This window comes from Sebastes umbrosus, chromosome 12 (assembly GCF_015220745.1).
Source record: "Sebastes umbrosus isolate fSebUmb1 chromosome 12, fSebUmb1.pri, whole genome shotgun sequence".
Lineage (NCBI taxonomy): Eukaryota > Metazoa > Chordata > Actinopteri > Perciformes > Sebastidae > Sebastes > Sebastes umbrosus.
Genome location: NC_051280.1, coordinates 17848446 through 18100846, shown reverse-complemented (window position 1 = coordinate 18100846; position 252401 = coordinate 17848446). Strand labels below are relative to the sequence as shown.

Here is a 252401-nt window from a genome sequence, read left to right as displayed (position 1 = left end):
CGTTTGATCGGTGTTCACGAGTGATTGACAGCTGCTCAGAGACGGCAGGCTCTAGCTCGGCTCTGATTGGTTGTTTTCCTTCAGTCTGTGTAATCTTGCAGAAGCCATTAGGAGCACCGGAGGACACCGGAGGACACCGGAGGACACCGGAGGACACAGAGGAACATGACTTTTTTTTTTCAGATGACCTGTCTCATGCACTACTGTCAGTTGCCACTGCTGCTTTAATTTTAGTTTAGTTTTCATTAGTTTCCAGAGTGTGTTGCTAGTTTTAGTTCAGTTTCAGTTTTTCAGAAAGGGTTAGTTTTAGTTTTTGTACATTTAGTTTTACAGCAGTTTTAGTTTGTTTTAGTTAGGGCCAGGTATAATGTCTCAGAAGTATGTAGCTGTATAGGCCCTACATACAAAATACACGGTTGGACAACTGTATATGGAAAACAAATTAAATGAATATATGTTCATTTTAATTTTATTTGTATTAGTTTTGAACCTGGCAACACTGTTTCCGTTTGGTTTTATTATTAAGTAAGTGAGTGAGTGAGTGAGTCAGTGAGTGAGTGATTAAATAGGGTTTTCCCAGTACAGCTGTACAGTCAGATGATCTCCTCCCAGAGCGAAGTGTTCCTTGCTGTCGTCAAATGTGTCGCACCTTTAATCCCATGCAAGGCAGATAAATATAGGTGTCCTAGTCTGCACCTACAGTACCAAGACAAAGTTAATTGGGCTTTATGATGCTCCTTGAATGCAGCAGTTTCATTGTTTTGTTATTGTATTGCCAAATTCAGTATGACGGCTCCATAGATCTCGTTTTAAGTTATTTTTCAAAGTAGATGTTGATGTTTTGAAAGGTGATGGCGTCGACATATTTTGTCATGTGTTCTACAACACAAAACAAAGAAAATAAGGTCAGCCAGAGGAGAGAGGCTGGTATAAACATGTACCTGTTTAAGGACTCATTCAGGTAGACGCTTATCAGTTCACTTCCCTCTATCTCAAGTGTTATCTGCCATATTAATATGATAAGCAAAAACTAATTCTTATATGTGTGTTTGCCAAACTGATCACAGTTATTACTGTTGTTGTTGTTTTTTTATAACTGTTAAGACTAATGGCTTCAACCTATTATTAACCACACCTATCATTTAGCTAAATGATTAGTTTTTTCTTGTAGTTAACTGTTTGGCCGCTGGGTGTCGCTGCTACTCACTTTACTGTTTACGGTCAAAGGGTTCATTTAAAAAACAAGCTTTCCTGAGCTGATGTGGTCATTTCTTCATGACTAATTTATCTCCTGGGACATATTCAGCTTCTCATCAATATATAGATACAACACAATATAATTTGCAAGCAGTTTTGATGATTAATTTGACTTTTTATCATAGTCTGATCCTTGTTCTCAACATTACAATGATCATGAAAACCATTACCTTTTTTATGACCTTTAAGTCTGCCAGCAGCAGTGTTGTCTGGTCTAGAAATGTTCTGCATAAAATACTGTAATTAAGCAGTTCCCGACTTAAAAACACACCAGGAATCTGTTTGACTCTGCAACACTCAGGTCGGAGAGCATTGTTTGAACATTTAGAACAGTTTGCTTCTGAAACAGTTTTGTGCTTCTCGTGGAGCTATACTTTCTCTAATAAGCACCAGAAAAAGCAATATAGAGTTTAATTATTATTATCGTAATTAACCTCAATCTGCTCACCCAAACTCGGGTGAATCATTGTGACTTATATTGAAAATAATGACACATTATTATAAAATCACTGACACATACTCTATGTTTTTTTTTGGATGGTCCATCAATTTATTAATTGGCACTTAGAACCTGTTGATATTTCTAAATAAATCCACAACCTACTATACTTATAGTATATATACTTAAGTGCTTCATAAAGTCCAGAATGAATGAATGAATGAATGAATGAATGAATGAATGAATATAAAGTGTCTAAATAAGTGGTTTCAAATTCTTGTGCAAAGTTAAAAAAAAAAAAAAAAAAAGATTAAAACACAAAGCAGCCATGTTCCTATAAGAAGAAACAGAGACGTCCTGAGACGTTGGTGTTTCAGTGATTAGCATGTCGATGGTGAGTTTCTAAGTGATCCTGTAAAAAGAAAAGTGTGGCTATATAATTAAACCTCGCCCCCTTTGAGTCAGTATCCACATTCATTTGTTACAATGACAAACCGGAAGCTTCTAATATGAACACAATAGTCCCTGTCTCTGGGTTGTATAACAGGTTGTATACAATGTAAGGAGCAATTGTTGTACATGTTATTGGTCAGATAGATTACCCTTCTGAGACCCACAGGATCTGTCTTTATTTCTTAAAGCTAGAGTCAAGATATTGGTATCATGGACGACCTAAGGAATCCATCGGTACCAAATATGTAATGCTAGCTTGTTGGAAAGGAGACTAAATAACGCCCCAAATGTTGTTGGTGAGGTGAAAACTGGCATGGCCATTTTCAAAGGGCTCACTTGACCTCTGACCTCAAGATTAAAAAAAAAGACATTCAGTTTTTTGCATGCAGTATAAATGTGTTATTTTTTCCTATTCTAAACTAGTGTGTTTGAATATTTCTGCATACTGTGGTCCCTAAACAGTCTTGGAATTGCATACATTGAGAATCAGTGTAAAGCTGAGACTCTTGTGGATCAAATGAGCCCAATTGTATTCATGTGTGATGTTCGTTCCCATAGTAACCATTTCATTGTAGCGAGACCATTTTTTTTAAACTTGACCTCACTGTATAAAATGACCTGTGGTGACCTCTAGGATAATCACAGCCTTATGAAACTTTACAGCCACAAACTACAGACCTAGGGCATTCAGAGGATGGGTGGCTTGCCTTGGTAGTTTGACAATAAGGGGGTTTCTTAGCAGTTTCCAGAACAGAAGTGCTCGCCATCCAATCACTGAAAAATGCAAATGTCAAAAGTTTTTGATACCAAATCACAGATTGACTTTTTCTTTGGTGTTCTTCAAGGTCTTGGTGTCTTAATGTGCTATTTTGAAGGATTCATCATCATTATTATCAATTCTAGAGAGGTAAAAAATGATTAAATGTAGCTCAAAATCTGTGTAACAAATGGTATCAACCCAAAAATTGCTGCAACAACTTATGAGACATAATAGAGCATGTGGATCACCATCATATACTCCTATTATAATGTTCTAAACCCTTATACACTTTAACACGTTTTAAAAACGTTTTTATTTCTGATTTATGACAATGTTAACTTCACAAACCTTGCTGAGCTGCATCTCAAATTCATCTTCAGGGTCTCAGCTTTCAGATGATGTACACCACTTCTATGTGACATCTACTGCCTACCTGCTATCTCGCCCTAAAGACCCGCTGTACCCCCCCTAAAAAAGACAAAAATGGGTCTATATGGGTCTCTAAGGGTTAATGCTGCAATGAATGAAACAAAGCTTGGTTGCAAATCACACTTGTCACATTAGACACCAGTGCTAACCCCACAAGGAATCTAGTTTCACTACAGACGACACAAAAATGTCTGTGTCTTTGAGCTTTGGGTTTGGCAATCTTAACTGCTATCTCATCAACGTTGCACGTCCACATTCATGTTCACTGAGTCCATACATTCATTTCCTGCAGCTGTTCCACATCCAGAGGCATCTATTCAGTCTAATTTGTCCACAACTGGTTAATTGAGGACAACCCGGTATGTCTCAAGGCCGCTGTCTATTCTCTGGTTATGCTGTTCGGCTGATGGGACAATGTTACGCTGTTTTGTTGTTTGTCAGTTTCTATCTGATAAATTCTATCTGGCAAAACCTCGACTTAAGTCAATGTGAAATGGTCACAAGACAAAGAAGAACAGGGAGTGTGTTGTAATGTGTATTAATATGGCAGCTAGGAAAAACAGCTGACAGAGACAATGATACCAAACTCTCACATTCAATCTGGGTCAAAAACACGTCAGTGTGCAAAACATTGACATATTCCATTCATTTCTACAGGACAAATGGTGACAATATCTGGTATGATTGTTTTAAATTTAGTATACCAATGCTTTATCATTGACTGTTTCTATACAGATCCATGGCTGCTAGTTGCTTTGCAAGAAATTCTTCAGTGCAGCTTCTCCTTTGCAGAAACACTTGTCGTGTAAGCAGTGTTGTAGTATGAGATTGTCTTGGTCTCGAGACCACTTTTTGAAGGCCTCGTCTCGGAATTGGACGCATTTTTACTCGGTCTTGTCTCGGTTTCAGACAAAGAGGACTCTGGATTTTAGTTCATGACTAGTCAAGACCACAACTGCTTAACGTCCTGGTTAAAAAAAAAGGTTAAATACATTTTTAAAATGCAAGGATATCACTAAACTACCTGTGCATTGTCTGATTTATTTGTTAACATCATTATTGTGATTGGATGTAAAACTTCCTGCTTCACATGCAACCACTTCACCTACAAAACATGGAAACTGAGTGTTGAATAAAGATGATGAAGTTGATTTCAGCTCCTTATATTAGTGTTTGTTTGTATTTGTTTGCTCAGAGAAAACAAAGTAAAATTCCCACACATAAAATTCACCTCTGCCTTTTGATTACTTTATCAAGGCATTTCTCATGGTTCACTTATACATTCACAACACAGTATATAAAAGAGGTGAATGAAGAGGATTTCTGTGGGTGCTTTTTATGGGAATGTGGATCTTCCAGGTCTATTTGAGTAGTACCTATAGTTTTCTTTTTCCACATTTTTTCATAAATGTGTCATGCAGTGTGGGACTCGCACTGGTCAGATCTTGGTCATGATTTGGTCTCGATTTAGGTGATCTCGACGACAACACTGGTTGCACCCACTCTTTAGAGCTCAACGGGTGAAACTAAACTGTTGAATATGTTAAGAAGCTCAGTTTCTCTTCCATTTAAGATTTTGGTGACCTGAGGCGAGTGAGACTAAGAGCCACACCTTCATAGGTGGCCACTGTAAGTTTTAGGACTTCTCTGGAACATATACCACCATGAATGATGCACTGTGAGTGTATAAACGTCTAAACTGGATGACATAGAAGCATCAAATGCAATCGCTGTTGTTTTCTTTTTTCCCAGAATTTACTTTATGGGACTAGTTACAGATACGACCCCCATGAGGGGTCGTCAAAGCTTCACAGGGGTCGCGAGGCCTTCTTGATTTTAAGGGGTGTAAGACGACTTTTAAGAAAAATATACAGTTGGCCTATATCTCAGGATTTCATTAATTTCTGTAAATAAAATTGTTATTTTGTTTGGGTTGTTATTTAAAATATAAACAGGATAAGGGCACAGTGAAGACCTGAACACAAGCTTTATATTCACAGAGCCGTCCCTCTCTGCTAAACAGCCTCGTCCTGCGTTAAAACAACTAAAGAGCTAATAGAACAATGGCCAAGCGTCAGGGAGAAAACACTGAATCTGTCAAGAAAAAGAAGCCTATTGAGTATGAATGATTGTAAAATATGTAATTAAAAAATACATATTAAAGACAGAGAATTGTATTAAAACTCATCTCTGTACTGTTATTGTTATGCATTGAATATGATATGAAATATACATAAAATATGCAACTTAGTCAAGGGTCATCAGTTCACTTTTAAAAGGGACCCTTTAAAAATAAAGGTATGGAACCACTGCTTTATGGCAAACTGTGTAACACATGACTTTGTTTTAACTCTAAATAAACCCACATCACCTCGTCACGTTTGCATTTAAGATTTTGTGCATTAATCACACATTAAATGATTGAGTTTACACTTCATTGAAAAGCCACCATGTGCTAAACTGTCAGACAGTGATGTAAATAGATAGTGATGATTCCTCCCTCTTTCTCTCTCGTGTAGAAATTCCTGTCATTCCAGCCGACCTTTCAGACTATCGTACGAGGCGGGGAGTGCATTTCAGACTTCATCCATGCCTCACACCCATCATCCCCCAGTGTTCGAGAAACAGGTAAAACCAGAGGCACAAGAGAGTTCGTCATAGCAGCGTTGGTTGAACGGCCTCTGTGCCACAACCCAGGAAGGGATGGGCCACTCAAAAAGTGACGTTAGGTTATATCTGATTTCACCTTTAGCCTAAATCAGGGACTTTTTTGAAGTGATCAAAAACATTTTTGACTGGCACAAGGCAGATATTTTTACATTTTAAACCAGTAACTTTTTTTTAGTTCCCATAAAGTTTTTTTTATCCTCATGTGCTTATTTACTAGTTTTAATTGGGGCCAATCACCCCTGGGTGTTGGTTTCTTTAACCAAGGCCTGCATCCCTTCCTCCACCACCATTGATGAGACAGTCCAATCACAAACAGGCTAAGTGAGGGCAGGAAGGTGGAGCCAAGCATTGAAACAGGGTGTGGTTCTGAAACTAGGTCTGTAGTAGTGCCCCGGGGTTTAAATTGAAGAGTTGAGTGATCCCAGTCCCATAGTTGTCATAGCTGGACTCTCGCTTCACCTCTCTTTTGCTTCCTTTCCTATCTCTTACATGTGAAACTTTCAACTCTTGTTGGATTTCCAGTGAAAAATCTCAGACAATTGAGGACCCACCCACGGAACAAGTTTTGCATACTGGTTTTTCACCTGATCACCTCTCACTGGTGCTGCTGATCTGTCTGATTCTCTGGATTGAGAGCTGCCTGCCCTGGCTGTGCAGCTGCTTTCTTCACACACAGGACTGAGCCGGTGAGTCTCTTGTTACTAATACAAGTATTTTAGCAGTTTCAGGGATCTCAGATTTGTATCTGCTCTTGTAAAAATGTGTTTTTAAAGTTTCTTTTTAATTCATCATGGTTAGACTGGTGTCTTTTGCCAGATTCACCTTCCTTTTTATAGTTCAATAATCTGGATTAAGGACAACTAAAGTGCTGTTTTTATGTATAAAGTGTGCTGTGTTGTGTTACTCCCTGGAAATCCCAGATCAGCTCATATCTTGGTAGCTGCCTGTAAGGGCCAAGATCTTTGCCTCACCTGTTAGACTTGCTCTGTTAGTCAGCAGGAGAGTATTTTATTGTTTCTAGACTGACAGCAGAACACAGGCGTTTCACAACCCCGCCATGAAACATTCATAGATTACTTTTCTTTAGTCATTGTTTTCTTTAGAAGCTTTTTCTTTTTTAAATGAAAAACAGTGAGGATTTCTAGTTTACATGCTACATTTTGGGTTAGGCAGTGAAAGGAGCTCCTGCTACACATTTCTCTGTGCATTTTTTGTTGAAAGGTTGTACACAAGAGCACTCAGGGGTGTTTGATGAGCCTGTGCAGCTGTCTCCTGTTTGTTCAGTTCGGGGAGAAGCAGGTGGACGGGCCGCTTTGTCGCTCACCTGCCCAACAGACCTCCCTTTCAGCTCTCCTGGTGTCTGACTCTTTTCTCTTTTCTTATATTTTCAGTGGTTTAATAGGACAAGGAACAAGGAGCAACCATGGTGCTAGAAGTTGCATCAAATGCTTTAGCAAAATTTTACAAATTTGTAGACATGAGGACTGGTGAGTGTCTCTGTTACAGATTTACACTACTCTACTTTGATAAAATATGAATGAATAACTTGTGATCTAATGGCATAATAATAATAATAAAGCTTGAAAAGGACATTTTGTCTTTCTTAAACTACCCCATGAATCTGCTCCAAACTGCATTCAGTTGACTAGTATCTGTGTCTGTGTGCCAATACAGTGACAAATGTGTGTTTTTGTTCTCCCCAGATGACCGAATCAAAGACTACATCCTGATGCAGAGCCCCATACTGATGACCACCATCCTGGTGGCCTACGTCTTCTTCTCAAAGTATGTTGGACCTCAGGTGATGGCGAACCGCAAGCCCCTCCGCCTCAACAAAACCATGATTGTCTACAACTTCACCATGGTTTCATTCAACGGCTATATAGTCTACGAGGTAAACAAAATGATTGATTTGCTGACTAAAATTCAGGTCTACTTCAAGTTTATTTTATGAAACAAACTTAAGTATACTTGAAATATATTCCCAAGTATACTTTATGTAATAAGTATACCAATATCAATATTATGTACAATGTACTACTTCAATACTTCTTGGGACTAAATTGGCCCACTTTTTAGTTTATAAAAGTATACTTTAAATGTAAGAGTAGTAAACTTGACTTGAGTACACAACTAGTTTACATCCAAGTTGTAATTTGTACTGCAACTATTAAATTAAGTTACTGGTTATATACTTGTAGCTCCTTTTTTAGTTAATGAAAGTACACTTAAAAGTATAGTCTCAGTAAACTACTAGTTTAATAGTTTTTACTGCAAGTATACTTGTAAGTTGAAGTTATAGTACTTAGCCAAATATACCCTTATGTGTACTTTTCAGTATAAACCAAATATACTTGGACTTTTCAGTACACTTGACAAGTACACTTTTCTGTCTAGTAGTCGGTATAAGTATAATTTTGTTAAGTTTATCTCTGATAAGTACTTAAAAATTAATCTTAAAGTATATTCTCTTATTTTAAGTTTAATATATATACTAATACTTGAATAAACTTATTTTTTGTAAGGGTTGACAAATCAGAGTTCTTGTGATAACGCCTGCTGATGTGTTTTTGACTCCTAGTTCTTGTTGTCTGGATGGGGCACCACCTACACGTGGAGATGTGATCTCGTCGACACCTCAAGCAGCCCAGAGACTTTTCGGGTAAGCCAGTAAATTGTTCATTTGCCCCCAACTTTTAGATTAAGACTGTTCAGAAGGCTAACAAATAAAGATAAGTGTCCTTTACATATTTGACATCACAGTACTTTTCTTTTTTTCCTTCCTTCCAGATGATTCGAGCGTGTTGGTTGTTTTATATTTCAAAATACTTCGAACTCCTTGACACAGTAAGGACATTTTCATCTCTCCATTTTTCTTGCCTTCTTGTCTTATTGCATGTTAACTTAAACTTGTTCTACTTTTTTATTTGAGGTATTCTTTGTGCTGAGGAAGAAACAAAGCCAGATCACATTTCTCCACGTATTCCATCACTCCTTCATGCCCTGGTCGTGGTGGTGGGGCATTACCCTGACTCCCGGTGAGGTTTATGCAAACACTTTATACATACATTATGCATTACTTCAGGGTTTTAGCCGCTTAAAATCTCCTCAAATGCATCCAAAGAAATGAAAGTACAAGGCAAAAACAATGAACTGGTGAGTTCACTGTACAGTTGCATTAAAATGTCTAATAAAACTGTGTTTTTTTCCCATTTTCCAGCTGGAGGAATGGGCTGCTTCCACGCCATGGTGAATGCAGCCGTCCACGTCATCATGTACTTCTATTACCTGCTCTCTGCTGCAGGACCTCGCTTCCAGAAATTCCTGTGGTGGAAGAAATACATGACCGCCATTCAGCTTGTATGTCCCCCTTTCTTTAAAACCATTTATTTATAATGATATATATGATTTCACAATGGATCTGGAGATTTTGAATAATCTGCTCCTTCTTTTACAGACCCAGTTTGTTCTGGTCTCCGCTCACATCAGCCAGTACTACTTCATGGAAAAGTGCGACTACCAGGTTCCCATGTGGATCCACCTGATTTGGATGCACGGCGTCTGCTTCATCATCCTCTTCTCCAACTTTTGGATACAGGCCTACATAAAGGGAAAGCATCTTCCCGCCGCAGAGGACAAGCCGAAGCAGAACGGCTCAACCAGTGAACCCATCGCTGTGGTGGCCAACGGGAAACACCTGGAGAATGGGAACGGACACCAACACACCAACGGCAAAATCCTCTTTGGCAAAGTGAAGGAAATCTGACTTGGTGACTCTGTAAATCGGAATATCTAATAGCATATTGGAACGGCACAGATTCAATATGTTACTTCTAAACGTCATAATTTTGTATGTAAATCTAATCTTTCTTATGCACACTTGTTGGGATATGTAATTTGGCGGTGATCTCTACTTGCCACATTGTGTTTGTTAGTCGTTGTGAAATCTGTGATGAACACTGTATGAAAATTGGTGCTCATTTTGTCACATGGTATTCTTCAAGGCCCACACAAGCTTGACCTACACTACTGTTTGACTGGCACAACCGTTGTTGCTTAGGAGCATCGCACAGTTTCCACTGGAGACCGGCACATATAAATACCTGCTGCAAAGCTTTCATTGTAAATGTCAAATATTTAGTTTTGTTCTGTTTTTATTTATCTTTTGAAATAAAACTTTTTTTTAGATAAAGGTCTGTGTCATTTGGAAACCGGTTCAGGTGTGCACTCTGTAAGAAACATACCACACCTCAATTTTTCAATTTTAAGAATTGTGGAAAAGAAATGTTATACTGTATATTATAGTATTGATGCATTTAACATGTTCGCATAATGAGGTAGTGACATATACACTGTTACTAGTCCATTCTGAGTTTTGCAACGCTGTGTGGTCTATTCTCTCAGCACACTGTGCATGAAGTTAATGGGAAATACCATTCAATTAGAATTGGATAAAAATTGTGCTGTTTCTGAATATCACTGCAGAATGTATATATTAATGACCTACCAGTGTTTTTACAGTTGTTTATTACACGTGCACTGACGACAGTTGAAGGATGAGCTTGTCTTGTACCGCTAGCCTTTTAAAAATCGGATCTGATATTTGCCACAAAAAAAACTACATAGGAATGGACGTTTAGGTGTATCCAGGAGCTGTTTATATGTTACGATTAACCCTCACAATGTTCAATAGATTAACCTGTTTCTGACTTAAGCAGAAAAAAAAACTCTATAAATGTTTTGTAATTTTTCTGTTTTCAAATGTTTCACCTGAAGTGTGAATAATTATATTGATAGTAAGTCTGTCAATCGATTAAAATATTTAATTGTGATTAATTGCATGATTGTCCATAATTAATTGTGATTAATCGCAAATTAATCACACGTTTTGTATCTGTTCAAAATGTACCATAAAGGGAGATTTGTCAAGAATCAGAATCAGAAATACTTTATTGATCACCAGGGAGGAAACTAGGATGTTACAGTTGCTCTTATATAAAAGCATAAAGAATAAAATAAAAATAAAAATAAAAAAGTATGTAACATGTAAATTATTTACATAAAGCTACAATATATGTAGAGAAATTAGGGCTGTCAATCGATTAAAATATTTAATCATGATTAATTGCACATTTTTATTCTGATCCAAATGTACCTTAAAGGGAGATTTGTCAAGAATTGAATACTCTTATCAACATAGGAGTGGGCAAATGTGCTTGCTTTACGCAAACATATGTATATTTCTTATTGGAAATGAATTAACAACACAAAACCATGCCAAATATTGTCCAGAAACCCTCACAGGTACTGCATTTAGCATAAAATATGCTCAAAATAATCACATGGCAAACTCAAGCCCAACAGACAACAACAGCTGTCAGTGTGCTGACTTGACTATGACTTGACCCAAACTGCATGTGATTATCATAAAGTGGGCATGTCTGTAAAGGGGAGACTCGTCGGTACCCATAGAACCCATTTTCATTCACATATCTTGGAGGTCAGAGGTCAAGGGACCCCTTTGAAAATGGCGTTATTTACCCTCCTTAGCAACAAGCTAGTATGACATGGTACCAATGGATTCCTTAGGTTTTATAGTTTCATATGATACCCGTATCTTCACTCTAGCTTTAAAACTGAACCCACTACCACCTCCGAAAGATTGATTGTGTTAATGCATTAAAGACATTAGTGGCATTAAAACAAATTTCTTTTAACGTGTTATTATTGTGTTAACTTTGACAGCCTTAATTTATTTTTTTATAATATTCTACACCAGGTGGGTCCAAAGATTCTAATAGAGGCCCAATGAGAGACTTGACAATTAGGTTGTGCACAGGCACCTGTAGATAAAAAAAAAAGATGGGAAGAACATAAATTAGCATGTGTAGCTGTTTATCCTCATACTGCCAGCAACACACACTGGTTAATAAGCTACTGACATTCCTGTAAAGCAGATGTCTACATACTTATGGAGCCTTCTGTTCCAACAGTAAATTATTTCTCAAACTTGATTAGATTTGTCATATACATACATACATACATACAGGTACATGAAATTTTGACCTCTGCATTTAACCCGTCCTAAGGATACATCTCGGGGAGCAACTTGGGGTTCAGTGTACTGTACCCAGTGCCCACTGAGCTACAGCCGCCCCATTCCTTTCATTGATAAATGCATCCTGTGGTTTGATGGTGAGCCTATCAGCTGCTGAAGTGAGAGCTATATGAGTGTCTGCACTGATTACAAATGTTCATATTTCAGTGATATTCTGCCTTTGGCTGCAGATAATTTAATGCAGATAAATTCACCTGGTAGTGATGCGCAAGAATTTGGATTTGCATAAAAGGTATTACTGAAAATGAGTGGCATATGAAAGAAAACTTGGGCATTGTGGATCAACACCTAAATGGGAGTAGGTGTGTCTGGTGGTTTCTCCGTATGCACTGAAATGATCATTATCATTTTATCTGTGCTATTGTGTTCTGCAATGTTTCCACTGGTGTTCACATTTCCACATTATTGCACAATTAGTCAATACGAGTGAATGCAATTACACCGCAAGTATTGAGGTTGATAAACCACCCCACCTGTGACCTATGAGAGAAAAAGGTCACACCATTGCAGTCTTCTCCTCCTGTAAAATGTTATCTTGACATTGGCTGCAGTGGGTAGAAATGAAGCAAATATAATTAAAACAAGTTATTTTTATAAAAACAGTCACTATATCCTGACAGTAGTGCATGAGACAGGTAATCTGAAAAAAAATCATGTGCCTCTGTCCTTCAGTGCTCCTAATGGCATCTGCAAGATTTCACAGAATAGGAGGGAAATAACCAATCAGAGCTGATCTGCTGTCTGCCGTCCCTTAGCAGCTGTCAATCACTCTCAAACTCCGATCAAACGGTCAAACTAGGCAGCGCTGATCAAATATGAATCAATATTCTGATACTGTAATGCCTATTTCTCTCCTCAAATGTTTTCAGAAACATCTTGTAGTGTACTGTTTGGCTGTAAAATGAGAAAGTTTGTGACCCGGCAGCCATGTTGAGATCAGTTGAGGAAATACCAAGCACCGCCCACCAGCCGGAGCACAATCAATAGGAACGCTCTCTCTGAAATGACCTGTGATTGGCCAAAGTCTCCCATCAGGGCGTAGATTTTTTTTAAAGCCTGAAAAGGTGCAGAAGTTTAGTTTTCTTGCAGAACACTTGAATTACTATATGCTGAAAGTTATTTTGGAATTTTTCCCCAATAATGCTGAACTAACTGCAGGTTTAACCATCAATAAATAATATTGTTCAAAATAATTAGATCAGATGTAAATCATATAGAACATTTGCCTCTGCAAATACCTTCAATCTCCTGCAGTCTCAAATTTGTCAAATACACAGCTAACACTGACAATACATTTGGGATATTTATTGCAACTTAAACATTACTGGCAAACTCCTTTCCAGTCAATCAACTTATGATAAATTAAATTTTGTTTGTCAGATAATCAGTAACCCCGTTTCTGTCATTAAAAAAAAAAATGTAATAAATAATGACATTTTTGTAATTATGTAATTTAATGGCTTAAACTTCACTTAATATATACACACAGCAGGTTTAAGTTAAATCTCAGAAACAGTGAACTCTATTTTAGGAGATTTCTAAAGAACACACAGCAACCAGGTTCAGACTAAACCACAGGTGAAGTTTAAATCGCAGCCTTTGAGGACACAACAATAAGGTGACATTGACCCAGACAGAGAGTCTTAAACCTTAAACCACAGCTAAGCTAATGATCAAACAACAGCACCATTAGTGTTTGGGGAGGAAAAACCCATCTGCAGGATAAACAATTTTGTATTCTTCTGTTGGTTTGGCAGGTGGTAGAGATTAATGTTATCAAATAAGCCCTACAGTTTCTAACATGGCAGTACAAACACATGCCAATTAACTGACAGAAGCACATATGTAATCAAACCATTTATTTATAACCCAGTCTGACGTATACAATGCATCCGGATTATAAATTAAAAGCTAAGTGAAGGTCATATATACACTTAAAAACCGACACTCAACACATGTACTGTACCACATTAGCAGACCTGTATAAACAATTTAGACTAACAACCTATTACAGTCCCAATAGGAGCAGTGAGTTGCCAGTTACAGCTAAACGACAGGGTAGATATCTTTATTGTGGATTAAATAAAACATTTTCACATAATTTCATCATAGACCAAAATGTCCTCTAAAATCAAGACAAAGCAATTTATCTGATCGACTGATGAATGGCCCTGCTAGTTGTTTTGACCAGCTTCTCTTTGGCCTTCTTAACTGGATCCACTTCGAAGCTCTTCCACATACGGATAGTCTCGTCTCCAGCAACGGTTGCAACAGTGGAGCCGTCTGGGCTCAGAATCAAACTGAGAACTCTGTCCTCGTGGCCTAAAACAACAAGCATTACTTTGCTTAGACCAGCAGAAAGCATCAAGTACAGCTACAGTTCACTGGACATTTCCTTAAAGTTAAGTATGTGTGAACAAGTACAGAGCCAATCCAGTCCAAAAAAACAAATTACTTACCATTGAGCTCTGCAACCCTGGTGAGAGCGGGGTACTTCCAGATAACGACATTGTTGTGGGCATATCCATGGGCAGAGACCAGCTCCTTATAGTTGGGTGCAAACACCAGTGACGAGATCTGAAAAGCAAGTAATCATGTGCGTTTTGAGAAAAGGCCCACGTTGATAGCCAAACTAAAAAGTGAAAGTACACATCAAATACATTTTCCCCCCAAATATGGTTTCTGTCATTTTAGTTAGTTTGTATCACGCTGATGTATGTTCAAGTGTTCATCTCTCTAATAAGTTTTAATTAGTTATTTGATGCTATAAAAAGGAGATGAGACGTCATAATTGGCAGCTGCTCTGAGTGAAGTAGACGTGCAGCCGGAGGCTCGGGAATTGTACGAGAGAGGAGATGTAACTTTAACTTTCCATAACCGTCGTGAGTCGGTGTAATAGAACATGTGTCAAATTTGATCATAAATGTAGTTATAGAGATACTATGGTTAATTGTGGTGTCTTTCCACCCAAACAGCTACCGGGGTGCTAACGTAGCAGCTAGATGGCGCGCGGCTGCAAGCTGCAGCTGTGCTCGGCTTGTGATTGACAACTACTGTGCAGACTCTGGCTCCAAATTACATCAAAATCTCAAGATTACTGCTCCCGTATCCGGGATATTTTGGCTTCACTTTTATACAGTGGGAGGATGTGGATCTATATGTACAGTTGTCACCTCCAAGTTAACTACATTTTCTCAATATCAAAGTACAGTTTTGGCTGAGAATAACCATTGAAACTAAAGGGTCTAGCAGATTGTAGGTACCTGGGACTGAGTGTCAAGTGAACTGATGCAGGAGCCGCTGTTTACATTCCAGATGCGGATGTGACGGTCACTGGTACCACCTCCAGACGCAAGGATGTTGGGCTGCCACGGGCACCAGGCCAAAGCCTAGAAACACATCCAAAAGTGAGTTTCAAGCTTTACACACGAAAAATTCATGACAAACAGTATTTACACTTTATCCTGTCAGTTTAAAAAAAAAAAAACATGTTATTGTGCTAATGATCAGAGTAATTTCAGAAAGCAAGATTAGCGAAAACTCTGTGTTCGTTAACCCAGAGATGAGGTAAACTCTGGGTTTTCAGTTCCAGAAAGAGAGTCAACTTAAAGCCCCCCTTCAGCCAGTTTTGCCTCCTGTTTTTTCTCCATCACTCATGATGTGATTGGTCGCACTGATGGAACATAATTCGGAATTCCTATAATATTGGAGATTATATGTTAATATAATAATATAGTGAGCAGGATCATGGTGCAGCTGCAGAATGGAGCTAGAGTTTTTTTTTTAAAATAGGCTGCATATAGTCGGAATGTGTTTTAACAGCATTTCAGTGACTGTTTAAATTGTATACATTTGTTAAAGTAGCTGAAATAAAGTCACCGAGTGCTGTTGAGCCAAGATCCAAATAGAGGTCTACAATTTAAAATCTATTCTATTTAACCATTAAATCACCAAACACATTACTGGATCAGACTGTGAGCTTTCAACCAAATCACCATGTTTGGATATATTTTTAAATCTTTAACTATACTTTTTCATCTTCAGTTCTGCTGGTAACCTGACGGGGTCAGGTTAAAGCTGAACAAATCTATTTAAAATGTAATGTAGGCTACAGTCTAATACACAGTCAGATTCCACCACTTTATCATCCATTAAGGAAAGGTCAGTCTGGTAAAAGTTTAATTAATGGACAACACTGAATAAAACTTTATTCTATTATTGACACTTTTCTCTGCTCTGACTTTTTTTGAAGATACAGTTAATGTGCACAGTCCACATATACATGCATTAATATCTCTACGTCCACTGCATTAAAATAGAGGCTCTGCCTTTTATTCACCTGTTGCCACGGTGAATCATATCATCAGAGCTTCATTGATGATGGCTTTTTATGTTAAGGTTCAACCTTCTCAGAGTTGATTGAACAGACTCTGATCGGCTGTTCTGGAACCGTAAACCAAGTTTCCAATCTAATGATTAGTCAACTCAGAGTTCAGGCTGAGTTTGTTAAACCTGCTTTCTGAAATGGGACCCATGAGAAATCTTGTCTTGGATTTTTGGCAAATTGCTCAAATAAATTCTGTTTACTAGTACAAGCATGAAGCTTCTCACCTTGACAGCTCCTTGATGTTCACTCCAGCTGCAGACCGACTGGCTGGCGGTGCCCTCCTGCACACGGGGCCATACATACACCATGTTGTCATTGCCTCCACTTGCTAGGTAGCGCCCATCAGGGGACCATTTCAGCCCACACACCTCCTGTGAGTGACCAGTGAGCGTGAAGAGGTGGTGGTCTGCCACCCTCACATCATGATGGTGGATGTGTCCTGATCTCGAGCCACTAGGAGGGAGAGAAACATATTTGAGTCCAACCAATACATGCAAGTTTTTGTCTTTTGCAGCAGAAATAAGGAAACCACTGTACCTGGAGAGAACATGGTCGTTCCAGCTCAGGCTAACAACTCTAGACGTATGGCTGGACATGCTGCGTAGACGCTTCTGGTTGTAGACATCCCACAGCTAAGAAAACAAAAAGGTGCCATTAGAAACAAAATAAGAAGCAGTTCTTCGATTGCCATGTGTCCTTATGAACCAAGGTTGGTATGTTCATCAGCACACTCACCTGAATTTTGCAGTCACTGGTGCCGATGGCTAGGTAGGTTCCCTCTTTGGTCCAGGACAGAGAGCAGATGTAGTCCTCCTCACGCTCCAACTTCATGAGAAGAGTAACGTCTCCTTGACTGGCATCCAGCAGGTAAACACTGTTATGAAGCGCCACAGCAAGAACATTTCGACTGCTCCAGTCAAGCAGATTCAAATCTGGAAAAAAAAGGGATCAAATGAATGCTTGCTAGGTGCACAGGAGTGCCTCTACACAAAGATCAAATATGTATGTACAAAAACTTTATATTTAGTATAAAAAGGAAAAACCTCTCGAGTGTCAAACTTACAAAAATCATTTCGAAGCTCAGGAGCGTCCAAGATTCTATCAGGAGTAGAAGAAATGTATCTTGTCTTTTTGACAGAGGCAGGAGTTGCACCCTGACTGTAGAGGACTTTCAAGTTGTTTTGATAGCCTGTAAAATAGTCAAAAAGAAGATTATCAATTTGAAAAAATTCTCACTTTCTTTATTCATGCAATATTCTTGCCAAGCACCACGACACACATATATCCTTACCTTCTGGAGCATTCAGCGGCTTCCCTCCAAGGTGCAGGATCTTTGCTTCTTCAATGTCGTATCCATTTAGTGACATGGACCAGGCTTTCTGGCTTTCCTTTAAAGACACATATAGCCTTAGATCAATAAAATCTTTAATTCCCTAAAGGATCATAAGAAAATGTATCAAAAATAATAACTTACTGATGTTCCTGTTGTATTGGTTGTGTCCACAGGCTCATTCTCCTTTGAGAGCAGGAAACTTGCCACATCCATTTGTTTGCTGTTTCTGAAGGGAATGAAGCGGTCGCCCCCCATCTTAGAAGGAGTTTGCTTTTTATTTTTGCCTATGATACAAAAAAATACCCCAGGAGTTAACATTTGCAGATGTATAGGCAAGGCAAGGCAGCTTTATTTGTATAGCACATTTCAGTAACAGAGCAATTCAAAGTGCTTTACATAAACATTCAAGAACATTGCAACAAAATGCAAAAGAACATTAAGACATAATTAAAACAGTTATAAAAACATAAAAACAAGCTAAAAATAAAAGCTAGGATGGAAGCTAAAATAGAGTATAACACACAAGAGTAAAAGCTCTAATGCAGTATAAGATCATTATTTGGTTTAATAAAAAGGCAGCAGCAAACAGGAAAGTTTTAAGCTTTGATTTAAAAGAACAGAGTTTTTTGGCCCTAAACCATTTTGTGCTTTGTAAACCAGCAGGAGTATTTTGGGAGCCAGTGTAGAGAGCTCAGAACTGGACTGATATGATCCACTTTCTTGGTCTTAGTGAGGACTCTAGCAGCAGCCCTACAGAGCTTTGCTAAGTGGTATGTTGTAGGGATATATAATGGCACACATTACCTGGTGTTTTGCTCGGCGTTTTTGATGAACTGAGTGACACATTGGCAGATTTGCCAGGAGACAACCCGTTCAGAGCCGATGAGCTGGATGAGCTGGCCTTCCTCTGCCACCTCGCCATGGGAGCGTTAGTGATGGGCATGTCCAGCTTCAAGATGCTGTGGATGTCGTTCTCAAACCCAAACTGAGCCATTTTTATCCAGGTTTTCACACACAACCTGTATATATATCAGGGTAATTAGAAAAATAAGCGATCATGTGTGCAACAATAACTATTTTGCATTAATCCAGGTGATGCTATAACGAATGCAGTCAAACCTAGCTAGCTAACCTAAAGTAAAAGAGGACAAGTTGGCATTAACCTCAAGTAAAAAAGCAGCAGTTAGCATTCAATTCAGGAGGACTAACCGATTAAAAAGTACCACTACCAACTACCACCAAAAATATCACTTTTATAACTTCGAAATTAGCGAAATGATCTCACCTCTTCCAAACAACGTGGACTACTCTCTAGCAAACACTGGGTGTTTCTGAATTTTGAATTTCGTGACGTCGACGCCTCACGGTTTAAATCCCAGGAAGCGCTGCTGCTATTGGTCCGTTCAAGGAGCTGCCGTTATCGCCAAGCGTTGCTGTGGTAACATTTACAAATGCGCTAATGTGATTGGTGGAGGAAACTGACCTCCTCGGTCGTGTCTAGGAAGGTAACCCGCGAGTTGGGGTAAACTCTCGCGAGTTTTTTACTTTTACTTTCTTATTAGACATTGATCTTGAATAGTTAAGTTTTAAGCATTGACCTCGAATGGTTGAGGTTTGGCATTGACATCAACTAGTTAAGGTTTTAGGCACTGACCTCGAATAATTAAGGTTAGGATAGGTCGTCAGGCAGCAAGTCTCGCGAGAGTTTTTGCCAGATTTGGCAGTTTGCGGGTTTCCTTCTACAGACGACCAGACAATCCACCTCCCCACAAAAATATATATTGCCATCTATTGGCCAAAAAATGATATTAGGATTGTGATTTAGTTGTGTGAAATGTAAGCAATAAAAACAGAGGAAAAACTAGTGAAGTCTAAATTTTCTGAAGTAAGATTTGGTGAAGTAGTTTAGTCATATATATTACTATTTTTATACTTCCTTCTATTTAAATGGTTCATATTTTGTTACACTTTGTTTAGCTCTTTTTTTTACTGTGTTAGCTGATGCATCTTGTTTTTTGCACTATCCCCTTTGCTGCTGTACACTGCAAATGTCCCTCTGTTGGACTAATAAAGGAATATCTTATCTTATATATGTCACTGAGATTCCAGCATGACACCTAAAAACATTAACTAATATTGGAATATTTTTATAATTTACAGTATAATTCAAAGAAGCATCAAAAAGATCCAATTATTAACCTTTCCAATGAAGTAGACTATATGCTGAACATTGTATAAATATTCTGTTCTATTCTAGTAGAAGACTGATTTTATACTGGAATATCTTTAAATGCCTATCTGCAATATAATAGTTGGTGATGCACACTGTAGCCCATAATAAGGATTCTAAGAAATTAGGCTGATTCAAAAGAGCCATAATGAACATGACTTGGTGATTGCGGAGTTATCTGATTGGATTAAGAAAATCAAAAACTTCTCACAATCTTCAGGAGAGCGTTTGACAAATTGCTGAGCCATTTACAGCTTGATCAGTGGTAAAAAAGAAAAAAAAAGAAAGAAGATGTTTTACATTCTCTTAATAGAAGTACTGTAAATTTACATTAACCCATTGAAATATACATTGTTTTTTTATGTCAAGCATTAGGGATAATTTAATATATTTGATTAAACCAAATGTGCTTGTCTTAGTAATGCTAAAATCAGAGACGTTATCAAGTAAAAACAAGCATTAGTTTCTCTGTTCTTTGACTAGAAGCCAAGCATGATTACATGACTAAGTGTATAAGTATTAATTAGATTAATGGGATAAAATTATTGATGAATTAGTTGAAAATCCCTCGTCATGCATAATGGATGGTGTGCTTGAGTGCCAAAATATCATCAAAGCCCCCAAAAGATACGACTAGAGTTATGTTTTGGAGATTATTTTAATTAATACACTCAGAATACTTTACTAATACATAGAGAATAATACAAACTGACTCCTTTGTGAATAAACAACCACTTTGCATCAACCAGGAAGCATAAATTGCTGAAAATAAAATAAATTAGATAGACAGCATGCATTCTCAGTGGTCTCCCACTAAACGTTTGTGAACATGTTAAATCTGGTTTGGGAAATAAAGTGAAAATAAAATAAATCACTCTTAATGAGCACTTGATTGTTTACATCATAGAGACTAACCTTGACATTAGAAGAAACATTGTGTCTCTGAATAAACATATCAAAAGATATCTCATCACATCCGTCTGGAAGGATTATGTGCAAGGAAAGTAGGAGGATAATCGGAGACAGCTTATACAGCTCTTTTTGATTGTATTTTTAAAAACATTAACTGTTGATTGTATTCAGTGAGAGAATTACTTTTTTTCTGGAGACTTAGAACAATAATTATTGAAAATAATGTCAAATGTTTAAACTTCCAAACCATTATGGAACCATCACATAATCTATGATCATATATGAGGTCCAACTGTCCTACTCTTTTCCAATTGCTATAAGCCATCTGTAAGTGCCACTTAAGCCTCAGAATCAGAATCAGTTGTTATTCGCCAAGTACATACATACGTGGAATTTGACTCTGGTTTTATGCATCTTTCAGAGCGTACTTACACGGTAATAACAGCTAGGGACAAGGACAACAAAGCTGGAGAAATAGAGGTGAGGAATAGACCAGATTGTTATGTACACAAGTAATGGAAAAATTAGGTGTATATATAAATATATACTGTATATTTAAAGCACCAATGACCATCAATGAAATAATAATTAAATAAAAAAAAAATCTATATTTGGTCAAATGTTTATGTTGTTGTCTCATGTTATATATAAGTTCTAATATAATTTACATTCATACAACAGTTTGTTTTTATAGTTTATGTAGATTTTGAATAGTGTATTATGCAGGTATATTTTTGTTGTTTACAACAGAAGATGGCGCCGTAATACAAAGAAAAGAAACTTGGACCATGGTTAAACGGCCACTACACCATCTCATAAGTATATGATGAGGCAAAAGAACACAATGTTGCACTGTTTGTTGATACAAACGCTTCAATCGCTTCATTTAAGAGATTCCTTTTAATTGGTTATATCTACAGACTGTAAGACAATGTGTGACATTATCTTGCTTTAGATTATGTACATGCTTGACATTTGTATTGTATATATTTCCACATAAGTTGTTTACTTGAATAGCTTAGTCCAGAAATTATTAAATGCCTGCCTTTACAGTTATAAATTGTGCAAAAAGAAGCTTGCACATTACTGCAGGCAGTGAACAGGTTTACATTTCTTTGTGTGTGAGTGTGTGAATATTAAAAGTATATGCAATAAAAGCACCAGTGTAAAGTGTGAAACATGCATTAAAGTGCATAAAATAATGCAGTTTGGAATCCAGACCACATGTGTTTCACACAGTGGGCTTTTGGTACTGTAGCAAAGGTTTGGTTACATTCATGGAGCAACACCGTCCGTACACAGAAGGAAGTGGAAGTGTTACATCAGTCAGTAGAAAGCTCAAACGTGACCCTGTTCCTCAGCTGGAGCTTTGAATTACAAGGTATGGTAACCGCTGCCTTTCATGTGTGGAGCTGTTTCAGTCATGTCTTTGGGGTAATGTACAATCGAGCCAAGAACACCTGCAAGGAAATCAAAAGGCATGGATTTTAGGCTAAATTTATGACAGAACAAATAAGCGTCTGTAACATAATGAGCTACACACTCACTGTTCAAGATTATTGGGTATCACTCCTAATAAAATTCTTATTTTTTTATAACAGAAACGATTATCCAGATATAACTGAGTAGTCTACAGTGACTAAAGAGAAAACATAGGGATTGTTGTTTTCTTACCTCCAGGGTGCCTAAAACCTAGAAAGAGAGTGTGAGAAAGACAAAGCCAATGAATATGCTTTAATATGTGCCTGTGAGCGTGAGGGTGAATGAGGTGTTGCATTAAAGCAGATGTAATGATTAAATAGTCCCTGCTGACAATATGCAGCACAAGAATGCACTCTACTGAATGCTGCTGTATCGTGAAGTATGTAGCTGTGATAACAGGCTGTGCAACTAGTTTAATTATTATCCAAACGGAAAGTAAAACTCTTATTTACTCACCATGTTCGGAGAGGAGGACGATGATTATGGTTAGTCCTGCCATCACCAGAAGCGACAAGAATGTGATCATAAACAGAGGATAAGGCATCCATGGAACTAGAAAAACAAATATAACTGTTACGCAACTGCATGTCAACCAAACTGGCCACTGAAAAATGTATGGGTAACGGTGTGTGAAGGTGGACTGTTGCAATCACAGGGACAAACTGATGTTTTACTTTTGTTTAACCCTTTCATTTTTTAGCATGTATTGTGTCCTATGACTTTCAGTCAAATGGCATCAGCTGCCTCCACCACTACCACCACAAGCGGCATTCAGGCTTTTCCCCCCTGATTTTCAACCCTATAAATGGTCAAAACTACCATATATTGTTTGCTCCAATATGCTATTATAGTAAAAACAAATCTGGTCATTTGATTATAAACATTGACAGCTGGTGTCCACAGCACTACTTTGTGGGTAACATGCAATCATTGGGTTCTACAACTTTTAAAGATTGATGATAGTTACAAAATTTGTTCTCAAAAGCCAGAGAGAATATATAAACCTGATTTCTCCTCAGAAAGCCTCAGTTCTCTCATCAGCTTGACGCATCCCTCCTGAAGGTTGGTCCTCTCCGTCTTTGTGCGCTGCTCTTCCTGGTCCCACAACACTTTGAAGGCCAGTGCTTCCGGTACGTTGGCTGTCCATGTGTCAGTATGGTCCAGAGTCAGATAGACTTTCCCATCATAGAACACACGGTCGGTCCAGTGCAGCTTAGACCCCTCCAGTATGCATTCACGAGAACGAAGGACAGTGTGGTTTACTAGGGAGGAAGATAAAGGCCATGAGATTAGATCAGAGTTGAGGTTTTGATTATGTCAGTTTTCACTGTCATTACTGGTACATTGTGATTTCTTACTCTGGACTGAAGTCTGGTAGACACTGATAAGAGTTAGTAAGAGAGCATCAGCTGACATGGTTCGGATAATGAGGTCAACTTCCTGGCTTTTGCCAGTAAGAGGGACTCCATTGAGAAGGACCTGGTCCACGACCCGCTGAGTACCCAACACTCCCCACTGCTGGACCTGCACTATGATGGTATCTGATGGGGGAGCAACCAAAATACATGCATTAACAGTGAAACAGTAAAAGGAAGGAAGAATCAAGTCCTAATGTTACAGCACAGGCTTTAAATTCCTGTAGGAATGTTTTCATGTAATGAAACAGGAGATTTCAATATAGGCTTTAAAGTGTAACTTGTGCAGAACATACTCAAATGTTAGGTAACTCACTCAAAAGTAGTCCTGCATGGATATTTTACTATATGGACTGGTTTGAGAGACTGGTTCTGCAGCACCTGAAGCCCCTTGTGAGCGACCCAATGGACCCCCTTCAGTTTGCATACCAGGGAAACATCGGTGTGGATGATGCCATCATCTACATGCTCCACAGAGCCTACACACATCTGGAGAGGCCGCACAGCACCGTAAGAATATTGTTCTTCGACTTCTCCAGCGCCTTCAACACTATCCAGCCACTCCGGCTAGCTGAGAAGCTCTCAGCGATGCAGGTAGACCATGGCCAGGTGGCCTGGATTACAGACTTCCTCACCAGCAGACCACAGTATGTCAGACTGCAGTGCATCCTGTCAGATGTGCTGGTGAGCAACACCGGCGCCCCTCAAGGAACCGTGCTGTCACCCTTCCTGTTCAAAACCTACACCGCCGACTTCCGCTTCTACTCGGGTACGTGCAGAAGTTCTCCGATGACTCCTCCATCATCAGCTGCATCACGGATGACAACGAGGAGGAGTACAGAGCCCTGGTAGAGAACTTCGTAGGATGGTGCGATAACAATCACCTCCAGCTCAACATTGGAGGAGGTGGAGGTGGTGGACACCTACAAGTTCCTGGGAGAACACATGAACAATAAACCGGACTGGACCGACAACACCGAGGCCCTCTACAGGAAGGGACAGAGCAAACTGTTCTTCCTGAGGAAGCTCAGGTCCTTCAACGTCTGCAATAGGCTGCTGCAGATGTTTTACCAGTCTGTAGTAGCCAGTGTCCTCTTCTTTGCCGTGGCATGTTGGGGGGGGTAACACCAACACAAGGGATGCCAACAAACTGAACAGGCTGGTGAGGAAGGCTAGCTCTGTGGTTGGATCTGAACTGGATGATCTGGAGGTGGTGGCAGAGGGGAGGATGAGGAGGAAGCTGGACACTATCCTGGATAACCCCTCCCACCCCCTCCATGATGAGCTAGTCATGATGAGGAGCACCTTCAGTCATAGACTCATCCCCCCTTGGCACAACACAAAGCACCTGGGTCAGTAACCTGCAACCATCTTGGACTCTAACCACTGGCGCACTTTACACTTACTTTAAACTATACATCCTATAGACCACTTTATAGACTGCACATATGTACATATTACATTTATTTATTGACGGACTGTGTACACTATGTTCACCCATTCACTCTGTATCTTTTATATCTCTATTATTGTTTTTATCATTTTTGTATACCTTTACCTCTCCTGTGTTTCACTCTGTTTGCTGATGTTGCTGCTTTGACACCTGAATTTCCCTCTGAGGATTAATAAAGGTTCATCTTATCTTATCTTATCTTATAGATTATAACTGTAAAGTAAAAAGTAAAAACACTCATTCTGACGAAGTGTGTTAAATTGGATGCTTTCACATAACATTATTTTATGTTGTAATGTTGGTCAACATAAAAGTGGTACTACATAGGACCAACCACTTTAAATGTTTGGTACTTTTCACTATTGCAATGCATTGTGCATAATTAATATGCAAAGTATCAAGTCATTGCATTTGTAGTGGGGGAAAAGTATAGTTGCAGTGAAACCAGTTTTGGGTTCACTTAGCTATAACCTTAAATAACAGTCCGTTTTTCAGATTTGTGTGCAATTATTCTTTCATGGTGTGACTTATTAGCTGTGCAATGCAAAGAGACAAGCCTCTTACCTACTGGAACAGGATCCCCCAGAGAGAAGTCGCATAATAAAATGAGCAAAACAATGCCAAGAAAACGCATTTCTAGCATTTCTTGTTGTCGACTTAAAACCCAGCAATGTTGAACCTTTAAGGAAGGACAGACGTCTCCAGAGTTATAAATAACAAGGATTGTTTTAAGCCATTTAAGAGTAACTATTAGTACATCCTAAAAACCTTCACAAATAGACGGTCACAGCAGCTCTCTCCTCCTCTGCACTGCTCTCTTTGGTTTCATTTTCTTTAAATGTGCATCAGTCTCGCTTCTGATTGGTTAATGTAGCTAACAGCTGGGATGTGGTCACAGATCCAATATAACAAGGTTGAGCTCCAGAAAGTGAGATAAATACAAACAAAGAAGCACCTGAAGTAATCCTAACCCAGACTATCCGAGATGGCGACTTTAATCGATTCAGTGTGGTAACTATGGCAACAAGTAGTCATTCACCATGGCAACAGATGAGGACAGATAGATAGATAGATATTTAGATAGATAAATAGATAGATAAATAGATAGATAGATAGATAGATAGATAGTAACTTAATTGATCCCGAGGGAAATTCAAGTTTCCGGCATCACAGTTCCATAGTGCAAAAACATTTTATAGTCCATGAGCCAGGGGGTTGGTCCTGCCACTTTGGAGGGACCAAGTCTCATAGTGATTTTTTTAAAGGTCTATGTCCCTAGTGTTGGAAAATGCCTGATAGCAGGTTTCAGGTGATATGTGAAAATGATGTTCACTTTGTCATAAAGGCATGAAACTTGGTACACTTGAACAGTTTGGAGCCTTGAACATTTACAGACATGGAGCCATCGCAAAAGCGCCTCACTTCCCACCATAACCAAATTATGTATCATAATTCACATCATAAACTGTTCAGGTCAATAGTTAATGGTTAATTCAGTGATGTTGTATTTAGCAAATATCAATGTCTGAGAACCTAGGCTAGAATATAAAATCATGTCTGTTATGTGCATGTATGTTGTATAGAGTTTTAAAAGCTTCCTCATTTTGTTCATTAACCCTGACAATACAGTGACTGTAGAGTAGAGCAATATTCAATATGACCTTTACATAATGACTACATTGTGCTATCTAATATGATAATATAGGCAACAAAAGGATTAGACACTTCTGAAGACTGAAATGTATATTTCACTCACTCTACCATCCCAGCAAGGATTTACTTCATACAGTAGACCTACTAAAGTTTTTCAGCTGGACATGTGGCAACTGCTTGATAATGTAAGAGCTTGTCTAAACATAATAAAATTAGATTATATTTAATATAGTTTGCTAATTGCTTGATAATGTAATGAGCTGGGACTGGGTTTGCCACTTTATGACAGACGCTGGAACAGGTGACAGATGGATCTTTTTGCAGGTTTATTTGGAAAGATAAAAAGTTAAGCAAACACGCTCTAAAACAGATGCGCTCACAGCTGGTGGCCATGCAATTCACATCGAAATTGACCCCTTGTCTGACCCTGGTCTGACCCACGGCGAGCCGATCAACGCAGGTTAACCCTTTCATACACACAACCAACCCTGGTTGAGTCCTCGGTGTGAAAGAGGTATAGGAACTGACCGAATGATAAAGTGATCTCTGTTTCTGGAACCTGTCAACTCAGGGCTAATAAACTCAGAGTTTCTGGTAAACATACTTTGTGGGATAGGGACCTCCGCTCTGTATCAGGACAGACAGACCACCTGCAAAATGGTTGGACAGTATAACAACATGTCCCAAGAAGAATTTAAGGCATGTTTGAGGTTTCTGTACAATGACTTTATTGTCCTTTATCCATTTTTAAATGTATCAATAAAATTGTCATTTTATATAGTGTTATGACCCGGCTCTGAGGCCACAACAAATGAGGAAGCCACCACGCAGGAAGTCTCTACAAACAATGATTTATTTGACAAAAATCAAATGATGTTAACAGTGGTTACTTAAACGAAGGCTAACAAAGGTAAAGTAAGGACTATTTCAGAATGTTTTAACTCAAGCTACGCAACACAACCAAGCTGGCTTAGCACCCCGTGGTGCCAGGGGAATGACGTCCATAGACCATGAGGATGGGGCGGGTCTTATAGGCAGGGGGACAGTGGCTAGCTGTCTCCACTTGCCTGATCGGCACCTCCTCCTCAGCTCCAACCCACCATGGACCAGTACACTGCAAGTCACAGGAACAGCACAGCACCAAACAGCACTCCAGCTCTGGAAGAGGCCCTGGGGCCGTCACAATAGCCCCATACAGGGAAACCATCACCAACCACCAACCCCAGTTATTATCTAGACAAAAAAAACTTTGTTTTTTGTTGTTATTTTTTTTATTTTAAAAGAGTTAATAAGTAAATCTAACTGCTGTCTGATTGTCAGTGATTCTATGCAGCTTCTAAAAATATTTTGCCAGTTTCCTAATTTAGCATGTTGTCAGTTATTGTTCATTTAACTTTTAACTTGTTGTTATCCTGGCTGATACAGTCTGTTGTTTCTGATAATAAGGTACATTTTGTTCATCTCTCCCAGTCTAATAATAGGTCAAGTATGAATTCTATGTTCCTATAGTTATCATATCTGATGCTTCACATAAAGGTTTATGTTATCAGAAACAAATGGCGTATAGTAGGAGCATACTAATGATTAGATCTGTTGAGCTATCCGTCTATCTTTTGTATATGTATGTTGTGTTTTTATGTTATGTCATGTCATGTCATGTCATGTCATGTCATGTCATGTCATGTAACGGATAATTATCTAGGAGCTGATGTTGTCACCAGATCTTTGCCTCAATATTTTGCAGGCGGATTCTTAAAACGAAAGGTATGCAAGACAGATGGGAAGCGATTGTATAATCAGTCTGTTACAAAGGCCAACGCCACTTGGACTATTCCACCCCCCTCTAGAGTGGTATGCTCTGTCTTCCCAGTGCAGTCCAGGAGGAGGAGAGGAGAGTTTTTTTGAGTTAGAGTAGTTTGGCCAATTAAGCCCAAAACAAGTGTTACTGTGTTTGTTTGACTATTGTGTGCGTCCATTGAACTGTTAGTACATTGCTATGGTGTATATATAGTATAGTTATCTTAAGAGCAAGAGAGTATCTTAAGAGCAATTGAGTGTCTGCTAGGCTAGTTTCCACCTGTGTAGAGCCTGTTCTCAATGTTACTGCAGTCAATGCGCCTCTCTTCTGTCATTATCCATTGTCCATTGTTATGTTGCTGTATTCATATTCAGTCTGTAAGTTTAGTCAGGTAATATGCCCATGCGCTTTTTGTTGTTCGTACAGTGTGTAGTCATGATAGCCTACTTATGGGTTGTATAGCATTAGTTCATTGTTGCCTAGCTGCCAGTTATTCCCTTTAATGGGATGATTTTTAGGTAGCTGATACTATAGTGGCCTCATGGTCCACTTTGTGGCAGTAGCTGTACATAGCGGCATATGTCATTTAGTTCCTTAAAGCTGAAGTAGGTGAGATTGGAGCAAATATGATTTTAAAAAGTTATTTTTATAAAACGGTCGTCATATCCTGACAGTAGTACATGAAACAGGTAACCTGAAAAAATATTGTGCCTCTGTGTCCTCCGGTGTTCCTAACGGCATGTGCAAGATTTCACAGACCGGAAGAAAATAAGCAGTAAGAGCCGATCTGAGGTCCGCTGTCCAGCTGCTGTCTATGAGAGCCGGCTGTCAATCACTGACCAAACGGTCAAACTAGGCAGCACTGATCAAATATGAATCAGTTGTTTGTGGGGGGTGAAGGTTGGTAAAAAGAGAGAGGGGGTGGGATGAGTATTTTTCGTGGCAGGGGTTGCTTATAATATCTCATGGTCCGACAATGTTATGTTATGATATTTTGTCTTTATTTATTGGTCTTTATTTGTATTTGCATTTGTATTTTTTTGTTTCCTGAGACATGTTACCCTTCTTAAGTAGCCCTCAAGCCCTGGAGAGGGGGCTGCTTGTCGGAGGTGTCTACTGTCACCCCTTTGCCCATTCTGAACAGTTCCCAGACCCGTCAGGAGAGAGCCTGGTCCGTGTTGGGAGAGGGATTTTTTTCTTTTTCTTTTCCCCTTTCTGTATACTTGTCAGTATGAGCCAAGTATATTTATGTATACTTTTGTTAAGTATATCTCTGATGAGAACATAAAACATAAACTGAAGGTATACTCTCTTATTTCAAGTTTAATAGAAGTATACTAATAGCACACTTGAATAAACTTCTTTTTGGTAATGGGTATCATTGTGTATTATTGGACTATTATTATTGATGCATTAGCATGCAAACAGCATTGTAATGTTTGTAGGTGAACAATGCATCATAGTCTATTTGTTGATCACATGGTTTGTGTATAAATTCTAATCTGTAATATAACTAATAATTATAGCTGTCAGATAAATCTAATGGAGTCAAAACAACATTTCCATCTGAAATTTAGTAAAGCAGCAAATTTCTATTTAAATACAGTACTTGAATAAAGGTTGGTATTTTGCACCACTGCTAGTTTTAAGGTATTGTTTTAGTACTGTAAATACATAGTACAATGTGTACTCAGCAGCAGTGTGTTTAGTGTGTGACACCGGCGCCATCTTGTGTCGGACCTTTAGTGTGAGCCTCCTCCTGATTAGCTGAGCGGTTGTCAGGACTGTTTACAGGAAACATGTCTTCCAGGAAGCATAAATTGCTGATAATAAAATAAATTAGATAGACAGCATGCATTCTCAGTGGGCTCCCACTAAACTTTTGTCAACATGTTAAATCTGGTTTGGGAAATAAAGTGAAAATAAAATAAATCACTCTTAATGAGCACTTGATTGTTTACATCATAGAGACTAACCTTGACATTAGAAGAAACATTGTGTCTCTGAATAAACATATCAAAAGATATCTCATCACATCCGTCTGGAAGGACTATATGTGCAAGGAGAGCAGGAGGATAATCAGACAGAGCTGATACAGCTCTGTCTGATTGTATTTTAAAAAATTAACTGTTGTTTGTATTCAGTGAGAGAATTACTTTTTTTCTGGAGACTTAGAACAATAATTATTGAAATTAATGAAAACATCTTTAAACTACTAAACTATTATGGAACCATCACATCATCTATGATCATATATGAGGTGCAAATGTCCTACTCTTTTCCAATTGCTATAAGCCATCCGTAAGTGCCACTTAAGCCATATCAGAATCAGAATCAGTTGTTATTCACCAAGTACATACACACGAGGAATTTGACTCTGGTTTTATGCATCTCTCCAAGCGTACTTACACGGTAATAACAGCTAGGGACAAGGACAACAAAGCTGGACAAATAAAGGTGAGGAATAGACCAGACTGTTATGTACACAAGTAATGGAAACAATTGGTGTATATATAAATATTTTATAAATATATACTGTATAAATAAAGCACCAATTATCATCAATAAAATAATAATTAAATAAAAACACATCTATATTTGGTCAAATGTTTATGTTGTTGGCTCATGTTATATATAAGTTCTAATATAATTTACTTTCTTTTGAATAGTGTATTATGCAGGTATAGTTTTGTTGTTTACAACAGGAGATGGCGCCGTAATACAAAGAAAAGAAACTTGGTCCATGGTTAAACGGCCACTACACCATCTCATATATATTAAATATATATTATCAAGTATATTATGAGGCAAAAGAACACAGTATTGCACTGTTTGTATCAACTGCTTCATTTAAGAGATTCCTTTTAATTGGATGTGTGAGAGGCTGAGGACCAAACCATCGCTTAACTGTCCACAAATAAAAGGGGAAAAAAGTGAATTCTGGATTTGTCCTGAAATCAGCTTTAAGGTAACCTGACACGGAGTCAAAAAATAAATCTGACAATATAAAACAAACATTCCATAAGTATCTTTAATTAAACATTATCTTTCAATTTTACATGAACAAATAATAGAGAAAAACATATAGACTGCCATAACAAAATATCATAAAGAAATATAAAATCCATAAGGACGGTAGGCCTCAAACCCAACAACAACACAGCCCAGTACGACTCTTTGGATAACTTACAGTAGTCCATCCAGTGTTTGGCAGAGTTCAGTGTGATTGGTCTATCAATGGCAAAACAAAACATTCATGATTTCAGCAGGGTTTTATCTACAGACTGTAAGACAATGTGTGACATTATCTTGCTTTAGATACTCTACATGCTTGACATTTTTATTGTATATATTTCCACATAAGTTGTTTACTTGAATAGCTTAGTCCAGAAATTATGAAATGTCTGCCCTTACAGTTATCATTTGTGCAAAAAAAGAAGCTTGTACATTGCTGCTGGCAGTGAACAGGTTTACATTTCTTTGTGTGTGCGCATGTGTGCGTGTGTGTGTGTGAATATTAAAAGTATATGCAATAAAAGCACCAGTGTAAAGTGTGAAACATGCATTAAAGTGCATAAAATAATGCAGTTTGGAATCCAGACCAGTGGGCTTTTGGTACTGTAGCAAAGGTTTGGTTACATTCATGGAGCAACACCGGCCGTACACAGAAGGAAGTGGAAGTGTTACATCAGTCAGTAGAAAGCTCAAACGTGACCCTGTTCCTCAGCTGGAGCTTTGAATTACAAGCTATGGTAACCGCTGCCTTTTATGTGTGGAGCTGTTTCAGTCATGTCTTTGGGGTAATGTACAATCGAGCCAAGAACACCTGCAAGGAAATCAAAAGGCATGGATTTTAGGCTAAATTCATGACAGAACAAATAAGCATCTGTAACATAATGAGCTACACACTCACTGTTCAAGATTATTGGGTATCACTCCTAATAAAATTCTTATTTTTTTATAACAGAAACGATTATCCCGGTGTCACCCGCTGACCTGACAAGTGCAGTCATATACAGTCATAATAAAAGTGACGCCATACTGCATTACGTATCACCGAATGAATCAGGACAAAGAAAATTATAAGAGCATGCCCATCCAAAGGGTATGTGAGGTTTTGAGTTCATTTAATATTTAACTCTATGTCTCATTTAATCTAATCTTCTCCCAAGATTGTTAACTGAGTAGTCTACAGTGACTAAAGAGAAAACATAGGGATTGTTGTTTTCTTACCTCCAGTGTGCCTACAACCTAGAAAGAGAGTGTGAGAAAGACAAAGCACATGACTATGCTTTAATATATGCCTGTGAGCATAAGACTCCATACCAAAATCATGTGACAGGAGCCGTTTCAAAATATAGCCAAGTTATGCTGCATGTTAAGAGGGTGAATGAGGTATCACATTAAAGCAGATGTAAAGATTAAATAGTTCCTGCTGACAATATGCAGCACAAGAATGCACTCTACTGAATGCTGCTGTATCGTGAAGTTAGTTGCTGTGATAACAGGCTGTGCAACTTGTTTCATTATTATCCAAACGGAAAGTAAAACTCTTATTTACTCACCCTGTTTTTTGGAAAGGAGGAGGCTGATTATGGTTAGTCCTGCTAACACCAGAAGCGCCAGGAATGGGATCAGAATCTGAGGAAAGGGCATCCCTGGAACTAGAAAAACAAATATAACTGTAACGCAACTGCATGTCAATCAAACTGGCCACTGTAAAATGTGTTGGTAACTGTATGTGAAGGTGGACTGTAGCAATCACAGGGACAAACTGATGTTTTACTTTTGTTTAACCCTTTCATTTTTTAGCATGTATTGTGTCCTATGACTTGCAGTCAAATGGCATCAGCTGCCTCCACCACCACCAGCGGCAATCAGGATTTTTCCCCCTGATTTTCAACCCTATAAATAGTCAAAAATACATTTCGCACCACAATGTTTGCTCCAATATACCATTATAGTTGTTAAAAAAAATCTGGTTATTTGATTGTAAACATTTGCAGCTGGTGTCCACAGCACTACTTTGTGGGTAACATGCAGTCATTAGGTTCCACAACTTTTAAAGTTTGATGATAGTTACAAAATTTGTTCTCAAAAGCCAAAAAAGAATATATAAACCTGATTTCTCCTCAGAAAGCCTCAGTTCTCTCATCAGCTTGACGCATCCCTCCTGAAGGTTGGTCCTCTCCGTCTTTGTGCGCTGCTCTTCCTGGTCCCACAACACTTTGAAGGCCAGTGCTTCCGGTACGTTGGCTGTCCATGTGTCAGTATGGTCCAGAGTCAGATAGACTTTCCCATCATAGAACACACGGTCGGTCCAGTGCAGCTTAGACCCCTCCAGTATGCATTCACGAGAACGAAGGACAGTGTGGTTTACTAGGGAGGAAGAAAAAGGCCATGAGATTAGATCAGAGTTGAGGTTTTGATTATGTCAGTTTTCACTGTCATTACTGGTACATTGTGATTTCTTACTCAGGATGGAAGTCTGGTTGACACTGATAAGAGTTGGAGAGACTGACATGTCTTGGACAATGCGGTCAACTTCCTGGCTTTTGCCAGTAAAAGGGACTCCATTGAGAAGGACCTGTTCCACGACCCGCTGAGTACCCACCACTCCCCTCTGCTGGACCTGCACTATGATGGTATCTGATGGGGGAGCAACCAAAATACATGCATTAACAGTAAAACAGTAAAAAGAAGGAAGAATGAAGTCCTAATGTTACAGTATAGGCTTTAAATTCCTGTAGGAATTTTTTCGTGTAATGAAACAGTAATAATAATAATAATCAATATAGGCTTTAAAGTGTAACTTGTGCAGAACATACTCAAATGTTAGATTACTCACTCAAAAGTAGTCCTGCATGGATATTTTTTAAAAGTAAATGCACTCATTCTGATGAAGTGTGTTAAATTATGAATGCCTTCACATAACATTATTTAATGTTGGACCAAGTGGTTCTACATTGGTCCAACCACTTTAAATGTTTTGGTATTATTCACTATTGCAATGCATTGTGCATAAATAATATGCAAAGTCATTGCATTTGTAGTGAGGGGAATGTATTGCTGCAGCTACCAGTTTTGTTACCTGTGTGGTGTTGTGTGTTTTATCAATATGCTCCCTCAGCCTATGTAAGTAAGGGTGGGTGATATACTAAACTTTCAATATAATGTAGTCAAATACAACAACAGCACCACTATCTATAGCCTCATAACTCAAATACCAATACTGCCGGTAACGTTGCGTGTTTGCAAAGGCTAAAGTACATAAGTGAAAGCAGTTTTTTGCTTGATTTAGCGATAACCTTAAACAACAGTTTCACTTTCATGGTGTGACTTATTAGCGACGCAATGCAGAGACGAGCCTCTTACCTACTGGAACAGGATCCCCCAGAGAGAAGTCGCATACAAGTAGCAAAACAATGCCAAGAAAACGCATTTCTAGCATTACTTGTTATCGACTTTAAAACCCAGCAATGTTCAACCTTCAAGGAAGGACAGACGTCTCCAGAGTTATAAATAGAAAGGATTGTTTTAAGCCATTTAAGCGTAGCCGGAGCACTAATAGTATGTCCTAAAAACGTTCACAACTACTTCTAGACGGTCACAGCAGCTCTCTCTCCTCCTCTTCACGGTTTCCTTCTCTTTAAATGTGCATCCCTTCTCTCCTCTGATTGGTTCATGTAGCTGACAGCTGGCGTGTGGACTGGGAGGTGCTCCCTCGCAGATCTAACTAGTACAAATACAAACAAAGAAGCACCTGAAGTAATCCTAACCCAGACTATCCGAGATGGCAGCTTTAAGCGATTCAATACAACAATAACAAGTAGTAGGCTAAGGGTTAGCTTAGTGTGGTAACTATGGAAACAAGTAGTCATTCACCATGGCAACAGATGAGGACAGAGTCCTAAATGCATGGTCATGTCATGTTTACTATATAGATATGATAATTAAAGGTGTAACAAGAGACAGTAGATTAGCATGTTATTACTCTACATCTACAATGTGCACGACACTGTACAGGCCATCAGACTTTTAAATATATAATTCATACACCTTCTCACACAAAAATATATCTTATACTGTATATACTGTATATGTTCTTAATGTATATGTTCTTAATATTCCTGTAGTTCTTAATATGTCCTTGTACAAAGTATTCCCTTTTATAATTGTAATGCAAATGAAATTATAATGTAAATGTAATATAACTTATTATTTTAATGCAGCTTCCCAGCAAAAAGCATTTCACACGTTTGTACCTGTATAACCGGCGTGACAATAAACATCTTGAATCTTGAATCTTGAATCTTGTACAACTGTCAAAAATGAAAGAGTCTTATATTCTATTTAAACCTGCCACCTATAACAATTTTACCAGCCCACTTAAATAAAAAGTAGCCCAGGTGAGATCCAACTGGCATCTTGCTGGGACACTGGAAGATCATGTTGATTCTTAACCCTCATCCTACAAACTGGGGTCCCCGCAGACCCCAGAGATTTACTTTTTGTTAAATCTCACAGGTGCTTTATTCTATCATTCCAATTTTTCATGACTTTGTCAATCAATTTGTTCCCTGACTTCATTTCTTTGTTTTCAATTTCTGTTTTAAATAGTGCTTTTAAAAAAGTCCAATGTTCTGCGGTGTTAGGGGACACCAGACAAAAGCATCCAATTGCAGCCTATGCAGTTGAAATAAATAAATAAAATGTTTGCCATGGGTCCTAATTTAAAGCATCACAGATACAGATGCACCAGACACAGATTTCCTCATGCGCTCATATGCAGATTAAACCTGCAGTAGGCAGAATATTTTTGGCATCATTTGGCAAAAATTCCATAATAACCTTTCAGCATTTTGTAATTCAAGAGCTCTGAGAGAAAACTAGACTTCTGGACCTCCTCATGGCTCTATTTTCACACTTTAAAAAATACTAGTCCGTGACGGGAGACTTTGGCCGATCACAGATCATTTCAGAGAGCGATGGTTCCTATTGATTGTGCACCGGCTGATGGGCGGTGCTTGGTATTTCTTCAACTGAACTCAACATGGCTGCCGGATTCACAAACTATCTCATTTTACAGCTAAACAGTACACTACAAGATGTTTCTGAAAACATTTGAGGTGAGAGATAGGTATTACAGTAACAGAATATTGATTCATATGTGATCAGCGCTGCCTAGTTTGACCGTTTGATCGAAGTTCGCGAGTGATTGACAGCTGCTTAGAGACAACAGGCTCCAGCTTGGCTCTGATTGGTTGTTTTCCTCCAGTCTGTGAAATTTTGCAGATGCAGGAGGACACCGGAGGATATACAGAGCCACATGATTTTTTTCAGATTAACTGTCTCATGCACTACTGTCAGGATATAATGACTGTTTTATAAAAATAACTTTTTTAAATCATATTTGCTCCAATTCTACCCACTGCAGCTTAACATACAGCTTTGACATTCTTGTACTTGAGTATTTCCATTTTGTTACTTTATTTATCTGTTTATTTGGTTCACACATATAAAAATACATTGAAATACAATTCACATGAAAGAAATAAAGTATGTGTGGTAAAAACCTAAAATTAGCTTATATAAAATACTTTAAACTTGTACTCCACTACATTTTAAAGTGAAATATTTTTTGTTTTTTCTCCACTAAATTTATCTGACAGGTATAGTTATCAATTAAAATTAGCTCCACATCATCCTGCTAAAATATTAAAATCCTTACACATTAATGCTTCATGATCCAATAATATAATACATATTAAATTAACACTGAAAGGAGATTTTCTGCTGCATTATGAGTACTTCTGCTTGTTATACTTAGAGTAAACGTTGCTGATAATATTTTTAAATTTTAAGTAATATATTGAATGCAGGACTTTACTTCCACATTGTGGTATTACTACTTTTACTTCATGATCTGAATACTTCTACCACCACTGTCAACTTCATCGCAAACAGAATCATAGAAGAAAGAGAACAAATAAAAATCTAAAAGTGGCCCAGTGCAGTTTCATGTGTTCTTATGCTGGATTTTCTGCTGGACATATTTTGCTGCCTCCAGTTTTTTCCTCAAGTATATTTAGATTTTTTTGTTTTGGTCTGAGAGTGTGTTGGATACTTGAGACTATAGTGTTATTTTGGTGAAAAGCTTGGTTCTTCTCTCCTTATACGGGCTTCAATTTTGCAGGAAATGGTGTTTATAAAGAAAGAAGAAGAAAGAAGAAGAAGAAAGGCACTTTATAAATCCCCGAGGGGAAATGTGTGTTTGTACACACATGCACAAACAGGACCTACATGCATCTCATGTTTGTCTGTTGACAAGTCTGACTGGCTAGGCTGTGAACACTCAGTCTGTATTTAGCTAAGGGGGTCTCTGGTCGCTCAGGAAAGGAGAGGAGGAGAAACTCAGGGTTAGTTGAAGTGAATCTGACTGCCAGCAGGTAGCGTATAGTTGCCATCAGTGGCGGCTAGTGGAAAGTTTTCTAGGTAGGGCTGTGCCAGATCCAATCAATTTCAGCAAACATCCCAGTATGATTCAATGCAAAAAAGTGAAGGTATCAAAAACACATTACTACGTTGCAGTTAAATAATCAACAATTATTTTATTCCAACGGGAGCAGTAAAGAATGCTTAGAAAAACACAACAGTATAACATGTACTCAGTGGTGGAAAGTAACTAAGTACATTTACTCAAGTACTGTACTTAAGTACAATTTTGAGGTACTTGTACTTTACTTGAGTATTTCCATGTTCTGATACTTACTACTTCTACTCCACTACATCTACGAGGGAAGTATTGTACTTTTTACTCCACTACATTGATTTAATAACTTTAGTTACTTTACAGATACAGATTATTAATACAAAATATAATCAACAAATACATTATGTATTATTATAGATTAAACTACCCAGCAGTATATAAAGTCTTTAAAATGAGCTCCACCTTAACCAGCTGCAACAATGAAGTGATGAGCACATTAATGCATCAATAACTATAATCCAATTATGTACATTATTCTGCATAATGTGTACTTTTATGTTTGGTACTTTAAGTATATTCATATGCTAATATTTTTGCACTTTTACTTAAAAAGGATTTTGAATGCAGGACCCTTACTTGTAACAGAGTATTTCTACATGGTAGTATTGCTACTTTTACTGAAGTACAAGATCTGAGTACTTCCACCACTGAATGCACTATAATACAATAATAAACATGTAATACAATACTAATGAAATATAACAATATAACATGTAATTGAAATGTTTCCTTAATGTGATGCCCCTGTTGACCTTGCTTCGTTTGGTAAACCAATAGTGAGGTAAAGATCAGAGGAAGTAAACATCCTGAAGCTATTCAGAAACCTGAATGTATATAAACATGGACTCAAGTGCTCTGAGGTGTAGAGATAATAATCTCCAGCAACACTTCTGCTTCAAAATTCTCTCACCTTACTCAAAAGGCACAACCACAACACATCCACAGATATTAATAGTACATAAAATACAGTTAACATGAATGATACAATTAATTTACCGGTCTCAATTAAATTGTGATGCCTCCATGACCAATTTAAGCAAATGAGACTGAGGACAACTATGTACAAGAAAAGTCAATGTGGTGAGAAAGCCTGTATGTTTTTGACAGCCTATTTGTAGAAGTAGAAGAAGAAGAATTTTGCTCTTCTCTCCTTCTGAGTGGCAAACCTCTCAATGACCTTCTTCTTAAAGTCAGGAATGTCTCTGACCAGTTTCTTCTCCATGGAGAGCATGGCCAGAGCATTAAGGTGATCCTTCGTCGCTTCATGGTTCTGGTGCTGCTGGTCAGGTTCACTGTCCTCACACAGAGAGGAAATAGAGGCCAGGGTCCAAAAAATATTATTTTAGTTGATAATTTGCCATCAGACTCCTTAATGTGCAATTCTATTCATTGGGTGCAATATACTCACTGTTGTTTACAGTATGTTTATATAATTCACTTTTTTAAAACTTTAGTCAGTTTTTTTTAGTATTTTTATATCACATTCATGAGCCAGATGCAATGTCATTATATTCTGCTGTGCATTTAGCCTGGGCATAGTCTGAATAACAATTAAATTAATCTTCAATAACAACTAGGCCTCTTCTAGAAATTTGACCTGGTTGATGGTGTTTAATATCTACTTTACCTGCATTATTATCCAAATCTGATTGTCTCTTCTCTTTCCTTTTTAAACTTCTAAACAGATATAATTGTGATATGCTCTTCTATGATGTTCATTCACTTTGATGACAAGGCACATTTAGGCTTTTACAGACTGTTGGAAGTGAGCACCTCAACTTTCTAACAACAGCTTTATCAGCAAATAGTAAATATCTGGGAGTTAATTACCTGATGGTTAGCATGCTGTCTGTGAACCTCTGGACCAGGTGCTCTGATGAAGACAGGGTCCATGTTCCTCTTCTTCAGCTGGTTGAAAAGCATGTCCACCTGTGGCATGATCTTGTGGCGGAGGAGGAGCGGTTGCCCCGGTAACGTTAGACTACCATACGTCATCCCCCCCACCTAGCTGCGCGCGCTTCTCTGTGATGACGCTGCACAGAAACCCGTTCCATTCCAGAACATTATTATTACGTCACAGCGGATCAGAGGAGGAATTCCAGATGAATGGAATGCTTTAATTAATGGCTAAAAGCATTTTGGTTGCCAATATCCATTTCCCCACCACTCACACAGACACAAACTGGTGTATCACATTAACTTGATCTGGATATTGGCAATATCGAGACCAAACCAAACCAAACAGGACTGTTCGATCACGGAAAGAACAGTTTTTTTTTTCCCCCTCTGAGTTTCACAAATTCAGACAAATTCTCTCAGCATAATGTTTCTGAGTTTGGGTTTTCTTGTGGGTGCTTTAGTCACTAAGACTGTCAGAAGGCTCCTTGAGCCATACCTCAGTCAAGATGACAGCAGTGGAGATGAAGAAACCACCCCACATGCAAGTTCCACTGACAATATCACCATTGAATCAGAGGCCGACCCAACAACCAGCACTGCTGGAGAATATGAAGTTGTTCATGCACCACAAACGGAAGAAATTAGTTCAGTTGAAGAAATCAGTTATGATGAGTTGAGCACTGGAGATGAAGAAACCATCCTACCTGCAAGTTCCACTGACAGTATCACCATTGAATCAGAGGCCGACCCAACAACCAGCACTGCTGGAGAATGCGAAGTTGTTCATGCACCACAAACGGAAGAAATTAGTTCAGTTGAAGAAATCAGTTATGACGAGTTGAGCATAGGAGATGAAGAAATCCTCCCACCTGATAGTCCCAATGACCATATCACCAGAGAATCAGAGGCCGACCCAAGAACCAGCACTTCTGGAGAATGTGCATTTGTTACTGCACCACAAATGGAAGGAATCAGTTCAGTTCAAGAAATCAGTTACGACGAGTTGAGCATTGGAGATGAAGAAATCCTCCCACCTGCTGGTGCCACTGACCATATCACCATTGAATCAGAGGCCAACTCAAGAATCAGCAATGAGATCTGCAGATTTCCAAACAGATTCAACAATTCTTGGATGAATGCAACATTGCAAGCTGCACTAAACCTGAAAGTTGTGCGGGAGAAATTGATGAAACAACAAACAGAGTATTTGACACAACTCTCAACATCAACAGCATTTGTGAGACTGTTTTTGGAAGCCCTCCACAACCCAGGGAGGAGTTTCATTCTACCAGAACTCGCTGAGATTTTGGCAGAATTGAGCTACACAGTAGATCCAGTAAATCCACTGGATTTATTAGAACTTGTGCTGGCCTGGTTAAATGACTGTGGGGTACAAACAACTATTCAGGTGACAGAGGAATGCAAGTGTGAAGAATGTAAATGCGACCGTTGTAAATGCATCATGAACCTGGGCAGCATTCATTTTCTACCATCACCATGTCCGTATGGTTCAACCGCCTCTCTTCTCAGACATGCTATCAATGAACGCCAGTGCAAAAGACACTGTGCCACATGTAGCTCCGCAGCACAGAGACAAGAAGTGTGGGATAACCTCCCTGACATTCTCACCCTGAATCTGTCTCGAGCGGCAAATGCTGACCGTACGGTACTCAGAGGCATTGTGGATCCAACTCCCCACATAGTAATTCCTGTGGGAGAAAACAAAACACAGGTCTACTCCCTGTCCTCTGTAATTTGTCAGAGAGACAGTTTCGAAGTCTCCGGGCACATGTGGTCCTATTTGTTTTCAGGTCCTATGAAGGGTACTACCATCAAGGCTGACGATGATCGCATATCAGTCGTATCAGGACACATGCCAGTTGACATCTACAGACATGGGATAATTTACCTCTATGAGAAGTGCACTTAAGTTGCCTCTGGAGGAGAGGATTAGCATGTTTTTTTTTTTATTGTATTATATAGTTGTCTGTCTCTATGTGTCAGCAGGTGATAGGCTGGCAACCTGTTCAGGGTGGGTGGACTCCGGGTGCTCCGGTTTACTCCCACAGTCTGTACAGTTGTATTGTATAATTGTCTGTCTCTATGTGTCAGCCTGTGATAGGCTGGCAACCTGTTCAGGATGGGTTTACTCCAGGTGCTCCGGTTTCCTCCCACAGTCTGTACAGTTGTATTGTATTGTATTGTATAGTTGTCTGTCTCTATGTGTCAGCCTGTGATACGCTGGCAACCTGTTCAGGGTGGGTTTACTCCGGGTGCTCCGGTTTCCTCCCACAGTCTGTACAGTTGTATTGTATTACATAGTTGTCTGTCTTTATGTGTCAGCGTGTGATTGGCTGGCAACCTGTTCAGGGTGGGTGTACTCCGGGTGCTCCGGTTTCCTCCCTCAGTCTGTACAGTTGTATTGTATTGTATTGTATAATTGTCTGTCTCTATGTGTTAGCCTGTGATAGGCTGATAAGTAAATATAATAACATGTAAATAAATAAATAAATAAAAAACATGAATTAATAATAATAATTCTCTTTAGTACCTGCTTTCTCTGATTCACCTCATTTACCAGCAGCAGAATTTCTTTCCTGCACCACTTTGGTTTTCTTTACTTTTTATGAGGTATAAGATTTGTGTTATGAGATTTTTCTTGTGTTGCTGGTTGCTAGCTAACGTTAGCTTCCACGGCTGCTTGTTGTTGTGACCGCGGTGGAGGAGGAGCGGTTGCCCCGGTAACGCTTCTCTGTGATGACGCTGCACAGAAACCCGTCCATTTCAGAACATTATGACGTCACAGCTGATCAAAGGATGAATACCAGAGAAATGGAATTGCTTTAATTAATGGCTTAAAGCATTTGGTTGCCAATCTCCATTTCCCCACCACTCACACAGACACAAACTCGTGTATCACATTAACGACATCAACTTGATCTGGATATTGGCAATATCAAGATCAAACCAAACCAAACAGGACTGTTCGATCACGGAAAGAACAGTTTTTTTTTTCCCCGAGTTTCACAAATTCAGACAAATTCTCTCAGCATAATGATTCTATGTCTGGGTTTTCTTGTGGGTGCTTTAGTCACTAAAACTGTCAGAGGGCTCTTTGAGTCATACCTCAGTCAAGATGACAGCAGTGGAGATGAAGAAATCCTCCCACCTGCTAGTCCCGCCTCTCTTCACAGACATGCTATCAATGAACGCCACTGCAAAAGACACTGTGCCACACACGCATGTGTGATACACACATGTGTGCGATACACATGTGTGTGATACACATGTGTGTGTGGCAACCTGTTCAGGGTGGGTTTACTCCGGGTGCTCCGGTTTCCTCCCACAGTCTGTACAGTTGTATTGTATTACATAGTTGTCTGTCTTTATGTGTCAGCGTGTGATTGGCTGGCAACCTGTTCAGGGTGGGTGTACTCCGGGTGCTCCGGTTTCCTCCCACAGTCTGTACAGTTGTATTGTATTGTATAATTGTCTGTCTCTATGTGTCAGCCTGTGATACCCTGGCAAACTGCTCAGAAGTGGGTATACTCCGGGTGCTCCGGTTTCCTCCCACAGTCTGTACAGTTGTATTGTATTGTATTGTATAATTGTCTGTCTCTATGTGTTAGCCTGTGATAGGCTGATAAGTAAATATAATAATATGTAAATAAATAAATAAATAAAAAACATGAATTAATAATAATAATTCTCTTTAGTACCTGCTTTCTCTGATTCACCTCATTTACCAGCAGCAGAATTTCTTTCGGGACACCACTTTGGTTTCCTTTACTTTCACTCAATTTGTTATTCTGTCATCATGGTTTATATATTTAAATATCATAGATTGTTGTCTTTTTCACTTGTGAAGCAAATTATAGGGATTCACCCAAATAGAATTAACCTTAATATTGAAATCAAGTGATCAAAAATTAACAATGGGGCAAATGTAGGTTAAATCGTCTCTTGGCTATTCTTCTCTTTTTATGCATATGATTAATCATGTCATTACTTGAGAGCTGCTCTTAAAGGATACTTCTACACTTGTATCTGCATTTTTAAGTACAATAACACAAGTTTGTGTAATGTTACAATTAATGCCTAAACAGCATAACCAGATTAAGCCGGTAGAGGGGCACTGGGGCAAAAGTAATCTGTGGGCCTCTGTACTGACCCATTGATTGGTGTAATTTGGTTAAACAAAAAGTTAACTAAGAATATGCATCATGTACATTTTTGCACAGGCTGACAAGACGGATAACAATGCAGAACTTACTTGAAAGCCCATTATCACTTGAGTTTGTTTGGGCTTTGGTTGTGCTAATATCAAAGTAATTTGCAATTAATCAAATGACCACAAACCAAGAGAGACACAATCAATTTGGGGCCAAAGCATCATATTAAAAGTCGTTTTTTATCTGCATTTTTGAAATATATAAATAAACTACTACAGTAGCTGGATTAAATAGTTGGTATTTTATTTTTTTTATTTTGTGGTTAATGTATGTGCATGTAGACATATCACTAGTTATCTTTTTTTTTTCCTGCTACTGATAAACACCAAGTCCCAGAGATGTGTATGGCAACATTTTTGGGCGGTGTTTGTGCCAAATGCTTGCTAGCTATTGCTAACTTGCAGCTTCTGCTAACCTGTGTGTCCCGTGTGTGTTACGGACTGTTTTGACATCCAACAGCGGCTGAATATTATAAACACCTCTGAATATGAAGCAGTGCAGTACAACATCACCACTAACTATAACCTCACTTCTAAAACATCGTAAAAGACAGAATAGTTGTTTGGATTGCATACAGGTGTATCTAATAAAGTGGCCACTGGGTGTACCTTGCATACTCCCACCCTTATGAACTGGTTATTTAAAGTTCCCAGTGCATACAGCAGACTGTACATTTGCCAAGATACCAACCAGTACTCCTATGCTGGAATAATAAAGTTTTTATGTAATTAATATGTCATAATACTAGATGTTAATGTGTATTCATTAACATACATAGCAGAATAAATTTTGAATAGAAATGATGGGGGTGACTGTTTTGTTATGCTGCAGAGTCCGATCACCAGATACCATTATCACATATGAGCTGTAAGATTTGTGTTATGAGATTTTTCTTGTGTTGCTGGTTGCTAGCTAATGTTAGCTTCCACGGCCGCTTGTTGTTGTGACCGCGGTGGAGGAGGAGCGGTTGCCCCGGTAACGCTTCTCTGTGATGACGCTGCACAGAAACCCATTCCATTTCAGAACATTATGACGTCACAGCTGATCAAAGGATGAATACCAGAGAAATGGAATTGCTTTAATTAATGGCTTAAAGCATTTGGTTGCCAATCTCCATTTCCCCACCACTCACACAGACACAAACTCGTGTATCACATTAACGACATCAACTTGATCTGGATATCGGCAATATTAAGACCAAACCAAACCAAACAGGACTGTACGATCACGGAAAGAACAGTTTTTTTTCCCCCCTGAGTTTCACAAATTCAGACAAATTCTCTCAGCATAATGATTCTATGTCTGGGTTTTCTTGTGGGTGCTTTAGTCACTAAAACTGTCAGAGGGCTCTTTGAGTCATACCTCAGTCAAGATGACAGCAGTGGAGATGAAGAAATCCTCCCACCTGCTTGTCCCACTGACCATGTCACCAGAGAATCAGAGGCCGACCCAACAACCAGCACTGCTGGAGAATGTGCAGCTGTTCCTGCACCACAAATGGAAGAAATCAGTTCAGTTCAAGAAATCAGATACAACGTGTTGAGCATTGGAGATGAAGAAATCCTCCCACCTGCTATCCCTACTGACCATATCACCAGTGAATCAGAGGCTGACTACATCATCAGCATTGCTGGAGAATGTGCAGCGATTCCTGCACCACAAATGGAAGAAGTCAGTTCAGTTCAAGAAATCAGTTATGACGAGTTGAGCATTGGAGATGAAGAAATCCTCCCACCTGCTAGTCCCACTGACCATATCACCATTGAATCAGAGGCCGCCTCAATAATCAGCAAGGAGATCTGCAGATATTCAAACATACTCAACAATTCTTGGATGAATGCAACATCGCAAGCTGAAGTAAACCTGAAAGTTGTGCAGGAGAAATTGATGAAACTACGACCAGAGTATTTGACACATCTCTCAACATCAACAGCATTTGTGAGACTGTTTTTGGAAGCCCTTGACAACCCAGGGAGGAGTTTCATTCTACCAGAACTCGCTGAGATTTTGGCAGAATTGAGCTACAGAGTGCCGTCATCGTGCTTTTTACAGACTATTGATCCACAGGATTTATTAGAACATGTGCTGGCCTGGTTAAATGACTTTGGGGCACAAACAACTATTCAGGTGACAGAGGACTGCAAGTGTGAAGAATGTAAATGCCCCACGAACCTGGGCAAAACTTATTATTATTTTCCTCAAGGCTGACGATGATCGCAAATCAGTCTGATTGAGTCTGTCTCTATGTGTCAGCCTGTGATAGGCTGGCAAACTGTTCAGGGTGGGTTTACTCCGGGTGCTCCGGTTTCCTCCCACAGTCTGTACAGTTGTATTGTATTGTATAGTTGTCTGTCTCTATGTGTCAGCCTGTGATAGGCTGGCAAACTGTTCAGGGTGGGTTTACTCCGGGTGCTCCGGTTTCCTCCCACAGTCTGTACAGTTGTATTGTATTGTATAGTTGTTTGTCTCTATGTGTCAGCCTGTGATAGGCTGGCAAACTGTTCAGGGTGGGTTTACTCCGGGTGCTCCGGTTTCCTCCCACAGTCTGTACAGTTGTATTGTATTGTATTGTATAGTTGTCTGTCTCTGTGTGTTAGCCTATGATAGGCTGATAAGTATATAAAATAATATGTAAATAAATAAATAAATGAAAAATATGAATTCAACTGACAGATAATGTATTGGTTTTGAGATTTTAGTTGTTGTTTTTTTCAGTTATGATATGAACGATGTGAATGGCATGATGAAATTCACCGGGCAGAGGTTTAATTTTCTGCTGTGGATAATAATAATAATTAAAAAATTCTCTTTAGTACCTGCTTTCTCTGATTCACCTCATTTACCAGCAGCAGAATTTCTTTCCTGCACCACTTTGGTTTTCTTTACTTTCTGCCAATTTTTTATTCTTTCATCATGGTATATATATTTAAATATCATAGATTGTTGTCTTTTTCACTTCACAAAATGGGATCACATACTTCTATTATATACTTCTTCTTCCCTAACGGGTTAATGTGGCCACTCTCCCATTAAAATGCTGCTTAGGCATTAATAGTAATATTCCACTAAATATGGTATTTCAATATTTCTGCTTTTACATTGATGACCAAGCTTGATAGTGTGTGTGTGTGTGTGTGTGTGTGTGTGTGTGTGTGTGTGTGTGTGTGCGTGCGTGTGCGTGTGTGTGCGTGTGTGAGTGTGTGTGTGTGTGTGTGTTTGTGTTAAATATATATATAAACTGGGAAAACAAAGTTCGGAAACTTGTGTTTGGTCGATAATTTCTCTGTTGTTACAATGCTAATTGGCATTGTATTTTACATCGTTGGAAAGCCTGTTTTTTTACCTTCACAATGATGTCCAACTTGTAAGGATCATGCATTTGTGGGATGAGCAGCACAGCTGATTATGTGGGTAGCACCCAAGAAAAATTTGCCAAAATGCTCCGTCAATGGTAAACAGTGTATTCTCCTGTTGGTATTGACTCTTGTTTTGAGTTGTTTGGTGGATTGGATGATTGAACTCTCTATCAGTAACAAGGAACAAACAAGATATATTGGCTATTTTACACTTTATTCACTTAATCCACCGTCAGGAGCCTCAGTAGCGGTGGAAGATCCATACGCAGCCACAACAGCCTGGCACCTCCTCCTCATGCTGGTCACCAACCTGGTCACAAGTTTGTGTGGGATGGCGTCGGATTGTACATTTTACTCCACTACATTGAATTAATAATTTTACAGATTCAGATTTTTAATACAAAATATAATCAACAAATAAATGATGTATTATTATAGATTAAACTGCCCAGCAGTATATAAAGTCGTTCAAATGAGCTCCACCTTTACCAGCTGCATCATTAAATTGATGAACACATTAATGCATCAATAAGTATAATCCAATAATATACATTATTCTGCATAATGTGTACTTTTATGTTTGGTACTTTAAAGCTGAAGTAGGTGAGATTGGAGCAAATATGATTAAAAAAAGTTATTTTTATAAAACGGTTGCTATATCGTGACAATAGCATTAACAGGTAACCTAAAAAAATCATGTCCCTCTTTGTCCTCCGGTGTCCTCCGGTACTCCTAACGGCATCTGCAAGATTTCCCATACCGGAGGAAAATATGCAGTAAGAGCTGATCTGAAAACATTAACTTAAAACTAGCAGTGGTGCAAAATACGAACCTTTATTCAAGTACTGTATTTAAATAGAAATTTGCTGCTTTACTAAATTTGACAGGAAATGTTCTTTTGACTCCATTAGATTTATCTGACAGCTATAATTATTAGTTATATTACAGATTAGCATTTATACACAAACCATGTGATCAACAAATAGACTATGATGCATTGTTGTTCAGCTACAACATTACAATGCTGTTTGCATGCTAATGCATCAATAATAATAATAGTCCAATAATACACAATGATACCCATTACCAAAAAGTTTATTCAGTTGTGCTATTAGTATACTTCTATTAAACTTGAAATAAGAGAGTATACATTCAGTTTATGTTTTATGTTCTTATCAGAGATATACTTAACAAAAGTATACGTAAATATACTTGGCTTACACTGACAAATATACAGAAAAGTCTATGTATACTTGGCTTATACTGGTATGGTCGTTATTTTAGAATTGCCCTCACCTGTTAATTTTGTTATGTCACCCGATGTATTTTAATTATTTATATATTTTTCTATTTTTTTTGTTTGTTTGTTTGTTTTTGTTTGTCTTGTAAAATTTCACCTGTCTCGTCTTGCTTCACTAAATAAAAAAAAAAAAGTATACAGAAGGGTCTATTATACTTGGCTCATACTGACAAGTATACAGAAAAGTCTAAGTTTACTTGGCTTATAGGCCTACTTGTACTTGATCTTTTGATCGAGCTATACTTAAGAAAAATATAATTAAGTATTCTTGCCTTAGTGGCCTATACAGAAAGGTATGCTTGGTTTGTAGTTGTGCTTACTTTTTATTAGATCAGCCTAGTAAAGTGTATGAGCATTGCACTTGTCCATTCTGTGTAATGAGTAATTGTACTTTTCTTTATTTCACTGATAAGACTTTTGCATATTTTGTTTGAGTAACATTTTCAATACAGGTCTTTTACTTGCAAGTGTATGTATTTTTTACACTATAACTACTTTTACTTAAATAAATGTTGTGAGTATGTCTTGATTAATATTGAGACCAAGAACAAGAATAAAAATAAGAAAACAAAATAGAAAAACTTAAAAATCCTTCATATCAACTGGGATTTTCTAGGTTAACTCAGATGTCAGTATAGCTTTCCCCTTATTGGTACAAAATATTTTCCTGTTTCCAACACAAACACTCTAAATGGGTCCCTGTTTAATTCCCAATGCAGATTTATGCATTGTCACAACTGACTATGATTATATGAACGACATAAAGGAGACGCATACACATTCAAGAAATCTAAAAAAAACAACAACACAAGAAACACTATTTAAAGTGAGCAGGATCACAGGCTTGTCTGAACAAATGTGGTGTGAGTAATTTTATCATACATCTCTGCAAAGCCGGCAGCCATATTGGATTACATGAAGCATAAATCAGCCTGACTCCTAAAATCCCCTCTCTCTGTGAAGTCTCCTGCACTCTCACAGCAGACTGTTTATACAATCGCTTACCATCTGTCTCGCATACCATCCATTTTAAGAATACGCCTGCAAAAGATTGAGGCAAAGGTCTGGTGACAACATCAGCTCCCAAATAATTATCCTTTATATAACATAACATAACATAACATAACATAACACAACATACAGAAGATAGACAGATAGCTCAACAGATCTAATCATTAGTATGCTCCCATGTCATTTGTTTTTGATAACATAAACTTTTTATGTGAAGCATCAGATATGATAACTATAGGAACATAGAATTCATACTTGACCTATTAGACTGGGAGAGATGAACAAAATGTGCCTTATTATCAGACTATAATAAAAACAACAGATTGTATCAGCCAGGAAAACAACAAGTTAAAAGTTAAATGAACAATAACAACTTGCTTAACTAGGAAACTGGCTAAATATTTTTGGAAGCTGCACAGAATCATTGACAATCAGACAGCAGTTAGATTTACTTATTAACTCTTAAAACTCTCAAAAAACAATGTTTGTTTTTTCGTTTTTGTCTGGATGATATACATTCCATGTATGGGGATATATATACAATGACAATTACATTGATAAATTAAAAAATGGATAAAGGACGATACAGTCATTGTACAGAAACCTCAAACATGCCTGAAATTCTCTAATATTTGCAGTTAATCCAGAGGAAATAATAAACAAACAGGTAAAGTCAGATAATGAATAACTGCAGCTCCATAGATAGACTCTAGGACATGTTGTAATACTCTCCAAGGTGGTCTGTCTGTCCTGATACAGAGCGGAGGGACCTATTCCACAAAGTGTTTATCAGAAACTCTGAGTTTATTAGTTTACTCTGAGTTGACAGCTTCCAGAAACAGAGATCATTGTATTACTCGGTCAGTTGGTACTGTAAATACATAGTACAATGTGTACTCAACAGCAGTGTTTACTGTGTGACACCAGCGCCACCTTGTGTCGGACCTTCAGTGGGAGCCTCCTCCTGATTGGCTGAGAGTGTGAGCCTCCTCCTGATTGGCTGAGAGTGTGAGCCTCCTCCTGATTGGCTGAGCGGTTGTCAGGACTGTTTACAGGAAACATGGCTTCCAGGTCTGTTGGAGAGCTGCAGGAGATGGAAGGTGAGTACATATATGTAAAGATTGCAGCCGTGCCATGGTTGTATTAGCTATAGGTGATGAACAAGCATTCATCCAGATACATTTATCTATTTTTATATATGAGCTCATGCGTGTGATTTGTTTTCCTCGTTACTAACCACACCTTCATCATGTTAGCTTGGTAGCTAACAGGCTAACAACAATCCTCGTTAGCTTAACGTCAACTCACTCTGTCCTCTACTGACTCCACTCACATCTAATCTCAGTTTCCAGTGCTGCGTGGTCTAGTCTGATGGTCTGAAACTGGATTTTATGTGTAACCTAGCGGATAACATGTTTCCAATTTTAGCTTGTGTGCCTACCTACTATGGTCCAAGCTAGCTGGTTAGCAGTGTGGTAATGTGAGTCAGCTCACCTTAGCTTGTGTTGTTGTGTCTAAACTGGTAAGATTGGAAATACAACTGTGGTGATCTCATTTACAGCAATTAAAACTAGCTGATTTAATTCAGTAGTAGGTGTAATGTAATCCCAGTTTGGCACACATGTTTTCACAATGTTAGCATGTGGCAGAGTGCAGTTAGATAGATATTTAGATAGATAGATATTTGGAGAGATAGATAGATAGTTAGATAGATAGGTAGATAGATAGATATTTAGATAGATAGAGAGAGAGTTAGATAGATATTTAGATAGATAGATAGATATAGAGAGAGTTAGATAGATAGATAGATAGATATAGAGAGAGATAGGTAAGTAGGTAGATAGATAGATATTTAGATAGATAGATAGTTAGATAGATAGTTAGGTAGATAGATAGATATTTAGATAGATAGAGAGAGAGTTAAATAGATAGATAGATAGATAGATAGATAGATAGATAGGCAGTAACCTATCATAGTACCTCGACTACCTGCACCACAGCACTATGGTATGTATTTTTCAAAGCAGAAAATGTGTGTGTGCCTTTGTTTATGATAGATAGATGGATAGTAACTTTATTGATCCCTAGGGAAATTCAAGTTTCCAGCATCACAGTTCCATAGAGCAGAAACATGTTAGTAAAAAGGCAGTAAAAAAAGTTAGAAGTGCAAAGTACAAAGTACAAAAAAATATACCAGATATAATAATACAAGGAGATGAAGAAAACTGTTAAAACTGAATATACAGTGCAGGGTAACAGCTGTGATACACGACTATTAAAAAGTGACTATAGTGCAGAAGAGACTGTTAAAAATGAGTATAGTGCAGGGTAACTCCAGTAGCTTAGTCTATGAAAGTGCACTGTGTGCATTATTATCTGTCCTGCAGACCGTCCTCCTTTGTGGACAAAGGATTTCCTGAGTCTGTCTGTGGAGCACTTGGGGAGCAGCAGCCTGCCGCTAAACAAGCTCCTCTGTTTGGTGATGACGGCGTGCAGAGGATGGCTGGCGTTGTCCATTATGGGCAGCAATCTGTTGAGTGTTCTTTCCTCTGCCACCGTCACCGTTGCATGGTTTGTGACAGTGAGACAGGTGGCTGGATGCTCCCACATGACACCCCCCTGACTCCTCAGTGGAGTGAGGTGGAGCTGGGCCTAGTCTTTGCATCACATTACATGTGCATCAGCTAAATGTGTCACTGATACAACAGCCCTGCCCTGTCTGTATGGTATAATTAAGCTTCACTTCTCTTTGCCTGCTGACTGTAGTGGACCGAAGGGGTGAGTCTGAGGAGTCTGGTGATGATGAGACCAGGAGGAGGAGTATCAATGGCAACGTGGACCCCAATCAGCCTGCTGCCACAAGTAAACCATCACATCTCCAACACAGCCACATAGAAAGGAACACAAGTCAGGCCGTCAGCTGTAATGTGAATGATAAAGAGTGTGACACAGAGCAATCAGTCTATCGTGACAGCATCACATAACTATGAGTCTTCTCAACTGCCTTAAAATAGCCTTTTGTGTCTATCATGTTTATGAATACCCTACCTTGATGCAAACATATTAGTTATCTGATTTGTTCTTGTTCTCATTAAAGGTAAAGAAGAGTCTCCCGTTGACATGGACACCATAACCTTGGACCCAGACGAAGAGGTTAGAAGATTGTCTAAAAACACTGCTGCTGTTTGGCTGTAGCTACTGTCAAAACGTTTATGTTTAATGCTTGTTAGTAAAATGTCCTCCATCTCTAATGACTCAAATTAAATGGATGATTATAAAAGACTTCAGTTGTCTTTTAGGAAGGTAACATTTTGTGGTAGGTTTTTATTTGTAGAGCTTGGGAGTGGAGACAAAGTTCTTTATTTGCAATGCAATGTTATATGTTAAAAAGCTGACAAATGTTTCACCATTGTAACTATATCTTTGGTGTCTCAGTCCACATGTGGGCTGGGGACTTGTATGTACATGACACAATCAACCCTAATAACTACTATTCTTACTTATAGACAGTATGTCATCCTAAGCTGTCTGTTTTTTCTCTCTAGGATGTTGATCTTGTTCATTGTCGCATCGGAAAGATTGAAGGATTGGAGGTGCTACGGAAGGCCAAAGTAAGTAACTTCAGTATTAAGTGTTACTAAATGAGCCAGTGAGAGATGAAGTAATGGTAGCAGTGCGGTATTCATAATCTGGATTTATTCCTTTATTTTTTCCTTACTAGAGAAACCAGACAGAATTTTGGTTGCGACCGCATGTTTTTTTTTTCTTTGTTAATCATATCTAAAAAAAAAGAAAGGTTTAGGGTATATGGTAAATAAAGCTATTGATTGTATCTGTCATTAATTGATTTCTTTTCATCTATCTCTTTGCACAGACGCTTTCCTTACGACAGAATCTCATTAAAAAGATAGAGAACCTTGAGAGTTTGAGCACACTGCGGGAACTAGATCTCTATGACAATCAGGTCCGCAAACTGGAGAACCTGAACAACCTCACAGAGATGGAGTAAGTCTGAAGAAAACAGGAGGATTTGTCTGTATTGTTTCCGCCTATTAAAGAGATTCCATCCAGAGAGGGCAAAAGTCAAGTTATTTATGGCAAATCTGATTTCTACACACTAGTGTCAAGTGATCGTTGGGGTGTAGAAATTCACAGAGTTGTATTTTTCATGTAGCTGAACAAAGAACCCACATTTCTAATGAGCATACTGGTTTGACTGATCCACAGGCAGCTCGATGTGTCCTTCAATATGCTGAGGAAGGTGGAGGGTTTGGAGCACATGACTCTGCTGAAGAAACTTTTTCTGCTTCACAACAAAATTGGCAGCATTACCAACCTGGAACACCTCACAGGCCTGGACATGCTGGAGCTGGGCTCCAATCGCATCCGGGTATGACTTTGAAAGAGTCTCTAAAACTTTGCAAATCAATACTACTCAATAAAAAATGCTTTTTGAAAATGATGGTGTAAAATTCTGTATTATAGGACATTAGTAAAATCATTCCGTTGTGTTTACTTGTGTCTCTTTCATGTTGTTGTGTTCCCAGGTCATAGAGAACCTGGATACACTTTCATCTTTGCAAAGTTTGTTTCTTGGCACCAATAAAATAACTACGCTTCAGAATCTGGAGGGTTTACACAACCTGACTGTTTTAAGCATTCAGGTAATTCACAAATTCTCTTCAACACCTGTGTGAGCGTTTACAAGAATAAAACTGAAATGTGTATATGGATACATTGATGAATAATTTTGTGTATTTTTATTTGCAGAGTAACCGGATTACTAAAATTGAGGGTTTACAGAATCTCGTCAGCCTGAGAGAGCTCTACCTGAGCCACAACGGCATTGAGGTCATTGAGGGTTTGGAAAACAATGTGAGTTATAGAAATTCCACAACCTATTTCTGAAAGGACTGAATGCCAAACTGTCCATCATGAATTTTGCTAACTGTGCAAGCATGCACAATAAAGTTTGTTCAGTACATTCTGTTTGTTTTCCCTCACAGAAAAAGCTCACAACCCTGGACATTGCAGCCAATCGAGTGAAGAAAATTGAAAACATCAACCATCTGACAGACCTGCAGGAGTTCTGGGTACGGATAGTTTGTCAAGTTGAACTAGAATGTAATTTTATGGTCTTTTTTTTATTATATGCGACTTTGTTATAGAGCCCCTAAAGCCTTACCAATGTATCTTTTCACAGCAGACATAGCAGGAAAAATAATTTAATAAAGAAAACTAACTAAATAAAAAAAAACAGTAACATTAACAATGTCTTTGTTCCATTAAAAGTCTCTGTAAGTCCTGCCAGCATATAATAACAGCGCTGGTGCTGGCTCACCTAAACGGAGTGCAGCCATCATTATAAATTATGAATTACACCTTTGCTTCTCCTGCTATGACATGTCAAATGCATCTAAGTGGTTAGTAAACAGTGATGAATACAATGCTTTAAAATAGATCAACAAATAAATCTAATTTTAAATTGATTGATAGCTAAAACAATCAATTGATAGATTCATTAAATTTGATTTTAAAAGTATGTAGCTGTAGATGGATTCACAAAGTGATGTAATTATTTAAGTCTTTTCATTCATCCGTTTCCTGTTTACCAACACAGCACTCTGGGGCCTCGTTTTACCAAAAGCATTCTGCCAATTTTCTTTCAGTTCTGATCTCCGTACACAGCAAGAGGACTTTTTTTTAGCGGAAGCAATAAAATAATTTTAAATCCATGAAATAATTTTTAAATCAACAAAATATTTTGGGTCAAATTGTTGATTTCTGTAGTAAGTAGCCGTGTAATAAGCGTGATAATGTACGACGAGCAGATCAGTACTGCTCACCCTGTCAGGGTTCATTTCGCAATAATGAGCGACTCACTGTACGTTATACATTAATAAACACTTCTCTCCGCTTACAGCTATGTTATAGTGTCTTATAAATCTTAATGAAGTAAGATTAGTCTTATTAATTCTCCTTTCGTCTCCACATCCTCCACTCTGCATGTTGCTAGAGTGTTTAAAGTTTGGGTTTGAGCTATCTTTGCAAGACAAAACTAAGTCTGTCTTCTTATTGGCTACATTGTCTTTCAATTCCTCCTCAGATGAACGATAATCAGATAGAGAACTGGTCAGATCTCGACGAGTTGAAGAATGCCAAGTCTCTGGAGACGGTCTACCTTGAAAGAAACCCTCTACAGAAGGATCCACAGTACCGGCGAAAGATCATGCTGGCGCTGCCCAGCGTACGCCAGATCGACGCCACTTTCATCCGCTTCTAAACCGCAGTGTGAAATTCACCTGCCAACTTCACAGTGTTCTCCCTCACCGCCCTGCCCGCCCTCCCTACCGAACAAAGTTAATTTTGAAACACGCCGGCCTCACTGAATCACATAGTCACTCCGTACACAAATATACATTCCAACATTCACTCTCACCCACGGCTCACTCAACATACATGTATGCATGTATGCACTCATTCACACCTAGATCTATGCTATCGTGTGGAAGCTTATTTATTTATTAAGCTGGATATGAACTGTGAAAAGGATTTCAAAAAAGTACCCTACATTACGCCCATTTCCTCATTTTTCCTCTACACCTATTTACTACATTTTATTGTTTTGCATGTGGAATACAGTATGGATCAGAAAAATAAGATATCAGTCTTATTTATCAGGTTGAAATTGCACTGCTATCATATGAGAGGAAAGGGGGGCATTCTTACTATTTGAGGGGTTTTATTCCATTCGGTTTGACAGGATGAGACTGTTCTCACAACGCACACAAGAACAATTAAATATCAACATTAAAGGGAAAGTCCATAATAAAATATAATTTGCATAATTGAATCTTCAGAATACTTATCTTTTGATTTCAACACACTTCAGAGCTGAACAAATTTTACAGCCACAGAAACATCTCAGATTAAGCCTAATATGCCGCAGTGACACCACGCAGATTCAAGCCAGTTCAGTAAAGCTTGCATCTGCCTCTTTAAGGAAAACAGCAGAAACTGATGAATCATTTTAATAAACTGGTATCATTACTGATGAAGGGCAAATCTTGATGTCCATCAGCCTTGTCTATGCCTTGTCCTTGTCCAGATATTTCACAGCCCATTTTCTGATTAATAAGACTGACCTCTGCATTAAAATATAGCTCATGAGAATGTAAAAATCATTTAATGTGTCCATACAGATGGTTTTGTAATCCCCCTTTTTTTTAAAAACCTTGAGTACATCCCTGACTATAGCTTTGGTTCTCTTTTGAAATTATTCATACATTTTATTTGAACTGATAACAGTAAAATATAGATTGTTTTTTAAGTGAATTAACTCACGAATGGCAGGACTGGTTTCACATAAGTGTTGTTAACTAATGTAAGACAAATTATTCTGTTAACAATTTTTAGAACACATTTTGAGGTTTAAAATTTTCAGATCTTTAAATGACACTACAGTGATACATTCTGTAATATTCTCATTTGGCCTTCAGTATTGCTTAAAAATAGATAATCGTGTATATTTATGTTTGCCGTAGGATTTCTTAGATCAAGAACTAAGATGAACAAAAACAGAATGACCTGTTCTTATGGTCCCCTGTGTATATAATGCTTGAGTGCACTTGATTGATTTCCGGGTTACAATTAAAAAGTGATGCATCTTTTATATGAGAATAATTTCCCACCTCAGGACTAAAAAGGTCACATTTGGACACAGATGCATCAGATTTCAATGCATTGCTGGGTTTACATGGACAATGCCAAACTAAGTGCTTTCTGTGCAACATAAGATACTGACCATCATCATCTAATTCCTTTCATCTGGGTCTAAAGTGCACCTTCAAACTGTTACAGTGGTCCGAGATAATATTGTATCTCCCTTTGTAGGCAAAAAAAATAACAGCATGATATGTTGGTTTGTATCGTAGGTGTCTTTAACTGACAATTCGCTCTCTGTCAAATGAATTGACCATAACTCAACTGTAGAATATTTATGAGCCCATATCAGACTATCGGCAAAACTGAAGGACATTACTGATATGAATGTAACATTATTTTATATTCAATTTTACCTATAATTACTTTACAATTGGCCAGTGGGATTGGAAGTGTCACTTTGTGTATTTGTAAATATAGTTTGCACATCTCATGATGTAGAAAGTCAGTGCCATCATCACCTTCCCTTTGTAAATTGAAATCCTTTTTTTTTTTCTTCTCTTGTTTATGCCAGGCAGCACAGCAGATTTATGTGAAATACCATAATTAAGATAACTGGACCTTGATTGGTCACTGAATGAGCAATTGTTCAAATTGCCAGTAGCTGATTGTCGTTAGAACCGAGTCCTCAGGTTCTGGACTTGGTTGATGCTGTTTTCAAACTGAATGTATTATGCAAATAATAAAATTACACTACTTAAAGAGAAAGACTATGTAGTTTTGATTCGCAAGGTATAATATTTGTCATGACTGATACAGTCTAAACAAAATAGTCAAGTTGTCTTGATTTTTAGTATCCTACACAACGTGATGTCTGTTACTGCATGGTTTAATCTGAATTTCTCCAATAAAACGATGGCTGAGGAAACTATGTTTCCAAGAGATTACATTTATTTTAAAACTGAAGGAAACCAACGAGAACTGTTTAAAAAAATATATGAAATACCCACATGTTTTAAAGGAATTATGACATTAACAAACATGCCAACCAACGCCAACGACTGAGATTTAATGTTGATCACAATAACTGCAACTTTTGTGAGACTGAGATTGAAACTACTGATCATCTGATTTTCCACTGTATGTATTCTGCGGCATTCTGGGAAGATTTGCAGGACTGGCTGTCAACCAAAATCCAACTATTTGCTCCTCTCACAAGAGAAAATATTGTGTTTGGTATTAACATGAAGGATATTAACAGTGACTTGATATTGAACAATCTGATACTGCTGGCAAATTTATTCCTCCATGCATCCAAATGGAGGAAAATTAAACCCCTATTTTCCATTTTCAAAAGGGACCTTGTGGACAATCGTCTCAATGCTTTAAGAATAATGAAAGGACAACATGCAAAGTCTCTCCTCAGAGCTTATGGAGAACTGAACATAAATGATGATGACCCCTAGAGCTACTATGGAGTGCAGTCTTATTATTATTTATTCATTTATACATTTCTTTTTTTGTTCCTTTAATTATTTTCTACCCTCTTTTATTTTTGTTATTATATTATATATTATATTATACGCTCGTCTGACGTGTACTTATTATCTGTACCTAAGGTCTGCACAGAACTAGGTAAGATGGCCTTTAGCTATTCCGCTCCCTTTTCCTGGAATACACTGCACTCTAAATTGAAACTGGGAAATCTGATTACTATTGATGAATTTAAAACGTAAATGAAAGACCTAGAAGCAGAGTCAATCGGGAGCTGTCTGTGTTTCTGATTATTTTCACTTTAACGTTGGCTTCAAACACTTGATTTTAATGTGTTTTGTATGATATTATGCTATGTATTTATTTTGCATTTGTTTTATGTTGTGGCGTCTGAAACTTTAATGTATGTTTAAATGCTGCTGTCTTGTCCAGGTCTCTCTTGCAAAAGAGATTCGTAATCTCAATGAGTACTACCTGGTTAAATAAAGGTTAAAGGGACTGTTTGTAACTTTTTAAGCGTATAAATGTACCGAGTCGGGACACATGCTCGCTCGCGTGTGGCTGTAGTCTCTGCTCCGCTGCCTGCTTGCCTTCACGTACACGTTCTTGCTGTCTCGCTCCACCTCTAAACGTGAACGCGCGCTCACTCCACACTGCAGAAGAGTTAGTTTAGCTCTGAGAATATCTAGTGAATGCACAGTGGACGTTTGTGCAGAAATTACTGCTGCAGCTCCTCCAGACCAACAGAGGTTTCTCGTGTCTTGTGGAGTGACGGGGCTCTGCAGCGAGAAACGTTATCGTCTCCGACCAAAACTCAGGTGTGTCCCTGCTTTCTCCGGCTGCGGTCGGGAGGTGATAACGTTACTCGCTGCGGAGCCCCGCTGCTTCCTGGAGGCTGAGGCAGGAAAAGCCAATGCTAGGATCAGCAGTGATTCATGGAGAGACCTTCGTCTGGTCAGCTAACATTACTGCCAAGCAGGTGAAATATTGAGTGATATTGAGGTTTCAGCTGACGTGTGTCACCTCACTGTTTTGAGCAATGCTCGTTCATGTCTATTTAGAGCGAGCAAGCGCGAGCCCGACGCTGACTTTCGTTGACTTAACGGCAACAGGTGTCGCTGTTAACAAACATTTCTGAAAGTTACAAATAGTCCCTTTAAGTTATCTTTCCTATCCAATTGTGCCTTGTATGTTAGAAGTATTGAGTTTAGATTACAATGCCTTAATGTTTGTAAATGAAATAAAAAATTAAAAAAATAAAAACTCCATAACCCACAATGCATCACAATCATTTTTTTTAGTGACGTATGGGAGCTCGCGCCGGCCGCGCCAGGCAAAGGGGGGGAAAAAGGACGTCGTTGCGCACGCGCGACATTTATGTTGTTGTTTGTGGCGGTAAGATGGCGGCGCTCGGAGACACCTCAGCTCCGGGGGTGAACGGGTTAATACAACAATTCACAGCAATAACAGGTAAAAATAACATCTTATTTCACCTTTTATCTATTAAATAGTAACTGGTTATCCAACAGGAACAGCTCCCTTGTCCAACAAACCACGAAATGAGTGCGTAGAGAAGAAAAACGGACGTTAAGTCTCAACTGGCCCCGACGCTGTCAATGCTGTAGAGAGGAGGGAAAAGACCAGCCAGTTATCTGATAAACTACAGAGAAACACTCCCAAACGACACCATTAAACCACCCGATTTTAATCATATCTCCCACAGACACTTATAAACACCTTATGTTCTTTATAGTGTTCATTAAAGACACTATCTTGCCCGACTAGAGCAGATTTGATGCTCTTTTATCCATGTTTGATAATGTGGAATGGACGTCGGTTAGTGCAACATTCTCCTTCTTCTTCATCAGCAGCCAGCTTCACGTTGAGTGTGCTACTCTTCACTCTCATGACTGTGACTGCTAACCTGATGAGCTCACTCACTCTGTCTGTCTGCCGACTGCTCATTCAGAGGTGCTCAATAGTTTATGTGTGCTTTGACACGATGGACAGTGTTTCAGTTTTAAGTTATTTAACGGGAGAAGAGAAGGAGAGTCAGTGGCTGCTGCTGCTTGCTGGACTTGGAAAGTGAAACAGACATGCGCAGTAGAGGCGCAGGAGAGATCTGTTGTAGCCAAACGGTGCTAAAGACTAAAGTTAACCCTCTTATCTAGTGTTTCCTCACATGCACACTATTTACATAGTTTTATGCATTGGGTCGATTCATGATCTTGTGACATTTAAGTCGTATTCTGGTGTTTTTTGCAGTCTATTTGTAGCCTATGAATCATAGCCTATAACGTTACTTGAGCTACATTACTGTGTCTACTATTTCCTTTAGCATTTAGAACCGGATGCATTTTTTTCCTATAAACTTTCAGGCAGTTGTTTGGCTATATAAAGTATATATCAGTACAGTGTTGCAGTGCAACTTGCAAAGACTTATTGGTGATCCATCACAGTGAACAGCAATATGAAGTTACACTGCTGTTGCATTTCATAGCATGGAAAGCTTCATTTTGCATTTTACACTAACGTTAAATATGATGTTCACATTGACAAGCCTGTTTTCAACAGTGTGCAAGTATGCATGCATTGTCACAAAAGAGTCAAATGAATAAAAACGTGTGGCCCTCTGAAAGGCAAGTTCTTTATGTATAAGTGACATGTAGTAAACAGGTTAAAACATACATTAGTATGATTACTGTCTACTATTTCCTTAAGCATTTAGAACCGGATGCATATTTCCCTACGTAAACTTTCAAGCAGTTGTTTGGCTTTCATTCATATAACAGTACAGTGTTGCAGTGCAACTTGCAAAGACTTGTTGGTTAATGCATCACAGTGAACAGCACCTCTGCCTTTTTATGAAGTTGCACTGCATTTCATAGGACCCCAAAGTTGTAAAGCTTCATTTTGTATTTTACACTAACTACATTTTTAGAAAACAATGCTAAATATGATGTTCACAGCCTGTTTTCAACAGTGTGCAAGTTTGCATGCATTGTCACAAAAGAGTCAAATGAATAAAAACGTGTGGCCCTCTGAAAGGCAAGTTCTCTATGTATAAGTGACACGTAAAACATCAGTAACACAGCTCTTCTGTCGTATATTATATTGAATTAATCCATTTAAAGTGTCATACTAATGTATGCTTTATGTTTTAATTTGAAGTTACACTGTTGGTGCATTTCATAGGACCCCATAGTTGGAAAGTTTCATTTTGCATTTTACACTAACTAAATTTTGACGCTAAATATGATGTTCACATTGACAAGCCTGTTTTCAACAGCATGCAAGTATGCATGCATTGTCACAAAAGAGTCAAATTTAATAAAAACCCTCTGAAAGGCAAGTTCTCTGTGTATAAGTGACATGTAGTAAACAGGTTAAAACATAAAGCATACATTAGTATGACACTTTAAATAGATTAATTCAATATACGACAGGAGAGTTGTGTTACTGATGTTTTACATGCGGCATGCCATCAGTTTTAATGTTTGGCACATTTTAAATGTTACTATATATACATTACATTTCTAATATTTACAGATGTATCATCGCTGTAGATGTGTGCAGTTAAGTATCAAGAAATTGCAGCAGAGAATTGACGAAGATACTGTATTTATAACGTTACTTGAGCTACATTACTGTGTCTACTATTTCCTTAAGCATTTAGAACCGGATGCATTTTTTCCTACGTAAACTTTCAGGCAGTTGTTTGGCTTTCATTCATATAACAGTGCAGTGTTGCAGTGCAACTTGCAAAGACTTGTTGGTGATCCATCACAGTGACCAGCATCTCTGCCTTTTATGAAGTTACACTGTTGTTTCATTTCATGGGATCCCATAGTTGCAAAGCTTCATTTTGCATTTTTACACTAACTAAATTTTCTGCAGGACAGATAATAATGCACACAGTGCACTTTCATAGACTAAGCTACTGGAGTTACCTTGCACTATACTCATTTTTAACAGTCTCTCTGCACTATATTCACTTTTTTAACAGTTTTCTTCATCTCCTTGTATTTTTATATCTGGTACATTTTTTTGTACTTTGTACTTTGCACTACTAACGTTTTTACTGCCTCCTTATTAACACGTTTTGCAATATGGAACTGTGATGCTGGAAACTTGAATTTCCCTCGGGATCAATAAAGTTACTATCTATCTATCTATCTATCTATCTATCTATCTATCTATTTATCTAAATATGATGTTCACATTGACAAGCCTGTTTTCAACAGTGTGCAAGTATGCATGCATTGTCACAAACGAGTCAAATGAATAAAAACTTGTGGCCCTCTGAAAGGCAAGTTCTCTATGTATAAGTGACATGTAGTAAACAGGTTAAAACATAAAGCATACATTAGTAGGACACTTTAAATAGATTAATTCAATATACGACAGGAGAGCTGTGTTACTGATGTTTTACATGTGGCATGCCATCAGTTTTAATGTTTGGCACATTTTAAATGTTACCATATACACATTACATTTCTAACGTTTACAGATGTATTATTGCTGTAGATGTGTGCATTTAAGTATCAAGAAATTTCAGCAGAGAATTGACAAAGATACTGTATTTGTGGTAATTTAGAAACATTGTCCCCATTACAGTTTTCCCCCTGAGAGCACTGGCTTTTTTAAGTTGTTTTTAAAAAAAAATAATAATAACTTGGAATGATTCTTTAATAATAATAACAAATAAAATAATAATAAATAAAATATCTTTGTTTATATATAAAAATCACAAATCAACCAATATATTATCAGATTTTTTTTAAACTCCGATGAACTGAAATATTGATATCGATGTCAATGTATTGGTCAGGCTCTAATCACAACATAGTAAAATGAATTGAAGCCTTGGGCAAGTAATCAAAAGGCAAAAATGATGGGATGCTTTGAAAAAGTAAAGTTAATCGTAATGTGTACATGATGTGTAGTAAACAAGGTACAACATACAAAAATCAATATAGTCCATTAAATAGGTTATTTCAATATAAAACAAATATTTTACCGATGATCTACAGTTTTCCATCATAGATGAATTGTTCCACGACTAACATGGATAATGGGATTTTTGTGCATTAAAGTTTTATCCATAATGTTTTTCAACATCAACATCGCCTATGTCTAACACTCTTTTAGGAGCCACAGAGAGTGTAGGACAACATATGCTGGAAGCATGCAACAACAACCTGGAGATGGCAGTGACCATGTTTCTGGACGGAGGCGGGATTGCAGAGGAGCCCAGCACCAGCTCCAGTTCAGCAGCTTCAAGCAGCAGAGCTCCCCCTTCAGAGTAAGCTCATATTTTTCTTCACAAACTTATACATACAACATCATTTCTTTCCCAGTTTAAAGTAGTTGTTGTTGTTGTTGTGAGCTGGGAGGAGAATTTGGGGTTCAGAGAGCACTGCTGTGATTTTTTTTTGCTGCTGGGTGACATAACAAAATAAGAGTGTATCTTTCTAACTTGATTGATACCAGATGTTTCGCTCTAGTTTGCTTTGCCTCTTAGATTAATACTGTATATATTTCCTTATGTCTCAGTGAAGTACGAGCACCCATTCCCCAGAAGCAGGACATATTGGTGGAACCTGAACCGTTGTTTGGAGGTATTATACTTTTCTTATTTGACCTGACAGATGTTAAACTACATTGTTGATTCCGGCTGTGCTGTTTCAGTCATCTGACATTTGATGTGTCTGTCACACATGCAGTACCAAAGCGAAGAAGACCTGCTCGATCTATATTTGATGGTTTCCGAGACTTCCAAACAGAAACAAGTGAGTAAATTCAAGCTTTCCAAGCTTAAAGAATGTGGCCGGTAGTGAATGTGATATAGTTTAATGCTGCGTAGTTACAAGCAATAAGACAATCTGTCACTTTTCTCTGTGTCCCGACCTTTTTCCCTGTGTCTTAACCTCCTGTAAAGACTCTGAATGTTTTTCTTTTCCTAGTTCGCCAGGAACAGGAGCTGCGTAACGGTGGAACTGTGGATAAGAAACTGAGCACCCTGGCAGACCTTTTCCGTCCTCCCATTGAGCTCATGCACAAAGGCAGCTTTGAGACGGTGAGGAGTCAATCACCGGACACTTTGAACCGCACGTCTTTATTCAGTTTGTGTGAACTTTCAGTGAAATTTCAGATGGTGACTGTGTAGCTCACAGGTGGGAAACCAGGCCTGGCATGTATGGAAGGGTAGGAGTATGCAGGTTGTCATTTTTGATGGATCCATTTTCCCTCTCTGGTTGAACGTGCACTCACAGTATTTGTGTAAACAGCTGTTTAAAATGAAAACCTGCATACCCACCATGACACGTGATCACATGATGTAGATGGTTATGATTGTTCTCCATAAAGAGACACATGTTTACTTCATGAATTTTGCAAAAAAATGTTTACAAAAGCACGCACATCCAGACGATAGATACTAGCTGCTGGACAGAAGAACATGTAAAAGATGGAAAAAACTATAAATGTGTGCGGACATCATGAATTTTATCATTTGTCTTCCATCAAGCTGTAGCTTTACCAAATATGCCCTTTTGCTCTTCACCCAGACTGCAATCATATCGCTCATTAATTGACTAAATCCATCTTGATTTCCTGTGTTTTTTGTACTTACAGGCAAAAGACTGCGGACAACTGGAGAACAAGTGGCTAATGATCAACATTCAAAATGTTCAAGACTTTGCCTGCCAGTGCCTGAATAGGGATGTTTGGAGTAATGACGCAGTGAAGACCATCATCAGAGAACATTTCATATTCTGGCAGGTATGTAGTTTCAAATACCCGAGGGTCATCACATGTGGTCTGTGATGCTTTCATCCATCCATCCATCCATTCATCCATCCATCCATTTTCCTCCGCTTATCTGGGGCCGGGTCGCAGCGGCAGCAGGCTTAGAAGGGAATGCCAGACATCGCTCTCCCCAGCAATGTTTTCCAGCTCTTCCGGGGGCACCCCGAGGCATTCCCAGGCTAGACGAGATCTAAAATCTCTCCAGCCTGTTCGGGTCTACCCCGGGGCCTCTTACCAGTTGGCCGTGCCCGGAAAACCTCCAAAGGGAGGTGTCTAGGAGGCATCCTGATCAGATGCCCGAACCACCTCAGATGTCCCCTTACAACGCGAAGGAGCAGCGGCTCTACTCCGAGCTCCCTCCAGATGTCTGAGCTCCTCACCCTATCTCTAAGACTGAGCCCAGCCATCCTACGAAGGAAACTCATTTCAGCCGCTCGTATCCGCGATCTCATTCTTTTGGGTACTACCCAAAGCTCATGACCATAGGTGTGGGTTGGAACGTAGATGCACTGGTAAATCAAGAGCTTTACTCCTTCTTCACCACAACGGTACAATGCCCGCATAACTACAGACGCCGCACCAAACCACCTGTCCATCTCCCGCTCCATTTTACCCTCACTCGAGAACAAGACCCCGAGTTACTTGAACTCCCTCGCTTGGGGCAGTAACTCACTCTCAACCTGGAGGGCGTAGTCCACCGTTTTCCAGCCTGTGATACTTTCATGCTCCTGCAAACTTTTTATTGAAGTCTTTGCAAGGCTCCAGCTGCTAAACTCATTTGATGGGAAGGTCGAGTACACAATGATGCTGTAGTACCCACTTCTTCTTCTACTGCAGAAAAAGCGTTGCAAATATCACATGAAATCCCACCTTGTCCTGAAGTCCAAGTCTCATTATCCTAATATTCATATACATGTAGGGCTGCAACTAATGATTATTTTCTTGATTAATCGATTAGTTGTTTGGTCTAGAAAATGACAGAAAATTATGAAAAATGGTGATCAGTGTTTCCCAAAGCCCAAGATGACGTCCTCAAATGTCTTGTTTTGTCCACAACTCAAAGATATTCAGTTACCTGTCATACAGGAGTAAAGAGACCAGAAAATATTCACATTTAAGAAGCTGGAATCGGAGAACTTTTACTTTTTTTTTCTTAAAAAATGAGTCAAAACAATTAATCGATTATCAAAATAGTTGGCGATTAATTTAATAGTTGATAAATAACCGATTAATCGTTGCAGATCTACATATGACAAATTCATTTAGTCAGTGATGCAAAAACGGAGATCATCGACAGTACAACAACAGAAATGGCACATAAAGTAGTGCGTTAATGGTGCAAAAGCACATGAAATCCCACTTTGTCCTGAAGTTTCGTTATCCTAATATTCACATACATGTCACTCAATTCAAGTATATCTGGTGTGAGGTTCATGTCTGTTCTGCATTTTCTTTCATTGCAGGTATATCATGATAGTGAAGAGGGACAAAGATACATCCAATTCTATAAGCTGAACAAGTTCCCATATATTTCCATCCTCGATCCCCGCACAGGTGAGTGCTTATGGAAAGTTACTAGTCACAGCATTATCCACAGCTCTGATTCTTGATCTTCACAGCATATCTCTCCTGCATGCTTAAACCATTCAGAAGACCACACAACAGCATTAGAAGAAGTAATTTAAAAGCAGCATCCTTGAATAATGGTGCGTGACTGAGAAAGAGATCCCTGTATGATTAAGTGATGGGATCAATACAGGCCAACAATAGGTCTTTCACTAAATAAATAATGAAGATAAATGAACTGCATTGTCATCTGTGTAACCATATAAACAGTACAATTATCGCTGTTTACATCTGCAAAGCAGTTCTAAATCGATGCAGCTGAACATATCTGCTTTTTTGCTGCTTAAATGTTCTATAAATTTGATTTTGTCATTGACCTGTGCTGTTCAAAACATGCTCTCTTCAGGTCAGAAAATGGTGGAGTGGAATCAGCTGGACGTGGCATCGTTCCTGGAGCAGACGACTGGCTTCCTGGCGGAGCACGGGCAACTCGACGGGCCGTCCTGTCACGCACCCCCTGCCAAACGAGCTCGCTCTGTGGGTCCCTCATCTCATGTGTCGCCTCTAATTCTCAATCTTTTTTCCGCTCTAATAAGAGCTCTCTTTCTGTTGGAATGTCACAACTCAGAATTATTTATCAATTGTAGAGCTCTTTCTCTATTATCTGGAATTATATAACATGATAGAACTTCATTGTTGTCTCTTCCTCATCCTAAAGGTTGCATTAGATATAAAGATAATATTTTTGGGAACTTATTACACTGTACTACCAGCATGAAAAGTGAACGTTTCTATCTGCTTGGTCATCAATCTTTTATTACTGATTTGCATGTGTCTTATCCTCTGAAAGCACCGTTAATCACCCCCCAAAGATTGTCCTATTATCATCAGTATTGACCAATACACAGCCATGGCTAGTGTGTTAAGTCATAACACATTTTTGTGTTATTTTACTCGGCTCTTTGACTTGTTTTCTACAGCTGCACGCTCTGTTTTCTGTTCTAGGAGAGTCTGATTGATGCCAGTGAAGACAGTCAGCTGGAGGCAGCGATCCGAGCCTCCCTACAGGAGACCCACTACGAGTCCTCAAACGCCCCCGAACCTCCCGATTCCCCCCGATCAGACGACGAATCAGACGCGGAGCCTTTCTCTGACAGCGAGGGTCCCATCTCTGTCGATGGCTCAGACAGCGAAACGCCGGCACCCCACGAAGAGAAAAGTTTTATCAGCAAACACCCTCCGCTCCCTCCCGCCACTGCGGCCCAGCAGCGTCTACATCCCGATAGTTCCACTTCTTCCCACAGAAAGTCTCCATACAAAGAAAACAACCACAGTCACAAGAAGGAGGAGAGCAAAAAGAACCACCTGGAGCCCTCAGCTGCAGGTCCTCGTCATCCTCAGCCTGAAGCAGATTCTGGAGGTAACCACTGTCCCCCAGCGGCCGAAAGCGCTGGACCTTCCAAAACTACCGAATCCTGTGACGTTGACTGTCCTGACGACAACGGTACGCCAACGTGTCATTCTAAATCTCAAACAGTTATGATGACGGTCATGATATGTGCGAGTTTGAAAGATACTTACCACCATGTTTTTCTTTTCACATAGGTCCCAAAGCCAGGTTGATGCTCCGTTACCCTGACGGACAGAGAGAGCAAATTTCCTTGTCTTCTAAAGCAAAACTTTTGGTGAGAACACACCACAATAACTCAATTTTAGGAGAAACATTTTCGGAAAAAACGATTCTTTGCTTTGTTGCAGAGTCCGATGAGAAGATCGGTACCACTCTAATGTCTGTAGAATAAGTATGGAGCCGGAGCCGAGAGGCGATTAGCTTAGCTTATCATAAAATCTGGAAGCAAACAGTTAACCTGGTTCTGTCCAAAGGTAAAATCTGCCTGCCAGCACCTCTAAAGCTCACTAATTAACAATTTTTTTTAATCCTTGTAAAACGACAAATCACCATTTTAAGAGGGGTTATGTGTCAAACTATTTTTGGCCTGCAGCACTTGCCAGACTCCGGGAAGTTACTGCTTCTGGCCAAGAAATAAATCCTGCCCAGAACTCCCCACAAAGCTTTTATACAGATGAAACAAACAACATATAATGTGTTAATTAGTGAGCTTCAGCGGTGTTGATTCTTTCATTTGTTATGCTAAGCTAAGCTCACCAGCTGCTGGCTCCAGCTTCGTATGTAATGTTCAGACGTGAGAGTGGCATCTATCTCGTCATCTAACTCTTGGCAACAAAGCGAAAACGCGTATATATCCCAAAATATCCAACATTTGCTTTAAAGGAACAGTGTGTAACATTTCGGTGAGCGGAGGGGTACTCAGTTGGTTGCAATCTGCAACCACACCACTAGATGTCGCCGAATCCTACACACTGTCCCTTTAATGTAAAATAAATGTAAGCATTTCCTCTTCATGCCCAGTGAACTGTGAATATTATCACATGAATACTGATTGTTCCGTAAAATGTCTCACCTTTTGGTATATTCCTCTTTCTCGTCAAGGCCCTGGTAAGACATGTCCAGTCCAAAGGTTACCCCAATGAACGCTTCGAACTCGTCACCAACTTTCCCAGAAGGAAGCTGGCCCACTTGGACTATGACATCACGCTGCAGGAGGCGGGGCTTTGTCCACAGGAGACTGTATTTGTTCAAGAGAGGAACTAGCCTTGTCAGACACACTCACTTTTTGCTTGTCTGTATCTCTCTGATAGACCCTTTCACCAATGATCTGGGACGATGTCACTGGCCTTGATCCCATAACCTTCAGTTCTCCTGGAATTAGGCCCCGTTTTGCCAAGACAACTGTTAGTGGATGGACTACTCTCCCCCCCCCCCCCCCCCCCCCACACTCCACTAGTCTGAATACTGACGTCTCCACTGACAGCCTAACCCCATTGTAGTACTCTACAATTGGCCAGTAAGGTTGTCGGATGCCGGCACTTCAATTTTTTAACGTGTTATATTCTTTTCTGATGCAGGCTTCATTTTGTTCTGAACACTGAGGCACGTCAGGATAGAATATATATACGATAACTCCTATTCAAATAAAAAAAAATAATGGATCACTGATTGATGATGCGGCACCAGGGACTTGTACAAAAAGACTTTTACCTCCCAATAAGGATGTTAAATGTCAGAGTTTATTTTCTTGCTCTTCTTGTCATTGTCTGTACCTGGGGACAGGTAAAGGGAGGCTCATTCTTGTTTATTTTGACCTGAATTTGGTCTCTCACACGGTCATTGTTTGAACAATTGTAATTATTTGGAAGGCAGGGGCACTAAGAGAAAAGGTCCGGAAATTACAAGTCAAGAAAAATGTGTCGGACATCTGTTGACGCACTTGTGTAGATCGGAGAGGATTTGGGTTGATCTACACATTTTTACTCCAGTTTCTATTGGTTAATTAGAGACTAGTAGATTGTTTTTGGATTTCAACTTTTGATACAGAAGGGAATGAATGAATGAAGGGTGGTACATCTCATCAGTCGGACCTACACTGTACAGAGATGGCTTAGAGAGACTGATATTTAGCCGTAGTCATTGTTTCCTTTCTTTTTTATATGCTGCCAAGAAAATATGCTGATGTTGAAATATAACCACCAAAACCAAGGGAGATTCTGCTTGGTCTTTTGTCACATTTTAAATGAACTTCACAGGCATGATGTGATGAGACAAATATCATAGGTTACAACGCAAACCAATATTAAAGGTTATATTAATAACTTTTTTTATCTAGACGAATAATTAAAAAAATAAAAAAATAATACATCCACAGGGCTTTTAGAAAGGTGCCGAATAAAAGTATGGCTTTTCCTTAAAAATAATTATTATGATTGTGAATTAATCTTTTTAAAAACTTTGACGGGTCCAAAATGAATGTTTTGTTTATCTCTGTGGAAGATATCTGACGTTGGGTTCCCACTTCTAACAAGGCTTGTGAGCCAATAGTAAAACAACGATAAATCTAGTGGCTGAATGTTATTCAATTTGATCAATTGCAACTTTAAAATGAATATAGAATTTTTTTTTTATGAAAAGAGAAAAGCAGAAACTCTTGAATCAACTGCAACAACTTAGAAAGCTAATGAGTATTACTCTGTTGTGAAGATTTGTGTCAGTATGCAACGAGCTAACCCTCTGTCCCTGCTGACTTTATCCGATCAAAGTAAGGCACATTTTGCAACTTCATATGATGTTTTATTGTTAATACAAGCCAGGGTTTCAAAGACTGACAATGTTGGTACCAGCTTTATAAAGTTGAGAGAACCACCACAGGGTTCCTCCTTTGTGACAGGATCTGGAGTGATGAGGTCTGGAGCTCATGAGCCTTTTAATAAAATACCATGAGGGTTTTTAATAAGCTAACATGTGGACAGCTGGTGGCAGTAATGTGCCTTAAATCACAACAATGCTTCAATAAATAAGGTGAGGAAGAAAAAGACCACCAGCCAGTGTAATTAATGAGGGTTTTAAAATATTTAAATTAGCTTTACAAATGTTTTATGAAGTAGGAAATTAATGTTTGTTCAGCCCTAAGGGTGTTTTTTTGCGTGACAAAACAAAAATATATGTTTAAGTTATTGCAGTTGGTCCTGGAGAGAAGCTCCTTTTCTATTCAACTTTTCTATATTACAAAAACAATAATGAATAAATACATAGCACTCCAGTCCTGGAAGAATGGAGGTGATGTGTGCTGCCATGTCAGTTTACTAATATCAGAACAAGCTTTGTGGTACAACGTTAATAACAAAGTTCACAGGCCATTTAAAGGATTTGTTCAACTGTTGCGAATTGAATATGATAAAAAATAACTCTTAATAGCAATAACTAAATTACTGGATAAATATTGAAAATCTACAATGAGAAACAGGAAGATGTGACCGGTGCTGCAGTATTTATCTCTTTTCACTGTGATTCATACTGTGCGATCACATTTAGTGTCAAGTCTTTGAAAATAATAAATATTTTATTGGTTAGCATCTTAAAATTCAATTTTTTTTCTTCATATATTCCCCTTTGAATGAAGCCCTAGCTGATAATGGTCACAGTGTCTGTCCGGGGCAACGGTCAGAGGTGAAAGAAAAGGAGTTGCAGCTGTACAAACAGATGAGGACACTGACTCCGTGTCGCTCTCCACGTTGTTTGGATAATATTGTACGTTAACAGCATTCCTTCACCAACGTGTTTTTTTTTGTGTAATGGACAAAAGGAGGGTGAGGGGAAATGTGCTGGCAAAGGGCAGCACTGAATAAAGTACTGAACAGTTTTTCCCCCTTAGCTTAAAAGCAAAAACCAAAATGCTGCATTTGTCCTGATCAGCTGCGTCACATACAGAACAGAGATATCTAGTTTTTCTTTGCACGATGGCATCTGGAAATTACAAAACCACGGGTCAAAATCTTTAAATCAGTGAACTATCTTCTTTGGATTGTTTACACGCAACGCTTATTTTAATGTTTTGCTGTTTTTGGAGCTCTTAGGTTATAAAAACAGTTCAAAACCCAGCTGGGAAAATACCAACAAGCTGAAGGCTGATCTAATATCCTACAAAAGTTGAGATGTTGATGCGGTTAAATGTTTCCACCTAACACCATTGATAACCTGCATTCATTACACCTGAAGCCTTATTCATCAGAGCTTAAAGGTTGATGAGGTAACGTGGACGGGGGTCCTGGCGACTTGCTGTGTTTGAGGTTTTGTCTGTTGCATCAGAAGGATGTTGACCCCGGGCATCCACGGACCTGTCAGCTAGTTCTCAGAAAGAAATCAATTGAAGTTAATGTGTAACGTGACTTAAATCACCAGACTGGCCCGATCAAATCTGTTTGCAGTCTTTCCCATTTTGCAAAAAACATCTGGATATAACTTCAAATAAAATAGTATCAAATGCACAGTGATCAAACAAAGACAAATACCTTATGAGCTAAATGAATTTCATCCTCCTGTCAAGCTTCAACCTACAAAGGTGCATTTATGTACACATTTGAGGTACTTGTACTTAACTTGAGTAATTCTATTTTATGCTATTTGATACTTCTACTCCACAACGTTTCAGAGGGAAAAAGCTACTTGACATCTATAGCTACTAGTTACTTTTCAGATTAAGATTTTACATAAAAAGAAATATTTGATAAGCTTGTGAAATACAATGCATTATTAAAGATTAAAGCAGTGATTCACAACATTTTTAGCTTTACAGACCCCAAACAGAGACCAAGATCTGGAGAAACCTGCAGTCCTAGACCCATTAACTTATCAGGGCTACAGGGTACATATAATACAATAATAATACGTAATAATAAACTGTTTGAGGCCAAAAGAGATAAAACAATCCAAGATTTCATTAAAAAAAAGAAGAAAAAATTAGGTGTTTTATTCATTATTCATCTCACAACCCCTCAGATTTATCTTTATGGACATCACAGTAGCATTAGAGTTGTAACATACATGTGTGCACAAGGTGTAGATGCACTGTGTGTGGTGTTTGTAGCGAAAGGCTAATTAACAACAGACTTTAAAAAAAAAAAAAAGTGTTAAAATAGCAAAAGGAAAAAGAAAAAAAAAATACATCTAGAGAGATACATACGCAAATACCATAAAACTAATTAAGTTTTTACAAATATAGTTCCACCTCCACCAGCTACAACAGTAAAATCGTACCTATGCATTGATGCATTCAATTTAAAATACTGAAATAATAATATGTCATATTTTATTACTTTTTTTCTGCAGAACAATTACTTTTATTTTTTTAACTTTAAGTACATTCTGCTGATAACACTTCTGAACTTAAGTAGGATGTTGAATACAGGACTTTTAGTTGTAAAGGAGTATTTTACATTGTGGTATTGGTACTTTTACTTGAAGGATATGTGTGGTAAAAGCTCACAATAGACCCTTTTTCACTGCAGACATTGTGACATGTCACAGTAAGGAAAGCACAGGTGTATTTAATAACATTAAGGATGGCTGCATCGTTAACGTTATCAATTTCACCCATGCTTTTCCTACTTTCACAAATGTCTGATGTAAAAAAAAGGTCCGTTGCTGTCTCTATGAATGACATCGTGACATCATGGACGACTGTGTTTCCTGATGAATCAGCCAGATGTGTTTTTCCAGCAACTGTTTTAAAAGGCGCTGATCAAGAGTGATTTATCATCGTGTGTGTGTGGGTATCAAGATGAATCATCAACGGCTGAGCTTCATGTCACGGCTCACTCCTGCACTTTTACTCGACTTTACATCTGCAAAAATACACAACCTCTGTCCTTGGCAACACTTTACTGTCATGTAGCACATTTCCCCCTCTCACACAGAGCCCTGCGTCGTCACAGACGGAAAGAGTGTTAGTGTGTAATGTCCAACCTATAATTCCTTGTTAACCCCCTGCTCTGCATGTTTCAGGAGAACAATCATTGATAATAAGCTTATCCGCTCTGATTTAGCACAGTCAGGATGGCCTCGTGGACTGTAATCACTGTCAGACATGCAGTCAGTCAGAAGAGTACCAGAGGGGATTTTAGGAAGCTGGGTTACTTCAGAAAATTAAAATAAATATATATTAGAAATCATTCATTAATAGCCATAAATATTCACATGATTTCATGTGATTTTCTCAAATTCAACTTGCATTTTTGTTTTTTTGCAGCAGAAGATTCTGCTCATTTGAACAGAAACTAGTACAAGAGTAGAATAATAAACGTGATTGCGGTAAATTGTCGACGTGTGCATGTGAGTACAGGACAGTAATGTTATTGACTTGCCAGCTGTGTTGTCAGGCGGTGTCATTACAGTAATGCTGAGACAAAGTCACAGTAATCTGTGAGGGTTCAGGAAACTGGCACAGGGATAAAGACTCAAACCCCGACTCACAAGGCAGATAATGAGAGAGGCTTTAATCAGGCAAAGAGCAATAACACAGTAAAGACAGCAGACAGAACCAGTGAAGGCAGATCACACACAGCTAGGTTGGAGAGACACTAAAAGGTGAATAAGGTAAAACTTCATCAGTTGGTTACTTACATTAAGACAATAATTTATTTTTGTATTATAGCTTTTCTGAAATTTCATGTTTAAATATGCAAATGAGGCATTATGTTATTAAATTTGTGCCAATTTGCATACATTTCCAGAACATAAATCTGGCTTTATCATTGGATAAGGCAGGTTCAAAATTCTAATTTAATTGTATTGACATATTAGAGTCAAAGGTTTTTACAGAGGGCATTTTGGATATCTTTTTTATCACTCCAAAAATCAGAAAATACTGTCAACAGCAATAAAAAAAATCCATGTTCACCATGTTTTTTTAGGAATAAAATGTTCTATAAATCAGACTATCAATGATATATGAACAAACCCAGTCTGTAAAAATCCTTCAGAATATAGATAGGAATGAAACTGGAAGGTTTGGTGTGTGTAAGAGCTACTGAAGTGGAGATTTCTGGCTCAGAGTATGAGGTAAAAAGAGAAAAAACACCTTTAAAGATATGTTTTGTAAAATTCCATATATTTTGGAAATAGGGTAAAATAATAATTAACTAATAGATATTACCATGAAACTTCCCCAGTTGATTACTCATATTAAGACAATTATTTTTTGTATCACAAGTTTTCTTAAAATGCATGTTTAAATATGCAAATGAGGCATTATCGAATGCTAACTTTTGATGAATTTATGAGAACTCTACAGACGTAATTAGACAAAGTGTAGTAAAATAAATGTTTTATTTCCACGAGTCTTAAAGAAGACATGTTATGGAAACAAAATAGCCCAAAATCTCAAAATTGATCATGAAAAACGATGTTTTTGCCTGTAGTGTCTCGTCTTAAAGCAACATGGACAATCTGTGAAGAGGTGAATGCTGAGGAGGAGTGTATACCGGCTCTATATTACTAAAAGGTGTTACAACAGGAGGAGAGCAGTCACACGATGAGATATGGTAGGAAACACAACTGGTGGACAGGTGAGGAATGACAGGAGAAGGTGGTAACTGGAATATTTGGGAAACAGTAACACACACTTTTATTCCATTATTCTACTTTTATTTCTATTTTTAATTCCATCCATCCGTCCCATTCTCACGATATCTCAGGAACGCCTTAAAGGAATTCCTTCAAAGTTGGTACAAATGTCCACTTGGATTCAAGGATTAAATGATTAGATTTCGGTGGTCAAAGGTCAAAGGTCACTGTGGCCTCACAAAATACGTTTTTTGCAATAACTAAAGAATTCAAATGCTAATTATGACAATTTAACCCAAATAAATGTCTAATAGCATAAAATGATGAAGTGATGACATTTTGGACAGACATGGTTGTAAACTGCAACTTGGCTGGTTAGCGGAGGCATACAACCGCTAGGCGGTAATAGTAGTTTATTTTTCTTTCATTGTCAGCAGTGAATCAAATTCAACATTTGGTGTGGTAAACACGTTCAGACGCTGGACAAGTAATCAAGAATCTACTGTAAGTACAGTGACCAGGTGTCCCACTTTACCAGGGACTGCACAGCATCCCTTGTCCCACATTCCACACATTGAGATGATGTCCCACATTTTCATTGGCTCTAGTTTTCAAAAGTCAAAGTCAAACCTGGAGGACAGACGCTTTTTTAAAATCTGTCTTTTATCCAATAGCTGTGAAGAAAGCAGGGAAGGCTGCCATCACGGCACTGTGTTTGCTGTCAAACGCTTTGCTGTCACGCAAGTATAATGTGCACTGCAGTCCCTGTTGGAAGTCTTCCATGTCTGTCATGGCCCTGATGAGCTCTGAGAGGAGAAACAGGCTCACCTGTGCTGCACTGGAGGCAACTAGGCACAGGTGAGCTCAATTGAATCAGTGCTCCTATAACTAGGAGGGAAGAACATTACTCTGTTTGCCCTGCTACCAACCAGACCTATGGTCATTTTTCTTCATAAAGTGCATCTAATGTGAGTTATTCTTTAATGCCATACGCTCCTGTGTTCCCCTTATAACTAATTAATGTCTTGTGTTTAAATATTATCTGACTTTGATTTGATATTTAAGAGGATTGAGTTGATGCGTGTGCAATTTCTGACACTGCAAATCCACCATTTGATTTTAAAGGGGAAATTCATCTAAAATAAAGTCCCTTTTTTTGGTGGAACTATCTGGCTCACTGTCCCTAGTTCTGGTGCCTCATGTTCAATGCTCAGTGTCTTTAGTTAGGGCACCTGAACAGTCCCTCTCCTTTTATACTCCTCTGATATTCAATCTATCCACAGTGTATGTCACTAAAACTATTTTGACTTTTACAGAAGTGTGTTTATGTATACTCAGAGTCGTGTTTATCTCAGTGGACGGGGGTGAAAATAAAGATTTAGTCATGGTAGGGTGAGAGTGAGGTCAGTGTTACAATGTAATGATTCTGCATAAAGGGCATTTTTGAGGAATGACTACCTTTTTAAGAGCACCTGATCAACATTCAACTATATAAATAAAATGTGTAATGTGCTGATTCCCTTTTTAAAAAAAAACAAAAAACATTTTGATTTTGCTGATCAAAGATTTTGCTACTTTGACACACTTTTCCAATCACACCTTAAACTATACTGTTTTGTATTTCCCTCTATGCTTTCTACCAACTGTAGCTTGACAAAAACCTGAATATAACACCTTGAGTATGGTTGCATAATGCTATGGTATCCTTGTCAAAAGTAAAACTACAAACGGCTGTTGACGTGATGGTTAAAACAGAGTGCCAATGTCCTCTCAGTATCACATCTTGGATCTTCCGAAGTTGCACCACCAAAGGCCCCTCGTGAAACATGTAATCCATTGTGCAAGTTATAGGTCATATTTAAATATTTGTCAGATGGCAACAAAGGACAAGGTGTCACTGGTTCAATTTACAAATAATCAGGAACCTTTGCTCTTGTGTTGTGTAACATTGACTCTGTAAACACGACTCTTATGTGGGTCAAACTGCAGCTTTTTTCAGTAAAATACTTGGATAGATGACATTTTTCACAAGCTTTTGCCTTTTACATGTATAGTATATAAATTCAGGTTTTGCAATACTTCTTGTCTCCATAAAGCAGTAGTAACCTAAAGCCAAGTACTTTTACTAATAGTACTGTACTTAAATATGCCACTTTATACAGTACTTCTAAATATTGTGCTTTTTATGTTTATTTGACAGCTGTAGTTACTGGTTATTTTATAATGTACTTTTTTTACTTAAAAAAAAACATGATTAATTTATAAAATATGATGCACGGCTATAATTTAGGCCAATAAATGATATATAAAGATCAGCTCCACCATGACCAACTACAGGAGTAAAATGCTGCTCACTGGAACAGTAATAATGATACAATAATATAACACTGACCGCCCTGTGACATAACTTTACTTTTGATACTTGAAGTACATTTTACGGATAATACTGAAATTAAATTTTAAACGCAGGACCTTTATTTTCTTTTTTTCAATTACTAAAGTAAAGTATCTGAATACTTCCATCACTGGTTAATGCTGCTAAGAGCAGGCAAGCAGATTGGTTCTGCATTAGGGCAATTACAATGTTTAAAAGTCTTAATTACAGCAGAAATTCACTTTTATAGCCTACACTCACTAAAAAATCTGTAAAGTCTAATGAACACTTCAATCAGTCACTTTATTTGTCCTCAAAGGTCAACTGGAGAAGCAGTCACATTACAGAATAAACCCCAAAACACCTGAACACACCGTATAAAGAGACTGTCCCTTTAATAATATCTTTAATTTTGAAATTGTAACTATTTATTCTATTCTATTTTTAGCTTACTTTTAGGTTATTTATTAGTGCTCTTAATTATTAGCTAATTACTTTATAGTTTTCACCAATTGTTTTGCACTGAATTTCTGAGTGGTGGATGTAAGAAACACAATTTCGTTTTATGTGAAGCATAAAAATGACAAATAAAGGAATCTTAAAATATAAAAGTGAGTTAAAATAATAAAATTAAGCTAAAATAAATAAATAAATAATGTAAAATATCTAGAATTTGAATGAGTATATGTGCTCATGTTTTATCTTGTTTGCTTTGTGGCATATTAAACTCTTTTCTGCTCTTCTGGATGAGTTCAGGAGACTCTGTGAATTTCCAGTATGTGGAAATATAGGTCTGTTTTTCTGTCATCCTGTGTACCAGCAGTGAACTAAAGTACACATGCACGCGCCCACGCACGCGCTCATTAGGAAACCTGAGCAAACTTTTTTTTCTTTTTTTTTTTTTTCGTGCAGCTCAGTTGGAGGTTTTGCTATAAAAGGCTGTCTGCTCTGCCGGACAGATCTGCTCTGCTCTGCTGACCTGGAGACCTCACTACCGGCCAACATGCACTCTCTCCTGCTTGTGGCGCTGCTCGGGTGCCTCGGTAAAAACACATTTATCATATTTCTTTTTTTTTTTTTTGCATATGCATCTTTTAATCCCAGATTTTCTAAATGTAGCATGCATTGTTAATTCATCCATCTGTATGTATGTTGCATGTTGCAGCCACCGTGTTCTCCGCACCTGCTGACCTCAAGGTGAGATGGTGCGTAAAGTCTGACAAAGAACTGGAGAAATGTGTGGCCCTGGCAGCCAAAGCTCCTGCCATCACCTGCGTGAAGAAAGACAACACCATCGACTGCATCGTGGCCATCAAGGTGAGCAGAATCACATTATCCAGAATTAAACTCAATGAGATGTGCTCAACCAAAATATCTCCTTTATAGCTCTGTCTTCAGTTTAATTTCATCTTTTTGCCTATTAAATGGATAATGCAACAGTGAAAGTGTTTGTTTTTTTTTTAGCAGTGGTGGAATGTAACTTAGTACATTTACTCAAGTACTGTACTTAAGTACAATTTGGAGGTACTTGAGTATTTCCATTTTATGCAACTTTATACTTCTACTCTACCACATTTCAGAGGGAAATATTGCACTTTTTACTCTTAATATATAATCGTTAAGATTTATTATAGGTTAAGCTTCCCAGTAGCAGTGGTGGAAAGTAACTTAGTACATTTACTCAAGTACTATACTTAAGTACAATTTTGAGGTACTTGAGTATTTCCATTTTATGCAACTTTATACTTCTACTCTACTACATTTCAGAGGGAAATATTGTACTTTTTACTCTTAATATATAATCGTTAAGATTTATTATAGGTTAAGCTTCCCAGTAGCAGTGGTGGAAAGTAACTTAGTACATTTACTCAAGTACTATACTTAAGTACAATTTTGAGGTACTTGAGTATTTCCATTTTATGCAACTTTATACTTCTACTCTACCACATTTCAGAGGGAAATATTGTATTTTTTACTCTTGATATATAATCAACTAATAATTAAGATGTATTATTATAGGTTAAGCAACCCAGCAGCATGCAGTGGTGGAAAGTAACTAAGTACTTTTACTTAAGTAGCCTACAATTTTGTGGTATGTGTACTTTACTTGAGTATTTCCATTTTATGCAACTTCTACTGCACCACATTTTGGAAACCAATAATGTACTTTTTATACTTCTACTTAATACTTCTAATATTTTAATATATAATCACCTAATAATTATGATGTATTATTATAGGTTAAGCTCCCCAGCTGTCTAAATCTTAATGTGCAATGTAATTGGTAATTATAGCTGTCAGAAAATGTAGTGGGGTAAAAAGTACAACATTTCACTATGAAAATCTAATATTGAAATACTCAAGGTAAGTACAAGTACCTAAAAATGGTTCATTATTAAGTAAATGTTACTTTCTACCACTGCCACCATGTGAAAATACTTCAAAACTGTATTGCGAGTATCATTAGCAAAATATGTTAAGTATCAACAGTAAAATTACTCATTATGCAATATATAATATTGATATATTATCCTTATTATTGATGCATTAATATGAAAGGAGAATGGTAGGAGATATGAAATCTGAATGGTTTAGCTGGTTGAGGTGGAGATAACTGCTTTATGTACTGCTTGGTGGTTTAATCTTCAAAGTTGCATTTTATTTTGAACATTGATCATATGTTTTTTTTTGTAAAACTAAAGCCAGCAAATACATGTAGAAGAGCAAAAAGTACAATATTTCCCCCTGAAGTGTAGTAGAAGTATAAGGTAGCATTAGATTAAAGCATTCAAGAAAAGCAGGCCAACAGGTATCGCAATATTGTAAAAAAAAAAAATGTTACTTTGCACCACTGCATTTAGTTACTGACAAAAAAAATGCATTAAAACATTCGTCACATGTCTTTGAGCTGTTGGAGAGATCAAACATACTATTTTTTTTCATCAGGCTGGTGAGGCAGATGCCATCACTCTGGATGGAGGGGACATCTACGTCGCTGGACTGATCAACTACGACCTGCAGCCCGTCATTGCTGAGGACTACGGCCCCTGTATGTTCACTAATCGGATGTCTTTACTCATGAAATTAGCACAAGAAAGAGGATGTCTTATAGCATTACATGCTTTAACTTTTTGCTCACATCATTGTCCTGCATGCATCCAGCTTCGGACACCTGCTACTACGCTGTTGCTGTGGCGAAGAAGGGCACTACATTTGGCTTCTTAGACCTCCAGGGGAAGAAGTCGTGCCACACTGGTTTGGGGAAATCTGCAGGCTGGAACATCCCCATAGGAACTCTGGTGTCCATGGGTCAGATTCAGTGGACGGGCATTGAAGACACACCTATAGAGGAGGGTGAGTTGCACTAAATGTTAAACCTCAAATAAAAGTTACTACTTATACATCACCACTGATAAGTGTGAAATGTGCATTAGCTAAACAATTAACAATAAAATAAAAATAAAAAAAAAGTCAGAGCTGCCAGCCACCATTGAGGACTCATCTACTCGGTATTTTTTTCTAGGTATTTTTATTTCCTTCATTTTTTGTTTTTATTTTAGTCACCTGTAATTTAATGTTTGAAATATTGCAAAATTCTCCCACCAGCACCTCTAAAGCTCACCAACATGTTTTATTTGTTTAAAGAGGACCTATTATGCTCATTTTCAGGTGCATACTTGTATTTTTGGGATTCTACTAGAACACGTTTACATGCTTTAATGTTTAAAAAACACTTTATTTTTCTCATACGGGCTGTGCGGCAGCTCCTCTTTTCACCCTCTGTCTGAAACGCTCTGTTTGAGCTCCTGCCAGCTTTGTAACTTTGCAGACCTTTTACATGCACAAAAACGATATAATAATCATGTCTACTTATGTATACGTCTTTATGCTAAGAGAACTGGCTGCAGCTTGACATCAATCTTATCTAACTCTCAGCAAGAAAGCAAATAATCCCATTTCCCAAAAATATTCCTTTAACTGTTACCATGAAGCAGATGGGACCCAGACAATAGAGGTTGAGCTGAGCACAGGCTTTATCGCAGAAATCAGGATTATGGCATGTGGAGGAATGGCAAGGCTGGAACTGAGCGGGGATAGACAGGCAGGGCATCGAAGGAGCGATGATCCTAGGCACAGGAGAACAAAGTTAGTAATGTGAGAAAATGTCCAAGGGAAAGTACTCAGGTAGCAATCCAACTGACTGGTGTGACCAGAGTAGTTATACTGTTGGCTGATGAGACGATAGGAAAGCTGGGGGGGGGCATGGGTCGATTTAACATAATGGAATATATTTACTTTTGACTACTTTAAGGCGAGCACAAATATTATGTTAATGGAAACGGCTTCAAGTTGCAAAAGAACAGTTAACTAGTAAGCAAGTATGAAAAACACAAATAATAAAAATCAGTGTTGAGACTTTCTTTATGGAGTCTAGTCAAACTGTCTTAACGGTGCAGGGACTAGGACTTATAACCTCAGTATTTCTAAAATCTTTGCCCTGCATTTTTGTTTTTGCAGCGGTGAGCAACTTCTTCTTGGCCAGCTGTGCCCCGGGGGCAACGAGGGGCAGCAAACTGTGTCAGCTGTGCAGTGGAGACTGCTCCAGGTCCCACAATGAGCCTTACTACGACTACAGCGGATCCTTCCAGTCAGTACCGGTCTTTCTCTGATCCATCTCACTTCTACTAAGACTTTTACTGTCCTCTCTATCAACAATATGATAACCTGCCACCGCTCACTGTGTTATCCTGTGACGTTTTTTTATCTATATCGATGCTTTCTTAAACCCAGTGGAAATACTGCTGCTAACAAACAAACCTGTAATGTCGACGCACCTGTGGGTTGGTTTACTTCACAGGTGTCTCAAGGACGGTGCTGGGGAGGTGGCTTTTGTGAAGCATCTCACTGTACCTGGTCAGTATCACACCATCATCTGCATATATATATATATATATATATATATTGAAATGGCCCTTTTCACAGCAGTTATAGGTGTAAGTAATAACATTAATTATGGCCCTGTTCCATTTAGGTGGGTCAGCGCTGTGCTCTGCATGCTGGCTCACTGAATGGCTGTGACACACTAAATAGGACGGGACCATAATTAGTTTCATCAATTACACCTGTGTTTACCCTGCTATGATGTCACTGGCTGCTGTGAAAGGGGCCTATTATGGACTCATATTAATATCAGCCAAATGAGCTGGTCAATTATTTCAAATCTGTATTATGAGACTATAAAATAGTCTTATTTATTTCAGTTAAATGCAAAAAAATGTTCTTAGCTTTTATATTAAAATGTTATTAGATCATATATAATATTACATTTTTATATTCCTGAATAACAACAAAACCAGCAAGAGCACTGTTGCCAGGCTTTTTCACATCTATGTCACTGAATAATATGGACAGCAACTACATGATAAGCATACAGCAGAGAGAGAATAAACCAGCTCCCATTTTCATTATTCAAACTGATATATAATCCATTTTGTCCACCTAAATAAAATCAATCCAATTATCTGCTGTAGGTGGATCACTCTGTAACTATTTGTGCAATTGTTCTGTTTTTTTTGCCAAAGCAGTTCTTCCTAGCTTTCCTAATGTGTTGTCTAATGTAAGTTTGCTGTGTTTAAGCCCTTATCACGCATAAGAGGCTCAAAATCACAGCTGCAGATTCTCACTCTTGGTTATATATTGCCATGATCTTTGTGGCATTTGCCCAATATGTTTAATTTATTTAATGATCCCCATTAGAAGCACATGGATGTGCCTCTAGTCTTCCTTGGGTCCTGAATATAAAAATAAAATAGACATACAGTACAGATGGACAATGCAAACAATCTATAAAAGTATTAACAACTAAGCTAAACACAGACGGTACATAAAAGTACAGACAACTTTAGCTAACCAGGTACACAGGTAAGAGAAATTGAGGACAAAGTAGTACCAGCACATAGCAGTGCAATTAAACATGAAAACAGAAAAACACATCACACATATAAAGCAGCAAGCAGACGAGACATAAAGACGAATAAAAGAATTTAAGGATATTGAAAATTACATGATGGCAAAATAGCCCTTTGCTTATCCATAGACTTTGTTAGGGAGAAGATTGGTAAGAGATTTATTTAAAACTGGAAGATAGTAAGAGGAAAAACTTTAAATCATATTTGTGGCACACTTTCAGAGGCTGAAAAGGCCAACTACGAGCTGCTGTGCAAGGATAACACCAGAGCGCCAATCGACGAGTATAAGAGATGCCACCTGGCCAGAGTACCAGCTCATGCTGTTGTCACCCGCAAGGACCCACAGATGGTTGAATTAATCTGGAATACCCTCAACTCAGTACAGGTACGACACTAAATATAGGTACTGCACAAAGAGCGAGTATAAAATGATTCACTTAAACATGTTACATGTGTTATTCCAGTGCCTACACATAATGAATGAGCCTACTTTTTTGTCTTCTCAGGACTTTAACCTCTTCTGCTCTGAAGCCTATGCACCTGCCAAAAACCTGATGTTCAAGGACTCAACAGTGAAGCTGGTGCAGCTGCCCGCAAACACAGATTCCTTCCTGTATTTGGGTGCTGAATACACGAGCATTGTCCATTCACTTAAGAAAGGTACCGTAAACATGAGCAGATAAAAAACACATTAATTAGACGGCAGACACTGGCTTATGGTTGTACTTCACTTTCCAGAGCAGGCAAGCACGCCGTCCACCGCCATTAAATGGTGCGCTGTGGGCCACGCCGAGACGGCCAAGTGTGACACGTGGAGCATCAACAGTCTGGTCGACGACAACACCGTCATTGAATGCGAGAGCGCCCCCACAGCTGAAGAGTGCATGAAAAAGATTATGGTAAAACAGTCTTGGATGGAAATATGGGAATCCGTGACAAGCTTGAGATTTTTCTTTTGTTCAATTTTGCGGCGTTTGTCTCAATTACCCTGTAGCGTAAAGAGGCTGACGCAATGGCAGTGGATGGAGGACAGGTGTACACAGCGGGGAAGTGTGGTCTGGTTCCCGCTATGGTGGAGCAGTATGATGAAGGTATGAGGCTTAGAGAGCACAGAAACCATCTCATTCAATCATGTGTTTTATTTCACCTTTTCTACATGAGTAATATTTTAATCTGTCTCTTTCTCTCTTTCCTCAGGGCTGTGCGCCACCGCTGGAGGTATTATAGACACAATTAAATGTTAAAATATTGATATTTAAAAACAAAATAACATTTACTCAAAGTGTATGATTTAGCTGTAATGCAGCATTGAGGACCATCAAAAGAAAACATTTCATCTATCACTATATTACAATATAAAAAAATCCCAGACAACATCTAGTCGATAACACGTGTTCATTTCCGATTAATTCCTCAGGAAGTTTCCTGGAAAAGAGCTATGTCATTTGGTGCTTATTGTGCGAAAAAATGGGAATTTCCTTGAAAGAGAAGTTCTGTTTGAATTCAATTACATATTCATTCATTGGCAACATTAATCTCCATATATCTTGAGTTGTATGTTTCACAAAAACTTCACATTTTGGCCTGCTGTCAGCTGACCTGCTGTGCACTGGCTAAAAGACTCTCTAGATTATGCTAACAGTTAATTGGAATTGATTAGAGCTGCGAAAAATTAATCTATTTGTTGTCAACTGTTAAATTAATCGGCAACTATTTTGACAATCGATTATTCGGTTTGAGTAATTTTTTTTTTTAAAGTCCAAATTCTCTGATTCCAGCTTCTTAAATGTTAGTATCTTCTGGTCTCTTTACACCTCTATGACAGTAAACTGAATATCTTTGAGTTGTGGACAAAACAAGACATTTGAGGACTTTGGGAAACACTGATCGACATTCGATCGACTGAACTTCCAATCGATTAATCGAGAAAATAATTGACCTATTGACAATGAAATAATTGTTAGTTGCAGCCCTAGAATTGATTAATATGGAAGTGTACACTGTATGACATTGTTCTTTCCACGACACTTCATGGAAATGATTTGGAAATCACTGCGCCGTAAAGATACTGTGTTCATCTCACAGCTTTAAAATGAACTTTTAAATTAACTATAATAATTATCTGGCAGACAGTTTTCTGATTCATATCCTCCTGTACTTCCCCTCCTGTAGCCGCATCCTCTTACTACGCTGTTGCCGTGGTGAAGAGGAGTTCAGGGTTGACCTGGGAGACATTGCGGGGCAAGAAGTCATGTCACACAGGCGTCGGCAGAACTGCTGGCTGGAACATCCCCATGGGTCAAATCCACAAAGAGACCCAAGACTGTGACTTCAGTAAGTGACTGAGTGCTTCTTCTCCTAAACATTCTGTTCATGTGCTTCAATTTAAGTGTAAGATTTCACTTTGCTAGGCGTAATATAGTTTTTAAATTAGTTCAGACACAAATCATCGTTTTGGTCACATGCGGTTGGCACGGGTTACCATGGTTACGCGTCTCCAACTGGCAAGGAGGCTCTCAGGAAGTGATGATGTAAATTACTGCACATTGAGACAGCAAAGATGCGTACTACTGTTTATACACACAAAAGTATGTTTGACGATGGTACACGTATTGAGTATGTAGTGCATAGTATGCGATTTCGGACGCAGCTGTTGACTCTTCCACACCTCTGAGTGCAACGCCAACACACTGTGTCTCCGTCCTCTCCTCAGCCAAGTTCTTCAGTAGCGGCTGTGCCCCCGGATCAGACCCCAGCTCTCCGTTCTGTACTCAGTGTGTCGGCAGTAGAAAAGCTGTGGGAGATGAATCCAAGTGCAAAGCCAGTGCTGAGGAGCAGTACTACGGCTACGCTGGAGCCTTTAGGTAGGACGCAACAGTGTCTGCACACAGTTATACAAGCATTTCAAAGACTATTTTGACATTTTGAGTGGTATCAATGTTCTCATCTAACAAAGCAACAAACTGCTCATGGTGGAAAACTCCTCTTCATATTGCCCAAGTTATGTTTTGCATTTCATTATAGATGCCTGGTTGAGGATGCCGGCGATGTTGCTTTCATCAAACACACAATCGTTCCAGAGAACAGTGATGGTAAGAGACTGACCTGTCTTCATCTCAACTACGAATAGGTTGTTTTGTATAAAACTACAACATTCTCCTCCCTCTTCTTGTCAAAGGCAGGGGTCCACCAGCATGGGCTAGTGGTGTGAACTCTGCTGACTACCAGCTGATCTGCCCTGGGAAGGCTCCAGTGGCAGTCACTGAATACGCCTCTTGTCACCTGGCTGTCGTGCCCGCCCACGCTGTGGTGACTCGTCAGGAGAGCCGTAGCGAAGTCGTTAGCGCTCTCCTGGGCCAGCAGGTCAGTGATGATTTTTTTTTTAGGTCATGGTGAGGCATAAAATACAGGGTAAAATCGTGTGTACCCATAGAACCGATCTGGAGGTCAGAGGTCAAGGGACCCCTTTGAAAATAGCCAGGTCAGTTTTTCCTCTCCAAAATTTAGCGTAACTTTGGAGTGTTATTTAGCCTCCTTCACAACAAGCTAGTATGCCATGGTTGATACCAATGGATTTCTTAGGTTTTCTAGTTTCATATGATATCAGTATATTCTGTATTTTTACCCTAAACTCCTGTTGATTCCTGGCCTTGGTATGGATGTCTACATAACACAACTATATCAAATCTTAAAAAGGAATAAGTCTGTTTTTAAAATCTTAATTTTATTCTTATTTATAGGCCAAGTTTGGTCCCGGTGTCGCTGATGCTTCATTCAGGATGTTCCAGTCAGATTCAGGAAAGAACCTCCTCTTCAAGGACTCCACTAAGTGTCTCCAGGAGGTTACCGCTGGACAGAACTATGCCGGGTTTTTGGGAACAGAGTACATGAATGCCATGAATTCACTCAGACAGTGCGGTGACACCACTCCAGGTTTGTACAGGATAGGACAGTAATCTAACAGATTAATTTAAGCATAAATACATATGTCTGCTATGAATTCCCAAGTAATTTATTTTCTCTGTTCCCAACAGATCTGGAGAAATCTTGCACTTTCCATTCCTGCCAGCAGCGCTAGCGGCAACCATGGACCATGTGGTGCCTCATTCAGCCCTCAGTGATTCGAGCACCGTAGCCACACTCAACCCCAAAATTGCATTGTGTATTTTCTTACTGATCTTGTTGTAGACCCGTTTTTAGGAGTACATTCCAACAAACAGATGCATTGCACTACCGCGACGTACATATAAACTATCCTGTGACCAATCATGTCCACATGTCGCTATTTTCATGCTGTTGAAACATAATGTTACATTACCTGTGTTATTGGATCAACTATGTTTTAACACCTGCCTGCCTTTTCTCAAATAAAGCCTTTTTAACGCTCTTTTGTGGGGACAGTATGGTTTGTTTTTGTAATAGTGTAATGTTTAGGCAAAGTACACAGTAGTATCGTAATTGAAAGAGTAAAAGGGATGATATTATCCCTATAAATTTGCTTCCAATGCCAGAAATGGTCTTGAACAAACGCTGTCGCTAACTTTAAAGCGTTGTTGTAAAACACAAGTCACTTAATCAATTAAATGCTTAAATTCTATTTAAAAACGAATTTTACAATACAAATAGGCATTAATAAAATTGTTTACAAATTGATTTATTAATCTATGAATAAATGGACTTAATTATAAAGAAATCATTATTTGACATTTTAAAGGGCAAAAAAATAATTTACAAATGAAATATGAAACATCAATAAATAGTTCAAATTAAAAAGGGATTTACAAAAACACCATAAAACCGTCAATAAGTACAGTAAATGCAGTTTAAAAATGGAACAAATTTATCAATGGCTGTTTATTGTACACAGAGGAAGGGTTAAATCGGCAGCAACTGGACTCTTGGTGTGAAAGAGTTAAAGACGCCATCTATGTTAAAGTAGAGAAGCCATCACTCAGAGGAGGAGGCCTAAGGCATCACCTATTGTCCACCTACAATGCTGTCCTGGCACCCCTGCCCAAGAGATTAAACAGCCATTCACACTTGACCTCACCCGACAGTCATTCACACCTGGCATCGGCAGACTCCAACGAACCTTGATAACGGTTGTCACACCTAGGAGCACCATTGTACTGAGTGGTTTCTATATTCCTGCTAACGACCCCACAGAGGTGTAAATTCCTGGGTTCCCCTACCATTCAGTCAGAACGGAAGAAGCTTTTCGGATGCGAAGTGAAACGTCTTCAGGAACCTAAACCAAGTCCAGTTGCTGCTGATTTAACCCTTCCTCGGATACCATGACCTGGATGACTGAGAACCTTCACAAACATGTTTATTGTACAATTCGTTATTTATCAATTAAATGCTTTATTACAATTTACGTGACTCTTGTGGTCCTCCATACTCCTGGAGTCTAAAAGGTCTTATACAAAAAGGACTACAGTATAGCTGGTACTGTAAGAGGCAGATCATCATGATAAGAGATGCACTACAACATTTCTTATAACTAAATAATCTCTTATATCTTTTCTTAATATCTTAAGAAAAGTATCATTACATAGAATACTTGGCTTGTATTTGTGCTTACTAGTCGAGTATAACCTATTAAAGTGTGTGCAGATATAGTTTGCTCAGGTTTTTTTTTTCAGGCCACTACGGACTAAATAATACTTAATACTGGACTACTGGACTACTACTGGACCTTCTCAAATATGTAAAACAAGGCATCAAGTGTTGACAATTATTTTTTTTAATGCTTTTCATTGTATGTAAACACTACTTGTTTCTGACTGTCCACTATTTGTAAATGATGTACTTACTGACGGTGTTATGGTGTTTTTGTAAATCCCTTTTTAATTTGAACTATTTATTGATGGATTCATATTTCATTTGTAAACATTTTTATTGCCCATTAAAATGTCAAATAATGAATTATGTAAATTATTTTTATTGCCCAAATTTATTAATACCTATTTTTATTGTACAATTAGTTTTTAAATAATAATTAATCATTTAATTGATTAAGTGGCTCTTGTGTTTTACAACAACGCTTTAAAGTTAGCCACAGCATTTGTTCCAAATTTATAGGGATAATATCATCCCTTTTACTCTTTCAGTTACGATACTACTGTGTACTTTGCCTAAACATTACACTATTACAAAAACAAACCATACTGTCACCACAAAAGAGCATTAAGGCTTTATTTGAGAAAAGTCAGTTTGTCAATTTGTAAACAATTTTATTAATGCCTATTTTTATAAAGAATGATCATTCTTTTTCTTTATTTTTTCTTTATTTGTGTTCTACATGTTCAAAATAAATTTGGAAATGAAATGACTACTGTGAGTACACTGTAAACAATTGCTGTTAATTTACAGCAGGATTTCAACAGTATTAACCTGTTATTGCTAAAAACAGTGCTTTACTGTTAATACAAAAGAAAACCAGTTAAATTGCGCTCATAGGCGGTTTTTTAACTGAACTATAATGCATTCTTAAAAAACAGCACTTTACTACTGATCAACTGTCTAAAGTATCATCAGTAACAGTTTCATGCAGTATTTTTTTAATTCTGGGACCTGATTTTCACATGAGGCTTGTACATTGTACATGATTGTAAAATCAGTGAATTAGCTTTATTGTTTTTCACTCACATGTTGTTATGGTTTGCATTCTGTGCTTGTAGCCAGCTAGAGACAGACATTTTGTGAAAAGTGTCAACAAGTCTATTATAGCCTTTTTCCTAACAAGTGCCTTTAATTGTATTTAGTGTGAATATTCCTATGTCTGTAACCTGCTGAGTCTGTTCATCTAGGCAAAAAAATAATGTTTATTAAAATGTATGTAAAAAATACAACCTAAATAGTGCATTAAAACAAATAAGTAAGATAATGTAAAAGAAAGGTGAAAAGCAGCTATATAATGTATCTTTAAACAGTAAATTAACTGTAAAATACTGTGAAATTAATAAAAGTACAAAGCTGTACATTTCAGCGACAGTATAATAATGTTAATTTTACAGTAACATAAAGGCAACCCTGCTGTTATTTTACTGGGAAATTCTTAACAGTGCGCTTTGTTTGAAAGTCAGAAAGTCTTTAATTATATTATTAAATTCTAAATACTCTCAGGTGGAAATGAGCGTTTTTTTTACTCAAATACTTAACATGAATACAATTGTTGCATTTTGTGTCGTGTGGCTAATCTCAGTTTAGTAAAACTTGGAATACAAAAGTATTACTTTTAGTAGTTTAGTATTGTTATAACTTTGTGGTATATTCGTTTTTGGTAGAGTGGAATTTGTTGAACATTTTTTACAACCTAAATAGTGCATTAAAACAAATAAGTAAGATAATGTAAAAGATAAGATAAGATAAGATAAGATGGACCTTTATTAATCCCCGGAGGGAAATTCAGGTGTCAAAGCAGCAACATCAGCAAACAGAGTGAATCACATGAGAGGTAAAGGTATACAAAAATTATAAAGACAATAATAGAGATATAAAAGATACAGAGTGAATGGGTGAACATAGTGTGTACAGTCCGTCAATAAATAAATGTAGTATGTACAATAAATAAATAAATAAATAAATGTAATATGTACATATGTGCAGTCAGCAATAAAGTGGTATATAGGATGTATAGTGTAAAGTGAGTGTAAAGTGCGCCAGATAGTGCATGTTTAAATTTCTTAAAAGTCCTAATAGTTGTCATATGAGGGTCAGCCTTGGTTGTGGAAAACGAAAAAGAAAAACAAAGAAAAAGAAAGGTGAAAAACAGCTATATAATGTATCTTTAAATAGTAAATTAACTGTAAAATACTGTGAAATTAATAAAAACAACCAGTTCAAACTGTACTTTTCATTAACAGTACAAAGCTGTAAATCAGCGACAGTATAATAATGTTCATTTTACAGTAACATAAAGGCAACCCTGCTGCCACTTCTTTACTGGTAAATTCTTTTTTTTTTTTTTCCACAATATTTTTATTATGCTTTTAAACACAAATACCGACAAAACCAACAATACATCAGCACACATTGGTCACAATAACTAAACACCAGATTTAGATCCCTAACATACAGTATACATAGCACCTAATATACTCAAAGAGATGATTGTACACAATCACATATGTATTTGAAAAATCAAAGCATCTATGTATGTATATGTATAGGGATAAGGAGGCGCTCAGTCCATTACAATTTATCGCAGTCGACACTGATGCAACAAAACATTTTAAGAAAAATAAGAAAACAAAACAAAATAAATAAGTCAACAAATAAATATCTCGCCCTACGACCCAAAAATGGCCCTTTGGCGAATTTTCAATATTGCAATCTATCAGACCCTTTTTAGTTCAAGTTTTTTCAACAACATATTTAAATAAGGATGTCCAAGTCTTAAAGAAATCACCCATTTTACATTTGAATCTGTATGTTAGATATTCCATTGATATTAGCTCAAATATCAGTTTATACCACTCCACAACTGTTGGTGTTTTCTTTTTTTTTTTTTTTTCCACTAATATGTTCATTGGGTTTTCCTATTTTCACAAACACAATAAGGATAAAGGAAAAAAAAACAAAAAAAAAACAAAAAACACTGGTACAGCTCAGGTAAAAACTGGTACTGGTAAATTCTTAACAGTGTATATATAGTGTTATATATGATATTACTGTGAGCCATCATGGAGCTGATGAATTGATCTCCTGTGTCACATGACCAAGGACGCGGCATCAGAGTGTAATGTTCCCGGAAGCAGCCCATGCGACTGTGAGGTGCACCGGCTCCGTAGAGCAGAGGAACAGAGAAACATCGTATCATTATGGCCTCGCTCTGAGCCTCCTGATGCGACAGTCTGTGTACATACCTAACCCGGCAATCCGTCACCATCCACGCCTTGATCATGGACCTCCGGTCCAGAGGCTTATTTCGTGGCCATCGGAATTGTCACTAGTCCTCCAGAAGTACTATATTATTTGATTTTTGGAGCACTGTCACTTTTTGCACGCCCGGGGATTTAAACCGGAGTGACAGCAGGTAGCTTAGCAACTCAGCCCATCTGCCGGTCAGACAAACAGCCAAGAAGGGCATCACTTTGGACAAGGAAACTACAACTACCACTACTTTCATTCACAAGAAGACTGATCCCCGAGTTCACAACATATTCACTATTGATTCCTGGTAAGAATTAAACCAAACTATAACGCTGCTAATGCTAATGTGCTAGCTTGAAGTACACCCGAGCTTTGGTCAAAGGCACACAGGCTAGCTAATGCTAATGCTAGCGTGGTTTGAACAGGCCCTGCCCGGCTTTCAGTGCTCACTCTGGGGATAGCTAATGCTAGCTGGCTTGATCAGGCCCTGCCCGGCTGTCAGCAGTCCTCACACTGAGGACAGCTAAGCCTGCTTAATCTTCCAGAATACAACAAAAACGGATAAAACCCAAATTAATCTGACTGTTTTGACGTTTGTTAAAACGTTAAAAGGGTAGGTACTTAAATCTTGAAGCTTTATTTTAAAGCTTTTCTTAGCTAGAGGTTAAGGTGAAGTCACCATGGAGATGACAGCTCGTGGCTAATCGTCACTAGGTTACTAGTTAGCTCAACTGTGTCATGCTTTATAAACGATTTATCGCTGTTTGTCTCGATTGTAACAGTTTTTAATTATATTATTTGTCTTATTAGCATTATATTGTCTCACGTTAAATGTCTGGTTTGATGGTTTATGTCGCTCAGGGCTTTGCTGGGCCTGTACTTAAGGACTGAGCTAACACCAGCTAACCAACATTAGCTCTACTGTAATCTAATCGGTGTCACAAGTGTTGCAACATTACTGCTATGATGACCCGGCTTATGTGTTGTTCTCCAGCTTCGGTTAGTCAACAATATTGTCCAGCAACACAGGGAAACTATGACATCCAGCTCCATGTACTTTAAAGGTTAAATGTGGACTCAGCCACGTAGCTTAACTAAATGTCTTATGATAGTGGGACACGTAACGTTAGCCGGCTCACGATTTAACCTGCTTCAGGCTGGGGATGCCGCCTTGTTAGCGGGCCAGTAAAACATCCTTTCATCCTATAACCTGGCTAAAGGTACAATAGGAAACATTTCCCCCACCTGTCACATGTTAATGTCGGTTCATAGCCATCTCTGCTGACAGCACCATATGGTAGCTTTGTGCATGGATGCCCTGTCTCAAAAGAAGCATGGCATTAGCTAGCAGCTAACCATAGTTCCTGTGTCAGCAGGTGGATGACACGTCTGCTAGTAGTATTCATCAGACTTTTATTCATTTCCAGCAAGTTATTCCAGCACCTTATACAATGATTATTCATCTCTCACAGTTTTGAAACGGATGTTGACTTAAGGTTATTTGAGTTGGACTATTTGCTCATGTGGCTAGCACAACCAGGGGGGCATTGAAGCCACTGTTAACACAGTAAGATGAACTTTGACCCTGAGGTATCCATTTTCTTAAATTCACTCAAAACCGGTCCAGTCCATGTGATTTGGTGGCAGGCAGGTATGAACTGGAAATAGATTGCCAAACCATTAGAAGTAATCCCCTTTAGCTATTTTCCTTTTTGCAGTTTGGCTAAGTCATGATCATTTAGTAGTGTGTGGTTTGTTTTACAGTCGAAACCCCCTTTTTTGAAGTGATTTGATAGCCACTATCACCCCTTTCTCTACTCAAACAACAGACAGTTTTTGGGTGGAGGTTAAAACAAAAGGAATGCAGATGATGTTAACACTACAGTAATTGCTCATGAGACTGTATGCATGAGCCATGCAATATGCAAGTGACAAACATTTGGGGAGGAGGTGGTGTTATCATGGGCGAAACCACAGACCACACCCTTACTGCTTGGTTAGACGATGCCACACTAAAGATTCATGTTTTACAGTGTGGAGTCGTCTCTCACCTGAATGACTGCAATTAGCATATGTAGAGATCAACTTTCAACTGAATTCCCTCTCAATGCCTTTCTTTAACATAAGGTTAATCCCTAATTGTTCTTCTTCTCTTTGTATTTCTTGCTCCTCTCTTCCTCAGAAAGGCTGGCAACACAAGGCCACCCTAATGCAGAACCATAAAAGAACGTGAAATGAACAAACCACCACAGCCTATAGCGGGACCCACTTCTGTCCCAAACCCTTCCCCATCCCCTGGATTGACACAGGTGACAGCAGCTGACCTTGTAGAATATAAATTGTATTGGTAGATTAAAGTTTGGTAACATCTATTTTTTCTTTTACTTCTTTCCTCTCAAGGCCGCCTACGGTCCAGGACAGCCCCCTTCTCTTGTTTTTGCTACCCCTCCACCTCCACAAATGAACTCTGCACCGCAGCCAAGACAGGTATTGTTCACAGCTTGTTTTTTTGCATTCAGTGTCTAAGTATGTGATATTCTGCCTTGTATGGGAACCCTCCCTTTCCTACTCTGTCACAAAGACTTCTGACACGGCTTCTTCTGCACTAAGGCTTTGGCTAAATCTGTGTGTGTGTGTGTGTTTGGCCTATTTGCCATGTTTCCCCTTGGATGTCAATCTTGACTTCTTTCCTCTTTTCTGCTGTCCTCCCAGTTTGCTGCAGGCCCCCGTACTTTACACCAACAGGTACTAACACCCCTCACTTTTCCTTACACCCCCACCTTTAGTGTAATGCATGCTTTCAGTTCCACATGTTGGAGAATTGGATAAGAACGCTGTAGTGTTTATTAGATGAGTTAACTTTTCCTGACGTCCAGTAACATTGAGTTCTATATCTCATTCTAGAAATGCCTATTTCTCTGTAGGAAGTTATGCCATGTTTTTAAGTTGTTGTCGGTCACAATATTTTAAAAGCAGAGTTCACCCAGGCCTTATTTTATTCTTTATTCATCCTGCACATAACAGTTTAATATTAAAGTGACTTGATTTTAGTACCTGCAGCATTCTAACATTGTTTCACTGCCCGCATGCGCCTGAAGCCCATAAAGTGATTCTTTAACCACTCAAAACTGAGACCCGCAGGACTTGAGGGGACCTTACTTCTATGCAGACCTGTACAGAGTTGCATGTCATGGCTGAGAGATATTTTGCTGCTGCCTCTCATACTCTTCCTTCTTACGCTTTGTGATCTCAACCTTCCACATTGTCTCTTGTCCTCATTTTCACCTTAATCTCACTCCCTCTCTTGCTCTTTGCTCATGTGTTGCGCGGCTGAAGGGTGGATACAGAGCGTTACAGGTAACAGCTTTTCTCTTCGTTCTTCTCCCCCCCCCCACCCTCTTAACTTTACTCTAACCTCAGTGTAGCAGGGAGACATGCCATTCAGTACAATTTAGACTCAGTGTAACCCAAGAACTGAACTTTCTGTACACATTGGCAGTTGCTGTGTGTGCTTACAGCTGAGGTTAGCGGTGTGCGTGACTGAACGCACACACAAGCACAACGCATGCGTTAGGACCGCCACCGTAGTTAAGACACTAAATGCACACACAGAGCGACAGGTTTGCTCATGCTGCGATATACTCTTCATCCTTTGTTCTCCCTCATCTGTTCTCTAGAGTTACTATCAGAACCGACCAGCCATGGCCACCAGTGCTCCAAGGGTACAGGCGAGTAGCGGCCCACGACCTGTCGGACCTACTCATGTCTACCCACCCACCTCCCAGATGATGATGATTTCCCAGCAGCAGCTGTCTTTTGCTGGCTCCCCTCAGGGCTACTTCATCCCCCCTGGACAGGTTGGTTCACGTTCGTAATCATCCATCGAGTATACGCCAGGGATGTGGCGGTGAGGACATTTTCTCACCGGTTGATAAAGTCGTGACAACAACGGTGTTACCGATTACACCGGACATTTTACAAGAAAAGATGACGCTCAATATGTGTAGCGCGCTTACTTTGATCTTTAACGTCGCGTGGCTGTGTGTCTGGCCTCTACGGTCGAGCTTTCACTGCAGGGCTGCAGGTTTCTACCCGGGGCTGAACCACTGCGCACACCGTCTGTGATCGCTCCGTCCTCCTCATGGCGATTACCACATTAACGTTATGGTTCCCTTATAGCTTTGGGTTTAAATCTGAAATACTGCCAAATAGGCGCTTTTGCTTTTCGTTTTGACACCAAATCCTCTGCCGTCGTCTTGTCTGTCAACTTTTTCTTGTCCCGTGTGGGAAATATGAGACCTGCTACTCTGTGCTGATACTCCGTAAGGAGCAGACACTTTCTCTCTCAGTTTGTAGCCTCCTTTGTACGACTATGTATCAATCACACGGCGCTGATTCGCCAAAATTAAGTAAATGGGTTTTGTTTCTGTAAAAAAAAGCAAAACGATGGTGGGGGTGGTGGGAACGTAATGTAATCGGTCTGTGCCCGACCACCGTGTAACAGCCAGAGAAACTCATTCTGTGTGCTTGCAAGAGAGTGTGTGAGCATGTGACTGACAGACACAATGAAGAATTAGCTGTATTTAAAAACAAATTTAGACAAATGTGTGAGTTTCTTATCTTCCAAAAACAGGTGTTAGAAAAAAAAAGGTCTCATCTTCTTTGGGCCAGTACGTTACTGTGGAGATGGCAAAGATCAACCCGACGCTCTCCCAACTTAATTGTTCCACCTATTGTTGTCGTCTCTGACTCTTTATTTTCTCTCTGCAGTACCGGGCCCCATATATGCCTCCAACTCAGCAGTATCCTGTGACCGGCGGTACACCAGGCTTCTATCCGGGAACTAGCCCTGCTGAATACCCTGCTTATGGTAAGGGTTTTTGACCAAGACCAACAGCAACCAAGCACAACCATTAACATGTTGGATTGTCAGTTAAAAGGGGTGAAATCTCAAACACCAGAAGCCCTAAATTTAACAGACATCATGTAGATTTAGTCCACCTATTTGCCCGTAAGATATCGCTGGGTGTGTCGTGGTTTTGCTTGGCTGGTTGGTGTGTTTTAATGTCTTTCTGGTGTTTCAAAACACTGCTGTATGTGGTGAACTGCCAGTTGCATGTGGTCTGGCTTGATTCTGCTTTGGCCTGTGTTCTTTCTATCTGCAGTCTCACCTGACAACTGCCTTACAGGTTCCATGAAATGGCTTTCAGACAGGAATTTAGGTATTTTACTGGATGCATGTCCATATAAACTGTTAGGGTGGGATTTAAATATAGAGTTCAAAAGTATCCAGGTCAAAGACTCCAAAAATGGAAGGCAAACACTGTACTTCTGATTTTTTTTTTTTTTTTTTTTTTTAAATGCAACCCAAAACACATTTCTGACTTGTGTTACTGCTGCAAATGCTCCTTTGCTGAAGGACTAATGTTCTACAGCTTTTTCTTAAATGAGAGGCATTGGGTCGGTTTAACTGAAACCTCCCATTTTATTGGCTCATACACACTCTGAGTCTAAAATGATTCAGTGAACGAAACATAAAACTTTCCAGGAAGAAAATTATTATTTTTTTTTATTTAAAGATATGCAAAAACAAAAACAGTTGAAGCAAGAATAAGGTGCAGCCAGTAACACAAGGTAAAAAGCCGTTCATTTCATGGGACCTTTTTAACACCCTGCTTCCTCTGGATCCTCTCATTAACTCATTCTGCATCTGTCTCTTCCTGCCCTCTCTCCTTCTTTCCTCCCTCTCCCGTCCCTCACTCCCTTCCTCTCGTTTTTGCTGCGTTGGTTCAGAGCCCTCTCTTGCTGCGAGGGAGAGGCGGGGTGGCGGGGGGAGAGGGGGCGGGCGAGAGAACGGCCGTCTCTCTCTCCACGGTGCTCCTCTCACCTCCCAGCGCTACCCTGGTGAGTAGTGTGTGTGCTTGTGTGTTGGTCAGCAGGCTTTAGTGGCAAAATCTCTGTGGCACTTCCTGTCTCTGATACTGTTGTCAATGTGTTTCTTTGGGGGGGGGGTAACACACGTTTACTTTTATATGCAAACAGAAAAACAAAGTGAAGGTAGCATACACACACTATACAAAACACTATGAATATCTTTAATTAAATAGTGAAGCCTTACCAAAATGAAAGATGGCGTTTTTTTTCTTTTAATGATGATCATACCACCAGAAAGTACACCTTAATTCATGCACGCTGTGTCAGTGCAGTATAGGTCAAATCAGGTTGTATACAGCAGTGAACAATGCAGTTGGCAATTATATAAAGACTGAAAGCAAAGAAGCAGTAGGCCCTGAAATCAATCTCATCCTAATTTATTGGAGCTGCAGTGTGCCGCTGCCAGCCTGCAGATTTCTTGCTAGCTGGGCTGAAATTCCACTTTTAACAATTTTATATGCTTCTAATTTTTCTTAAATGATGTATTTCATATAGGGCTGTCAATCGATTAAAATATTGAATCGAGATTAATCGCATGATTGTCCATGGTTAATCGCACATTTTTTATCTGTTCAAAATGTAACTTAAAGGGAGATTTGTCAAGTTAATACTCTTATCAACATGGGAGTGGGCAGATATGATTGCTTTATGCAAATGTATGTATATATTTATTATTTGAAATCAATTAACAACAGTATACAATGACAAATATTGTCCAGAAACCCTCACAGGTACTGCATTTAGCATAGAAAAAATCTGCTCAGATCATAACATGGCACACTCAAGCCCAACAGGCAACAACAGCTGTCAGTGTGTCAGTGTGCTGACTTGACTATGACTTGCCCCAAACTGCATTTGATTATCATAAAGTTGGCATGTCTGTAAAGGGGAGACTCCTGGGTACACATAGAAAACATTTTATTCTAGGGGGACCCCTTTGAAAATGGCCATGCCAGTTTTTCCTTGCCAAAATTTAGCTTAAATTGAGCATTATTTAACCTACAGTATGACATGGTTGGTACCAATGTATTTCTTAGGTTTTTTAGTTTCAAATGATGACCGTATCTTCCCTCTAGCTTTAAAACTGAGCCCGGTACAACCTCCGGAAGATCGATTGCGTTAAAGAAATTGGTGGCGTTGAAACAAATTTGCGTTATCGCGTTTACTTTGACAGCCCTAATTTCATATGATTACAATGAAAGTTAAGAGTTTCTTGATTTATAATCAGAAGCTAGCAAAAAATGTTGCTTGTGTTCATTTACTACACAGCACTTTAACGTGCCGTTTCTGTCCGACTTTCATAGTCTGGACGTGAAGGTTATTACTTCAAAAGCCTGTGTCATAACCAATTTCATACTGTTTGAGATTGAATAACTTTTCACACAGGCTACCTGTTACATCCATGGTTTCATTTGTTTAGATAAAAACTCTGGCGGCGTCACTTGATAGTACAACACATAAATCAGCCTGCAAATTAGCCTATATTTATATAAAATGTACAAGTTTATCTATTTTGCTTTGGTCTTGATCCACACACCACATATAGTCTGTGTGGATTCTTGTTTTTGTTTTCCTACAGGAATCTCCACTCTGTTATTGTAAGATGTGTTGTTTTTTTTTTAATTTCGTGTTAAGGTCAAAATATGAATTGGCCCTGCACCCACAAACAGCCTTGCAGGGTTTTCAGAAAAAACATGGTCATAACTACAAGAACAGAAATCTTGTGACTACCGGATGGGAGCTGAAGCTGCGTCTTTCACTTGAGCATTGTTTTCTTTTTATTAATGCTTTTTTTTTTGTTTCATTTTACTGTTGCAGCAGGAGCATACTATCCAGCTCAGCCGCAGTACTCTCCGTCTGTCCAGCCGGCACCGGTCATGATCAACCCCGCCCAGCAACAGCAACCAGCCCCGCCTCCTCAGCAACCACCGGCACAGCCACAAGGGCCACCAAAGAGGGAACGCAAACCGGTAGTGTGTCACAACAAAAGGGCAGCGCGCCTCTTGTCTGAGGTCAAAAAAAAATTTGAATGGACAGAAAGTGTATTGTCTGTTCAATGTGGAACTTTCCCTTTTAACCTGAAAATAACAATAGCATTATCATGATGGGTGCTGGCCATAGATCAGTAGTGACAGCATCGTTGCATACTGTCTGTGTTTAATGTTTTATGGAAACCTAACCAATATTTACCTCGTTTTCTTATAGATAAGGATACGAGACCCCAACCAGGGCGGGCGTGATATCACAGAGGAGATCATGTCAGGTGGAAGGTCCACCACCACACCGACTCCCCCACAGGTAAGAAGCAGTTTGGGAATACTAGGTTTTATTGGCACAGTTGTGTTCATGGTTAAAGAAGGAATTGATTGTAAGTCGTGAAAACTAATAATGAGTCATGTTTGTGTTATTCTGGGATAATGGTATATTTTTTCATATTTTAGAAATTGAAATTGTTTTCAGCTGTTCTGTACTGACTTAACAGACAGTTCTATCTGTGAAACTCCAGTTGTTTTAAAAGAACAAAACAGTCTGTAATCTGATTTATTTTGTCTATACTGAAGAAACAAAAATGTATTATTCACAGTTTAATGCCTTACGATTTAATTAAACATAAAAACATAACTGATTTAAAAAAATCTACCACTTGAGTTGTGCATTACTGACATTTGGTCGGTTCGTATGAACAAGGGACACATTGTCGGAGAAAACAAAGCACAACTCAGTAATTCTTTACACGCCAGCTTCCAACTTACTTATTTTTCATAGCATGTTTTCACACCTCTGTGATAACATCTTATTGTCAGCACAGCACAAATGTAGCACAGGGTTTCACAGAACAAAGGATACAAAGCAAATGCAAACAAATAGGCAGTGATGTTTTTTGTGCTGTGGTTTTATTTTCAGGCTAGTTTGCCTCAACTTGTGAAGTACATTCATTACATTGAGTTTTAAAACAAAATTACAATACAATACAAACGACACTATACAGTCTTAATAATTACCATAGAGCTTAATCAACACGTCTTTGATGCAGTCTCAACTCAGAGTGAGAATGATTTCATCAAGATTATGTTAAACGCATTGTTGTAAATCAGTGTATTTCCATTTCAATCATCAGAGCTTAACAAACACTTCACACTGTTTTGTGACTGTAGGCCTCCACTGCAGATGTAAGCTCTGCTCAGATCAATGGTGAAGTTACACAGCCTGCCACTACAGTGACTAGAAGAGGTGAGTGCATTTTATCAGTTTTTGGTTTACATAAAAAAATGCAAGATTGCTGTATTCCACATTTTCCTTATTGTGATTATTTCATGTGTTTCATTGCCCAGATGAAAACACTGAGCCCCCTGCTAGCGCTGAAACCCCGCCACCTCCTGCTCCAGTAAATACAGAGCCAGCGGAGGAGGCCAAAGAGGAAACGGACAACCAGATAACACCGCCTGCTGAGTTAGCCGCACAATCTGTAGCCCCAACAGCCGCTGTTGAGGTGCCATCCCCATTGATAAAGGACCTGCAGTCTACCGCTTCCCTGCCTGAAGCAGCAGCAGCATCTACTACTACTCCTGCTGAAGCAGAAAATACAGTTGATACTAAAGTTAGTGACACAGTAGACGCTCCTGTCGGCCCTTCAGCATCATTAGCAGCACAAGAGGCGCCTGTCCAAATGGAAGAACCACAGGCTGCTCCAGCTCCAGCTGAGAAGGTACAAGAAAAGGAAGAAAAGAGAACAGAGGACGTGAAGAAATTGGAAAAAGAGGAGCCGGTGGCCAGCGCTAAGTTGGAGCCTGAAGTTGAGGTTGCTGCAACGGTTCCCCCTGTTAACGAGGCAAAGGAAGAAACGGCTACAAAGACCGAAACTGAAGTCTCTCCACCTCCACCCTCTGCACAGGAACCTGCTGCTCCACAGACCCAGAGCGTTGCCCCGAGCTCTGCCCCTGAACCTGAACCCACACCGGCTGAAGCGGCAGAGCCTCTTCTCTCCAACGGCCTTCCTCAGGACACTGAGGAACTGCCTGAGGATGTGGAATTTTCAGACACTACACCCCTTGACAAGCCTGATGCTTCTCAATCTCAGGAATCCACACCTGTGGCTAAAACGGCATTGCCTGTCCAGGAGCAGGAGGAAGAACAGGAGAAGAAGGAGGAAGAGAGGAAGGAGAAAAGCGAGGATGCCCCTCCTGCCCCTGTTAGCTGCCCTACAGAGGAATCTACTATGCAAGGTGGGGTGGAGTTGATTCTGGCTCGCATTTACGATTGTCATATGTCGTGCTGGATATTAATGTCAACCCTGTCCTTTTCTTGAAGCTGCAACGTCTGTGCCAAAGAAGAGGAAGAACATGAAGGAGTTCAACAAGAAGGAGAACATTGGAGACCTCCTGGATGCCTTCACAGAGGTGTGTATCAGTCCAGATGACAACATAAAAGATTGAAATTAACACAAGGTCATGGTGTCTCAGCAGTTTCAGCTGTATCAATAATATTTTTGGGGATATTTAGTTTTAAAACACTACATTCTCTGATGAGTAACTGGGTTATCATAATACTTCTTCATCTCCTCCTGATTTTATTTTTTTTTTTTGCCGCAGGAGCAAGAAGCCAAGCCTGCTCCTGAGCCCTCGTCCACTTCCACTCAGGCCGACCCGGCCCCTGTTGCTCCACCTGAACCTCCCGCTGAGGTTGTAGATGAGACCTGGGAGGAGCAAGAGGACAAGCAGAATGCAGTACCTAAAGCCACACCTGAGCCAACTGATCAGAAATACCAGTACAAAGAAGGTAGGTTGTGACTAAGATTCTCCAGAGATGGCACTGTTGAAGTTTTTTTTTTGTGTGTAGTTGTACGGTAGCTGCTGCTGTTTTGATGTACATGTGTAGATATGTTTTTCTATGCACACATGCACCCTAAAGTTAAAAACAAAAAAGAGGTGCATCAAAAAAATGAGGGCACAGTCAAATGTATTTCTTTTTTTAATGTTAATGCAACACATATAATATTTCTTGTACATCTCTCAGAACAATGGAAGCCGATAGACCCAGAAGACAAGAAGCGGTACGACAGGGAGTTCCTCCTGGGCTTCCAGTTCATCAGCGCCAGTATGAACAAACCTGATGGCCTGCCGACCATCAGTGATGTGGTCCTGGACAAGGTAGGGGACGTTTTACATCATTTTGCTGTGGAGTGCGATAATAATGTCATTCATATGTGACATTAATGACAAATAAGTGGATATTGAAATAGAAGCTGCATGGAGGTATTTTACTTAAATTTGCCCTCATTGGGGTGACCTCTAGCTCGCCCGCTAGAGCGTGCGCCCCATGTAGGCTGAGTCCTTGGCAGTGGCCCAGGTTTGTTTCCGACCCACGGCCCTTAGCTGCGTGTCATCCCCTCTCCCCCCCCTTTCCTGTCATTCTCCAGCTGTACTAACAAAGGCAATAAAAGCCCTAAAAAAATCTTTTGACCTCATGAACACAATTGTTTTTTTAATATATCATGGTGATATAATGGAGAATGAGGAAACTTGACGTTCATCTTGTCTTGTCAGTGTTTTGTATTTTTGTGTGGACACCTAAGGTCATTTTTCCTTTCTTTAACTTCAGGCAAACAAGACTCCGATGCGGCCTCCTGACCCAGCTCGGATGATGAATGTTGGTCCTGATTTTACTCCCTCGTATTTGGGGAACCTTGGGAGCAGATCAGTGGGAGGACCACGAGGCCCGGTGAGTGAATTTGTCTCTTCCCTTTTTTGGGGTGGTTTCTAATGAAAGGAAATTCTTGTCCCTTTTCGATTACGGCATGATTCCATGTATTTGTTTTGTTGTATACGGTTTTCTTTTCTAACTTTTCTAAATATGCAACCCGTCCCCTCCTTTTAGCCACCTGGGCCGCGTCGCTCCCAGCAGGGTCAGAGGAAAGAGCCCAGGAAAATCATCCTCAGCAGCATGTCCCTCGGTGACGAAGTGCAGCTCAACAAGGCTGAGAAGGCCTGGAAGCCCGCGGCGAAAAAGTCCACTCGAGAACGCGCCGCAGAGGAAGAGGAAAGTGATGATCCCGAACAGGCCAAGACTCAAGAGCTGTTCAAGCGTCTACGCAGTATCCTCAACAAGCTGACCCCTCAGAAGTTTCAGGAGCTGATGAAACAAGTGATGGATATGACGATAGACACGGAGGAGAGGCTGAAGGGTGCCATTGACCTCATCTTTGAGAAGGCCATCTCAGAGCCGAACTTCTCTGTGGCCTACGCCAACATGTGCCGCTGCCTTATGGGGGTAAGTCATGTGATTTTATCCAGACCTCATCATTTACTCCAATGATGAAAGTGTCTGGGCCACTGAATGTTCATAATGGAACTGATGAAGCACAATTTAATCACTCTCCATTTTCTGTTTAACTTCTGTATACAATGGTCTGGGTGAATACTCGATTCGGATTGGCTGCAATCTTATTGACTTTGAATCTTCCGAGCATAACATTAGTTTTCTGACTCATAGCTGAGCCAAAGGGTTCTATGAGCTGAGCGGAGTAGACATATCTGTCGTATTAGCAAACATTCAGGGTTACCAGGGAAACAGAGTGAATGGATTATGAAAAACTTTCGATTTTGGTTACAAAACGCATGAAAATATAAATGAATGGTCTTATTTGTTTTTTCTTTGGCAAGTGACCATGGTATATGTGGGATGATACCCTTCAAGGTGTCCATAATCAATAATTATGGAGGCCTTCATGACGTCCATTAGATCCTAATAATAGACACCTCACTAGGCATTATCCCTTATAGAATTTAGTTTTTAACCCATATAATTATCAGTGAGATGAAAAATGTATATTCAATAAAAATGTTTAATTATACTCAATGTTTTCATCCTTCAGTTGAAAGTCCCCACCTCAGACAAGCCAGGAGTTTTTGTGAACTTCCGCAAACTGCTGCTCAACCGCTGCCAGAAAGAGTTTGAGAAGGACCAGGACGATGATGTAATCTTTGAGAAAAAGCAAAAAGACATGGAGGCTGCCAAAGAAGTAAGAAATGTGATTTTTCATCACTGTCGAAAAAAGACCACAGTGTTTCGTTTAAGACTAAACTGATCATATTACCCCCACTAAGTACAAACTCCTACTTGTATCTGCCCTCAGGGAGAGGAGCGTGAGCGCTTGAGGGTGGAGCTGCAGGATTCCAGAGACCAGGCCCGCCGCCGTTCACTGGGTAACATAAAGTTCATTGGCGAGCTCTTCAAGCTGAAGATGCTGACAGAGGCCATCATGCACGACTGTGTAGTGAAACTACTGAAGAATCATGATGAAGAGTCTTTGGAGTGTCTCTGCAGGCTGTTCTCCACAATTGGTAAAGACCTGGACTTTGAGAAGGCCAAGGTAAGTAAAGCATGAACACAAACATTTACAAGAATTACTTTTTTTTGTAGCCATGACTCATTTTTTCTGTGTCCCCCATCAGCCTCGCATGGATCAGTACTTCAACCAGATGGACAAGATCATCAAAGAGAAAAAGACCTCATCCAGAATCCGCTTCATGCTACAAGACGTCTTGGACCTCAGAAAGGTAAATATTAATTAATCCATAACCGGATATTGCAATAACAAGCATCTATGGTGGTGACTAAAGCTAAGAAATAATCCTGAATGAGCAAAATTGTTTTATACTGTGTGTGAAGTAATCCACGGGGATTATGAGTCTCATAGGAACCATGAATGTCGACAGGTGTTGGAGCAGTTACAGACTTGTTTTATAACCATCTTCCCTCTGATCAACAGTGTAACTGGGTGTCTCGTAGAGGAGACCAGGGTCCTAAAACAATCGAACAGATCCACAAGGACGCAGAGCTGGAGGAGCAGAGGGAACACATCAAAGTCCAGCAGCAGCTTCTGAACAGAGGAAGTGGAGGAGGTGGAGGAGGTGGTGGAGGAGGTGGTGGAGGAGGAGGAGGAGGAGGAGGAGGCGGCAGGATGGGAGGGAACATGGGGGGCCGAGGCTCCCACACACCAGGAGGTGGCCGGCCTAGCCAGCCTCAGGATGAGGGATGGAACACGGTGCCCATCTCCAAGAACAGACCCATCGACACCACCCGCCTTAGCAAGATCACAAAGGTAACATCCTAGACTAACATGGAAGTTTTCACTACATTTATTGTCCCCAGTTTCAGGTTTTCACTCTGTTTAAGTCAAGGCTTTGGCGCTTGTTATTATAGTTAAATATAGTGTTTGAAGTCTAGAAGTTTTGTTTGGGTGCACGGTAAGAAATCGCCCCAGTCTTGCACACTTATTCTGCTAAATCACAAGCCTTTAGAATTAAACTGTCTTCAGTTTAACCTGATGATTTGTGACTTACGTTAATGTGTATGTAACTTGTTTGTCAATGTAACTTTTGTGTTTCCCTTCAGCCTGGTTCTCTGGACTTCAACACTACACTGTTGGCTCCAGGGGGAAAAGGCATGTGGGGCAGCTGGGGCAAAGGCAGCAGTGGAGGAACTGGAGCGAAACCAGCAAGCGGAGAGCCGGGTAAAAACACCTTCTTCAAAGAGACAGTGTGGTTTTAAGATGTTTTTAGTGGTTGGAGTGTTAATCTATCCTTTTCCTCTTTTAGAATCTGGTCGTCCAGCCACCAGCACCGTCAACCGCTTCTCAGCCCTGCAACAGTCTGGTTCGCAGGTGTCTTCATCTGACTCTGACCGCAGAGCTCCTCAGAGGTATTCAGCAGCCGCCGAAATTTTCTCCTCAAGTGAAATGTGTTGTCCTCTTTTTTTTTTCTATTGTCGTCTTTACCTCCTTCACTGTTTAATGAGTAAGAGTTTTTTTATAGACATTTCTAGCTTCAGATGTTTGCACATGCAACCTGATAGCGACCAAATTAAGATCATATTTGATGGCACAAATGTGATAAATGTGAACCTTTTGTGTCACTTGCAACCTATAGGTCAAGCTCCAGCCGTGAGCGTGCTGGCGAACGAGAAAGGGGCGATCGCGACAGGGATCGCTTTGACAGATTCGATCGCAGCGAGGGACGGGAAGGTCGCGACGACAGGAGCAACCGCAACCAAATCACCAAGAGAAGCTTCAGCAGAGAGTCACAGGAGCGCGGCGGGAGGACCGGAGACCTCCGGGCCTTGACTGAGCCTGTGCGCCGCGTGGCCAGCATGACCGACACCAGGGACCGAGGAAGCCGGGACCGAGGAAGCAGGGACCGAGGAAGCAGGGACCGAGGAAGCAGAGACCGAGGAAGCAGAGACAGAGGAAGCGTCGACAGCGGAAGCGGGGACCAAGGAAGCAGAGACCGAGGAAGCAGAGATCGAGGAAGTGAGGACAGAGCCCCAAGCAAAGATCTCCCAGGTGAAAAACCTACTGAGCAAAAGTGCAGATTTGAAATAGATAAAATGGTAGAAATATGTCCTGGAGGAAAGGCTGTGTACACACAGAGACTGGAATCATACTGAACTCTTATTTTCATTTTTTTCTCAGCAGTTAAGCGTGAGAGCGCCCCCACTCCTCCTCCCTCTCTTCCAAAACCTGCCTTGAGTGAAGAGGAGTTGGAGAAGAAGTCGAACGCCATCATTGAAGAATACCTCCACATTAATGACTTGAAGGTACAAACATGACGCCATGCAACAAAGTCTATTTTACTTAAATGTATGCATATTATCAGGCTTAACCAGCAAATGCTTGGAATACGAAACCCCTCTGAACGTCTTGTGTGTCTTCTGCTGCTTCTGTAGGAGGCGTTGCAGTGTGTGACAGAACTCAACAGTGCCTCACTGCTCTACGTGTTTGTGCGGAACGGCGTGGAGTCGACGCTTGAGCGCAGCACCGTGGCTAGAGAGCACATGGGCATGTTGCTGCACCAGCTCGTAAAGGCAGAGGTATTGCCCACAGAGCAGTACTACAAAGGGTGAGCTTTAACAGGAAAAACATCACACCGTGTTTCAAATGTTTGAGAAGTTGTTTGCCTCACGTGCTTTCTTATTTACTCTCGCCAGACTGATTATTTGAGAACTAATTTATGTTTAAAGTGAGATTGATTGCTGTGTGCTTTTTGGTACCGTAGGCTAGAAGAGACCCTGGAGGCTGCGGAAGACACGGCCATAGATATACCTCACATCTGGCTCTACCTGGCTGAACTCATTATCCCCATGCTCCATGAGGGAGGCATCCCTATGGGACAGCTCTTCAGGTGAGCCACAGTGCTGGAAGTCAGCAAAAATCAAATAAGTCTAAGCAAGCTTAGTTCCTGTAGATTGAGATCTGTCAAACGTATACATCTGACTCGTAGCTCTTCTCATAAAGAGCATTGGATCCTTAATTTTTTTCATAGATTGTAATTCATTTAAGTCAACAAGATGTAAAGCAACATTGTCCGGGTGTTTGGCAGTGCTCTGATCATACACATGTGTTGCAATAAGACATATTTTACACATGCAGCTCAAAAACATCAAACCAAAATGAGTGAGTCGGATAACCGGGACACCTTTGTCAGCTTCTCTCAAGTATTACAGAGGCGTCTGTAGGTGTCATTCCCCTTTCTTCACTTTTCCTTTGACAACAAATCTTTTTTCGCCTCGAGTATAACTGGTTTTACTAATAATGGTAATAAGTAAAACAACTATATAATAATTGAGTTCAAAGAAAGTGGAAAGCATAATTCAGTGTGTGTGTGTGTGTGTGTTGTGTCTTCAGGGAGATCTCCAAGCCTCTCGTGCCTCTGGGGCAGGCTGGCGTGATGCTGGTACAGATCCTCAAGTTGCTCTGCAAAGAAATGGTATGTCCTACATAAATCCACCTCAAACTTTAACAACTGTTTCATTACATCCTTTTGTACATTAACAAAATCTTAATACTTAATGTAGTTTGACATTTGACTGTTTTTTTTCGCCTGTCAGACCCCTAAGAAGGTCGGGGCCATGTGGACAGAGGGTGGGCTGAATTGGAGTGATTTCCTTCCCGAGGATGAAGACGTCAACAAGTTTGTCACTGAGCAGGTCTGTAGGCTACAGTAGTACAAGACAGTGAAACACGAACAACCGAAAACAACCACTCAGGCTGTGTTGGGGGTGTGAGGAGAGAGACTCTAAGCTCTTATACAGAGAAGACACACTCCATAATGAAATACCTTCATACAATCTCATGGACACATAATGCAATAATGCAACGGTCTGTTATACATAGCAACATAGCAAGAAATAACAGACCGTAGAACGCCGTGATTGACCAATCAGAATCGAGTATTCAACAAAGCCGTGCAATAAATAGAAATAAAGATATTTTATTGCTGAAACAAATGCAGACCTAATGCCAATACCCACTTATCCCTCATGCCCTGTGTCGTGTTTGGTTGTTTAAACAACTTAGAAGCTGATTACTTACAAGAGTATCTTTAAATTTCTTTGTTACGTAATTTAGAAAGTGGAGTTCACCACTGGAGAGGAGACGGAGTCAAAGGAAGTGGATGAGAAGAAGGTCCTCACTGGAGAGGAGCTCAGCAAACAGCTGGACAGACTCATCCAGGACAAAGCCAACAACCAGCGCATCAGAGACTGGGCTGAGGTGAGTTAAACGTACTGGTGATGTAGCTCATGTTTTACTTAAGACTTTAATATTCCATGTGTTTTTTTTATTCAATATAAAAGTTGCATGAGTCATTTATGTTTCCTCTGTTCAATTTTCTTTTTTCAGGCTAACTTGGACGAGCAGCAAACTGCTTCCAACCAGTTCGTACGAGCACTGATGACGTCAGTGTGTCAGTCTGCCATCATATGTAAGTATGACTAACGCAGCATGTAAAAGTAACGGATGAAATGATCCTATGTCTTTGTCTGTTAGACACCACTGTTAGTCTTTCCATCTCACAGCGGCGGCATGAATTCTCCATGTTTAAAATGTTTCAGTATTACTGATATATAAATGTTCTGATTGTTGAAACACTAATCACAATATGTGATTTAGTTTAGCAGGCCTGTAAAGTAAACATTTTTCATGGCATACAAGAAGTTTTATCTCCGTTGATGAGTTTGTCTCTCCTTGTTTCAGGTGACAGCCCGTACAGGGTGGATGCACGGCAGATCGGCCAGAGAGCCAGTCTGCTGCAGAGATACCTGTCTGATGAGCAGAAGGAGCTGCAGGCCCTCTACGCCCTCCAGGCTCTGATGGTGCACATGGAGCAGCCAGCGAGTGAGTATTCATCCACCTGTAGTGTCAGCAGTAACAAATACCAAACTGTAGCCCTGTAAAAAAATATGCTTAAGTTGTTTGAGCTCATACCTTTCAGGTTTTGACTGTTATTGAGGTTAATTCAAAATGCAAATATTGACATCATTGAGCCCATAGTTTGAGGTGGTATTAAAAATCGAACTATGAAGCGAGGAACCTCTGTCAGACTGTGTGTTATTTGCATATCTCGAGAACCGCTCATCCGATCTACTTCACTTGGAGGGTGTATTGCTGGGGACCCAGGGGAGTGCTTTTTCGAATTTTGTGCAATTTGGACACGCAACACGTTTCATTTTAATAAACTTGTGTGAAATTGATGTATTACATAAAGAAATCCAACAATTTAACAAAAACGTAGCATCTATGGCATGAACACTACTATCTGCCCACAATCCCTCAATCCCACAATCCCTCAATACAATGCTTCGCATTTGATGGATATAACACCACATCTGTGCAAAATAATGTGACGTGACGAGGGAAATGTCTAAATTTGATGATGCCGACGAAAACGGGACAAACAACAGCCTCAAAAATGTTACAGTAACACCAACACCAATCTTTTTTTCCTCCCTCTGTAGCCAACTGTTTTTCTTTACCAATGCCAGATCAGTATTGACCTCTGTATCCTGTCTCTACAGACCTCCTGCGGATGTTCTTTGACGCCTTGTACGACGAAGACGTTATTAAAGAGGAGGCCTTCTACAAATGGGAAACCAGCAAAGACCCTGCGGAGCAAACAGGCAAAGGTGTGGCCTTGAAATCAGTCACCGCCTTCTTCACCTGGCTCCGCGAGGCCGAGGAGGAGTCTGACAAGGAGTAAAAGACTGAACTGAAAGCTGCCGCCCCCCTTTGGCAAGGCGGGGGCTCTGCAGGCGGCTGCAGAGAGTCATGGACAATATTGCCAGAGAGGCAGACTCAAATCAATCCTCAATGAGGATAAATCTTTATTATTTTTTTCTTTTCTTTGAGGGATGGACTCAGAAAACAATCATTTCTCTCTACCCTCCCTCTCTTGCTTCCTCATTATTTCCCCACCTGCTTGTCACAGCAAGTGTCCTCATCAAATAAACTTGAAAACTGATTCAGCAGGATTGCTTGTTAACGAGGTGTGAAGTATCCCACATCACTACGAAACTCTTTTTCTCACAATAATACAAACCAACAGGCTGCTTTTTTATGGTTCTAGATAATTCTAATGCCTAACATCCTATCTGATCTGCAAGAATAAACAGCAGGGGCGTGTGGTGTAGTGGGTTCCCTGATACGTGGGTATCGTCATGCCATAATGTGTGTTCAATCCAAACTCAACTCTTATGTCTTTGTCCCTTACTGGAGTGTGCAGCATGACTGAAGTGTGTTTCTATTAATGATACAGTGGCCGAAACGTCGATAGACAAATGTACATGAACTAATCTTAATTTGATGGATGGAGTTTTTAAAGCAAAGGTTGTCTATTTTCTCTTCCTGTTTCCCATCATGAACTTAGAGGACAAGGAGAAACATGGAGGACCGGTGTTGACCTTTGACCTTGACTACTAGGGGATGGTCTTAATGCTTCCTCTAAGCCATCCTCTTCCATCCCCAGTAGTGAGCCACACTGACTGACTCTTCATCTTTACCTCTTCTATACTTAACCCTGAGCTGTCGTAGAGGACACTTAATGACCCAATCACCGTTAAAACTTGAAATCTACAGAAAATTGACTTGATGAAAAATATATAAACTTTAAAAAAAAACAACACAGAAATGATCCGAAAGCCTTTTCTACTTAAAGTGGAAACTTATTTCAGGAGCGTTCTGTAAATATATAATAATAATAATTAAAAAAAACTTTTTTTTTTTCAGTTTTATTTTTCAGAAACGATAAATTGCTGATGTAATTGCAGTGTATCCTTTTCCAACAGAAGCAGCAGTTGTCCAGATGCAGAGAGGTGCTTTAGATAATCCATTGATTATTAGTTGTATTGGAATTTTGTAAATATTTTTTTTGCTTTCTTTATTTAAGAAATTATTGCTTCTTTTGCATCGGAAACTGGAAAGATGAGGTAACGGAGCATTGCAAATAAAGGACTTATTAAGTTGCTGAACAGAGTTTTGCATAAGTCTGTCTGAAACATGTCGGATTCCCCAGAGATTTTATGGTTGTGTGTGGTTATGGTTGAACAGAGACGCTCCAAATTGACTGACCTTATTAAGGGGACTAGTTATCAGCCATGATGTCACCAATCAACATTAAATCGTCATGGTCATAAAAATTCGGTGTTTCTGTTATCAGTTTAATTCATTCCGTCAACACGGACTCGACACGCTCTCCGGTCCTATTACCTTTACATTAAAATAACTCCAATTAGTTACATGCAGTGAAAGAGATTTTTAATTTTGGGAAAAGTAGGTATCAAAGTGGGAGAGAAAAAGTCGGATTGGTGCCTCTGTGTAGGTTTTATCATGGCTGGATTAACAAAAAAATGGTCTACTTACCCTCCACTGACCCTTCATTTTTCCCACTGAACGTATACGCTCGGTCGGCTTCAAACACCATGTATGTGGGTGTGTCCTTTGCATATCTCAAGAACCGATCTTCCGATCGAGTTCATATTTGGCAGGTGTATTGCTGGGGACCCAAGGGAGTGCTTTGTTGAATTTGGAGCAATTTGGACACGAAACCCCTTCAATATTCATAAACTTTGAAGCGGGCACTGCAGGCAGTTCACTTTAGCTGCAGGATGTAGGCGGCTAACGCCACATTACAACCAAACTTTTCTTCACTTCCCTGGAGCGCGAGCGGATAGCATACAGGAACAGCGCCGCTCTGCCATTGCAACTCATTGTGTTAGTTTTTTGCCGTATACTAACTTAAAGTAAATACGGTTTTAACCATCGTTTCGTTAGCTAACTTTCGTTGCTCTGCACTGCGCTCATACTGCAGTTACCTTTGATAACGTAGTTATTAATCAAAATTCTGTTACAGTAATAACTATTTCTCGCCTCAAATGTTTTCAGAAACATCTTGTAGTGTTCTGTTTAGCTGCAAAATGAGAAGTTTGTGACCATGCAACCATGTTGGAAATCTCTTGAAGGAACGCCAAGTACCGGTCACATGACCGGAGCACAGCCAATAGGAACGCTCTCTCACTGAAATTACCTGTGATTGGTCAAAGTCTGCCGTCACGGGTTCGATTTTTAGCATGAAAACAGAGCCATGAGGAGGTGCAGAAGGTGAATTATCTCTTAGAGCACTTGAATAACAATATTCTGAAAGATTATTTTGTAATTTTTGCCCAATGATGGCAAAAAATTCTGCCTATTGAAGCATTAAAACTTACTAAAGTGGCATATCAACAGCTTTTAACCTGGCTCAAAATTTGTCAAGACTGGGCCAGGCCGGGTTCATGGCACCCCACGACCAGCGGCTCTGTCACATCTCCAAAAACGTTGCAGAAAATTTCCAAACGGCCGTTATTTGGATCAATTCAATTCAAACTTTATTGCAGACTCAAGGTCCAGATAAGAAAAAAGAAAAAATCAACAACAATACATTACAATACAGGAAGCACTATTAAAAGTCATGATTAAAATATATTAAAAATATTAATATTAATATAAATATATACATACATCAATGCCTTACATATAAAGAACTATTCCAGTGCCTCCACAGCTGTGATTGGTACCGTGTAGTGCTACATCTGATGTTAGACAACCGCAAGATTATGTCATTCTCAGAGTGATTAAGCCGGCATATATATTTGTACATGAGCTTTCTTAAGACCGTTTGAAAAGTATTTATGTCTGCAGACACAAACATTTCACTTCCACTGGAACATCTAGGTCTTTTTAGTAATATTACACATAACATTGTATCATTTTATTCAACCTGAAGTCTCTGTAGGCTCGCTTTTTTTATAGTTTGACCACAAATGGGCTGTATACAGTGGTGTACAATATGCTCTGAGCAGAGACATCTTCACTCTATCTCAGGGGTCAGCAACCTTTACTATCAAAGGATTCATTTTAGGCAAAAAAAAACAATCTGTCTGGAGCCGCAAAACATTTGAGCACGAGTACGACAAAGTATTAGGGACCACATTGAGGGAAAAAAATAGGAAATTTCCAGAAAAAAGTCGAAACTTTATGCAAAAAAAAGTTGTAATATTACGAGAATAAAGTCATAACCTTTTCGAAATCTCAGATTTATTTTTTTTTCCTCGATGTGCCCCTAATACTCCGTCGTACCATCGTACCATAGACCTACAACAATGATAAATAAAAATGAAAATGTATACAAAAAACAGTTATTCATTTCCATTTTTATAAATCCACAGAGAGCCGCATGTGGCTCCGGGGCTGCAGGTCGCTTACCCCTGACCTATCTGAAAACATACTAAACTTCCGTGAGAGAATGTTTACTAAACTGACCACATATCGGGAATTTAAATGGCCATTTTTCTCGCATGGAAACATATTAAAACTTAACAAAGTGACATGTTAACAGCTTTTAGCCTGGCTGAAAATCTCATATCACTGACGTCCGGTGTTATGTTAAAGTCTGTCCCCCCATAGACTGTATGCACAGATGAACAGTTAACACCAACTAAAAACAGTTGTAAATTTGTGAACCTTGTTTGATAGCTCAGGGCTTTTGCCCTTTTCTATCCAGAGCCAATCAATTGGAGGGAGGAGAGAGGAGATGGAGGAGGAGCCCAGTTGGTGTTGAGGCAGCACGGCCCATGCCCGGCCAGTTGAGGAGTTTTTTTTTTTTTTTCCTTTTCTTTCCCTTTGTTTCCCTTATATATATATATATATATATATATATATATATATATATATATATATTTATTATTATTATTTTCTTCTTCTTCTTTTTCCTCATAACAAAATAAAATAAAATGAAATATGGATAAAACTAAATTTAGAGAAAAAATAAAAGTAAATAAATAAAATAAAAATGAATTAATGAAAAATAAATAGATAAAAAAACAACAACAAAGAAATGAAGAAAACTTAAAAAAAAAAGCCAACATAACTGGGCAAGATCAATATCATGTGACTGTGTACAGCGTGTGCGCTTGAGAGGAGTAGGGGTGGCTGGCTGTCAAGTAAGGGTGCAAATCAAATTAAGGCTAAAAGATTAAAAAGAATAAGATAAAATAAAGTAAAATAAATATAAATAGGTAGATAGATAGAAGTAAAAGAATGATGGCTAAAAGGATGGTGTTTAATAGGGTGATGGATAAAAAGATGATGTTTTAAAAGAGAATGATGGATAGAAAAGGATGATGTGGTTGTATGTGGTGTGTGGACTATAACTGGAGTTCAATGTAATCATTCATTCATTCATTCATGGTTTATTTAATAGGACCAATACAATGTACATAGACAACTTAAAAACAGCTATTTGATGCCAGTAACATAGTGCTTATAGCGGATGCTAATTTGCAAACACCTGTCCCTAGAAGGACTTTTTGTGAAAATAAGAGATTAAAACAGGAATGGGTACAATAAATAAATAAATACAATAAAGCACACATTTAAAAACATTACATGAAGAACTAGACATGAGTACAGGTTTGTCGCTGAATTAAACAGGATTTGGTTGCTCTCTTAAAGGTGGTAAAGTTTGCAGCAGATTTCAAGTGATCAGGTAGCGAGTTCAAAGACTTCGCTCCTTTCACAGAAAAAGCTGATTGAGCAAAAGATGCTCTGCAGAATTGAACTTTACAATTGCCACTTGAAGCTGCTCTGGTGGATCTTCTACAGCTCTGTAGTGTCATGATGTATTTGCAGAAAGGCAGAGGAGCAAGTCCGTTCAAACATTTAAACGCAAGCTTTACATAATGAAAATCAATAAAGTTTGCAAAACGTAACATCTTGTATTTACTCAAAATGCGGCAATGATGGTACCTTATTTGCTTTTTGTCCAAGATTTTCAGGGCCCTATTGTAAACACACTCTATGGGTTTTACTACGGACTGGTTGGCCTGGGACCAGGCAGCCAAACCTTAGGACAGATGTGAGAAAATCATTGAATTCAGAAACAGCAAGGCACAGTCACATGTCAAGCAATTTCTTATCATCCTAAAACAGCTAAGGTTAACCTTTATCATTTTACAAATCTTTTTAGCATGACTTTTAAAGTTTAACTGAGAATCTAAAATTATCCCTAAATACTTGACCTCTGTTACCTGTTCAATGTGCTCACCTTTAATTCTAACATTCAAGGATGGTGTTGCAGGTAGCTTCTTAACCCTCCTATTGTCTTCCCTGGTCAAAACTGACCCGGTCTGGTTTGACTGTTTATAAAGCATACAGTATAAACTATCACCCAATTCTGTGTTACACCTTTTTGGCCAACTTCATTCCTAATTAATAAGTTTTACACTTTTTTGGGGGGAAATTAAGGTTAATAAACCTAATTTCCGTGAAATTATACCTATTTTTTTTAGTAAAACAAAAAGCAGATATTATGAATTATTTTGAATATAGTTATTATCAGAGGAACATAATGTTGATGGATTATCACATACTGGTATATGTAAACTTTTAGTCAGAATAATGTTTTGAAAGCATTACATTTTTTTAATAGCAGCACATAATGACACTTGTGGTCTTCCTGTCAATTTTGACTCGGGAAGACCACAGATGCTATAGATTTGAATAAAACACCCACAATTCAACAAAAGTAGTGACAATATTTGTGCAAAGACCACAGTAGGCAACCATCCATGTTATTTTGGGGCAATTAGATTAAAGAAATCTATATTTATGATATAATGAAGTTTGAAAAACTGGTCAAATCTGACCCGAGGACAACAGAAGGAATATATATATATATATATATATATCCAAACCAAGGGAAAGAAAAGGAGAAAAAAATAAAACTGGAATTTAAAAACGCATTTTGCTGCTCTGTGGCACAAAAGAGAGGAACTGCAGTTATTTCAAGATGGTTACGGCTGTCAGTTGTGCCAACAACACAACATTAGTGGCAAGAAATTAGTGGCGTTAAAACGAACTAGTTAATGTTATTATCACGTTAACAGACATATTTAAAATAAAACAAAAGATTACCAACAAGCCCCACATTCACTGTCTGTTGGTTTGTGTTCATTTTTATATACAAACACTCAAGACAAATTAGAACCACTAATAATCACCAATCCCCAATAAGTGAACATTATCAGCAACATAACAGTGCTGACTGTATCTGAAACACCAGACAATATATTAATAATGAAATGACGAGCTGATTAATCAATACACTATTTTGATATTTATGTAATTTCTCAAGCAAAAATGATGAACATTTTCTGGTTCCAAGCGATAACTGCTTAAATAAAGACAGCAATATATATATATATATATTAATAAAATTCCAATACAACTAATAATCAATGGATTATCTAAAGCACCTCTCTGCATCTGGACAACTGCCATTTCTGTAATGAGGAAGCAAGAGAGGGAGGGTTGAGAGATATGATTGTTTCCCTCAAAGAAAAGGAAAAATAATTAAGATTTATCCTCATTAAGGATTGATTTGAGTCTGCCTCTCTGGCAATATTTTCTACAACTCTCTGCAGCCGCCTGCAGAGCCCCCGCCTTGCCAAAGGGGGGCGGCAACTTTCAGTTCAGTCTTTTATTCCTAGTCAGACCACTCCTCCTCCTCCTCTATCAGCACCTCCTGCTCACGGAGCGAGGTGAAGAAGGCGGTGACTGATCTCAAGGCCACACCTTTGCCTGTTTGCTCCGCAGGGTCTTTGCTGGTTTCCCATTTGTAGAAGGCCCCCTCTTCAATAACGTCTTCGTCGTACAAGGCGTCAAAGAACCTCCACAGGAGGTCTGTAGAGACAGGATACAGAGGTCAATACTGATCTGGCATTGGTAAAGAAAAACAGTTGGCTACAGAGGGAGAAAAAAAGATTGGTGTTGGTGTTACTGTAACATTTTTGAGGCTGTCGTTTGTCCCGTTTTCATCGGCATCATAAAATTTAAACTTTTCCCTCGTCACGTCACATTATTTTGCACAGGTGTGGTGTTATATCCATCAAATGCGAAGCATTGTATTGTGGGACTGTGGGCAGATAGTAGTGTTCATGCCATAGATGCTACGTTTTTGTTAAATTGTTGGATTTCTTTATGTAATACATCAATTTCACACAAGTTTATTAAAGTGAAACGTGTTGCATGTCCAAATTGCACTAAATTTAAAAAAAGCACTCCCCTGGGTCCCCAGCAATACACCCTCCAAGTGAAGTAGATCGGATGAGCGGTTCTCGAGATTTGCAAATAACACACAGTCAGACAGAGGTTCCTCGCTTCATAGTTCGATTTTTAATACCACCTCAAACTATGGGCTCAATGATGGCAATATTTGCATTTTGAATTAACCTCAATAACAGTCAAAACCTGAAAGGTATGAGCTCAAACAACTTAAGCATATTTTTTTACAGGGCTACAGTTTGGTATTTGTTACTGCTGACACTACAGGTGGATGAATACTCACTCGCTGGCTGCTCCATGTGCACCATCAGAGCCTGGAGGGCGTAGAGGGCCTGCAGCTCCTTCTGCTCATCAGACAGGTATCTCTGCAGCAGACTGGCTCTCCGGCTGATCTGCTGTGCATCCACCCTGTACGAGTTGTCACCTGAAACAAGGAGAGACAAACGGAGATAAAACTTCTTGTATGCCATGAAAAATGTTTACTTTACAGGCCTGCTAAACTAAATCACATATTGTGATTAGTGTTTCAACAATCAGAACATTTATATATCAGTAATACTGAAACATTTTAAACATGGAGAATTCATGCTGCCGCTGTGAGATGGAAAGACTAACAGTGGTGTCTACCAGACAAAGACATAGGATCATTTCATCCAAAAACAAACAGCCGTTACTTTTACATGCTGCGTTAGTCATACTTACCTATGATGGCAGACTGACACACTGACGTCATCAGTGCTCGTACGAACTGGTTGGAAGCAGTTTGCTGCTCGTCCAAGTTAGCCTTCTCATCCACTTCTTTTGACTCCGTCTCCTCTCCAGTGAGGACCTTCTTCTCATCCACTTCCTTTGACTCTGTCTCGTCTCCAGTGGTGAACTCCACTTTCTAAATTACGTAACAAAGACATTTAAAGATACTCTTGTAAGTAATCAACTTCTAAGTTTTTTTGTTTTTTTTTAAAGTTATTTTTTTGGGGGCATTTTCCATTTTTATGACAGGACAGTGGATAGAGTCTTGAAAGGGGGGAGAGAGAGAGTGGATGCGGAAAGGGCCACAGGCCGGATTCAAACCCAGGCCGCCGCGGTCAGGACCAAGCCTTAATACATGGACGCCCGCTCTACCAACTGAGCTAACCCAGGCGCCCAACTTCTAAGTTGTTTAAACAATCAAACACGACACAGGGCATGAGGGATAAGTGGGTATTGGCATTAGGTCTGCATTTGTTTCAGCAATAAAATATCTTTATTTCTATTTATTGCACGGCTTTGTTGAATACTCGATTCTGATTGGTCAATCACGGCGTTCTACGGCCTGTTATTTCTTGCTATGTTGCTATGTATAACAGACCGTTGCTATGGTCAAAGTTGTGATGTCGGACTCTGGCGGACTGTTTTTTTGGCCAAATTATTGATTTCTTAAGTAATTAGCTGTGTAATAAGCGGGATAATGTACAGGTACATTGTTGTGAAAGAGACTCTGGCAGGGCGATGCAAGACCCGTCTGCGGCGTCGCCCTGCCGTTTTTTTTTTTTTTACAACAATGACCGACTCGCTGTACATTATACCTTACATAATAGATACACAGGACATTATGTGTCCATGAGATTGTATGAAGGTATTTCATTATGGAGTGTGTCTTCTCTGTATAAGAGCTTAAAATCTCTCTCCTCACACCCCCAACACAGTTCTGTCACACACTGCAACGCCTCCTACAGAAGCAGCAGAAGACACACAAGCCGTTCAGAGGGGTTTCGTATTCCAAGCATTTGCTTGTTTAGCCTGATAATATGCATACATTTAAGTAAAATAGACTTTGTTGCATGGCGTCATGTTTGTACCTTCAAGTCATTAATGTGGAGGTATTCTTCAATGATGGCGTTCGACTTCTTCTCCAACTCCTCTTCACTCAAGGCAGGTTTTGGAAGAGAGGGAGGAGGAGTGGGGGCGCTCTCACGCTTAACTGCTGAGAAAAAAATGAAAATAAGAGTTCAATATTATTCCAATCTCTGTGTGTACACAGCCTTTCCTCCAGGACATAAAGTATTTCTACCATTGTTCCCTCCCATCCTGTCGCCTCCTCCTCCTCCACCTCCTCCCTCTTTCTTGGACATGTGTTCCCTGTGCTCCTCCATCTCTGCCTCCTTCTGGATCTGGTCGATTGTTTTAGGACCCTGGTCTCCTTTACGAGGCACCCAGTTACTCTGTAGATCAGAGATGGAAGATGGTTATAAAACAAGACTGTAACTGCTCCAACACCTGTCGACATTCATGGTTCCTATGAGACTCATAATCCCCGTGGATTACTTCACACACAGTATAAAACAATTTTGCTCATTCAGGAATATTTCTTAGCTTTAGTCACCACCATAAATGCTTGTTATTGCAATATCTGGTTATGGATTCATTCATATTTACCTTTCTGAGGTCCAAGACGTCTTGTAGCATTAAACTGATTCTGGATGAGGTCTTTCTCTCTTTGATGATCTGGTCCATCTGGTTGAAGTACTGATCCATGCGAGGCTGACGGGGACACAGAAAAAAGTGTCTTTTATGAGTCATGGCTACAAAAAAAGTAATTCTTGTAAATGTTTGTGTTCATGCTTTACTTACCTTGGCCTTCTCAAAGTCCAGGTCTTTACCAATTGTGGAGAGCATCATGTAGAGACACTCCAGTGACTCTTCATCATGATTCTTCAGTAGTTCCCCTATGCAGATGTACATGATGACCTCATTCAGAATCTTCAGCTTGAAGAGCTCGCCAATGAACATTATGTTACCCAGTGAACGGCGACGGGCCTGGTCTCTGGACTCCTGCAGCTCCACCCTCAAGTGCTCACGCTCCTCTCCCTGAGGGCAGATACAGTTTAGTCTAAACAACAACAGTGACAGTAAAAGATCACATTTCTTACCTCTTTGGCAGCCTCTATTTCTTGTTGCTTTTTCGCAATGATTAGATCATCATCCTGTTCCTTCTCAAACTCTTTCTGGCAGCAGTTGAGCAGCAAGTTGCGGAAGTTCACAAAAACTCCTGGCTTGTCTGAGGTGGGGACTTCCAACTGAAGGAGGAAACCATTGAGTATAATTAAACGTTGTTATTGAATATACATTTTTCATCTCGCTGATAATCATATGGTTTAAAAGCTTGATCACAAAAATGTTAAACAGAAAATGAAGAGTGATTAAAGTGTGCTTCATCAGGTCCATCAAGAACATTCAGTGGCCCAGACACGTGGCACAAAACAGAAGTCATCATTGGAGTAAATGATAAGATCTGGATAAAATCACATGACTTACCCCCATAAGGCAGCGGCACATGTTGGCGTAGACCATAGAGGAGTTAGGCTCTGAGATGGCCTTCTCAAAGATGAGCTCAACGGCTCCCTTCAGCCTCTCCTCTGTGTCTATCGTCAGATCCATCACTTGTTTCATCAGCTCCCGAAACTTCTGAGGGGTCAGCTTGTCGAGGATACTGTGCAGACTATTGAACAGCTCTTGAGTCTTGACCTGTTCGGGACTGATGATTTTCCTGGGCTTTTTCCTGTGACCACGGTGGGAGCGACGCGGCCCAGGTGGCTAAAAGGATGGGAAGGCAAGTGTCATCAACACAATGTGGTGTCACTATCTAAGTCCCTATATCTAGTGAGAAAGTCACCAAGTCATCAACACTGACAGTTCGTCTGTTCAGGTCTCCCTCCAAAGCCACTCCCCAATGTGTTGGTACCAATGGATTCTTTAGATTTTCCAATTTCACATGATACCATTATCTTCACTCTAGCTTTAAAACTGAGCCCGCTACAACCTAAAAATCACAAGTTGCAATAATGTGTTAAAGAAATTAGTGGCATTAAAACAAATTTGCGTTAACACGTTATTACCGTGTTAAAGCTGAAGTAGGCGAGATCGGAGCAAATATGATTAAAAAAAGTTATTTTTATAAAACAGTTGCTGTATCCTGACAGTAGTACATGAAACAGGTAACCTGAAAAAAATCATGTGCCTCTGTGTCCTCCGGTGCTCCTAACGGCATCTGCAAGATTTTACAGACTGGAGGAAAACAAGCAGTAAGAGCTGATCTGAGGTCTGCTGTCTATGAGAGCCGAATGCCAATCACTCGCCAACTCCGACAGAACGGTAAAACTCGGCAGCGTTGATCGAATATGAATCAATATTAAGTAATGTTAATGCCTATTTCTCGCCTAGAATGTTTTCAGAATCATCTTGTAGTGTACTGTTTAGCTGTAAAATGAGAAGTTTGTGACCCGGCAGCCATGTTGGAAATCTCTTGAAAGAATGCCATGTACCGATCAAAGGGCTAGATTTTTTAAAGCCTGAAAACAGAGCCATCTAGTTATCTCTCAGAACACTTGAATTACAAAATGCTGAAAGGTTATTATGGAATTTTTGCCCAATGATGCCAAAAATATTCTGCCTACTGCCACTTTAACTTTGACAGCCCTAGATATTATTATTCCTCCTTTCCACATCTAAATCAACTGACTGTAAATCCCTGATTAACAGGCTCCTCCTTTGGGTCTGGGAGCTGTTTTTAAGGGATCATGCCCACAATGGTCCAGCCCCCTCGTATCAGGGTCGGGCGACCCAAAGCTGGACCCATTCTGGAGCTTCCTGGTCGTGCTTCACTGCCAGTGGACTCCCCCTGACTTTATTATTATTATTGCTGTTATTAGTAGTAGCTTTGTTGTTGGCAAAGGTAGGATTAGTATTAGCATTAGTGTACATTATTATTATATAATTTATGTTTTTTGCTCTTTTATTTATTTCCTTTATTATGCTTTCCCTTAGTTCCCTTCTTTTTTTATTTCTTATTTCTTAGTATTAGTCAGCACCATAAATGCTTGTTATTGCAATATTCAGTTATGGATTAATTCATATTTACCTTTCTGAGGTCCAAGATGTCTTGTAGCATTAAACTGATTCTAGATGAGGTCTTTCTCTCTTGTGATTTAGCAGAATAAGTGTGCAAGACTGGGGCAATTTCTTACCGTGCACGCAAACAAAACTTCTAGACTTCAAACAATAACAATACAATAACAATAACAATAACAATAACAATAACAATAACAATAACACTATATTTAACTATAATAACAAGCGCCAAAGCCTTGAGTTAAACAGAGTGAAAACCTGAAACTGGGGACAATAAATGTAGTAAAAACTTCCATGTTAGATTAGGATGTTACCTTTGTGATCTTGCTAAGGCGGGTGTTCCACCCCTCATCCTGATACTGGCTAGTCCAGCGACGTCCTGGTGTGTGGAAGCCTCGGCCCCCCATGTTCCATCCCTCATCCTGCAACCAGTTACTCTGTAGATCAGAGATGGAAGATGGTTATAAAACAAGTCTGTAACTGCTCCAACACCTGTCGACATTCATGGTTCCTATGAGACTCATAATCCCCGTGGATTACTTCACACACAGTATAAAACAATTTTGCTCATTCAGGATTATTTCTTAGCTTTAGTCACCACCATAAATGCTTGTTATTGCAATATCCGGTTATGGATTAATTCATATTTACCCTTCTGAGGTCCAAGACGTCTTGTAGCATTAAACTGATTCTGGATGAGGTCTTTCTCTCTTTGATGATCTGGTCCATCTGGTTGAAGTACTGATCCATGCGAGGCTGATGGGGGACACAGAAAAAAAGTGTTTTTCATGAGTCATGGCTACAAAAAAAAGTGATTCTTGTAAATGTTTGTGTTCATGCTTTACTTACCTTGGCTTTCTCAAAGTCCAGGTCTTTACCAATTGTGGAGAGCAGCATGCAGAGAGACTCCAGAGACTCTTCATCATGATTCTTCAGTAGTTTCACTACACAGTCGTGCATGATGGCCTCTGTCAGCATCTTCAGCTTGAAGAGCTCACCAAGCAACTTTATGTTACCCAGTGAACGGCGACGGGCCTGGTCTCTGGAATCCTGCAGCTCCACCCTCAAGTGCTCACGCTCCTCTCCCTGAGGGCAGATACAGTTTAGTCTAAACAACAAAAAAACTCTGTGGTCTTTTTTGACAGTGACAGTAAAATATCACATTTCTTACTTCTTTGGCAGCCTCTATTTCTTTTTGCTTTTTCTCAAAGATTTCATCATCATCCTGGTCCTTCTCAAACTCTTTCTGGCAGCGGTTGAGCAGCAGTTTGCGGAAGTTCACAAAAACTCCTGGCTTGTCTGAGGTGGGGACTTTCAACTGAAGAAGGAAACCATTGAGTATCATTAAACATTGTTATTGAATATACATTTTTCATTTCGCTGATAATCATATGGTTTAAAAGCTTGATCACAAAAACGTTAAGCAGAAAATGAAGAGTGATTAAAGTGTGCTTCATCAGGTCCATCATGAACATTCAGTGGCCCAGACACGTGGCACAAAACAGAAGTCATCATTGGAGTAAATGATAAGATCTGGATAAAATCACAAGACTTACCCCCACAAGGCAGCGGCACATGTTGGCGTAGACCACAGAGGAGTTAGGCTCTGAGATGGCCTTCTCAAAGATGAGCTCAACGGTTCCCTTCAGCCTCTCCTCTGTGTCTATCGTCAGATCAATCACTTGTTTCATCAACTCCTGAAACTTCTGACGGGTCAGCTTGTCGAGGATACTCTGCAGATGCTTGAACAGCTCTTGAGTCTTGACCTGTTCGGGATCGTCGTCTTCGTCTTCCTCCGCGCCGTGGCTTTGAGCGGACTTCTCCTTCTTCTCAGCCATGCTGAACTGCACGTCGTCACTGAGGGACATGCTGCTGATGATTTTCCTGGTCTCTTTCCTCTGACCCTGCTGGGAGCGACGCGGCCCAGATGGCTAAAAGGAGGGGAAGGCAAGCGTCATCAACACAATGCGGTGTCACTGTCACCAAAAGTCCCTAAATCTAGTGAGAAAGTCGCCAAGTCGGCAACACTGAAGTCCGTCCGTTCAGGTCTCCCTCCAAAGCCACTCCCCAAAATTATCATCATGAACATATTATAATGAACGTGAACAACGAACATGGCTATTGTTAGTACTCACAGCTGTCAAGTTAGCAGGTAGTGGAAGACTCCAGTTGTGGCCCGTACAGGCCTATTACAGTCCTGCGAAAGCCACAGATACCAGATTTTTTTCTCTGTTTTGTCAGAGCATTTGATTTATTGATTGCTATCAGGATGTAATGATTACCAACTCGACCTTTAATGTACAGTATTTTCAACAATTATAACTTCTCTTATGTAGACAAATACATTTTTATAAAATTACAACTGTGTTTTATTGTCATGCATTATCTGTTTATACACAAGTTATGGATACTTCACAGGATGAGTTATCGTTGTTGACAAATTACATTAAAGGGACTATTTGTAACTTTGTACGCGCATAAATGTAGCGGGTCGTCACACATGCGCGCTCGCATATGCGCGTTCGCGTGTAGCCGCTGTACCCTCCTCCTCTGCCTGCTCGCCTTCACTCTATGTCACTCCTCCAGACAGCTCAGCTCGCTCCACCTCTAGACGTGAACGCACGTTCACTACACACTGCAGAAGAGTTAGTTTAGCTCTGAGAATATCTAGTGAATGTACAGGGGACGTTTGTGCAGAAATAACTGCTGCAGCTCCTCCAGACCAACAGAGCTTTCCCGTGTCTTGTGAAGTGACGGAGCTCTACAGAGATTTACGTTGTCTTCTCGTTACCGACCGGGTGCCGGTGTCTCCTCTGCTCTCTCCGGCTGCGGGTGGAGAGAGCAGGGAGACACGCTGGAGAGCCCCGCTGCCTCAGCCTGCACTTAGGTAGGAAAAGCCAACACTAGGATCAGATCTAAATCATGTTCATGGAGAGACCTTCATCTGGTCAGCTAACATTACTGCCAAGCAGCTGAAATATAGAGTGATATTGTGGTTTTAGCTGACGTGTGTCGCCTCACTGTTTTGAGTGATGCTCGTTCGGGTATATTGAGAGCGAGCAAGCGCGAGCCCGACGCCGACTTTCGTTGATTTCACGGCCACAGGTGTCGCTGTTAAGAAACATTTCTGAAAGTTACAAATAGTCCCTTTAATAAACACTTAAATTATCTTATCTGCTGACAAATACATTATTATAAGATAAGTTAAGATGAACCTTTATTAATCTATTTTAAGACCTTTAATATTTGTTTTACTTCATATTTCATTTACATGGAGCACATTGCTAAATAAATGTGTTTCATTGAAACATAACAGTGCTGATTGTATCAGGAGCACCAGGCAAATAATGAATGGTGAAATGATGAGCTGATTAATCAATGCACTATTTTAATATTTATGTAATTCACCAGCTGCATCTTACCGTGAGACAGCACCTTTCACATAAGTGAAACGTATGTCTGCTGTCTTCTGCTGCACAAACACTAGAGAGGAGGTTTCACTTCCTGATAAACAGATATCGAGTGTTTTTTTAGGTGAACCTTTCTTTTAGGTGATAAAATATGTTTTGCTGCCAGTCAACAACAGTATATAACTTTACTCCTGTAGCTGGTAACGTTTAACTACTACTGTCTGTATCTCCACACTGGAGGTGTTTACTAATACTACTACTACTACTGTAGGTAATACACTGACTATGTATTAGTACCTCAAAAAAACACTTCAAAACACCCAAATGATCCCTTTAATGACTGGAAGTATGGCTTTACAAGTTATATAAGTATGGCAAAAAAAAGACTTACACAAATTGAGTTGCAAAGGCAGACAGACGCTGTTCCTGAAGGCTGTCTGCTCGACCAACACCTGGATGAGGATGGGGCGTCTTTCTTGGATGGTTTTGCGCATGTGTGATACCGCCGGCAGATATGACGCGTGACTCAGCCTCTTTCATCAGGCCTTGGTCGAGCAGAGAGCCTTCAGAAACAGCGTCCGTCTATGGAATTGTGTAAGTCTTTTTTTTTTGCCATACTTATATAACTTGTAAAGCCATACTTCCAGACATTAAAGGGATAATTTGGGTGTTTTGAAGTGTGTTTTTTTGAGGTACTTATACCTCAAACACCACCTGTTCATCAAGGCTAATGATCTCAGCTGACTCTTCCTACACATCACTCTTTTAATAGCTTTAATTTCTCCTCTGTGTTATTATTTAGTATGATTTTGTGTGCCCCCTTTGTAAAGCGTCCTTGGGTTTCTGAAAGGCGCTATATTAGTCCAATTTATTATGATTATTATTATTATTATAGTCGGTGTAAGACCTGCAGTAGATGACAGTGTGGAGAAACAGACAGAAGTAGTTAAAGGTTACCAGCTACAGGAGTAAAGTTATATACTGTTGTGGACTGGCAGCAAAACATATTTTATCACCTAAAAGAAAGGTTCACCTAAAAAACACTCGATATCTGTTTATGAGAGAGTGAAACTTACCTCTAGTGTTTGTGCAGCAGAAGACAGCAGACATAAGTTTCACTTTCATTTCCCTGGAAAGGTGCTGTCTCACGGTGAGATACAGAGGTGACAATATTCAGCATTGTCTTGCTTGGTAAATTACATAAATATTAAGCTGATTAATCAATAGTGCATTGATTAATCAGCTCATCATTTCACCATTCATTATTTGCCTGGTGCTCCTGATACAATCAGCACTGTTATGTTTCAATGAAACACATTTATTTAGCAATATGCTCCATGTAAATGAAATATGAAGTAAAAAAAATATTAAAGGTCTTAAAATGACTTTTTCTCACAGTATTAGATAATAACCACTGTCTTTTGCCCCACTCATTTAACACTTCTAAGCAGTATGTACACATTTAATAAATGTTTTATAATACATAACCAAGGCTGACTCCCACATGAAAACTGCACTATCTGCACTACCTGCAACCAGCTCTCCTAACCACTGGTGCACTTTAAACTTACTTTACACTACATCCCATAAACCATTTTATAGACTGCACATATTACATCTATTTATTGTACACTACATTTTATTATTGACGGACGGTACATGCTATGTCCATTCACTATGTTCATTCACTATGTCTATTCTGGATTTCTATTTATTGTTTTATAATCTTTTTGTACACCTGTACCTCTGTAGCTGCGCTTTGCTGCTTTGACACCTGAATTTCCCCCTGGGGATTAATAAAGATTCATCTTATCTTATCTTATCTTATAATAATGTATTTGTCAGCAGATAAGATAATTTAAGTGTTTATTAATGTAATTTGTCAACAACGATAACTCATCCTGTGAAGTATCCATAACTTGTGTATAAACAGATAATGCATGACAATAAAACACAGTTGTAATTTTATAAAAATGTATTTGTCTACATAAGACAAGTAATAATAGTTGAAAATACTGTACATTAAAGCTGGAGTTGGTAATCATTACATCCTGATAGCAATCAATAAATCAAATGCTCTGACAAAACAGAGAAAATAATCTGGTATCTGTGGCTTTCACAGGACTGTAATAGGCCTGTACGGGCCACAACTGGAGTCTTCCACTACCTGCTAACTTGACAGCTGTGAGTACTAACAATAGCCATGTTCGCTGTTCACGTTCATTATAATATGGTCATGATGATAATTTTGGGGAGTGGCTTTGGAGAGAGACCTGAACGGACGGACTGTCAGTGTTGCCGACTTGGCGACTTTCTCACTAGATATAGGGACTTTTGGAGATAGTGACACCGCATTGTGTTGATGACGCTTGCCTTCCCCTCCTTTTAGCCACCTGGGCCGCGTCGCTCCCAGCAGGATCAGAGGAAAGAGACCAGGAAAATCATCAGCAGCATGTCCCTCAGTGACGACGAGCAGTTCAGCATGGCTGAGAAGGCCTGGAAGCCAACGGCGAAGAAGTCCAGAATCCGCTTCATGCTACAAGACGTCTTGAACCTCAGAAAGGTAAATACGAATGAATCCATAACCGGATAGTGCAATAACAAGCATTTATGGTGGTGACTAAAGCTAAGAAATAATCCTGAATGAGCAAAATTATTTTATACTGTGTGTGAAATAATTCATGGAGATTTTGAGTCTTGTAGGAACCATGAATGTCGACAGGTGTTGGAGCAGTTACAGACTTGTTTTATAACCATCTTCCACTCAGGCCGACCCGGCCCCTGTTGCTCCACCTGAACCTCCCGCTGAGGTTGTAGATGAGACCTGGGAGGAGCAAGAGGACAAGCAGAATGCAGTACCTAAAGCCACACCTGAGCCAACTGATCAGAAATACCAGTACAAAGAAGGTAGGTTGTGACTAAGATTCTCCAGAGATGGCACTGTTGAAGTTTTTTTTTGTGTGTAGTTGTACGGTAGCTGCTGTTTTGATGTACATGTGTAGATATGTTTTTCCATGCACACATGCACCCTAAAGTTAAAAACAAAAAAGAGGTGCATCAAAAAAACGAGGGCACAGTCAAATGTATTTCTTTTTTTAATGTTAATGCAACACATATAATATTTCTTGTACATCTCTCAGAACAATGGAAGCCGATAGACCCAGAAGACAAGAAGCGGTACGACAGGGAGTTCCTCCTGGGCTTCCAGTTCATCAGCGTCAGTATGAACAAACCTGATGGCCTGCCGACCATCAGTGGCGTGGTCCTGGACAAGGTAGGGGACGTTTTACATCATTTTGCTGTGGAGTGCGATAATAATGTCATTCATATGTGACATTAATAACAAATAAGTGGATATTGAAATAGAAGCTGCATGGAAGTATTTTACTTAAATTTGACCTCATTGGGGTGACCTCTAGCTCGCCCGCTAGAGCGTGCGCCCCATGTAGGCTGAGTCCTTGGCAGTGGCCCAGGTTTGTTTCCGACCCACAGCCCTTAGCTGCGTGTCATCCCCTCTCTCCCCCCTTTCCTGTCATTCTCCAGCTGTATTAACAAAGGCAATAAAAGCCCTAAAAAATCTTTTGACCTCATGAGCACAATTGTTTTTTTTAATATATCATGGTGATATAATGGAGAATGAGGAAACTTGACGTTCATCTTGTCTTGTCAGTGTTTTGTATTTTTGTGTGGACACCTAAGGTCATTTTTCCTTTCTTTAACTTCAGGCAAACAAGACTCCAATGCGGCCTCCTGACCCAGCTCGAATGATGAATGTTGGTCCTGATTTTACTCCCTCGTATTTGGGGAACCTTGGGAGCAGATCAGTGGGAGGACCACGAGGCCCGGTGAGTGAATTTGTCTCTTCCCTTTTTTGGGGTGGTTTCTAATGAAAGGAAATTCTTGTCCCTTTCGATTACAGCATGATTCCATGTATTTGTTTTGTTGTATAAGGTTTTCTTTTCTAACTTTTCTAAATATGCAACCTGGGCTACGTCGCTCCCAGCAGGGTCAGAGGAAAGAGCCCAGGAAAATCATCCTCAGCAGCATGTCCCTCGGTGACGACGTGCAGCTCAACAAGGCTGAGAAGGCCTGGAAGCCCGCGGCGAAAAAGTCCACTCGAGAACGCGCCACAGAGGAAGACGAAGACGACGATCCCGAACAGGTCAAGACTCAAGAGCTGTTCATTCGTCTGCACAGTATCCTCGACAAGCTGACCCCTCAGAAGTTTCTGGAGCTGATGAGACAAGTGATGGATCTGACGATAGACACAGAGGAGAGGCTGAAGGGAACCGTTGAGCTCATCTTTGAGAAGGCCATCTCAGAGCCTAACTCCTCTATGGTCTACGCCAACATGTGCCGCTGCCTTATGGGGGTAAGTCTTGTGATTTTATCCAGATCTTTTCATTTACTCCAATGATGACTTCTGTTTTGTGCCACGTGTCTGGGCCACAGAATGTTCATGATGGACCTGATGAAGCACACTTTAATCACTCTTCATTTTCTGTTTAACGTTTTTATAATCAAACTTTTAACCCATATGATTATCAGCGAAATGAAAAATGTATATTCAATAACAATGTTTAATGATACTCAATGGTTTCCTTCTTCAGTTGAAAGTCCCCACCTCAGACAAGCCAGGAGTTTTTGTGAACTTCCGCAAACTGCTGCTCAACTGCAAGATTGAGTTTGAGAAGGAACAGGATGATGATGAAATCTTTGAGAAAAAGCAAAAAGAAATAGAGGCTGCCAAAGAAGTAAGAAATGTGATCTTTTACCATCATTGTCACAACCACCATAGTGTTGTCTCCACTTCCTCCCACTGTACCGAAGAGTAAAGAATTAAAGAAACAAACTCTGGTGCTTTTTTGACAACAGCCGCTAGATGGCACTGTGGTAGCGCTTCTGCCATTTTGGACTGAAAATGCCAATTTCAGCCATGGATATAGAACGAGGCGTCTATAAATCAGTGGATCTTTTTTTTTTTTAGGTAAATCAACTTCCCAGTACGAACACTTAAATAGCCCTCATTTAAATCATTATGTCATAAAAGTTTTAAAATTCACAAGTAGCCAAAAGAGTTATTTTCCTCGGCATAATGAACGTGCATCAGACCCACAGGACTGCACCGCCCTGCATGCTCATATGACACATCCGGCTCTGCCAGCTTCCTGCTATCTGTATGCGGCTGTAATAATGCATATATTGGCAGTAATTCATCACTTTCATTATCTGATAATTCACCCGTGGGTTGTATGCTGTAAGCCTATATCGTGGTGGATGTGTTAGTATTATTAGTTTATTGTGCTAGTAGCATGACATTAACAGAATTTGATCCATCCCAGCTGATATTAGGCGAAGGCAGGGTACACCCTGGACAGGTCGCCAGACTATCACAGGGCTGACACATAGAGACAGACAACCATTCACGCTCACATTCACACCTACGGGCAATTTAGAGTCAACAATTAACCTAACCTGCATGTCTTTGGACTGAATCCGGAGAAAACCCACACTAACACGGGGAGAACATGCAAACTCCACACAGAAGGGCCCCAAGCCGGGTTTGAACCACAGAATTTAATGTACAGGCTATTTACTAACATAGGGCAAAAGCACAGGGCACAACCTCTTATGCATCCATGGTCTGTGGTCTATTGTACATCAATTTTGGAGGAGATTGAGATTGCTCTCAAAACCTGTGTGCTGGATTTGTCTAACTTCCATTTATGTCCATCACTCACTTTATGCTCCTCTGGGAAGCGGCCGGGCAAAAAAGTTTAATAAATAAATAAGTAAGTAAATAGATATAATAATATGCATATTTGCCATTTCGGTAGAGACATTATAATATGACAATAGAATAGAAATAATTTTGTTTTACTTTTGTACGGCACTTCTACTTTTGTACTGCCATCTTGAAATTTTGACATCATTTGGAGCCAGAGTCTGCACAGTAGTGATCGGGTGGTGGTGTCGAGGTCCCGCCCACACACCCGCCCAAACCAATCGCAAGCCGAGCACGGCCACAGCTTGTTAGCGAGAGAGAATCACAGCTGCCAATCATGACGTCTCATCTCCTTTTTATAGCATCAAATAACTAATTAAAACCAAAATTATCAGAAAAATTAACACTTGGACATACATCAGCGTGATAAGAACTACCTGAAATGACAGAAACCATCTTTGGGAAAAATGTATTTGACATGTTCTTTGACTTTTTAGTTTGACCCATGTTCCATCCACTAACATCGAGCTATACTGCAACCAGCCACTAGGGGGCGATCACGATGTTTTGGCTTCACTTTTGGGGAGCTGTCATGTCGTCCATCTTTATATACAGTCTATGGTTTAGACTAAACTGATGATTTTACCCCCACTGCCCTCAGGGAGAGGAGCGTGAGCACTTGAGGGGGGAGCTGCAGGAGTCCAGAGACCAGGCCCAACGCCGTTCACTGGGTAACATAAAGTTCATTGGCGAGCTCTTCAAGCTGAAGATGCTGACAAAGGTCATCATGCACGACTGTGTAGTGAAACTACTGAAGAATCATAATGAAGAGTCTCTGGAGTGTCTCTGCATGCTGCTCTCCACAATTGGTAAAGATCTGGACTTTGAGAAGGCCAAGGTAAGTAAAGCATGAACACACAAACATTTACACACTTTTTTGTAGCCATGACTCATAAAAAAAAAAAAATTCTGTGTCCGTCAGCCTCGCATGGATCAGTATTTCAACCAGATGGGCAAGATCATCAGAGAGAAAAAGACCTCGTCCAAAATCCGCTTAATGCTACGAGACATCTTGGACCTCAGATATGTAAATATTAATTAATCCATAACAGAATATTGCAATAACAAGCATTTACTGTGGTGACTAATACTAAGAAATATTCCTTTTCTTTATTGAATTTTTTATATACTTCAACAAACTTTATTTACAATATATACATACAGTATGTGTATTTTAAGCCTGTTTAAGGATGTTTTTTTTTTAATTCATTGCAAGACAAAAAACACTACACTAACAGAACAACAAGAGGACGACAAGAAAAGTGAATACAGGCCAGTTAACAACATTTTGTCAGGGGATAAGAGAACAAGATGATGTTGGTGGGTGTGGGTGTGTTCTAGACAGTCGGTCTGGGGTGGAGTCCATAGGGTGGATGTATGGAGAGAAATAAAAAAACGAATGTGGTGAAATATGGGAAAACATAATAAATAAATGAATAAAAGAGCATACAACATACATTTTATCATATATAGGGCTGTCCCGAATACCATTTTTTGGTCTTTGAAGCTTCGGTGAGAAATAATCAAAGCTTCGGGACAGCGCAGCTACCACACTACTGAACACACACGCAAAAAAAGATTTCATGTCAGAGGAGAGATGTTTGTTTGGATCAGTAGTCGAGCAGATGGAAGCCACCGTCTTGGATCTCTCACTGTCTCGTGAGAGTTGCCTTCACAGTGGCATCACTGATAAGAAATATTCCTGAATGAGCAACATTTTTTTATACTGTGTGTGAAGTAATCCACAGGTATTATGAGTTGCATGTGAACCATGAATGTAGACATTAACAACAGGTGTTAGAACAGTTACAGACTGTTTTTATAACCATCGTCCATCTCTGATCTACAGAATAACTGGGTGCCTCATAGAGGAGACCAGGGTCCTAAAACAATCGACCAGATCCACAAGGAGGCAGAGTGTCCTCAAGTTGCTGAGGATGAAGACGACAACAAGTTTGTGACTGAGCAGGTATTTATCATGAGTATCTATTATATACTGTAGAAATAAAGATATTTAATTGCTGACACAAATGCAGTCCTCATGCCAATACCCACTTACCCCTCATGCCCTGTGTTGTGTTTTGGTTGTTTAAAAAAATAAAGAATTAAAAGCAAACAACTTATAAGAGGGTCTTCATTTTTCTTTGTTTGTTACGTAATTTAGAAAGTGGAGTTCACCACAGGAGAGGAGACGGAGTCAAAGGAAGTGGATGAGAAGAAGGTCCTCACTGGAGAGGAGCTCAGCAAACAGCTGGACAGACTCATCCAGGACAAAGCCAACAACGAGCGCATCAGAGACTGGGCTGAGGTGAGTTAAACGTACTGGTGATGTAGCTCATGTTTTACTTAAGACTTTAGTATTCCATGTGGTTTTTTATTCAATATAAAAGTTGCATGAGTCATTTATGTTTCCTCTGTTCAACTTTCTTTTTTCAGGCTAACTTGGACGAGCAGCAAACTGCTTCCAACCAGTTCGTACGAGCACTGATGACGTCAGTGTGTCAGTCTGCCATCATATGTAAGTATGACTAACGCAGTATGTAAAAGTAACGGCTGTTTGTTTTTGGCTGAAATGATCCTATGTCTTTGTTTGTTAGACACCACTGTTAGTCTTTCCATCTGACAGCGGCGGCATGAATTCTCCATGTTTAAAATGTTTCAGTATTACTGATATATCGATGTTCTGATTGTTGAATCGCAAATCACAATATGTGATTTAGTTTAGCAGGCCTGTAAAGTAAACATTTTTCATGGCATACAAGAAGTTTTATCTCCGTTGATAAGTTTGTCTCTCCTTGTTTCAGGTGACAACTCGTACAGGGTGGATGCACAGCAGATCAGCCGGAGAGCCAGTCTGCTGCAGAGATACCTGTCTGATGAGCAGAAGGAGCTGCAGGCCCTCTACGCCCTCCAGGCTCTGATTGTGCACATGGAGCAGCCAGTGAGTGAGTATTCATCCACCTGTAGAGTCATCAGTAACAAATACCAAACTGTAGCCCTGTAAAAAAATATGCTTAAGTTGTTTGAGCTCATACCTTTCAGGTTTTGACTGTTATTGAGGTTAATTCAAAATGCAAATATTGCCATCATTGAGCCCATAGTTTGAGGTGGTATTAAAAATCGAACTATGAAGCGAGGAACCTCTGTCTGTCTGTGTGTTATTTGCATATCTCGAGAACCGCTCATCCGATCTACTTCACTTGGAGGGTGTATTGCTGGGGACCCAGGGGAGTGCTTTTTTTAATTTAGTGCAATTTGGACACGCAACACGTTTCATTTTATTAAACTTGTGTGAAATTGATGTATTACATAAAGAAATCCCAAAATTTAACAAAAATGTAGCATCTATGGCATGAACACTACTATCTGCCCACAATCCCTCAATCCCACAATCCCACAATACAATGCTTCGCATTTGTTGGATATAACACCACATCTATGCAAAATAATGTGACGTGACGAGGGAAAAGTCTAAATTTTATGATGCCGATGAAAACGGGACAAACAACAGCCTCAAAAATGTTACAGTAACACCAACACCAATCTTTTTTTCTCCTCTGTAGCCAACTGTTTTTCTTTACCAATGCCAGATCAGTATTAACCTCTGTATCCTGTCTCTACAGACCTTCTGCGGATGTTCTTTGACGCCTTGTACGACGAGGACGTTATTAAAGAGGAGGCCTTTTACAAATGGGAAACCAGCAAAGACCCTGCGGAGCAAACAGGCAAAGGTGTGGCCTTGAAATCAGTCACCGCCTTCTTCACCTGGCTCCGCGAGGCCGAGGAGGAGTCTGACAAGGAGTAAAAGACTGAACTGAAAGCTGCCGCCCCCCTTTGGCAAGGCGGGGGCTCTGCAGGCGGCTGCAGAGAGTCATGGACAATATTGCCAGAGAGGCAGACTCAAATCAATCCTCAATGAGGATAAATCTTTATTATTTTTTTCTTTTCTTTGAGGGATGGACTCAGAAAACAATCATTTCTCTCTACCCTCCCTCTCTTGCTTCCTCATTATTTCCCCACCTGCTTGTCACAGCAAGTGTCCTCATCAAATAAACTTGAAAACTGATTCAGCAGGATTGCTTGTTAACGAGGTGTGAAGTATCCCACATCACTACGAAACTCTTTTTCTCACAATAATACAAACCAACAGGCTGCTTTTTTATGGTTCTAGATAATTCTAATGCCTAACATCCTATCTGATCTGCAAGAATAAACAGCAGGGGCGTGTGGTGTAGTGGGTTCCCTGATACGTGGGTATCGTCATGCCATAATGTGTGTTCAATCCAAACTCAACTCTTATGTCTTTGTCCCTTACTGGAGTGTGCAGCATGACTGAAGTGTGTTTCTATTAATGATACAGTGGCCGAAACGTCGATAGACAAATGTACATGAACTAATCTTAATTTGATGGATGGAGTTTTTAAAGCAAAGGTTGTCTATTTTCTCTTCCTGTTTCCCATCATGAACTTAGAGGACAAGGAGAAACATGGAGGACCGGTGTTGACCTTTGACCTTGACTACTAGGGGATGGTCTTAATGCTTCCTCTAAGCCATCCTCTTCCATCCCCAGTAGTGAGCCACACTGACTGACTCTTCATCTTTACCTCTTCTATACTTAACCCTGAGCTGTCGTAGAGGACACTTAATGACCCAATCACCGTTAAAACTTGAAATCTACAGAAAATTGACTTGATGAAAAATATATAAACTTTAAAAAAAAAACAACACAGAAATGATCCGAAAGCCTTTTCTACTTAAAGTGGAAACTTATTTCAGGAGCGTTCTGTAAATATATAATAATAATAATTAAAAAAAACTTTTTTTTTTTTCAGTTTTATTTTTCAGAAACGATAAATTGCTGATGTAATTGCAGTGTATCCTTTTCCAACAGAAGCAACAGTTGTCCAGATGCAGAGAGGTGCTTTAGATAATCCATTGATTATTAGTTGTATTGGAATTTTGTAAATATTTTTTTTGCTTTCTTTATTTAAGAAATTATTGCTTCTTTTGCATCGGAAACTGGAAAGATGAGGTAACGGAGCATTGCAAATAAAGGACTTATTAAGTTGCTGAACGGAGTTTTGCATAAGTCTGTCTGAAACATGTCGAATTCCCCAGAGATTTTATGGTTATGTGTGGTTATGGTTGAACAGAGACGCTCCAAATTGACTGACCTTATTAAGGGGACTAGTTATCAGCCATGATGTCACCAATCAACATTAAATCGTCATGGTCATAAAAATTCGGTGTTTCTGTTATCAGTTTAATTCATTCCGTCAACACGGACTCGACACGCTCTCCGGTCCTATTACCTTTACATTAAAATAACTCCAATTAGTTACATGCAGTGAAAGAGATTTTTAATTTTGGGAAAAGTAGGTATTAAAGTGGGAGAGAAAAAGTCGGATTGGTGCCTCTGTGTAGGTTTTATCATGGCTGGATTAACAAAAAAATGGTCTACTTACCCTCCACTGACCCTTCATTTTCCCACTGAACGTATACGCTCGGTCGGCTTCAAACACCATGTATGTGGGTGTGTCCTTTGCTATCTCAAGAACCGATCTTCCGATCGAGTTCATATTTGGCAGGTGTATTGCTGGGGACCCAAGGGAGTGCTTTGTTGAATTTGGAGCAATTTGGACACGAAACCCCTTCAATATTCATAAACTTTGAAGCGGGCACTGCAGGCAGTTCACTTTAGCTGCAGGATGTAGGCTGCTAACGCCACATTACAACCAAACTTTTCTTCACTTCCCTGGAGCACGAGCGGATAGCATACAGGAACAGCGCCGCTCTGCCATTGCAACTCATTGTGTTAGTTTTTTGCCGTATACTAACTTAAAGTAAATACGGTTTTAACCATCGTTTTGTTAGCTAACCTTCGTTGCTCTGCACTGCGCTCATACTGCAGATACCGTTGATAACGTAGTTATTAATCAAAATTCTGTTACAGTAATGCCTATTTCTCGCCTCAAATGTTTTCAGAAACATCTTGTAGTGTTCTGTTTAGCTGTAAAATGAGAAGTTTGTGACCATGCAACCATGTTGGAAATCTCTTGAAGGAATGCCAAGTACCGGTCAGATGACCGGAGCACAGCCAATAGGAACGCTCTCTCACTGAAATTACCTGTGATTGGTCAAAGTCTGCCGTCACGGGTTCGATTTTTAGCATGAAAACAGAGCCATGAGGAGGTGCAGAAGGTGAGTTATCTCTTAGAGCACTTGAATAACAATATTCTGAAAGATTATTTTGTAATTTTTGCCCAATGATGGCAAAAAATTCTGCCTACTGAAGCATTAAAACTTACTAAAGTGGCATATCAACAGCTTTTAACCTGGCTCAAAATTTGTCAAGACTGGGCCAGGCCGGGTTCATGGCACCCCACGACCAGCGGCTCTTTCACATCTCCAAAAACGTTGCAGCAAATTTCCAAACGGCCGTTATTTGGATCAATTCCATTCAATTCAATTCAAACTTTATTGCAGACTCAAGGTCCAGATAAGAAAAAAGAAAAAAATCAACAACAATACATTACAATACAGGAAGCACTATTAAAAGTCATGATTAAAATATATTAAAAATATTAATATTAATATAAATATATACATACATCAATGCCTTACATATAAAGAACTATTCCAGTGCCTCCACAGCTGTGATTGGTACCGTGTAGTGCTACATCTGATGTTAGACAACCGCAAGATTATGTCATTCTCAGAGTGATTAAGCGGGCATATATATTTGTACATGAGCTTTCTTAAGACCGTTTGAAAAGTATTTATGCCTGCAGACACAAACATTTCACGTCCACTGGAACATCTAGGTCTTTTTAGTAATATTACATATAACATTGCATCATTATATTCAACCTGAAGTCTCTGTAAGCTCGCTTTTTTTATAGTTTGACCACAAATGGGCTGTATACAGTGGTGTACAATATGCGCTGAGCAGAGACATCTTCACTCTATCTCAGGGGTCAGCAACCTTTACTATCAAAGGATTCATTTTAGGCAAAAAAAAACAATCTGTCTGGAGCCGCAAAACATTTGAGCACGAGTACGACAAAGTATTAGGGACCACATTGAGGGAAAAAAATAGGAGATTTCCAGAAAAAAGTCGAAACTTTATGCAAAAAAAAGTTGTAATATTACGAGAATAAAGTCATAACCTTTTCAAAATCTCAGATTTATTTTTTTTTCCTCGATGTGCCCCTAATACTCCGTCGTACCATCGTACCATAGACCTACAACAATGATAAATAAAAATTAAAATGTATACAAAAACAGTTATTCATTTCCATTTTTATAAATCCACAGAGAGCCGCATGTGGCTCCGGGGCTGCAGGTTGCTGACCCCTGACCTATCTGAAAACATACTAAACTTCCGTGAGAGAATGTTTACTAAACTGACCACATATCGGGAATTTAAATGGCCATTTTTCTCGCATGGAAACATATTAAAACTTAACAAAGTGACATGTTAACAGCTTTTAGCCTGGCTGAAAATCTCATATCACTGACGTCTGGTGTTATGTTAAAGTCTGTCCCCCCATAGACTGTATGCACAGATGAACAGTTAACACCAACTGAAAACAGTTGTAAATTTGTGAACCTTGTTTGATAGCTCAGGGCTTTTGCCCTTTTCTATCCAGAGCCAATCAATTGGAGGGAGGAGAGAGGAGATGGAGGAGGAGCCCAGTTGGTGTTGAAGCAGCACGGCCCATGCCCGGCCAGTTGAGGAGTTTTTTTTTTTTTTCCTTTTCTTTCCCTTTGTTTCCCTTATATATATATATATATATATATATATATATATATAAATATATATATTTATTATTATTATTTTCTTCTTCTTCTTTTTCCTCATAACAAAATAAAATAAAATGAAATATGGATAAAACTAAATTTAGAGAAAAAATAAAAGTAAATAAATAAAATAAAAATGAATTAATGAAAAATAAATAGATAAAAAAACAACAACAAAGAAATGAAGAAAACTTAAAAAAAAAAGCCAACATAACTGGGCAAGATCAATATCATGTGACTGTGTACAGCGTGTGCGCTTGAGAGGAGTAGGGGTGGCTGGCTGTCAAGTAAGGGTGCAAATCAAATTAAGGCTAAAAGATTAAAAAGAATAAGATAAAATAAAGTAAAATAAATATAAATAGGTAGATAGATAGAAGTAAAAGAATGATGGCTAAAAGGATGGTGTTTAATAGGGTGATGGATAAAAAGATGATGTTTTAAAAGAGAATGATGGATAGAAAAGGATGATGTGGTTGTATGTGGTGTGTGGACTATAACTGGAGTTCAATGTAATCATTCATTCATTCATTCATGGTTTATTTAATAGGACCAATACAATGTACATAGACAACTTAAAAACAGCTATTTGATGCCAGTAACATAGTGCTTATAGCGGATGCTAATTTGCAAACACCTGTCCCTAGAAGGACTTTTTGTGAAAATAAGAGATTAAAACAGGAATGGGTACAATAAATAAATAAATACAATAAAGCACACATTTAAAAACATTACATGAAGAACTAGACATGAGTACAGGTTTGTCGCTGAATTAAACAGGATTTGGTTGCTCTCTTAAAGGTGGTAAAGTTTGCAGCAGATTTCAAGTGATCAGGTAGCGAGTTCAAAGACTTCGCTCCTTTCACAGAAAAAGCTGATTGAGCAAAAGATGCTCTGCAGAATTGAACTTTACAATTGCCACTTGAAGCTCCTCTGGTGGATCTGCTACAGCTCTGTAGTGTCATGATGTATTTGCAGAAAGGCAGAGGAGCAAGTCCGTTCAAACATTTAAACGCAAGCTTTACATAATGAAAATCAATAAAGTTTGCAAAACGTAACATCTTGTATTTACTCAAAATGCGGCAATGATGGTACCTTATTTGCTTTTTGTCCAAGATTTTCAGGGCCCTATTGTAAACACACTCTATGGGTTTTACTACGGACTGGTTGGCCTGGGACCAGGCAGCCAAACCTTAGGACAGATGTGAGAAAATCATTGAATTCAGAAACAGCAAGGCACAGTCACATGTCAAGCAATTTCTTATCATCCTAAAACAGCTAAGGTTAGCCTTTATCATTTTACAAATCTTTTTAGCATGACTTTTAAAGTTTAACTGAGAATCTAAAATTATCCCTAAATACTTGACCTCTGTTACCTGTTCAATGTGCTCACCTTTAATTCTAACATTCAAGGATGGTGTTGCAGGTAGCTTCTTAACCCTCCTATTGTCTTCCCGTCGACCATGCAACTTTTGTCTTCCCTGGTCAAAACTGACCCGGTCTGGTTTGACTGTTTATAAAGCATACAGTATAAACTATCACCCAATTCTGTGTTACACCTTTTTGGCCAACTTCATTCCTAATTAATAAGTTTTACACTTTTTTGGGGGGAAATTAAGGTTAATAAACCTAATTTCCGTGAAATTATACCTATTTTTTTTAGTAAAACAAAAAGCAGATATTATGAATTATTTTGAATATAGTTATTATCAGAGGAACATAATGTTGATGGATTATCACATACTGGTATATGTAAACTTTTAGTCAGAATAATGTTTTGAAAGCATTACATTTTTTTAATAGCAGCACATAATGACACTTGTGGTCTTCCTGTCAATTTTGACTCGGGAAGACCACAGATGCTATAGATTTGAATAAAACACCCACAATTCAACAAAAGTAGTGACAATATTTGTGCAAAGACCACAGTAGGCAACCATCCATGTTATTTTGGGGCAATTAGATTAAATAAATCTATATTTATGATATAATGAAGTTTGAAAAACTGGTCAAATCTGACCCGAGGACAACAGAAGGGATATATATATATATATATATATATATATATATATATATATATATATATATATCCAAACCAAGGGAAAGAAAAGGAGAAAAAAATAAAACTGGAATTTAAAAACGCGTTTTGCTGCTCTGTGGCACAAAAGAGAGGAACTGCAGTTATTTCAAGATGGTTACGGCTGTCAGTTGTGCCAACAACACAACATTAGTGGCAAGAAATTAGTGGCGTTAAAACGAACTAGTTAATGTTATTATCACGTTAACAGACATATTTAAAATAAAACAAAAGATTACCAACAAGCCCCACATTCACTGTCTGTTGGTTTGTGTTCATTTTTATATACAAACACTCAAAACAAATTAGAACCACTAATAATCCCCAATCCCCAATAAGTGAACATTATCAGCAACATAACAGTGCTGACTGTATCTGGAACACCAGACAAAATATTAATGCTGAAATGATGAGCTGATTAATCAATACACTATTTTGATATTTATGTAATTTCTCAAGCAAAAATGATGAACATTTTCTGGTTCCAAGCAATAACTGCTTAAATAAAGACAGCAATATATATATATATATATATATTAATAAAATTCCAATACAACTAATAATCAATGGATTATCTAAAGCACCTCTCTGCATCTGGACAACTGCCATTTCTGTAATGAAGAAGCAAGAGAGGGAGGGTAGAGAGATATGATTGTTTCCCTCAAAGAAAAGAAAAAATAATTAAGATTTATCCTCATTAAGGATTGATTTGAGTCTGCCTCTCTGGCAATATTTTCTACAACTCTCTGCAGCCGCCTGCAGAGCCCCCGCCTTGCCAAAGGGGGGCGGCAACTTTCAGTTCAGTCTTTTATTCCTAGTCAGACCACTCCTCCTCCTCCTCTATCACCAACTCCTCCTCACGGAGCGAGGTGAAAAAGGCGGTGACTGATCTCAAGGCCACACCTTTGCCTGTTTGCTCCGCAGGGTCTTTGCTGGTTTCCCATTTGTAGAAGGCCTCCTCTTCAATAACGTCTTCGTCGTACAAGACGTCAAAGAACATCCGCAGGAGGTCTGTAGAGACAGGATACAGAGGTCAATACTGATCTGGCATTGGTAAAGAAAAACAGTTGGCTACAGAGGGAGAAAAAAAGATTGGTGTTGGTGTTACTGTAACATTTTTGAGGCTGTTGTTTGTCCCGTTTTCATCGGCATCATAAAATTTAAACTTTTCCCTCGTCACTTCACATTATTTTGCACAGGTGTGGTGTTATATCCATCAAATGCGAAGCATTGTATTGAGGGATTGTGGGCAGATAGTAGTGTTCATGCCATAGATGCTACGTTTTTGTTAAATTGTAGGATTTTTTTATGTAATACATCAATTTCACACAAGTTTATTAAAATGAAACGTGTTGCGTGTCCAAATTGCACTAAATTTAAAAAAAGCACTCCCCTGGGTCCCCAGCAATACACCCTCCAAGTGAAGTAGATCGGATGAGCAGTTCTCGAGATTTGCAAATAACACACAGACAGACAGAGGTTCCTCGCTTCATAGTTCGACCACCTCAAACTATGGGCTCAATGATGGCAATATTTGCATTTTGAATTAACCTCAATAACAGTCAAAACCTGAAAGGTATGAGCTCAAACAACTTAAGCATATTTTTTTTACAAGGCTACAGTTTGGTATTTGTTACTGATGACTCACTTGCTGGCTGCTCCATGTGCACCATCAGAGCCTGGAGGGCGTAGAGGGCCTGCAGCTCCTTCTGCTCATCAGACAGGTATCTCTGCAGCAGACTGGCTCTCCGGCTGATCTGCTGTGCATCCACCCTGTACGAGTTGTCACCTGAAACAAGGAGAGACAAACTCATCAACGGAGATAAAACTTCTTGTATGCCATGAAAAATGTTTACTTTACAGGGCTGCTAAACTAAATCACATATTGTGATTAGTGTTTCAACAATCAGAACATTTATATATCAGTAATACTGAAACATTTTAAACATGGAGAATTCATGCTGCTGCTGTGAGATGGAAAGATTAACAGTGGTGTCTAACAGACAAAGACATAGGATCATTTCAGCCAAAAACAAACAGCCGTTAATTTTACATGCTGCGTTAGTCATACTTACCTATGATGGCAGACTGACACACTGACGTCATCAGTGCTCGTACGAACTGGTTGGAAGCAGTTTGCTGCTCGTCCAAGTTAGCCTTCTCATCCACTTCTTTTGACTCCGTCTCCTCTCCAGTGAGGACCTTCTTCTCATCCACTTCCTTTGACTCCGTCTCCTCTCCAGTGAGGACCTTCTTCTCATCCACTTCCTTTGACTCCGTCTCCTCTCCAGTGAGGACCTTCTTCTCATCCACTTCCTTTGACTCCGTCTCCTCTCCAGTGGTGAACTCCACTTTCTAAATTACGTAACAAAGAAATTTAAAGATACTTTTGTAAGTAATCAACTTCTAAGTTGTTTAAACAACCAAACACGACACAGGGCATGAGGGATAAGTGGGTATTGGCATTAGGTCTGCATTTGTTTCAGCAATAAAATATCTTTATTTCTATTCATTACACGGCTTTGTTGAATACTCGATTCTGATTGGTCAATCGCGGCGTTCTACAGTCTGTTATTTCTTGCTATGTTGCTATGTATAACAGACCGTTGCTATGGACAAAGTTGTGATGTCGGACTCTGGCGGACTGTTTTTTTGGTCAAATTATTGATTTCTTAAGTGATTAGCTGTGTAATAAGCAGGATAATGTACAGGTAGTGAGTCATTGTTGTGGCAGAAACTCCGACAGGGCGATGCAATGACCGACTCCCTGTACATTATACCTTTCATAATAGATACACAGGACATTATGTGTCCATGAGATTGTATGAAGGTATTTCATTATGGAGTGTGTCTTCTCTGTATGAGAGCTTAAAGTATCTCTCCTCACACCCCCAACACAGCCTGAGTGGTTGTTTTCGGTTGTTCGTGTTTCACTGTCTTGTACTACTGTAGCCTACAGACCTGCTCAGTGACAAACTTGTTGACGTCTTCATCCTCGGGTAGGAAATCACTCCAATTCAGCCCACCCTCTGTCCACATGGCCCCGACCTTCTTAGGGGTCTGACAGGCGAAAAAAAACAGTCAAATGTCAAACTACATTAAGTATTAAGATTTTGTTAATGTACAAAAGGATGTAATGAAACAGATGTTAAAGTTTGAGGTGGATTTATGTAGGACATACCATCTCTTTGCAGAGCAACTTGAGGATCTGTACCAGCATCACGCCAGCCTGCCCCAGAGGCACGAGAGGCTTGGAGATCTCCCTGAAGACACAACACACACACACTGAATTATGCTTTCCACTTTCTTTGAACTCAATTATTATATAGTTGTTTTACTTATTACCATTATTAGTAAAACCAGTTATACTCGAGGCGAAAACAGATTTGTTGTCAAAGGAAAAGTGAAGAAAGGGGAATGACACCTACAGACGCCTCTGTAATACTTGAGAGAAGCTGACAAAGGTGTCCCGGTTATCCGACTCACTCATTTTGGTTTGATGTTTTTGAGCTGCATGTGTAAAATATGTCTTATTGCAACACATGTGTATGATCAGAGCACTGCCAAACACCCTGACAATGTTGCTTTACATCTTGTTGACTTAAATGAATTACAATCTATGCAAAAAATTGAGGATCCAATGCTCTTTATGAAAAGAGCTACGAGTCAGATGTATACGTTTGACAGATCTCAATCTACAGGAACTAAGCTTGCTTAGACTTATTTGATTTAATGATTGTTGCTGACTTCTAGCACTGTGGCTCACCTGAAGAGCTGTCCCATAGGGATGCCTCCCTCATGGAGCATGGGGATAATGAGTTCAGCCAGGTAGAGCCAGATGTGAGGTATATCTATGGCCGTGTCTTCCGCAGCCTCCAGGGTCTCTTCTAGCCTACGGTACCAAAAAACACACAGCAATCAATCTCACTTTAAACATAAATTAGTTCTCAAATAATCAGTCTGGCGAGAGTAAATAAGAAAGCACGTGAGGCAAACAACTTCTCAAACATTTGAAACACGGTGTGATGTTTTTCCTGTTAAAGCTCACCCTTTGTAGTACTGCTCTGTGGGCAATACCTCCGCCTTTACGAGCTGGTGCAGCAACATGCCCATGTGCTCTCTAGCCACGGTGCTGCGCTCAAGCGTCGACTCCACGCCGTTCCGCACAAACACGTAGAGCAGTGAGGCACTGTTGAGTTCTGTCACACACTGCAACGCCTCCTACAGAAGCAGCAGAAGACACACAAGCCGTTCAGAGGGGTTTCGTATTCCAAGCATTTGCTGGTTTAGCCTGATAATATGCATACATTTAAGTAAAATAGACTTTGTTGCATGGCGTCATGTTTGTACCTTCAAGTCATTAATGTGGAGGTATTCTTCAATGATGGCGTTCGACTTCTTCTCCAACTTCTCTTCACTCAAGGCAGGTTTTGGAAGAGAGGGAGGAGGAGTGGGGGCGCTCTCACGCTTAACTGCTGAGAAAAAAATGAAAATAAGAGTTCAATATTATTCCAATCTCTGTGTGTACACAGCCTTTCCTCCAGGACAAAAAGTATTTCTACCATTGTTCCCTCCCATCCTGTCGCCTCCTCCTCCTCCACCTCCTCCCTCTTTCTTGGACATGTGTTCCCTGTGCTCCTCCATCTCTGCCTCCTTCTGGATCTGGTCGATTGTTTTAGGACCCTGATCTCCTTTACGAGGCACCCAGTTACTCTGTAGATCAGAGATGGAAGATGGTTATAAAACAAGTCTGTAACTGCTCCAACACCTGTCGACATTCATGGTTCCTATGAGACTCATAATCCCCGTGGATTACTTCACACACAGTATAAAACAATTTTGCTCATTCAGGAATATTTCTTGGCTTTAGTCACCACCATAAATGCTTGTTATTGCAATATCTGGTTATGGATTCATTCATATTTACCTTTCTGAGGTCCAAGACGTCTTGTAGCATTAAACTGATTCTGGATGAGGTCTTTTTCTCTTTGATGATCTGGTCCATCTGGTTGAAGTACTGATCCATGCGAGGCTGACAGGGACACAGAAAAAAGTGTCTTTTATGAGTCATGGCTACAAAAAAAGTGATTCTTGTAAATGTTTGTGTTCATGCTTTACTTACCTTGGCCTTCTCTAAGTCCAGGTCTTTACCAATTGTGGAGAGCATCATGTAGAGACACTCCAGTGACTCTTCATCATGATTCTTCAGTAGTTCCCCTATGCAGATGTACATGATGACCTCATTCAGAATCTTCAGCTTGAAGAGCTCGCCAATGAACATTATGTTACCCAGTGAACGGCGACGGGCCTGGTCTCTGGACTCCTGCAGCTCCACCCTCAAGTGCTCACGCTCCTCTCCCTGAGGGCAGATACAGTTTAGTCTAAACAACAACAGTGACAGTAAAAGATCACATTTCTTACCTCTTTGGCAGCCTCTATTTCTTGTTGCTTTTTCGCAATGATTACATCATCATCCTGTTCCTTCTCAAACTCTTTCTGGCAGCAGTTGAGCAGCAAGTTGCGGAAGTTCACAAAAACTCCTGGCTTGTCTGAGGTGGGGACTTCCAACTGAAGGAGGAAACCATTGAGTATAATTAAACGTTGTTATTGAATATACATTTTTCATCTCGCTGATAATCATATGGTTTAAAAGCTTGATCACAAAAATGTTAAACAGAAAATGAAGAGTGATTAAAGTGTGCTTCATCAGGTCCATCAAGAACATTCAGTGGCCCAGACACGTGGCACAAAACAGAAGTCATCATTGGAGTAAATGATAAGATCTGGATAAAATCACATGACTTACCCCCATAAGGCAGCGGCACATGTTGGCGTAGACCATAGAGGAGTTAGGGTCTGAGATGGCCTTCTCAAAGATGAGCTCAACGGCTCCCTTCAGCCTCTCCTCTGTGTCTATCGTCAGATCCATCACTTGTTTCATCAGCTCCCGAAACTTCTGAGGGGTCAGCTTGTCGAGGATACAGTGCAGACTATTGAACAGCTCTTGAGTCTTGACCTGTTCGGGACTGATGATTTTCCTGGGCTTTTTCCTGTGACCACGGTGGGAGCGATGTGGCCAAGGTGGCTAAAAGGATGGGAAGGCAAGTGTCATCAACACAATGTGGTGTCACTATCTAAGTCCCTATATCTAGTGAGAAAGTCGCCAAGTCATCAACACTGACAGTCCGTCCGTTCAGGTCTCCCTCCAAAGCCACTCCCCAATGTGTTGGTACCAATGGATTCTTTAGATTTTCCAATTTCACATTATACCATTATCTTCACTCTAGCTTTAAAACTGAGCCCGCTACAACCTAAAAATCACAAGTTGCGATAATGTGTTAAAGAAATTAGTGGCGTTAAAACAAATTTGCGTTAACACGTTATTACCGTGTTAAAGCTGAAGTAGGCGAGATCGGAGCAAATATGATTAAAAAAAGTTATTTTTATAAAACAGTTGCTATATCTTGACAGTAGTACATGAAACAGGTAACCTGAAAAATATCATGTGCCTCTGTGTCCTCCGGTGCTACTAACGGCATCTGCAAGATTTTACAGACCGGAGGAAAACAAGCAGTCAGAGCTGATCTGAGGTCTGCTGTCCATCTGCTGTCTATGAGAGCCGGCTGTCAATCACTCGCCAACTCCGACCAAACGGTCAAACTAGGCAGCGCTGATCAAATATGAATCAATATTAAGTAACGTTAATGCCTATTTTTCGCCTCGAATGTTTTCAGAATCATCTTGTAGTGTACTGTTTAGCTGTAAAATGAGAAGTTTGTGACCCGGCAGCCATGTTGGAAATCTCTTGAAAGAATGCCATGTACCGGTCAAAGGGCTAGATTTTTTAAAGCCTGAAAACAGAGCCATCTAGTTATCTCTCAGAACACTTGAATTACAAAATGCTGAAAGGTTATTATGGAATTTTTGCCCAATGATGCCAAAAATATTCTGCCTACTGCCACTTTAACTTTGACAGCCCTAGATATTATTATTCCTCCTTTCCACATCTAAATCAACTGACTGTAAATCCCTGATTAACAGGCTCCTCCTTTGGGTCTGGGAGCTGTTTTTAAGGGATCATGCCCACAATGGGCCAGCCCCCTCCTATCAGGGTCGAGCGACCCAAAGCTGGACCCATTCTGGAGCTTCCTGGTCGTGCTTCACTGCCAGTGGACTCCCCCTGACTTTATTATTATTATTGCTGTTATTAGTAGTAGCTTTGTTGTTGGCAAATGTAGGATTAGTATTAGCATTAGTGTACATTATTATTATATAATTTATGTTTTTTGCTCTTTTATTTATTTCCTTTATTATGCTTTCCTTTAGTTCCCTTCTTTTTTTATTTCTTATTTCTTAGCATTAGTCAACACCATAAATGCTTGTTATTGCAATATTCAGTTATGGATTAATTCATATTTACCTTTCTGAGGTCCAAGATGTCTTGTAGCATTAAACTGATTCTAGATGAGGTCTTTCTCTCTTGTGATTTAGCAGAATAAGTGTGCAAGACTGGGGCAATTTCTTACCGTGCACGCAAACAAAACTTCTAGACTTCAAACAATAACAATACAATAACAATAACAATAACAATAACAATAACAATAACAATAACACTATATTTAACTATAATAACAAGCGCCAAAGCCTTGAGTTAAACAGAGTGAAAACCTGAAACTGGGGACAATAAATGTAGTAAAAACTTCCATGTTAGATTAGGATGTTACCTTTGTGATCTTGCTAAGGCGGGTGTTCCACCCCTCATCCTGATACTGGCTAGTCCAGCGACGTCCTAGTGTGTGGAAGCCTCGGCCCCCCATGTTCCATCCCTCATCCTGCAACCAGTTACTCTGTAGATCAGAGATGGAAGATGGTTATAAAACAAGTCTGTAACTGCTCCAACACCTGTCGACATTCATGGTTTCTATGAGACTCATAATCCCCGTGGATTACTTCACACACAGTATAAAACAATTTTGCTCATTCAGGATTATTTCTTAGCTTTAGTCACCACCATAAATGCTTGTTATTGCAATATCCGGTTATGGATTAATTCATATTTACCCTTCTGAGGTCCAAGACGTCTTGTAGCATTAAACTGATTCTGGATGAGGTCTTTCTCTCTTTGATGATATGGTCCATCTGGTTGAAGTACTGATCCATGCGAGGCTGATGGGGGACACAGAAAAAAAGTGTTTTTCATGAGTCATGGCTACAAAAAAAAGTGATTCTTGTAAATGTTTGTGTTCATGCTTTACTTACCTTGGCTTTCTCAAAGTCCAGGTCTTTACCAATTGTGGAGAGCAGCATGCAGAGACACTCCAGAGACTCTTCATTATCTTTCTTCAGTAGTTTCACTACACAGTCGTGTATGATGGCCTCTGTCAGCATCTTCAGCTTGAAGAGCTCACAAATGAACTTTATGTTACCCAGTGAACGGCGGTGGGCCTGGTCTCTGGAATCCTGCAGCTCCACCCTCAAGCGCTCACGCTCCTCTCCCTGAGGGCAGATACAGTTTAGTCTAAACAACAAAAAAACTCTGTGGTCTTTTTCGACAGTGACAGTAAAAGATCACATTTCTTACTTCTTTGGCAGCCTCTATTTCTTTTTGCTTTTTCTCAAAGATTTCATCATCATCCTGGTCCTTCTCAAACTCTTTCTGGCAGCGGTTGAGCAGCAGTTTGCGGAAGTTCACAAAAACTCCTGGCTTGTCTGAGGTGGGGACTTTCAACTGAAGAAGGAAACCATTGAGTATCATTAAACATTGTTATTGAATATACATTTTTCATTTCGCTGATAATCATATGGTTTAAAAGCTTGATCACAAAAACGTTAAGCAGAAAATGAAGAGTGATTAAAGTGTGCTTCATCAGGTCCATCATGAACATTCAGTGGCCCAGACACGTGGCACAAAACAGAAGTCATCATTGGAGTAAATGATAAGATCTGGATAAAATCACAAGACTTACCCCCACAAGGCAGCGGCACATGTTGGCGTAGACCACAGAGGAGTTAGGCTCTGAGATGGCCTTCTCAAAGATGAGCTCAACGGTTCCCTTCAGCCTCTCCTCTGTGTCTATCGTCAGATCAATCACTTGTTTCATCAACTCCTGAAACTTCTGACGGGTCAGCTTGTCGAGGATACTCTGCAGATGCTTGAACAGCTCTTGAGTCTTGACCTGTTCGGGATCGTCGTCTTCGTCTTCCTCCGCGCCGTGGCTTTGAGCGGACTTCTCCTTCTTCTCAGCCATGCTGAACTGCACGTCGTCACTGAGGGACATGCTGCTGATGATTTTCCTGGTCTCTTTCCTCTGACCCTGCTGGGAGCGACGCGGCCCAGATGGCTAAAAGGAGGGGAAGGCAAGCGTCATCAACACAATGCGGTGTCACTGTCACCAAAAGTCCCTAAATCTAGTGAGAAAGTCGCCAAGTCGGCAAGACTGACAGTCCGTCCGTTCAGGTCTCCCTCCAAAGCCACTCCCCAAAATTATCATCATGAACATATTATAATGAACGTGAACAACGAACATGGCTATTGTTAGTACTCACAGCTGTCAAGTTAGCAGGTAGTGGAAGACTCCAGTTGTGGCCCGTACAGGCCTATTACAGTCCTGCGAAAGCCACAGATACCAGATTTTTTTCTCTGTTTTGTCAGAGCATTTGATTTATTGATTGCTATCAGGATGTAATGATTACCAACTCGACCTTTAATGTACAGTATTTTCAACAATTATAACTTCTCTTATGTAGACAAATACATTTTTATAAAATTACAACTGTGTTTTATTGTCATGCATTATCTGTTTATACACAAGTTATGGATACTTCACAGGATGAGTTATCGTTGTTGACAAATTACATTAAAGGGACTATTTGTAACTTTGTACGCGCATAAATGTAGCGGGTCGTCACACATGCGCGCTCGCATATGCGCGTTCGCGTGTAGCCGCTGTACCCTCCTCCTCTGCCTGCTCGCCTTCACTCTATGTCACTCCTCCAGACAGCTCAGCTCGCTCCACCTCTAGACGTGAACGCACGTTCACTACACACTGCAGAAGAGTTAGTTTAGCTCTGAGAATATCTAGTGAATGTACAGGGGACGTTTGTGCAGAAATAACTGCTGCAGCTCCTCCAGACCAACAGAGGTTTTCCGTGTCTTGTGAAGTGACGGAGCTCTACAGAGATTTACGTTGTCTTCTCGTTACCGACCGGGTGCCGGTGTCTCCTCTGCTCTCTCCGGCTGCGGGTGGAGAGAGCAGGGAGACACGCTGGAGAGCCCCGCTGCCTCAGCCTGCACTTAGGTAGGAAAAGCCAACACTAGGATCAGATCTAAATCATGTTCATGGAGAGACCTTCATCTGGTCAGCTAACATTACTGCCAAGCAGCTGAAATATAGAGTGATATTGTGGTTTTAGCTGACGTGTGTCGCCTCACTGTTTTGAGTGATGCTCGTTCGGGTATATTGAGAGCGAGCAAGCGCGAGCCCGACGCCGACTTTCGTTGATTTCACGGCCACAGGTGTCGCTGTTAAGAAACATTTCTGAAAGTTACAAATAGTCCCTTTAATAAACACTTAAATTATCTTATCTGCTGACAAATACATTATTATAAGATAAGTTAAGATGAACCTTTATTAATCTATTTTAAGACCTTTAATATTTGTTTTACTTCATATTTCATTTACATGGAGCACATTGCTAAATAAATGTGTTTCATTGAAACATAACAGTGCTGATTGTATCAGGAGCACCAGGCAAATAATGAATGGTGAAATGATGAGCTGATTAATCAATGCACTATTTTAATATTTATGTAATTCACCAGCTGCATCTTACCGTGAGACAGCACCTTTCACATAAGTGAAACGTATGTCTGCTGTCTTCTGCTGCACAAACACTAGAGAGGAGGTTTCACTTCCTGATAAACAGATATCGAGTGTTTTTTTAGGTGAACCTTTCTTTTAGGTGATAAAATATGTTTTGCTGCCAGTCAACAACAGTATATAACTTTACTCCTGTAGCTGGTAACGTTTAACTACTACTGTCTGTATCTCCACACTGGAGGTGTTTACTAATACTACTACTACTACTGTAGGTAATACACTGACTATGTATTAGTACCTCAAAAAAACACTTCAAAACACCCAAATGATCCCTTTAATGACTGGAAGTATGGCTTTACAAGTTATATAAGTATGGCAAAAAAAAGACTTACACAAATTGAGTTGCAAAGGCAGACAGACGCTGTTCCTGAAGGCTGTCTGCTCGACCAACACCTGGATGAGGATGGGGCGTCTTTCTTGGATGGTTTTGCGCATGTGTGATACCGCCGGCAGATATGACGCGTGACTTAGCCTCTTTCATCAGGCCTTGGTCGAGCAGAGAGCCTTCAGAAACAGCGTCCGTCTATGGAATTGTGTAAGTCTTTTTTTTTTGCCATACTTATATAACTTGTAAAGCCATACTTCCAGTCATTAAAGGGATAATTTGGGTGTTTTGAAGTGTGTTTTTTTGAGGTACTTATACCTCAAACACCACCTGTTCATCAAGGCTTATGATCTCAGCTGACTCTTCCTACACATCACTCTTTTAATAGCTTTAATTTCTCCTCTGTGTTATTATTTAGTATGATTTTGTGTGCCCCCTTTGTAAAGCGTCCTTGGGTTTCTGAAAGGCGCTATATTAGTCCAATTTATTATGATTATTATTATTATTATAGTCGGTGTAAGACCTGCAGTAGATGACAGTGTGGAGAAACAGACAGAAGTAGTTAAACGTTACCAGCTACAGGAGTAAAGTCATATACTGTTGTGGACTGGCAGCAAAACATATTTTATCACCTAAAAGAAAGGTTCACCTAAAAAACACTCGATATCTGTTTATGAGAGAGTGAAACTTACCTCTAGTGTTTGTGCAGCAGAAGACAGCAGACATAAGTTTCACTTTCATTTCCCTGGAAAGGTGCTGTCTCACGGTGAGATACAGAGGTGACAATATTCAGCATTGTCTTGCTTGGTAAATTACATAAATATTAAGCTGATTAATTAATAGTGCATTGATTAATCAGCTCATCATTTCACCATTCATTATTTGCCTGGTGCTCCTGATACAATCAGCACTGTTATGTTTCAGTGAAACACATTTATTTAGCAATGTGCTCCATGTAAATGAAATATGAAGTAAAAAAAATATTAAAGGTCTTAAAATGACTTTTTCTCACAGTATTAGATAATAACCACTGTCTTTTGCCCCACTCATTTAGCACTTCTAAGCAGTATGTACACATTTAATAAATGTTTTATAATACATAACCAAGGCTGACCCCCACATGAAAACTGCACTACCTGCAACCACCTCTCCTAACCACTGGTGCACTTTAAACTTACTTTAAACTACATCCCATAAACCATTTTATAGACTGCACATATTACATCTATTTATTGTACACTACATTTTTGTATTGACGGACGGTACACGCTATGTCCATTCACTATGTTCATTCACTATGTATAATCTGTATTTCTATTTATTGTTTTATAATCTTTTTGTACACCTGTACCTCTGTATCTGCGCTTTGCTGCTTTGACACCTGAATTTCCCCCCGGGGATTAATAAAGGTTCCTCTTATCTTATCTTATAATAATGTATTTGTCAGCAGATAAGATAATTTAAGTGTTTATGAATGTAATTTGTCAACAACAATAACTCATCCTGTGAAGTATCCATAACTTGTGTATAAACAGATAATGCATGACAATAAAACACAGTTGTAATTTTATAAAAATGTATTTGTCTACATAAGACAAGTAATAATAGTTGAAAATACTGTACATTAAAGCTTGAGTTGGTAATCATTACATCCTGATAGCAATCAATAAATCAAATGCTCTGACAAAACAAAGAAAAAAATCTGGTATCTGTGGCTTTCGCAGGACTGTAATAGGCCTGTACGGGCCACAACTGGAGTCTTCCACTACCTGCTAACTTGACAGCTGTGAGTACTAACAATAGCCATGTTCATTGTTCACGTTCATTATAATATGTTCATGATGATAATTTTGGGGAGTGACTTTGGAGAGAGACCTGAACGGACGGACTGTCAGTGTTGCCGACTTGGCGACTTTCTCACTAGATTTAGGGACTTTTGGAGATAGTGACACCACATTGTGTTGATGACGCTTGCCTTCCCCTCCTTTTAGCCACCTGGGCCGCGTCGCTCCCAGCAGGGTCAGAGTAAAGAGACCAGGAAAATCATCAGCAGCATGTCCCTCAGTGACGACGAGCAGTTCAGCATGGCTGAGAAGGCCTGGAAGCCAACGGCGAAGAAGTCCAGAATCCGCTTCATGCTACAAGACGTCTTGAACCTCAGAAAGGTAAATACGAATGAATCCATAACCGGATAGTGCAATAACAAGCATTTATGGTGGTGACTAAAGCTAAGAAATAATCCTGAATGAGCAAAATTATTTTATACTGTGTGTGAAGTAATTCATGGAGATTTTGAGTCTTGTAGGAACCATGAATGTCGACAGGTGTTGGAGCAGTTACAGACTTGTTTTATAACCATCTTCCACTCAGGCCGACCCGGCCCCTGTTGCTCCACCTGAACCTCCCGCTGAGGTTGTAGATGAGACCTGGGAGGAGCAAGAGGACAAGCAGAATGCAGTACCTAAAGCCACACCTGAGCCAACTGATCAGAAATACCAGTACAAAGAAGGTAGGTTGTGACTAAGATTCTCCAGAGATGGCACTGTTGAAGTTTTTTTTTGTGTGTAGTTGTACGGTAGCTGCTGTTTTGATGTACATGTGTAGATATGTTTTTCCATGCACACATGCACCCTAAAGTTAAAAACAAAAAAGAGGTGCATCAAAAAAACGAGGGCACAGTCAAAAGTATTTCTTTTTTTAATGTTAATGCAACACATATAATATTTCTTGTACATCTCTCAGAACAATGGAAGCCGATAGACCCAGAAGACAAGAAGCGGTACGACAGGGAGTTCCTCCTGGGCTTCCAGTTCATCAGCGTCAGTATGAACAAACCTGATGGCCTGCCGACCATCAGTGGCGTGGTCCTGGACAAGGTAGGGGACGTTTTACATCATTTTGCTGTGGAGTGCGATAATAATGTCATTCATATGTGACATTAATAACAAATAAGTGGATATTGAAATAGAAGCTGCATGGAAGTATTTTACTTAAATTTGCCCTCATTGGGGTGACCTCTAGCTCGCCCGCTAAAGCGTGCGCCCCATGTAGGCTGAGTCCTTGGCAGTGGCCCAGGTTTGTTTCCGACCCACGGCCCTTAGCTGCGTGTCATCCCCTCTCTCCCCCCTTTCCTGTCATTCTCCAGCTGTATTAACAAAGGCAATAAAAGCCCTAAAAAATCTTTTGACCTCATGAGCACAATTGTTTTTTTTAATATATCATGGTGATATAATGGAGAATGAGGAAACTTGACGTTCATCTTGTCTTGTCAGTGTTTTGTATTTTTGTGTGGACACCTAAGGTAATTTTTCCTTTCTTTAACTTCAGGCAAACAAGACTCCAATGCGGCCTCCTGACCCAGCTCGAATGATGAATGTTGGTCCTGATTTTACTCCCTCGTATTTGGGGAACCTTGGGAGCAGATCAGTGGGAGGACCACGAGGCCCGGTGAGTGAATTTGTCTCTTCCCTTTTTTGGGGTGGTTTCTAATGAAAGGAAATTCTTGTCCCTTTCGATTACAGCATGATTCCATGTATTTGTTTTGTTGTATAAGGTTTTCTTTTCTAACTTTTCTAAATATGCAACCTGGGCTACGTCGCTCCCAGCAGGGTCAGAGGAAAGAGCCCAGGAAAATCATCCTCAGCAGCATGTCCCTCGGTGACGACGTGCAGCTCAACAAGGCTGAGAAGGCCTGGAAGCCCGCGGCGAAAAAGTCCACTCGAGAACGCGCCACAGAGGAAGACGAAGACGACGATCCCGAACAGGTCAAGACTCAAGAGCTGTTCATTCGTCTGCACAGTATCCTCGACAAGCTGACCCCTCAGAAGTTTCTGGAGCTGATGAGTCAAGTGATGGATCTGACGATAGACACAGAGGAGAGGCTGAAGGGAACCGTTGAGCTCATCTTTGAGAAGGCCATCTCAGAGCCCAACTCCTCTGTGGTCTACGCCAACATGTGCCGCTGCCTTATGGGGGTAAGTCTTGTGATTTTATCCTGATCTTATCATTTACTCCAATGATGACTTCTGTTTTGTGCCACGTGTCTGGGCCACAGAATGTTCATGATGGACCTGATGAAGCACACTTTAATCACTCTTCATTTTCTGTTTAACGTTTTTATAATCAAACTTTTAACCCATATGATTATCAGCGAAATGAAAAATGTATATTCAATAACAATGTTTAATGATACTCAATGGTTTCCTTCTTCAGTTGAAAGTCCCCACCTCAGACAAGCCAGGAGTTTTTGTGAACTTCCGCAAACTGCTGCTCAACTGCAAGATTGAGTTTGAGAAGGAACAGGATGATGATGAAATCTTTGAGAAAAAGCAAAAAGAAATAGAGGCTGCCAAAGAAGTAAGAAATGTGATCTTTTACCATCATTGTCACAACCACCATAGTGTTGTCTCCACTTCCTCCCACTGTACCGAAGAGTAAAGAATTAAAGAAACAAACTCTGGTGCTTTTTTGACAACAGCCGCTAGATGGCACTGTGGTAGCGCTTCTGCCATTTTGGACTGAAAATGCCAATTTCAGCCATGGATATAGAACGAGGCGTCTATAAATCAGTGGATCTTTTTTTTTTTAGGTAAATCAACTTCCCAGTACGAACACTTAAATAGCCCTCATTTAAATCATTATGTCATAAAAGTTTTAAAATTCACAAGTAGCCAAAAGAGTTATTTTCCTCGGCATAATGAACGTGCATCAGACCCACAGGACTGCACCGCCCTGCATGCTCATATGACACATCCGGCTCTGCCAGCTTCCTGCTATCTGTATGCGGCTGTAATAATGCATATATTGGCAGTAATTCATCACTTTCATTATCTGATAATTCACCCGTGGGTTGTATGCTGTAAGCCTATATCGTGGTGGATGTGTTAGTATTATTAGTTTATTGTGCTAGTAGCATGACATTAACAGAATTTGATCCATCCCAGCTGATATTAGGCGAAGGCAGGGTACACCCTGGACAGGTCGCCAGACTATCACAGGGCTGACACATAGAGACAGACAACCATTCACGCTCACATTCACACCTACGGGCAATTTAGAGTCAACAATTAGCCTAACCTGCATGTCTTTGGACTGAATCCGGAGAAAACCCACACTAACACGGGGAGAACATGCAAACTCCACACAGAAGGGCCCCAAGCCGGGTTTGAACCACAGAATTTAATGTACAAGTTATTTACTAACATAGGGCAAAAGCACAGGGCACAACCTCTTATGCATCCATGGTCTGTGGTCTATTGTACATCAATTTTGGAGGAGATTGAGATTGCTCTCAAAACCTGTGTGCTGGATTTGTCTAACTTCCATTTATGTCCATCACTCACTTTATGCTCCTCTGGGAAGCGGCCGGGCAAAAAAGTTTAATAAATAAATAAGTAAGTAAATAGATATAATAATATGCATATTTGCCATTTCGGTAGAGACATTATAATATGACAATAGAATAGAAATAATTTTGTTTTACTTTTGTACGGCACTTCTACTTTTGTACTGCCATCTTGAAATTTTGACATCATTTGGAGCCAGAGTCTGCACAGTAGTGATCGGGTGGTGGTGTCGAGGTCCCGCCCACACACCCGCCCAAACCAATCGCAAGCCGAGCACGGCCACAGCTTGTTAGCGAGAGAGAATCACAGCTGCCAATCATGACGTCTCATCTCCTTTTTATAGCATCAAATAACTAATTAAAACCAAAATTATCAGAAAAATTAACACTTGGACATACATCAGCGTGATAAGAACTACCTGAAATGACAGAAACCATCTTTGGGAAAAATGTATTTGACATGTTCTTTGACTTTTTAGTTTGACCCATGTTCCATCCACTAACATCGAGCTATACTGCAACCAGCCACTAGGGGGCGATCACGATGTTTTGGCTTCACTTTTGGGGAGCTGTCATGTCGTCCATCTTTATATACAGTCTATGGTTTAGACTAAACTGATGATTTTACCCCCACTGCCCTCAGGGAGAGGAGCGTGAGCACTTGAGGGGGGAGCTGCAGGAGTCCAGAGACCAGGCCCAACGCCGTTCACTGGGTAACATAAAGTTCATTGGCGAGCTCTTCAAGCTGAAGATGCTGACAAAGGTCATCATGCACGACTGTGTAGTGAAACTACTGAAGAATCATGATGAAGAGTCTCTGGAGTGTCTCTGCATGCTGCTCTCCACAATTGGTAAAGATCTGGACTTTGAGAAGGCCAAGGTAAGTAAAGCATGAACACACAAACATTTACACACTTTTTTGTAGCCATGACTCATAAAAAAAAAAAAATTCTGTGTCCGTCAGCCTCGCATGGATCAGTATTTCAACCAGATGGGCAAGATCATCAGAGAGAAAAAGACCTCGTCCAAAATCCGCTTAATGCTACAAGACATCTTGGACCTCAGATATGTAAATATTAATTAATCCATAACAGAATATTGCAATAACAAGCATTTACTGTGGTGACTAATACTAAGAAATATTCCTTTTCTTTATTGAATTTTTTATATACTTCAACAAACTTTATTTACAATATATACATACAGTATGTGTATTTTAAGCCTGTTTAAGGATGTTTTTTTTTTAATTCATTGCAAGACAAAAAACACTACACTAACAGAACAACAAGAGGACGACAAGAAAAGTGAATACAGGCCAGTTAACAACATTTTGTCAGGGGATAAGAGAACAAGATGATGTTGGTGGGTGTGGGTGTGTTCTAGACAGTCGGTCTGGGGTGGAGTCCATAGGGTGGATGTATGGAGAGAAATAAAAAAAACGAATGTGGTGAAATATGGGAAAACATAATAAATAAATGAATAAAAGAGCATACAACATACATTTTATCATATATAGGGCTGTCCCGAATACCATTTTTTGGTCTTTGAAGCTTCGGTGAGAAATAATCAAAGCTTCGGGACAGCGCAGCTACCACACTACTGAACACACACGCAAAAAAAGATTTCATGTCAGAGGAGAGATGTTTGTTTGGATCAGTAGTCGAGCAGATGGAAGCCACCGTCTTGGATCTCTCACTGTCTCGTGAGAGTTGCCTTCACAGTGGCATCACTGATAAGAAATATTCCTGAATGAGCAACATTTTTTTATACTGTGTGTGAAGTAATCCACAGGTATTATGAGTTGCATGTGAACCATGAATGTAGACATTAACAACAGGTGTTAGAACAGTTACAGACTGTTTTTATAACCATCGTCCATCTCTGATCTACAGAATAACTGGGTGCCTCATAGAGGAGACCAGGGTCCTAAAACAATCGACCAGATCCACAAGGAGGCAGAGTGTCCTCAAGTTGCTGAGGATGAAGACGACAACAAGTTTGTGACTGAGCAGGTATTTATCATGAGTATCTATTATATACTGTAGAAATAAAGATATTTAATTGCTGACACAAATGCAGTCCTCATGCCAATACCCACTTACCCCTCATGCCCTGTGTTGTGTTTTGGTTGTTTAAAAAAATAAAGAATTAAAAGCAAACAACTTATAAGAGGGTCTTCATTTTTCTTTGTTTGTTACGTAATTTAGAAAGTGGAGTTCACCACAGGAGAGGAGACGGAGTCAAAGGAAGTGGATGAGAAGAAGGTCCTCACTGGAGAGGAGCTCAGCAAACAGCTGGACAGACTCATCCAGGACAAAGCCAACAACGAGCGCATCAGAGACTGGGCTGAGGTGAGTTAAACGTACTGGTGATGTAGCTCATGTTTTACTTAAGACTTTAGTATTCCATGTGGTTTTTTATTCAATATAAAAGTTGCATGAGTCATTTATGTTTCCTCTGTTCAACTTTCTTTTTTCAGGCTAACTTGGACGAGCAGCAAACTGCTTCCAACCAGTTCGTACGAGCACTGATGACGTCAGTGTGTCAGTCTGCCATCATATGTAAGTATGACTAACGCAGCATGTAAAAGTAACGGCTGTTTGTTTTTGGCTGAAATGATCCTATGTCTTTGTTTGTTAGACACCACTGTTAGTCTTTCCATCTGACAGCGGCGGCATGAATTCTCCATGTTTAAAATGTTTCAGTATTACTGATATATCGATGTTCTGATTGTTGAATCGCAAATCACAATATGTGATTTAGTTTAGCAGGCCTGTAAAGTAAACATTTTTCATGGCATACAAGAAGTTTTATCTCCGTTGATAAGTTTGTCTCTCCTTGTTTCAGGTGACAACTCGTACAGGGTGGATGCACAGCAGATCAGCCGGAGAGCCAGTCTGCTGCAGAGATACCTGTCTGATGAGCAGAAGGAGCTGCAGGCCCTCTACGCCCTCCAGGCTCTGATGGTGCACATGGAGCAGCCAGTGAGTGAGTATTCATCCACCTGTAGAGTCATCAGTAACAAATACCAAACTGTAGCCCTGTAAAAAAATGTGCTTATGTTGTTTGAGCTCATACCTTTCAGGTTTTGACTGTTATTGAGGTTAATTCAAAATGCAAATATTGCCATCATTGAGCCCATAGTTTGAGGTGGTATTAAAAATCGAACTATGAAGCGAGGAACCTCTGTCTGTCTGTGTGTTATTTGCATATCTCGAGAACCGCTCATCCGATCTACTTCACTTGGAGGGTGTATTGCTGGGGACCCAGGGGAGTGCTTTTTTTAATTTAGTGCAATTTGGACACGCAACACGTTTCATTTTATTAAACTTGTGTGAAATTGATGTATTACATAAAGAAATCCCAAAATTTAACAAAAATGTAGCATCTATGGCATGAACACTACTATCTGCCCACAATCCCTCAATCCCACAATCCCACAATACAATGCTTCGCATTTGTTGGATATAACACCACATCTATGCAAAATAATGTGACGTGACGAGGGAAAAGTCTAAATTTTATGATGCCGATGAAAACGGGACAAACAACAGCCTCAAAAATGTTACAGTAACACCAACACCAATCTTTTTTTCTCCTCTGTAGCCAACTGTTTTTCTTTACCAATGCCAGATCAGTATTAACCTCTGTATCCTGTCTCTACAGACCTTCTGCGGATGTTCTTTGACGCCTTGTACGACGAGGACGTTATTAAAGAGGAGGCCTTTTACAAATGGGAAACCAGCAAAGACCCTGCGGAGCAAACAGGCAAAGGTGTGGCCTTGAAATCAGTCACCGCCTTCTTCACCTGGCTCCGCGAGGCCGAGGAGGAGTCTGACAAGGAGTAAAAGACTGAACTGAAAGCTGCCGCCCCCCTTTGGCAAGGCGGGGGCTCTGCAGGCGGCTGCAGAGAGTCATGGACAATATTGCCAGAGAGGCAGACTCAAATCAATCCTCAATGAGGATAAATCTTTATTATTTTTTTCTTTTCTTTGAGGGATGGACTCAGAAAACAATCATTTCTCTCTACCCTCCCTCTCTTGCTTCCTCATTATTTCCCCACCTGCTTGTCACAGCAAGTGTCCTCATCAAATAAACTTGAAAACTGATTCAGCAGGATTGCTTGTTAACGAGGTGTGAAGTATCCCACATCACTACGAAACTCTTTTTCTCACAATAATACAAACCAACAGGCTGCTTTTTTATGGTTCTAGATAATTCTAATGCCTAACATCCTATCTGATCTGCAAGAATAAACAGCAGGGGCGTGTGGTGTAGTGGGTTCCCTGATACGTGGGTATCGTCATGCCATAATGTGTGTTCAATCCAAACTCAACTCTTATGTCTTTGTCCCTTACTGGAGTGTGCAGCATGACTGAAGTGTGTTTCTATTAATGATACAGTGGCCGAAACGTCGATAGACAAATGTACATGAACTAATCTTAATTTGATGGATGGAGTTTTTAAAGCAAAGGTTGTCTATTTTCTCTTCCTGTTTCCCATCATGAACTTAGAGGACAAGGAGAAACATGGAGGACCGGTGTTGACCTTTGACCTTGACTACTAGGGGATGGTCTTAATGCTTCCTCTAAGCCATCCTCTTCCATCCCCAGTAGTGAGCCACACTGACTGACTCTTCATCTTTACCTCTTCTATACTTAACCCTGAGCTGTCGTAGAGGACACTTAATGACCCAATCACCGTTAAAACTTGAAATCTACAGAAAATTGACTTGATGAAAAATATATAAACTTTAAAAAAAAACAACACAGAAATGATCCGAAAGCCTTTTCTACTTAAAGTGGAAACTTATTTCAGGAGCGTTCTGTAAATATATAATAATAATAATTAAAAAAAACTTTTTTTTTTTCAGTTTTATTTTTCAGAAACGATAAATTGCTGATGTAATTGCAGTGTATCCTTTTCCAACAGAAGCAACAGTTGTCCAGATGCAGAGAGGTGCTTTAGATAATCCATTGATTATTAGTTGTATTGGAATTTTGTAAATATTTTTTTTGCTTTCTTTATTTAAGAAATTATTGCTTCTTTTGCATCGGAAACTGGAAAGATGAGGTAACGGAGCATTGCAAATAAAGGACTTATTAAGTTGCTGAACGGAGTTTTGCATAAGTCTGTCTGAAACATGTCGAATTCCCCAGAGATTTTATGGTTATGTGTGGTTATGGTTGAACAGAGACGCTCCAAATTGACTGACCTTATTAAGGGGACTAGTTATCAGCCATGATGTCACCAATCAACATTAAATCGTCATGGTCATAAAAATTCGGTGTTTCTGTTATCAGTTTAATTCATTCCGTCAACACGGACTCGACACGCTCTCCGGTCCTATTACCTTTACATTAAAATAACTCCAATTAGTTACATGCAGTGAAAGAGATTTTTAATTTTGGGAAAAGTAGGTATTAAAGTGGGAGAGAAAAAGTCGGATTGGTGCCTCTGTGTAGGTTTTATCATGGCTGGATTAACAAAAAAATGGTCTACTTACCCTCCACTGACCCTTCATTTTCCCACTGAACGTATACGCTCGGTCGGCTTCAAACACCATGTATGTGGGTGTGTCCTTTGCTATCTCAAGAACCGATCTTCCGATCGAGTTCATATTTGGCAGGTGTATTGCTGGGGACCCAAGGGAGTGCTTTGTTGAATTTGGAGCAATTTGGACACGAAACCCCTTCAATATTCATAAACTTTGAAGCGGGCACTGCAGGCAGTTCACTTTAGCTGCAGGATGTAGGCTGCTAACGCCACATTACAACCAAACTTTTCTTCACTTCCCTGGAGCACGAGCGGATAGCATACAGGAACAGCGCCGCTCTGCCATTGCAACTCATTGTGTTAGTTTTTTGCCGTATACTAACTTAAAGTAAATACGGTTTTAACCATCGTTTTGTTAGCTAACCTTCGTTGCTCTGCACTGCGCTCATACTGCAGATACCGTTGATAACGTAGTTATTAATCAAAATTCTGTTACAGTAATGCCTATTTCTCGCCTCAAATGTTTTCAGAAACATCTTGTAGTGTTCTGTTTAGCTGTAAAATGAGAAGTTTGTGACCATGCAACCATGTTGGAAATCTCTTGAAGGAATGCCAAGTACCGGTCAGATGACCGGAGCACAGCCAATAGGAACGCTCTCTCACTGAAATTACCTGTGATTGGTCAAAGTCTGCCGTCACGGGTTCGATTTTTAGCATGAAAACAGAGCCATGAGGAGGTGCAGAAGGTGAGTTATCTCTTAGAGCACTTGAATTACAATATTCTGAAAGATTATTTTGTAATTTTTGCCCAATGATGGCAAAAAATTCTGCCTACTGAAGCATTAAAACTTACTAAAGTGGCATATCAACAGCTTTTAACCTGGCTCAAAATTTGTCAAGACTGGGCCAGGCCGGGTTCATGGCACCCCACGACCAGCGGCTCTTTCACATCTCCAAAAACGTTGCAGCAAATTTCCAAACGGCCGTTATTTGGATCAATTCCATTCAATTCAATTCAAACTTTATTGCAGACTCAAGGTCCAGATAAGAAAAAAGAAAAAAATCAACAACAATACATTACAATACAGGAAGCACTATTAAAAGTCATGATTAAAATATATTAAAAATATTAATATTAATATAAATATATACATACATCAATGCCTTACATATAAAGAACTATTCCAGTGCCTCCACAGCTGTGATTGGTACCGTGTAGTGCTACATCTGATGTTAGACAACCGCAAGATTATGTCATTCTCAGAGTGATTAAGCGGGCATATATATTTGTACATGAGCTTTCTTAAGACCGTTTGAAAAGTATTTATGCCTGCAGACACAAACATTTCACGTCCACTGGAACATCTAGGTCTTTTTAGTAATATTACATATAACATTGCATCATTATATTCAACCTGAAGTCTCTGTAAGCTTGCTTTTTTTATAGTTTGACCACAAATGGGCTGTATACAGTGGTGTACAATATGCTCTGAGCAGAGACATCTTCACTCACAGATTTTTTTTTTTTCCTCGATGTGGCCCTAATACTCCGTCGTACCATCATACCATAGACCTACAACAATGATAAATAAAAATGAAAATGTATACAAAAAACAGTTATTCATTTCCATTTTTATAAATCCACAGAGAGCCGCATGTGGCTCCGGGGCTGCAGGTTGCTGACCCCTGACCTATCTGAAAACATACTAAACTTCCGTGAGAGAATGTTTACTAAACTGACCACATATCGGGAATTTAAATGGCCATTTTTCTCGCATGGAAACATATTAAAACTTAACAAAGTGACATGTTAACAGCTTTTAGCCTGGCTGAAAATCTCATATCACTGACGTCCGGTGTTATGTTAAAGTCTGTCCCCCCATAGACTGTATGCACAGATGAACAGTTAACACCAACTGAAAACAGTTGTAAATTTGTGAACCTTGTTTGATAGCTCAGGGCTTTTGCCCTTTTCTATCCAGAGCCAATCAATTGGAGGGAGGAGAGAGGAGATGGAGGAGGAGCCCAGTTGGTGTTGAGGCAGCACGGCCCATGCCCGGCCAGTTGAGGAGTTTTTTTTTGTTTTCCTTTTCTTTCCCTTTGTTTCCCTTATATATATATATATATATATATATATATATAAATATATATATTTATTATTATTATTTTCTTCTTCTTCTTTTTCCTCATAACAAAATAAAATAAAATGAAATATGGATAAAACTAAATTTAGAGAAAAAATAAAAGTAAATAAATAAAATAAAAATTAATTAATGAAAAATAAATAGATAAAAAAACAACAACAAAGAAATGAAGAAAACTTAAAAAAAAAGCCAACATAACTGGGCAAGATCAATATCATGTGACTGTGTACAGCGTGTGCGCTTGAGAGGAGTAGGGGTGGCTGGCTGTCAAGTAAGGGTGCAAATCAAATTAAGGCTAAAAGATTAAAAAGAATAAGATAAAATAAAGTAAAATAAATATAAATAGGTAGATAGATAGAAGTAAAAGAATGATGGCTAAAAGGATGGTGTTTAATAGGGTGATGGATAAAAAGATGATGTTTTAAAAGAGAATGATGGATAGAAAAGGATGATGTGGTTGTATGTGGTGTGTGGACTGTAACTGGAGTTCAAAGTAATCATTCATTCATTCATTCATGGTTTATTTAATAGGACCAATACAATGTACATAGACAACTTAAAAACAGCTATTTGATGCCAGTAACATAGTGCTTATAGCGGATGCTAATTTGCAAACACCTGTCCCTAGAAGGACTTTTTGTGAAAATAAGAGATTAAAACAGGAATGGGTACAATAAATAAATAAATACAATAAAGCACACATTTAAAAACATTACATGAAGAACTAGACATGAGTACAGGTTTGTCGCTGAATTAATCAGGATTTCGTTGCTCTCTTAAAGGTGGTAAAGTTTGCAGCAGATTTCAAGTGATCAGGTAGCGAGTTCAAAGACTTCGCTCCTTTCACAGAAAAAGCTGATTGAGCAAAAGATGCTCTGCAGAATTGAACTTTACAATTGCCACTTGAAGCTGCTCTGGTGGATCTGCTACAGCTCTGTAGTGTCATGATGTATTTGCAGAAAGGCAGAGGAGCAAGTCCGTTCAAACATTTAAACGCAAGCTTTACATAATGAAAATCAATAAAGTTTGCAAAACTTAACATCTTGTATTTACTCAAAATGCGGCAATGATGGTACCTTATTTGCTTTTTGTCCAAGATTTTCAGGGCTTATTGTAAACACACTCTATGGGTTTTACTACGGACTGGTTGGCCTGGGACCAGGCAGCCAAACCTTAGGACAGATGTGAGAAAATCATTGAATTCAGAAACAGCAAGGCACAGTCACATGTCAAGCAATTTCTTATCATCCTAAAACAGCTAAGGTTAGCCTTTATCATTTTACAAATCTTTTTAGCATGACTTTTAAAGTTTAACTGAGAATCTAAAATTATCCCTAAATATTTGACCTCTGTTACCTGTTCAATGTGCTCACCTTTAATTCTAACATTCAAGGATGGTGTTGCAGGTAGCTTCTTAACCCTCCTATTGTCTTCCCGTCGACCATGCAACTTTTGTCTTCCCTGGTCAAAACTGACCCGGTCTGGTTTGACTGTTTATAAAGCATACAGTATAAACTATCACCCAATTCTGTGTTACACCTTTTTGGCCAACTTCATTCCTAATTAATAAGTTTTACACTTTTTTGGGGGGAAATTAAGGTTAATAAACCTAATTTCCGTGAAATTATACCTATTTTTTTTAGTAAAACAAAAAGCAGATATTATGAATTATTTTGAATATAGTTATTATCAGAGGAACATAATGTTGATGGATTATCACATACTGGTATATGTAAACTTTTAGTCAGAATAATGTTTTGAAAGCATTACATTTTTTTAATAGCAGCACATAATGACACTTGTGGTCTTCCTGTCAATTTTGACTCGGGAAGACCACAGATGCTATAGATTTGAATAAAACACCCACAATTCAACAAAAGTAGTGACAATATTTGTGCAAAGACCACAGTAGGCAACCATCCATGTTATTTTGGGGCAATTAGATTAAAGAAATCTATATTTATGATATAATGAAGTTTGAAAAACTGGTCAAATCTGACCCGAGGACAACAGAAGGGATATATATATATATCTATCTATATCTATATATATATTTATAGATATATATATATATATATCCAAACCAAGGGAAAGAAAAGGAGAAAAAAATAAAACTGGAATTTAAAAACGCGTTTTGCTGCTCTGTGGCACAAAAGAGAGGAACTGCAGTTATTTCAAGATGGTTACGGCTGTCAGTTGTGCCAACAACACAACATTAGTGGCAAGAAATTAGTGGCGTTAAAACGAACTAGTTAATGTTATTATCACGTTAACAGACATATTTAAAATAAAACAAAAGATTACCAACAAGCCCCACATTCACTGTCTGTTGGTTTGTGTTCATTTTTATATACAAACACTCAAGACAAATTAGAACCACTAATAATCACCAATCCCCAATAAGTGAACATTATCAGCAACATAACAGTGCTGACTGTATCTGAAACACCAGACAATATATTAATAATGAAATGACGAGCTGATTAATCAATACACTATTTTGATATTTATGTAATTTCTCAAGCAAAAATGCTGAACATTTTCTGGTTCCAAGCGATAACTGCTTAAATAAAGACAGCAATATATATATATATATATATATATATATATATATATTAATAAAATTCCAATACAACTAATAATCAATGGATTATCTAAAGCACCTCTCTGCATCTGGACAACTGCCATTTCTGTAATGAGGAAGCAAGAGAGGGAGGGTAGAGAGATATGATTGTTTCCCTCAAAGAAAAGGAAAAATAATTAAGATTTATCCTCATTAAGGATTGATTTGAGTCTGCCTCTCTGGCAATATTTTCTACAACTCTCTGCAGCCGCCTGCAGAGCCCCCGCCTTGCCAAAGGGGGGCGGCAACTTTCAGTTCAGTCTTTTATTCCTAGTCAGACCACTCCTCCTCCTCCTCTATCAGCACCTCCTGCTCACGGAGCGAGGTGAAGAAGGCGGTGACTGATCTCAAGGCCACACCTTTGCCTGTTTGCTCCGCAGGGTCTTTGCTGGTTTCCCATTTGTAGAAGGCCCCCTCTTTAATAACGTCTTCGTCGTACAAGGCGTCAAAGAACCTCCACAGGAGGTCTGTAGAGACAGGATACAGAGGTCAATACTGATCTGGCATTGGTAAAGAAAAACAGTTGGCTACAGAGGGAGAAAAAAAGATTGGTGTTGGTGTTACTGTAACATTTTTGAGGCTGTTGTTTGTCCCGTTTTCATCGGCATCATAAAATTTAAACTTTTCCCTCGTCACGTCACATTATTTTGCACAGGTGTGGTGTTATATCCATCAAATGCGAAGCATTGTATTGTGGGACTGTGGGCAGATAGTAGTGTTCATGCCATAGATGCTACGTTTTTGTTAAATTGTGGGATTGTTTTATGTAATACATCAATTTCACACAAGTTTATTAAAGTGAAACGTGTTGCATGTCCAAATTGCACTAAATTTAAAAAAAGCACTCCCCTGGGTCCCCAGCAATACACCCTCCAAGTGAAGTAGATCGGATGAGCGGTTCTCGAGATTTGCAAATAACACACAGTCTGACAGAGGTTCCTCGCTTCATAGTTCGATTTTTAATACCACCTCAAACTATGGGCTCAATGATGGCAATATTTGCATTTTGAATTAACCTCAATAACAGTCAAAACCTGAAAGGTATGAGCTCAAACAACTTAAGCATATTTTTTTACAGGGCTACAGTTTGGTATTTGTTACTGATGATACTACAGGTGGATGAATACTCACTCGCTGGCTGCTCCATGTGCACCATCAGAGCCTGGAGGGCGTAGAGGGCCTGCAGCTCCTTCTGCTCATCAGACAGGTATCTCTGCAGCAGACTGGCTCTCCGGCTGATCTGCTGTGCATCCACCCTGTACGAGTTGTCACCTGAAACAAGGAGAGACAAACTCATCAACGGAGATAAAACTTCTTGTATGCCATGAAAAATGTTTACTTTACAGGCCTGCTAAACTAAATCACATATTGTGATTAGTGTTTCAACAATCAGAACATTTATATATCAGTAATACTGAAACATTTTAAACATGGAGAATTCATGCCCCCGCTGTGAGATGGAAAGATTAACAGTGATGTCTACCAGACAAAGACATAGGATCATTTCATCCAAAAACAAACAGCCGTTACTTTTACATGCTGCGTTAGTCATACTTACCTATGATGGCAGACTGACACACTGACGTCATCAGTGCTCGTACGAACTGGTTGGAAGCAGTTTGCTGCTCGTCCAAGTTAGCCTTCTCATCCACTTCCTTTGACTCCGTCTCCTCTCCAGTGGTGAACTCCACTTTCTAAATTACGTAACAAAGACATTTAAAGATACTCTTGTAAGTAATCAACTTCTAAGTTTTTTTGTTTTTTTTTAAAGTTATTTTTTTGGGGGCATTTTCCATTTTTATGACAGGACAGTGGATAGAGTCTTGAAAGGGGGGAGAGAGAGAGTGGATGCGGAAAGGGCCACAGGCCGGATTCGAACCCAGGCCGCCGCGGTCAGGACCAAGCCTTAATACATGGACGCCCGCTCTACCAACTGAGCTAACCCAGGCGCCCAACTTCTAAGTTGTTTAAACAATCAAACACGACACAGGGCATGAGGGATAAGTGGGTATTGGCATTAGGTCTGCATTTGTTTCAGCAATAAAATATCTTTATTTCTATTTATTGCACGGCTTTGTTGAATACTCGATTCTGATTGGTCAATCACGGCGTTCTACGGCCTGTTATTTCTTGCTATGTTGCTATGTATAACAGACCGTTGCTATGGGCAAAGTTGTGATGTCGGACTCTGGCGGACTGTTTTTTTGGCCAAATTATTGATTTCTTAAGTAATTAGCTGTGTAATAAGCGGGATAATGTACAGGTACATTGTTGTGAAAGAGACTCTGGCAGGGCGATGCAAGACCCGTCTGCGGCGTCGCCCTGCCGTTTTTTTTTTTTTACAACAATGACCGACTCGCTGTACATTATACCTTACATAATAGATACACAGGACATTATGTGTCCATGAGATTGTATGAAGGTATTTCATTATGGAGTGTGTCTTCTCTGTATAAGAGCTTAAAATCTCTCTCCTCACACCCCCAACACAGTTCTGTCACACACTGCAACGCCTCCTACAGAAGCAGCAGAAGACACACAAGCCGTTCAGAGGGGTTTCGTATTCCAAGCATTTGCTTGTTTAGCCTGATAATATGCATACATTTAAGTAAAATAGACTTTGTTGCATGGCGTCATGTTTGTACCTTCAAGTCATTAATGTGGAGGTATTCTTCAATGATGGCGTTCGACTTCTTCTCCAACTCCTCTTCACTCAAGGCAGGTTTTGGAAGAGAGGGAGGAGGAGTGGGGGCGCTCTCACGCTTAACTGCTGAGAAAAAAATGAAAATAAGAGTTCAATATTATTCCAATCTCTGTGTGTACACAGCCTTTCCTCCAGGACATAAAGTATTTCTACCATTGTTCCCTCCCATCCTGTCGCCTCCTCCTCCTCCACCTCCTCCCTCTTTCTTGGACATGTGTTCCCTGTGCTCCTCCATCTCTGCCTCCTTCTGGATCTGGTCGATTGTTTTAGGACCCTGGTCTCCTTTACGAGGCACCCAGTTACTCTGTAGATCAGAGATGGAAGATGGTTATAAAACAAGACTGTAACTGCTCCAACACCTGTCGACATTCATGGTTCCTATGAGACTCATAATCCCCGTGGATTACTTCACACACAGTATAAAACAATTTTGCTCATTCAGGAATATTTCTTAGCTTTAGTCACCACCATAAATGCTTGTTATTGCAATATCTGGTTATGGATTCATTCATATTTACCTTTCTGAGGTCCAAGACGTCTTGTAGCATTAAACTGATTCTGGATGAGGTCTTTCTCTCTTTGATGATCTGGTCCATCTGGTTGAAGTACTGATCCATGCGAGGCTGACGGGGACACAGAAAAAAGTGTCTTTTATGAGTCATGGCTACAAAAAAAGTAATTCTTGTAAATGTTTGTGTTCATGCTTTACTTACCTTGGCCTTCTCAAAGTCCAGGTCTTTACCAATTGTGGAGAGCATCATGTAGAGACACTCCAGTGACTCTTCATCATGATTCTTCAGTAGTTCCCCTATGCAGATGTACATGATGACCTCATTCAGAATCTTCAGCTTGAAGAGCTCGCCAATGAACATTATGTTACCCAGTGAACGGCGACGGGCCTGGTCTCTGGACTCCTGCAGCTCCACCCTCAAGTGCTCACGCTCCTCTCCCTGAGGGCAGATACAGTTTAGTCTAAACAACAACAGTGACAGTAAAAGATCACATTTCTTACCTCTTTGGCAGCCTCTATTTCTTGTTGCTTTTTCGCAATGATTAGATCATCATCCTGTTCCTTCTCAAACTCTTTCTGGCAGCAGTTGAGCAGCAAGTTGCGGAAGTTCACAAAAACTCCTGGCTTGTCTGAGGTGGGGACTTCCAACTGAAGGAGGAAACCATTGAGTATAATTAAACGTTGTTATTGAATATACATTTTTCATCTCGCTGATAATCATATGGTTTAAAAGCTTGATCACAAAAATGTTAAACAGAAAATGAAGAGTGATTAAAGTGTGCTTCATCAGGTCCATCAAGAACATTCAGTGGCCCAGACACGTGGCACAAAACAGAAGTCATCATTGGAGTAAATGATAAGATCTGGATAAAATCACATGACTTACCCCCATAAGGCAGCGGCACATGTTGGCGTAGACCATAGAGGAGTTAGGGTCTGAGATGGCCTTCTCAAAGATGAGCTCAACGGCTCCCTTCAGCCTCTCCTCTGTGTCTATCGTCAGATCCATCACTTGTTTCATAAGCTCCCGAAACTTCTGAGGGGTCAGCTTGTCGAGGATACAGTGCAGACTATTGAACAGCTCTTGAGTCTTGACCTGTTCGGGACTGATGATTTTCCTGGGCTTTTTCCTGTGACCCCGGTGGGAGCGACGCGGCCCAGGTGGCTAAAAGGATGGGAAGGCAAGTGTCATCAACACAATGTGGTGTCACTATCTAAGTCCCTATATCTAGTGAGAAAGTCACCAAGTCATCAACACTGACAGTTCGTCCGTTCAGGTCTCCCTCCAAAGCCACTCCCCAATGTGTTGGTACCAATGGATTCTTTAGATTTTCCAATTTCACATTACACCATTACCTTCACTCTAGCTTTAAAACTGAGCCCGCTACAACCTAAAAATCACAAGTTGCGATAATGTGTTAAAGAAATTATTGGCGTTAAAACAAATTTGCGTTAATACGTTATTACCGTGTTAAAGCTGAAGTAGGCGAGATCGGAGCAAATATGATTAAAAAAAGTTATTTTTATAAAACAGTTGCTATATCTTGACAGGCCTCACAGCTAGAGGGTTGCAGGTTCGAATCCGGCTTGGGACCCTTCTGTGTGGAGTTTGCATGTTCTCCCCGTGTTAGCGTGGGTTTTCTCCGGGTACTCCGGTTTCCTCCCACAGTCCAAAGACATGCAGGTTAGGTTAATTGTGGACTCTAAATTGCCCGTAGGTGTGAATGTGAGCGTGAATGGTTGTCTGTCTATATGTGTCAGCCCTGCGATGGACTGGCGACCTGTCCAGGGTGTACCCTGCCTTCGCCCAATGTCGGCTGGGATCGGCTCCAGCCCCCCCGCGACCCCTAATGGGATAAGCGGTTGCAGATGGATGGATGGATGGATATCTTGACAGTAGTACATGAAACAGGTAACCTGAAAAAAATCATGTGCCTCTGTGTCCTCCGGTGCTACTAACGGCATCTGCAAGATTTTACAGACCGGAGGAAAACAAGCAGTCAGAGCTGATCTGAGGTCTGCTGTCCATCTGCTGTCTATGAGAGCCGGCTGTCAATCACTCGCCAACTCCGACCAAACGGTCAAACTAGGCAGCGCTGATCAAATATGAATCAATATTAAGTAACGTTAATGCCTATTTTTCGCCTCGAATGTTTTCAGAATCATCTTGTAGTGTACTGTTTAGCTGTAAAATTAGAAGTTTGTGACCCCGCAGCCATGTTGGAAATCTCTTGAAAGAATGCCATGTACCGGTCAAAGAGCTAGATTTTTTAAAGCCTGAAAACAGAGCCATCTAGTTATCTCTCAGAACACTTGAATTACAAAATGCTGAAAGGTTATTATGGAATTTTTGCCCAATGATGCCAAAAATATTCTGCCTACTGCCACTTTAACTTTGACAGCCCTAGATATTATTATTCCTCCTTTCCACATCTAAATCAACTGACTGTAAATCCCTGATTAACAGGTCCCTCCTTTGGGTCTGGGAGCTGTTTTTAAGGGATCATGCCCACAATGGTCCAGCCCCCTCCTATCAGGGTCGGGCGACCCAAAGCTGGACCCATTCTGGAGCTTCCTGGTCGTGCTTCACTGCCAGTGGACTCCCCCTGACTTTATTATTATTATTGCTGTTATTAGTAGTAGCTTTGTTGTTGGCAAATGTAGGATTAGTATTAGCATTAGTGTACATTATTATTATATAATTTATGTTTTTTGCTCTTTTATTTATTTCCTTTATTATGCTTTCCTTTAGTTCCCTTCTTTTTTTATTTCTTATTTCTTAGCATTAGTCAACACCATAAATGCTTGTTATTGCAATATTCAGTTATGGATTAATTCATATTTACCTTTCTGAGGTCCAAGATGTCTTGTAGCATTAAACTGATTCTGGATGAGGTCTTTCTCTCTTGTGATTTAGCAGAATAAGTGTGCAAGACTGGGGCAATTTCTTACCGTGCACGCAAACAAAACTTCTAGACTTCAAACAATAACAATACAATAACAATAACAATAACACTATATTTAACTATAATAACAAGCGCCAGAGCCTTGAGTTAAACAGAGCGAAAACCTGAAACTGGGGACAATAAATGTAGTAAAAACTTCCATGTTAGATTAGGATGTTACCTTTGTGATCTTGCTAAAGCGGGTGTTCCACCCCTCATCCTGAGGCTGGCTAGTCCAGCGACGTCCTGGTGTGTGGAAGCCTCGGCCCCCCATGTTCCATCCCTTATCCTGCACCCAGTTACTCTGTAGATCAGAGATGGAAGATGGTTATAAAACAAGTCTGTAAGTGCTCCAACACCTGTCGACATTCATGGTTCCTATGAGACTCATAATCCCCGTGGATTACTTCACACACAGTATAAAAGAATTTTGCTCATTCAGGATTATTTCTTAGCTTTAGTCACCACCATAAATGCTTGTTATTGCAATATCCGGTTATGGATTAATTAATATTTACCTTTCTGAGGTCCAAGACGTCTTGTAGCATGAAGCGGATTCTGGATGAGGTCTTTTTCTCTTTGATGATCTTGTCCATCTGGTTGAAGTACTGATCCATGCGAGGCTGACGGGGACACAGAAAAAATGAGTCATGGCTACAAAACAAAGTGACTCTTGTAAATGTGTGTGTTCATGCTTTACTTACCTTGGCCTTCTCAAAGTCCAGGTCTTTACCAATTGTGGAGAACAGCCTGCAGAGACACTCCAGAGACTCTTCATCATGATTCTTCAGTAGTTTCACTACACAGTCGTGCATGATGGCCTCTGTCAGCATCTTCAGCTTGAAGAGCTCGCCAATGAACTTTATGTTACCCAGTGAACGGCGGCGGGCCTGGTCTCTGGAATCCTGCAGCTCCACCCTCAAGCGCTCACGCTCCTCTCCCTGAGGGCAGATACAAGTAGGAGTTTGTACTTAGTGGGGGTAATATGATCAGTTTAGTCTTAAACGAAACACTTTGGTCTTTTTCGACAGTGACGAAAAATCACATTTCTTACTTCTTTGGCAGCCTCCATGTCTTTTTGCTTTTTCTCAAAGATTTCATCATCGTCCTGGTCCTTCTCAAACTCTTTCTGGCAGCGGTTGAGCAGCAGTTTGCGGAAGTTCACAAAAACTCCTGGCTTGTCTGAGGTGAGGACTTTCAACTGAAGGATGAAAACATTGAGTATGATTAAACATTTTTATTGAATATAAATTTTTCATCTCACTGATAATTATATGGGTTAAAAACTAAATTCTATAAGGGATAATGCCTAGTGAGGTGTCTATTATTAGGATCTAATGGACGTCATGAAGGCCGCGGACGACGGTTGCCTCCGCAAAGTCCATTAATTATTGATTATGGACACCTTGAAGGGTATCATCCCACATATACCATGGTCACTTGCCAAAGAAAAAACAAATAAGACCATTAATTTATATTTTCATGCGTTTTTCTAACCAAAATCGAAAGTTTTTCATAATCCATTCACTCCGTTTCCCTGGTAACCCTGAATGTTTGCTAATACGGCAGATATGTCTACTCCGCTCAGCTCATAGAACCCTTTGGCTCAGCTATGAGTCAGAAAACTAATGTTATGCTCGGAAGATTCAAAGTCAATAAGATTGCAGCCAATCCGAATCGAGTATTCACCCAGACCATTGTATACAGAAGTTAAACAGAAAATGGAGAGTGATTAAATTGTGCTTCATCAGTTCCATTATGAACATTCAGTGGCCCAGACACTGTCATCATTGGAGTAAATGATGAGGTCTGGATAAAATCACATGACTTACCCCCATAAGGCAGCGGCACATGTTGGCGTAGGCCACAGAGAAGTTCGGCTCTGAGATTGCCTTCTCAAAGATGAGGTCAACGGCTCCCTTCAGCCTCTCCTCCGTGTCTATCGTCATATCCATTACTTGTCTCATCAGCTCCTGAAACTTCTGAGGGGTCAGCTTGTTGAGGATACTGCGTAGACGCTTGAACAGCTCTTGAGTCTTGGCCTGTTCGGGATCATCGCTTTCCTCTTCCTCTGCGGCGCGTTCTCGAGTGGACTTTTTCGCCGCGGGCTTCCAGGCCTTCTCAGCCTTGTTGAGCTGCACGTCGTCACCGAGGGACATGCTGCTGAGGATGATTTTACTGGGCTCTTTCCTCTGACCCTGCTGGGAGCGACGTAGCCCAGGTTGCATATTTAGAAAAGTTAGAAAAGAAAACCGTATACAACAAAACAAATACATGGAATTATGCCGTAATCGAAAGGGACAAGAATTTCCTTTCATTAGAAACCACCCCAAAAAAGGGAAGAGACAAATTCACTCACCGGGCCTCGTGGTCCTCCCACTGATCTGCTCCCAAGGTTCCCCAAATACGAGGGAGTAAAATCAGGACCAACATTCATCATTCGAGCTGGGTCAGGAGGCCGCATTGGAGTCTTGTTTGCCTGAAGTTAAAGAAAGGAAAAATGACCTTAGGTGTCCACACAAAAATACAAAACACTGACAAGACAAGATGAACGTCAAGTTTCCTCATTCTCCATTATATCACCATGATATATTAAAAAAAACAATTGTGTTCATGAGGTCAAAAGATTTTTTAGGGCTTTTATTGCCTTTGTTAATACAGCTGGAGAATGACAGGAAAGGGGGGAGAGAGGGGATGACACGCAGCTAAGGGCCGTGGGTCGGAAACAAACCTGGGCCACTGCCAAGGACTCAGCCTACATGGGGCGCACGCTCTAGCGGGCGAGCTAGAGGTCACCCCAATGAGGGCAAATTTAAGTAAAATACTTCCATGCAGCTTCTATTTCAATATCCACTTATTTGTCATTAATGTCACATATGAATGACATTATTATCGCACTCCACAGCAAAATGATGTAAAACGTCCACTACCTTGTCCAGGACCACATCACTGATGGTCGGCAGGCCATCAGGTTTGTTCATTCTGGCGCTGATGAACTGGAAGCCCAGGAGGAACTCCCTGTCGTACCGCTTCTTGTCTTCTGGGTCTATCGGCTTCCATTGTTCTGAGAGATGTACAAGAAATATTATATGTGTTGCATTAACATTAAAAAAAGAAATACATTTGACTGTGCCCTCGTTTTTTTGATGCACCTCTTTTTTGTTTTTAACTTTATGGTGCATGTGTGCATAGAAAAACATATCTACACATGTACATCAAAACAGCAGCTACCGTACAACTACACACAAAAAAAACTTCAACAGTGCCATCTCTGGAGAATCTTAGTCACAACCTACCTTCTTTGTACTGGTATTTCTGATCAGTTGGCTCAGGTGTGGCTTTAGGTACTGCATTCTGCTTGTCCTCTTGCTCCTCCCAGGTCTCATCTACAACCTCAGCGGGAGGTTCAGGTGGAGCAACAGGGACCGGGTCGGCCTGAGTGGAAGATGGTTATAAAACAAGTCTGTAACTGCTCCAACACCTGTCGACATTCATGGTTCCTATGAGACTCATAATCCCCGTGGATTACTTCACACATAGTATAAAACAATTTTGCTCATTCAGGAATATTTCTTAGCTTTAGTCACCACCATAAATGCTTGTTATTGCAATATCTGGTTATGGATTCATTCATATTTACCTTTCTGAGGTCCAAGACGTCTTGTAGCATTAAACTGATTCTGGATGAGGTCTTTTTCTCTTTGATGATCTGGTCCATCTGGTTGAAGTACTGATCCATGCGAGGCTGACAGGGACACAGAAAAAAGTGGCTTTTATGAGTCATGGCTACAAAAAAGTAATTCTTGTAAATGTTTGTGTTCATGCTTTACTTACCTTGGCCTTCTCTAAGTCACATATGAATGACATTATTATCGAACTCCACAGCAAAATGATGTAAAACGTCCCCTACCTTGTCCAGGACCACGCCACTGATGGTCGGCAGGCCATCAGGTTTGTTCATACTGGTGCTGATGAACTGGAAGCCCAGGAGGAACTCCCTGTCGTACCGCTTCTTGTCTTCTGGGTCTATCGGCTTCCATTGTTCTGAGAGATGTACAAGAAATATTATATGTGTTGCATTAACATTAAAAAAAGAAATACATTTGACTGTGCCCTCGTTTTTTTGATGCACCTCTTTTTTGTTTTTAACTTTAGGGTGCATGTGTGCATAGAAAAACATATCTACACATGTACATCAAAACAGCAGCTACCGTACAACTACACACAAAAAAAAACTTCAACAGTGCCATCTCTGGAGAATCTTAGTCACAACCTACCTTCTTTGTACTGGTATTTCTGATCAGTTGGCTCAGGTGTGGTTTTAGGTACTGCATTCTGCTTGTCCTCTTGCTCCTCCCAGGTCTCATCTACAACCTCAGCGGGAGGTTCAGGTGGAGCAACAGGGACCGGGTCGGCCTGAGTGGAAGATGGTTATAAAACAAGTCTGTAACTGCTCCAACACCTGTCGACATTCATGGTTCCTATGAGACTCATAATCCCGTGGATTACTTCACACACAGTATAAAACAATTTTGCTCATTCAGGAATATTTCTTAGCTTTAGTCACCACCATAAATGCTTGTTATTGCAATATCTGGTTATGGATTCATTCATATTTACCTTTCTGAGGTCCAAGACGTCTTGTAGCATTAAACTGATTCTGGATGAGGTCTTTTTCTCTTTGATGATCTGGTCCATCTGGTTGAAGTACTGATCCATGCGAGGCTGACAGGGACACAGAAAAAAGTGGCTTTTATGAGTCATGGCTACAAAAAAAGTAATTCTTGTAAATGTTTGTGTTCATGCTTTACTTACCTTGGCCTTCTCTAAGTCACATATGAATGACATTATTATCGCACTCCACAGCAAAATGATGTAAAACGTCCCCTACCTTGTCCAGGACCACACCACTGATGGTCGGCAGGCCATCAGGTTTGTTCATACTGGTGCTGATGAACTGGAAGCCCAGGAGGAACTCCCTGTCGTACCGCTTCTTGTCTTCTGGGTCTATCGGCTTCCATTGTTCTGAGAGATGTACAAGAAATATTATATGTGTTGCATTAACATTAAAAAAAGAAATACATTTGACTGTGCCCTCGTTTTTTTGATGCACCTCTTTTTTGTTTTTAACTTTAGGGTGCATGTGTGCATAGAAAAACATATCTACACATGTACATCAAAACAGCAGCTACCGTACAACTACACACAAAAAAAACTTCAACAGTGCCATCTCTAGAGAATCTTAGTCACAACCTACCTTCTTTGTACTGGTATTTCTGATCAGTTGGCTCAGGTGTGGCTTTAGGTACTGCATTCTGCTTGTCGTCTTGCTCCTCCCAGGTCTCATCTACAACCTCAGCGGGAGGTTCAGGTGGAGCAACAGGGACCGGGTCGGCCTGAGTGGAAGATGGTTATAAAACAAGTCTGTAACTGCTCCAACACCTGTCGACATTCATGGTTCCTATGAGACTCATAATCCCGTGGATTACTTCACACACAGTATAAAACAATTTTGCTCATTCAGGATTATTTCTTAGCTTTAGTCACCACCATAAATGCTTGTTATTGCAATATCCGGTTATGGATTCATTCATATTTACAGCTCTTGAGTCTTGACCTGTTCGGGATCGTCGTCTTCGTCTTCCTCCGCGCCGTGGCTTTGAGTGGACTTCTTCGCCGTTGGCTTCCAGGCCTTCTCAGCCATGCTGAACTGCTCGTCGTCACTGAGGGACATGCTGCTGATGATTTTCCTGGTCTCTTTACTCTGACCCTGCTGGGAGCGACGCGGCCCAGGTGGCTAAAAGGAGGGGAAGGCAAGCGTCATCAACACAATGCGGTGTCACTATCTCCAAAAGTCCCTATATCTAGTGAGAAAGTCGCCAAGTCGGCAACACTGGCAGTCCGTCCGTTCAGGTCTCTCTCCAAAGCCACTCCCCAAAATTATCATCATGACCATATTATAATGAACGTGAACAATGAACATGGCTATTGTTAGTACTCACAGCTGTCAAGTTAGCAGGTAGTGGAAGACTCCAGTTGTGGCCCGTACAGGCCTATTACAGTCCTGCGAAAGCCACAGATACCAGATTTTTTTCTCTGTTTTGTCAGAGCATTTGATTTATTGATTGCTATCAGGATGTAATGATCACCAACTCCAGCTTTAATGTACAGTATTTTCAACTATTATAACTTCTCTTATGTAGACAAATACATTTTTATAAAATTACAACTGTGTTTTATTGTCATGCATTATCTGTTTATACACAAGTTATGGATACTTCACAGGATGAGTTATTGTTGTTGACAAATTACATTAATAAACACTTAAATGATCTTATCTGCTGACAAATACATTATTATAAGATAAGATAAGATGAACCTTTATTAATCCCCGGGGGGAAATTCAGGTGTCAAAGCAGCAAAGCGCAGATACAGAGGTACAGGTGTACAAAAAGATTATAAAACAATAAATAGAAATACAGAATAGACATAGTGAATGGACATAGTGAATGGACACAGCGTGTACCGTCCGTCAATAAAAAAATGTAGTGTACAATAAATAGATGTAATATGTACAGTCTATGGTTGGTTTATGGGATGTAGTTTAAAGTAAGTTTAAAGTGCACCAGTGGTTAGGAGAGCTGGTTGCAGGTAGTGCAGATAGTGCAGTTTTCATGTGGGGGTCAGCCTTGGTTATGTATTTTAAAACATTTATTAAATGTGTACATACTGCTTAGAAGTGCTAAATATTATTATCTAATATTGTGAGAAGATGTCATCTCAAGGCCTTTAATATTGTTTTACTTTATATTTCATTTACATGGAGCATATTGCTAAATAAATGTGTTTCATTGAAACATAACATTGCTGATTGTATCAGGAGCACCAGGCAAATAATGAATGGTGAAATGATGAGCTGATTAATCAATGCACTATTAATTAATCAGCTTAATATTTATGTAATTTACCAAGCAAGACAATGCTGAATATTGTCACCTCTGTATCTCACCGTGAGACAGCACCTTTCCAGGGAAATGAAAGTGAAACTTATGTCTGCTGTCTTCTGCTGCACAAACACTAGAGGTAAGTTTCACTCTCTCATAAACAGATATCGAGTGTTTTTTAGGTGAACCTTTCTTTTAGGTGATAAAATATGTTTTGCTGCCAGTCCACAACAGTATATGACTTTACTCCTGTAGCTGGTAACGTTTAACTACTTCTGTCTGTTTCTCCACACTGTCATCTACTGCAGGTCTTACACCGACTATAATAATAATAATAATCATAATAAATTGGACTTATATAGCGCCTTTCAGAAACCCAAGGACGCTTTACAAAGGGGGCACACAAAATCATACTAAATAATAACACAGAGGAGAAATTAAAGCTATTAAAAGAGTGATGTGTAGGAAGAGTCAGCTGAGATCATAAGCCTTGATGAACAGGTGGTATTTGAGGTATAAGTACCTCAAAAAAACACACTTCAAAACACCCAAATTATCCCTTTAATGACTGGAAGTATGGCTTTACAAGTTATATAAGTATGGCAAAAAAAAAAGACTTACACAATTCCATAGACGGACGCTGTTTCTGAAGGCTCTCTGCTCGACCAAGGCCTGATGAAGGAGGCTGAGTCACGCGTCATATCTGCCGGCGGTATCACACATGCGCAAAACCATCCAAGAAAGACGCCCCATCCTCATCCAGGTGTTGGTCGAGCAGACAGCCTTCAGGAACAGCGTCTGTCTGCCTTTGCAACTCAATTTGTGTAAGTCTTTTTTTTTTGCCATACTTATATAACTTGTAAAGCCATACTTCCAGTCATTAAAGGGATCATTTGGGTGTTTTGAAGTGTTTTTTTGAGGTACTAATACATAGTCAGTGTATTACCTACAGTAGTAGTAGTAGTATTAGTAAACACCTCCAGTGTGGAGATACAGACAGTAGTAGTTAAACGTTACCAGCTACAGGAGTAAAGCTATATACTGTTGTTGACTGGCAGCAAAACATATTTTATCACCTAAAAGAAAGGTTCACCTAAAAAAAACACTCGATATCAGTTTATCAGGAAGTGAAACCTCCTCTCTAGTGTTTGTGCAGCAGAAGACAGCAGACATAAGTTTCACTTATGTGAAAGGTGCTGTCTCACGGTAAGATGCAGCTGGTGAATTACATAAATATTAAAATAGTGTATTGATTAATCCGCTCATCATTTCACCATTCATTATTTGCCTGGTGCTCCTGATACAATCAGCACTGTTATGTTTCAATGAAACACATTTATTTAGCAATATGCTCCATGTAAATGAAATATGAAGTAAAACAAATATTAAAGGTCTTAAAATTACTTTTTCTCACAGTATTAGATAATAACCACTGTCTTTTGCCCCACTCATTTAGCACTTCTAGGCAGTATGTACACATTTAATAAATGTTTTATAATACATAACCAAGGCTGACCCTCACATGAAAACTGCACTATCTGCACTATCTGCAACCACCTCTCCTAACCACTGGTGCACTTTAAACTTTGAACTTACTTTACACTACATCCCATAAACCAACCATAGACTGCACATATTACATCTATTTATTGTACATTACATTTTTTTATTGACGGACGGTACACGCTATGTCCATTCACTATGTATAATCTGTATTTCTATTTATTGTTTTATAATCTTTTTGTACACCTGTACCTCTGTATCTGCGCTTTGCTGCTTTGACACCTGAATTTCCCCCCGGGGATTAATAAAGGTTCATCTTATCTTATCTTATAATAATGTATTTGTCAGCAGATAAGATAATTTAAGTGTTTATTAATGTAACTTGTCAAGAACGATAACTCATCCTGTGAAGTATCCATAGCTTGTGTATAAACAGATAATGCATGACAATAAAACACAGTTGTAATTTTATAAAAATGTATTTGTCTACATAAGACAAGTAATAATAGTTGAAAATACTGTACATTAAAGCTGGAGTTGGTAATCATTACATCCTGATAGCAATCAATAAATCAAATGCTCTGACAAAACAAAGAAAAAAATCTGGTATCTGTGGCTTTCGCAGGACTGTAATAGGCCTGTACGGGCCACAACTGGAGTCTTCCACTACCTGCTAACTTGACAGCTGTGAGTACTAACAATAGCCATGTTCATTGTTCACGTTCATTATAATATGTTCATGATGATAATTTTGGGGAGTGACTTTGGAGGGAGACCTGAACGGACGGACTGTCAGTATTGCCGACTTGGCGACGTTCTCACTAGATTTAGGGACTTTTGGTGACAGTGACACCGCATTGTGTTGATGACGCTTGCCTTCCCCTCCTTTTAGCCACCTGGGCCGCGTCGCTCCCAGCAGGGTCAGAGGAAAGAGACCAGGAAAATCATCAGCAGCATGTCCCTCAGTGACGACGAGCAGTTCAGCATGGCTGAGAAGAAGGAGAAGTCCGCTCAAAGCCACGGCGCGGAGGAAGACGAAGACGACGATCCCGAACAGGTCAAGACTCAAATGCTGTTCAATCGTCTGCACAGTATCGTCAACAAGCTGACCCGTCTGACGTTTCAGGAGTTGATGAAACAAGTGATGGATCTGACGATAGACACAGAGGAGAGGCTGAAGGGAACCGTTGAGCTCATCTTTGAGAAGGCCATCTCAGAGCCCAACTCCTCTGTGGTCTACGCCAACATGTGCCGCTGCCTTATGGGGGTAAGTCTTGTGATTTTATCCAGATCTTATCATTTACTCCAATGATGACTTCTGTTTTGTGCCACGTGTCTGGGCCACTCAATGTTCATGATGGACCTGATGAAGCACACTTTAATCACTCTTCATTTTCTGTTTAACATTTTTATAATCAAGCTTTTAAACCATATGATTATCAGCGAAATGAAAAATGTATATTCAATAACAATGTTTAATGATACTCAATGGTTTCCTTCTTCAGTTGAAAGTCCCCACCTCAGACAAGCCAGGAGTTTTTGTGAACTTCCGCAAACTGCTGCTCAACCGCTGCCAGAAAGAGTTTGAGAAGGACCAGGATGATGATGAAATCTTTGAGAAAAAGCAAAAAGAAATAGAGGCTGCCAAAGAGGTAAGAAATGTGATCTTTTACTGTCACTGTCGAAAAAGACCACAGAGTTTTTTTGTTGTTTGGACTAAACTGTATCTGCCCTCAGGGAGAGGAGCGTGAGCGCTTGAGGGTGGAGCTGCAGGATTCCAGAGACCAGGCCCACCGCCGTTCACTGGGTAACATAAAGTTCATTTGTGAGCTCTTCAAGCTGAAGATGCTGACAGAGGCCATCATACACGACTGTGTAGTGAAACTACTGAAGAAAGATAATGAAGAGTCTCTGGAGTGTCTCTGCATGCTGCTCTCCACAATTGGTAAAGACCTGGACTTTGAGAAAGCCAAGGTAAGTAAAGCATGAACACACACATTTACAAGAATTACTTTTTTTTGTAGCCATGACTCATAAAAGCCACTTTTTTCTGTGTCCCTGTCAGCCTCGCATGGATCAGTACTTCAACCAGATGGACCAGATCATCAAAGAGAGAAAGACCTCATCCAGAATCAGTTTAATGCTACAAGACGTCTTGGACCTCAGAAAGGTAAATATTAATTAATCCATAACCGGATATTGCAATAACAAGCATTTATGGTGGTGACTAAAGCTAAGAAATAATCCTGAATGAGCAAAATTGTTTTATACTGTGTGTGAAGTAATTCATGGAGATTTTGAGTCTCGTAGGAACCATGAATGTCGACAGGTGTTGGAGCAGTTACAGACTTGTTTTATAACCATCTTCCATCTCTGATCTACAGAGTAACTGGTTGCAGGATGAGGGATGGAACACGGTGCCCATCTCCAGGAACAGACCCATCGACACCACCCGCCTTAGCAAGATCACAAAGGTAACATCCTAGACTAACATGGAAGTTTTCACTACATTTATTGTCCCCAGTTTCAGGTTTTCACTCTGTTTAACTCAAGGCTTTGGCGCTTGTTATTATAGTTAAATATAGTGTTTGAAGTCTAGAAGTTTTGTTTGGGTGCACGGTAAGAAATCGCCCCAGTCTTGCACACTTATTCTGCTAAATCACAAGCCTTTAGAATTAATCTGTTTTCAGTTTAACCTGATGATTTGTGACTTGCGTAAATATGTATGTAACTTGTTTGTCAATGTGAACTGGGAAAAAAAAGTTTGGAAACTTGTGTTTGGTGGATTATTTCTCCATTGTTACAATGCTAATTGGCATTTTATTTTACATCATTGGAAAGCCTGTTTATTTACCTTCCCAATGATGTCCAACTTGTAAGGATCATGCATTTGTGGGATGAGCAGCACAGCTGATTATGTGGGTAGCGCCCAAGAAAAACTTGCCAAAATGCTCTGCCAATGGTAAACAGTGTATTCTCATAAGGCTACCAGGAAGCCTGCAATGACTGCCCTTCACCGTCAGGCCCGTTTGCGCTTGTGTCTACAACACAGACAATGGAATCTGAACATGTGGGGGAATGTCATGTTCAGTGATGAGTCCAGGTTCTGTCTGCGAAAGTTGGATGGCAGGGTCAAAGTGTGGAGAACGCTATGGGGGGGCAAAACTTGTTTTGCCTCACTGGCAAAACAAGGCTTGTCATCATTGAAGGCCATCTCAATGCAGCGAGATATCGGGATGAGATTCTGCAGCCAGTGGCGATCCCATATCTCCACAATCTGGGACCTAACTTCATCCTCCAAGATGACAACGCTCGCCTCCACAGAGCCAGGGTTATCACAGACTACCTCCACAATGTGGGAGTAGAGAGAATGGAACGGCCTGCCAAGAGTCCACACCTCAACCCAATTCAACACTTTTGGGATCAGCTTGGGCGTGCTGTATGTGTTAGAGTGACCAACACAACCACGCTGGCTGACCTGCAACGAATCCTGGTTGAGGAATGGAACGCCATCCCACAGCAACGTGTGACCAGGTTGGTGACCAGCATGAGGAGGAGGTGCCAGGCTGTTGTGGCTGCGTATGGATCTTCCTCCACTACTGAGGCTCCCGACGCTGTATTAAATGAATAAAGTGTAAAATAGCCAATATGTCTTGTTTGTTCCTTGTTACTGATAGAGAGTTCAGTCATCCAATCAACCAAACAACTCAAAACAAGAGTCAATTCCAACAGGAGAATACACTGTTTACCATTGGCAGAGCATTTTGGCAAATTTGTCTTGGGCGCTACCCACATAATCAGCTGTGCTGCTCATCCCACAAATGCATGATCCTTACAAGTTGGACATCATTGTGAAAGTAAATAAACAGGCTTTCCAACGATGTAAAATACAATGACCTTTAGCATTGTAATAGCAGAGAAATAATCGACCAAACACAAGTTTCCGAACTTTTTTTTCCCTGTTTAACTTGTGTGTTTCCCTTCAGCCTGGTTCTCTGGACTTCAACAATCAACTATTGGCTTCAGGGGTCTGGGAAATCTTGCAGATGCTGTTAGGAGCACTGGAGGACACAGAGTCACATGATTTTTCTAAAGGTTACCTGTTTCATGTACTACTGTCAGGATATAGCAACTGTTTTATAAAAATTACTTTTTTTAATCATATTTGCTCCGATCTCACCTACTTCAGCTTTAACACGATAATAACGTGTTAATGCAAATTCGTTTTAACGCCACAAATTTCTTTAACGCATTATCGCTACTTGCGATTTTTAGGTTGTACTGGGCTCAGTTTTAAAGCTAGAGTGAAGATAATGGTATCATATGAAATTGGAAAATCTAAAGAATCCATTGGTACCAACACATTGGGGAGTGGCTTTGGAGGGAGATCTGAACGGACGGACTGTCAGTGTTGATGACTTGGCGACCCTCTCACTAGATTTAGGGACTTTTGGAGATAGTGACACCACATTGTGTTGATGACGCTTGCCTTCCCATTCTTTTAGCCACCTGGGCCACGTCGCTCCCAGCAGGGTCAGAGGAAAGAGCCCTGGAAAAGCATCAGTCTCGAACAGGCCAAGACTCAAGAGCTGTTCAGGCGTCTACGCAGTATCCTCAACAAGCTGACCCCTCAGAAGTTTCAGGAGCTGATGAAACAAGTAATGGATATGACGATAGACACGGAGGAGAGGCTGAAGGGTGCCATTGACCTCATCTTTGAGAAGGCCATCTTCGAGCCTAAATTCTCTGTGGCCTATGCCAACATGTGCCGCTGCCTTATGGGGGTAAGTCTTGTGATTTTATCCTGATCTTATCATTTACTCCAATGATGACTTCTGTTTTGTGCCACGTGTCTGGGCCACTCAATGTTCATGATGGACCTGATGAAGCACACTTTAATCACTCTTCATTTTCTGTTTAACAGTTTTATAATCAAGCTTTTAACCCATATGATTATCAGCGAGATGAAAAATTTATATTTAATAAAAATGTTTAATGATACTCAATGGTTTCCTCCTTCAGTTGAAAGTCCACACCTCAGACAAGCCAGAAGTTACCGTGAACTTCCGCAAACTTCTGCTCAACCGCTGCCATAAAGAGTTTGAGAGGGGCCAGGATGATGATGAAATCTTTGAGAAAAAGCAAAAAGAATTAGAGGCTGCCAAAGAAGTAAGAAATGTGATCTTTTACTGTCACCACCATAGTGTTGTCTCCACTTCCTCCTACTGTACCGAAGAGGGAAGAATTAAAGAAACAAAACTGGTGCTTCTTTGACAACAGCTGCTAGATGGCACTGTGGTAGAAAGAGGCGTCTATAAATCAGAGGATTTTTTTTTTATTTAGTTAAATCAACTTCGCAGTACGAACACTTAAATAGCCCTTATTTAAATCATTATGTCTTAAAGTTTTAAAATAGACCAATTGCCAAATTCAGAGTTATTTTCCTCAGCATAATTAATGTGCATCAGACCCACAAGACTGCACCGCCCTGCATGCTCATATGACACATCCAGTTCGGCCAGCTTCCTGCTAGCTGTATGCGGCTGTAATAATGCATATATTGGCAGTAATTCATCACTTTCATTATCTTATAATTCACCCATAGGCTGTATGCTGTAAACCTGTATCGTGGTGGATGTGTTAGTATTATTAGTTTATTGTGCTAGTAGCATGACATTAACAGAATTTGATCCATCCCAGCTGATATTAGGCGAAGGCAGGGTACACCCTGGACAGATCGCCAGACTATCACAGGGCTGACACATAGAGACAGACAACCATTCATGCTCACATTCACACCTACGGACAATTTAGAGTCAACAATTAACCTAACCTGCATGTCTTTGGACTGAACCCGGAGAAAACCCACACTAACACGGGGAGAACATACAAACTCCACACAGAAGGGCCCCAAGCCGGGTTTGAACCACAGAATTTAATGTACAGGCTATTTACTAACATAGGGCAAAAGCACAGGGCACAACCTCTTATGCATCCATGGTCTGTGGTCTATTGTACATCAATTTTGGAGGTCCTTGACATGAAAAAGATTGAGATCGCTCTCAAAACCTGTTTTAGACTAAACTGATGATTTTACCCCCTCTAATCACAAACCCCCACTTTTATCTGCCCTCAGGGAGAGGAGTGTGAGCGCTTGAGGGTGGAGCTGCAGGATTCCAGAGACCAGGCCCACCGCCGTTCACTGGGTAACATAAAGTTCATTGGCGAGCTCTTCAAGCTGAAGATGCTGACAGAGGCCATCATGCACGACTGTGTAGTGAAACTACTGAAGAATCATAATGAAGAGTCTCTGGAGTGTGTCTGCATGCTGCTCTCCACAATTGGTAAAGACCTGGACTTTGAGAAGGCCAAGGTAAGTAAAGCATGAACACACAAACATTTACACACTTTTTTGTAGCTATGACTCATGAAAAACACTTTTTTCTGTGTCCGTCAGCCTCGTATGGATCAGTATTTCAACCAGATGGACCTGATCATCAAAGAGAGAAAGACCTCGTCAAAAATTCGCTTCAAGCTGCAAGACATCTTGGACCTCAGAAAGGTAAATATTAATTAATCCATACCGGGATATTGCAATAACAAGCATTTATTGTGGGGACTAAAGCTAAGAAATATTTATTTTTTTATTTTTATTTTTTTTATACTTCAACAAACTTTATTTACAATATATACATACAGTATGTGTATTTTAAGCCTGTTTAAGGATGGTTTTTTTTTCATTTTATTGCAAGATAAAAAAAAAAACACTACACTAACAGAACAACAAGAGGACAACAAGAAAAGCAAATACAGGCCAGTTAACAAAATTTTTGTCAGGGGATGAGAGAACAATATGATGTTGGTGAGTGTGGGTGTGTTCCAGACAGTCAGTCTGGGGTGGAGTTCATAGGGTGGGTGGATGTATGGAGAGAAAGAAGAGCATACAGCATACATTTTATCATATATAGGGCTGTCCCGAATACCATTTTTTGGTCTTTGAAGCTTCGGTGAGAAATATTCGAAGCTATTCAAAGCTTCGGGACAGTGCAGCTGCCACACTACTGTACACACCTCTACATATAACAAACAACGATATATGTCGGAGAATAACTAAGAGTAATTAATGTTGAATAATGATGTGGGATTATTCCTTGTTTCGTGGGCTATTATGGGATTTATACATGATTATTACATACTTGTATATATATATATATAAAAAAAACAAAGCATTCGATTAGTGATTTGGAGATCGAAGCTTCACTTTGACCGTTGCCATAGTAATCGAAGCATTCAAAGCATTCGGGTCAGCCCTAATTATATAATATTAATAACAATACTAATAGTGTACGTGAAATGCTAATACTAGTCGTTCCTTTGCCACCACCAAAGCTACTACCAATAACATTAATAATAACAGCACTACAGGGCTCTAAACCAGTGGTAATCAACCTTTTTCATGTCAAGGACTCCTAAATTGATACACATTAGGTCACAGACCCCAATTTGATAAGATTTTGGTTGTCAGATATGATAATGAACAGAATTCTATAGTTGTCAACTAAAGTTGAGGAAATAACCGCGGAGGAAGTGATCAGAATAGTTACTATTATGACTCTTACTCACATTGGGCTCACTTCTATAGTGAATTAAATAGTGAAAATAAACTATTACCCATTTTTCTGGGGACCCCCTGGAACTCCCTCAAAGACCCCTCGGGGTCCCCAGAACCCCTAGTTGAGAACCACTGCTCTAGACTAACTTTTCCACTGGTAGCAACTGAGAAAGTTGGTCGCACCCCTTTTTTGGTACGGCATGGTATTAACCAGTGGTGGAAAGTAACTAAGTACATTTACTCAAGTACTGTACTGTGGTACAATTTTGATGCTTCTTTCTACTGTGATGGATAGGTCTAGCTTCCATTTTATTGATGGCATGGGTAGTGTTTTGTCAGACTGTGAAAGGTCAAGGTCACTGTGACCTCACGTCCTTCCCATTCTCGTGAATGTGATATCTCAGGAACGCCTTGAGGGAATTTCTTCAAATTTGGCACAAACGTCAACTTGGACTCAAGGATGAACTGATTCGATTTTGGAGGTCAAAGGACAAGGTCACTGTGAAATGATGACATTTTGTGCAGACATGGTGTAAACTGCAACTTGACTGGTTGGCGGAGGCATACAACAGCAAGGCGGTAATTGTAGTTTTCCTTAGTTAGTGTGTCTATTTGGTCCTGACTGAATTCCAGGCCGTGGCGCAGTGTCTGAAATTCCTTGTGTAGAACTTCAATGAGTCCTGAAGGTTTATTTTCAATGGCGATAATTATGTGGCTTACCTCTGTGCAGCATGGTGGTTTCAGAGAAGTGGGTGGTGTACCTGTGCTGGAGAGTGAATCCGGACGGGATCCCTTGCTGTATGGAGTGGAGTTATTTTTTGTGCCGTCTGTATTGTCCTTCATGCAGAGTCGGTTGAAACACCTGTCGATGTATTCTTCCAGATGGTCCAGGACAATTGATGTTGTAGTCTGGTTTTCGGTTGGAAAGGAAAGAAAAGGTGAAAGGAAAAAAGTTTTTCATGTCAGAGGAGAGATGTTTGTTTGGATCAGTAGTTGAGCAGCTGGAAGCCACCGTCTTGGATCTCTCACCGTCTCGTGAGAGTTACCTTCACAGTGGCATCACTGCTAAGAAATATTCCTGAATGAGCAGATTTTTTTTTATACTGTGTGTGAAGTAATCCACAGGGATTATGAGTCGCATGTGAACCATGAATATAGACATTAACAACAAGTGCTGGAAAAGTTACAGACTGTTTTTATAACCATCGTCCATCTCTGATCTACAGAATAACTGGGTGCCTCATAGAGAAGACCAGGTTCCTAAAACAATCGAACAGATCCACAAGGAGGCAGAGTGTGCTCAAGTTGCTGAGGATGAAGACGACAACAAGTTTGTGACTGAGCAGGTGTTTGTCATGAGTATCTATTATATACTGTAGAAATAAAGATAATTGCTGACACAAATGCAGTCCTCATGCCAATACCAATGTACCCCTCGTGCCCTGTGTTGTGTTTTGGTTGTTTAAAAAAATAAAGAATTCAAAGCAAACAACTTATAAGAGGGTCTTAATTTTTCTTTGTTTGTTATGTAATTTAGAAAGTGGAGTTCACCACAGGAGAGGAGACGGAGTCAAAGGAAGTGGATGAGAAGAAGGTTCTCACTGGAGAGGAGCTCAGCAAACAGCTGGACAGACTCATCCAGGACAAAGCCAACAACGAGCGCATCAGAGACTGGGCTGAGGTGAGTTAAACGTACTGGTGATGTAGCTCATGTTTTACTTAAGACTTTAATATTCCATGTGTTATTCAATATAAAAGTTGCATGAGTCATTTATGTTTCCTCTGTTCAACTTTCTTTTTTCAGGCTAACTTGGACGAGCAGCAAACTGCTTCCAACCAGTTCGTACGAGCACTGATGACGTCATTGTGTCAGTCTGCCATCATAGGTAAGTATTATGGATGTTATTAATTTACCGTTTAAGCATTTTAACCGATTAACGCTATCGGTTAAATGGTTAAACGAAATGTTAATAATTAATTCAAAAGCTGAACGGCTCAGAGGAGCGGCTCGTCACTTTAAGGAGAAAAGCTGGTCCACCTTAACAGCCCAACTTAAGAGGCGGACACTGACACTTGTTAAAGTTTCTCCACGCTGACAGACTTTGTGTGGCGGCGGTGAGCACGAAGCCACCGGCAATGCTACAGCTACTAACGTAGCACAAATACACACTGTTTGTCGGACACTCGCTAAAGTTATGCCGGGCAGACACACAGCTGACAACCTGCTAAACTAAACTAAATGTGCAGTGGAGACTTTTACTGGGAAAGGTGCTGCATGTCCGCGACACTACATGCAGCACTGTGGCTGCTACAGTAACTCTCCTGAGGGTGAACTGGGGACTCAGTTGTCAGTTGTGCTCATACACTGCAGCTGGCGCACCGCTGCATGCGAGGCACAAATCTTGTCGGTTAACGGCTATTAATCGGTTAACGAGGGTCGTTTATCGGTTAAGAACATTTTTCAAAATTAGCATCCCTTGTAAGTATTAAAAAGTAACGGCTCTGTTTTGGGCTAAAATGATCCTATGTCTTTGTCTGTTAGACACCACTGTTAGTCTTTCCATCTCACAGCGGTGGCATGAATTCCCCATGTTTAAAATGTTTCAGTATTACTGATATATAAATGTTCTGATTGTTGAAACACAAATCACAATATGTGATTTAGTTTAGCAGCCCTGTAAAGTAAACATTTTTCATGGCATACAAGAAGTTTTATCTCCATTGATGAGTTTGTCTCTCCTTGTTTCAGGTGACAACCCGTACAGGGTGGATGCACGGCAGATCGGCCAGAGAGCCAGACTGCTGCATATATACCTGTCTGATGAGCAGAAGGAGCTGCAGGCCCTCTACGCCCTCCAGGCTCTGATTGTGCACATGGATCAGCCACCGAGTGAGTATTCATCCACCTGTAGTGTCATCAGTAACAAATACCAAACTGTAGCCCTGTAAAAAAAATATGCTTAAGTTGTTTGAGCTCATACCTTTCAGGTTTTGACTGTTATTGAGGTTAATTCAATATGCAAATATTGCCATTATTGAGCCCATAGTTTGAGGTGGTATTAAAAATGTTAATTAATTGAATGAATTGACCCTTAGCTAAGTCCCGCCCCTCAAATGCAGACTGGCCAATCATAGCGTAGCTTCGGCCAGCTGTGACCAGGATCCGACAACTATACGGCTCTGCTCCATTGACTCTCGTGCAATCTTTTCAGATTTTCTTCATTTGCAGGCTGGTTTTGTGGATTTCGAGCTAGTCGTGGTTAAATGTTGTATAATAGTGATACTCGTTACCCGAAAAGGTTGGAAGGAGATATACGTTTCTAAAATATTACATTCAGATTCAGACAACTTTATTCATCCCAGAAGGGCAATTCGGTTTTACAATCTACCCAGACAATATACAAACTCTCAAACTCACAGACAGCAGCAGTCACCAGTATATCGGAGACAATAGATAAGTGAATAAATAAATAACTCAGTCTATGGGCAGAAATGCACACTGGCACCTCGTGTGGCCCCGTGCATACCGACTCACACGAGGACCAGGCGAAGAATAAAAAATCACATAGTCATAGAATAAACAAATAATAAAAACACTCTATACATTGCACTTACATTACTACATTCAATGAATGTATAGGCTTACCAGCCATGTGAAGAAAACAAAACGTAAAGCGACTAATGTGGTTTAAGAACAAAATAAGGCATTCATTCAGAAAGGCTACTATCAACATTTAGCAGCCTGATAGCAGAAGGAATGAAGGACTCAAAGTAGCGTTTTGTTTTCCTAGTGGGCGCTTTGTAGCACCCGCCTGAGGGCAATAAAGTGAATTCACCGGACAGGACGTGATCGGATTGGCTAATAATTCCCTCCATCAAGGCCGAAGGCATAGGAAGGAGGTTATGTTTTCACCGGCGTTGGTTTGTTGATTTGTTGGTTTGTTGGTTTGTTGATTTTGTCCATTTAGACGATTACTCCAAGAGGGGTGGGGTGTGGCACAATGAACAATCCATTCGATTTTGGTGGCGATCCGGATCATGATCCGACTTCAGGAATTTTTTTAATAACTCCGCTCAGCCTGTGCATTAACACCACAGGCTTTGCGACGTACATGAGACCTACCTTGGCGGAGGTCTGCGCTCTCCGAGTGCACTTCTATTTTTTTTTGCTTTCTGGACTACATGTTTCTCCCAGAGGGAGCACAAGTCTCTCTGCTGGACTCCGATTATCTTGGAGCAGACCTTAATGATACAATTGAGACTATTCCTGTCATTCACAGACAACCCATTAAACCAACAAATAAAGGAAAAAGTTAAAAGACTTTCAATAAATGACTGATAAAAAATGCTTAAGATAGTGTTACAGACTTTAAATGAGTTAAGCTTCCGCAGCAGGTGTATTCTTTGTTGGCCAGGTCACATTGAACTTCAGTTGGGAGTCAAACAAGATTCCCAGATACTCCCAGATGTCATGTATAGTGCTAGTTTTCGGTTTATCGTTATCTTTCCTGAAATCAATTATCAGTTCCTTAGTTTTTGCCACATTCACCTGTCGCTGATGACACAAAATGAGGATTGATATGTGTCTGAAGTCTCAATTTACTCCTCACTAAAGAGTTAACTCGAGTGTTTGTGATGGTTTGTGCTGATTCCTATATTGAGTTCTGTAGGTGGGAAAGTGACTTCAGAGAGAGGAAAAGATGTGATTTAAGTTTAAGCAGCTCAGTTTGGACGTGATCTTTGACAGATTGTCTGATGACCTCTCTGAATGCTGACACTTGGTACTAATTGGTATTTGACCAGTGTAGCTGCCTTTTGTAATTGTGATTAACTGTAGTCCATTTCTCAATTAAAAGTGCAAAATAATGGGACGTGACGAGGGAAGAGTCTAAATTTTATGATGCTGATGAAACAGGACAATTAATACCAACACGCAGCACAAACTAAACAGTAAACGGCTTATATTTATGCAGGAGGTTGTATTGTGTCATCTTTTTTTCTCCCTTGCAGCCAACTGTTTTTCTTTACCAATGCTAGATCAGTATTGACCTCTGTATCCTGTCTCTGCAGACCTGCTGCAGATGTTCTTTGACATCTTGTACGACGAAGACGTTATTAAAGAGGAGGCCTTCCACGAATGGGAAGCCAGCAGAGACCCTGCGGAGCAAAAAGGCAAAGGTGTGGCCAAGAGATCAGTCACCGCCTTCTTCACCTGGCTCCGTGAGGCTGAGGAGGATGAGGAGTCTGACTAGGAATAAAAGACTAAACTGAAAGTTGCCGCCCCCTTTTGGCAAGGCAGGGGCTCTGCAGGCGGCTGCAAAGAGTCGCAGAAAATATTGCCAGAGAGGCAGACTCAAATCAATCCTCAATGAGGGTAAATCTTTATTATTTTTTCTTTTCTTTGAGGGAAACAATCATATCTCTCTACCCTCCCTCTCTTGCGTCCTCATTACAGAAATGGCAGTTGTCCAGATGCAGATTTATTAAATATATATATATATATATATATATATATATATATATTGCTTTCTTTATTTAAGCAGTTATTGCTTGGAACCAGAAAATATTCAGCATTTTTGCTTGAGAAATTACATAAATATCAAAATAGTGTATTGATTAATCAGCTCATCATTTCAGCATTAATATTTTGTCTGGTGTTCCAGATACAGTCAGCACTGTTATGTTGCTGATAATGTTTACTTATTGGTGATTGGTGATTATTAGGGGTACTTTTTTTTGAGTGTTTGTATATAAAAATGAACACAAACCAACAGACAGTGAATGTGGGGCTTGTTGGTAATCTTTTTGTTAAATAACACTCCGAACTTGTGCTCAATTTTGGCGAAGGGGTCCGTTGACCTCTGACCTCAAGATATGTGAATGCAAATGGGTTCTATGGGTACCCACGAGTCTCCCCTTTACAGACATGCCCACTTTATGATAATCACATGCAGTTTGGAGCAAGTCATAGTGAAGTCAGCGCACTGACACACTGACAGCTGTTGTTGCCTGTTGGGCTGCAGTTTGCCATGTTATGATTTGAGCATACTTTTTATGTTAAATGCAGTACCTGTGAGGGTTCATGGACAATATTTGTTATGGTTTTGTGTTGTTAATTCATTTCCAATAATGAATATATACACATTTACATAAAGCAGCATATTTGTCCACTCCCATGTTGATAAGAGTATTAAATACTTGACAAATCTCCCTTTAAAGCAGCAGTGGGTAGAATTGGAGCAAATATGATTAAAAAATATATATTTTTATAAAACTGTCTCTACATCCTGACAGTAGTACATGAGACAGGTAATCTGAAAAAAAGTCATGTGCCTCTGTGTCCTCTGGTGTCCTCCGGTGCTCCAAATGGCATCTGCAAGATTTCCCACACCTGAGGGAAACAACCAATCAGAGCCGAGCTGGAGCCTGCCGTCTCTGAGCAGCTGTCAATCACTCGCGGACTCCGATCAAACGGTCAAACTAGGTTAATTTAATACCTATTTTTTTTTTTAATTTTAAAAAACATTTTTTAAATTTAATTTTTTTTATTTTTATTTTAAAACTTTTTTTTTTTTTTTTTTAATTTTAAAACATTTTTTTTTTTTTTAAATTTAAATTTTTTCAAAAAGAAATTTGTATAAATTAAATTTGTATAAATACTGACCCGCATGCGTCCTGTTGAGTGTGTTTACCAAATGACTGCGCTACACTAGACTATATATATATTTATATGGTTTAAAAAGAAGCAAAAACATCTGCGGTTCCTGTATCTTGATCTTGGCTGCATGAGGAGGAGGAGGAGGAGATAGGATGTGACACCGCCTTGCGTTTGATGACGCTTGCCATCGGGAGACATTTGGACAGCCTATGTTGTAACCCAAATACCGAGGAGCAACAAATGTGCGTCTGCGCTGGAGGAGACCCTAATGCTGCTGGAGGAGTTAGGGAGATGTTTCCGCCGACTGAGTGGCTTTAATGATCCGCTGCAGAGCCTTCTTGCTGCGGTATCATCTGTTGAGCGGATTGGAGACAATTAAGCGCATTATGATGAGTCCGACTTACAGGTAGGTACCGAGAGAGAGGAGAGAGACTGGGGGTCATTACAGGCATCGTTAGAGCTGTGAGGGTGCGTATGCAGAGAGGAGAGCTCTTGGCATCTCTGTGGTGTTTATCCGATGCAGGTATATGGAGCTATTGGTATGCAGATGGAGACTTCAGAGGTTGCCTGGTAACTGCATCCTTGCCTTTCGTGCGTTATTTTCCCCATAATTGTAGGCTGCAGGCCTGCACCCATCTCCATCTCCATCAATGGCGGGGTGATGTTATTATTATTCAGCCGTCAGCGTGTCGCTTTCTGTTGCTTGAATTTCCTGAGAAAAAAGAAAAAGAAAAACATCTGCAGCAGCTCCCTCCATTCATGCCAGATACAAGATGTTTGGCTGCAGTCAACCCGATCCCACTTGTTTGTCCTATATAAGTCATTGTTAGACATTTTTAGTCATGTTCATACACACTGCAGCTCTGCAGGGGGGTGGACAGAATAATAAAAACACCTCATGAAAAAAAAGGACTTTAAAGGGACTGTTTGTAAGAATCAGAAATGCTTGTTAACAGCGACACCTGTGGCCGTTAAGTCAACGAAAGCGTCGGGCTCACAATATCACTATATTTCAGCTGCTTGGCAGTAATGTTAGCTGACCTGACGAAGGTCTCTCCATGAATCACTGCTGATCCTAGTGTTGGCTTTTCCTGCTTCAGCCTCCTGACCGCGGCCGCAGGGAGACACCGGCACCCGGTCGTAGACGATAACGCTTCTCGCTGCGGAGCCCCGTCACTTCACAAGACACGAGAAACCTCTGTTGGTCTGGAGGAGCTGCAGCAGTTATTTCTGCACAAACGTCCACTAGATACATTCACTAGATATTCTCAGAGGTAAACTAACTCTTCTGTAGTGTGGAGTGTGCGCGCATGCACGTAAGAGTGGAGTGCAAGAACGCGCGCGGTGTGTGAGTGAAGGCAGAGGAGCAGAGTACAGCAGAGACTCCGGCCCTGGAGACCAAAGCTACAGTATCCCTCGCGTCTTCTTGTCGTGATTGGGGGGCTGGAGCAGGAAGAGTTGACACTGTTTTGCAAGACGGGCTTCACTAGATATAACTTTGCGGTTTTGGTGCTTCTGTGTAGTTTGTGTTGGAGTCTGAGTCTGAACAGCGTAGCCACACGCGAGCGCGCATGGGAAACCGACCCGGTAGATTTATACGTGTACAAAGTTACAAACAATCCCTTTAAGCATCACAATTGCCAGCGCTGCTACACATGTTGATGTTGAGGATGAATGGCAATTAGCAGCATTTTGTCAGCTGGCAATCAGCATGTTGAAGTGGGAGTTTTTTTAAAAGCAAAGCAACACCCAGCACACCTGCACACATAATGTGCAGGTGTGCTGGGTTTTTAAAAAAAAAAAAAAAAAAAGAGAAAAAGGGCAAGTATCAGAAGGAAACAGTCTCAAAACATTCAACTGATGATTATTTTCATTATTTATTCTCCTGTCAGTTATTCCTCGATAAGTCATAAAGTTAATCTATAAAGGTTAGAAAATAGTGAAAATAGCCATTTTTTTGTTCAAACAACAGTCAAAGATATTCAGTTTACAATGATAGATAACACAAAAAGCAGACATTTGCGAAGCTGGAACCAGTGAATTAATTGTTTAAACCATTTATCAAAATAGTAATAATACATTTTATTTATATAGTATAGTTTCATAGAGCTCAAAGACACTTTACACTGGTTAAAATCATCATGTAAAACAACACAGTAAACACAACACACTATAAATATACAACACAAATTGTAGTTGATAAAGATTTTCATCAGTTGACTAACATTTCCTATAGGCCTATTTGTAATTAATCTTGTGATCGAGATATACTTAAGACAAGTATAATTAAGTATTCTTGTTTTATAGGCTTACAGAAAAGAATACTTGGTTTGTAGTTGTGCTTACTTTTTGATAGAGTAGCCTATTAAAGTGTGTGAGACATCCATGGTGATGAAATCTGTGCGTCTGACTGTGTTCCAATCCCCATACTACCATACTATGTAGTATGCCAGAAAAAGATTTAGTATGTCCCAATACATAGTATGTCAAATGCAGAATGACAAAAATGCCAGGATGTCCTCCTACAGTATTCAAGCCAGCATGTTTTCCCAGCTATTTTGACCCACAATCCTCTGCTCAGCAGATATATGAGCAAAAGGGTGAAAGTTCAAGGCGCAATGTTGACGAAGTAATATGCCCCAGATATATGCATAATGCATACAACTGTAGATACTTTGTAAGGGCAGCTGCAGTATGTACTAAAGGTATGCGATTTGGAACGTAGCCTGAGTCTCCCCATGCTGAACAAGTGTGTGTTTATCGGCGTTGAGCATGAGTGACGTCTGCGGTGTGTTTTGCAGCTGAAGCTCACCTCTGAGGAGTGTTGAACGTCACCCGGGCTTCATATCACTGCCTCCCAGCTCCCTACCTGCCTGTGTGCCTCTGACACACATTTACTGTCACTTTTGTCACTTTAGCGTAAGCCTTTAAACACAGTCAGGAGCCTCTTCTCCCTTAGCTGCTTTGGGAGCCGATCTGCTTAAAGGGATGTCTGTCAAGTTGTGCACATGCTCAGAGTTCATGCAACATGTTTCCTGCTTGTTGAAACACTCACCTGCCCTAAAAACAGGACCCATTCCCAGCAGCTCCAGCAGATTTAGCTGACCCACCAGACCTGCTGGGTGCAGCCAAGTGTGTATTTGTTTTGGACGTGGTGTAAGTTGGGTAGCAGTATGACTTTTAATAGGGATCAGCAGCTTTGGGGTGAGATGGCCTGGCTGGAGCTGCTTACCGGAGCTGGTCACGCGCCATATGTCTGTAGACTGTCACCACTGGCCTCAACCCCAACCATTCTAACCGGTTTGACTGCGGCTTACTGTGGCTTTAACATCTGTGCAGTTAATGTAGGGCATAGCTGTTTGCTTGTCTGCCTTGTGGTTTAAACCAGTAAACCCAAGCTGTGTGACTTTTAGTTGTGTTGGTTCGCTGCGCTTGTGACATCGTCTCTGCATGTCCACGATGAGGCTTAGATCCAGGCGCAGAGAATGGAGGGAGAGGCAAAGAGAGGAAGAGGTAGGGAAAGTGTTTTTCTAAAGCAGTTTGGGATGAAGCGTTTATTTTGGCACGGAAGCCACAGCCGTGTGTTTGTCAGTATGTTTGTCCTGTGATTCATGTTTGGATTTGAGCTTTTCATTGAGATGCTATTAGAATGTTTCTCCCAGCGTAAATATTGGCAAAGTAAACATTTACTGTTTTGTGGAATACTGAAAGTGCTGGATGTGACACACAAATGTGGACAAAACACATTGTTTGCTGCTTTTCATGCATTGGTGCAAAACAAGGAGGTTTACTCAAATCGAATCTGTCTTGCAGGTGAAATTTGAGGAGAGTGAAATGATTCCAAAGTCAGGAAAATCTCCAGCAGACTCGAGGAAAAGTGTTGGCATCCAGGAGTTTGCAGCATATGCCAGATCCTCCTTAAATGGTAATAACCTTTTGTACTTTTTGTGTTTTTAAAGCTCTTATTGATAACAATTTTATGTTGACAAATATAAAAAAAAATATACATCCACAGAGCTTTTATAAAGGTGCCAGATAAAAGTTTGGCTTTTCCTAAAAAAAAGTTATTATGATTGTGAATTAATCATTTAAAATGTTGTCCAAAATGAATGTTTAATTTATTTCTATGGAAGATATCTGACCACTTCTAACAAGGCTTGTGAGCCAATATTATAACAACGTTGGTATCGCGTAGTATCACATGGTATCTCTGTGTCGTCAGCGATCAAGTTGCCAGTTAGTGCGGAAAAAACTGAGTTTGATGGTAAGTGCCTGGCAACCACTTGATGTAAAGTAAATGCAATGGAACATGGGAGGGTGAATGCGAAATCTAGTGGCTGAATGATATCAATGTTATCAATAGCACCTTTAAATTCTGATTATGTCTTGACCTCCACCTCTCTGTGTGCAGGTATCTCTCAGGCAGTGAAGGACCATGTGACGAAGCCCACCTCCCTGGCTCAGGGCCGGGTCGCCCACCTCATTGAGTGGAAAGGTTGGCCCAAACCTGCAGACCCGCCGCCAGCCGCCCACTTCAGCTCCTACTGCCATCTGACTGAAGGAGAGAAGGAAGCCCGGTTTGCTGCAGGTATTAATTGCTGGGACCTTTTTGTATCCAGCTTTCACTGTGTAACTAGCTGTTACTGTCTGCTTTTACGGGCACGTGCATCCTCTTACTTAGCTTGGTTTAGCTCCAGCATCATCTCCTGGCAGGCGCCCACCTTCTGTCATGCACCTAATCCCCTAAAAGTCCTGTATGTCAGCGGTCCGCTCCGCCCACCACGCTGTCTCTTGGGTGACGGCTTGTCTTGGCAGCAGATGGTGGCCTATTAGACACTCTCCCAGAACACTTCACTGCCCACCAATGGTACAACAGCTCCTGTTGTTTGGCTGTGACTCATCCTCTCTGGCGCCGGTGACATCGGCGTGGTTTGATCAAGAGAGAGAGAGAGTTGAGGGAAGGAAGGTGCATTCATAGTGACTGTACATCATGTACATCATAAAGTCTTTTTTCTTAACACTTTGATCAATGCTCCAAAATAAGGTCACTTTTCAGAAAAGCTTGTGACAAGAGCTGAAACAATTAGTCAACTTATCGATTATTAGATGGAAAAGATATTAAGTTGATTATTTTAATAATCAATTAATCGTTTGAGTCATTTTTCTTTTTTTGTTGTTGAATACTTTATTTTAAAGTTTTCAAATATGCGAGAACAGTACAACATATTCCCACTAAAAACTCAATAATATAATACAATACACAGGAAGCAGAAAACAATGAGGTAAAAAAAAAATGTTTTTATTAATAATAATAATAATAATAATAATAATAATAATACCAGTAATATAAATAAATAACAATAATAAATATATATATTCTTTTTAACTTTATGTTTAGCTATTTATTTATTTCTAATTGATTTATTATTATTATTATTATTATTATTATTATATAGACTGCCATATGTTCAATTTGAGGGAAGGTTCTGTGATGTATGTACAATGATTTAAATGTATAACATCAATAAATATATGTTTTTCATATTAACAACAGTAATAATGATAATATAAATATTGATAAATACAAAATAATAAAACATAAAATATAAAATATATATATTTTTTTTAAATAATAAAAAAAATATGAAAATAATAAAAAATAGTTTGAGTCACTTTTCAAGCAAAAAACAAAATTAGTCATTTGAAGATGTAACCCTCGGCTCCGGGAAATTGTGATGGGCGTTTTGTTTTATAGATAACACTATTATCAAGCAAATACTCTGCAGATTATAAAGCTCTACTTTTGGCTTAGTCTGACATAAACTTTTTCCTAACACAGATTGAGATATTAAAAACAATGTCATACATACATAAAATATTCAGTAAAAACCAGCAATATGGAAACAACTGAACTTCTAAAAAAGACAGGGGTGCATTATTATTCCAACCTTTAATATAGATATTGATGTAGTGACAAAAACACTCCCCTCAGTGATCGTCTTTAACAAGTCACACGACAAATCTGAGGCATCAAGAGATGATTAGCAGGATACAAAAGCAAAAGCTTTTTTTCAGACTTTCCTTAAATCCTTTCTATTTTTTTTAAATGTTTCCATCAAATAAATCAAGAAAAGAAAATCACCCGTGGGTGTAACTGGTCAAAGGTAGACACACACAACTATTCTTTCATTTGAAGGGCTCATTCATTTATCGGGCCTGTGTTCCTGCTAGGAGTGGCTGAGCAGTTCGCCATCGCCGAGGCTAAGCTGCGTGCCTGGGCGTCTATAGATGACGACGACGAGGACGACTCCAACGATGAGGACTCCCACACCAACGAGCAGACTCAAACCGTCTCCAGTCAGAGCGCAGGTACACGCAGTCGCCGCAATTTTGTTCATTTCATCACTTCATAACTGCATCATCACTGACAAAACGCCTCATCTTCCCATCCCCTCCCCTCCATTACCCATCCATCTCCAGGTGTTCTGACTTTCTGCTCCTCCCTCAGACGCCGCCACGTCCGGTCCTATCAGTGGAGCGCCATGCCAGCCTGAGGTTGAAGGCGGCGAGGCACCGCCTTCCGATAGCCCCCTGTGCTCCAGCAGCAACAGCGGCAGCGGCAGTCTGCTCTGTGGTAGGCCTGCGTCTCACAATGACCCACATTCATCCCAGACCAATTCACCTTCTTTACCCAGCGACTGCATGAGTCCCTTCCTGGAAGAGGATGAGAGGCTGGATGGTCACGAGGAGGAGCAGCCGCCTCTTTTGCAGGAGCAACACAGCGAGGTCTGCGTCCACCACAAGCCCGAGTGGAGGCCCCGGGCCAGGAGCAGCAGGTTCGACTCCTGCTACTCCACCTCTCACTCCGAGTCTCCCGGAGAGGAGGAAGAGGAGGACGAGGAGGAGGAAGGCAGCGTGTTTCACGAGTTCAGAGCGTGGCATTCCAGCCGGAGGAGCTTCTTCTCCGACCGGGCCTCCTCCGGAGTGGCGTCCTTCGACGAAGAGGAGGAGAGGGATGAAGTAGAGGAGAAGAAAGAGGATTTGATGTGATGTGTTGTCCATCTTTATGTCTCTTTGAGTCTGTGTGGATATGACATAATCTATTCTGCTTTCACTGTTTACCTCCCACCGCCTCCTCCTCCGCCTCCCTCCCCAGATCATCTCCTCTCCACTCGCTGCCTTCTGTCCTCTCATCCTCCAGGCCTTTCATGTACTGATCTCGCTCCACCGTTTATCTGTTGTAAACAGTATAACACAGTGTATTGGAGAGTTCAACCAGAATGTAAAGCTGTTGTTCAAACTGAGTTTTGTACATTTTTGTGACGTGTTGCATTGGTTTTTCTATGGATATTTTGTAGTGTTGTTTTTTTTTCTGGGTCATGCTGTGTCATGTGGGTCGGGCTATGTTTGATACTGAATGTCTGAATGTCCTGCTTATAATATAAATATGATTTTTTTTGAAAGAAGTCTTTTTTTTTCTCCACAAACACAAACTGAACATACTTCTCTTGTTTTTTAATTTAATCATTCACTCATGTACAAAAACAATTTCATGTTCTCTGAAAAATAACAATGGCTGTTGGATTTCAAATGCATAATTCTCCTATGTACAACAGCATGTACGTATAGATCTCATCCGTGTATTTTCATATGTACAAAGCATATACAGGCCAGTGCCATATAAAGGGAGATACTACAGACTTATTGCTTAACTAGATACGCTGCAAATTAGCTTATACACTCTCTACATTTAACTCCTTATATCTTATATGGCGAGCACTAATTCACATTCTATATGCAAACGAAAAGTTAATAAATCGTTGCACAAATGTTTACACGGACAAAAAATGAGTAGGTGTGCTGCAATGGTATCACATAAGATTGAAACATGGCTCAAAAATGCAACACCGTGAAGCTAAAACATCCATTTGAGGGTTCGTAACAAGGACTCACACACACACTTTTTCTCTACAACATCGCCGTAGGTATCACACTGTGCTTCATAGAGTAGTTACATCTCTCAACATTGCATTAGAGGCCAGGCTGGATTAAATGTACTCTGTCATAAGAGAGACGTGTCACATATCACGGTGTTAATATCTACATGTGTGCGTATAAGTGTGTTTGTGTGCTCTGTACAACACCCAGCATCTTCCTCTCACTCCGAGCTCAAGTGTTGTTCCTTTATCGTGCCAGAAACGTGTTAAACACACAATAGCAGAAAACGCGGAGGCAGTTCAAGTGACAAGACTGACATTTCCCTTATTGAATCAGCCCCTTTAAAGCCAAACAAGGCTATATGTGCAGTAAATTATACTCATGATAATTACAATGTGCCTCACCATCTTTTGGAGCCCTGTACTAAGCTTGGCGGACCTTTGGAAGCTGCCTTTAAACAGTAGATCCCAGCTGATTTGGGGATTTCGGGGGCTGATATGGACACCAATATTTGGTAGTAAAATGTAAATAATGATATGTGTTGTAAACAATGGAGTCTGGACAAACTAATGATGCCACTGTTGCTATTAAACCATCTTTTACTGCATTATTACTGTAAATGTATTGCTTATCAGCCAACATATAACCACTATATCTTAATATTATTAGCCACTACTTCTGGACCTCGGAAGTATTAGTCCAGTGCTAGTGAATAAGTAGTAGTTTGACTTCATACCATCATGTGCTCGTTAGAATAATTGTTCTTCTGTGCTTTCTTTTATTGTTCCCACTCCGTTATTTGTGTGCGATTTTTTTTCCCTTCTTGTAATGTGATTGAAGTTTACAGGATGTTATTTTGGCATGAAGACTCAAAGTATGTTTAAAGGTTCAGTGTGTAGGATCTGGCGGCATCTAGTGGCGAGGTTGCAGATTGCAACCAACTGAAGCTTCTCCCATGTGCCAAGCGTGTAGGAGAACTACGGTGGCCGACGCAAAAATCACAAATGTCCGGCCCTCTCTAGAGTCAACGTTTGGTTTGTCCATTCTGAGCTATTGTAGAAACATGGCGGCCGGCTCTGGGAAGAGGACCCGCTCCATATGTAGATATGAAGGGCTCACTCTAAGGTAATGAAAACACAATGTTTCTTATTTTCAGGTGATTATACACTAAAGAAACATACTTTACGTTAATATTATATTCCATTTATGCCAATAGATCTCCCGAAATACTACACACTGTTCCTTTAAGAGTTGGGACCAGATCTGAGCATGGTGAGGAACATGTCAAAAAGTCTCACACACACATTTAAAAGATACAGCTGGCGATATTTTATATTTTTCTTATTGTCAACAAACCCTATGAAAAGACCAAACTAGTGTTGCCTGCTATAGTTTATTAGTCTGTGCCATATAGCTCCAAAAAACTATAAAAACACTATAAATGAGTGACACGTTCCTTCATTACAATAAATATTGTGGTTTATTTCAGAGTCAAATAACCACAAACACCATCCTTCTGCTCACTAGAGCACCAAATCTGCGGCTGAACAAATGCACTTTTTACTCTTGTTTGACTAATATAACCTACAGTGTGCAGCTGTTTTAGGAAAGGACTTACTCTCCCCATTATTAGATGTTCTCAAGCTTTTGATTATATCACCTAATCAGAGTTTGCTTAGTCGTCATGAAAATTGAGTTTCAAAGGTCATTCTTGACCTTGAAAACTGCAGTTTCAACTCAACTGTTAAGCTGATGATCCATTTAGGTGGGTTAGGGCCCTGATCTTGTGCATGCTGGCTCACTGGAATGGCTGTGACACACTAAAATAAAGTGGGATCATAATTGATTGTATTAATTACACCTATGTTTACCCTGCTATCACATGTCACAATGGCTGCTGTGAAAAGGGCCTACTGAGCAAACTTTCATCCGTTGATGAACATCAGGTGATGTGATCGAACGCTCCAAAACGGCAAATTCAAACTCAGGTAAACTAAATATTTATTATCAGTCTCACAATTGTCAGCTTAAAAAAAAAAAAAGGTCAAAATTGATGCAGCAGAACCAAAGATACCGGCTGTGTTTCGAAATCTCATACTAACATACTATTCATACTAAGTATGATGTAAAATTGAGTATGTAGTGCGTTCCAACTCAATAGTATGAGGATTCTGTGTATGCGAGAAATGCCCGGATGTATACTAGAGTAACAAGAATTTCTGAGTGTGAGACGTGAGCTTACTGGACATATTCAACCGACCCAAAAAATGCATTACGTCTCTTCAGACTGTGCAATGGCGGACTGCAAGGCAGACAGTTAAAATAATTGACCGTGGGATAAAATAACTAGGAATGATGGTGAGTGACGTTAAGGTACAGTTAAGAGGAAAATAATCTACTGAAGGAAACATATTTAACACTTAAATATTTAATAATTGAGTGGAAAAGGTAATGTTGATTTGTGATAATCAATTTTCATTTAACAATATAGTCATGTGATGCAGCGAAGATGTATTGCTTGAGTTTATTTCAGTGTGAAGAGTCTGCTGCCTGCTTAATCATTACTTTAGTATGCAGTATGCTGAACATACCGACTCAGTATGTAGTATGCTATTTCAAACACAGCCATTGTGTTTTTTATTCCACACATTCTCCTTCCTTTTCAAAACCTGGAGCCTACTTTACCCACAATGCAACTCGACCGCCAACAGTTTTGGTAGGAGATTTAGGTGTGTCGTGATGCTAGCCTCAAGCAGAGATGAGGAACTACAGAGGTCTGGTAAGCTCACTTCTTTCTAACTCCACACCCCCAAACTTTTGTCTTAATTTTCAAACTTATAGTCTTCAAACCTAACCATCGCTGAGCCTATAGTGACATCATTTGAGTCAATTTATCAGATTTACACAGCTTCCACTGGAGCAACAAAAGGCTTTATATAACTTTCACATAATATGCAGTAGTACTCCCTGACACCTGTACACAGACTGTTTGTCTTTTGGCTGCTCCCATTAGGGGTCGCCTAAGCGGATGATCTGAGATCTGGTTTTATGATCCGCATATTTGATTAGGCATAGCTTTTACGCTGGATGCCGTTCCTGAGAGGACCCCCACCCCCATTCACAGCACCTGTACACAGACTTTGATGCCTAAAGTCCGTGGCGTTCCTCTTTAAAGATTTGCGCCTTCAACAGGAATCAAAGAGCCACAGTCAGAAAGAGACAAGACAAACCTGTTGTAGGTTTTGTTCTTTTCATGGGATTTGTTGACAGTGATCAAAAATATAGAATAAAACCAGCTTCATCCTTTTAAAAACAGACATTTGCACAGCTTGAAACACAATAATGAATCTACCCATGCTCACTCCCACTCGCTCACTCACAATAACGTTAGAAACACAGGTATCTAGGCTGGACCTGGAGGTGAGAGTGACCTCTACAAATGTAAGAAACGTCAACATTCATGAGGCGACAGTATGGATCTCCTCTGGTCATTCTGACTGATCCTTAGTGTGGGCGGGGACACCCTCTCCCTCAGGTTCTGATTGGTCCTTGTTCAGAGATGGACTCCTCTGTTCTTGCTGTGTGTCGTCCGGCTCAGGGGTGTGGGTGAGGGGGTCATAGTCACAGGCCAGCTCTGATTCCTCAGTGTGGGAGGGGCTGCAGTCAAAAGTAAACTCTGACGGTTCCTCGGTGAAAGAGGGACTCTCCTGGAGCACCAGCTCCGACGATTGACTTGAGACGTCGCCGGGGCTGGTTTCAAACTGCAAATTCGTTTGGTCCGAGAAGTTGACTGGGATCTCTTTGTACGGGAGATCCGGCTGGTCCACCACGTCTGGAGGTTTGGGTTCCCGTGGCAACGAGAGCCCCCTGTGGCGGATGCACAGCTTGTGTAGTTCTGTGACCTCGGATACGTTTGTGCTGTTCCCACTGTCACGGAAACTGGCCAACGGAGGGCGCACTTTTACTCCAGTCACTGTCACTGAGCCCTCTATGGCCTTACGCAGCTGGAGATACAGAGACACAGCCGGCAGGGACAACAGAAAGAAAAGGGAGGGAGAGGTGAGCATTAATGATCATATACAGAAAGAGAAAATCTCTATCAGAAGTTTTAACAATTAAAGAAAGCACCTCTTTGAGAGAGACCACTCCAACCAGTCGTCCCATGCTGGTCACATAGGCGTGATCCAGACCCAGCAGAGAGAAGATAGTGTGGGTCTGTGGAGGAGGAGAGATGGGTCATGGCCTGGATACAGACTGAGAGAGGGGGTTCATTTGCATTTTGGAACAGGTTATGGAAATTATTATACCAGGACCAGACAAAATGATATTTTTTTGCCTTTTGAGACAGTCACTGTGTCAGACTAGGCGATCCTAGGGTCATAAATTCTTGCTGTGAGACTTTGGACGCCAATCATAGCTTGCCCTTATTTTTCATTTTGTTTGAGGTACATAGATAATAAGAAGGTGCCTGGGACCAACTTTACTGTTTCACCTGACAATAAAAAAAATATATGCACAGAATGTGTGTAATCACATGAAAGTGAAACCATTTAAGGTCACACTGCGCTGAAGGTGAGGTCCGTCTTTTATCTTCTCAGCCGGTAGAAAGAGGGTGTGCATTGTACATACTGTACATGTGCAGAGGTTGTGATTAATTTGGTATAATAAGCTACAGAGTCCCCTGTGCGAAGAAAAACATATATTAAAAAATCTTAATATGTAAGGACAACTACTTTCTGAAGCCAGCCTGCTGCCTCAGCACACAGCACTTTATATAAATGTATTTAATGACAGATGAAAACGATGAGGCCGTTGGGAATATCAACATTTTCCTCAGACATATTATAAAATTACGAAACAAAATCCAATATATGACTAAAATTACAATATATTCACTTATTATGCACTGAAAAATTAACTTCCATGGTCTCTGCATTTTCTGACGTCAACGAATACGTCACATGTCGTGAACTCGTGAGCTTTCAGAAACTTTCCTCTTACGAAGTTGTGAATACCACAAGAGGGGGGGCGTTCATATAGACTCTTCTCGTGAACACGGTAAACACGGCCCCATTTGAAGGCACCATAACACCAGAGAGGACATTAAACTCGACTAAACTACATTTTGAAAACACCGAATGTGTGTAATTTCACATATTTTATACTGCTACATATATTGTCAAATGAAAAACTATGGTAAAAATACATAAGGTTGGCACATTTTCAGGGCATTTATAAGATATTTATATCGTATGATGAGGAAAATAGGCTACAATGGTAAAAAGCTCAGTGTGTTTTTTGTTGATACCTTATGCAGAGATGTTTGCTCCACCAGCTGGAAGGGAGCGGGATCAATCTTGCAGTTCTTGAAATCCACCGGCTCGTCGAGCTGCTGCTCCTCCCACTCTGCTATCTGCAATGAGAATGATGACAAGACAATAAAACCTCCAAACTTTGAGTTGTAATATTCATTTTTGCATATTTTCTGTTAGTGTAGGTCCTCACGTCTGATGGGGTCATGCCATCTTCCACTTCAGTAGAGTCCTAAAAGAAAAAAATCGAATAAGACATACATTGTCCCTGTTTATACACACAAAAGTTTATATACACAAAGTACGATCACACCATTGTGTACACTCCATAGTGTACCACGAGGGTAGTATGTAATATATAACTGTCATAATCTGTCCTGTGTCCTATGTTTCGTTTGCTTCAATGTCACTCGGTCAGGTTTAGTGTTTCCTGTTTTAATTTGTTAGTTGAAGATCACTTTACTTCCTGCCTTGTGTTTTCCCGCCAGTTTTGATTGTCTGCCGCGCCCTGATTAGTGTCACCTGTCCCTCGTTAGCCCTGCAGCCACCTGTTCCCACTTCCCCATTAGTCACTCCCTATTTATACTAGCCAGTTCCCTTGTTGGTTTGTTTGTATTTGCTGAATTGAGTTTTATTTTCCTTCCTTTGTCATCTGGCTTCATTCCTGCCCTTGCTCCTAGTGTTTTAGTTTTGTTTCCAGTTATCAGTATAGTTCTAGTTTGTGTTGGGTTAACTTCTGTTACCTGCCTGCTTTTGGACTCAAGCGGTAAATCATGTTCGTCATTAAGTCATTGAAACTCTCCCTGCTGCCTCCTCATCTTCATCTTCGTTAGGGTCTTAACCTGATATCCTGAGCTATAACCCAATGACTCACTTAGATGTAGTGTTTCAGAGGCAAAGGTGAAAGAAAAGTTTGGTTCATGGGTCAAACACTGAACCAGTACGCAGAAAAACATATACTGACAACACCATTAACTTTAAGCACCTTAAAATTAACACAAACTAAGTTCTCCAAAACACACCATGACACCACCACCGCACGCACAACGAGCGTTAACAGCAGTTTAGAGTGAAAGCTGATGAAACATTTGGTTTAACACTGATGTTGAAACGCTGATGAAACCTTCATCACCTTCTCTCTCACACACACTTTCTCTCGCTCTCTCTGCAAAGCCACTCTAATGCTTTGACTGGTGCACCACAAATATTTTGGTCCAGCACTCACTACGTGCGTGTCGCAAGGCAACGGTTACTAAGCAACAGTCTCTAGGCGGCAGACAATCTTACCGCCATGGAGATCCTCACTCGTTTGGGCCCGGGCTTTCTGTTTTCAGGAGTAGCCGGCCCAGCCGGGCTCTTTCAGATGGGGAGAGAAGGCATCAACACAGCACAACATTAACAGAGCATCAGCGAAACTGCTTTACAGTTTTACCCCTTTACATAGTGTCACTGCAACATTGGATCCCAGTCTTCTACTGGGAGAAATCCCCGTGATGGGAGCACAATGTTGCTGAAAGGGTATAATTACTACACCACATATGAAGCTGAGGGCACAAAATCTGTAATGAAACCCAATGTTAATACAACATTGGATGACGGATACACTGCCAGAATAAAGGTTTTTAAACACCTTACATTTTTATCAGTTTTGTTAAGATCGTTGAGTTATTATGTTCACCTTAAATGTCCCCATAAGGAGTTTTAAGGTTGAAAATGATAGGCCTACTTACTTAATCTTTTGATCAAGATATACTTAAGACAAGTATAATTAAGTAGTCTTGCCTTATAGGCCTACAGAACAGAATACTTGGCTTGTAGTTGTGCTTACGTTTTGATAGAGTAGCCTATTAAAGTGCGTGAGAGTTTATAAAAGGATGTTTTGATATGAATTTACTTCAATTTATCAAGTTTTTGGATTATCCGTTCACCGTAGAGGCATGCGAGAACAACACATTTTATTAAGTTTTTAAAATCTCATCACAAATCATCAAGTCAAATAGCAAAAGGAGCAAGTTTCTTTATGTAATACATAAATCATTGGCTAAGTACTATAAGTTAAAGAATACAAAGTATACGTTCATGAACTAAAAAGCAGAGATGCTCACAAGTCAAGTTTCAAGTCTTTTCAGTTTGGTTAGGTTTAGGCAACAAAACGACTTGGTTAGGTTTAGGAAAAATATACATACAGTACATATGCTACACACATAAACTATCTCATGTGTGCCCGCGTTGGGTGCAAATAGCATTTTTGGATACAGACACCTGTGATAATAGCATCTGCCAATATTTAAACCCAAGATTCCATGTTTTAATGGCTGCATCATTACATCAAATGGAAATATGTTAATACACATTTCCCAAAATTGATCCAGACATATTCGGTGTCTTTGTTTGGGATCTCCACTAGAATTAGAACAAAGCTCTGTGGGTTTGAACAATGACTGACCCACCAGTGCGTCGGCAATGTTTAAGGGTTAAAGGTAGACAACACATTTTTTACCACACTGCATGATTACCAAAAATACTAACATGTTGGGTGTTCAAAAACGTTTGACTGGCAGTGAATGTGTTGTGTAGTGAGGGGGGGCAATGACTCATAGGAGTTTTAAAACAAAACTCCACAGCATCATGAGATCACACAGGAAAACCCTGCTGCCTGTGGGTGGATCCTGCCGTCAGCAGGAGGAAGAGTAGGACGGCGTATGCGTGGACTCAGAGAAAGCACACACACCCACATATACGATACGCGTCACACTCATACAGTACACTTGCACCCACACATACAAAGTATCGTTCTCTCTTTCTCACCTCCAGCAGCTCCTTGTCTTGGTCAGCACAGGACAATGTCTGAGAGCCTCGGAGAGAAAAAGACAAAAATCTGTTTTTATTCTACTTGAAATATGATTATTTTCAATCTGTTTGTTCTTGGTCAGTGACCCTCTGTGTGTCTTAATGCGTGTGTGTGTGTGTTTCTGCAGCGATGTAAAGTACATACTATTTGGCGTCTCCGTGTCGCTGATGGCAGACACCGTTTTCAAGGCAGATTTCAGAGGAAGTTGAACATTGGAAACCACTGGGCTGAAGGAGGAAGACTCCTCTGTGGAGATCTACATGGAAAATGTATTAACAGACGAAGCCAGACACAAGCGTGCATGCACACACGCACAAACACACACACACGGCCACAGGAAAGACAAATACGAGCACATGCACGTAAAGAAACAGGACAGCACAGGTAAGGGCACAGAGGACAGAGACACAGAAGACACGTGTTAATGTAGAAATAAAGCACATGTATACATTTAACAGTAACACACTTACCACAACAGTTCCATCTGTGCCTTTACCTACTGCTACATGCTTCACACATGCTGTGGCTGATCCACTTTTAGCCTACCGCTACAACCCAACCCAAGCCAGACTTTCCCCCAGCCCAGCCCTGGCGCCCCCGGACGCCTCACACCTGTTGGGTGCTCACCAGGAAGCGGACCGCTTGCCGAGCGCTGGTGTTGGTCGAGGCGTTGATGTGGGTGTGGGAGCAGGGGGAGCTGGGCGTGCTGTCGGTGGTCAGGCTGGGCAGGTGGTCGTGGGTGCCATTGTCCTGGACCAGCTGGCGGAGGTACTCCAGCCTCCGCTGGCGGCCCAGCTGAAGAGAGAGCAGCGACTGGAGCTGCAGCCGCTCGATGGAGCCCAGCAGGATCATGGAGTCTGAAGGAATTAAGATTAGAGAATGAGATGAGAACAGCAATGTCAGTAAAATGTTTAGAATAAAACTAATACAATCTAACACAACAGTCCTGCAATAAATCCTAACTTTATGAAGGTTATAATGTTCAGTCTTTTGTTTAAACTCTTTTAGAGACGTGTTGAAACGTTATTCATGAAAATAAATCACGAACCACAGTGGGCCTATATTTATTATGAAGCCTGTTAGGCTATTTCCTGCGGCTGCTAACATTTAACATTTATGAAGTATTTGTGAATTTTAATAAAACAATTTCAGAACTTTGAATATTATTGAATATTTTAATACATTTTTTAAAACTTTAATTCACCAAGTAGTGCAATATTTTCACTTTCCTTGTCCTTTCCTCATGCGGACACATAGGAGATGCCCAACATACACAACAAAACAAAACATACACATTGAATGTGAATTTAACATGCCAGAATTAAATCCCCCTTTCAGAACCATGGATAGCGCCGCTCAGCCAGGCATGCCAAAACACTTCAATATTTAGAAAGTAATCTCAAAATGCAATAGCAAAACGTGCTGTCAACATAAAAATAAAAAGCCTGACTTGTCAGACTTCAGAAAACAGTCTGCTGGATAAAAATAATTCAGCCGAGGCAGGGATATATATAGACCAGAGGGGGGAAATCCCCCCATTCCCACGGCAAATCGCACCCTGGTTATAGTAAAAGGTGTTTCTAATATTTACTCTTCACTAATTGATATAAATGGTGTGTAAAACAAGGAACAACCGTCATGAAGATGGGATTTATTGCAGGTTGACTGAGTGTACTGTAGGTTTCAAATTATAATTTTCCTCATAATATTCTGTAAATAATCCTATCAAAGGGGTGAAGTCATTTCAACTGAGGAACAATTGAGCCATTCGTCCTGAGTAGGTCCAAATATTCACTCTCTATGGAACACTCTTGCGTCTCATACTGCCGCTAAAGAGTGCCTTGTGTAAATGGTAAATGGACATTTATATAGCGCTTTTCTAGTCTGCCGACCACTCAAAGCGCTTTACACTACATGTCAGCATTCACCCATTCACACACTGATGGCAGAGGCTGCTAAGGTGCAAACTTTGCCCATCAGGATCTAATCTAAATATTCATTCACACACCGATGGCTATGCCTTCGGTAGCAATTTTGGGTTAAGTGTCTCGCTCAAGGGCACATCGACATGTGACCCTGAGCAGCCACATGTCGATGTGCCCTTGACGACCTGCTCTACCCTACAAGACACAGCCACCCCTTTGAGTCGATATCGATATGCCGACGGCCCTGACAAAAGCATCAGTATTTGACGTCCTGGGAATCAGAACAGGTATTTCTTGGAACAGACAGTTTCAGTTCAGTTTGTGAATCATAACTTTGCCAATTAGAATATTTTATTTAGACTGCCTGTTTGTTTTTTTATAACATTTGATAATTATGGTTTATTTTGTTTTTTTAAAAAGCGATTTGTATAAAAATATGTTTATATTCCCTGAAGTACGCAGATATTATATCAGCACTAGTATCAAAACAATGAAATTTGACAGGATTGCTGCACTAGTATCAAGTTGATCCCCAAGAATTGTTAAGTTGGATTTTGTTTACAATGAACTTACCCCTGGACTCCACCAAGGCCAGTGTTTTGAGCTGACCAGTCAGCAGCATCTCCTGCAGGTCCCGATAGCAAGAGTGTAGAGTGATGAAGCGCACATCCCTGACCATGATGTCCTCCACACGGATATTATACTTCCTGAAACATGGAAGAGGGGAGGAGGTGATGAGAAAGGGGGAGCAGGGAGATGTGGATACAAGCGTGGGAAGGAAATGAAAAGCAAGAGAGGAGACACAAAACAAACGAGAATCACTTGAAACAGAATAAAAGATACAAGGGACAACTCCATCCTGAGCATTTATTGGAAACAAACAGGAAACGTGGTCCACAAAGACTCACTCGTGATGCCCCATGCCCAGTTCAGGCAGATAAGGGAGTTTCTTGATGCGGATGATGGAGTCGTACAGTGATGGTTGGAGCGACTGGGCCACCGCGTTGGCCAGGATCACGGCGATCATCACGGGCAGGATGTGGGAGATCTGACCAGTCAGCTCAAACACGATGACTGCTGTGGATACAGTGTGGGTGACTGCTCCAGACAACGCTGCAGCACCTGCGTGGGAGGGAATTAAAAGAAAAGTCTTTTTTTCTGTCTAGTCTCTTCACATGCAGTTAATAGAAGAGGACTTAGTGTGTGATCAGGCATCTGTTTAAACAGGAAGCGATGTTAAATGTGCCAACAAGCTGTGTGTTATCAATCAGAGAAGCTGCAAGACAGCAAATCCAAACCAGATTTTCTGCAGGATGTCACTCTAATTCGTAACATTTAGCGCCATCCTGTCACACTAACCAGTGAGTCACGAACGAGGCAATTTTGTATGGAACGATTTTCTATTTCACTTCCGTCCAAAATGTAGTGTTCAACTTAAGTGGATTCAGTTTTCATCAGTCACATTCTATAAGCCGGCATGAAGTGATAAGAACTGGCTGCAGCTTTGCAGCGGGGACGATTTCAATCACACAAGAGAGAGGAAAAGTGAATTATATATCAAGGCAAATTACATCCAAAATGGTGAATTAAAACTCACCAACTACAGCGTAACCGCCGGGAACTATGGGATACACGCTGCCGTCAGCATGTATGCCATCAGGAAACATGGTTGCCATGATTTCACCAACAAGTCTGCCAAATGCCGCACCTGTCCGTCACACACAGAGAGAGGAAGTTATTTAAAGGGGTTCTTTTTCTTCATAGCAGTAGAAACATTAGAAAATATTTTATTTACCGATAAGAAAAACTGGCATGAAGGCCCCGCATGGAACCGGCATGGTGGTGGCCACAGCGGACATCCAGAACTGAGACAGAGAGATGAGTGTGTGTGAGGAATCATAACAAGTCATCAAATCATTGGCCCAATCCAAATATCCACACTTACGGACACACGGACTTTGAGGCACATTCCCGCAAAGTCTGTGAGGGTTTAAGGCTGTCCCACTGTCAAATCGTCAAGTGCTTGAGGGCTCTCTTACATACATTTTGAGTCCTTTGTGCACACTTTTCACAAGTCCATATTTCTGTAGACTTTGGATGAGGAAATTACCCATGAGTAAATTGATTATCTGACAATAAGGCTCCCTCTTGTCTCGTAAGACAAGAGCCTCAAAGACGTTCAAATCAGGCAATAAAAAACGTAAAATTAAAAAGAAACACAATTGGCGTCGTCAAGGTAACGTGATATGTCATCTCAAAGTGTTGTCCCATTTGTATTTATACCATTCCAAGCCCTTGCAGCCTCTCACACTCAACCATTTCACAGGTGACGTCAGTTAAGTCGCTGAGGGTTCAGGTCTTGAGGCCTTAGGGATTAGGACATTGGGATTGGGCCCTACACATTTTCTAGATGCATGTCGAAGGCCACCTACCTTCATGATGATGAAGAAGATAAGTGTGATGAAGACGTTGACCTGCGGGTGTTTCCAGGCGTGATGGTGGTGGTTGATGTAGTCAAACTCCTCCGCCACGCCCTGGCGGCACCACGTGCGGTTGTCAAACAGTGCGACCAGAGACTCGTGCTGCGTCAGCTGGCGGGTCGTCACAAGAGAAAAGTTATCTGAACGTGTGTCTTATTCCACCATGCCTGACAGATTTGTGTGGGAGGCCTTAAAGAGGACCTATTATGCTTTTGTGCTTCTCTCTTTCCTTTAGTGTGTTATATATTTTTTGTGCATGTAAAAGGTCTGCAAAGTTACAAAGCCCAAAGTCCACGCCAAAGGGAGTTAAGGCAAACGTCACTGCCCACTCACCTGTTTCTCGCACCGAACCAACCAGGTAGTCAGAGACTCATGAATGTGGAGATTCATTGCTAGATTGTTAAACTGTACTGTGCACTGCTTTACCTGTTCTGCTGTGAACCTACTGAGTTTGCCATTAAAAGTCATTACCAACTGTTTCTGGTCTCCTGTGTGCCGCAATCGGGTCCAACCACTACCCGTTACAATACCTGCCTTGGCAGGAGATCAAACGGAGCGTTTCAGACGGAGGGTGAAAAGAGGTGCTGCAGCACAGCCGGTATGAGAAAAATAAAGCGTTTTTTGAACAGTAAATCATGTAAACATGTTCTAGTAGAAACCCAAAATAAATGTATGAACCTGAAAAAGAGCATAATAGGTCCTCTTTAAAGGTTCGCAGCAAAGGCTGTGATGGGATTTACATCCCCTGGAAATCCCTGCAGACAAAAACGCTGCATCTCATACTACTGGTTCATATGTTTTATTATGTATAGTTTGTTTTCAATGAATCCCAGGCCTCCCTTAATGATACCACAGTGGATTATCCTGGAGAAATAAAGTGTACTGAATGGAATTTAATATTCTTTCTATGCACTGCAAAGATACTCTATTTGAACTGGTCATTTTGGATGTTCTTGACTTTTAAATGGTAAAAAAAACTGCTATCAAGGTGAGATTATTTCACCTGCTTTACAATACAACTCCACTTGTTTCAAATCAAGAAACAAGTGTAACTTTCTTGATGCCAGTTAAGCAACTTGCCTTATTCTGTTTTGTGTCAGGGTTTTTTCAATAAATGAGCATCACTGCCTGTAAAACTGCACAGGACAAATAAAAGTTATTCACTCAACTCACTAGCAGATATTTTTTTTTTCTTGTTTTGACAGTCTGAAAGGCTCACGATGAATCTAAATGCCTTGTTATGGAGGACGATTGCGCAGTGCGGCAGGTGCACAGGCAACACCAGCACAAAAAAATTGTGTGCGCTGCATCTCTTAAAAAAAGAAGAAGCTCAAACTACATTTCACTTTGTTGTGTCGACTGTTAGACGTTTCCACCGGCAGTACAATGTGTCGGCATCCACTTCATCTGAACCAGAGGCTTATCTCTTTGTTTTATTTTTGCACAAATATACAGCAGTGTTGCATCTAGCAAGATATGGAGAAGAAAAGCCTAAATTATTTCTGTTGGTTGCATTTGTTCAAAAGATGAAGAAACAAAGGTTTGTTTTTACTTTTGCTTTGTCTTTATCCATATCAGGAAACATGGCATCTATTGAACAGCTTATACTATCAAATAAGAGGAGCAAGAAATGACCCATAACCTGCCACCAACTCTCACTTCATTTAAAATTACCATCAATCATCCAACAACAGGCTTTCATGCTGTCATAAGAGCGCGAAAGTATTTTCTCACCTGTCCGGCCATGAACTGGCCGAAGCCCGGAGGGAACGTGAGAGTGGAGATCAGCAGGGTGACGAGCGCAGGATACACCAGGCGCCTGACAGGAAGAGATGGACTGCGGGGTCATTAATGGGTGTGCTTGTCACACTGTATGTGCATAGCTCCCTGTGATGTGCAAAACTGACCCAATTCATACAAGGACTTTATATTTACCAATATTACATAAACATTGTGACATAAAGCCAATTTTAAACACAAGTTTAGGGGCACATGAGCAGGATCTTCTTGGGGTTGTAGTTACAGTTTAACTGGTGAAAATGTGGCTTTTCTAGATGGGTCTTGAATATTTCTTGGGATTTTAAAGGAATAATACAATTTTGGGAAATATGCATATTCGCTTTCTTGCAGGAATTTAGATGAGAATACTGATACCCATAGAAATAGAATAGGATTAGAACGGATTATTTAAATTATTTATTTTCGTTTTTGCAAAACCCCCTCTCAGTGAATCCACGACTTGCCGTAAATCGTTGTAGCGTCACAACGGCAGATACCCCTTCTCATATTTGTCCATTAAATATGAAGCCACAGCCTCCAGCCAGTTAGCTTAGCTTAGCATAAAGACTAGAAACAAGGGGAAACAGCTAGCCTGGCTCTGTCCAAAGGGAACTAAATCCACCTAACAGCACCTCTAAAGCTCACCAATTCACATGTTATCTCTCGTTTGGATGTAACAATGACATGTTGAGCCAGGCTAGCTGTTTCCCCCCTATTTCCAGTCTTTATGCTAAGCTAAGCGAACGTCTGCTGGCTGTAGCTTCATACATACCGTACAGACATGAGAGTGGTATCGATCCTCTCATCTAACGCTCAGCAAGAAAGCGAATAAGTGCATTTCCTAAAAATGTCAATCCACAAAAGTGTAAATGTTCTGTGTCACATTAGGAATCAGATACTCACTTCCTCAGCAAGAACTTGTTAATGGTCTTCTGTTTCCTCATGCACTCTACAATCAGCCGGTTCAGGTAGACAAACAGAGCGCCGCCAAAACCACAGGCAATCCTACAGACAGACAAAGACACACCTGTTTGGTCTGCTGAAGGTGAAGCGGAAACAAAATGCAGCTAAACTGAAATGCAATCAGAGTGCCATTGAAATACAATTTTACCGCGCCTGGGTAAAGTCACTTTTCTGGGGCTCTTTGACGGGAAGCCAACCGATGTTAATTCCTTGTTTTTCTCTATTAAAATCGTTTTGGCATCAAACAAAATCAAATTTGGCGCGTGATGATGTTGATACACTCTCTTCTTGTAATCAGCAGAGTAAAAAGTTAATTTCATGCCCCGCTCATCGAATACAAATCAACCTTCAGACCCCTCGGCAGGCATGTGAATGTGACCACGAGGAGACTGCAGACAGAGACTCAGATCTCTCTCACCAGTTTAAACTGCTCTAGGATCAGTTTGAACTGGCTTCAGTCCAGAGAAACACACTCACCCGAGGATGGCGAACGCCGGCAGCTCCTGAAGGTCAAACGGGAAGTCAAGACGGAAACGGGTCTTAAAGAGAGCAGTGATGGTCTCTGAGGAAAAAGAGGATTGCTGATTGTGTAGACTGCACAGCAATATGTCTACTTGTTACAGATATACATATATATTACACTGACTTTTAAATACAAAAGGTTTATATTGGTATATATTATTATCATTATATTGGCTTTAAATAATAAAATTGATACTTGCCCCAATGAAGTGATTAATAATATAAAGTATGATAAACCTCAGATTTTCAAATATTTATTCCCTAACTTTTTCCAGATCTATTTTTATGAGATCTTATTTATTATCAATCCAGACATCTGAAAAAAAACACACATCATATCTGCATTATATGGAGATCTATTTGAGTGTTAGTTCTGTATTTCTTTATTTTGCTTTATTTTTGTGGGTTTGTTATTCATTTATTTTGTGTTATCATTCTTATTTTTATTTCAATTTACATTTTTAAAATTAATACATTTTTAAGTTTTTTGTATTAATAATTTCCAACGCATATCTTGAACCTCAATAAACTGTCTTAATTTTGTTTTAAAAAAGTGGAATAAGGACTTTGATAAATAAATAATTTTTCCCTTACCTTCCTCCTGGTTCCACACCGCCAGCACTCTGAATATGAAGGCACTGAAGGTGGCGGCAAAGAAGCCCCTCCAGTAGTTCCTCACCGCAAAAAACGTTGAAGTGACCTCAATACTGAACAGCACCCCTGTACCACACAAACACACAAACACACACACTTAAAAGACGTTCAAGAAATGGTTGAAACAGCCATTATGGAAAATGGCTAAAATGGAAATATGAAAACATCTACATTTTTCATAAATTAGCTACTCCATCTGCAGAGGAAGACAATGTGATACAATTTGAAAGCTCAAGAACAGCTGCTGAGTGCAACTTGGGTTTTTTATCAATTAGGATTCATCATCTGAAGATCACCAACACAAATGAGTCATTTTAAATAAATATTGCCATGTAAAATAAACCCTACAGTGTGCCTTGGATTATTTTTGAAGGAGACTTGCTTTTTTGAGACCCTATTCCACTGACACAATGAGCCCCTCACAAGACTGAATAACCACCACAAATCAGTTTGTTATCTACATTTCTTGAAATGGATCAAAGGGTAACTTTTGACTTGACAGAGGCTCTAAAGGAAAGGTCACAAGGTCACCTAAAACAACACCCTTTAACGTGAATATTGATGGTAAATTTAATGTCAATCTGGCCAATAGTTGCTGAGTTACAGTATGTTGCTCTGAATCAAACAGTTAAACAGACGGACTGACCAATATTGGCAACTGCTCTCCTGCTAGCAAGGGTAAATATTCTCCTCATCTAATTGAGCCCTGTAATTATCTACCATAATTAGATAGCGTTCAATCAGAGCCAGCAGTCATGTTGTCTTACCTCCAATAGGGGCAGCGAAGCAGCAGCCCACACCCACTGCACAGGCAGCCGACAGCATCTCTGTGTTCCTCAGCTCGTTCTGTCAGACAGGAGACAGATATACACACAGGTAGACACACAAACACACACACACACACACACACACACACAGAAGCCGTGCATTCAAGCAAATACCCACACACACACACAAATCCCAACAGGTGTGCGTGCAAATGCCACAAACACAGAACACAAAACAAATGCATTTCTCATGAAAAATCAAAGTCACCAACTGTTTACAAATGCAACAGTTTCACTGTGAAGCCGCTGCTGTATCTTTGCACATTCAATGTTCAATGACATTACATATATGAGTGTTGGGACATAGGAGGCCATAATTGAAAAACCGGGATTGAGTGATGGCAATGAGATGTTTGTACAGAAGCAAAGACGGCACAGATCGATGCCTCGCTGTGACGGCTCACTGAACAGAACAGACAAAATGGAAAAGCATCAATCTATCTCTGCTTCTGAAATGGACAGCATGGATTATTAATGTTGATGGAATTTGGCAATAAAGGAAAACTATCTGACTCGTGCATGTCATACCTTGCTTCCCTCAAAGGGCTCTTCCTTTAGCAGTGAAAGTAGGAAGAAAAAAGACAGAAATATGAGTGAGTGTAGAGGTTACCTTGTATTTCTGCTCCTGGAAGACATCCAACTTATTATCCAAACCACGCAAAATCAAACAAGCGGCGAATGAGCTCCAGCAAACACAGTCTTGATTCAGCAGTGAACTGCATTAACATTTTCCCAGACTGATTATGTTTAATAGCTGCACAGTCGACCCCTGGACTATTTCAGTCTGTCTAACTGTGCTGACATGAGTTTCTCTTCCTCCTCATCACTGCAGCCTATCTTCCTTCGTACAGACGGTGATGCTGCTGGTATATGGAGGAGAAGCAGAGCCCACTGTCCACTGTAGAAACAGACAGCAGCCCATGGTGTTTCGTCTCACATGAGTGGAGGTGAGATTGTGTCCTGGGGAACGGCAAACAGTCGAGTAAAACATCACAGACTTTTTAAAGAATAACTGTGATTGTGTGTGTGTGTTTTCTTGCAGCTTCACACCGTTGAAGACCAAAAGAAAAGACACAAAGATCAAGAAAATCCTCCCATGTGGGTAAATGTTGCCTCATTTCTTCTCAGCAACTATTTACGGTACACCTCAGCTTTACAATAAGTGGAAGGATTAAAGGAAAAATCAGGCCTGCAATACTTTAAATCTGTTTTTTAAAAAATCAAAGTAACTGGTTCAACATAGACAAAGAGATGTTATGTGGAGGTACAGTATTTCCAGTGCAAGCACAATTTATTTTGACTGCAAAAATGTTTCCAACGACTTAAATCATCAGTAGTAAATGTGATTTAAATAAGAAGTGGACTTGTGATGTGAGGGTCCCTGGTTAGATCCCCAAAAGGTAGTCCCTTAAAGGTGCTCTATATGATATCCAGAGCATTAATCACGGCCACCACTCTGCACTGCTCTCATACGGCGGTTAAAGCCAATAACGCCGTCCCATCCACCGGTTGCCGCTGGATATGCTTTGAATTTCAAATTTAGCACCTTTAACTCTCAGCTGCTCTATGATTTGTAGTGGGCAGTGGCAATCCTGTAAAAGATAGCTTTGATCATAATGAAACTTCCCTAGATAAATAAAGGTAAAAAAAAAGATGCATTTATGCATCCTGGTGATTTAGTACCATAAAACTGATACCTGTTCAATTATGGATGGAAACCTTTGTCTCATGTCTGTGTTTGCCCCGCTTTATACTTTCACACTTTCAAATGGACCCAAAATGCCTTTAAATAATCTTTAAATTCCAGTGCCCCTAAACGCAATTCACTTTTAATCATATGAAAAAATTCAGGAACAATTTCAGTCATTCTGAACAATCCTGGGCAGTGGTGTAGGGGTCGTTGATGAGGTGTACTAGGCAGATGATAGCCTATAGGTTACTAAGGAGGAAGTGGGTATACTCTCCAATATATTCCAATGTTTTTTTTTGGCTGATAGGTGGGTATACTGTAATCTGCCAGAAAAAGAGGTGGGTATACTCCGTATACCTGTGAATAACCTCCACTACACCACTGATCATAACGCACAAGTAGATGAGGCAGATTATGAGGAAGTAGCTAGGCACAAAAGGTTGATAAGTCTGGAGAAATGTATCAAAGTCCTGTAACCTGAAGAGGATCTATCCTTTAATATACAAACATGAAAACGATTCTCGTCTCACTCTTGGACATAAAGCAAAATGTCCTAAAAATGTTGAACTATGTGATGTTGGATTTGTGAATTTGTTGGTGGTGGTGTGCAGTGTCACTGAATTTGAAGAACACTACAGGTATGACCTGACAAACATGATCAACATATCTAAATATTTGAGTGTAGAAAGCACCACCAACTTCTGTAAGTACAGTGGTATGTTAATTAGGAAACATCACTGGTGAATGTTCCAGTCAGAGACATAATCTCTCCTTAAAAGCTTCAAACAGGTTTAAATTTGTGCATCAGGAAATCTGCATTTCTTTTGTAAATGTGATTACCGTCCTCACCATGTAAATCGAACCGAAGAGAGGAGCCATGAATTTGCTGAGGAGCGCGGCGCACAGACTGGCGACGTGAACGAAGGGTCCCTGAGAGGGAGGAGGAAGAGAGATCAGGAGGTTAGTAGACAGGATGTGACAGAAAGCACATTCTAGCAGAGCATGCTGTACTCAGGTTCAGGGGTATTATTCAACTACCTACTAACGACAATGGCAATATTTACAGTGAGAGGGGTCTATATACAATATGGAATATAAATATAAGTGTGTGAATAGAATAGTAATGAGTATGTATTCTCTGTATGTAGCCCTATATGTGCGTGTGAACGTGTGTGGATAAGGGGGGCAGCATGTGGCACTTGGTGGACGCCCTGGAGAGGTCAGAGTTCACAGTCCTGATGGCCTGGGGAAAGAAACTCCGCCTCAGTCTCTCTGTTTTGGCAGCGTGGCTGCGGAGGCTGCAAAAATGCATGAACACACACCTTCACACTCACACACTTGACTTCCATGCCAAATTTCAGCTTCCTATGGCGGAAAATGTGGCCGCCAAAGGGTGGGGAACAGACCGACAGAGCGAGCTACAGAGACCTGTACGATTAGAGCCTGCTCAGATTCAGATTCAAACAACTTCATAACCCCCAAATGGGCAATGTAAGTGTTATTAGCAGTAAATCACTTTTTTATTTTCACAGCAGTGACTTTAATGAGGAATTTATTATATCCTCCCCAACAGGAAACTACAAAAACTGTCAGGCAATCTGTCATGTGTAATTTGTGCAGCCAAGTAGACTGTGATGAAGGAAAGAGAAACCCTCTACCTCCTTCCCCAGAGGCATCCCACTGCCCAGAGCACAGGTCAGACCGATGACTTTGGCCACAAACGTCTTGAACGTCAGGTACTCCTTCAGGACCACCCCCCTCAGTATCGTCTTCATCTCAGGGATACCTGAACCTGGGAGATGAAAGAGAAAGAGATGCCATGTGGGATGATGGAGGGGAGAGAAAAGGTGAGTATAAAGAAAGCAATTAAAGAGAGGGATGTGGGGAATAAATGAAGAACGAGGGAGGGAGGTGGGTGAGGGGCAAAGCTGATTGATATTCATGTAGTTTTCTGTATGCACATCTTATCAGAGCTACATCGTATAGATTTCCTGCACACGTGACCACTAAGATGCATACAGCATGTCCTTGGAGGACTTATGGTGCATTATAGAGCCAATTACATTATTCAAACACAGATATATGACCAGGAATTAGAGATGTAAAAACATATGTTTATGCATGAATAGTTTAAATGTGTGTGTGTGTGTGAGTGTGTGTGTCTTACCCACAGCCTGAGGCGCCAGGATCTGTGTGAATCCTGCTGAGAAAGTGATGAGCACTACGGGGTAGCTGACCCAGGCGATGTACTGCAGGAGCATGTTACTGTCCAGTCCGCCATACATCCACTTCTGTGCTGCACACACACACACACACACACACACGTAACTTCATCTCAGTATAATGCTGTAGAAAGCGAAACCTATTTACGACCAGATCCCCCATCTAATAAGATTTATCTGTTATGAATATGTTATTATTATATTACCGCTCTTTGACCTCCCTTCTCTGCCTTATTCATGTATTTTTCTGCACCTATAGCAGATTTGTGGCCTCCTCCTCGTCATTAGCATTTCATAAAACACATTAGAGGAAGCGTTTCTTGAATGTGTGAAATATCTACATCCACAGATGCATCTTTTTCTTGCCATTATGTCGGCATTTTTTCACACCTAACAGCAGAGTTTTTCTAATAGTGGATAAATGAGAAAACAGAGGAGGAAGAAGAACCAATAATATAGTGAAAGTACCAATACAACTATGTACAATTACCACATTACAAGTAAAAGTCCTGTATTCAGAAAATTATTATCAACAAAATATACTACTTTAAGAATCAAAAGTAAAATGATGCTACTGTTTACGCCCCTGTGGCTGATACAGTATATTATCATATATAACTTGAATGTTTATGCTGTTGCAACAATGTGTACAAGCTTTTTTAGTATTGTAGCTTGTCCAGGTGGAGCTAGTTTTAACTACACAGTGTGGTAGTTTAGTCCAGTGGTTCGCAACCTAGAGGAACGGGCCCCTCCAAAGGGTCACGAGATGAATCTGAGGGGTCGTCAGAGGATTCACGGATGAAAAAACAAGTTCTCCTGCACAAATTTATAGTATTTGTTTTTGCTTTCTTGTGAAATATTGGACAACTTTTTATCCTTGGGCTTTATCTAAACGAATCAATATGTAACATTACAAAATTATAGGTATAGAGGTATAAAGTACAATGTTTCCCTAGTGGAGTAGAAGTGTAAAGTGACATAAAATGAAGAAAGACTTTTGATGAAAAGTAAGGTTTTAGAAAACAACGCTCATATATTCATGGCCGTGGGTGTAGATTCAATCTTTAAAAAACTCACAGTCGTGGTTATATTAATTATTTACAGATAATTTATTGATGTGAGAAAGAAAAAAAATGTGACTTAAAACATAAAAAAAAATGTGATTTAAAACATTAAAAAGGTATCTAATGTACTGTCATTTCAGAGATTTGTTGCACTCACAATTTTCTTTATAGTTAATGAGTTTGGACGTCAGCACCCGGTGGATTAATTCAAGTGTCAGTGTTAAGATTGATGCATTTGATGCTACATGGGAGACTTCATTGATCCTTATATTGTATTAATATTAATGAAAGCCACTTTGTTATCTAGCTCAAGATCAATATAACTCTGCAGCAATTGGTATTCATATTTTACAATCTACCTTCACACACCACACCTGACAAGACGTCTTATCTGTTTAAAGCCTGAAAGCTCCTCATGGATTAACAGCCTCTGTGAGAACAGCCCTTTTATTCACTGTCCATCTATCCACCTGTCTTTGTAGCTCTTTCTGGCTCTCTGGCTCTTTCCTACCTTCTTGGCAGAAGGCGATGGCGTAGTCCATGACCCAGCTGACCAGAGCCATGAGCAGCCCCAGCAGAATGAGGAATATCCAGTCCTCCCCCACCCGCGAGATCAGGAACTTCTGGCAGCGAGACGCACACACTGAGGGCACAGAGACAGAAGGAGACGGAGGGAAAAGCTGAAGTTAAAATCTCTGAAATGAAAAGACGCTGAAGGAACATATTTGTTGGTGTGAGACTGAGAAGAACCAGCTGTGTCAGAAGGGAAGGAAAATAAAGAAACAAGTGTGTGGTGACGGAGGAGAAGGGGATGAATGGAAGGGGCTGGTACATCTCATACACAGAGCGCTTTATATACTGCAATGCATTAAGTATATTATAACGGAAAATACAATACTGAAACACAAATTAAAAGAATGCAGTCCCACTGTCTGCATGTCAAAGTGTCCTTAAGCGAGACACTGAACCCTATGTTGCTCCCCGGGCGCTTTACAGCAGCCCACTGCTCCTAATGATGGGTTAAATGCAGAGGTCAAATGTCATGTATGCACTTGTATGTATGTAACAAATCTAATGCATTTTAAGCAATGAGTAGAGCTGATGCATGGGAGTGTTGGATTTGAAGTATTTTTGCATCCCTGTACAATTGTCAGGTATTTAGCCAAAAAGAGACAGTGTGTGTATTATTGTGTATTAAAATATTACTGTATTTGTTATATTAACTACATCAGGATGTTTATCACTTTTGTGATATAAAATGCATATTTTGTGATGATAGATTTTATCCCTGTCACCCAATTTTTAATGAGATAATAGACATTTGTTTTTAGGAAAACCACATCAGACCAATTATTATTCAGAGAAGAGTATTTCTATGTCTTAAAACAAAATCATCTGGAAGTTTGTTTCAACTCTGTGGTGTGTGGTAACTATATGCTGCTTCTCCATGTTTAGTTTGGACTTAGATTGGTTAGCAGACCACCAGATTAGAGGTTTTATATGGTAAAATGCAGTCAGGAGTGTATTTGGGAATTAAACTATTAGATTAATTAATTAATTAATGTCTATTCTACTCATCATTTTGAATTAGCTGAAGGTTCCTGACAGTTATTTGGTGGCGCGATACCTGAGGTAAATCCATTACACTGGTCGAACCTGGAGGAAATAAAAGTGTGAACAAGGCTTTATCATTAATCAATCTTCAAACAAATAAAGATTTGGGAAAAACAAGCAATTATTCTCATGCTGTGTGAATAAAGGATCCAGTTTCACAGGACAAACAAAAGAACAATGGTGTATTATAAAGACAATGGTAAGAGATATTATCCATTTACCCGCAGAGAGTGAGCAGTGAAAGAACAATAACAAACTAACAGAGGTTATTATGTTGATAGTGAGAGCCTCGCTTTATCTTCATCCACCTCACAAATACAGAATACAGAATACCAAACAAAGCTGGGTCACGGTTATTACATTATAGTCTATAACTCTGAGCTGGGTCAGCTAAAAGAAGCATCACTGGACTCATTTCCTCTCTCTTGTCTGCGGACACTGCCAAAGCCCGGAATTCACTTCAGCATCCAGACCATTCATAGATGAGCCCGTCCCAAGAGACGCTGAAATGTGCCACTAACACATTTACCAGATCCATATTTCATAAAAACGTTTCAGTGAAGGCACATCAAGTTGTTTTGTTTTTTTTACTGCTTGGAAGTCGTATAGTGACGGAGAAACCACGAGAGCAACAGATGTGATGATAGTAAAACAGGGTGAGAGCGAGAGAGTGATCAGTTGGTGATATTGCATATCTATCTTGTTGTCCATTGTGGTAATGTACATTTTTTGGTTTCCTTAAATCTTCAGTAGGCAACAATTTTTGGCATCATTCGGCAAAAAATCCATAATAACCTTTCAGCATATTGTAATTCAAGTGTTCTGAGAGAAAACTAGACTTCTACACCTCCTCATGGCTCTTTTCTCAGGCTTTAAAAAATCTCCACTAAGACTTTGACCAATCACAGGTCATTTCAGAGAGAGAGCGTTCCTATTGGCTGTGCTTTGGCTGGTGGGCGGTGCTCGGTATTCCCCAAGAGATCTCAACATGGCTACCGGGTCACAAACTTTCTCATTTTACAGCTAAACAGTACATTACAAGATGTTTCTGAAAACATTTGAGGCGAGAAATAGGCATTACCGTAACATCATATTGATTCAAATTTGATCAGCGTTGCCTAGTTTGACCGTTTGATCGGAGTTCACGAGTGATTGACAGCAAAGAAAAACAGCAAAGTCTCCCTTCTGAGAAGTTGGAACAGTCGAATGTTGCATGACAAACAACTTAATTAATATGCTGATTAGTTTTCTGTCACTTGTGATTAATCAACATGACACGATGTTTCTATGATTAAATGAACATGGGCACTGAAGTACATTTTGAGTGCATCCCACATGCAACCTGCCGGAAATACTCACTTGTACCAAACGTGTATTGATCTGCCACTGAAAATAGTCCCCAACAAATGCATTACTTACTCCTGTTTGACTGACGTTTGCTAAAAACTACAGTGTCCAGGTGTTTTTTAAAATGAAATGTGACCAGTTAAAAGGTTAACGTCTTGAGTAGGAACCAACGACTCGGGGCTGAGTGCCCAGACCAAGCAGGGAAGTCAGAGAGGTTTTGTTTTTTTTCATGGGAACTGTTGATAATAACAAAAATATAGAATATCAACAGACTTATCCTTTAAGGCTGAATTGAGCTCTATTGTTAAACTCTTTCATCTGGACATTTTCTCTATGGAAAGTTTTCAAAAAGCTTTAAAAATTAAAGCATGGCTCCAAAGTATTTCTAAAATCAAATATATCATGTGACAGAAATCTCAGATACATTGTTATCCCCATTATCTTTGACTTATTTTAACTCTCATAATTGTACTTTTCTTTTTGTGACTATACTGCTTGTACAATATGTTTATAATTATAGGAAAAGAGTACTACTACTCCTCCTCCAAGATCATGTTCACAAATATGTCCTGACTGAATGACACCGCTATTGTATCGACATAATAAATGATATGCTAAATGAAGAAAGACAGACATTGCAGCAGTCTTTCTGGTGCAGGATTCGGGTCACGGGGGTATGCTGAGTCTCCTCCGGAGGGAGGTGGGGCACAACTGTGTGCATGACGTGGCGAGCTGCCCGGCAGCCAGGCCACCTGCTGGATGGTGGGTTGCCAACAGAGGACATATACACATACAAACCCACTCATGTGCAGATAAACCCATCACACAGCGGACACACCAGAAATATTTAAAGATAAATCTATCTGTGCAGATTAGACTGTCGTGTTCTTCACTGGATCTATAATTTTTTATTTCACAGTTCATTGGACGAAGCTGGGGAAATTCACATTCCAATAGCTTCTCTTTCTTTATTCCTGTTTCTCTCTCTCACACACACACACACACATACACATACACTTGTCTGCCACCTGCAAAGCCACATACTTCCGTGTGCATCTTGGCTCTCGCTCACATCCGCAGGCTCAGTGGCGATCACAGATGTCTTCTCATGTCCCCCGTTATAAAAATCACACCCAACGCCAGACATTTCTCCACCTCTGCTAGTCCTGCGTTCCACCACCTGAAGCCATTTAGCTGTAATCAGGAATAATACTAATAGCTTTTTCACCTATAAACAGTATATTCAAAAAGGTGCAAAGCCACTGAATGCATGACATAATGCACAATGATGCTAGATCTGAGTAACGTCAGCTATAAAATCCCAGAAAGATTCACCCTATGAGTCAAAATAAACGCAGTGAGGCAGTGCATGTTTTTAGCTCTCCATCACGACCGGCAGCAGAGCCCTTGGCTGCATGTGTAGGCTGCCTTGTTCAAAAGCTGCGGCTCCAGATACCGATCTGAGCCGAGGCACACACTCGTAGTCCATCACCCACAGAGATGATGTTCCCACACAGATACATGAGAGGAAAACACTAAAACTCCCACTACCACCAAATGTGAAGGTTGTCCTCCTTACATGTTACTTAACAAGAAAACAGTACAACCTGTCCAGCCTGAGAGAGCGTCTATCTAGAGACGAGTCTAAAAATACAAACACCACTTGATCTACGAGCACACGGCACGGAGACAGCGAGAACACAAATCACTCTGGCTGGCTCCTGATCTGAGAGTGATTGTTTTAAATGGCTTCCATTACGGCGAGCGGAGGGATGCTAGACTGATATAGTATAGCTCTCACCTATGGTGCGACGTATCGAGCTTTAATCAGATCACTCGTCACAAGGGCAAGGAGGCAGAAACGGATGCTGGAAAGCAGCCACGCTGAACAAACTGCCTTTTCTCTCCTTTTTTCCTTTTCTCCCTTATACTGAGGTTATCTCTTATGTTTTAAGACTTTATGTGTTGAGCTTTATATCTAAAGGCTCAGTTTAACCACATCTGGGGGCGCGACTAACAATTTATTGATTACTCTCGTGGTCCATGGCAGGTTTTTAAAGTCGTACACTGTGCCAAGACAGAATTTAGACAACAGAACAACGATATATATCACGATATAGCATGTTTTCTGGTGATTCAATAAGTCTATATGAAATAACTACATGGTTTTCTATACTCTTGTGTGAATTACATACTTGACAAATGAAAAGTACAGTGTTTTCTCATTGATTTAACTACTTTAGTGCATAATGATCAGATTTTATGAGGAATTTTAGTTAGTATGTGCTTGTTATTATCAATTTAGATGACATAATTGTGTATCACAATATCTCGATATATGATTTAATCATGAAACAATTCCATTGATCATACTGAATTGTCGCCCAGCCCTACTGCAACTACTTTTCCCATAATTTAGGGGATGTAAACAGGAAGTATAATGTCGCTATGGATTCAATGAGTTACACTGTGGGCTTAAACTTGAGCCCAGTTTTTTTTTATTTAGCTTATTTTTGTTTACATTTTTGCAAATTGGCACCGTTAAGTATGCCGAATTAGCTATTAGCAGCTCTGCAGTTATGCAATTATGAAGAGCGTCTTTTGTTCTATGATTTTTAAGCTAAACCCCTAAAACCCAAAGATAGTAGTTTAATATCACAGAAGACATTCTCATATTCAATAAGATTCCAGTTCATTTTGGTGCTTAAAAAAAAAGACAAATCATCAAATAGTCTATTTTCAAATACTAGTTTGCAAGTAATTCATTGACTAATAGATAAATCAACACCTCTCAGCTCTAACCAAAATCACACGAACCCAACATGTCTTCTCACTCTCCTCTAGTGTCATCTATCCAGGCAGATGTGGGCTTTATTTCATTAGGTTTTAAGGTATTCATAGCTTTGTTTCATCCACCATATAAATACAATGCGTATGGTGTGGTGAGGGGAATTTAATTTGTGGAGCATTGAAAGATGACATTGCAGCGTGTCCTTGTTACTGTGGATAATCCCCTGACGTCAGTGTGAATAGTTTATACGGGGACTATTTCTACAGCAAAAAATAGTTCTAATGTTTCCATTTGGGTGAACTGACCCTTTAAGAAATGCATTGCTGCTCTGTTGACTTGCAAAAAAAAAAAAAACCTCTTTGATTTCAGGAACTTGCATAAATGAAGGTCGAAGAAAGAACAAATAAAAATAAGCGTCCGGATCTGTCACTCCTTTATTGTTGAGTACATCAGTCTGAAGTGGAGCTCTCCTCTGGTGCCACTCCCTTATCTGCAGTCATCTCGGGAGACTAGACATAAAATAATCTGACAGTTCAGATCAGAGTCCTGCTCACACAAACACACACACACACACACACGCAGAAAAGCAAACATCTCTCTCCACACACACATACGCACACACACAGACACGGTGTACGTGGTGGGCTGCTGGCAGCCAGCAGAGGGGGCTGTCTTTGTCTGACATTGAGACAGCCCTTGTTGGCTGGAGGTCATTGCTCAGATCGGTCACATTTAATCGTGTTCACATCCTCTCCTGCTCCCTTGTGTCAGGTAGCCGCTCTGCTGCTACTACTTAAAGAAGTCCATGTTTTCACACAACTTTCACACATGCTGGAGTGCTACAATCTCTCACACACACACACACACACACCAGATCCACTTTGTTTATGAGCACTGCTTTGGTCTGACCTTCACAACATGAGCACTATACCTGCACACTCAAAGAAGATTTAGGGGTTACTGCATACCGATCATCACTTACAATGGCACTTTGCACAGGGGTCTTTCTCATAGTCCAGCAGATCTGCGGCACGACTGCGAACACTGGTGTTCCTCCGCAGTCCTCCGCCATCCCGCACTCCTCCGTCCCGTAGGCGGGCCGCTTCCTCCTTGGCATACACACCCAGCTCCTGGGTGTACCGCCCATACATCTGTGTGCATGAGAAAGACAGAAAAAGACAGCTTTTATACAGGTGGTGCAAGTGGGAGGCAGTGAAAGAGATGTCATAATTCAGTGTTGGGTCACAGTGAAGATAGTCATCTTGTGTAAACACGCCGAGGTTCAAACTGAGAGTAAACAGGGCCAGGTGTCGGTAAATTCTCTGCCTGCAACTCCAGTCTTTTTTAAAAAAAACAAATCCTCTCAGCTCTGCCTCTTTTCAGACAGATGAGCAGACCATAAGCTCAAGCTGTCAGCTCCCAGCTGATTAACTCTACATGGCTGCCACACAATTGAGTCCTAACGACGAGAGGCGGAGCTCTCAGAAAACAGCTCCTAATCAATCATGTATAAAGGCTGCGTCAGAGCCATGGCTGTGCTTGTTGCAGGTTTGGTGCAGTTACCATAATGGAGCTTTTTAAGTGTCTGTTTGGTGTGGTGGTTGTTGTTTTGGCTTGTGATGTTACTGCCCAGCATCACTGGAAGCTGCCTCTGCAGCAATACCAACCGTCTCTTCTTCCTCTTCAGCGGCCCCAGCAACAGTTGAAGGTCCCTCCACCTGCAGCTCCCTTTGATAAATGCCAGGTAGAGCAGTCTATCAAGATCCATTGTGGGACTGAAGATGTCACTGCTGAGCAGTGTGGATTCATAAACTGCTGCTTTGATGGGCAGCAGTGCTACTATGGGAAAGCAGGTATCTGTGCTCTCTAATGCCTCTCAAACAAATGTTACGTGGTGAGTGTAAAATCTTCAAATTCATCTGTTTTCTCCTCGCCCAGTGACTGTGCAGTGTACCAGGGATGGCCAGTTTGTGGTGGTGGTGGCTCGAGATGCCACTCTGCCCCACATAGATGTGGAGTCAGTCAGTCTGCTGGAAACAAACGACCCCTCCTGTTCCCCCGTGGGCGTCACCTCTGCTTTCGCCATCTTTCAGTTTCCTGCGACTGCGTGTGGTACTACACTCAAGGTGGTTGGTGCAGTCTTTGCTTTAACTAATGTGTGAAGTTAAACATGGGTTAAAGTCTGAGACTAAATCATTTTGTGTTGTAAAATGTCAAAGACTCAGTTAACTATGAATTCAGCTTGAGAAATCAGACCATAATTCTCACATTTATGAAGCTTGAAACGTTGCCATGTTTTTTACTTCATTCACTCTAATGTTTTTCCTCCTGCAGGAGGAAGAGGGTTACGTGGTGTATGAGAACCACATGTCTTCCTCATATGAAGTGGGAATTGGACCTAGAGGATCAATCACCAGGGACAGCCATTTTGAGTGAGTTAGAGTAAAAATCGATTATTGGTTTTGTGGCCCACTGAGGTTTCCTGAGATGTAATGTCTCCTATTCTCTCCCACCAGGGTGTTGTTTCAGTGTCGGTATTCTAGCACAGCTGTGGAGGCTCTCGTCATGGAGGTGAACGCTGTTCCTCCACCTGTGCCGGTTGCTGCAGCGGGACCTCTCAGAGTGGAGCTCCGACTGGGGAACGGGCAGTGCCACTCAAAGGGATGTGTGGAGGGTGAGCGGCACCAGATTATTATCACGACTGCAGCTGTTGCAGAATGTTTGAGGTACTAAAACTGAAGTTTTGATTGCAGAAGAGGCAGCGTTCAGCTCCTTCTACACTCCAGCAGACTATCCAATCACTAAACTGCTGAGGGAACCGGTCTATGTTGAGGTGAACATCCTGGACAGGTCTGATCCAAACCTTGTCCTGAACCTGGAGCACTGCTGGGCCACCTCCACCCTAGATTCTCGCAGCCTGCCACAGTGGGACCTCCTCGTTGATGGGTATATTTGTAAAAATAATTTAATAACATGGTGGTTTTAAATTTCAGCAGTTTGTATTGTGTGTTAAACATGAGCTTTCGTTGGCTCCAGGTGTCCCTACCGTGATGACCGTTACTTAACCACCGTGGTGCCTGTGGACGGCTCCTCTGGGCTTCAATACCCAACGCACCACAAACGTTTAATCGTTAAAATGTTCACATTTGTGGATCAAAACACCTTTACGCCTCGGCAAGACACGGTACAGTTGTTCAATGACATCAGTAACTTAACTGACACTATAATTGTGGCTCCCTTGACGAAATATGCAACTTGCAAACTCTTTCAGGTGTTCATCCATTGTGCTACAGCAGTGTGTTATCCCAGCAGCATAACCTCCTGTGAACAGCCATGCCACCGGCAACGTGAGTAGCTCAACTAACAACTTCAGTTTTTAAAATTTAGTCTATTACAATCCAGAGGTAATTCGTCAATGTCATGAAATTTAGTCTTCTGCTTTAAGCTTCATTAAACCACGGCAAGCTGCCAAATAAGTTGTTGGCGCCATAATCCCTGGCCTTACATCAACTTTACAGAAGTTCCACACAGAGTATGACATTGTATATGAATTTTAAATTTAGGGGGGTGAAAAAATCAATTGTAATCTGTATCCCAGAATTGATATCAAGAGGAAAAGTTGGATCTTTGCTCAAAATGGAAGGCAGCTCCTCACTTTGCAGGAGCTTGAACCAGAGACTGTTTGACATTTTTCCTTGACAAATGACATATCAAAATGGATACTTGTCAGATCGTGAACTTGTCAAAGTAATGATGTGTTTCCATCCTTCTCTTGCAGGAAGAGCTGTAGCTGCGTTGAGGAAATTTTCCTCAAGTCAGAGGGCTCTAGTGTCGAGCGGAGAGGTGATCCTGACCGAGCAGAGACCGTCTGCCCCTAACGGCAAATCGCAGAGATGACTCCACTGACAGCCAGATCTGGCCTGTGACTTTTAATAAAAGCTTGTTAAAAGCTCATGCGTACATCTGGGTCTTGTCTGAATTGCTATTTGAAGGTCACTCGCTATACAGTTTTTGCTGAGGTGGAGAGGCAGTGTAGTCGAGCACGTAATGCAACCCCCCTCTTCTTGATTTGTGCTGAGAAATCACAAGGTTGCATTACAACTGAATACTTTGCTGCAAGTCTAAATTTAACTGAAATGTGACATATTGTAATGTAGAAATGTACAGAACTAGTTATCAGCTGTGAAGAAACCAATTGTACTTCAAGTGGTTGAAGCTAGTGTAACTGGAAACCCCAGTTTTCCAGTACTGGTGGGACAGCCTGACTCAAATCTCATTTTTACCTTCAGTCTCAAACACTGATCTCGTTCTAGCATGCCGCTACATTAAGATGAGCATCACGCCTCCTCCAGGCTCACTGCTTGTCTCCTTCCTGTTCTCTCCCTCTTTATTTTTTGATAACAGTCCCTCTAGGTTTCTCTGTATGCTACAACTTGCAACATCTCTCCTCCACTGCGCTGCGCACCACCTCCCTCCTTTTTGTCCCACTCCAACCCGTCCACCCCCTCCCCTCATTGAGATGGGCATCACGACTCCTCCAGACTCGCTCTTTCTGCTCGCATGCACAGGAGGTGCAGAGGAAAAGCAGAGCGGCGGTTTGGTCTGACTGCCGAGTAGAGAGAGGAGGACCATGCTGTCAGGGATGCTCGTATCCATCCACTACAACGTGCTGGGAAGCATTTAAGCAAAACGTAGCTATACGTTATATTCCGACAGCAGCACGATCTCGTCTATAAGGCAGAAAATCCCAGAGGAATCGGCTGATGGATGCCAGCTGACAAACACTAACAACTGCTATGTGGACATGCATGTCCATGTCAGTGGAGTGAAATGTAAAACAAGTTGTGCTACTGGTTAAAAATGCTGTCAAGTAAAAGCAAACCGGTAGATGCAGAACAGTTTGCATGTGTGTGGCATGCTAAGTATTGGGAGAATCAAGCAAATGAGTCGGAGTGAAAACTAGTCCCATTTTTTTACGGGCTTCGAAGCTTTGAGAAATATTCAAAGCTTCGGGACAACTGTACACACACGCACCTCTACACATAAAAACAGCGATATATGTCTGAGAATAACTAATGTTGAATATGAATGTGGGATTACTCCTTATTTCATGGGTTATTTTGCAATTTATACATTATGATTTCATACACAGCTTCCACAAAGAATCACACAGAGCACCACTTTAAATCTTAGGTTTACCAGAGATGTGCTCATAAGTTTCTACGTCATTCAGCATGAAAAAAGGATAAAAAATGACTAATTGAATAAAAAAATCTTATTTGACTAAGACCAAAACAACCGATTAGTCGACTAAGCGGGAGCAGCCTAAATAAAATCATTGGCAAATTCTAATATTGAGAAACCTCCTCGTCTGCATTTCTTTAGAGCTATTTATTGAAGTGGATTCTGTTGGGTTTTAAAGTTGCAATGAAAAAAAGAAAATTAAGTAGTGGCACTTGGTATTCAAGCATATTGGGGCTTTTAAGACAACACAACCTTCACACCACAGCGGTCAGCAGCATAATTTCTAAAACTCAGTAAGGCATTCAAATGTGCAACAATATGATTTTGTAATTTCTAGTAATTATATATTCTTAAAGGAACAGTGTGTTACATTTCAGGAGATCTATTGGCAGAAAGTGGCAGAAGTATGTTTTCATTAGTGTATAATCACTTGAACTAAGAATCGTTGTGTTTTTGCTTAGAATGAGACGTTTATATCTGCATATGTAGCGGGTACGTAGCGAGCCGACCGCCATGTCTCTACAAACGCCAAAATCTGACTCTAGATAGGGACATTCACATTTTCGCGTCGGCCACTATAGCTCTCCTACACGCTTGGCACACGGGAAAAGTTTCAGTTGGTTGTAATCTGCAACCTCACCGCTAAATGCCGCCAAATCGTACACACTGAACCTTCAAGATTGTTGTTGGCTTTTTGCCTTTACTGTAAAGCAACAGTCGAGAAGCAGTAAGGCTGCAACTAACTATTATTTTCATCGTCCATTAGTCTGTCAATTATTTTCTTGATTAAACAATTAGTTGTTTGGTCTAAAATATGTTACAAAATGGTGAAAAATGTCGATCTTGTTTTGTCCACAACTCAAAGATATTCAGTTTACTGTCAGTAAAGAAACCAGAAAATATTCACATTTAAGAAGCTGCCTAAAAAAATACTCAAACCGATTAATTGATTATCAAAATAGTTGCCGATTAATTTAGTAGTTGACAACTAATCAATTAATTGTTGCAGCTCTAAGATGCGGACAGGGAACAAGGGGAAACAGAGCATGCAACAAAGGACCATAGACAGAACCAAACCAGTGATGTTGTGTAATTTTGCACACAGTTGGAAAAAATAGTCTCCACACTGAATCTGAAAAGGCCAAAATAATGACTGTTTGGAGGGCAGTTCCACATCTTCAATATGGCTGCGTTAGTATTTCCTAAATGAAATGGCCCACATCTGTCAACTTCTAAAGATCCCGACCAATGAAGTAATGCATGGAGGAAAGTGACGGACACTAACTGGTTTATCATCACTACACTGGGAAATTAAAATCTATTCAGAGCTTCAGTGAATTTCAACTTTTCTACTGAGTCTTGTGCGATGGAAAGACAAGTGTGCCCACACATACAGTATAGACACACACAAACCCACCACCACCAGCACCAGACAAACACCCACTGGGAGTATAAACGGAGGCTGTTAGTGCTTCTTTCTTTGGCCTGTGTGAAAGCAATCACTGGCCATCTGGAGCACGGCCCCCTGGGAGAGCAGCAGGTGGGACTCTGTGGGTTAAATGAGCTGTTATCTGTAACCAGTTCACCTCCCATGTGACCAACTTCTGTATCTGCATTAGTCAGTTTACCTCCCACATCACAACCCTCTACACCAGTTCAACTCCTGCCTCCATCTGGTTGCTACTGACTGGTCTGTCATAATGCCTGCAGAGACTAGAGCTCCAGTTCGGTGCAAAATAGTTTCACAAGGGAAGAAAGTTTGTTTACCACGAATAAATTGGTGTGAAAAGATGAAAGATAATCCAACTCTCATTCATCAAACTAATTCAATTAGACAAACATAGACTGAAAATCCAGATTTGGACAAAAAACGAGAGGAAGTTTGAGAGGAGCTGAGGAGGAGCAGCTGTCACGTCACCTGTCAATCAATCAAACATGGCTCACATCATAATTCTCCTCCTTAATATCTCCTTATTTGAAAAATAATTCTCATAGTTGCCACCTAGAAACCAATGAGAAGAAGTAAAATGAACTAGTATGAAAATATTGACTTTGCATCTGGTGAGAAACTTCAGCCCGAGACTGTGTTGCAACATCTTTACCACTGAGAGGTGAAGCTTTTGTTCAGTCCAGATATTCTGAGAATACGAGGCGATGACCATCTCTACTGAGATAAAAACTAAAATATGCATTAATATTGTGAATTCTGTCAGAAGAGCCTACAAACGCCTTCAAATATCTCACAAAAAAACATTCCCCACATTAGATGAACATGTTTAGAGATAATACAATAAGCGTGTGTGTTTAGATGATTACCTTCACCTTTTATCTTCATTTTCTTTTTCAATGAACACACAGTGTTCCCTTGTTAAACGTGAAATCGCCAAACTGGAACCTGTTCAGTGGCTCCCAAAATACAACTGAGAGTAATTTGTAGGGGTGCAATTTAAAGATACTACTGTATGTATACCATAAGACTGGGTCGGTTCGTGTCTGCAAATACATGAGCAGCACAGCTGTGTGAAAATATTGGATTCACACCATTGTTGCATCAGTGTGATAAAACACCTTCATTTGTCAGAAATTGAATTGATTGCATTTTCAAAAAGCAGACATTCTCTTCTAGTTATTTTATCTAATAGTAGTTTCCAGTAGAGCTGCCATTGTCCATTGATCTGTCAGTTATTTTCTCAATTAATCGATTAGGTGTTTGGTCTAAAAAATGTCAGAAAATGGTGAAAAATGTTGATCAGTGTTTCCCAAAGCCCAAGAGGACATCTTCAAATGTCTTGTTTTGTCCACAACTCAAAGATATTCAGTTTACTGTCATAAAGAAGTAAAGAAACCAGAAAATATTCACATTTAAGAAGCTGGAATCAGAGAATTTCGATTTTTTTTTTTTTTTAATTACTCAAAGCGATTAATCAATTATCAAAATAGTTGGCGATTAATTTCATAGTTGACAACTAATTAATTACTTGTTGCAGTTCCCAGAAAATTTACGATAGCATGATGATACCGCGATATCAAATACCGCAATAGGTGACTTGTCGGTATCGGACATATCAGTGTGTATGTTGGTTGATGAGTATCATGAAATTGCAGTACAAAAATGCCAAACTAGGTCTGAGGTAATGAGGTAAGGTGTCATCCTTAAATACTTTGTCCACTAGAAAGCACTGACAACTTGATTTGTCAACTGTCCTGCTCAGTATGGCAGAGGTTTTAATCTCAATGTGACTTCCTAGTTAAATAAAGGTTATATAGGTATGGATCTGGCTCAGAATAAAACTAGAATTACCGCCTCGTGGTACCAACCAGTCAAGTTGCAATCAGTTCATCACTTTATCATTTTAGACATTTGTGTGAAACAGTCATAATTAGCATTTGAATTCTTGAGTTATGGCCAAAAAACATGTTTTGTGAGGTCACAGTAACCTTTGACCTTTGACCACAAAAATCAGTTCATCATTGAGTCAAGGAGGACGTTTGTGCCAAATTTGAAGAAATTCCCGAGATATTGCGTTCACGAGAATGGTACGGACGGACGTACAGACGTACAGTGTGTACGTACGGACGGACAACCCAAAAACATAATGCCTTCTGCCACAGCCACAAATAAACAAGATTGTTTGTTAATGTTCAAATAGAAAGTATAGTATGCAGTGATACGTCGTTCCAAAATATCTAAGTCAGTATCCGCTTCAAACATCCGGTATCGGATGGACTATATTGGACACCACTTCTACGTACTAACAAGGGACGCAGCCTCATTACTACCAGCATTTACATGTCGCTCTACAGCACACGTTCACCTACCGAAAGAAAACTTTCCAGCCAAACGGAGCCAACTTTCTACTGCGTCAGACCCCCCAATTTACTGCTATATCACTCACTGTGCCGCCTTTCTCAGTCCGACAATGTGCGAGCCTAGCACAACAGATGAGATAAATAAAAAACTTCTCTATTATTCGACTATTCCCAAAGCACTGCAGGATAATTTATTCACTGTGAGGAGACAGCAAGGACAAATATTTGACACTCTAATGATGAAGGCTTGAACATCTAAAACTCTCATCCTTGTTGCTTTTTACTAATAAATATTCATAAGTCGATTTTAATCTTTTTTGTAGTGTGTGTGTGTGTGTGAGAGTGAAGGGACTCGTCGCCGCGGGGAGAAAGACGGATGTTTCAGACGCTTAAACTCCTACATACTGTTGTGGCGGTGTGATTACTTAAACGCGCGCTGAGTGTGTATTGATGAGACCGGGGAGGACTAAAGCACTCGGGCTAATCTGAGCCATGAGGCCTCCAGGGACAAGAGTGAAAATTGAATTAGTGGAGGAAGTGACAAATTTGACTCATTAATATAGGTAGAGGAGGCTGCCTTCAGAAGAGTTACCTATGAGTCAGAGCTCACACACAGACAGTGACATAAACATGAAAAACCTTGATGCTGTCGAGCAGACCCTGTACACCCAGACAAGTGAAAATACACCAACACACACTGGCTGATCATGTTAGTAGAAAGCAGCACAAAGGATGGGGGATGGCTGGGAGGGGGGGGTGATGTCAGGGAGACTGAAGGATCACACTGAGAGAGTGACATCTTGTCAGAAAAAGACTTGAAGGGGGGAGCTGGTTGTTTTGCATCCATTCAGTACATCATGACACTCATCCACAGAGATTACTGCAACAGGTTTAAAATGAGCGTCACCGGGAGTCAGAACAGCGAAATCAACACACTGAAAGTCTGCCATGCACTCACCATGCAAAGAAATTGCAATATGATTTTTTTTTCCTGAGGTTAGGGATGCACTGATCTGACTTTTTTAGTCCCGATAGCGATATACCTGGGCTTTGGATATCGGCTGACACCGAGTACCGATCCGATACCAGTGTTTAACGCTGCATGCCTCACTGTGTGGAAGTGATTGGGATCATTCTTTTTTTGTGTAAGGCAACATGCAGGCTTGTCTTAAACATTACTTTCTTAACTTTGTAAGACAAAATGGAACTAATAAATACATAGATAATATAACATAAATTTAGTGAATTATTTATTATTAAAATAATAAATCATACGCCCAGTAATTGGCAAAAAAAAGCTTAAAAATTAACAGGAATTACAATTCAAGTGTAAACCTTTTTAATGCAGCAACAAACTGGTCAAAACTTAAACAGGAATTAAAATTCCAGTATATAATGTATATAGTATATAAATATGGAATTTAATTTAATAGTTAGGCCCCATTGTCACCTATATCCGATCCAGTATCGGTATCGGTGCACCCCTACCTGAGGTGGTATCTACATTTTAAGTATGTTTTTTTTAAATACTGTAATTGTTTGGGCTGTCCTCGACCAAAGAATTTATTAAGTCGACTAACACTCAAACACACGATTTTGTCAACTAATCGATTAGTTGATTTAATCAACAGATCTGTAAAAGATTTGCCAAAAAGAATCACACAAAAGCACCGCTATAAATATTGTGTTTACCAGAGATGTGCTCATAAGTTTCTTGAAAATAAGTAATTCATCATGAAAATAGCATAAAAAACGACTAATCGACAAAAGAAATTTCCGTCGACAAAATTACATGTTAGTCAACTAATCAGTTAAAAGGGGGCAGCCCTTGTCATGGTCCTGGGTTTTGGTTGTAGTTTGTTTCCTGTTTTACTTTGAAAGTCACTCACCTCTTGTGTCATGTCTGGTTTTACTTCCTGTCTTTGTGTTTTCCCGCCCCAGTGATTGTCTGCCCTGCCCTGATTTGTTCCACCTGTGTCTAATCACACCAGCTCTCCTGGAGTATTTAGTCTTTGTGCTTCCCTCTTTCAGTGTCAGGTGGTCTGTGTTGTTACTGGTCTTCATCCTGTCATCCTGCCTGTGTTCCTCATGTCTTACCAGTGGGTGTTTTTCCTTTGTACTTTGTTTTACCTCAGCCTGCGCACTCAGTTTTTGATTCTCGTCAGCTTTGTTTTTGCCACCAGCTTTGCACTTAAAGCTCTCTTATTGTTAAATTAACTGTCTGCCCGGTCTCTTTTGGTTCATTTGGGTCCACCTTTTCAACGGAAACCTTAACAGTCCGTATTTCCATGTTATGCTGCTTTGTATTTCCACTACATTTGAATATATAGTGCTTTTATTCACACACCGATGATGGCAGCATCCATCAGGAGGAATTGGGGTCAACGGTGTCTCGCTCAACTCTGCGATTAATGGAAGACATGTTCTACCTGCTGAGCCACATTTATTAATATTTCCCTCATTTCAGAACAAATCAGGAACTTTTTTTACTCTATTACATTTATTTGACAGAATATCTGAACCAAGTAGACAAGTAATCGACTAGTCGATCAAGAGAAAATTAATCTGTGACTTTGAGGAATAATTTTCTGGTTCTAGCTTTTCAAAATGGCAGAATTTTCTGCTTTTCTTTGTCTTATATGATAATAAACTAAAAATCTTAAATATATAAAAATGAATTTATATCTATTCCTTAATTAAAATATATTCTATCAATCTACAAAATATACCTACTAATCTATTAATATCTTTGAGCAATTGGAAGCTCCAGGAGGTTGTGATGAGCATTTTTCGCTACTGACATTTTGCCAACAAAACTTTATTTTTTTCAATCAAGAATAAATAATACACAGATTAATCAATAAAGAGAATTCTATTGTAGACCTATAGCTGACAGATAGTTACTTTGTAAGATTTCACATACAAAACATCGGGTAACTTTACTAAATATGATGCATTGTTATTGAATAACCAGTATATCAAATAGTTAAAATAATTTCCTCATGGACCAACTGCAGCATTAAAGGCTGCTTACATGTTAATGCATCTATAATACTAATAATAGTCAGTAATAATAGGACAATATATAATATAACACGCATAAAAAGGGACATTCTGCATCAAGAATATTTTGTTAATAATATTTCCTTACTTTTATTCAAGTAAAGGATCTCAATATTTCTTCCACAGCTGTTTATTTTAGAATACTACTTTATTCATTTTGGGTTATCAACTAATGTTTATTTATTATGCTGCCCCCTCTTAGTTGACTAAGCTTAGTCAACTAAGATTTCTTTAGTCGATTAGTCATTTTTTATGCTTTTTTCATGCTTAATGATGTATTTCTAAGAGCACATCTCTGGTAAACACAAGGTCTAAAGTGTTGCTTTTGTGTGATTCTTTGTGGAGAAACTCAGTTTAAGAGATCTGTTGATTAAATCGTACGAAAGTTAGTCGAGTCAGTTTCTTGGCCAAGGACAGCCCTACTTTTTTACAAATGATTAGGCCCTATATATCCTATGAGGGGTTTTATAACAGAGAGTACAACTATATTGTATCTTGACAGTGAGTACACCCTGTACGGTACAATGAGCAGGGTCGACTTTAACAGTCAAATGAATTGAGATGGATTTTTTTTCCGTCTGCAGTGGCCCGTTCAGTGGCGTGCAGGTATAACGGCACTACTCGGAAGTGACAGGAGCTGAAATGGACTGAAGCCAGCTTCTGTGCGAGAGAAACGGACTATGCTGACTACGAGGAACTAGACCCCCCTGAAGACACAGCGCTTTTATGTGTGTGTGCGACAGTGACAGAGGGAGATGCTGAGATAACAGCAGAGACGTGTATGACAGTCAAATTCTACTCAAAATATCTGAGTTTTCTTCATAAAGCTTCTCGCTGCAATGTACGGTGACGCTGTTTGATAACAAAACACAAGAAATCTTAAAAGCGATGGAGGTAAACTGAAGACAGCATGCTCTCATATTTACCACCCCAACTGGTCTGTGACACTTTACACCAAACAATACAAAAGAGAAGAGGCAGGCAACAGATCTCACAGTCCAGTTTTTTTGTGCTCGCTCACTGTTGCTCAGGAGACAATCTGTCTGCATGCAAACTAACATTATGCAAATATACAAGCATGTGCAAACTTAATACTGTGTGTGCTAATCATAATCGATACATTTGGGCCAACCGGCTGCAAGTACTTTGTCTCAGTGAGACAGAAGAGACTGTCTTCTTCTCCTGCACCACTATATCCGTATTTTTACATAAATCTTTAAGCTTTAAATATGCATCATGTATAGACATATGGAAAGAGACACTAAAGGGTGAGTACAGGATCTTATTCTCAGCGGCGTGTCCTGATAGTCCATGCGGCGGCAGGCTGCTCAGGAACACACGTGCATACGTTCAGAAAGGCCGGCAGCTTGTGTGCTGCGTTTCTGCGGTGCTGCAGTGCCCTGTGGCGGGGAGCGGAGAGGGGGTGGGGTTAGAGGAAGTGTGGAGTGGCGGCTTTTCCACTTCAGGTAGATCATGACTTTGATCCCTGCAGCAGCCAAATCCTCAAGCCGTCTCGCTGCTGGTAGGACACTAACGTGATGTCTCTAACATCTGTTCTGACAGAGACTTCACCACACACTCATTTAAGCACGTACGTGTAGGTAGGCATACTCAACTACACGCACAAACTAAATGCACATGCAAGACCTATGGAGCAAACATGCCCACGCTTCTGCAAAGAGAAAACACATGCAAACCCTATGACACATCCAGACCTCCCACACCTCTGAAAAAAAATCTTTTGAAAAGAATTTAGATGGAAGGCTGCAACGCTTTAGACACCAAGTCACCACAATGCCTTCTGTCTCTTTCCTTTTCTTTTCAAGATCTCTGATCTGCGTCTTCTCCACTTGTACCTGCTCCATCTCACGAGACGCCGGGGAGGCAGGCAGCCACTGCCTGCTGTCCCAGCATGCACCGCACCTGACAGCAGTTGCAGGAGCCAGTGACCCTTGACGCACCAGACCCACGGTTGCTTTCCAACTGCTCAAAGGATCTCTCCTGCATCTCCGCACAGGACCCAGAAAATAACAGCTTGCAGCCTAAAACAAAGTATGACTACACACTACACACTTTTTTCACAAATATCTCAATGGCTATAAATAGCCCTGTTTATTCTCTCTTTTACTATTCCCTTTGGATAATGAGTTCGGAGGGGTTAGCGGGGATGCTTTCTAAGCAGATTTCCAAGAAATCTGTTTGGTGCAGTGGCTGAATATGTGCACGATATATGAATGGATATTATTTACATATCAAACAATTGTTTTCTTTTTGTACAGAGGGAAATGTAATCATGGGCCATTTGCAATGTAATTATATCAATTATTCAGCCGTTCAGCTCATTTCCATACCCACCACATTTCATCTTAATGGATTGTCACAGCAATGCTCGTCGATTGTAAAACTCCAGCACCAACAGGAGCCGTAAATTAAAGTGCTATTTTTTGTTCCTTTGTCTTGCTAAACTCGAGAGTCAATCAGCTGCTGATTCTATAAAAAGACTATTGCAAGAAATGTGTAAATACTGGAGGAATATGGCACAGTAGAGCCGTGAATGAGATGACATTTCTGTGCTGCTTCCTCGCGGAGAAGTTTATCAGACAGATCTCTATTTCTCTCTATCTGCTTCGTGTCATCTGCTTAGTCCCGCTATACAGCACCAGTGGCTCTGTGCTGCCAAAAACTCAAGCAACCACATGACTGAAAATCCTCAGAATCTTGCTGATGGCAAACAAAAAAAAGAAAGAGGATCCTTTTGTCAACATTTGGAATCCAATTTTAGACTGCAGCCACACGGGCAATAAACTCTGTGAGCCCTCACTTCTCTGATTTGAATGTGTGGTTAATATCTAGCTCTGCACGTCGTTCAGTTTTCTAAGAGGAAAACACAGTTTGTTTTACCATGGGAAGGTATCTGATGAATAATGCTGCCACTTTGTACTCAGAAAGTATCAGGACACAAGCTGCACATGTGGCTTGCATGTGCAGAAACACACATGCATCTATTTAAGGGGTGATGGACTAGTATGCAGGGAGTGAATGATGAAGCCATTGATCTGATGGTCAAAGGAAAGGGAGTGGGCAGACGGCACGTTCCAATCCTCACAGACTCCGACTGCCATTTTACATTACTATTGATCTTTGCACTGAGATACACAGCACGGCATCGATCTTCACACCGACAAAGAGCAGAAAAAAAAGCACCTCTGTACCACTTGGGCCCCAGCACAGCTGCACGGAGACGGATTGTGCACATGTGAAAGGAAGATGAGGGATATCTGCAGTCGCAGACTCACAAATCAGGGTGGAAGGACACTTTAATCCACTGCTCTGTCTGTCTGTCTGTCCCTTTATCTGAATATAGATATCCCTAAATGTGGAGGCTCTAGGGTATCAATGGAAAACTGGTGCACGAGGCAATTAATATTCAGAAACACTCCACTTTTTTGGTTCACAAGTAGAAGGGGCCACTCTACAGCAAACAGGAAGGGCTGAGGGGAAGATGACAGAGGGGACACAAGGGGGGGGGACAAGATCTGCAGGAGATAAGACGTGAGTGAAATACATTAGCTCAGTAATCTTATATATCAATGATATTAACGTCTTAATAATGATCCATTAGGGCCACACATAAAGTGATCAGAGATAGCCAGACAATGCTTTTTCTTCGAGCTGAACAAATTAATCCGACATGCTTTGGTGGAATCTAAATTGATGAGAATTAATTATGAAGGCTGGCCAAGCAGGCTGAGAGTGATGCAACACCTGTGGATCAAGGTAAATGAATAGAGAGCAGCAAACTTGAAAGAGAGCAGACCAAAAGGCAATACAAATCAGCCAATACAGACTCATTTTTTTTTTTTTAGATATAGGAATTTTCCATAAAAAGCTGCACTGCTCCTGTCCTCACACAGGACACAGTTGAGCAACCAGCAGCTGTGTCTGCATCCTCTGGCCAAACAGGCATCCGTGACACCCCCTACATGCCCAACACATGACTGAAAGCATCATCTATGACATCATCCGGAACTCACCAAAGTTTGCTGATACTGAAGAGTCTGGTTCTCGGCCTTGTCCTTCACCATTGTCGCAATATCCTCATTAAAAGACACCCAATCCAAGAGCCGCGAGTCCACCCGCTAATTAATCTGCGGAGGAGGAGGAGGAAGAGGAGGAGGAGGACCCGGTGCGGCTGCCTGCCATCACATGTGCAGCGTGTAACAGGTTTCTTATCATGAGCTCTCCTGCATCGATGCAAAGCGTGTGTGCGCGTGTAAAGTGTGTGTGTGTGTGCCAGATGAGAGTATAGCTTGCTGTCGCCTCTCAGCAGCAGCGCTGTTGCTGTTTGACTGCAAACCACCGCCTCCCTCCTCCACTATCTATCTGTGCTACTGTCTCTCTCTCTTTGTGGAGTTACTGGATC

General features: G+C 40.1%; 16 protein-coding genes, 2 long non-coding RNA genes, 9 other non-coding genes and 2 pseudogenes across 53 annotated transcripts; 16 read left to right on the top strand and 13 right to left on the bottom strand.

Moving 5' to 3' along the window:
• Positions 1 to 6349: 6349 nt before the first annotated feature.
• elovl1a (ELOVL fatty acid elongase 1a) lies at positions 6350 to 10350 on the top strand. Its single transcript, XM_037788205.1, has 8 exons — positions 6350 to 6694; positions 7400 to 7495; positions 7712 to 7902; positions 8590 to 8670; positions 8799 to 8855; positions 8941 to 9046; positions 9229 to 9368; positions 9466 to 10350. Exons 2-8 carry the CDS (start codon positions 7432 to 7434, stop codon positions 9772 to 9774), a joined length of 948 nt encoding a protein of 315 aa, XP_037644133.1. The 5' UTR covers positions 6350 to 6694; positions 7400 to 7431; the 3' UTR covers positions 9775 to 10350.
• Positions 10351 to 13561: 3211 nt separating this feature from the next.
• cdc20 (cell division cycle 20 homolog) lies at positions 13562 to 19275 on the bottom strand. Of its 2 annotated transcripts, XM_037788188.1 has the most exons (11): positions 19132 to 19275; positions 18651 to 18865; positions 17988 to 18130; positions 17805 to 17901; positions 17577 to 17702; positions 17249 to 17445; positions 17051 to 17145; positions 16738 to 16966; positions 15390 to 15515; positions 14586 to 14703; positions 13562 to 14448 (listed from the first exon to the last, which is right to left on the bottom strand). In XM_037788188.1, the coding sequence occupies exons 2-11, from the start codon at positions 18838 to 18840 to the stop codon at positions 14273 to 14275; spliced, it is 1497 nt and encodes a 498-aa protein (XP_037644116.1). In that variant the 5' UTR covers positions 18841 to 18865; positions 19132 to 19275; the 3' UTR covers positions 13562 to 14272. The 2 variants fall into 2 exon arrangements, with proteins under 2 accessions (XP_037644116.1, XP_037644115.1); XM_037788187.1 differs by having other exon boundaries at positions 16738 to 17145.
• Positions 19276 to 20715: 1440 nt separating this feature from the next.
• Positions 20716 to 26347, bottom strand: LOC119499023. 2 transcript variants are annotated; one of them, XM_037788209.1, is made up of 6 exons: positions 25903 to 26344; positions 23829 to 24011; positions 23475 to 23732; positions 22927 to 23022; positions 22663 to 22680; positions 20716 to 22448 (listed from the first exon to the last, which is right to left on the bottom strand). In XM_037788209.1, exons 1-6 carry the CDS (start codon positions 25979 to 25981, stop codon positions 22363 to 22365), a joined length of 720 nt encoding a protein of 239 aa, XP_037644137.1. In that variant the 5' UTR covers positions 25982 to 26344; the 3' UTR covers positions 20716 to 22362. The 2 variants fall into 2 exon arrangements, with proteins under 2 accessions (XP_037644137.1, XP_037644138.1); XM_037788210.1 differs by lacking the exon at positions 22663 to 22680 and having other exon boundaries at positions 25903 to 26347.
• A 5455-nt stretch (positions 26348 to 31802) lies between these two features.
• On the bottom strand, positions 31803 to 35528 carry LOC119499024. The gene is made up of 6 exons (XM_037788211.1): positions 35165 to 35528; positions 34265 to 34438; positions 33911 to 34168; positions 33355 to 33453; positions 33023 to 33040; positions 31803 to 32615 (listed from the first exon to the last, which is right to left on the bottom strand). The coding sequence occupies exons 1-6, from the start codon at positions 35238 to 35240 to the stop codon at positions 32530 to 32532; spliced, it is 711 nt and encodes a 236-aa protein (XP_037644139.1). The 5' UTR covers positions 35241 to 35528; the 3' UTR covers positions 31803 to 32529.
• Positions 35529 to 40509: 4981 nt separating this feature from the next.
• LOC119499012 lies at positions 40510 to 46781 on the top strand. 3 transcript variants are annotated; one of them, XM_037788196.1, is made up of 3 exons: positions 40513 to 40752; positions 40857 to 41313; positions 45917 to 46781. In XM_037788196.1, exons 1-3 carry the CDS (start codon positions 40748 to 40750, stop codon positions 46679 to 46681), a joined length of 1227 nt encoding a protein of 408 aa, XP_037644124.1. In that variant the 5' UTR covers positions 40513 to 40747; the 3' UTR covers positions 46682 to 46781. The 3 variants fall into 3 exon arrangements, with proteins under 3 accessions (XP_037644125.1, XP_037644123.1, XP_037644124.1); XM_037788197.1 differs by lacking the exon at positions 45917 to 46781 and having other exon boundaries at positions 40510 to 40752; positions 41022 to 42457; XM_037788195.1 differs by lacking the exon at positions 45917 to 46781 and having other exon boundaries at positions 40510 to 40752; positions 40857 to 42457.
• LOC119499036 lies at positions 42323 to 43929 on the bottom strand. The gene is made up of 2 exons (XR_005209231.1): positions 43545 to 43929; positions 42323 to 42490 (listed from the first exon to the last, which is right to left on the bottom strand). It is a non-coding gene; the product is annotated as an uncharacterized LOC119499036 (long non-coding RNA).
• A 4348-nt stretch (positions 46782 to 51129) lies between the features above and the next one.
• On the top strand, positions 51130 to 57810 carry ppp1r7 (protein phosphatase 1, regulatory (inhibitor) subunit 7). Its single transcript, XM_037788202.1, has 10 exons — positions 51130 to 51240; positions 52907 to 53002; positions 53238 to 53293; positions 53686 to 53751; positions 54015 to 54145; positions 54368 to 54530; positions 54688 to 54804; positions 54911 to 55015; positions 55147 to 55233; positions 56247 to 57810. Exons 1-10 carry the CDS (start codon positions 51201 to 51203, stop codon positions 56421 to 56423), a joined length of 1038 nt encoding a protein of 345 aa, XP_037644130.1. The 5' UTR covers positions 51130 to 51200; the 3' UTR covers positions 56424 to 57810.
• A 2813-nt stretch (positions 57811 to 60623) lies between these two features.
• ubxn7 (UBX domain protein 7) lies at positions 60624 to 71295 on the top strand. The gene is made up of 11 exons (XM_037788186.1): positions 60624 to 60766; positions 64448 to 64601; positions 64853 to 64917; positions 65023 to 65088; positions 65263 to 65375; positions 65933 to 66079; positions 67570 to 67660; positions 68079 to 68209; positions 68678 to 69176; positions 69278 to 69357; positions 70185 to 71295. The coding sequence occupies exons 1-11, from the start codon at positions 60697 to 60699 to the stop codon at positions 70344 to 70346; spliced, it is 1578 nt and encodes a 525-aa protein (XP_037644114.1). The 5' UTR covers positions 60624 to 60696; the 3' UTR covers positions 70347 to 71295.
• Positions 71296 to 77513: 6218 nt separating this feature from the next.
• tfa (transferrin-a) lies at positions 77514 to 89379 on the top strand. The gene is made up of 18 exons (XM_037788181.1): positions 77514 to 77617; positions 79936 to 80066; positions 80189 to 80340; positions 81970 to 82072; positions 82186 to 82377; positions 83542 to 83671; positions 83882 to 83937; positions 85214 to 85377; positions 85499 to 85652; positions 85731 to 85891; positions 85987 to 86083; positions 86190 to 86210; positions 87165 to 87326; positions 87706 to 87856; positions 88017 to 88084; positions 88171 to 88355; positions 88733 to 88925; positions 89027 to 89379. The coding sequence occupies exons 1-18, from the start codon at positions 77586 to 77588 to the stop codon at positions 89068 to 89070; spliced, it is 2196 nt and encodes a 731-aa protein (XP_037644109.1). The 5' UTR covers positions 77514 to 77585; the 3' UTR covers positions 89071 to 89379.
• Positions 89380 to 93749: 4370 nt separating this feature from the next.
• On the top strand, positions 93750 to 114104 carry LOC119498983 (eukaryotic translation initiation factor 4 gamma 1-like). 18 transcript variants are annotated; one of them, XM_037788137.1, is made up of 34 exons: positions 93752 to 94176; positions 96052 to 96178; positions 96270 to 96356; positions 96582 to 96614; positions 97206 to 97226; positions 97547 to 97726; positions 98640 to 98739; positions 99663 to 99773; positions 101622 to 101815; positions 102009 to 102101; positions 102959 to 103034; positions 103136 to 104026; positions 104112 to 104200; positions 104393 to 104579; positions 104817 to 104950; positions 105402 to 105521; positions 105678 to 106070; positions 106675 to 106821; positions 106936 to 107172; positions 107255 to 107359; positions 107572 to 107904; positions 108198 to 108315; positions 108401 to 108503; positions 108731 to 109032; positions 109078 to 109143; positions 109276 to 109397; positions 109527 to 109699; positions 109856 to 109981; positions 110485 to 110566; positions 110688 to 110786; positions 111208 to 111351; positions 111481 to 111562; positions 111835 to 111975; positions 112656 to 114104. In XM_037788137.1, exons 2-34 carry the CDS (start codon positions 96104 to 96106, stop codon positions 112835 to 112837), a joined length of 5346 nt encoding a protein of 1781 aa, XP_037644065.1. In that variant the 5' UTR covers positions 93752 to 94176; positions 96052 to 96103; the 3' UTR covers positions 112838 to 114104. The 18 variants fall into 18 exon arrangements, with proteins under 18 accessions (XP_037644071.1, XP_037644065.1, XP_037644064.1 ...); XM_037788136.1 differs by having other exon boundaries at positions 109273 to 109397; XM_037788134.1 differs by having other exon boundaries at positions 108731 to 109040; positions 109071 to 109143.
• LOC119499492 lies at positions 106107 to 106160 on the top strand (annotated as a pseudogene).
• A 5400-nt stretch (positions 114105 to 119504) lies between the features above and the next one.
• On the bottom strand, positions 119505 to 129057 carry LOC119499139 (eukaryotic translation initiation factor 4 gamma 1-like; the record flags this gene model as incomplete). Its single annotated transcript, XM_037788371.1, has 15 exons — positions 119505 to 119853; positions 120518 to 120658; positions 120937 to 121120; positions 122073 to 122197; positions 122285 to 122435; positions 122650 to 122754; positions 122845 to 123081; positions 123144 to 123290; positions 123529 to 123807; positions 125436 to 125558; positions 125773 to 125877; positions 125971 to 126207; positions 126293 to 126439; positions 126678 to 127052; positions 128923 to 129057. Coding segments are annotated over 15 exons (2688 nt in total), but the record flags the coding sequence as incomplete, so codon positions are not given.
• On the bottom strand, positions 123424 to 123492 carry LOC119499484. Its single transcript, XR_005209408.1, has one exon. It is a non-coding gene; the product is annotated as a small nucleolar RNA SNORD66 (small nucleolar RNA).
• Positions 126573 to 126641, bottom strand: LOC119499481. Its single transcript, XR_005209405.1, has one exon. It is a non-coding gene; the product is annotated as a small nucleolar RNA SNORD66 (small nucleolar RNA).
• Positions 129058 to 129075: 18 nt separating the features above from the next.
• LOC119499037 lies at positions 129076 to 131049 on the top strand. The gene is made up of 3 exons (XR_005209232.1): positions 129076 to 129125; positions 130654 to 130715; positions 130921 to 131049. It is a non-coding gene; the product is annotated as an uncharacterized LOC119499037 (long non-coding RNA).
• A 15-nt stretch (positions 131050 to 131064) lies between these two features.
• wu:fb16f03 (eukaryotic translation initiation factor 4 gamma 1) lies at positions 131065 to 139390 on the top strand. The gene is made up of 6 exons (XM_037788370.1): positions 131065 to 131094; positions 136166 to 136285; positions 136481 to 136624; positions 136753 to 136834; positions 137121 to 137261; positions 137940 to 139390. The coding sequence occupies exons 1-6, from the start codon at positions 131065 to 131067 to the stop codon at positions 138119 to 138121; spliced, it is 699 nt and encodes a 232-aa protein (XP_037644298.1). The 3' UTR covers positions 138122 to 139390.
• On the top strand, positions 132940 to 133008 carry LOC119499487. The gene has a single exon (XR_005209410.1). It is a non-coding gene; the product is annotated as a small nucleolar RNA SNORD66 (small nucleolar RNA).
• A 4454-nt stretch (positions 139391 to 143844) lies between the features above and the next one.
• Positions 143845 to 184836, bottom strand: LOC119498988 (eukaryotic translation initiation factor 4 gamma 1-like). The gene is made up of 31 exons (XM_037788152.1): positions 184731 to 184836; positions 182783 to 182962; positions 182423 to 182561; positions 182057 to 182190; positions 181786 to 181890; positions 181443 to 181581; positions 181076 to 181209; positions 180806 to 180910; positions 180462 to 180600; positions 180096 to 180229; positions 179525 to 179644; positions 178998 to 179366; positions 178220 to 178366; positions 177870 to 178106; positions 177684 to 177788; positions 177347 to 177469; positions 151918 to 152040; positions 150000 to 150278; positions 149615 to 149761; positions 149316 to 149552; positions 149121 to 149225; positions 148756 to 148906; positions 148544 to 148668; positions 148242 to 148414; positions 147960 to 148085; positions 147375 to 147456; positions 147155 to 147253; positions 146269 to 146548; positions 145842 to 145982; positions 144943 to 145204; positions 143845 to 144660 (listed from the first exon to the last, which is right to left on the bottom strand). The coding sequence occupies exons 2-30, from the start codon at positions 182897 to 182899 to the stop codon at positions 145008 to 145010; spliced, it is 4512 nt and encodes a 1503-aa protein (XP_037644080.1). The 5' UTR covers positions 182900 to 182962; positions 184731 to 184836; the 3' UTR covers positions 143845 to 144660; positions 144943 to 145007.
• On the bottom strand, positions 149895 to 149963 carry LOC119499483. The gene has a single exon (XR_005209407.1). It is a non-coding gene; the product is annotated as a small nucleolar RNA SNORD66 (small nucleolar RNA).
• On the bottom strand, positions 153055 to 153123 carry LOC119499480. Its single transcript, XR_005209404.1, has one exon. It is a non-coding gene; the product is annotated as a small nucleolar RNA SNORD66 (small nucleolar RNA).
• On the top strand, positions 155546 to 198510 carry LOC119499009 (eukaryotic translation initiation factor 4 gamma 1-like). The gene is made up of 10 exons (XM_037788190.1): positions 155546 to 155608; positions 186505 to 186879; positions 187118 to 187264; positions 191749 to 191985; positions 192070 to 192174; positions 194451 to 194570; positions 194762 to 194905; positions 195029 to 195110; positions 195974 to 196114; positions 198295 to 198510. The coding sequence occupies exons 2-10, from the start codon at positions 186568 to 186570 to the stop codon at positions 198474 to 198476; spliced, it is 1470 nt and encodes a 489-aa protein (XP_037644118.1). The 5' UTR covers positions 155546 to 155608; positions 186505 to 186567; the 3' UTR covers positions 198477 to 198510.
• Positions 159409 to 159477, top strand: LOC119499486. The gene has a single exon (XR_005209409.1). It is a non-coding gene; the product is annotated as a small nucleolar RNA SNORD66 (small nucleolar RNA).
• LOC119499482 lies at positions 175002 to 175070 on the bottom strand. The gene has a single exon (XR_005209406.1). It is a non-coding gene; the product is annotated as a small nucleolar RNA SNORD66 (small nucleolar RNA).
• Positions 178908 to 178961, bottom strand: LOC119499491 (annotated as a pseudogene).
• LOC119499490 lies at positions 186916 to 186984 on the top strand. Its single transcript, XR_005209413.1, has one exon. It is a non-coding gene; the product is annotated as a small nucleolar RNA SNORD66 (small nucleolar RNA).
• On the top strand, positions 190433 to 190501 carry LOC119499489. Its single transcript, XR_005209412.1, has one exon. It is a non-coding gene; the product is annotated as a small nucleolar RNA SNORD66 (small nucleolar RNA).
• Positions 198469 to 207345, top strand: fam131a (family with sequence similarity 131 member A). 2 transcript variants are annotated; one of them, XM_037788203.1, is made up of 5 exons: positions 198469 to 198598; positions 203696 to 203807; positions 204294 to 204470; positions 206114 to 206251; positions 206391 to 207345. In XM_037788203.1, exons 1-5 carry the CDS (start codon positions 198593 to 198595, stop codon positions 206930 to 206932), a joined length of 975 nt encoding a protein of 324 aa, XP_037644131.1. In that variant the 5' UTR covers positions 198469 to 198592; the 3' UTR covers positions 206933 to 207345. The 2 variants fall into 2 exon arrangements, with proteins under 2 accessions (XP_037644131.1, XP_037644132.1); XM_037788204.1 differs by lacking the exon at positions 198469 to 198598 and adding an exon at positions 199991 to 200288.
• Positions 207346 to 209281: 1936 nt separating this feature from the next.
• On the bottom strand, positions 209282 to 252196 carry clcn2a (chloride channel, voltage-sensitive 2a). Of its 4 annotated transcripts, none has more exons than XM_037788165.1 (25): positions 252013 to 252196; positions 236844 to 237012; positions 230621 to 230752; positions 228991 to 229119; positions 228482 to 228615; positions 227673 to 227753; positions 225662 to 225685; positions 225074 to 225152; positions 224247 to 224372; positions 223608 to 223692; positions 223071 to 223172; positions 222123 to 222225; positions 220341 to 220499; positions 219704 to 219773; positions 219506 to 219616; positions 218817 to 219030; positions 218482 to 218615; positions 216596 to 216840; positions 216128 to 216239; positions 215941 to 215987; positions 214420 to 214488; positions 213326 to 213364; positions 213129 to 213233; positions 211949 to 212035; positions 209282 to 211824 (listed from the first exon to the last, which is right to left on the bottom strand). In XM_037788165.1, the coding sequence occupies exons 1-25, from the start codon at positions 252061 to 252063 to the stop codon at positions 211309 to 211311; spliced, it is 3123 nt and encodes a 1040-aa protein (XP_037644093.1). In that variant the 5' UTR covers positions 252064 to 252196; the 3' UTR covers positions 209282 to 211308. The 4 variants fall into 4 exon arrangements, with proteins under 4 accessions (XP_037644093.1, XP_037644094.1, XP_037644095.1 ...); XM_037788166.1 differs by having other exon boundaries at positions 216611 to 216840; XM_037788167.1 differs by having other exon boundaries at positions 222123 to 222207.
• Positions 237393 to 239821, top strand: LOC119499014 (zona pellucida sperm-binding protein 4-like). Of its 2 annotated transcripts, none has more exons than XM_037788199.1 (8): positions 237393 to 237714; positions 237800 to 237990; positions 238196 to 238293; positions 238378 to 238535; positions 238615 to 238807; positions 238898 to 239045; positions 239133 to 239208; positions 239640 to 239821. In XM_037788199.1, the coding sequence occupies exons 1-8, from the start codon at positions 237429 to 237431 to the stop codon at positions 239756 to 239758; spliced, it is 1269 nt and encodes a 422-aa protein (XP_037644127.1). In that variant the 5' UTR covers positions 237393 to 237428; the 3' UTR covers positions 239759 to 239821. The 2 variants fall into 2 exon arrangements, with proteins under 2 accessions (XP_037644127.1, XP_037644128.1); XM_037788200.1 differs by having other exon boundaries at positions 237395 to 237714; positions 237800 to 237987.
• Positions 252197 to 252401: the final 205 nt, after the last annotated feature.

What these genes read in the sequence shown, in the direction of transcription:
- elovl1a (XM_037788205.1), top strand. Translation starts at nt 7,432, where the DNA reads ATGGTGCTAGAAGTTGCATCAAATGCTTTAGCAAAATTTTACAAATTT. An exon ending in GCAGCCCAGAGACTTTTCGG is followed by an intron (nt 8,671 to 8,798) that starts GTAAGCCAGTAA and finishes CCTTCCTTCCAG; the next exon opens with ATGATTCGAGCGTGTTGGTT. An exon ending in GGGCATTACCCTGACTCCCG is followed by an intron (nt 9,047 to 9,228) that starts GTGAGGTTTATG and finishes CCCATTTTCCAG; the next exon opens with CTGGAGGAATGGGCTGCTTC.
- cdc20 (XM_037788187.1), bottom strand. Translation starts at nt 18,840, where the DNA reads ATGGCTCAGTTTGGGTTTGAGAACGACATCCACAGCATCTTGAAGCTG. An exon ending in AACGCCGAGCAAAACACCAG is followed by an intron (nt 18,131 to 18,650) that starts GTAATGTGTGCC and finishes TTTGTATCATAG; the next exon opens with GCAAAAATAAAAAGCAAACT. An exon ending in CCAGTGACTGCAAAATTCAG is followed by an intron (nt 17,146 to 17,248) that starts GTGAGTGTGCTG and finishes TTGTTTTCTTAG; the next exon opens with CTGTGGGATGTCTACAACCA.
- LOC119499023 (XM_037788209.1), bottom strand. Translation starts at nt 25,981, where the DNA reads ATGCTAGAAATGCGTTTTCTTGGCATTGTTTTGCTCATTTTATTATGC. An exon ending in GGGGGATCCTGTTCCAGTAG is followed by an intron (nt 24,012 to 25,902) that starts GTAAGAGGCTTG and finishes CTCCCCCATCAG; the next exon opens with ATACCATCATAGTGCAGGTC. An exon ending in GCTTTCTGAGGAGAAATCAG is followed by an intron (nt 23,023 to 23,474) that starts GTTTATATATTC and finishes TTGTTTTTCTAG; the next exon opens with TTCCATGGATGCCTTATCCT.
- LOC119499024 (XM_037788211.1), bottom strand. Translation starts at nt 35,240, where the DNA reads ATGCTAGAAATGCGTTTTCTTGGCATTGTTTTGCTACTTGTATGCGAC. An exon ending in GGGGGATCCTGTTCCAGTAG is followed by an intron (nt 34,439 to 35,164) that starts GTAAGAGGCTCG and finishes CTCCCCCATCAG; the next exon opens with ATACCATCATAGTGCAGGTC. An exon ending in CAACCAGACTTCCATCCTGA is followed by an intron (nt 34,169 to 34,264) that starts GTAAGAAATCAC and finishes CTTCCTCCCTAG; the next exon opens with TAAACCACACTGTCCTTCGT.
- ppp1r7 (XM_037788202.1), top strand. Translation starts at nt 51,201, where the DNA reads ATGGCTTCCAGGTCTGTTGGAGAGCTGCAGGAGATGGAAG. An exon ending in TGACTGTTTTAAGCATTCAG is followed by an intron (nt 54,805 to 54,910) that starts GTAATTCACAAA and finishes TTTTATTTGCAG; the next exon opens with AGTAACCGGATTACTAAAAT. An exon ending in TTGAGGGTTTGGAAAACAAT is followed by an intron (nt 55,016 to 55,146) that starts GTGAGTTATAGA and finishes TTTCCCTCACAG; the next exon opens with AAAAAGCTCACAACCCTGGA.
- ubxn7 (XM_037788186.1), top strand. Translation starts at nt 60,697, where the DNA reads ATGGCGGCGCTCGGAGACACCTCAGCTCCGGGGGTGAACGGGTTAATA. An exon ending in AACATTTCATATTCTGGCAG is followed by an intron (nt 66,080 to 67,569) that starts GTATGTAGTTTC and finishes CTTTCATTGCAG; the next exon opens with GTATATCATGATAGTGAAGA. An exon ending in CATCCTCGATCCCCGCACAG is followed by an intron (nt 67,661 to 68,078) that starts GTGAGTGCTTAT and finishes TGCTCTCTTCAG; the next exon opens with GTCAGAAAATGGTGGAGTGG.
- tfa (XM_037788181.1), top strand. Translation starts at nt 77,586, where the DNA reads ATGGTCATTTTTCTTCATAAAGTGCATCTAAT. An exon ending in GACCCAAGACTGTGACTTCA is followed by an intron (nt 87,327 to 87,705) that starts GTAAGTGACTGA and finishes TCCTCTCCTCAG; the next exon opens with CCAAGTTCTTCAGTAGCGGC. An exon ending in GGCTACGCTGGAGCCTTTAG is followed by an intron (nt 87,857 to 88,016) that starts GTAGGACGCAAC and finishes ATTTCATTATAG; the next exon opens with ATGCCTGGTTGAGGATGCCG.
- LOC119498983 (XM_037788128.1), top strand. Translation starts at nt 96,104, where the DNA reads ATGAACAAACCACCACAGCCTATAGCGGGACCCACTTCTGTCCCAAAC. An exon ending in TGCTGAATACCCTGCTTATG is followed by an intron (nt 98,740 to 99,662) that starts GTAAGGGTTTTT and finishes GCGTTGGTTCAG; the next exon opens with AGCCCTCTCTTGCTGCGAGG. An exon ending in ACCAGCAAGCGGAGAGCCGG is followed by an intron (nt 108,316 to 108,400) that starts GTAAAAACACCT and finishes TTCCTCTTTTAG; the next exon opens with AATCTGGTCGTCCAGCCACC.
- wu:fb16f03 (XM_037788370.1), top strand. Translation starts at nt 131,065, where the DNA reads ATGCTACAAGACGTCTTGAACCTCAGAAAG. An exon ending in ACAAGTTTGTGACTGAGCAG is followed by an intron (nt 136,286 to 136,480) that starts GTATTTATCATG and finishes TACGTAATTTAG; the next exon opens with AAAGTGGAGTTCACCACAGG. An exon ending in GTGTCAGTCTGCCATCATAT is followed by an intron (nt 136,835 to 137,120) that starts GTAAGTATGACT and finishes TCCTTGTTTCAG; the next exon opens with GTGACAACTCGTACAGGGTG.
- LOC119498988 (XM_037788152.1), bottom strand. Translation starts at nt 182,899, where the DNA reads ATGTCCCTCAGTGACGACGAGCAGTTCAGCATGGCTGAGAAGGCCTGG. An exon ending in ACGTCTTGGACCTCAGAAAG is followed by an intron (nt 177,470 to 177,683) that starts GTAAATATTAAT and finishes TCTGATCTACAG; the next exon opens with AGTAACTGGGTGCAGGATAA. An exon ending in GCCTTAGCAAGATCACAAAG is followed by an intron (nt 150,279 to 151,917) that starts GTAACATCCTAA and finishes CCATCCTTTTAG; the next exon opens with CCACCTTGGCCACATCGCTC.
- LOC119499009 (XM_037788190.1), top strand. Translation starts at nt 186,568, where the DNA reads ATGTCCCTCAGTGACGACGAGCAGTTCAGCATGGCTGAGAAGAAGGAG. An exon ending in GTGTCAGTCTGCCATCATAG is followed by an intron (nt 195,111 to 195,973) that starts GTAAGTATTATG and finishes TCCTTGTTTCAG; the next exon opens with GTGACAACCCGTACAGGGTG. An exon ending in GCACATGGATCAGCCACCGA is followed by an intron (nt 196,115 to 198,294) that starts GTGAGTATTCAT and finishes CTGTCTCTGCAG; the next exon opens with ACCTGCTGCAGATGTTCTTT.
- fam131a (XM_037788203.1), top strand. An exon ending in GGAAGCCCGGTTTGCTGCAG is followed by an intron (nt 204,471 to 206,113) that starts GTATTAATTGCT and finishes TGTTCCTGCTAG; the next exon opens with GAGTGGCTGAGCAGTTCGCC. An exon ending in CGTCTCCAGTCAGAGCGCAG is followed by an intron (nt 206,252 to 206,390) that starts GTACACGCAGTC and finishes CTCCTCCCTCAG; the next exon opens with ACGCCGCCACGTCCGGTCCT.
- LOC119499014 (XM_037788199.1), top strand. Translation starts at nt 237,429, where the DNA reads ATGGAGCTTTTTAAGTGTCTGTTTGGTGTGGTGGTTGTTGTTTTGGCT. An exon ending in ACCAGGGACAGCCATTTTGA is followed by an intron (nt 238,294 to 238,377) that starts GTGAGTTAGAGT and finishes CTCTCCCACCAG; the next exon opens with GGTGTTGTTTCAGTGTCGGT. An exon ending in TGGGACCTCCTCGTTGATGG is followed by an intron (nt 238,808 to 238,897) that starts GTATATTTGTAA and finishes CGTTGGCTCCAG; the next exon opens with GTGTCCCTACCGTGATGACC.
- clcn2a (XM_037788165.1), bottom strand. Translation starts at nt 252,063, where the DNA reads ATGGTGAAGGACAAGGCCGAGAACCAGACTCTTCAGTATCAGCAAACT. An exon ending in AAGACAAGGAGCTGCTGGAG is followed by an intron (nt 214,489 to 215,940) that starts GTGAGAAAGAGA and finishes CCCATCTGAAAG; the next exon opens with AGCCCGGCTGGGCCGGCTAC. An exon ending in ATGGCATGACCCCATCAGAC is followed by an intron (nt 213,234 to 213,325) that starts GTGAGGACCTAC and finishes TTCTCATTGCAG; the next exon opens with ATAGCAGAGTGGGAGGAGCA.